Consider the following 288,358-nt stretch of genomic DNA (forward strand, 5'->3'; position numbering starts at 1 on the left):
TCATGGTTTAAAATCCTGCAGGGTAGCAAGACCCCCCTGCTCAAGCCAGCACATGTCCAGGCCTGTTTGAAGTTCATCAGTGACTATCTGGATTATCCAGAGGAGGCATGGGAGAAGGTCATGTGGTCAGATGAGACCAGAATAGAGCTTTTTGGAATCAACTCCACTTACCATGTTTAGAGGATGAGAACAACCCCAAGAAAACCATCCGAAACGTGAAGCATGGTGGAAACATCATACTCTGGGGTGCTCTTCTGCAAAGGGGACAGGACGACTGCACCGTATTGAAGGGAGGATGGATGGCGTCATGTATTGTGAGATTTTGGCAAACAACCTCCTTCCCTCAGTAAGAGCATTGAAGATGGATCATGGCTGGGTCTTCCAGCATAACAATGACCCCAAACACACAGCCAGGGCAACTAAGGAGGGGCTCCGTAAGAAGCATTTCAAGGTCCTGGAGTGGCCTGGCCAGTCTCCAGACCTGAACTCAATAGAAAATCTTTGGAGGGAGCTGAGACTCCAAACCTGAAAGATTTGGAGAAGATCTGTATGGAGGAGTGGACCAAAATCCCTGTTGCAGTGTGTGAAAACTTGGTCAAGAACTACAGGAAATGTCTGACCTCTGTAATGGCAGACAAATGTTTCTGTACCAATTGTTAAGCTCTGTTTTTCTAGGGGGTCAAATACTTATTTTATGCAATAAAATGCAATATTTAAAAATCATACAATGTGATTTACTAGATTTTTTAGAGATTCTGTCTCTCACAGTTGAAGTGTACCTACGATAAAAATGACAGACCTCTCCATTCTTTGTAGGTGGGAAAACCTGCAAAACTGACAGGGGTCAAATACTTATTTTCCCCACTGTATCTCAGAGATTTCAGCTGTCACTTTCCACTGTGAGGAACATAGTGAGAAAATGGAAGACTGCAGGCACAGTACTAGTTAAGGCCCAAAGTGGCAGGTCAAGAAATATCTCAGATAAACTGAAGCGAAGGATGGTGAGAACAGTCATAGTCAACCCACAGACCTGCTCCAAAGACCTACAACATGATCTTGTTGCAGATAGTGGGAATCTTGTTAAAGTTGAGATTCACATGGATTCCAGTCAATATCAGCAGATTCTTGAGAACAATATTCATGAATCAGTGATAAAGTTGAAGTTGCGCCGGGGCTGAATCTTTCAACAAGACAACGGCCCTAAACACTGCTCAAAATCTACTAAGACATTCATGCAGAGGAACAAGTACAATGTTCTGGAATGGCCATCTCAGGCCCCAGACCTGAATATTATTGAAAATCTGTGGTGTGATTTTAAGCGGGCTGTCCATGCTCGGAAACCAACAAACCTGACTCAACTGGAGAAGTTTTGTAAAGATGAATGGTCCAAAATACCTTTAACCAACACCCAGACTCTCAATGGAAGCTATAGGAAGCGTTTAGAGGCTGTTATTTCTGCAAAAGGAGGATCTACTAAATACTGATGTATTTTTTCTGTTGGGGTGCCCGATTTTATCCACCTGCCTAATTTTGTTTAAAGAATTATTGCTCACTTTCTGTAAATCCTATAAACTTAAATATCAAATATCTCAAATATTACTGTGTTTGTCTGCTATATGATATATTTGACTGAAATTGCTGATCCAAACAACTAATGATTTCTAAAGGAAAATCATGGAAATCATCAGGGGGGCCCAAACTTTTAGATACCACTGTATATTTCATTGTCTTTATGTTGGAATGGTTTCTGAAAGTACAAACTACTATTATAACTGATACAAATTCTAATTTACGTTCTTGCCATTAAGTAGAATCTCACTCAGAATTGTTAACAATATAATTTACGATTCATATAGATTATATTCATAAAATAAAAATAAAAATATAGGACTGCAGAGTAGGAGTAATTTATTGACAAAGAAAGTAACTGAACAGTACTTTGTTTTCCAGGACAATAAAAATACATGAAAACAAACTTTTATACATATACTGTACAACTTCTGTCATGTGACAGTTTTCTTATACAGACAGTTAAGTATAATAAAAGAAACATACAGCAAATTTTGACTTTTTGGGGAGAAAAGTTGTGACATTATCAAATATGTGATTTGACAAAATAAAATAATTTTTCGCTGATGTGTGGTGGCAGTCTTCTCAAGCTTCGTATCTTCTAAAGCGACTAGAAAGATGCTAAAAGCAGAACAGTCTTTCAGTTGTGACATCAACATTGTGTGCTGTAAAACTGAATGGTCATTTTACAATTTTGGAGAACTTAATACTGTAATTTCAAAGCAGGCAAGCAACAATTTGACATAAATGAAATAAATGGCACCAAAACATAACCTCCTTAGATAAATAAAGTTTTCAGTTGTATTTCCTCCATCCCTGATAGCCGTTAAAGAAAGGGATCAAAGGGAAACCATAGCTCACACATACAACCCCTGGCAATAATTATGGAATCACCGGCCTCGGAGGATGTTCATTCAGTTGTTTAATTTTGTAGAAAAAAAAGCAGATCACAGACATGACACAAAACTAAAGTCATTTCAAATGGCAACTTTCTGGCTTTAAGAAACACTATAAGAAATCAGGAAAAATAATTGTGGCAGTCAGTAACAGTTACTTTTTTAGACCAAGCAGAGGGAAAAAATATGGACTCACTCAGTTCTGAGGAATAAATTATGGAATCACCCTGTAAATTTTCATCCCCAAAACTAACAATCAGATCTGCTCGTTAGTCTGCATCTAAAAAGGAGTGATCACACCTTGGAGAGCTGTTGCACCAAGTGGACTGACATGAATCATGGCTCCAACACGAGAGATGTCAATTGAAATAAAGGAGAGGATTATCAAACTCTTAAAAGAGCGTAAATCATCACGCAATGTTGCAAAAGATGTTGGTTGTTCACAGTCAGCTGTGTCTAAACTCTTGACCAAATACAAACAACATGGGTAGGTTGTTAAAGGCAAACATACTGGTAGACCAAGGAAGACATCAAAGCGTCAAGACAGAAAACTTAAAGCAATATGTCTCAAAAATCGAAAATGCACAACAAAACAAATGAGGAAGGAATGGGAGGAAACTGGAGTCAACGTCTGTGACCGAACTGTAAGAAACCGCCTAAAGGAAATGGGTTTTACATACAGAAAAGCTAAACGAAAGCCATCATTAACACCTAAACAGAAAAAAACAAGGTTACAATGGGCTAAGGAAAAGCAATCGTGGACTGTGGATGGCTGGATGAAAGTCATATTCAGTGATGAATCTCGAATCTGCATTGGGCAAAGTGATGATGCTGGAACTTTTGTTTGGTGCCGTTCAAATGAGATTTATAAAGATGACTGCCTGAAGAGAACATGCAAATTTCCACAGTCATTGATGATATGGGGCTGCATGTCAGGTAAAGGCACTGGGAAGATGGCTGTCATTACATCATCAATAAATGCACAAGTTTATGTTGATATTTTGGACACTTTTCTTAACCCATCAATTGAAAGGATGTTTGGGGATGATGAAATCATTTTTGAAGATGATAATGCATCTTGCCATAGAGCAAAAACTGTGAAAACATTCCTTGCAAAAAGACACATAGGTCAATGTCATGGCCTGCAAATAGTCCGGATCTTAATCCAATTGAAAATCTTTGGTGGAAGTTGAAGAAAATGGTCCATGACAAGGCTCCAACCTGCAAAGCTGATCTGGCAACAGCAATTAGAGAAAGTCGGAGCCAGATTGATGAAGAGTACTGTTTGTCACTCATTAAGTCCATGTCTCAGAGACTGCAAGCTGTTATAAAAGCCAGAGATGGTGCAACAAAATACTAGTGATGTGTTGGAGCGTTCTTTTGTTTTTCATGATTCCATAATTTTTTCCTCAGAATTGAGTGATTGCATATTTTTTCCCTCTGCATGGTCTAAAAAAGTAACTGTTACTGACTGCCACAATTTTTTTTCATGATTTCTTATAGTGTTTCTTAAAGCCAGAAAGTTGCCATTTGAAATGACTTTAGTTTTGTGTCATGTCTGTGATCTGCTTTTTTTCTACAAAATTAAACAACTGAATGAACATCCTTCCGAGGCTGGTGATTCCATAATTTTTGCCAGGGGTTGTAGATGAAGTGTTTGGGCAGGACTGCTTAAAAAACCTCCCTCAGAGTACTAAGGTCTTGACTTTGATTCCCCATGAAAGACCAGCTTTTGTCTGTACTTGACCAAACTTGTTTGCAGACCTGAAGCTGTGCTTCCCACTGCCCCTAGTGGATAAATTGTTTATATCTTGTGATTGCTCAAATACAGAGGGTGGGACATATTGTATAGGGTCAGGGAGCATGCAGAAGGCGATCAATCTCTACCTTCTGAAAGCTGAAATCTGTTGCACCCAAGCATCATGTGGGTGTGTCAATGGTCTTTTCCATTTCCTGGTGTCCTCAACACTGAGGTACCTGCGTGCTGGATCGTGATTATAGAAATGCACCACATGATCACAATGTTGCAGCTGACATTCTCTCAACATACAAGTAGCATTGGAGTTTCCCCAAGTAAAGGTTCATTTGATACAAAGTCATTGCAGTGGAACCCAAGGATCCTCAGAAGAGAGTGAGCACAGGTTACAGGTTGGTGTCCAAGACTCACAACCAAACAGAAAGCTAGGAAGTACCCGTATCCAAAAAACAAAGTGTCAACATGACCGAACACCTCTGTCCAGCCATCTCATGATTCCATAAGCTCCTCTCAGTGTTTTGCAATCCCAAAAGGCCAAGATCCAGAAACATGGATGTCACTGCTGAGGTAAGTGAATGCCTCTACAAGTTCAACACTTCCATCAGATGGTACGCCTCTAATGGCTCAGCTATTGAAAGCCTGGATTTTAGTCTCAATCCAGGACAACTGCAAACTCAGACACTTTGATTCTTCACTCAGCTTTTCACGTCCCTTGATCAGACACAAAAATCACAGCATCATCCACAAAATCAAGATCAATAAACCTTTCCTCACCTACAAAGGCACAAAGTTGCTGGTTTCCATAAAATAATCCATGGTTAGATGTGTTCTAGTGTTCCCTTATTGACTTCCTGTTGGTGAAGACTCCAACATTGTGTTTGGCGGAACATTAAAAAGCTGTCAGGAATTAATCATACGTCTGGACAGCACAGGGCAAAAGCTTCTCTGTGAGCCAGAGGTTCTGTGAAGGTTTAACTGTAGTTTGGTGTGTTAGCTGTGGTGATTGTCATCAAGTAAAGTGATAAAAACTCGTCACCAAACGAACAGAAGCTCCTAGTGGATTCATCTTCAGTTCGAGCAGCTATGTCTGATTTCAGCACATCAGTGAGCCCAACATGAAAACCATCACAGCACAAAGATTGTAGCATGCACACAATTTAATGAGAGAATAAACATTAAAAATGAATTATCGCTTTGAGTTATTGAAAAAATACTTAACATGCTTCAGGAACATACACTACTCAAAACACATTTTGGTCTTTGAAAAATTTGACCTTGGGCTGAAATTTTTCAAAAAGGCAGTTGAGAGGTATTTAGCTCATACATTACTCAAGACTTCTGATTATAATATGTTAAGTTAATCTCAGTTACTACTGCTCAATGGAGCATAACTCGAGCATGGTATATACAATGCATCCAGAAAGTATTCACATCACTTCTCTTTTTCTACATGTTACACACAAACTAAGACATCACATGTACATAAGTACTCATACCCTTTGCTCAATACTTTGTTGATGGACCTTTGGCAGCAATTCCAGCCTCAAGTCTTCTTGAATATGATGCCACAAGCTTGGTGCACCTATCTTTGGGCAGTTTTGTCCATTCCTCTTTGCAGCACCTCTTAAGCTCCATCAGGTTGGATGGGAAGCGTCATTTTCAGATCTCTCCAGAGATGTTTAATCAGATTCAGGTCTGGGCTCTGGCTGGGCCACTCAAGGACATTCACAGAGTTGTCCTGAAGCCACTCCTTTGATATCTTGGCTGTGTGTTTAGGGTCCTTGTCCTGCTGAAAGATGAACCATCGCCCCAGTCTGAGGTCAAGAGCACTCTGGAGCAGGTTTTCTTCCAGGATGTCTCTGTACATTGCTGTATTCATCTTTCCCTCCATCCTGACTAGTCTCTCAGTTCCTGCTGCTGAAAAACATCCCCACAGCATGATGCTTCCACCACCAGGCTTCACTGTAGGGATGGTGCCTGGTTTCCTCCAAACACAACGCCTGACATTCATGCCAAAAAGTTCAATCTTTGTCTCATCAGACCAGAGAATTTTGTTTCTTCCGGTGCCTTTTGGTAAATTCCAGACGGGCTGCCATGGGGCTTTTCCTAAGGAGTACCTTCCATCTGGCCACTCTATCATACAGGCCTGATTGGTGGATTGCTGCAGAGATGGTTGTCCTTCTGGAATTTTCTCCTCTCTCCACAGAGGAATGCTGGAGCCCTGACAGAGTGACCATTGGATTCTTTGTCACCTCCCTGACTAAGGTCCTTCTGCCTCAATCACTCAGTTTAGATGGGCAGCCAACTCTAAGAAGAGTCCTGGTGGATCCGAACTTCTTCCATTTACAGATGATGGAGGCCACTGTGCTCACTGGAACCTTTAAAGCAGCAGAAATGTTTCTGTACCCTTCCCCAGACTTGTGCATTGAGACAATCCTGTCTCAGAGGTCTACAGACAATTCCTTTGACTTCATGCTTGGTTTGTGCCCTGTCAACTGTGGGATCTTATATGTAGACAGGTGTGTGTCTTTCCAAATCATGTCCAATCAACTGAATTTACCCCAGGTGGACTCCAATTAAGTTGAAGAAACATCTCAAGGTTGATCAGTGGAAACAGAATGCACTGTGAATACTTTCCGGATGCACTGTGGAAGTCCGCCAACCTGTGTACTTGTGGTTAGATATGTCTTGCTTCAAGATGTGGCCAACAATGTGTTTGTGATGATGTTTTGGAGTGCTTTGTTTTTTCTGCTGTTTTTCCATGCCACTGAGCAAGACGCCACCGGCTAACTGATGTGGTCGTCGCATGCTGTGTGCAGATGAGACAGGAAGTTCATATTCTGCAGAATATTGGCAGACAGTTTGATGTCAGCGCAACTGTAATCCATAGGGTTGTCTCTTGGTACCAGGAGATCGGACAATATCACAGCAGACATGGTGGAGGCCAGACAAGGTCAGCTACAGAAAGATATCTGCGCACCCTGGCTGCATGGCAACGCATTACCACATCTGTGAGGCTGTGTAACAACTTCCAAGCTTACTGGGCTCCGTGCGTCAACTCAAACAATCCGTAACAGGCTCCCCCAGTCTGGATTATGCACCAGAAGACCTCCAGCGTGCCCTGTACTTACCCCATCTCATCGTACAGTGAGACTCGACTTTGCTTGTGAACATGTGGATTGGACTCTCAAACAATGGTCTCATATTCTGTTGAGTCCAGATTTTGTATGGACACAAATGACCAACAATGTTTTAGGGTCTACACCATCACTTTTGAGGTGGCCCTTTCATTACGGTCTGGTGTGACATAAGTGTGGGTGGCCACACGGATCTGTATGTCATTGAACGGGTCAATCTGAATGCTGTACGGTACAGAGACGACATCCTGGCTCCTTTTGTTGTTCCATACGCAGGTGCAGTAGGTGATGCATCCTGATGGATGATAATGCCCCATCGAGCACGTGTGGTGAATGACTTTCTTCAGGAGCAGGAGATTACTCGTATGGAGTGGCCAACATACTCCCCAGATCTGAACCCGATGGAAAACATCTGGGCCATTTTTGGAACTTGTTAGAAACCAAAATGAACAAAAGAGGAACAAAAGGAAACCGAAGCTAACGCAGATCTCCACAGTTTAAACGAAACATTTCTGGAGCCACTGCTGCAGCAGTGTGTGTCTGCATCCTGCTCTGCATCCCAGGACTCAGCGCTGGGATGGAGCTCTGTACCACCTAAGTCCTGGAGAAGCTGCAAAGAGAAGCACGTGATCTGACCCACTGTGGAGATCTGTGTGCATGTCGGCGGATCTACCTTCTCTGGGTGCTCATCCAGAAGAAAAGAGGAATCATCAGAATCCTCACTGTCTGGCTGCGCGCTCTGTCTTGCTCAAAAAAACAAAAAAAACAAAAACTGAAGCATGTCAACAGAAGACACCTCATTTTTACAAAACAACAACAAAAACAAACAAGCAAACAAAAACCCCCCACTACATTTAGAGTTCGCCTGAAATCCGCTCATATTCTGCCTTTTTCCTGTGTAATCGAGAGAGAGAGAGAGAGAGAGAGAGAGAGAGAGAGAGAGAGCGCTGTCTCTCTGTCTGCTCTTTTTTTTTTCGAGACCTGCTGTTTGTGTTTTCTCGGTTTAGAAAGAAATACATTTTATGAATTGAAAGAATGTAACCATGTTTTCTGATGGATCACTGCTGGCTCATGCACACGTGCTGTGAGCTGTGTGGATCGTTTATCACAGACTCGCGCATGTTGGATCCCATGCGCTGCGGCCTGTGATCAAACCTGTTCACACGCGAATGTTGCTTGATGCTCAAAGTCACGCTTCTGTAGACTGCCGTCTGGTTTGCACAAACCGAGGCGCAGTTCACTCAGAGATCACCGCAGATGACATGAATATTACGTCGTGACAGCTCTCAGCTCCACGGAAACGAGGCTGATCGTGCTCCTGCAAAGCCCCACTGATGCAAACAAATACACAGCTATCAAGGATCATGTCAGCACTCGGCAGCTACATGAAAACGAGGCCCCCCCCCACTGCGAACAAATATGGAGCGATCAAGGATCACTTCCTCAAAACTTTTGAACTGTCAGACTGAAAGGGCCAACAGGCTCTTCACTTTGCATGGGCTGGAGGACAGCAAGTCCTTCAGAGATCATGGACAGAATGCTGCAGCTCCGGTCGGACATTTTGTGCAGCAACTCTCTCCCCTCAGGTGGGCGCAGTGCTGGAACAACACCATGATCATGGACTGCCGTGCGCTGGTGGAGGAGGCCGACAAATTCTTCCTGGCCCGCCAGCACCACGGCATGACAGCACTCGCACATCACACGCAGCGGCAGAAGCGCCACACCACACACCAGCACCACCACAGAGGAGCTGCATCTCTACTGCACAGCAGCGCTCACAAACCAGCTTATGTACTGTGTGAAAACATTCAGCTGGTTGAACCATGTTGAACTAAATGCTAACGTTACAAAAACTAAGCAAATGACAATAAACCGTCAAAAACGACAGCAAAATGAAATACGGAAGAATTGAGGTTTTCGGCGGCATTCATTTAAATTTTTCAACAGTTTAAAAATCCTGTCAAAGCGCCAGCTGCAGGAACAAAGCTGCGCAAAGGTTAAACGATGCCAATGAAAGTCCAGATTTGTTGTTTCGTTTGGGCTTCGTTGCCCTTCGTTAAGTGCCGTGATGGCATGAGTACAACCATTGACACCGACATGGTGACATGAGTAAAACCCCTGACATGGTGACACAAATCAGACCCTTTTACACTGACATGACACGAGTCAAACCCTTTTACACTGACATAATGACACGAGTCAAAACGTTTTAGGCTGTCATGACACAAGTCAGACCCTTTTAGACTGACATGATGACATGAATCAAATCCTTTTAGACTGACATGACATGAGTCAAACCCTTTAAGACTGATGTAGTGACACAATTCAAACCCTTTTACACTGACATAATGACGAGTCAAAACGTTTTAGGCTGTCATGACACGAGTTAGACCCTTTTAGAATGACATGATGACATGAATCAAACCCTTTTAGACTGACATAATGACACGAGTCAGATCCTTTAAGACTGATGTAGTGACACAAGTCAAACCCTTTCAAACCAAGATGGAAACACAAGTTAGAACCTCACACCAACAAGAGAGAAACCATTTTAGACTGGCATCACTGCAAAAACTGCCCCTCTCAAAATAAGCCAAATAATCCTAAATCTAGCCAAACTGTTTTGTATTAAGATAAAAAAAAACTGCCAATGGGGTAAGAAAAATTCGCTTGGTTAGAATTCTCAAAACTAGCAAACATTTTCCCAAAATAAGACATTTTTCTAATGTAAAAAATGCTTGACAAGATAATTTTTCTATTTAGACAAAAAATAAGTCCAATTTTCTTGAAACAAGTCTTTTTTACTTTCTTAAATATCAGTTTTTGGTGAAATAAATCAAACCCTTTATACAAACATGATGACATGAGTTACAATCTTTTGTCACATGGCAGCAAATGTCAAACCTCAACCCACGTTTTGAACCATTTTTGATCAGCATGGTGGCACGTATCAAACCCTTTTAGATTGACTTGGTGGCACGTGTCAAACCCTTTTAGATCGACATGGCGGCACGAGTCAAAGACGTTTAGATCGACATGGCGGCACGAGTCAAACCCTTTTAGATCGACATGCGGCATGACTCAAACCCTTTTAGATCGACATGGTGGCACGAGTCAAACCCTTTTAGATCGACATGGCGGCATGAGTCAAACTCTTTTAGACTGACATGGCGGCATGAGTCAAACTCTTTTAGATCGACATGGCGGAATGAGTCAAACCCTTTTAGACCGACATGGTGGCATGAGTCAAACCCTTTTAGACTGACATGGTGGCATGAGTCAAATCCTTTTAGATTTACATGGCGGCATGAGTCAAACCCTTTTAGATCAACATGGTGGCATGAGTCAAATCCTTTTAGATTTACATGGCGGCATGAGTTAAACCCTTTTAGATCGACACAGTGGTATGAGTCAAAAGCAGTTTAGAGTGACACGAGACACAGCAGCTAACCCAGGAACTGATGTCCGTATGTATGGTTAAGTTGATTTAACTGGCGTCCTGCACTCTGCTCTATCTGGATCCATGCTGGATCTGTATGAAGTAGGAAAAATCTCTTTCTCAACCACTGAGTGGAAAAAAGTCAGTTAAAACCAAATGTTTCTGTGTAGGCTCTCAGTTGTCCAGGTGGTATCCATAATAGAGAAGCTTGAATCTTCGACTGGACTGGGTTGCTTGACGCGAGGACGTTTCGCTTCAAATCGCAGAAGCTTCCTAAGCTAAAATTCTTGCTCTGGAAGTCTGACTTCTGTCTGACTCTTGTAGAGAAGAATAAAACAGAAGCCAACAAAAGCTGGAGTTTTAAACCTAACCAGACCCCTCCTACTGAGAGGCAGACTGATATAGGCTAGTGACTAAACAATAGCTCTAATTAGTAACTATTGTGCTGTAGTTAGCACACCTAATGGCAGGACAGCTGTCCCTCTAATGATGGGATGGATGCCTTTCTGATGGCTCCCTTGATGATGTGAATAACTCACTACCATGAACAAAAGACTGAAACTCCTTTGACCTGAGTACCCCATTGTAAACAGGGGATAAAGTGTGTCTCAGACCCCCTCCCCGGTTAAGGCTGGGTTTCAAACGTTTCACAAAGAATGCCTCCTTGACCCCTCTCTCAAACCATTTCTTCTCTCTGGCTAATATTTTAAGTAAGGAGCGGCAAATCAGGAAGTTTCACAACCTTTTAGTGCAGAAAAGGCGTACTTTCAGTGGGAGTATTTTTTAAAAGATACACCCAGACAAATTAGTGACAACAGGGAAAATTGGATAAAGAATCTCTCCAACAGGTTTCTTACACAGACAGAAAAGGATGTGCTCGCCAAAGGACTAAATTTCTCAGTGACCCCTAAACATATTCCAACAGTAGATTACATCACTGCAGTAGAGTCAGCCATTAAACATAACAGTTTGTCAGAGTCAGAAGCTGGGGACCTCCGACTAAGAGTCACAGCAGTGCTGAACAGTGCTAAGCCTCCTCCGTCCAACATCACAGGAGAAGAACGGAAAGCTTTGTCAGCACTGCAAAAGGACCAAAGCATCCTTATCCTGCCAGTGGATAAAGGCAGATGCACGGTGGTCCTGAACACATCGGACTACGGGGCCAAGATCAACAACTTGCTCCGTGACTCCAACACATACGAACGTCTGAAGAGAGACCCCACGAGCGGTTATAAGAAGAAAATCATTAGCTACCTCCAAAACCTGGAGAAAGAGGGACTCATCGACAGGCAGACATACTACAGACTGTACCCCGGGGGACGCCACTCCGTGCATCTATGGACTGCCCAAAATCCACAAACAGGACATGCCACTCAGGCCTATTGTATGTAGCACAGATTCCATCACGTACAATTTGGCCAAGTACCTCAAGTGGATTTTGGCTCCTCTAGTGGGTAACTCAGACCACCATGTGGAGAACACACAAGATTTTGTGAACAAGATCAAGGACCTACAGCTGGAGGCAGATGAAACTATGGTGTCATTTGATGTGACATCGTTGTTCACCTGCATCCCCACTGCTGAGGCCGTCTCAGCTGTGAGGCAGAGATTGCTGGAGGATGTGTCTCTACTTGAAAGGACCAAACTCACACCAGACCACATTTGCCAACTCTTGGAGATCTGTCTCAACACCACGTATTTCCTGTTTAGGGGGAATTACTACAGGCAGATTCATGGTTGTGCAATGGGGTCTCCAGTATCCCCCATTGTGGCCAATCTGTACATGGAGTGAGTGGAGAAGACAGCCTTGACGTCTTTCACGGGCATCTCTCCCAGTCACTGGTTCAGATATGTTGATGACACATGGGTCAAAATCAAGCAACAGCAAGTTGAGGACTTTACAGAACACATCAACTCGGTGGACGCCAATATCATGTTCACACGTGAGGATGCCAGAAACAACCATTTAGCCTTCCTGGACTGTGATGTTACGATTGGAGAGAACAGGCAGCTCCAGACAGGGGTTTACAGAAAACCAACTCACACTGACCAATACCTGCTCTTCGGCTCAAACCACCCCCTTGAACACAAGCTCGGGGTGATCAGGACGCTTCAACACAGAGCCCTACAGGTGCCCACAACTGCAGAGGGAAGGGCTAAAGAACAACAACGTGTCCGGAAAGCCCTCACAGTATGTGGGTACCCACGATGGTCCCTGGACAAAGTGCAGAAGTCCCACAGAACAAAGAGACCAGATAGACAGGAGACGGAGACAAGAAGAAGAGGAGTGTCTCTCCCTTATTTACCAGGAGTAGGGGAAAAACTACAGAGGATCTTCAGACAGCACAAAATCCCAGTTTACTTTAAACCGGTTAACACCTTGAGACAGAAATTAGTTCACCCTAAGGACATGATCCCTAATTACAAACAGAGCAATGTAGTGTATTCTATCAGATGTCAGGAAAACTGTAACGAACACTACATAGGTGAAACGAAGCAACCTTTACACAAAAGGCTATACCAGCACCGCAGAGAGGGCGCCAGTGGACCTCAGTCTGCAGTTCACCTCCACCTCAAAGACACTAACCACACGTTTGATGACAAGGAAGTTAAAATATTAGCCAGAGAGAAGAAATGGTTTGAGAGAGGGGTCAAGGAGGCATTTGTGAAATGTTTGAAACCCAGCCTTAATCGGGGAGGGGGTCTGAGACACACTTAATCCCCTGTTTACAATGGGGTACTCAGGTCAAAGGAGTTTCAGTCTTTTGTTCATGGTAATGAGTCATTCACGTCATCAAGGGAGCCATCAGAAAGGCATCCATCCCATCATTAGAGGGACAGCTGTCCTGCCATTAGGTGTGCTAACTGCAGCACAATAGTTGCTAATTAGAGCTATTGTTTAGTCACTAGCCTATAGCAGTCTGCCTCTCAGTAGGAGGGGTCTGGTTAGGTTTAAAACTCCAGCTTTTGTTGGCTTCTGTTTTATTCTTCTCTACAAGAGTCAGACAGAAGTCAGACTTCCAGAGCAAGAATTTTAGCTGAGGAAGCTTCTGCGATTTGAAGCGAAACGTCCTCGCGTCAAGCAACCCAGTCCAGTCGAAGATTCAAGCTTCTCTACTATTAAAACCAAATGCAATTCATAAACAGCCCAAATTATGTTTGTAATTTTGTTTATATTTATGGCATACTCACTTGGCCACTCAGAATAACTAATGTTCAATGCAAAAAGACAAAACTCAGCTCTCCTTTAAATGTCAGTTGTACTTTGTCAGTTTTGATGAGGACTGATTATTCTGTCACTTGCAGTGACTCCTTATGCTGACACAGCGGTGGGCAGCGTGTGCGCTGTGATCAAGATTTGAAACAGTTCTAAACAGAATTAGATTTGGAACTAGACTTTTTGCAAACATTGAATTAGAAGTATCCACTGATGCTTCTGGATCAATTCACCATGTCAACAACTACCAGCAACCACATTTGAAATTGCTTCCGTCAACATTCCTGTGATAAGCATTGAAATCTCTACAAACAGCAATAAATAGTCAAACCCTTTTCTTGGAGATTTTGCTGCAGTTCTTCAGAAAATGAGACCAACAGCAGTCACGTGCTGAATGTTTGACACAAAAACCATCAAGTTACTGTTATTATTTGATGCATAAGTAAAATAATACATTTTAATTAAGGATTTGTAGATCAATTAAAAAAAACCAAACAACTTATTGTGCCTGCCGAGTGAATAAAAATCACCTACCTTTAACAGGTGACAAACAATGAAAGAATCCTACAACGTGATCTGTATCTTCATAGATTTTTGAGAGTTCAGTTAATTACCCCAAATAACAAACCCTAAATTCAACTTGCTGAGTGGACATTGGTGCCGTGTAACATGTAATGGCAAACCTTAGGGGCCATGAATGGAAATTTCCAGGGTCTGTAAAGCTCAAATCAAAATCGGGTTTGAAGTGTCTTCATGTAGAGGCACCATCCACTGAAGTGTGAAACCATTCCACCCAGGCCAACCTGCAGAATGCATCTGTTGTTTTTCCAGGGATCCCTCTGGTTGTCACAGCACCGTGGTCTCTGACTGCAGGATGGACTGGGTGCGGGAGTTGCGATGAAACTGCATCATGTTCTCTGATCCGTTCCTGGAGGCAAAGATGTTGCTGAAGTGGTGACCTCTACTCAGGCGACAGGTGAGACACACACTCCGCCACTTTCTCTTCAGCTCACTTTGAACCTGACAAAACAAAAGGGTGGGGCGGGGGTGATAATAACACCAGCACTAATTACAGTGCACAATCCAACAGTAGTAAAAAGGACTATGTTGTATCTGGCAAAAATAACAACAATAACAAAAAGAAAATGTCATCACATCAGAATTGCTTATCATCACCAAAACCTAACCTAGTGTTCCTCTTATAACAACCACCACGAAACATACAGCGCATCCAGAAAGTATTCACAGCGCTGCACTTTTTCCACATTTTGTTATGTTACAGCCTTATTCCAAATGGGCACAATTCCTTGTTTTCCTCAAAATTCTACACACGAGACAGGATTGTCTTGAGACACAAATCTGGAGAAAGGAACAGAAACATTTTTGCTGCTTTGAAGGTCCCAATGAGCACAGTGGCCTCCATCGTCCATAAATGGAAGAAGTTCAGATCCACCAGGACTCTTCTTAGAGCTGCTCGCCTGTCTAACCTGAGCAATCAGGGGAGGAGGACCATAGTCAGGGAGGTGACTAAATGGTAAATGGTAAATGGACTGCATATATATACCGCATTTCCATCTGCATCAGACGCTCAAAGCGCTTTACAAATAATGCCTCACATTCACCCTGAGGGTGCTGCCATACAAGGCACTCACTCCACACCCGGTGCAACAGGGGATTAAAGACGTTAGTGATTTTTCAGGCAGGCTGGGATTTCAACTGAGAATTTTCTGGCCTCAAGCCCAATGTTGTTGGTCACTGATGCACTATTATGTATATAGGCCATTACACAAGTATACTTTATATTTTCCTTCTTATAGCGCATATTTCAAATTTATTACATTGCTTTGTTATATTCTCTTGTTCTTACCAGCATGCTTATTTTATGTTATTTCATTTTTTTCACTTATATTTAGATATTTTATACTTACAGTCATTATATATATATATATATATATATATACTCAACAAAAATATAAACGCAACACTTTTGGTTTTGCTCCCATTTTGTATGAGATGAACTCAAAGATCTAAAACTTTTTCCACATACACAATATCACCATTTCCTTCAAATATTGTTCACAAACCAGTCTAAACCTGTGATAGTGAGCGCTTCTCCTTTGCTGAGATAATCCATCCCACCTCACAGGTGTGCCATACCAAGATGCTGATTAGACACCATGATTAGTGCACAGGTGTGCCTTAGACTGTCCATAATAAAAGGCCACTCTGAAAGGTGCAGTTTTATCACACAGCACAATGCCACAGATGTCGCAAGATTTGAGGGAGCGTGCAATTGGCATGCTGACAGCAGGAATGTCAACCAGAGCTGTTGCTCGTGTATTGAATGTTCATTTCTCTACCATAAGCCGTCTCCAAAGGCGTTTCAGAGAATTTGGCAGTACATCCAACCAGCCTCACAACCGCAGACCACGTGTAACCACACCAGCCCAGGACCTCCACATCCAGCATGTTCACCTCCAAGATCGTCTGAGACCAGCCACTCGGACAGCTGCTGAAAGAATCGGTTTGCATAACCAAAGAATTTCTTCACAAACTGTCAGAAACCGTCTCAGGAAAGCTCATCTGCATGCTCGTCGTCCTCATCGGGGTCTCGACCTGACTCCAGTTTATCGTCGCAACTTCGCACAGCCATTGAAGAGGAGTGGACCAACATTCCACAGGCCACAATTGACAACCTGATCAACTCTATGCGAAGGAGATGTGTTGCACTGCATGAGGCAAATGGTGGTCACACCAGATACTGACTGGTATCCCCCCCCCAATAAAACAAAACTGCACCTTTCAGAGTGGCCTTTTATTGTGGGCAGTCTAAGGCACACCTGTGCACTAATCATGGTGTCTAATCAGCATCTTGATATGGCACACCTGTGAGGTGGGATGGATTATCTCAGCAAAGGAGAAGTGCTCACTATCACAGATTTAGACTGGTTTGTGAACAATATTTGAGGGAAATGGTGATATTGTGTATGTGGAAAAAGTTTTAGATCTTTGAGTTCATCTCATACAAAATGGGAGCAAAACAAAAAGTGTTGCGTTTATATTTTTGTTGATATATATATATTCTCCACTCAGATTGCAATAGCCAATCACAGATTAGCCTTTCTGTCCATCATTTACCTTTATTTTGACATGTTTGGTGCCAGAAAGTTATGTTGGATCCAAAAGGATCCAAAAAGGCTAGGACCAAAAGTTATATTGGATCAGTTCCCACTGACCAATAGCATTAGAGCTTACTGCCAACAGCTAGCCAATCAGAGCGCGGCATAAGAAGGTCAGGAACTCACTGACAGACAGTGGTTGAAAAAATGGCAACAAACATGTCAACAACAGCAGAAAATCGTCTGCCAGTGAGGTTTGCTGACTTCAGAGGAGGAACTGGTGGAAATATTAAACTCCAAGGATGCCAAAAACACTAAGAAGGTAGACAAACACGCTACTGACATTTTAGAAGCATTCATCTGAATCAATCATATGCTGTTCACAACAAAATAAATTGATCTAATTTACTTGACTCTTTGTTGTTTGCTTAAAGCGCCTTGGGGCAACTGTTTGTTGTGATTTGGAGCTATATAAATAAAATTGATTTGATTTGATTTAATTTGGGAGGGGGGTGGAGAACATAATTGATGGATGGTAAGGAGTCCAACATAGAGAAATATTGGATGAAGCGTGTATATATATATATATATATATATATATATATATATATATAGACATTCAGTGTGGGCAGCAAAGTAAGAATTTCATTGTACAGGGAAACGTGTTTCATCACTGTGCATATGACAATAAAAGCTTTGAATCTTGAATGCCTTAACCACTAGACCATCACCTCCCCTAATTTTTTGGTAAGTTCATCTCTAATTTGACAACCCATGCAGATAACATTCTGATTGTTGGTGACTTCCACATTCATATACAACCCCAATTCCAATGAAGTTGGGACGTTATGTACAAAATGTAAATAAAAACAGAATACAATGATTTGCAAATCCTCTTCAACCTATATTAAATTGAATACACCACAAAGACAAGATATTTAATGTTCAAATTGATAGACTTTTTGGTTTTTGTGCAAATATCTGCTCATTTTGAAATGGATGCCTGCAACACTTTTCAAAAATGTTGGGATGGGGCAACAAAAGACTGGGAAAGTTGATGAATGCTCAAAGAACACCTGTTTGGAACATTCCACAGGTGAACAGGTTAATTGGAAACAGGTGAGTGTCATGATTGGGTATAAAAGGAGTATCCCCAAAAGGCTCAGCCATTCACAAACAAAGATGGGGTGAAGATCACCACTTTGTGAACAACTGAAAAAATAGTCCAACAGTTTAAGAACAATGTTTCTCGAGACACGTGGGTATGCCGAGCAAGATGGCAGCGCTGTAGAGGAACTCCAACCACCCGCCACTAATTTAACTGTTCTACTTGAAACGAGCCATCATCCTTGAACAAAATATTGTTTGACATACTGCGGTAGAAAGGTTTTTGTTACTCTGTTCACATTTTTGCTGAGAAAATGACAACATCCAGATACAGTGGGGCAAAAAAGTATTTAGTCAGCCCCTGATTGTGCACGTTCTCCTACTTAGAAAGATGAGAGAGGTCTGTAATTTTCATCATAGGTACACTTCAACTATGAGAAACAAAATGAGAAAAAAAAATCCAGGAAATCACATTGTAGGATTTTTAAAGAATTTATTTATAAATTATGGTGGAAAATATTTGGTCACCCACAAACAAGCAAGATTTCTGGCTCTCACAGTCCTGTAACTTCTTCTGTAAGAAGCTCTTGTGTCCACCTGTTACCTGTATTAATGGCATCTGTTAGAACTCGTTATCTGTATAAAAGACACCTGTCCACAGCTTCAAACAGTCAGACTCCAAACTCAACCATGGCCAAGACCAAAGAGCTGTCGAAGGACACCAGGAAGAAAATTGTAGATGTGCACCAGGCTGGGAAGAGTGAATCTACAATAGTCAAGCAGGTTGGTGTGAATAAATCAACTGTGGGAGCAATTGTAAGAAAATGGAAGACATACAAGACCATTGATAATCTCCCTCAATCTGGGGCTCCATGCAAGATGTCATCCCATGGGGTCAAAATGATCATGAGAATGGTGAACAAAAATCCCAGAACTACACAGACGGACCCGATGAATGACCTGCAGAGAGCTGGGACCAAAGTAACAAAGGCTACACACTACGCAGTGCCAGGCGTGTCCCCCTGCTTAAGCCAGTACATGTCCAGGCCCGTCTGAAGTTTGCCAGAGAGCATATTGATGATCCAGAAGAGGACTGGGAGAAGATCATGTGGTCAGATGAAACCAAAATAGAACATTTTGGTAAAAACTCAACACGTCGTGTTTGGAGGAAGAAGAATGCTGAGTTGAATTCCAAGAACACCATATCTACTGTGAAGTATGGGGGTGGAAACATCATGCTTTGGGGCTGGACGACTGATCCATGTTAAGGGAAGAATGAACGGGGCCAAAACCTTCTTCCATCAGTGAAGATACAACGTGGCTGGGTCTTCCAGCATGACAATGATCCCAAACACACCGCTCAGGCAATGAAGGAGTGGCTCCGTAAAAAGCATTTCAAGGTCCTGGAGTGGCCAAGCCAGTCTCCAGACCTCAACCCCATAGAAAATTTGTGGACAGAGTTGAAAATCCATGCTGCCCAGTAACAGCCCCAAAACATCACTGCTCTAGAAGAGTCCTGCATGGAGGAATGGGCCAAAATACCAGCTACAGTATGTGCAAACCTGGTGAAGACTTACAGGAAACGTTTGACCTCTGTCATTGCCAACAAATATTATGTTACAAAGTACTGAGTTGAACTTTTGTTATTGACCAAATACTTATTTTCCACCATAATTTACAAATAAATTCTTTAAAATTCCTACAATGTGATTTCCAAGATTTTTTTTCTCATTTTGTCTCATAATTGAAGTGTACCTATGATGAAAATTACAGACCTCTCTCATCTTTCTAAGTAGGAGAACTTGCACAATCAGAGACTGACTAAATACTTTTTTGCCCCTCTGTACTTCAAAGATACAGCCTGCATGGCTACCCAAAACACACTAACTGCTAATGAGGTCAAGTCTTCCGACAAGCCTGATGAGCAGAAAGTAAGCACTGAGAATGTCTTTGCTGAGATTATTACAATGAACGGCGAGATTACCAAAATGAACAACAAACTAACTGAAGTGGCAGCAAATGTAGCAACCATAAAAGTAACCACAGCAGATATGAAAGAATCTGTAGCCGGGCTGCAGGTGCGAGCAGATGAGGCAGAGGAATGTATTTCCCAACTGGAAGAAAAACAGTGGGTCTAGTGACAAACAGTGAAACCATGGAAAAAAGCTGGACAAGATGTGGGCACTTGTACAAACACTGGAGAATCAAGGCAGATGAAACAATGTGATTTTGGTGGGATTGAAAGATGTATATGGGACTAATGGCACACTGGAAGACTGTGTCAAAAAAGTTTTGAAAGAGGGGCTGGGGATCACTGCCGAAGGACAGTTTGAAATTGAACGAGTGCACCGAACCCTAACCCCAAAGCTGAATGAGGACCAGCCGCCACAAGCCGTGGTGATCCGTTTTTTGAGACAATCAGCCCGTGAAAAGGTGTTGAGGGGAGTGGTGGAGAAACGTGGCTTTAGATGGAACAAGCACCACCTATCTATATTTCTCGACGTAACGAAGGAGCTGGCTATGAAGAGAAAGTCATTTCTGCCAGCGAAGAAAGCACTGAACCAACGGAATGTGACATACTCACTAGCTTTCCCAGTAGAACTGAGATTAAGATGGCAGGGCAGGATCCAACACTTCACAAGCACATAGGAGACAGAACACTTTATCAACTTGAACTGCAATGAACTGGAGGAGTAAGGATACATGGGATATTTTCCTTTCATACCAAACCGATGAGAATCACTACCAACAGGACGGATGGACAATGAGACAACTGTACGTGGGTGAGTACAGTGATGATACGGGCTGCTGCCTGACAGTGAACAACCAAGAGGACACTCCTCGGGTTGGGTAAGAAGTAATTCACGGACCTTAACGTTATTCTCTGTTTATGTTTATTTCTTTCTATTTTTCTTTTTTCTTTTCATTCATATGTTGCGTTTTCAGGCCAAGATAAGGCCAAATCTCCCTTTGACAGTTCCAGGGAGACACTCTGAGTTTATGTTATCTCCTGTTTTACTATAAAAAAAATATATTTGGCATGGCAAAATGTATTTGTATTGTATTTAGACTATGGCTTTGGCGCATCTTTTACAAAGAGGGTTAATTATTATGCTACATTTTCTACAATGAATTTTTTCTAATGGCTAGAAATTTATTAGAATTATAATTATATAACTGTTCTTGATATCAAATAATATAACCAAGCAAGTTGTACACTGTAAAATTAATGCAATTGCCTTGTCTGACCATGCCTCTGTAGAACTGGGAATAGATGTACACAATGGTACTGAAAGAAATGGTAGATGGCGACTTAACACTTCATTATTCAATGAGACTTTTAAAATTATCAATAGAGGGAGAGTTACAATCCTTCTTTGAAATAAATACAGGTAGTATGAACCGAAGATCAATTGAATGGGAAGCAACAAAAGCTTATATTTGTGGGAAAATCATAGCCTATGCCTTCAAAAAGAAGGAGGATATGAATAAAATAAAAGAATTGGAAGCTAAAATTAGAATACAAGAAAGAGAACTGGCAGATTGCTTTTCAAACCGGTTATACCAAGACATCTGTAAACATAAATTTGAACTCAATCAAATATATAATAAGAAGGTACAATAGGCCTTATTTAGGTTGGGAGCATCCTTTTACAAAGAAGGGGAAAAAAACTGGCAAATTGCTTGCCAAACAGTTAAAACAATGCAACTCTAGTAATTTAATACCAGCAATTAAAAAAGGTAACGCAACTGTGACTGATAAGGAAATAAATGCAGTGTTGGAAAAATACTATGAAAATTTAGAATCCCCAGAAGTGCAGTCCAATCCTAACAAATTAACAGATTTTTTTTTTTTTAAAGTGGACTTGCCTAAACTGTCATTAGATCAAGCAAGAAAATTAGAGGGCCCCATTACAGACACTGAAATAAAAAAGTCTATATGAAGAATGGGAAGTCACCTGGGTATGAAGGTTTTCCCACTGAATATTATAAAAAATATATTGACATCCTGGTCCCAGTGTTGAAAGAGGTATATAATGAAGCATTTGCCTTACAGTCTTTTCCCCCATCCTTTGATGAGGCCTTAATAACAGTAATAGCAAAGAAAGATAGAGATCCGCTACAACCCACTAATTACCATCCTATCAGTCTGCTTAATGTGGACTGTAAGATTCTGACAAAAAAATTTAGCAACTCACTCGGAGAAAGTCTTGCCTCAGATAATACACCCAGACCAAATAGGATTTATGAAAAATAGATCATCAACTCAGCCACATGGGGTGTGCAGCCAGTACATTCTGAGTACCGGTCCCAAGCCTGGATAAATGAGGAGGGTTGCGTCAGGAAGGGCATCCGGCGGAAAACAAGCCAACCCAACTATGCAGACTAAGAATCGAATATTCCATACCGGATCGGTCGAGGCCTGGGTTAACAACGTCCACCACCGGTGCTGTTCCCCAACAGGGTGCCGGTGGAAATTGGGCTACTGCTGGGCAAAGACGAAGAAGAGGAGGAGAACGTTTGTACAAACAGCGGGAGAAGAAGAAAACTAGAAGGGTGGAAATGACAGTGGAGACTTTGAATGTTGGTAGTATGACTGGTAAAGGGAGAGAGCTGGCTGATATGATCGAGAGGAGAAAGGCAGACATATTGTGTGTGCAAGAGACCAAGTTGAAGGGAAGTAAGAGCAGGAGCATCGGCGGTGGGTTCAAGTTGTTGTACCATGGTGAGGACAGGAAGAGAAATGGTGTTGGGGTCATTTTAAAGGAAGAGTATGTTAAAAGTGTGTTGGAGGTTAAGCGAGTGTCTGACAGGGTGATGAGTGTGAAGTTGGAAATTGAAGGGGTGATGATGAACAGCATCAGTGCATATGCCCCACAGGTAGGTTGTGAGATGAAGGAGAAAGAAGATTTCTGGAGTGTGTTAGATGAGGTGGTGGAGAGTGTGCCCAAGCATGAAAGAGTGGTGATAGGAGCAGACTTCAATGGGCATGTTGGTGAAGGGAACAGAGGTGATGAGGAAGTAATGGGTAGATATGGTATCAAGGATAGGAATGGGAAAGGACAGACGGTAGTTGATTTTGCAAAAAGGATGGAAATGGCTGTGATGAATACATACTTTAAGAAAAGGGAGGAGCACAGAGTGACATATAAGAGTGGCGGAAGGTGCACACAGGTGGACTACATTCTTTATAGGAGACGCAAGCTAAAAGAAATCAGAGACTGTAAGGTGGTGGCAGGAGAGAGTGTCATTAGACAGCATAGGATGATTGTTTGTAGGACGACTTCAGAGGTAAAGAAGAAGAAGAGAGTGAGAGCTCAACAAAGGATCAGATGGTGGAAGCTGAAAGAGGAAGACTGTTGTGTGAAATTTAGCGAGCAGGTAAGAGAAGCACTGGTTGGAGAGAAAGCAATTTTGGACAACTGGAAAAGTACTGCTGATGTGGTGAGGGAGACAGCTAGGACAGTACTGGGTATGACATCTGGACAGTGGAAGGAAGACAAGGAGACTTGTTGGTGGAATGAAGAGGTCCAGGAAAGCATAAGGAGAAAGAGGTTGGAAAAAAGTTTTGGGATAGTCGGAGAGATGAAGAAAGTAGACAGGAGTACAAGGAGATGTGACGTAAGGCGAAAAGAGAAGTGGCAAAAGCAAAGCTGAAAAAGCTGAAAAGTGAGGAGTGTGTGCTGAGAAGGTGGAGGGAATATTTTGAAGAGCTGATGAATGAAGAAAATGAGCGAGAGAAAAGGCTGGATGATGTGGTGAGAGTAAATCAGGAAGTACAAGAGATTAGTAAGGAAGAAGAGGCTCTTGCCTCTGCTATGAAGAGGATGAAGAGTGGAAAGGCAGGTGGTCTAGATGACATTCCAGTGGAGGCATGGAAATGTCTAGGAGAGATGGCAGTAGAGTTTCTAACCAGAATGTTTAATAAAATCTTGGAAAGTGAGAGGATGCCTGAGGAGTGGAGACGAAATGTGCTGGTTCCTATGTTCAAGAACATGGGTGATGTGCAGTGCTGCAGTAACTACAGAGGCATAAAGTTGATCAGCCACAGCTTGAAGTTATGGGAAAGAGTAGTAGAAGCTAGGCTTAGAAAACAGGTGAAGATCTGTGAGCAGCAATATGGTTTCATGCCGAGAAACAGCACTACAGATGCAATGTTTGCTCTGAGAATACTGTTGGAGAAGTACAGAGAAGGTCAGAAAGATTTACATTGTGTGTTTGTGGACTTAGAAAAGCTTATGATAGGGTGCCAAGAGAAGAGCTGTGGTGTTGTATGAGGAAGTCTGGAGTGGCAGAGAAGTATGTTAGGGTAGTGCAGGACATGTACAAGAATAGTGTGACAGCGGTGAGATGCGCAGTCGGAAAGACAGACTCATTCAGGTTGGAGGTGGGATTACACCAAGGATCAGCTCTGAGTCCTTTCTTGTTTGCAGTGGTGATGGACAGGTTGACAGATGAGATCAGACAGGAGTCCCCATGGACTATGATGTTTGCAGATGACATTGTGATCTGTAGTGAGAGTAGAGAGCAAGTTGAGTCTAGTCTGGAGAGGTGGAGATATGCTTTGGAGAGAAGGGGAATGAAAGTCAGTAGAAGCAAGACTGAGTACATGTGTGTGGATGAGAGGGAGCCCAGTGGAATAGTGAAGTTACAAGTTTAATTCCCAAATATTTCAATCCCTTTGGAACCCATTTAAATCCAAATTGAGTAATTAAATTTCCACTACTATGCCCCGATATTGGCATAGCCTCAGATTTCGTCCAGTTTATTTTGTAATCTGACACAGTATATAATCTGACATAATATAATCAGAAGATTCAGAGAATCTGGAGAACTTTAGCATAGAGAATGCAATGGTGAGTAAGTGGGCAACAGCTGGTAATGAATCTTAGTGCCCAATGATACACACTATCAAGCCTTGAAAGACAGTGAGCAGAAGTGTTCATGTACAGTGAGGAAAATAAGTATTTGAACACCCTGCGATTTTGCAAGTTCTCCCTGAAATTTTCCATCTTAGGTGCATGTCCACTGTGAGAGACATAATCTAAAAAAAATAAAATAAAATAAAATCCGGAAATCACAATGTATGATGTTTTAATAATTTGTTTGTATGTTACTGCTGTAAATAAGTATGTGAACACCTGTGAAATCAATGTTAATATTTGGTACATTAGCCTTTGTTTGCAATTACAGAGGTCATATGTTTCCTGTAGTTTTTCACCAGGTTTGCACACAGGGATTTTGGTCCACTCCTCCATACAGATCTTCTCTAGATCTTTCAGGTTTGGAGTTTCAGCTCCCTCCAAAGATTTTCTATTGAGTTCAGGTCTGGAGACTGGCCAGGCCACTCCAGGACCTTGAAATGCTTCTTACGGAGCCCCTCCTTAGTTGCCCTGGCTGTGTGTTTGGGGTCATTGTCATGCTGGAAGACCCAGCCATGACCCATCTTCAGTGCTCTTACTGAGGGAAGGAATGGTTGGCCAAAATCTCGCAATACATGACCCCATCCATCCTCCCTTCAATACGGTGCAGTCGTCCTGTCCCCTTTGCAGAAGAGCACCCCAGAGTATGATGTTTCCACCCCCATGCTTCACGGTTGGGATGGTTTTCTTGGGGTTGTTCTCATCCTCTAAACATGGTAAGTGGAGTTGATTCCAAAAAAGCTCTATTCTGGTCTCATCTGACCACATGACCTTCTCCCATGCCTCCTCTGGATCATCCAGATGGTCACTGGTGAACTTCAAACAGGCCTGGACATGTGCTGGCTTGAGCAGGGGGACCTTGCTGCCCTGCAGGATTTTAAACCATGACAACATCATGTGTTACTAATGTAATCTTTGTGACTGTGGTCCCAGCTCTCTTCAGGTCATTGACCAGGTCCTCCTGTGTAGTTCTGAGCTTTCTCAGAATCATCCTTACCCCACAAAGTGAAATCTTGCATGGAATCCCAGACTGAGGGAGCTTGATAGTCATCTTGTGTTTCTTCCACTTTCTAATAAATAATCATAACATTTGTTGTCTTCTACCAAGCTGCTTGCCTGTTGTCCTGTAGTCCATCCCAGCCTTGTGCAGGTCTACAGTTTTGTCCCTGGTGTCCTTAGACAGCTCTTTGGTCTTGGCTATGGTGGACAGGTTGGAGTGTGATTGATTGAGTGTGTGAACAGGTGTCTTTTATAAAGGTAACAAGTTCAAACAGTGCAATTAATGCAGGTAAAGTGTGCAGAATAAGAGGGCTTCTTAAAGAAAAATTAACAGGTCTGTGTGAGCCAGAATTCTTGCTGGTTGGTAGGTGTTCAAATACTTATTTGCAGCAGTAACATAAAAATAAATTATTAAAAAAAATCATACATTGTGATTTCCGGATTTTTTTTTTTTTTTTTTAAGATTATGTCTCTCACAGTGGACATGCAGCTAAGATGAAAATTTCAGACCCCTCCATGATTTCTAAGTGGGAGAACTTGCAAAATCGCAGGGTGTTCAAATATTTATTTTCCTCACTGTGCAACACATCTCCAGGGAAGAAGGTTGTTTCCACCAATAAAGATGGTGGTCTCGCCACACTTTAACTATACTCTTATGATGCTACCAGTGACAGTGCCCCCAACAATATTCGGTCAATATGAGACATTAGTTAAACATTTCCTCTGGGAAGGAAAAAAGCCTATAATTAAAATGACCAAATTATGTTCATCAAAGGACAAGGGAGGGCTTGGTCTACCTCACCCTATGCAGTACTATATCTCTTTTGCGATGGCAAAACTTGCCATTCACTGGACCAAAAGTGATCATTTAGGCTGGGTTGTAATAGAACAGTCCTTGTCCTCCCCATTCAAACCCACAGAATACCTCTCCCAGAAATCAGGCAACGTCTCCAAACCTATCATGCTACACTCCACAGAGGTCTGGATGAAAATGCATAAACTCCTTTAACTATCACATTATAAACAGTCATATTCCTCTCTTTGGGAAAACCCTGCCATTTATATTGGAAGGATACCAGTCTATTGGAAGAGTTGGTACAATCAAAAAATATGTACACTTGATAACTTGTATGAAAATGAAGTGTTCATGTCTTACGATAATTTAGTGAAAAAATATCTCTGGGGGAAGGTGTTGTGTGTGGGCCGCCAGAAGAGGAGGTACTGCTGGCCCACCACCAGTGGGCGCCCTGCCTGAAGTGCGGGCTTCAGGCACGAGAGGGCGCTGCCGCCATGGACACAGCCGGGGGTGACAGCTGTCACTCATTACCTCTTGACAGCTGTTACCCATCTACTCAACGTCCTCTCACTCCATAAAGACCAGACGTCATCTCCACCTCGTTGCCGAGATATCATACTTCATTGGAGGTAATATCCTCAGCCATTTGTGTTTCCTTATAAGCTGTATATTGTGAGTGTTTGCAGGAGTACCGGTCCCTCTTCCTGTGGAGGCTGAGTAAGTGCAGGACGGCACTCTTTTCCTCTGAGGGATTACTGTAAATACATCAGCATTCTGAGTGAGAGGTGGAGGTGGCATTCCCACCGTTGTTGTTACTGGGTGTACACACACCCACACTTGACTGTCTTTGTTCTCACCAGCAGTACCAGATCCGACAGTCGGGGACGGTGATCACCTGGGAATTCGGGACTTGGCGGCTCCAGTATTCACCAGGTTCTGTGGCGGCGGAAATCGTGTGGTTCCGGCTCTTCTCAGGACAGACGTCTTCTATCCTCGAGCCTGCCCACACGTCACCTTTGTAGATTGACTGTAATTATATTCTGAGATCGTCTGTATATTCGTTGTGCACATTTCACAACATTAAATTGTTACTTTTTTGGCTCATCTATTGGCCGTTCATTTGCGCCCCCTGTTGTGGGTCCGTGTCACTACACTTTCACAACAGGATATCTCGGCCAGCGTCATGGACTCCGAGGGGCGTCACCCGGCTGTTGAACGACCAATGGGAGAGCAGGGAGCGCAGGCGTCTGCAGGAGGCGTGATTGGTGAGCTGCAGCACATTCTCACCGCCTTTACGGCTCGGTTAGATCAAATGAAAGAGCAAAACATCCTCCTGAACCGCAGGGTGGAGGCTCTCTCTGCACAGATGGCGGCGAGTGCTCAGGGCGCTGCTGCAGCTCCTCCTCCTGCCGACCCTGTGCAGGATATGAACGTTCCAGTGGTGGTTCAACAACCCCTCCCACCATCCCCTGAAGCATACATAAGCCCTCCTGAGCCGTACAGAGGTTGTGTGGAGACGTGCGCGGACTTTCTCATGCAGTGTTCGCTCGTCTTCGCACAATGTCCCGTCATGTACGCGTCAGATGCTAGTAAAATAGCTTATGTGATTGCTCTGCTTCGGGGTAAGGCACGCGCCTGGGCTACGGCGCTCTGGGAACAGAACTCACGGTTGTTATCAGCATACACTGGGTTTGTGGGGGAGTTCAGAACAGTGTTTGATCACCCTAACAGAGGAGAGACCGCTTCAACAATGCTGCTGTCAATGAGACAGGGACGCGAGAGCGCAGCCGCTTATGCAGTCAACTTCCGCATCGCGGCTGCGAGGTCCGGCTGGAATAACGTTGCGCTCCGCGCCGCCTTCATAAACGGACTGTCGTGGGTCCTGAAGGAGCAGCTGGTAGCTAAGGAGGAACTGCGGGATTTAGATGGGCTTATCGATCTCGTTATACGGTTAGACAATCGGTTGGAGGAACGCCGTCGGGAGCGAGGCGAAGGACGTGACCGGATACGCGCCACCCCTCTCCCTTCCGGGTTCGAAAAGGGGCCGCCCTCCCCACGCTCCACAGCCGCAGTGCTCTGTGGGGCAACAGCTCCCCCTGCTGACGTTGTTAGGGAAACGCACAGGGCCAAAATGAGGAGGCTGATCCGCGGGGAGTGTTTTGTCTGCAGCTCAAAAGAGCACACACAGAAAAACTGCCCCAAACGGCCACAACAACAACCGCCCTCAGAGACTGGGCTAAGGGGGGGTCAAAACATTCACGTGAGACACACACAGATTGCCACACGACTCCCAGTTACAATCCTGAGCGGGGATTTAACCCTTCAAGCCCCAGCACTGGTGGACACAGGGTCAGAAGGGAATCTGCTAGACAGCAGATGGGCAAGGGAGGTAGGGCTCCCTCTGGTGGCGCTTCCTTCGCCATTGCAGGTGCGGGCACTAGATGGCACCCTCCTCCCTTTAATCACACACAAGACACAACCAGTAACTCTGGTGGTCTCTGGAAACCATCGGGAGGAGATTGAGTTTTTTGTAACTCCTTCTACCTCCCGCGTGATTTTGGGCTTCCCATGGATGTTGAAGCACAATCCCCGGATTGATTGGCCGTCTGGGGTGGTGGTTCAGTGGAGCGAAACCTGCCATCGGGTGTGTTTAGGATCCTCGGTTCCTCCCGGTTTACAGGCTAAGGAGGAGGTCAAAGTCCCTCCCAATCTGACGGCAGTGCCGGTTGAGTACCACGATCTTGCTGACGTCTTCAGCAAGGATCTGGCACTCACCCTTCCCCCGCACCGTCCGTATGATTGTGCCATTGATTTGGTTCCAGGCGCTGAGTTCCCGTCCAGCAGGCTGTACAATCTCTCACGACCTGAGCGAGAATCAATGGAGACCTACATCCGGGACTCATTAGCTGCCGGGCTGATCCGGAACTCCACCTCCCCGATGGGGGCAGGTTTCTTTTTTGTGGGCAAGAAAGATGGCGGACTCCGTCCATGCATTGATTACAGGGGACTGAATGAGATTACGGTTCGCAATCGATACCCGTTGCCATTGTTGGATTCCGTGTTCACCCCCCTGCATGGAGCCAAAATCTTTACTAAGCTGGATCTTAGAAATGCGTATCACCTGGTTCGGATCCGGAAGGGAGACGAATGGAAGACGGCATTTAACACCCCATTAGGTCACTTTGAGTACCTGGTCATGCCGTTCGGCCTCACCAACGCCCCCGCAACGTTCCAAGCCTTGGTTAACGACGTCTTGCGGGACTTCCTGCACCGATTCGTCTTCATATATCTGGACGATATTCTCATCTTTTCTCCGGATCCTGAGACCCATGTCCAGCATGTACATCAGGTCCTGCAGCGGTTGTTAGAGAACCGACTGTTTGTGAAGGGCGAGAAGTGCGAGTTTCACCACACGTCTTTGTCCTTCCTGGGGTTTATCATCTCCTCTAACTCCGTCGCCCCTGATCCGGCCAAGGTTGCGGCGGTGAGAGATTGGCCCCAACCAACAAGCCGTAGGAAGCTGCAACAGTTCCTCGGCTTCGCTAATTTCTATAGGAGGTTCATTAAGGGCTACAGTCAGGTAGTTAGCCCCCTGACAGCCCTGACCTCTCCAAAAGTCCCCGTCACCTGGTCGGATTGGTGCGAAGCCGCGTTCAAGGAGTTGAAACGACGGTTCTCTACTGCGCCAGTTTTGGTGCAGCCCGACCCTAGCCGCCAGTTCGTGGTTGAAGTGGACGCCTCTGACTCAGGGATAGGAGCCGTGCTGTCCCAGAGCGGAAAGACCGATAAGGTTCTTCACCCGTGTGCCTACTTTTCACGCAGGTTGACCCCGGCTGAACGGAACTATGACGTCGGCAATCGAGAACTCCTTGCGGTGAAAGAGGCTCTTGAGGAGTGGAGACACCTGTTGGAGGGAGCGTCTGTGCCGTTCACGGTTTTCACTGACCATCGGAACCTGGAGTATATCAGGACCGCCAAGCGGCTGAACCCCAGGCAAGCCCGCTGGTCACTGTTCTTCGGGCGTGTTGACTTCCGGATCACCTATCGCCCCGGGACCAAGAACCAGAGGTCGGATGCCTTGTCCCGGGTACATGAAGAGGAGGTCAAAACTGCACTGTCGGATCCACCGGAGCCCATCCTGCCGGAGTCCACTATCGTGGCCACCCTCACCTGGGACGTGGAGAAGATCATCCGGGAGGCCCTGGCACGGAGCCCGGACCCAGGAACAGGTCCGAAGAACCGTCTGTACGTCCCACCAGAGGCCAGAGCTGCAGTCTTGGACTTCTGTCACGGTTCCAAGCTCTCCTGTCATCCAGGGGTGCGAAGGACCGTGGCAGTTGTCCGGCAGCGCTTCTGGTGGGCGTCTATGGAGGCCGACATCCGGGAATATATCCAGGCCTGCACCACCTGTGCCAGGGGCAAGGCTGACCACAGGAAGGCCCAAGGACTGCTCCAACCGCTTCCTGTGCCTCATCGCCCCTGGTCCCACATCGGCCTGGATTTCGTCACGGGCCTCCCGCCGTCCCAGGGCAACACCACCATCTTCACGATAGTGGACCGATTCTCCAAGGTGGCCCACTTCGTGGCCCTCCCGAAGCTCCCAACAGCCCAGGAGACAGCAGACCTCCTGGTCCACCACGTCGTCCGTCTGCATGGGATACCTGACCGACATCGTCTCAGATCGTGGTCCCCAGTTCTCCTCACACGTCTGGAGGAGCTTCTGCAGGGAACTGGGGGCCACTGTGAGCCTCTCGTCCGGGTACCATCCACAGACGAACGGACAGGCAGAGCGGGCCAACCAGGAACTGGAACAGACCCTCCGCTGCGTCACATCCGCACACCCGACGGCCTGGAGTAACCATCTGGCCTGGATCGAGTATGCGCATAACAGCCAGGTGTCTTCTGCCACCGGCCTCTCCCCATTTGAGGTGTGTTTGGGGTATCAGCCCCCGTTGTTTCCCGTGGTGGAGGGAGAGGTCGGTGTGCCCTCGGTCCAGGCCCACCTGCGGAAGTGCCGTCGGGTGTGGCGCTCCACCCGTTCTGCCTTGTTGAAGGCCCGGATGAGGGCGAAGACCCATGCAGACCGCCGGCGGTCCCCGGCCCCTGCTTACCAGCCCGGGCAGGAGGTGTGGCTTTCCACGAAGGACATCCCCCTCCAGGTGGACTCCCCGAAACTTCAGGACAGGTACATTGGCCCCTTCAAGATCCTCAAAGTCCTCAGTCCTGCCGCAGTGAAGCTTCAACTCCCAGCTTCACTGCGGATCCATCCGGTTTTCCACGTGTCACGCATCAAATCTCACCACACCTCACCCCTCTGACCGGCGCCGCCTCCTGCTCAGATCATCGACGGGGAGCCGGCTTGGACGGTGCGCCGGCTCCTGGATGTCCGTCGGATGGGCCGGGGGTTCCAGTACTTGATGGACTGGGAGGGGTATGGACCCAAAGAACGCTCCCGGGTGAAGAGGAGCTTCATCCTGGATCCGGCCCTCCTGGCCGACTTCTACCGTCGACACCCCGACAAGCCAGGTTGGGCGCCAGGAGGCGCCCGTTGAGGGGGGGGGGGGTCCTGTTGTGTGTGGGCCGCCAGAAGAGGAGGTACTGCTGGCCCACCACCAGTGGGCGCCCTGCCTGAAGTGCGGGCTTCAGGCACGAGAGGGCGCTGCCGCCATGGACACAGCCGGGGGTGACAGCTGTCACTCATTACCTCTTGACAGCTGTTACCCATCTACTCAACGTCCTCTCACTCCATCAAGACCAGACGTCATCTCCACCTCGTTGCCGAGATATCATACTTCATTGGAGGTAATATCCTCAGCCATTTGTGTTTCCTTATAAGCTGTATATTGTGAGTGTTTGCAGGAGTACCGGTCCCTCTTCCTGTGGAGGCTGAGTGAGTGCAGGACGGCACTCTTTTCCTCTGAGGGATTACTGTAAATACATCAGCATTCTGAGTGAGAGGTGGAGGTGGCATTCCCACCGTTGTTGTTACTGGGTGTACACACACCCACACTTGACTGTCTTTGTTCTCGCCAGCAGTACCAGATCCGACAGTCGGGGACGGTGATCACCTGGGAATTCGGGACTTGGCGGCTCCAGTATTCACCAGGTTCTGTGGCGGCGGAAATCGTGTGGTTCCGGCTCTTCTCAGGACAGACGTCTTCTATCCTCGAGCCTGCCCACACGTCACCTTTGTGGATTGACTGTAATTATATTCTGAGATTGTCTGTATTTCGTTGTGCACATTTCACAACATTAAATTGTTACTTTTTTGGCTCATCTATTGGCCGTTCATTTGCGCCCCCTGTTGTGGGTCCGTGTCACTACACTTTCACAACAGAAGGGACATTTCTGGAAATGTCTCCGGATAAGGAACTGTGTCACGTCATTGCCTCCACAAAATAAGGACAACTGCATCCTGGACTATCTGGCCTTGCCACCACGTCATCATCAAGCTATCATTAATTCTACCAAAGAATCAGCTCCGCACTCGGTATTGACTGTAAAAATTTAAAGGTCTTATGGGAAAAGGACACTGGATGTGTGTTTCAGGATAAGGAATGGAGGATAACTGTTATGAAGAGTGGAAAATTTATAAGAGAATGTAAAGGAAAATGTACACAATATAAGATTATACAGAGATACTACTGGACTCCTGCACATCTGAATAGAATGGGTCTTATGAACAACTCATTATGCTGGAAATGTCAAAAAGATACCGGTACTCTGATGCACTGTCTATTGGAATGTCCAATCATTTCTGGTCAGATATTTTAAGTGTAGTGAGTGACTAGTTAGGAAGAGTTGTGCCAACTTGTCCAAGATTATGTTTACTGGGTGATGAACAACAAATAGCAAACATAGCAAGGATAAAATTTCCGTTATTATGCACAGAGTGGGCTGAGCTTTTTCTGTTGTGGCTCCAAAGATGTGGAACAATCTACCGCTCCACATCAGGCAGGCCTCTTCACTTTCTGTTTTTAAAACCAATCTTAAAACTCACTTTTATGCACTGGTTTTTAACCCGGAATGAGATCTCGATCCATTTTGGTTGTTTTAACTGATTTTATTTGTTTCAGTTTTAATTTTTTGGGCTTGTTTTTTGTTATTTGTACTTTGTGGTTTGTTGATTTTTATGTCCCCTCGTGTACAGCACTTTGTTTCAGCTGTAGCTGTTTTTAAAGTGCTTTATAAATAAAGTTGATTTTATTTTATTTGATTTGATTATGGTAGGAGTCTCAGTAACTGCTAGAGCAATTCTAAAACACTGGAAATCTTCCAAAAACCCCACACATTAAGGAATGGGTAAACATGATGATTAGGGTGGCTTCATTTGAGTGCATGCTTTATAAACTGAAAAACAGAAATAGTAATAACCTCTCAGTATGGGAACCCTTTTGGTCAATTGTTTCTGTTAATTGTAATTCTCCTGTCACCTGTCAGCTAACCAAATGATGTGATGTAAGGTCAATAATTTTGCTATCTTCCAAGTGAAAAATGCCAATAAAAACTTGAATTACAAAAAAAAAAAAAGAACAATGTTCCTCAACATTCAATTGCAAGGAATTTAGGGATTCCATCATCTACAGTCTATAATATAATCAGAAGTTTCAGAGAATCTGGAGAACTTTCTACACGTAAGCAGCAAAGCCAAAAACCAACACTGAATGCCCATGACCTTTGATCTCTCAGGCGGCACTGCATTAAACATTGACATCATTGTGTAAAGGATCTTACCATGTGGGCTCAGGAACACTTCAGAAAACCATTGTCAGTTAACACAGTTTGTCACTACATCTACAAGTGCAAGTTAAAACTCTACCATGCAAAGCGAATGTCATACATCAACAACATCCAGAAACACCACCGCCTTCTCTGGGCCCGAGCTCATTTGAAATGGACAGACACAAAGTGGAAAAGTGTGCTGTGGTCTGATGAGTCCACATTTCAAATTGTTTTTGGAAATCATGGACGTCGTGTCCTCTGGACGAAAGAGGAAAAAGACCATCCAGATTGTTACCAGCGCAAAGTTCAAAAGCCAGCATCTGTGATGGTATGGGGGTGTGTTAGTGCCCATGACATGGGCAACTTACACATCTGTGATGGCACAATCAATGCTGAAGGCACATCCAGGTTTTGGAGCAACACATGCTCGCATCCAAGCAACATCTTTTTCAGGGACGTCCCTGCTTATTTCAGCAAGACAATGCCAAGCCACATTCTGCATGTGTTACAACAGCGTGGCTTCGTAGTAAAAGAGTGCAGGTACTAGACTGGCCTGCCTGCAGTCCATTTGAAAATGTGTGACGCATTATGAAGCACAAAATACAACAACGTAGACCCCGAACTGTTGAACAACTGAAGTTGTACATCAAGCAAGAATGGGAAAGAATTCCACCTACAAAGCTTCAACAATTAGTGTCCTCAGTTCCCAAACGCTTATTGAGTGTTGTTAGAAGGAATGGTGATGTAACACAGTCAAACATGTCAAAATGAGCAAATATTTGCACAAAGACAATAAAGTTTATCAGTTTGAACATTAAATATCTTGTCTTTGTGGTGTATTCAGTTGAATATAGGTTGAAGAGGATTTGCAAATCATTGTATTCTGTTTTTATTTACATTTTAAACAGTGTCCCAACTTCATTGGAATTGGGGTTTTAAATAAGCCTTCTGACCCCCTATGCAAATCATTTATGGACATTATGCATGTGTTGGATTCCAGTAATGTATTCAGTGTTCCCTGGATACCCTGGATTTGGGCCTCGTTTGTGGTATCACTGTTACAAATATTGACATCATGCCTCTTGCATCAGTGGTCTCAGATCACTCACTTATTAAGTTTAGGGTTAGGGTTACTGGAACATGAACCTTACTGATCATTGCGGGGACACATCAACTCTTCAACTATGAGGTCTATTAGAAAAGAAACCGCCAGTTTTATTTTTTTTAAAAACTATATGGATTTGAATCACGTGTGATTACATCAGCCAAGCTTGAACCCTCGTGCGCATGCATGAGTTTTTTCACGCCTGTCGGTGACGTCATTCGCCTGTGAGCACGCCTTGTGGAAGGAGTGGTCCAGCCCCCTCGTTGGATTTTCATTGTCTGAGAAGTTGCTGAGAGACTGGCGCTGTGCTTGATCAAAATTTTTTCAAGAACTGTGAGGCACATCCGAGTTGAGACCATTCGAGAAATTCAGCTGGTTTTCGGTGTAAATTTTAACGGATGATGAGAGATTTTGGATTGTTTCTATCGCTGTAAGGACTTCCCACGGAGTGGGACGTCGCGCAGCGCTCCGAGGCGACGTCGTCATCCTGTTTCAAGCTGGAAACCTCCAAATTTAAGCCTCTGTTGACCCAGGACGTCGTGAGAGAACAGAGAACTTTCAGAAGAGGTCGGAATCAGCAGTTTATCCAGACATTCCACTGTTAAAGGAGATTTTTTTAATGAAAGACGTGCGGACAGATTGGCGCATTGGCTCGCAGCCATCGCGGCACACCCGCCACAGGAGAAACACCTCCGTGTTGATAACAATTTGTAAAATCCAAGCGGCTTTTGGTGGATTTCAGTTGAGTGAGTATCTGAGAAATTGTTTAACAGCAGGGCATGTTCCAACTTGTCCTTAAGGCTTCCAACGGACATTTTTAGACATATTAATATTGCACGTGATTTGTGGACATATTATTGCATGTAGTTATTTCACAGTGTTATTGTACAGTCTGACAGCAGCAGGGACGAACGACCTGCGGTATCATTCCTTCTTGCACTGAGGCTGCCCCAGTCTGTCACTGAAGGAGCTACTCAGCTCCACTACAGTCTGGTGCAGAGGCGGAGGCAACTCTGGCCTTTTTTGTACAGGGTGTCAGTGTTGTGAGTACAGTCTAGTTTGTTGTTGAGGTGAACACCCAGGTATATGAAACTGTCCGCAGTCTTTATGTCCTCCCCCTGGATGTTCACCGGTGGATGAGGTGGTGGTTTCCTCCTGAAGTCGATCACCATCTCCTTCGACTTACTGGTGTTGAGACACAAGTGGTTGTGCTCACACCAGTCCACAAAGTCTGTGATGAAAGACCAGTACTCCAGTTCGTTCCCCTCAGACGCACGACCCACAATGGCAGAGTCATCAGAGAACTTCTGGAGATGGCAGCTGTCCGTGTTGTAGGTGAAGTCCAAGGTGTAAAGGGTGAAGAGGAAAGGCGAGAGGACAGTGCCCTGGGGGGCCCCGGTGCTGCACCTTACCACCTCAGACTGACAGTCACACAGCCACACGTACTGTGGGCGGTCAGTGAGGTAGTCAATGGTCCAGGCAGCGAAATGTACATCCACACCTGCGTCCTCCAGCTTCCCCCGCAGCAGCGCCGGTCTGATGATGTTGAAAGCGCTAGAGAAGTCAAAGAACATGACTCTCACAGCGCTCCCGCTGGTCTCCATGTGGGTGAGCACTCGCGGCAGCAGGTAGATGACATGTCATCTACCCCTGGAGTGCAGTGGAGGTGGCCAGGGGGAAGATGATGGGGGGTCAGATGGACTGGGGGGCTGGCTGCTGGAGACGTGTGGAGAGCCGGAAGCAGGCAGGGGGGCAGGTGTGGAGGAGCCAAAACGGTTAAAGTAACTGTTTTGTCATGGTCTGGTCTGTTTGGCTGTTTTTTGTTTTCTTTATTTCCCACCAGGTGGCGCGCAAGAGGAGCTGAGCATCTGGAGACCTCACCTGCAGCTCGTTTCCACCTGATCAGGAACCTCACCTGCAGCTCGTTTCCACCTGATCAGGAGCTGCTGCATTTAAAGCCTGGTGATGCAGCTGTTCATTGCCAGATACTTGTTGATGATGATGAAGCCGACTTGTGTTTGATGATTATGTTGCTGTTGAAGAGGAGGATTTGCTGATTGATGACTGATTCACTAGTTGAGTGAATGAATGAACTCTATACGAACCTACCAAACAACCTTCTGCTTCTGTTCAGCCGTCAGACAGCATACTTCCTGAGGTAATCCAGGTTCTCTATCTCCCGCTATAGAGCCTGCAACTTTGGCATTCCCTCGCGCCTCCCTGTTTGAGCTTCTATGCCAATTTGTTTGATCAGCTTCTACCTACAGCTTGCATCTGAAACTTTCTCTGCTCTGCACCTGCCGGTGAAGTTTTTGATCCTAAACTCAGCCTGGAAATATTTGCTGTGTAAATCTGACTGTAAACACTCTTAAAATAACTGTCTGCGTTGTACAGTGCTTTGGACTCACCTCAGCCTCTCCTCCTCCTCAGAAACTCAGCTCCGTTGCGGCCACCTGGTGCCGGCTCCCCTCCTGGTCCAGTTCTCGCTGTAGCTTCCAGCTTTTCCACCGCCTGGAGCGGGCTGTGTCCTCCACTCTACAGACCACCTGACTTTATAATTTGTTCTGTTGATTCGTATGTAATTAAATATCAGTCACTCATTCCTTCCATTTCTGCTTCCTTGCGTTTGGGTCCAGTTCAACTCCTGGGTTGGCTTCAATCCCGCACCCAAACCGTAACATGTTTAGCTCCTCTGCAAACCGAGAATCTCCATCTGCAGTCCTGCTGGCACCCTGCCCAAACCAGGAGGCGGTCTTGAGGCCTCTCCACATGTCCCTGACGTTGTTCTGGGCCAGCTGCTCCTCCATCTCCCTTCCATACTCCTTCTTGGCTGCCCGGAATCTCCACTGGAGTTCCTGTTGGACTCTATGCTGCTCCTCTCTGTCTCCCGAGTTGAAAGCCCTCTTCTTCTGGTTCATCAGGACCTTCAGCTCGGTGGTCACCCAGGGGTGGTTGTTGGGAAAGCACCGTATCCTACGGGTGGGCACAGTACTCTCCAAACAGAAGTTCATGTAGTCAGTGACAGACTGAGTCAGGCCGTTGATATCTTCTCCGTGAGAGTTTTGAAACATGCTCCAGTCTGTGGTTCTGAAACAGTCCCTCAGCCTCTCAGTGGCCTCTTCAGTCCAGAGATTCACCGACCTTTTCTGCACTGGTTCTCTTCTCACCCTGGGTGTGTATTGGGGGAGCAGGTAGACGAGGTTATGAACCGAGCGTCCGAGCGGGGGGGGTGTAAGCATCCTCCACATTAGCATAAAAAGGTACAGTATTCTATTCTCACTGGTTTTACACGTGACATACTGGGTGAACGTGGGGAGGCGTGGTTAAAGTCCCCGGTGATGATGACGAGCGTGCAGGGGTGTTGTGTCTGCAGCCGTACTTCACTGTACTGTGAATCCACTCACAGGCAGCGGTGGCCTCTGCAGAGGGAGGAATATACACGCAGAGCACAATCACACTCCCAAACTCCTGTGGGAGATAGTATAGCCTCATGCTCACCGTGAATAGCTCCACATCCGAGGAGCAGATCTGATCCTTCACGTGAACATGAGCTGCGTTGCACCATCTCTCACTCACATAAACGACGAGCCCTCCTCTTTTCTTCCCGCTCTCCGCCAACGTCCTGTCCGCACAGATAAGTGTGAAGCCGTCCATGTTAATCCAACAACGTCTCTGTGAAGCACATGAGACTACAGCCTATGTAAACGGGTTAGTGCTGCTAGCTCCTCGGTCTTGTTGTGGAGAGACCTTACATTCCCCATCAATCAATCAATCAATTTTTTTTATATAGCGCCAAATCACAACAAACAGTTGCCCCAAGGCGCTTTATATTGTAAGGCAAGGCCATACAATAATTATGTAAAACCCCAACGGTCAAAACGACCCCCTGTGAGCAAGCACTTGGCTACAGTGGGAAGGAAAGGAACCATGACCACAGACAGAATATAAGTCCTTCTCCGCTTCGTTCGGCCACCCCTGCAGCCTCTCCATCTCCTTCGTATGTCTGCAGGTATGTCCAGGTGCTCAGCGTAGTGGGGACCCGGCCCACTGTCTCTTAGTCCAAGCAGCTGATCCCGGGTGTAAACAATGGGGCGTCCGGAGCTGGAGACAAAGGGATTTCCCCGCGCTGCCTCAAAAAGTGCTGAATGAAGCAGAAAACTAATCACAACAGTTACAAAAGTGGGTTTCCCATGTGCACACTTGCACAGGGTATGACCCACTGCAAATGAAAACAATAAAGCACTATTAAAAAGTATTAAATAGAGTGAAAGTAGGAAAAGAGGGGGCAGAGCTGAAGTAACAGGCAGCTGCATCGACAGTGCCATCTTCAAAATTATTATTAGTTGCAATCATTCTGGTGTTTTTGGTTAAGGTATTTTCAAGGCCTGGCTTTACATGGGTTTATTTCCACTTTTGTATCTGACGATCAATTCAATTTCAATTTATTTCATTTATATAGCACCAAAGCACAACTACATTGCCTCAAGGCACTTCACACAAGTATGGTCTAACCTTACCAAGCCCCAGAGCAAGAACACAGGCGACAGTGGTAAGGAAAAACTCCCTCTGAGGAAGAACCTTCAAGCAGTCCAAACTCAAAGGGGTGACCCTCTGCTTGGGCCATGATACAAACATAAATTACAAAACAATTCACACGAATATACAAGGAAATGTTGCTGGTGCACAGGACAGGAGGGTTTCAGAAACAGACACCACACCCATTTCTGGATGGAGCTGCACCTCAAACAGAGAGGGAAAAAAAACAGAATCAGGCATCAGAAAGACAACAAATACAGTATAATTTGTCAGCATTAAGCAACAACAACAAAAGAAATAAGGTGTTCACCGGCCAGTAGCCCAAAGCTTCACTAAAAGACCCAGAATGTAGATAAAGCTGAGGCTGCAGCCCACAACATTTCCTAAGTAAATGAATTTAAAAGAGTAAAAAGCATAGAAACATACTATGCCATTATGCTAGCCATATGAAAGGGAAAATAACTGCATCTTAAGTCTGGACTTGAAAGTCTCTACAGAATCTGTTCGTTTTATTGATGCAAGATCATTCCACAGAACAGGGGCACGATAAGAGAAAGCTCTGTGACCCGCAGATTTTTTATTCACCCTAGAGACACAAAGTAGTCCTGCACCTTGAGAACACAAAGCCCGGGCCGGTACGTATGTTTAATTAGGTCAGCTAGGTAGGGAGGTGCCAGTCCGTGAACAATTTTATAGGTTAGCAGCAGAACCTTACAATCTGATCTCACAGGGACAGGAAGCCAGTGAAGAGATGCCAAAATGGGTGTAATTTGGTCAAACTTTCTTCTTCTTGCCAAACATCTAGCAGCAACATTTTGGACCAATTGGAGACCCCTAATGATGGAAACAGAAAATGGAACATCGCAGTAGTCCAACCTCAAAGAAACAAAATCATAAATCAAGGTCTCAGCATCAGCCATAGACAGGATGGGACGAACCTTCGCTATATTTTGCAGGTGGAAGAAAGCAGTCCTCATAATATCTCTAATGTGGAGGCCAAAGGACAACGTAGGAGCAAAAATTACCCCAAGGTTCCTCACTTTGTCACTGTGATGTATGACACATGAGCCTAGGCTAAGCGGTAGCTGGTCAAATTGATGCCAATGTCTCATTGGACCAAGAACCATCATTTCAGTCTTATCAGAGTTTAAAAATAGGAATTTTCAATTCAGTTTCAATTCAATTTATTTTCATTTATATAGCACCAAATTATAAAAGAGTTGCCTCAAGGCACTTCACACAAGTAAGCTCTAACCTTACTAACCCCCTGAGCAGCAGTGGTAAGGAAAAACTCCATCTGAGGAAGACACCTCAAGCAGACCAGACTCAAAGGGGTGACCCTCTGCTTGGGCCATGCTACAGACACAAATTACAAAACAATTCACAAAACAAATATACAGGAAATGCTGTTGGTGCACAGGACAGGAGGGTCTCCAGGACAAATACCACACCCATCTCTGAAAGTAGGAAGTTGCTAGACATCCACCTTCTCACTGATGCAAGGCAACGTTCTAAGGATTTTATGTGGATGAGACAGTTATCACGTATAACTAAGTACCAGCATCATAGCAGTGAAAGGTAATCGTAAAATGCTGCAATATGTGCCCATGGGGTGCTATATGAAGGGAGAAAAGCAGGGGGCCTAAGATGGACCCCCATGGAACCCCAAATTTCATGTCACTAAGGTTAGAGGTAGTGTTACTGTACAAAACACAGTGAGAATGACTGGTCAGGTATGATATCAACCACGCAAAGGCACTCCCAGTAATCCCAAAATGATTTTCCAGCCTATCGAGTAGAATATGATGATCCACGGCATCAAACACAGCACTGAGATCTAACAGCACCAGAACCATAGTGGTGTCAGAATCCATTGCAAGCAGAAGATCATTCACCACTTTAGTGAGAGCCGTCTCTGTGGAATGATATTTTTTAAAAGCAGACTGCAGTGGCTCAAAAAGATTATTCTCAGTCAGGTGGTCCACGAGCTGCTGTGAAACCACCTTTTCCACAATTTTAGAGCAAAAATTATAGATTTGATATCAGCCTATAGTTTCCAATACACTAGGGTCAAGATGAGGTTTCTTAAGTAATGGTTTAATCACTGCAGATTTGAAATATTTAGGAACAGATCCAGAGGTTAATGAGAGATTAATAATTTCCAGCACAGTCGGCCCAAGAGTGGGCCACAGGTCCTTAAACAGTTTTGTTGATATAGGACCAAATAAAAAGGTTGTGCTTTTCATAGGCATGCTCACAAGTCAGCACGCCTAGTGAGATACTATCAAATTCTGCAAATGTAGGTAATACCTCAGTAAAAATTTAGATTGTATGATTTTGAAAGTATGATTTGCACTTTATATACTTTATTATATTTTTGCTTTTGTTACTTACATTTATTGTTTTGCTTTATTGTTCATTGTGGAGTCGGGTTTTGTTCGTTCTGTCAGTTCTCACATGCATGTGTGCTTCCGCTGTTTCATTTGTGTTTGTACCTGTCACTAATCAGTTGTTTGTGTATTTAATCCCTCACTTGTCCGTGGTTCTGTGCCAATTTACTCACTGGTGTCTCCACACTTCCATGTATGCATTCTTGTGGGTATGCACTATATTGAGTATTTCAAGCCCCTCCTGTTTTTCCTGTATGTAATTATCAATTCCGTGTTTCTCTGTGAATGGCGTTCCCTGATCCCCTGTTTAACCCTCTGGGGCCGACGCCATTGTATACGACGGCTAAGACCAAGCTTTACTAAATTATAAATAACTTTTTAATGATATGAGATAGAAACTTACTTTTTTGCTGAAAAGTTAACTCCGCGGACTTTCGATCCAGCCATCAGCCATCTTTGTACTCCTCATAGAAGCTGTGTGATGACGTGCGCAATGTGAGTGTCCAATCGGAATTGGTTCACCGTCACATGGTTTTCCAAAATCCAATCGTAGGGCAGATTTACCTCACGTGAAAAGCAAAGATCATTTCCAGAAGTGATATATTACTAGCTGACCCGTTTGAATAGCCTCCTGGGTGCTCCAATGAGTACATACTATACTATTGGTGTCCAATGCGCCCTGCGCCATTACGCACAGCGATCAGTGAAACCAGACGGAGCAGATGGAGAGCCTCTGATGACAATCTCACATGCTCAAACAAAGTGTGTGTAACTATCAGGATTGCTCCACTAGTTTGCATGTGAATGTTAGTGGATAACTGTTGCTTTCTTGGCGTAAAGCACTGTTTACCATATCAATGGTGCGAAGGGGAGGGCAGCTCCTCAGACTGTAAGGAGCCAAAGTGTGAATGAAAGCTGCTTTAGGGGCAGCACAGAGCATTCCAAAACACAGTAGAAGTTTGTGATGTAACCTTTGTGTAATAGACAAAAATTGCTTTGACATGAAGACAAAAAAACAAAACAACGCATAGACCATTTATATATATTGTTCAAAATGTGCATGTTTATTGTTTGAACCTTTTTGTTGTACAGTCAGACCTCAAATTACCTTTATAAAGTGTCAAAACAGTTGTTTATTATAGTTTAGCTGTGTGTTTTGAATAAATGTGTGTGGAAAATTATTTTCTGCTTTACTTTTTCCTTTCTTATTTCTGATTGTAAAACTTTATTACACTTATAAAACACAACAAAAGCATATATATTATGAAAGCACAGGTTGTCCTGAAAAAAAAAAAAAAAAACAGACATAAAACTTGATTGTGGGATGTAGGGAGAGCTGTTAACAGCAATAATAAAACATTTATGCCAGGCGAGTGAACTGTCCAAAAAATGCCCTCAGACAAAACCACATGCTTAACCCAGAGGGCTTAACCCAGAGGGTTAAGGGTTTTCTTCTATGGTCATTCCTCTCATGTTATTTGGTTTTTGGGACTCAGTTTTTTTCCACCATGTGGATTTCTGTCACCTGCTGGTACTGGAGTGTAAATAAATCAATTGGATTTTAGATTGAGGGAAAGATAAATGTAGCAATGTACAGAGACATCCTGGATGAAAACCTGCTCCAGAGCGCTCTTGACCTCAGATTGGGGCGACGGCTCATCTTTCAGCAGGACAATGACCTTCAGCACACAGCGAAGATATAAAAGGAGCAGTGGTGGGCACAGATAACCAAAAAATTAACTTTGATAACAGATAATCAGATAACTGAAAAGTTATCTTTGATAAAGATAAAACGATAAACCACCCAAAAATGTATCGGAAGTTACAGATAACCGACAAATTCCAATATTGTCTCTGGTACATTTTCAACTACTAATAAACTGAATTTGAGTTTTAACGCCACAATAGCTTCTAGTAATATTAAAAGTGACAACAAGGGGGGTGACGTCTTGCACGCCGCAGGGTAGACGTGTTTTCTTCGACTGCTCCTTGGGCTTGTGTAAAACGATATTTTAAACTATACCTTTGCCCTGTGCTTTGTACAACTGAAGACAAAAGTCTAAACATGTCTCTGGACAACTTTTTTGGGAATCCCGCATCAAATAAACGAAAGCCAGGAAAGGCTAGTGGTCGCAAGGCTAATGCTAATGCTAGCTTAGCTTATGCTAGCCAAGATGGTTCGGAGACCAATGCCGAAACGGAGATTACTAGCAGCCACGCTGATAGCAGGGAGGCTGACCAAGACCAGGTGATCACTGATAGCGAGGTATATGATGAGCCTCAAAGAGAAGACGTGATAGTGGAACGAGTGACCAAGAACATTGAGCAAATGCTAAATAAACAACTCGCTTCCATACTCAAGCCAGTGACCGACCTCTCCTGTAAGTTTGATGCTGTGGCTATAAGGCTGAATGAGGTGAAAAGCGTGTGTCTGATCTGGAGGATGCATCTGTGACTACAGCACCAAGGCTGGATGTTGTGGAAAAATCTCTGAAAAGAGCTCTGGAGCGCCTTGACAGTTACGAAAATCAAAGCCGCTGTCAGAATGTGAGAATTATGGGAGTGAGAGAGGGGCTCGAGGGATGGGACACGGTAACTTTTTTCGAGCATTGGATTCCTGAAATATTGAACATGCCAGAAAAGCGGATCAAAATCGAAAGAGCCCACCGCACGGGACCCCCGACTGGACGAGCCAGAGATGGTCCGAGAGCAGTCCTGTTGAGACTACATAACTACACAGACAAAGGCAAGATCCTCTACACTGCCATGAAGAAGGGGAGAGTGAGCGTGGAGGACCGACAGGTCTCCTTTTATCAAGATTTCTTGGCTGAGGTGGTTAAACGGAGGCAGGAGTGGCGGGCGCACGACAGCGGCTCCGGGAAGCGGGAATCCGGTACACGTTCCTGTACCCAGCGGTGATCAAGATCTTTCATCAGAATGGAAAGACTACAGCCATATCCAATATGGATGAAATCAATAACTTCATGAAGACACTTCCCGGGGGAAACGTTTAGCTTCCCAAACACACACGTAACCACTACGCTACAGGTAACCAAGACTTTGTAAAATTGGACTTGTGTGCTTAACCGGGCTGATATCATATGGTTACGAGCATAAAAACGAATAGCTAGTTAAGTGGGAAATATTGATTGCTCCTTGTTATTTACAGTTACAGAGTTGTTCTACGTAACTGCTGGATAAATGATTGTGGTACTTTTACGGCAGGCCCTAAATATCACGGCCCAGGGAGCAGTGCAGTTGACGCTTCTTTGTTTTGTTATTTTTATATATAGCTTTGTTACTCCTGTTATACTCTGGCCTAGGAGTGGGTTATAACAAGATTATTTCATTTTTATTTTTATATTTGTTTTTCGTATTTACACATTACAGCAGTGTTTCTGTTGTACATGAGCCTAAGTGGGTTAAATCCAAGCTATGTGTTCTGTTTTTGCTTGGATCTCTTTGTTAGTCTGTCAGCACAGGAAGGATTATTAAGGCAAACTTATTTTGTACTAAATGCAGCAAATATATACAAAACAAGGTGTAAATGGATATAAGGATACGTACTTGGAATGTCAAAGGGTCAAATAATGCGGTTAAAAGAAAAGCAATTCTTAATAGTTTAAAAAAGGACAGAATCCAAATAGCCTTACTGCAGGAGACCCACCTAAGTGATGAGGAACACAGGAAATATTTAAGGGAGTGGGGAGGTCAAATCTATTTTTCGTCCTTCTCAACAAATAAAAGAGGAGTAATAATATTAATAAATAAGAAACTGCCCTTTAACCTTACAGACACATTTAAAGATACAGAGGGCAGAATCATTTTCATTAAGGGTGTCTTATACGGTGAGCCTATTTTATTGGGTAATGTCTATTGTCCTAATGTACACGATGAGGATTTTTGTGCCTCACTCCTCAACCGGATTGTAGAGATGGATTGTCCAAATATGCTACTAGCAGGAGACTGGAACTGCTCTATTTGTCCAAAAAGGGACAGATGCCCACCGAGTAGCATCCAATCAAAAAAGGCAAGAGCAGTAATGAATATTATAGAAGAACTTGAATTAATTGACATCTGGAGGCATTTTAACCCCACAGTAAAAAGCTTTACATTTCATTCATTACCTCATTCCTCAATGTAAATGGACTGCGTTTATATAGCGCTTTTCCATCTGCATCAGATGCTCAAAGCGCTTTACAATAATGCCTCACAGTCTCCCCGATGTCAGGATGCTGCCACACAAGGCACTCACTACACACCAGGAGCAATAGGGGATTAAAGACCTTGCCCAAGGGCCCTTAGTGATTTTCCAGTCAGGCTGGGATTTGAACCAAGGATCTTCTGGTCTCAAGCCCAACGCCTTAACATAGGCGTTGGGCTTGAGACCAATGCCTATGTTGGTCATAGGCCAACATAGGTCATAGGCCAACATATGTAATCTATATGATCTATATGTCATATAGATTACAATATGTAATCTATGTCATGCATAGATTACATATTTTTTGTCAAAACATCTGACACATCTGGTTGAGGAGTCAGATATAGGCATTATCTCACTCTCTGATCATGCTCCAGTCAGTATAAAAATGCAACCACCCCAGCACCTCAAACGTACAATATTGTGGAGAATGAACCGTTTACTTCTTCTTGTCGATGCGTTTATTAAACACCTGGAAGATCAAACAGACACTTATTTAAGTTTTAATGATAACGCTGATGCTGACCCTAGGATTGTCTGGGATGCCTATAAAGCTTATATGCAGGGCATAATAATATCATATTCAAGTAATAAAAAAAGGGAACGAATAAGGGAATAGACTGATCTTGAAAATAAAATTAAAAGACTAGAGGAAGAATATTCTGTATCTAAACTGGATGATATATTGGTAGAAATTAGGACATATAGAGCATTGCTTAGTGATATGATCACAAAGAAGGCAGAAAAAGACATTCTATATGCAAAACAAAGATTTTTTGAATTTGGAAACAAACCAAATAAATTATTGGCTAGATTGAATAGAGGCCTGACGGCGATCTGCGCTCCGAGGCGGCGTCGTCTCGCTGTTTCAAGCTGAAAACTTCCTAATTTCAGGCTCTGTGGACCCAAGACATCGTGAGATAACAGAGGACTTTCAGAAGAATTTGGGATCAGGAGTTTATCCAGACATTCCACTGTTAAAGGAGATTTTGTAATGAAAGAACGTGCGGGCAGATTCGCATGTCGGGCCGGACCCGACCGCGGGGGGTCGCCACAGGAAAAACACCTCCGTTGGAAACCTTAACGGACAAGTTGGAACATGCCCAAGCTGTTAAACAATTTCTCAGATACTCACTTGTTGAAAGCCATCAAAAGCCACCTGAATTTTACAAATGGTTTTCAACACGGAGGTGTTTTTCATGTCGTGGCGCAGACAGATTTGCCACGTCGTCACGGATCCGACTCGGCAAATTCGTCCGCACGTTCTTTCATTACAAAATCGCCTTTAACAGTGGAATGTCCGGGTAAACTCCTGATGCCGGCTTCTTCTGAAACTTCTCTGTTCTCTGACGACGTCCTGGGTGAACAGAGCTTTAAATTAGGATGTTTTCAGCTCGAAACAGCCAGACGGACGCCACCTCCGACCGCGCCGCGCCGATCCGCTTTGTGGGCTGTGCTTAAAGCGAAAGAAACTCCACAATCTCTCATCAGTCATTAAACTTTACACCGAAAACCAGCTGAATTTCTCGAATAGTGTCCACATGGATATCCCTCACCGGTCCTGAAAAAATTTGATAAAGCAACGCGCGCCGTCTCCCTGCAGCTTCTCAGACAAAGAGATTCCGATGGGAGGGGGAGTCCACACCTCACTCAAAGCCTGCCCACAGGCGAATGACGTCACCGACAGGCATGACAAAACTCACGCATGCGCATGAGGGTTCAAGCTTGTCTGACGTAAAAACGTATGAATCAAATCCTTTTATTTTTTGAAAAAATAAAAAGGACCACTTTTTTTTATCACAGACCTCGTATATCTGATATTTTCACTTTATAAAATGTCAGACATGACAGTAATTTTAAATAACTTGTCCAAAATTAGTTTAGTTAAAATTTGAACCATAAGTTAAAAATGTATGCCTCTGGATGACTTGGGTGATATTGCCAGCGTATCAGTATGGTGTTAAAGGAAATTATTTTTTTATTTTGTGAGACCAGTTCTCTTTTACCTGCAGAGGATAGAGTGGTTTCTTCTGGAAGCAGCTCTGTTCTGTTTGCAGAGTGTAGAACTATGCATCTGTTAGGAAACCTTTAACAGGTAGGTGCTCAACAGATTTTAAATTTTAAAGGTGTTTGTCACTGTTCATCTTTGTTTAGTATGTTATTGGTCTAAAAGTAGATAAAAGAAGATAATTAGTCTGATAATGGTTTTTAAAGTTATCTAAAAAGATAATCCAATAATGAAAACATTATCTTCGATAATTATCTGTTATCGGATTATCGGAACTGTGCCCACCACTGAAAAGGAGTGGCTTCAGGACAACTCTGTGAATGTCTTTGAGTGGCCCAACCAGAGCCCGGACCTGAATCTGAACATCTCTGGAGAGATCTGAAAATGGCTGTGCACCGACGCTCTCAACCTTTAGCTTGAGAGGTGCTGCAAAGAGGAATGGGCAAAACTGCCAAAAGATAGGTGCACCAAGCTTGCTACATCATATTCAAGAAGACTTGAGGCCATAATTGCTGTCAAAGGTTCACCAACAAAGTATTGAGCAAAGGGTGTGAATACTTAGGTACATGTGATTCCTTAGTTTATTATTTTTCATAAATTTGCAAAAATAAAAAAAACTTTTTTCATGTTGTCATTATGGGGTGTTGTGATTTTGAGGGGAAAAAAGAATATGTTCTATTTTGAAATAAGGCTGGCTGTAACATACTGTAACAAAATGTGGAAAAAGTAGTGCTGTGAATACTTTCTGGTTGCACCGTATCATATTGCAAACTTCAAGATATTCCTAGTGGAGTATTTCGTGTTGTATATAGTATTTATACAAAATATGTCCCACGTTATTAATTAAATCAATCTTTGCTTTGTTGATGTGAATTACTGGGTCAGTTTATCACTAGAAAGACAGATGAAAACACATATAATGGATAATATCTTAATTGCTAGTACGCATCTGTGAGTCTGTCTGTCACACGGAGATCTCCTGACTACTGCTCAGCAGTTGCTGGGCCAATCTGCTGAAAACCTCGCATGCAGGTTCAGCTGGGGGTGCAGCAGTGCTTGCTTCATTCTTGTCTTGATTGGCCTGCAAGCCTAAAAGTTACTGAGGTCTGACTAAACTCACTTTTTCGCTATGGGGTTTGGAGGCGGGTTTGGCTGGGTGTTGCCAGGTACGTTTGAATTAAGTTGTGGATGGGCAGGAACACTAAAAGTTATTGGGATCATAAAAATACACCTCCTCTCAAAAGGGAAAGATTTCAACCTAACCAATGCTTCTACATTCTATTATCAAAATACAGATCGTATTTATCTATAAATCTGGTGTTCTTATTCACAATATCATAACATTTCTACATTTTTACAAAATTTTCATTCTTCACCAGTAACCTTTTTATTATTTTGTAGAATACTGGCTGAACCTCATCACAGGTTTCTTCTAGTATGTTTACTAAACAGCTCAAAATTTATCAGAATTTATTGTGCAAGGTCCCGGTTAGAGATTTGCAGAAAATAGACGCTAGAAATTAATGTATGCCCCAGAATCACTTATGAAAAAACAAACAAAAAAAAAAAAACACAAAACTGCTTCCCTTCCCAGGACCGCAAGTTCTAATACAATTAATTTGCCACCTGGTGGAAGTATAGTGTTGGTCTTTCAACTTAGCCAGTTGTCAGTATACAACAGGGGTTTTCCAAGTGTTGTAGAGTGAGCCCCCCCCCCCCCAGAGAACAAAATAATAGCTGCTGCCCCCCACCCCCCACTGACACACATACACACAATCTCAACATCTTTGTGTGTTTCTTTTTATTCTTTTACACACCGTAAGAACATTTTAAAGGTATCTGTTTGTGTTTTTAAGGTACTGTCTATGCATTTACACATACACACAATCTCAACATCTTCATGTGTTTCTTTTTATTCTTTTACACACCGTAAGAACATTTTAAAGGTATCTGTGTTTTTAAGGTACTGTCTATGCATTTACACATACACACAATCTCAACATCTTCATGTTTCTTTTTATTCTTTTACACACCGTAAGAACATTTTAAAGGTATCTGTTTGTGTTTTTAAGGTACTGTCTATGCATTTACACATACACACAATCTCAACATCTTCATGTGTTTCTTTTTATTCTTTTACACACCGTAAGAACATTTTAAAGGTATCTGTGTTTTTAAGGTACTGTCTATGCATTTACATATTTTACACCCTTTTCAAACATTTTAAACATGTTTTTAAGGAACTTTCTTCTATTTTTACCTTTTGTCATATTTTAAACGTTTTTTTTTTAAAAAACATTTAAACATCTCTGTGTGTTTTTAAATGTTGTTGGCATAGCTAACACATTTTAACATAAATAATATTAATGTAAACAGAAATGGTATTGGTAAGATTTTATCGCTATCGATGCCATGATCGATTCTGCTTATCGATCTGATTCCTTATCGATTCCCTTATCAATACCTCCTGTGAATTTTCTGTGTACTAAAAGTAGGGTATACAGGTTTTCTATGTCAACAACATTTTATTGAGTCTTAAAGTAAATAAATATGAAATTGGTCACTGGATCGTTGATCTCTGGACACAAATAAAAATAAACAAAATCTGTAGTTTTTGTCAGAACCATTTCCTTTCAGACATTAATGGCATGAATGTCTTTCCATACATCTGAGCTGAGCTCTTGCAGCCGGCTACTGCATGTCAGGATGTAATTCAGAAAGAATGCAGGATGTCTTATTTTGGGAGGAAAAAAGTTTTAGTCTGTTGTAGTTTTGTTGCTTGTATTACAATGCTTGGAAAGAGGTGTCGTTTGATTTAAAACGGTGATTTGCTTTGAAGTTATTAATTCCGGCCGAACTCTAAGTTGACTCAGCAAAGAGCAGCGCAGTGTTTGGAGCTGTGCAAACGGAATGCAGGACAATTCTCGTTTCTTTCCTGCAACAAGACAAGAGTCCCAGTTAGTGACTTTAATCTACACAAAAGTAACTCACGATTGACATTCTTAAATGGCTTTGAGAGGAGTTATAAAGAGGACTTGCCACTTCACCCTGCTCAGCATGGCGCTCTCCTTAGAGTGACATCTCTGCTATTTTGGCATTTTGGAATAGCTCGCTGGACTACTTTCGCCTGACCGAGCGCTGAATTTGCCAACATGAGAAGACGCTGCTGGATGAATGTGAGTACATTGACTTACGGTCATTTAGGTGTAAAAGCACACGAGACACGCAAGTTCTTGTGCAAAATATACTAATGGACTGCATTTATATAGCGCTTTTCCATCTGTATCAGACGCTCAAAGCGCTTTACAATTATGCCTCACATTCACCCCGATGTCAGGGGTGAAACATACTCCTTATGTTTTTGTTACTGATGAAAATGCACTGTTTGGGAACTACTTTTTGCACAGGAATTCATCAAGCATGTTGGCCGCGTACAAACACAGAATATACAAAAACAGTTAACTGTTACAGTTTTTCTCAAATGTTAAAACACAAAAGCCAATCCTCTAAACCAAATGACCAGTTGTCTAAACACATGTACTAAATCTAGCCATCATTTGCCAATATCATAAACACATTTCACATGAAGACACAATTCACAAAACACAATCCCCCGTTCTCATAAATCTAAACACATTTTTCCTTGCTAAAATACAAGTTGCAAAAGAACTCATATTCATATTCATATTCTCAAATGAAAGCTCATGTGATGCAAAATGCTTGCCACAGTCAGCAATATTTGAACACAATGAACACACCTGGCGTCATTCATTACACACAACGACTCAAAATTGAAGACATGTTGCCAGTGCTGTGACCACATGTATAAAAGCAAGTTCAGAGTGCACAGTTTGCTGAAGATTCCAAACAAACACAATGGATGAAGGCAGAGTCAGGGAAAGAGGAATTTGAGTCAGAGGAGGGAGAGGAGCAGGCCAACGAGGAAGAGGAGTTCAAATCAGAGGAGGAAGAGGAGCAGGCCAATGAGGAAGAGGGGTTCAAATCAGAAGAGAAAGAGGAGCAGGCCACGAGGAAGAGGAGTTCAAATCAGAGGAGGAAGAGGAGCAGGCCAACAAGGGAGAGGAGAAGGTCCAGGAGGGAGAGGAGAAGGTCCAGGAGGAAGAGCAAGACAACCTCGCACCATCATTACGGATGAGATGCGAGCAACAGTCATTGACCATGTCATTGTCCATGGCATGACAATGGCTGAAGCAGGACTAAGAGTCCGTCCAAACCTGAGTAGGCTCACCGTGGCCACGATTATCAGGGCATTCAGACAACACAACAGGTATTGTACTCTATTGCCTTCTTCGTCACAATACAGTTTTACAAGCCTGTGAAAGTAGTCTATTGGTTCCAAATCAGTTGTTATTGTAAAACATGTCAATTGACAACACATGTTCCTTTCTTTAGAGTTGAAAGAATGCCACATAGAGGTGGGAGGGTTGCCATATTTACAGCGGCACAAGAAACCCTCATTGTGGATATGGTTCGTGAGAACAACCTCATCAGACTCCGGGAGATCAGAGACAAAGTCATTGCAGATAATGTCAACTTCGAGAGCACTGATGATGTCAGCTTGGCCACAATAGACCGAGTTCTCCAGCGCCAAAAGATGCGGATGAAACAGGTCTATAGGTTTCCCTTTGAGCGCAACTCTGCGCGACACAAAGACCTACGTTACGAGTATGTGCAAGTAAGTATACATCCACGTTCACAGTACAGTTAGTGGACATACTGTGTTCCTCAGTGGCCTACAGTACTTCTGGACAATACTGCGCTACCTGATTGATTGTTGTTCTGAACACCTGTGCACTTTGACATTTTCACAGAGGATATTACAGTTGGACGCGATGGCCAGACCTCATGAGTACCTCTTCCTGGATGAGGCTGGCTTCAACCTGCAGAAATGAAGGCAAAGAGGCCGTAACATCATTGGCCAAAGAGCCATCACTGAGGTTCCTGGCCAACGGGGGGGTAATATTACTCTTTGTGCGGCCATGAGTTCGGAGGGGCTTGTCCACCGGCATGCTGACCTTGGGTCTTACAACACTCAACGTCTCCTCACCTTCCTAGAGGAGCTAAGAGACATCCTCCTGGACCGCCACCAACACCATCCTGTGCCCGCACATCCCATTTATGTGATCATTTGGGACAATGTCAGCTTCCACAGAACAAACCAAATCAGAGAATGGTTCACCACCAACAGTAACCAGTTTTTAAATGTCTGTCTGCCACCCTACTCCCCTTTCCTGAACCCTATAGAGGAGTTCTTCTCATCGTGGATATGGAAGGTTTATGACAGACAACCATACACTAGAGAGAACCTCCTAAGGGCAATGGAGCTGGCCTGTGTTGACATCCCAGTGGAGGCCTTCCAAGGATGGATTCGCCATTCCAGGGCATTTTTCCCCACAGAACCTGGCAAGAGAGAATATAGCCTGCAATGTGGATGAGGTGATGTGGCCCGATGCAGCTCAGCGACATGATGCTGCACAGTGATTGTGGTGTGTGTGTGGTGTGAATAAAGTAAATAAAACAACTTCACACCCTGAACATGTTTTCAAGGGTACTGTTGTGTGCAATAGATTCTGTTTTTGCATTTGCAACTCACAAATCTAAATGCCTAATCCTCTACAGAGATTTAAGAAGATCCGTTACTGTAAAGTTTCTAGAAATATGCATTGGCAGTTATGAAACAAAGAACCTTCTCACAAATTGAGCATTGTGTTTTCTATTGTTTTGCTGTAGTGTGTAATGATGTGTATAGTGTTTACATTTTTGAAAGCTTCGAGCTGCTCTTTTGGTGTGAAAGTTTGAGTTTTGAAGTGCGAAGGTGTGGTTGTGTTTGTGTAGCTTTAGAAAAGGGTGTTGTGTTTAGACATTGGGGGACATGGAGGAAACGTTTGTGAAATGTGTTTTAGCATTTGAGAAAAACTGTAATATCCCTTCGGGCCTTCAGCAAGCGGGGATCAAAAAAAAAGAAAAAAAAATCAGTTATTAAAGTATTTATAATCTCAGGGTTGTTTTTTTTTTTTTGCCAGAAATAGAGGTAGAAATAAAAACCTTTCCTGTGAATATATGAGGGTTTAAAATAACTGAGACGCACATAAATTAAAATAAATAAGGATAAATGTTGTGTGTTGGGGGGTGTGGCTGGACATTTTGGTGTTCTTTTCTTTTCTTTGCTCTCCAGGTGGCATGAGAACTGATTTGTCTGTGGAGAAGGTGCTGGCTGAAGAGTCCTTCACCCTCATCAACATCATGTGTAGCACCTGTGACTGGTGCTCACATGCAACCTTAAAGACTTTCAGCTGAAGCAGATAATTGGATGGCGTTCTGCATTTAAGTCATGTGTGATTCAAGCAGAACTGCCGGGAACTCGACCTTATGATGTTCGTTTGTGAGACGCTGAGGACCGCGCCTGGGTTTGACACATCGAGCCCGTGAAGCAAGGAAGGGTGAGGACACATGCTGTCACCACACATCAAAGGTGATTGTTTGACTAATTGTTGATAGTAACTTGGTGTTTGTTACGCAGTATACTTGAATTGTGATGAGAATTGTGCAGCTTGCTTCTCACTGCTGTGGCGTGCGGACAAGTGATCCTCCACCTGTTGTGAGAAGCTGCTCATTTGCATAAAGTTAAAAATACAGACCTGAATGTGTTGCTGATAGTGTGTGTCTTTTGAAGGATATTAGTTGTAACTGCTGACTTACCTCACCTCTTCTTTGCTTCGCAGAGAGTCGGTTTGTCGTGTCCACCTGGGGGGTGTTTGGCGGTGGTAGTGGGTCCAGGAGCGCCGGGCTTCGATCCTTTTGGGCGCTGGAGAGCGTGCCAGCCTTCACTCCACCAGAAGGATGCTATTTCAGTTTTTACACTTTATTATGCACCAGCGGGTGAAATAAATAAATTGTTTTTGTTATTGGAACCGCTTTCTGGTTATTTTGAGCGCTGGGTTCCGTCTGACGCAGGTCCGCTCCTCAACCCGCGTCGACACATAACAATAAAATTAGGATGGAATTTGTTTTCAGTATTCTTTTGTCACCTAAGTGCATTTGGGAGTGGGCTTTTTTGTTTTGTTTTTGTTTTTTTGCTTTCTAAATGTGCTTGTCATCATCGTTCAGTGTTTGTTCAAGTTCATAAGTGAATATCACTAAATACTTCAGATGTTTTCTGACACTTAGAGCTTACCTCGCTGTTTAAGAAGCAGTACAAAATGGCCACAACCAGACCCTGAAAAAACAAAAAAAAAACAGGAAAAGACTCTCAATCCTCAGGAGGAGACCGAGTGCACCTGATGACGCCAATCACAATCACTTACTTACTGTCAACAGCAGACATGGCTACACTGTACCTAAGTCCTGTGGTCGTATTTCTTCATTCGTTTTTCATTTTATTTCTTCCAGTTATCTTTTAGGACCAAATTATTACCTTTTAAGCAAGACAATGATGTTTTGTGATCAGGGCCTGTATGCACGAAGCAGCCTAAGGCTAAAAATAGCTCCTAGTGATGTTATTCTAAGTCAAATCTTAGAATTCCTTGAATTCTTAGACATTTCTTAGAATTTTCCCTTGGTAAGATAAAAGTTGTCTGCAAAGCACCTTAGACCTTAAGAGAGCTCCTAATAGGGAGGAGAACTTTTAAGAAGCCTAAGAGTGTCTTAAACAGAGAAGATGGTAGAAAAGACAGAGAGGAAGCAGAGATATTCTCCGTAACACGCTACTGGCTTGATCTACGTAATTATTTAATGTTAATTTACTGTCTTAATGTATTTATAAATTGTTTAGGTTCTTGCTATCATATACACACTTGATATTATCATTATTTTTATTATTATTAGCATTATTATCTGTATTATTAATATTGTTATTTTCTTTTATTATTACTTCTATTTTTTCATTTGATTTTAAATGGACCACAATGGAAAGAAGTGTTTTCACTTTCTTGTGTCATGCATGTATTTTTAATGTATTTACAATTATATTATGTACTCACAATGAACTTGCTGAATAAACTCATGCATGCACACTTTTAATATATAGATATTGGCATGTGAATGATGTTCATTCAAACATTTTCAAGCTGTGTAACGACTCATTTAATTTCCTGAGTTTCATCATCATGACATTAAGTTATCCTCACGATTACACGTCTTAATGCAGTTCCAGTTATATGATCGGTTGATTTCACTGTCCATTCATAACTAGGATGGCAGAGTGCATTTGTTTTTTATTTCTCCTTCCCTTTCCATGACAACCAATCACAGCTCTTAGAGGACTGTGTCATACCTAGCAATGGGGTCAACCCTGCCTTCTCACAAAGGTAAAAGTTTCTGTCCCTTCCTTGCTCAGTCTTGCTCTCAGAAACCTGCTGGCTCACTCTTAGGCTAAGATTCCTTGCCAGGAGATTTTAGGCTAAGTTAGGAGCTCTTTGAGAGGACTTTGAGTTGGTTCTTAGATTAGAAATACCTGAAAGGATCCGAGGGCCAAGTCAAAGAAGATCTTATAATCTTCAGCGATGGATTCACTGAGAGAAACAAAGACCACATAGTGGATCCCGAACAGAGGAATCAGCAGGAGAGTGGATTTAGCCAACCTCCTGCAGAGAGAGAGAGAGAAAGAAAGAAAGAAAGAAAGAAAAGGTTAAACTGATGTTCAAATGTGTGGAGACGTTTGAGATCTCTGAAAAAGACAGAACATCTTGAAGATTTTATGTTGTTTTCTCAGTTCATTCACTACAGCCAAAACTCATCTTAAACAATGTCAGAAACACATTTACCACATGAGCAGTTAAAATCATTTAGTGTTTCTGTGCTAACATAAGGCAGAATAATGCACACACATCACTGTGCGCACGTTTTGATATTTTAACTACAAAGTCCATAAGTCTACATAAATCCGTGTCACATGTAAGGAAGAACCAGAAGAGTTCCACTGTGACCGAATCCGAAAAGGAGAGGGGGAGGAGCTTGTTACCTGTACTGTGATTGGTCGCTGCCTCCCACATCGGGACACCTCAGCTTCTGAACCAAGATCCTAATGATGCTGATGAACAGGATGAAGTTCACCTGAGGGAGTGAAAAACAAACACCCACATGGGATTTTGTTTTGTTTTGTTTTTTCTCTGGAGAAACTCAGCACAGTGCAAATTTTCAAATCTAGGCTGGAATCTCTCATGTGCCTTCTGGCAAAGTGGAGCTGAAATTTCATGTCTTCTTTTAAAAGCTACAGTGTCGAGGATTCAGTGGCATTTATGAGCAAAACTCTGACCACTAGATGGCACTAAATCCTGCACACTGTATCTTTAAGAACATGCTCATCTGCTCCACTCATCTGTGATGCTGTAGAAGTGCTGATGCAGCAAACAAACAGTTTCTCCAATCACAAGCACAGTCTTGGTGGCTTCCCTCACTCATCTGTTTCTTGAGAGCTCTGCTCCACACAGACTTCCACACAGTACCACTCGGTTTATATTTTGTTAATAATTGATGTAACTGAAGTCTACAATATATTCAGTGACTTGGAAATGTTCATGTGTTCATCCTCTGACTTGTTCATAGAAAACTGGCTGTAAAAGTGATGACTGACTTTAAGGTAAACTAAAGTGTTGTGTGTACATTTAATGTCTACATTATTTAATTTCACAATATCCAAAACATTTCTAGTTGTTGATTATGAACATTGAATTTTATACAAAATTAGTTGAGATATATTTCTTTCAGGGTGCATTTTAAATGGAGTATTTATAATTTAGGAGTGGCAGTAATTGTGAGTCAGAGTGTTGTTACCTCAGTAGGAAACAGCAGAAGCATCCAGCGAAAGCCGGACTGAATGATGTAAAATGTTTGGCTGTGTTGTGTCCTCAGAGTCTTTTTGTATGCATCACTGCAGAGGGTTTTGTGAGTGGTGCACTGACATTTACTGACATCAGCCTTCAGGACTTCTGGGTTTTTGCTCACTTGTCTTTAAATAAATATTTGAGGTGCAGCTTTCAGTTGTAGCAAAACTGAGCTGATATTCTTCTTGAATTCTTGACAGCAAACAAAGAATCTGGAGGACAAATGTGGGTCGTATGCAGCCTGTGTTTGCTTTGCACTTTAATTTGTTGCAAAAAATAAATGTTACATTTGCACATCATTTGAATTTATTTAAAAATTTTTTATATTGTGTTGTATTGTGTTATGTTATGTTGTATTTCTATAACAGCTTTTCACCTGACAGCAGCCGCTCAAAGCGGTTTATAGCGATGCCTGTTATAACACTGACATGGCAGCTGGGAATCAAACCAACAACCCTTTGCAATAACTGGTGATAAACACTGCACTGAGTTTGATAAAGCTTCGGCTGAGGATGTGCAGAATCTGCAGATAAACTGACGATTTGTCATCAGTGGAAGGCAACCTACCATGATGGAAAATCCTATTGGACCGTTGATTACCCAGTTAGGGACGGGGTTGTCATTTCTCTCCCAGCACCTGTGGACAAAACAAATTCCAGTACATTACCATGAAATTAATATACATCATAGCTGGCCTGCATTGCTGTGTTTTTGCTGAAGGCGTGTGAGGGTTTTGGCGAGGTCCTGATCTGCCTTATCCTTGTGCTCCAGATTCTCTGTGGAGCATCTGGTTTGTCACCTTTGTTTCAGCCTGCCCGGACTAACATGCACCTGCTGTGTCACAGAGAACAGCTGAGACTTTAACCCTGAGCACAAGGACGTGTCAAATGGAATCACTGATATTCTCCAGCCATGGTGGCCTCTGCATGTTGAGTTTAGTGTTTGATAGCTCTCCAAAAAGTGCAATGTTGTAGGGAAAAAAAACTTCTGTCAGGTAGAGCTGTATGTAAGTCTGGGTTCTATAAAAACAATGTTGCAAAGTTGACTAACACAAAGTTGGCATTTATACTGCACGTTTTCTTCTGATGCAGATGTTCAAAACACCTCACACAGTCATGCAAAGTGCTCAACTACAGACTGGGAGCAACTTGGGGATGAAGGACCTCAATGCACTGTAGTGACTGTCAAGTAAATTCAAGGGATTGAGCCTATGACCTTCGGGTCACAGATTTGCTACTCTAACCTTCAGGCCACCATTTTCTCAGAAACAACAGCATGACCCTGAGCTTCAACAGCATCCAAATTTATTCACATACTTCATCAGACAGAAGAATTAAAATATTTTACAGCTTGCAAGACAGCCCTCCCCCACCCCCCACCCCAAGCCCCTTTAGTTGGGCTTTGGAAAATAGGCCTTCAAAGTGTTGTGAAAACCAGACTGACCTACTTATCTAATTATCTGCAAAGGGAGTTCCTGGAATCCTGCAAATCTTCAGGTTGTCGCACTGACGCACTGAGGCAGTGACACATCATCGCGCTTCAAACGAGCATTTAGGCAGAACGCCAGCTCAGAAAAGAGTGATTTCTCAGTCAATATTGGACAAAGACAAAGTTAAAATTTGGGTGACTGCGTGAAAGTGGATGTGTGTTTAAAGCCATGGAAGATAATAACTCCAGTGGAGCTGCTAAAAGCAGAGCAGAAGCTGTGCGGCAACACAGGAGAGCGCGCAAAAGGCAGACTTTGAAGACATAACACAAAGTTAAAAGTTGTATCATGGTGACTTGTAAGCTGCGGGAGAAATATATATATATATATATATATATATATATATATATATATATATATATATATTTTTTTTTTTTTGGAAAAAGATCCACAGGTGTATATAATAAAGCGGCCACCTCATTGTGTATGCAGAACGGCACCGCATGCAAAAGAGTTCTTTTGCATAAATAAATGGACAAATACAAAATGAAAAGTGATCACAGTGTAAAAATGACTGTGTTTAATGCCAGGGAAAAAATTAAGCCAGCAAGCCATGGATGGATTTTAAGCTAGTGAGACTGAGCACAGAGGCGGCTGTCCAGGAATGGAGCAGCGGCACGTGCGCAAAAGAGCGATTTTGCAGAAATAAACGGACGAACACAAAGTTTATAGTGGGATTATGGTGTGTGTGTTTAAGTCGCAGAAGAAATAAAGCCAGCGAGTGGAGCCAGCGAGGAGCACAGAGGCGGCTCTCCAGGAACCCTTGGTTCGGTTCTAGTTGGTCTGGTGCAATACAGGTGGACAGCAGCCTGGTGCACGGCGCACAACCGCGGGCCTGTACTAGAGTGTCTATTTTTGGACTGCATTTAAAAAAATGGGACATCTTTAAATGCTGCTGTAAATCTGTGAATTGAAAACCCACATTTTAAAGGGACCATGTGTGGGAGGGCTGGAGGTTTGCACCAAACCCATGTCTAAACGTTCGCCAACATGACGTTATCTTGGCGCTATCACGGCACTACGTGGCTTAGTGTGGCTGATGTGAACCATTCGAGGCTCTAATGACAGGTCGGTTGTGGCTCACTAGAGGCTGCTACATGGCACATGCAGGGAACAGAGAGGCACATAGAGGCACCTTCATAGCAGATACGTGATAGATGAAAACGTGGGTCATTCTTTGAATAATCGCTGACACGCCCATGCGTGGCTCATTATTCATCCTTCATTATTCGGTGGGACCCAGGCTTAACTTGTGTTTCTAAACATCAGCAATTCGTAGGAATATGCGCAAAATGTAGCACTTGTGTTTTCATATCCTGTCATGTGAAATGCGGCATCTGTATATACTGTATGTTTAAAATGCCACTTAAGGCCCCCATGTGTTCCAGTGTTCAGTGCTAGTTCATTGTGCGTCCTGCCTCATTCCAAGCCTCCCGTGTTTTTGCCACAGCCTGTTTTCTTGCAGAGTATTTTTGGCCACGCTTTTTGTCTCAGCTTGTTATCCTGCTTCTCCGTCCCTAAACCCTGTTTGCTTTTTGACTCAGCTCTTGCCACTTCCTGTGCCACCACTGCACAGACATGACTCGGACTGGTCAGAATAAAAAGTCACTGTGGAATGTTTGATGTTTTTCTTAATTCCACAAAAAAATAAAAAATAAGAAACGGAATGAAAATAAAACTTTTGCATTTATATTTTAGCTGAAAAAGGAGCCATGGAGAGTTTGCAGATTATAAGAAATTATAAAGATGCACCAAAAATATGCTGTTTGCTTGAATTCATGCTACTTTTTGTCATTATAATGTAGCAAATTCCTGGAGGTGAAGTACTGGTTTTGTGGATTAAACTTTGCACTTCAAAGCCTGCAGCTTTGGTTTTGTACAGCAAGAACTCAGTTTTCTGCTGAGCACCTCAGTCATGGTTTTGCACACAGTCGCCTCACAGCGTGGAGCTTTGATCCGAGCTGTGATCCGTTATCACACGGCTGCTCTGCAGCTGATGTTTCAGGCACGCGGTGCGCACTCAGCAACATGCTGCAGTGGTAGCTGCAATTACGGGAAACAGAGTCACATGGCGGCTGAACGACCCCAAAAGTGCTTTGTGACCTGCAGGATGTTTATCTCATTATTCAGCATTCTGACATCGACCGAGATCCCGAGCAGCCGGGAAAGCAGGCTGACTGGGTGACTGTGAGGAGGAAGCGTAGCCCTAAACAGAAGCCCCGTGTACACCGCCAACCCGTTCACATCTCTAACCGTTTTTCCCCACTCGACGACACACCCGCCGAGGATCAAACTCTGGTTATTGGCGACTCTGTTTTACGAAATGTGAAGTTAGCGACACCAGCAACCATAGTCAATTGTCTTCCGGGGGCCAGAGCAGGCGACATTGAAGGAAATTTGAAACTGCTGGCTAAGGCTAAGCGTAAATTTGGTAAGATTGTAATTCACGTCGGCAGTAATGACACCCGGTTACGCCAATCGGAGGTCACTAAAATTAACATTAAATCGGTGTGTAACTTTGCAAAAACAATGTCGGACTCTGTAGTTTTCTCTGGACCCCTCCCCAATCGGACCGGGAGTGACATGTTTAGCCGCATGTTCTCCTTGAATTGCTGGCTGTCTGAGTGGTGTCCAAAAAATGAGGTGGGCTTCATAGATAATTGGCAAAGCTTCTGGGGAAAACCTGGTCTTGTTAGGAGAGACGGCATCCATCCCATTTTGGATGGAGCAGCTCTCATTTCTAGAAATCTGGCCAATTTTCTTAAATCCTCCAAACCGTGACTATCCAGGGTTGGGACCAGGAAGCAGAGTTGTAGTCTTACACACCTCTCTGCAGCTTCTCTCCCCCCTGCCATCCCCTCATTACCCCCATCCCCGTAGAGACGGTGCCTGCTCCCAGACCACCAATAACCAGCAAAAATCTATTTAAGCATAAAAATTTAAAAAGAAAAAATAATATAGCACCTTCAACTGCACCACAGACTAAAACAGTTAAATGTGGTCTATTAAACATTAGGTCTCTCTCTTCTAAGTCCCTGTTGGTAAATGATATAATAATTGATCAACATATTGATTTATTCTGCCTTACAGAAACCTGGTTACAGCAGGATGAATATGTTAGTTTAAATGAGTCAACACCCCCGAGTCACACTAACTGTCAGAATGCTCGTAGCACGGGCCGGGGCGGAGGATTAGCAGCAATCTTTCCATTCCAGCTTATTAATTAATCAAAAACCCAGACAGAGCTTTAATTCATTTGAAAAGCTTGACTCTTAGTCTTGTCCATCCAAATTGGAAGTCCCAAAAACCAGTTTTATTTGTTATTATCTATCGTCCACCTGGTCGTTACTGTGAGTTTCTCTGTGAATTTTCAGACCTTTTGTCTGACTTAGTGCTTAGCTCAGATAAGATAATTATAGTGGGCGATTTTAACATCCACACAGATGCTGAGAATGACAGCCTCAACACTGCATTTAATCTATTATTAGACTCTATTGGCTTTGCTCAAAAAGTAAATGAGTCCACCCACCATTTTAATCATATCTTAGATCTTGTTCTGACTTATGGTATGGAAATAGAAGACTTAACAGTATTCCCTGAAAACTCCCTTCTGTCTGATCATTTCTTAATAACATTTACATTTACTCTGATGGACTACCCAGCAGTGGGGAATAAGTTTCATTACACTAGAAGTCTTTCAGAAAGCGCTGTAACTAGGTTTAAGGATATGATTCCTTCTTTATGTTCTCTAATGCCATATACCAACACAGTGCAGAGTAGCTACCTAAACTCTGTAAGTGAGATAGAGTATCTCGTCAATAGTTTTACATCCTCAGTGAAGACAACTTTGGATGCTGTAGCTCCTCTAAAAAAGAGAGCTTTAAATCAGAAGTGCCTGACTCCGTGGTATAACTCACAAACTCGTAGCTTAAAGCAGATAACCCGTAAGTTGGAGAGGAAATGGCGTCTCACTAATTTAGAAGATCGTCACTTAGCCTGGAAAAAGAGTCTGTTGCTCTATAAAAAAGCCCTCCGTAAAGCTAGGACATCTTTCTACTCATCACTAATTGAAGAAAAATAAGAACAACCCCAGGTTTCTTTTCAGCACTGTAGCCAGGCTGACAAAGAGTCAGAGCTCTATTGAGCTGAGTATTCCATTAACTTTAACTAGTAATGACTTCATGACTTTCTTTGCTAACAAAATTTTAACTATTAGAGAAAAAATTACTCATAACCATCCCAAAGACGTATCGTTATCTTTGGCTGCTTTCAGTGATGCCGGTATTTGGTTAGACTCTTCTCTCCGATTGTTCTGTCTGAGTTATTTCATTAGTTACTTCATCCAAACCATCAACATGTTTATTAGACCCCATTCCTACCAGGCTGCTCAGGAAGCCCTACCATTATTAATGCTTCGATCTTAAATATAATCAATCTATCTTTGTTAGTTGGCTATGTACCACAGGCTTTTAAGGTGGCAGTAATTAAACCATTACTTAAAAAGCCATCACTTGACCCAGCTATCTTAGCTAATTATAGGCCAATCTCCAACCTTCCTTTTCTCCTCAAAAATTCTTGAAAGGGTAGTTGTAAAACAGCTAACTGATCATCTGCAGAGGAATGGTCTATTTGAAGAGTTTCAGTCAGGTTTAGAATTCATCATAGTACAGAAACAGCATTAGTGAAGGTTACAAATTATCTTCTTATGGCCTCGGACAGTGGACTCATCTCTGTGCTTGTTCTGTTAGACCTCAGTGCTGCTTTTGATACTGTTGACCATAAAATTTTATTACAGAGATTAGAGCATGCCATAGGTATTAAAGGCACTGCGCTGCGGTGGTTTGAATCATATTTGTCTAATAGATTACAATTTGTTCATGTAAATGGGAATCTTCTTCACAGACTAAAGTTAATTATGGAGTTCCACAAGGTTCTGTGCTAGGACCAATTTTATTCACTTTATACATGCTTCCCTTAGGCAGTATTATTAGACTGTATTGCTTAAATTGTCATTGTTACGCAGATGATACCCAGCTTTATCTATCCATGAAGCCAGAGGACACACACCCAATTAGCTAAACTGCAGGATTGTCTTACAGACATAAAGACATGGATGACCTCTAATTTCCTCCTTTAAACTCAGATAAAACTGAAGTTATTGTACTTGGCCCACAAATCTAGAAACATGGTGTCTAACCAGATCCTTACTGTGGATGGCTGTTGTATGGCTGGGGGGCCTGGCTGCCTTTTTGTTTCTGTCTTTTGTTTTTCCTTCCAGGTGGCTTGCATTTGGGACTGAGTGGCTGTGTTGCTGAGGTTATCAGGACCTCACCCTGATACCTGCGGCTCGTCAGGACTCACAGCTGAGGTGCATCTATATGGATTGGAACATGGTGGGCATTTAAGACTGGAGTATACAGTGTGTATTTGCCAGAGACTCGACCTTGTGACCAGACGAGTGAGATCGTCGTCTCGGGAGCCATCTCATCATCAGTGGATGCAGAGAACGTCCAGGGTTGATGCACGGTCTGTGAAAGAGGAGGGGGTGAGGTCTCACGCTCGTCAGCACACTTCCTGAGGTACGTTTAGATTTTGTGACTAACATTATACAGTCAGTAAATGTGGTGTCCCTCACACCTTTTTATATTGAGCTGTATGTTAGTCATGTATCGGCTTCCACTGCAGTGGAGTTTTGTGAACTGGATGTTCCATGCCTGCAGGTTGGGAAGCTGATTAGTAATCAGCCAGGAAGTGTTTGCTGTTTGTACACCTTTAAGTGTTCTCTCTGTGTGTAGAGTGTGGACTCACATAATGGTTCCTTCTTTCATAGACTCGGTTTGTTGCGGCCACCTGGGGGGTGTCGGCGGGGTCCTTGGGTCCAAACAGCTTCTGGCTCCGGACCGTTAGCGCTGCTGGGAGCGCACCACGCCAGACCGCACTTTCTTTTTGTTATTTTTTGTATCACTGTTATGTATTAAATTCAGTTAGCCTTTGTACCGTGCTCTGCTTATTTCATACTGGGTCCTTCAAACGCTGGTCGGTTCTCCGAGCTGCGTCCGACACATAACAATGGCATTACCCTGACCTCTAGTAATACTGTGAGAAATCTTGGAGTCATTTTTGATCAGGATATGTCATTCAAAGCGCATATTAAACAAATATGTAGGACTGCTTTTTTGCATTTACGCAATATCTCTAAAATTAGAAAGGTCTTGTCTCAGAGTGATGCTGAAAAACTAATTCATGCATTTATTCCTCTAGGCTGGACTATTGTAATTCATTATTATCAGGTTGTCCTAAAAGTTCCCTAAAAAGCCTTCAGTTAATTCAAAATGCTCCAGCCTAGAGTACTGACGGGGACTAGAAGGAGAGAGCATATCTCACCCATATTGGCCTCTCTTCATTGGCTTCCTGTTAATTCTAGAATAGAATTTAAAATTCTTCTTCTTACTTATAAGGTTTTGAATAATCAGGTCCCATCTTATCTTAGGGACCTCGTAGTACCATATCACCCCAATAGAGCGCTTCGCTCTCAGACTGCAGGCTTACTTGTAGTTCCTAGGGTTTGTAAGAGTAGAATGGGAGGCAGAGCCTTCAGCTTTCAGGCTCCTCTCCTGTGGAACCAGCTCCCAATTCAGATCAGGGAGACAGACACCCTCTCTACTTTAAGATTAGGCTTAAAACTTTCCTTTTTGCTAAAGCTTATAGTTAGGGCTGGATCAGGTGACCCTGAACCATCCCTTAGTTATGCTGCTATAGACGTAGACTGCTGGGGGGGTTCCCATGATGCACTGTTTCTTTCTCTTTTTGCTCTGTATGCACACTCTGCATTAATCATTAGTGATCGATCTCTGCTCCCCTCCACAGCATGTCTTTTTCCTGGTTCTCTCCCTCAGCCCCAACCAGTCCCAGCAGAAGACTGCCCCTCCCTGAGCCTGGTTCTGCTGGAGGTTTCTTCCTGTTAAAAGGGAGTTTTCTTTCCCACTGTAGCCAAGTGCTTGCTCAAAGGGGGTCGTTTTGACCGTTGGGGTTTTACATAATTATTGTATGGCCTTGCCTTACAATATAACGCGCCTTGGGGCTACTGTTTGTTGTGATTTGGCGCTATATAAAAAAATTGATTGATTGATTGATTGATTGACATGGTTACCTGACTATAACTGAGAAAATATAATTTACAGACTTAATGTAATTACATGCAGCTCCTGCTGAATATCAATTAATGTGCTTTAAATTTAACGTGCTACCATAAACAGTGACAAATTCAGCATGCACGGAAATCTTTCCATGTTTCCCTTAATAATCAATCAATCAATTAAAAAGATAACTGCAAAGTCTGGCTCATTCGCTCCACTTTCTTTTCTGTAATACAATTCTAAGGATATGAAAATGTTCATGAATATGAAATCGGGCCGACGGGTTGCTGACTCACCCGGTGTCTTCCAGATAAATCCTGGTCATCACCCACACAGACACAAACACAGCGGGGATTCCTGCAAGCAGCCACAAGGAAAACACTGAGCAGACTCATTTTTATCTTTTAATTACACTTTTTTCTTTTTTAATTTATAACTGCATCAGCTTTACATTTGCAATAAAGAAATTGAAAAAAAAGGGGGGGTGCAGTATTGCTTTAACGGAAGTTAAAATGTATTCATGTATTAATTTCTTTGAGTATGTCAGTTTATTAGAAGATTTTTAAAAATGACCATACTTTGTTGCGCGTTTGTATGTCGCATCTTTTTCCTAGTTTGGGAGGTCCTGGGACTTGTACTCTGATGTGACTTATATAATGAAAAATGACACATTCATTATTCATAATAATCATTATAATTTCTATTTACATATAAATGTCCCAGGAAATCAAAGCATTAAAAATAGACTACAAAACCCCCAAATTAAAGGGCTGCTAACAGAGAAAAAAGGTGCAACTTATACTCAGGTGCAACTAGTATATGGGTTTTTCTTCTTCAAGAGGTATTTCTGAATAGATGCGACTTATACTCCAGAAAACATGGTGACCATCTTTCATTAATATGAACTTATTTTATGGCACCTTCACAAATAAGACGATTGAGGCAGAGGGCACAGAGTCAAATTGCACTCAAAGAAAATCGGAGCCGCACTCGAACGCCTCGTACAGCAGTCGCCACTTCGATTCGGACATGGCATATGCACTATATATTTGCTTGCCACTCCCGCCGGAAACCCATTCAAAAGGTGGGCAAGATGAGGTTGCAATGCCATCTGATTGTGTTCGCAGCATTCGCACAGCATGTCGTACACAGGTCGGACATATCGTGCCGCGTCCGAGCAGCTGCGCAAAATCATTGGCCATGTCAAACTGTGGCCGAATGGCGCAATCGAGGCAGCCTTCACACCAGTGGCTGAAAGTCGGCAAATGCCGTGCGAGTGCCCATTCAGCCCACTCTCCACCGGAGTTCGGGTGCCTCCCGGGAACATCCAACACCACTCACAGGGCACTTACGAAAAGGCGAGCCATTCGTGCTGCCAACACAAGAGTAGAGAGCAGGCTGTCGAGCAGGCTGTCGAGCAGGCTGTCGAGCTGGCTGTGCGAACGGCCGCACATTTTATAATTGCTCCATGAGTGTGTCGTGCCTTCCTCCCTCCCCCCAGCTACACAAATGGTGTGCCAGTGTGTCATGTGTACCCCCCCAAACCACAATCCAACATTGTGGAGGTGCAGCTGAGGTGGAAAATGCTCCAACGGCGGCTGGAGTGCAGTGCGATCACTGTCCAGCGCAGTGTGCACATTTGGACGGCTTGTCATGTCCATGATGGATGTCATGTAACACATTCCCTCCCATTACACAATATAAGACAACAAGATCATGTCAGCTGTAGTACCAGACGTGTAGGTCCACACAGCTGCATGCCCACATGAGTTGATGCACGTGACAGGTATGTCGGATGGTATGTATGGTATGTCGGAGCTGTGGAACGGCCATCATGTCATATTCTGCATGTGCCTCTGGAGGTGGAATCGCCACGCAGGAGTGCACACATGCCGGGACTACAGAATCAAAAACAAAAAGTGCTTGGTCCGCAGCCAGTATGGCCATCGAGCGGACAGCCACGTGACACATGACTGCAAAGTGGGGCTTTGCGTAACAGCCAGCCATGAGCCCAAGAGGGTGTGTCGTTCCAATCATGTCAGCGCAGGCTCATGACACTGTCAGATGATAACACGCATGTTGGCAGGCAAGAGTGCAAGTGACAGCAAGATGTTCAATTAAAAGAAACAGTGGTAAAATAAAAAATATACAAACAATGATGAAAACAGCGTGATCTCATTCATGTGTGACGGCTTTGCTTCGCTCTGCAGATGTGGGGGCATGTTCAGCTCGCTCTCTCAGCTGACACTGACAGGGTGAACAAAATGTGTTAAATTAAAACAAACAACAATAAATAATACTAATATAACAATGATCAGCATGTCATGAGAGCCCGGCCTCACATGTGCATTGCTGTGGCATGTTATGAGTCGATGACAGATATGTGTTCTACAGCTGTGATTTGTGGGCCACAGCAGATCAGCTCTGTGTCGTTGCTGCTCACACATAACGTGCCATGTAGAACACCACCTCACAACAATCCACTGGAACGTGTCTGCATGCTTACCTGAGGTGGTAGGAAATAAATAAAAACACGTAACAACTTCAGCAGCGCTCCACTGCACACTGCAGACACGATCAGCCAGGCTGCTCCATGTGAATATAGTCATCTGATCATATGACCGCTCAGCTAACGATCCAAATGTCACGTCCATCAGTGAGTGATATTCCACATGACGCGGTATCCTTCGGCACATCGCCCGCTGGACAGCTGGACACACGGAGCCAGTTGATGTGTTCATGATCATTCAAAATCATGTCAGTTTATTAATTCCTTGATTCGTGTACAGAGGAACAGGCAACAGAGTGACCTTAATTCATGTATTGTCTGCTCTTTATTCCGGGAATTAAATATTCTACCAGACAAAATTCAGTCCATTTGATCCATCATTTCCAAAACAGACCGTCAATTCAGGATCAGGCATCAATTACACATCATAAGAATAAAGGGAACTTTATTAATCCCAAAGGAAATTGTTTTGCCAGAGTGCCAAAACAGTCACAGTAAATTGTTTTTTTTTTCTTTTTTGTTATTTTTTCTTTATTTTATTACAGTGAGAACAGAATCATCACCTGTAACATGATTGTCTTACATTTAACAGTACATTGTTCTTATGAAGTTCTGTGCTCTCTCATTATTTTGTCCTTACACATTTTTGTTGATTTATGTACATTTGCAGACCTAATTCTTTCCACTGCTGTGTGAGAGCGATGTGGTCTCAAACCTCTAACGTGCTCACAATGTGTTCCTTGGACACACACACGAGCGTACATGGAACCGTCACCGCAAGATCGTTCACACCTGTCCAACCGTGTGTCCCTCCCGAGAGCGGCTGGAATTTTTTGCGGCTTGCCAATTCAGTTTTTTTTTTTTTTTTTGCCCTTTTTCGGCCGGTCTCTGCTTCTTTCAACCAACTTTGTGTTATGTGTGAAGGGGCCCTTAGGGATGTGCTGACACTAACACAATGGTCAAACATGAGCAGCGTGTACGCCGTTAGCTAGGCATCAGATGACTTTAGTTTGAGATCGGGACCTCCACCATGCAGCAATGTGTAATGCTATTACTATGGTAGCTACTAACAGCACGGGTCAAAGGTCATCATTCTGACTGAGTTGAAAAGTTTACCCCAGCCAATGAACAGGTAGACGATGAAGTGTCGGTTCTCAGAGAAGATGACGACAAGCAGAGTGTGAAGGTACAGACCTTCCACCAACAACCAGAAGAAGTTGGCCATGATGAAGTACTGGAAAAACACCAGGCTAGCTTTGCAACCCACCTGGGAAAAAAAAAAAAACCAGGAGGGGAAAAAAGACAAGCGTAGGTCATGTGACAGTGGCACCTCAAACAAATTTTCAACTAAACCTGAATTGTTAGTCTGAAAGCAATGGCCAACAACTCTCCCTACCACACCTAGGTACTTATGTACTACCGTAGGAGGTACACTATTCGTTTTTCCATGAATTTTACAAGGTTTGCTGGCAAACACGTCTGTCTCTGCCTCTTTTGTAAACTGTGGTGTGGGGAAAAAATAGCTAGGTGTCACTTATCCAAACACGCCATCTTCATTTACAGTATTTTTGCATTTAAGATGACAGATTAACTTTATTAACCAGTTAGGATCATAGTTTACTTCTGTGACCTGTGCTGGTCACATGATGTGAAGAGGAAAAACCCCACAAATTATCCGTGGATGAAGACCGTCAGTTGGGCAAACTTCCCTTAAGACCGCAAAAGAGAAATGACTTGGAAAAAGCTGTTGCACCATGAAAACAAAAATTGCACTGACCAGGAACTTGGATTTGTGTTCAAAACCCTTTGGTGCAAAACAGCTAAATGCCGGTTGAACTGCTGCTGGTGAACCAAAATATTTCTTTTGGAACGACGACGGATTAGGAGGACTGAAACGTAAACCGCCACTGGAGTGAACATTGTTTCCAGCAGATGGAAAGAAACACTGATCAGCAGGAAGACTGTGAGGCGCTCCTCGCTGCGTCGGAGCCCACACCAGAGGCACCAGTACAGGCACAAGCAGAGCCGGTTCCTGCCAGACTCAAGGAGCCCATTGTTGGTCATAAGTTTCTCATTTTGCAATCACAATTGTTGAGTTTGTTTGCTTGTTTATGATTGTATGTCGGAAATAAGATAACTGAGTGATTTTCAATTATAAATTAATTTTATTTGTTAAATGATGTTACTTATTGCAAGAAATGTTTTCAGCTGTGGGACCATTGTATTCCTGAATTGACGCACTTCTCCATGATAAGAGACTTTCAGCTAAAGCGGGTGAACGTAACAACAAATATTAAAAATAAAAAATAAAGCACTAGCCTGGTGCAATGAAGCAAAAATCCTCACCGTTCTAATACTACAGAAAACGTCTGTGCCTGCCATAAAACAAAAACATTGGTGTTGACAATGCAAGGCATTCTGGGTCGATTTTTTTCTATATGTGGTAGAGAGAACTAAATGCCATTAATGAGTACACTACAATTATGAACAAAAATCCCAAATTAAAGAGCTGATAATATAAAAAAGGTGCTACTTATACTCTAGTGTGACTTATATACCAAGAAGAAAAAAAAAAAAATCACACATTTGTTGCTAACAATAATAACTATACTGACTTTGGTAAATGGCAAAGGGACTGCCTTCATATAGCACATTTATGATCAAAGCGGTTTACAGTGATGCCTCACATTCACCCATTCACCCACACTGATGTCAGGGTGCTGCAATGCAAGGTGCTCACTACACACCAAGAAGAACTTTGGGATTAAGGACCTTGTCCAAGGGCACTGAGTGCTCTTTTGGTGTCTCCTCTGGTCACAAACTCACCGCTTAACCACTTCTTGGAAGACCCCATACATAGTAAGTCCTTTGGTACAACTTACTATGTATGGGGTCTTCCTCTTCAAGAGGCATTTTTTTTAACAGGTGTGACTTATATGATGGGTAAAATAAAAGATTAAATAAAATGTGAGGCGATGGTCTAGTGTTTAAGCATTGGGCTTGAGACCAGAGGATCCTTGGTTCAAATCCTGGAAAAAATTACAAAGGTTGCTTGGGCAATGTCCTTAGTCCCCGAGTTGCTCCCGGTATGTAGTGAGTATCTTGTATGGCAGCACCCTGCCATGGGGGTGAATGTGAGGCATTATTGTGTAAAGCGCTTTGAGCGTCTGATGTAGATGGAAAACTGCTATATACACTCAACAAAAATATAAACGCAACACTTTTGGTTTTGCTCCCATTTTGTATGAGATGAACTCAAAGATCTAAAACTTTTTCCACATACACAATATCACCATTTCCCTCAAATATTGTTCACAAACCAGTCTAAATCTGTGATAGTGAGCACTTCTCCTTTGCTGAGATAATCCATCCCACCTCACAGGTGTGCCATACCAAGATGCTGATTAGACACCATGATTAGTGCACAGGTGTGCCTTAGACTGCCCACAATAAAAGGCCACTCTGAAAGGTGCAGTTTTATCACACAGCACAATGCCACAGATGTCGCAAGATTTGAGGGAGCGTGCAATTGACATGCTGACAGCAGGAATGTTAACCAGAGCTGTTGCTCGTGTATTGAAAGTTCATGTCTCTACCATAAGCCGTCTCCAAAGGCGTTTCAGAGAATTTGGCAGTACATCCAACCAGCCTCACAACCGCAGACCACGTGTAACCACACCAGCCCAGGACCTCCACATCCAGCATGTTCACCTCCAAGATCGTCTGAGACCAGCCACTCGGACAGCTGCTGAAACAATCGGTTTGCATAACCAAAACATTTCTGCACAAACTGTCAGAAATCGTCTCAGGGAAGCTCATCTGCATGCTCATCGTCCTCATTGGGGTCTCGACCTGACTCCAGTTCGTCGTCGTAACCGACTTGAGTGGGCAAATGCTCACATTCGCTTGCATTTGGCACGTTGGAGAGGTGTTCTCTTCAAGGATGATGCGAAGGAGATGTGTTGCACTGCATGAGGGAAATGGTGGTCACACCAGATACTGACTGGTACCCCCCCCCCCCCAATAAAACAAAACTGCACCTTTCAGAGTGGCCTTTTATTGTGGGCAGTCTAAGGCACACCTGTGCACTAATCATGGTGTCTAATCAGCATCTTGATATGGCACACCTGTGAGGTGGGATGGATTATCTCAGCAAAGGAGAAGTGCTCACTATCACAGATTTAGACTGGTTTGTGAACAATATTTGAGGGAAATGGTGATATTGTGTATGTGGAAAAAGTTTTAGATCTTTGAGTTCATCTCATACAAAATGGGAGCAAAAGCAAAAGTGTCCATTTAATGTGACCTATGCTCTGGAAAATATGGTACCTGGATTTGCTCAAGGGAGCTATTTCATTTCTGAGTGAGCTGGGTTGATACTGCTAACCTTGTTGTGAAAGTGTTGGAACACGGACCCACAACAGGGGGCGCAAATGAACGGACAATGGAGGAAGTCAAATAGCACTTTTACTGTTGTGAAATAAGCACAACAAGCACGACAGATCACAATAGAAAATAATAAAGTCAATTCACAAAGGTGTCATGTGGGCAGGTTCAAAGATAGAAGACGTCTGTCCAAAGCAGAACCGGAACCACACGATTTCCTCCGCCACCGAACCCCGGGGATACTGGAGCCGCCAAGTCCCGAACTCCCAGGTGGCCACTGCCTCCGCTTGTCGGATCTGGTACTGCTGGCGAGGAACAAAAACAGTTAGATGTGGGTGCGTTTGCACCCAGCAACACGGATGGTGTAAAAAACCACCTCCACCTCTTGTCAGGAAAATGTGAGTACTTATCAAAAAAGGGTTCAGTACAGTCTCCAGCTGCAAGTACTCACCAACCACTGTCAAAACACAAGCAACAAAGTCACTGTCTGAAAGACAACACAACGGCTGAGTTCGTTACCTCCTCGGTAGAACGATATCTCGGCAAAGAGGTGGAGATGACGTCTTGCTGATATACCGATGCAGATCAGATGAGTGGTGACAGCTGTCATAGGTGATGAGTGTCAGCTGTCACCCCGGCTGCTCCTGTGAGGCGGCAGCGCCCTCTGGTGCCTGGAGCCCGCACTCCAGGCAGGGTGCCCTCTGGTGGTGGTGGGCCAGCAGTACCTCCTCTTCAGCGGCCCACACAACAAACCTGTGAGGTTAAACCTTTAAACCCCCCCAACATGCTGGCCATTTTAAAAGTCCTGTATTCTTAAAAAAAAAAAAAAAAAAAAAAAAAGGCCAAAAATCACCACTTACCATAACCAGTAGGGATGCACCGATCCTGATACTAGTATCGGGTATCGGCCCAATCCCGTATTCATTTACTTGTAATCATAAAACGTCTCTGATACTACAACACCCGATACCCCTTTACAGCAGCGTGATGTCAACCTCTCAATTGGGGATTTTCACGCACAGACTCCATAATTTCCTTAAGCCACTACTTTTTTCATATGTTTTGAACACTGTGGCTTAAACAATGATGCGGCTAATTTATGGATTTTTACAGGCTTTCATGTAATTTACTCATGAGTCAAAATATGTCCATCAATGCTGTCCATTGATTGGCTGAAAGCTGCAGTACATCATGTGGAGTAAATTCACACACGGGGTAAATAATAAAGTCTTACTTGTTTCAGTGGTATTCATCATCACAAGATCCTGAAGAAAAATTATCCACATAAAGTCTCCGAGTTTGGAAAACAACATCTGAAAATACTTTAATTCCTTGTAGTGGCTGAAAAAAGTTCCTCTGTGACTTTGGCACTTTGCACCAGTTCCTCCATCAGAACTCAGATTGCGGTTTCAGCAGCGGAGGTCGTCCATCAAGTTGGTGAGTTTCAGCCCCTGGTGTGGCTGTTCAGGCCAAAGGGAGACCAGCCATGTCCACTACAGATGTCACCTGTTTGTTGGATGTCTGTCGCGTTGCGTTCGGACCCTCCGCTCCTCCTCCATGGCCCACACTTTTTGCCAGAAGTTGAGTCACTGTGCCTCGTTAACAACTCATTTACCACAGGCAATGGGCTATTCTGTCTGAATGCAAGGAAATTATCCCATGATCCACAAAGAAAAAATAAAATAAAATAATGTTAAAATTACTCCATTTTGCCTCTATGTGGTGTGCGTGTGCATGCGACGCTGTGTTCCACCTTTGTATTTGTGTATGTCACCTGTACGTATTTAATTCAAAGTTAAACAAAAATAGTGTGGAGAGTGAAAGGCTGTTTAGTTCAGTGTCACACATTGTAGAAGAAAAAACAGGCTCACAGCTGATAACACAGAGAAACTTCTTTTCATCAAAAAGAATCTGCCCCTCACATTTAGTCCTCACAGACATAAATAATGTTAGTGATGGACAGTTTCAGTTACAGTCAATATGTAAGGAACAACTGCTGAATAAAATATGTTTTCAAAGTCATCATGAAACTGTAATGGTATCATGAAGTATGCGTATCAGTACTCGGTACTGATGAGTACTCAAATGTATGTACTTGTACTTGCACTCAGTCTGGAAAAGAAGTGGTATCGTGCATCCCAGGTAACGAGAAAATGTAAAATAAAATTTGCATTAGATATTACAAATTTTCAACAGTCTTTGAATTAAACAGAACTTTTCAAAGAGGAAACATTATGAAAAGTTTAAAGAATTGATATTTCATTAAAGTCACTCACTATTATACAACCCCAATTCCAATGAAGTTGGGACGTTGTGTAAAATGTAAATAAAAACAGAATACAATGATTTGCAAATCCTCTACACCACCACAAAGACAAGATATTTAATGTTCAAACTGATAAACTTTATTGTTTTTGTGCAAATATTTGGTCATTTTGAAATGGATGCCTGCAACAAATTTCAAAAAAGTTGGGACAGGAGCGACAAAAGACTGGGAAAAATGATGAATGCTCAAAGAACACCTAATTGGAAACAGGTGAGTGTCATGATTGGGTATAAAAGGAACATCCCCAAAAGGCTCAGCCGTTCACAAGCAAAGACGGGGCGAAGATTAGTACTTTGTGAACAACTGCGTGGAAAAAATAGTCCAAGAGTTTAAGAACAATGTTTCTCAGTGTTCAATTGCAAGGAATTTAGGGATTCCATCATCTACAGTCCATAATATAATCAGAAGATTCAGAGAATCTGGAGAACATGTAAGCGGCAAGGCCGAAAACCAACATTGAATGCCCGTGACCTTCAATCCCTCAGGCGGCACTGCATTAAAAACCAACATCATTGTGTAAAGGATCTTACCGCGTGGACTCAGGAACACTTCAGAAAACCATTGTCAGTTAACACAGTTTGTCGCGACATCTACAAGTGCAAGTTAAAACTCTACCATGCAAAGCGAAAGGCATACATCAACAACATCCAGAAACGCCGCCGCCTTCTCTGGGCCCAAGCCCATTTGAAATGGACAGACGCAAAGTGGAAAAGTGTGCTGTGGTCTGATGAGTCCACATTTCAAATTGTTTTTGGAAATCATGGACGTTGTGTCCTCCAGACAAAAGAGGAAAAAGACCATCCAGATTATTACCAGCGCAAAGTTCAAAAGCCAGCATCTTTGATGGTATGGGGGTATGTTAGTGTCCATGGCATGGACAACTTACACATCTATGATGGCACCAACAATGCTGAAAGGTACATCCAGGTTTTGGAGCAACACATGCTGCCATCCAAGCAATGTCTTTTTCAGGGACGTCCCTGCTTATTTCAGCAAGACAATGCCAAGCCACATTCTGCACGTGTTACAACAGCGTGGCTTCGTAGTAAAAGAGTGCAGGTACTAGACTGACCTGCCTGCAGTCCAGACCTGTCGCCCATTGAAAATGTGTGGTGTATTATGAAGCACAAAATACGACAACGGAGACCCCGGACTGTTGAACAACTGAAGTCGCACATCAAGCAACAATGGGAAAGAATTCCACCTACAATGCTTCAACGATTAGTGTCCTCAGTTCCCAAACGTTTATGGTGCTGAAACACAGTGGTAAACATACCACTGTCCCAGCTTTTTTGAAACGTGTTGCAGGCATACATTTCAAAATGAGCAAAATATTTGCACAATAAAGTTTATCAGTTTGAACATTAAATATCTTGTCTTTTTGGTGTATTCAAGTGAATATAGACTGAAGAGGATTTGCAAATCATTGTATTCTGTTTTTATTTACATTTTACACAACATTACAACTTCATTGGAATTGGGGTTGTATGTCTCCTTTAGAATGCTGTAAATAATTAACTGTTTGCTTGAAACCTCCCCCCACCCCAAAAGAAATCATCAAATCTTCTGATGAAGCGCAGGATGCAGCACAGAATTCCTTGGCAGACAGGAAGGACTTAAGATATGTATGAACAATTTCTCTGCTGTGTCCACAGAGGTGCAGGACTTGTAGGTGAAATGAAAAATGAGTCCAAAGTGAGTAAAAATGTAACAGGAGCAAAGAAAAAAAATGTTCCAAGTTCAGGAAGTTTATCACTCAGCACCCAGTTGTCCACTTACTTTTTGGTCAATTACAAATTAGAAACAGGGAGGTGTTCTAGTGGTTAAGCGTTGGGCTTGAGAACAGAGGATCCTCAGTTCAAACCCCAGCCTGACCGAAAAATCACTAAGGGCCCTTGGGCAAGTTCCTTAATCCCCTTCTTGCTCCCAGTGTGTCATGAGCACCTTGTATGGCAGCACCCTGACATCAGTCTGTGTGTGTGTGTGTGTGTGTGTGTGTGTGTGTGTGTGTGTGTGAGAGAGAGAGAGAGAGAGAGAGAGAGAGAGAGAGAGAGAGAGAATGGGTGAATGTGAGGCATTACTGTAAAGTGCTTTGAGCGTCTGATGCTGATGGAAAAGCTCTATATAAATGCAGTCCATTTAGAAAAAAAAATCTGTAATAGCTTCAGCATTTTAGGGTCAGTTGTTATTTCCCTTGAAATTAAAGCTGACAGTCTGCACTCTAACTTTATATTCATCATTTGATTTCACTGGACGCGGATTTACGTCACGTCTGCAAATCAGTTTTTAAAATGAGAAATGCTGTGACCTCACCAGTGACGGCTGGTTGGAGCACTGCGTGTTCCGAGAGAAGAGGATGTCGTCTTTCACCAGGACGGCCACGGCTCTCAGGATGAAGGAGAAGAAGAGGTTGAGATGGATGTAGTTCCTGGTGCAGTGGAGCTTCCTGCACAGCAGACAGTAATTCACTGATTTAGTTCATATCAACATTCTCTGTGATACCTGCTGTGCCTGACTTCAGGAAAACTGGAAACATACCCGGACGCTTCATCACAACAAGTCGTTTGAACAGCAGCTTGACACGTGAGGCGCCACAGTTCGGCTCCTGGGTCCAAATTTCCTGTCTTCAACACAAATCAAAGTACCTCAGCAGAGGGCGCAATTTAACTGTTGGAGCTCAACGTTTGGTGACGGTCCACTGACTTACTATAAGACGCAGTTCAACTTTTGGCACTGGAAGTCACGCAAATTAGTAGCGCACTTCCAGACCAGTAGCGTAGCTTGGCAGAACTGATCGTTGACTCAACGTTTCAGACGTCAGGTGACGTAGCGTATATAAACTTGATGTACCTCTACGATTGCATCACTTGCTACTGGTGCGTTGTTGAGACTGGTTCTACATATTCCTTCATATTTCTTCATATTTCTATGCCCAAGGGATCCAGAGGAGGTGGAGTGTCTCGTCAAGCCTCCACTGTTGGATAGTAGAGTCCAGCAGAGGCAAATGGAGCAGTAACGGCATACTAGAAGAGGTGACGTAGCAATAGTGGAACTCAACTCTTGCCAACGTTTCAGCATAAATGTCAGAGATTTTAAGCATGTTGAAAACTTTTCCAGGACCATGACGAACATCAGTGTTGCTCACATGTCGACTAAGCTCCTGCGGAGTCTAGTGGACCTTGTCGCCGGTCATTAATCAACCTTTCACTCTCTGTCAGCCAGTCGTCAGAGTGTGAATGCACTCTGCCGTCACTTCACAGGTATAAAAGAGCAGGTGTTCTTCATGGCAAGAAAGTGAAGTGGTTAGAATTCATCAGGAATTCCACCATTTGACACAGATCAAAGCTCCCTGTCTGGTACAAGGAAGACATCTTTGCTCATTTGGCCACATTCTCTGTATGTTTATTCTCATCCTCTCCATCCCGGCGACCTTTAAAGCTAAAATGGCAGACCGTCCTTTAACCCTCAAGCAACCGAGCCACTGCAGCAACTAAAAAGACAGAGTGGTGTAATTTATGACTCAGTTATATTTTATACTTTTTTAATGGCTCTATTTGTGTTTATCACAGCTATAATGCCTCCTTTATCCATGACAGATTTTCTAAAATTTCATATATAATTATTTTAAAAAATGCATATTGTTTTAAAAAAATGCATATCTTTTTGGGGTCATAAATGAGCCCACATAACTTTCCAATATCCTAACCACACCAATGAAAACAACAACAAAACAACCCTGTCGAAGTAGACAGACAAATTCATGGACGGTATAGCATATTAATGAACAGCACATATAAATATTTAACTGGGGTCATAAATGAGTTGATGAAGATGGTCTGACTATGTTGTCACTTCAGCATGGACAAAACTAAAGTCTGGGCCACAAATTAGGTCGGAGAGCTTTGTTTAGGGAGGTACCCTTTAAACCAGAGTGAGTGGGTTGAGATGCAGAAGAACAGAGGTAACGATGGAAAGACAAGTGGGACAAAACAGCAAGTTTCTGCCTCAGATACTTAAGCGTTGCTCTTGTGTATTGATTCATCAGATGTGGCTGTAAGTTTTTTATTATTCTTGCACAAGGCAAGAACAATAAAAAATGGATCAGAATGATGAGAACCTTGCTGCACTTGGTGAAGGACAGTATCCTCCTGGTTTGTTAAAACACACAGCGGCTCTTCTGACTGAGTGTAGATTCACACTGTTGGCTTGGATGGTGTGTGCTTAAACTGAAATTAGTCCTCACAAAAGCAGGCGTAAACACATACACACACACACACACACACACACACACACACACACAGCTAGCAATTACCGATAAACCTATGAAATGCAAATATGCCTTATAGCTGATGATTATTTCATAAAAATTCAATTAAAGCCGAGCTCTTAGTATCTCTGGACTTCAGTTTACACCAGTCAAACACGGTCATTCCTGCTGACTCGACTCAACTAATGATCTTTGAAAAATATTTGGTCTCACCGGAACAGACAGAGGATGGCGCTCCCTGTGGTGAGGGCAATCAAAGACAGACTGTGACCCAACGTGTACAACGTCTGCACCGCCAGGTAGAACATTAGCTATAGAAACACAGAGAGAGAGAGAGAGAGAGAGAGAGAGACAACAAAATGGTGTTTTGGAGGTGAAATCCTGATCAAAATATCAGTAAACTACTGTTACAGTACACAACAATGTGAAACCAAACACTGGAACCTTGCAGGCTGACAGATTTTACCTCCATAAATGGCATTTAACAACACAAATAAAAAAAAAATGAACAAAAAAAAAAATTGAAAAAGAATATATTTTTAAAGCACTACCACCAAAAAGATTTTTTTTTGTAAATGGTAAAAGGTCTGCATTTATATAGCGTTTTTCCATCTGCATCAGATGCTCAAAGGGCTTGACAAATAATGTTTCACATTCACCCCAATGTAAGGCTGCTGTCATACAAGGCGCTCACTACACACCGGGAGCAACTAGGGAATTAAGGACCTTGCCCAAGGGCCCTTAGTGATTTTCCAGTCAGGCTGGGATTTGAACCGATCCTCTGGTCTCAAGCCCAACACATTAACCACTAGACCATCACCTCCCCTTTGTTATACATGGACTATCCATCCATGTTCTATACCCGCTTACTCCAATTAAGGGTCACGGGGTGGCTGGAGCCTATCCCAGCAGTCATAGGGCGTGAGGTGGGGTTACACCCTGGACAGGACACCAGTCTGTCGCAGGGACACATATAGACAGACAAACACATTCACACCCGCACGCACCCCTATGGACAATTTAAAGTTTCCAAAGGTGGGAATCGATCCCTTAAGTGAAAACAAGAGAGAAGCCAAAGGGACTTAATTACATCTGGGTCCAACTCGTGGTGGCAGCAGATCAAGCAGCTTATCCCAGACTTTCCTATCCTCAGCCAAGTCCTGTAATTCTTCCCGGGAGATCTTGAGGAAGAGTTCCCAAGCCATCTGAGAAATATAATCCCTCCAGCGGGGTCTCCTCCCAGTTGGACATACCTGGAAGACCTCCCTAGGGAGACAACCAGGAGGCATCCTGACCAGACGCCTGAACCACCTCGGCTGGCACCTTTTGATGCAAACCAGCAGCGGCTCTTCTTTTGAGTTCCTCCTGGATAGTTGAGCTTCTCACCCTGTCCAGGAATATAAGCCTGGATGCCCAACAGATGAATCTCATTTCTGCTGCTTGTATCTGTGACCTTGTCCTTTCAGTCATTACGCAAAGCTCATGACCACAGGTGAGGACAGAAGAGTAAATCGACTGGTAAACTGAGAGTCTCGTCTTCTGCTTCAGCTCCTTTACCACAATGGTCTGGTATGGTGTCTGGAAAGTATCAGACGCAGCCCCAATCCATCTATTGATCTCCCACTCCAACTTACCTCCACTTGAGAACAAGACACTGAGATATTTAAACTCCTTCACTTGGGGCAGTAACTCTTCCCTGACCCAGAGGGGACAATCCACAGTTTTCTGACAGAGGACCATGGTCTCATATTAGGAGGTGCTGATCTTCATCCTAGTTACTTCACATTTGGCCTCAAACCTGCTCAGTGCACATCACTGACTGACGGAAGCAACAGAACCACATCATAGACAAAAAGCAAAGATTCTTCCTGTCCTCGAAGTTCATTAGCGGGATTTGAAGGCACAGTCAAGGACCGCAGGGTGTTTAATCAATGTAAAAATCAATGTAAAACGTAAATTTTTACATGACTCCAGGGCATTCTGTGCACAAAATGACTTCAAAATCCATCCACTACTCTTCAGATATATTGTACACAGATAAATGGACAGACTGAGCTGATGGCAGGTTGCACGTCCGCCTCTGCGCTGGTTGGCGACGGTAACAATCCAATAATGCAGCAGCGAGTGCAGTGAGTTCAGAAGAAATCATTGCAGCCAGTTCCACAACCCGTTATCCACTGCAGCCAGGAGAAAGCTGGCATGTGCGTCTGTTTGATCCTCACTGAAACAGCAGCACAAATGGAAAATGAAATTCCAACTCCTTTGATTTCAGATTAATTCATTCTCCTTGCAATTTAGCGCTTTGCAAAAAAAAAAAAACTGTTTGAGAGTTCACCTTCTTGCTTGAATTGAAACAGCTCAAGTTCATTTCCATTTTGAGTGAATTTTATGACTGAATGCTTTCTCAAAGCCATTCAAGTGTGTAATAATAATAATAAGACGAAACAGCGTGTCGTCTGTGGGGATCCATGGGCTCTAGATTGGGTAGTGTTTATAAAATAGGTAGCTGACATTTTCAAGGGTGGTAATAAGTTATGTTATGTTTCTATTATGAGTTGGAATGACGTGTGAGTCCAGAATGTTTTTAGAACCTTACACTTTAGACTTTAAAGCACCTTTCACTCCGGCGCAAACCATCAGACCACAAAGTTCAGTGTGTGCTCCGAAAAAAAAAGGAAAATATTGCCACTTAAACTCACATACTTAATTGTTTGACCAATTGAGAGAGAGAGAGAGAGAGAGAGAAAGAGAGAGAGAGAGAGAGCGCTGTCTTTTTCCAGACCTACTGTTTGTGTTCTCTGGATTTTGAAAGACATCCATTTTATCAACTGAAAGAATGTAAACATGTTTTCTGATGTGCACTTTAATGGATGGATCCCTGCAGGCTCATGCACACACGCTGCTGGATGTGTGGATCACAGACTCGCGCACGTTGGATCACACGTGCTGCGGGCGCCATGGATCAAACCTGTTCACACGCAAATCTGAATCCTTTTCACACTTGATGCTCAAAGTCTCGCTTCTGTTAACTGCTGTAGATTTAACATCTCGTTATAATCCTTCAGACAAGCTGTGCTCTGATGTGGTGCTCTGACGCAGCCACTCTGTTCACTTCTTCTTCACTCCACTTGAGCTGCACGTAGTGTTGGAGAGCACATCGCGCCACGTTGCACGACATTTATGCGTGAAAGATTTTTTGAACGTTACAAAATTCTCTTTGTGCAATTGCACGCGCCATCGCCCCTCTGGCGTTCAGTCTACACCCATTAAAGACGAGTTTACTCTCTTGCACAACACAGGTCATGCAAGTGCGTGCATCAAAGTCGTACAAGTGTCAGTGCACCTTTACAAACGGGCTTCTGTTTCTAGCACGCCCCCGGAGCCACTGACTCAGTTTCTACAGTGTACAGCTGTGTAGATCTGCATGCAGTAGCTCAGTGTAGCGCAGACTGTTTCTATAATAAAATACCAGATTTATAGCATAGCCTACTAACTATAATTTAATTTTACTACTAGTCTACATACTAAATTACCTATACTACAATCTTCTCCTGTATTAATATTTAGATTTTAATACCTACTCCTGTATATTATATAGTACCATATTTATTGTATATGTTTATTACCATTATTACCCTTAATATTTAAATATAAGTTATATATATTATGTCTTATCTTTCTTATGTCTTATTATTTATTATTATATATACCTTTTTTCTTGAGCCACATGTGTGGGTAGGGAGAGTTCCCATGGGATAAAAAAGCTTTTCAACCTACCATCCCTGGTTCTCAAGACCAGACACCTAAGTGGCTCTACTCTACTTTTTTCTACTCTTCTATTTTACTTTTCTTTTTTACATATTTAAATATACCTTAGTATACTAGCATAGTTCCACCTTAGAATTGGAATATTATATATAAGATATACCTTACTGAATTTTCATGCAGAAGCACAGACTTGCTTAAAACGGCATGCTTTAATCATCCAGTGCTCTGTGCAGAAAAAAATTAATGATGTTTAATTTCTTCCGCTTACTGCTGCGTTGGGGAGCAAAAACTTGGCACTGAGTGGCGTAGAGCTGCATAACTCAACGTAGTAGCCCCTTTCACACCGGCGCTACGTTTGCGCCGGTGTGAAAGGGGCTTTAGACCTCAACAGTTTTTAGAAAAAGAACTCAATATTTCTTGTTAATTACATTTAATTGTTTTTAAATCATTTTTTTATTTTACACCAGGTTAGGCCCACTGAGTTGAGATCTCAATATACATCGATACAAAGGAGACCTGGACAATTATAAAGTTTCCAATTCACCTAACCTGCATGTCTTTGGATGTTAACTTACTTGTGCTGTCTTAATGTATTTATAAATTGTTTAGGTTCTTGTTATCATATACACACTATTGTTATGATGATGATCATTATTATTATCAGTATTATTAGTATTAGATTTTGCCATTTGATTTTTAAATGGACCACAATGGAAATAAGTGCTTTCACTTTCTTGTGTCATCTATGTATTTTTAACGTATTATTATAATAACAATTATAATATGTATTAACATTGAACTTACCTAATAAAAGCATGCACGGTAAAGATGATTTACCGCCCCCTGCTGGAATGGCGTGTGAGTCCAGAACGTAGTGAGCAATGTTAGCTGATAGCCATAGCTTCTCTAGAAATATTAGTGCTATCAGCTTTCTGTTTTGGCAGCATTAATCCTCGACCCAAAATACATAAGCATACCAAACGGAAAATGTCAGATGTCCTCAGTTTCTCCGTGATCAAAGTTACACACACGCACAGAGAGTTTTTTGTTTTTGCCATTTTTTGCTGCAAGCAGGTGCTTCTAATTTTAGACACAAACAAAGATGTGGTGGAAGACATCACTTCTCGATAATGGTACCAGCAACAAAATTAAACTAGCTAATCAACTAAACACACTAAACCAACTGAACTACAAAAACACAATAAATCAATAACACTAACATCACTCTTAAACTAACATGAACCACAATAACAACATTTAAAACCCCCAAACCCTGGACTCCCATAGTGCATTGCAGCACAATGTCATTGTTTACTGGTTAGTTAAAATGGCTAATTTCTGCAAAAATATTTGTCGCATCAGCTTTTTTTTGCAGCATTCATCCTTGACCCAAAATATATAAACATACCAAAAGGCAAATGTCAGCTCTGCCTGGTTTCTGCGTGATCACAGCCATACACAAGCACCCACACACACACACACACACACACACACACACACACACACACGCCACTTGGCTATTACTATATAGATAATAATATAAAGAAATTTATTTACAACCCCAATTCCAGTGAAGTTGGGACGTTGTGTAAAATGTAAATAAAAACAGAATACAATGATTTGCAAATCCTCTTCAACCTATATTCAATTGAATACACCACAAAGACAAGATATTTAATGTTCAAACTGATAAACTTTGTTTTTGTGCAAATATTTGCTCATTTTGAAATGGATGCCTGCAGCACGTTTCAAAAAAGCTGGGACAGTGGTATGTTTACCACTGTGTTGCATCACCTTTCCTTCTAACAACACTCAATAAGGATTTGGGAACTGAGGACACTAACTGTTGAAGCTTTGTAGGTGGAATTCTTTCCCATTCTTGCTTGATGTACGAGTTCAATTGTTCAACAGTCCAGGGACTTTGTTGTCGTATTTTGTGCTTTATAATGCGCCACTCATTTTCAATGGGTGACAGGTCTGGACTGCAGGCAGACCAGTCTAGTACCAGCACTCTTTTACTACAAAGCCACACTGTTGCAGGCATCCATTTCAAAATGAGCAAATATTTGCACAAAAACAATAAAGTTTATCAGTTTGAACATTAAATATCTTGTCTTTGTGGTGTATTCAATTGAATATAGGTTGAAGTGGATTTGCAAATCATTGTATTCTGTTTTTATTTACATTTTACACAACGTCCCAACTTCAATGGAATTGGGGTTGTATAAAGCATGTTAAATGAAGGAGAAAAAAAAATCAATGAAGTGCTCTGGGCCCCTCCCCAATCGGACCGGGAGTGACATGTTTAGCCGCATGTTCTCCTTGAATTGCTGGCTCTCTGAGTGGTGTCCAAAAAATGAGGTGGGCTTCATAGATAATTGGCAAAGCTTCTGGGGAAAACCTGGTCTTGTTAGGAGAGACGGCATCCATCCCACTTTGGATGGAGCAGCTCTCATTTCTAGAAATCTGGCTAATTTTCTTAAATCCTCCAAACCGTGACTATCCAGGGTTGGGACCAGGAAGCAGAGTTGTAGTCTTACACACCTCTCTGCAGCTTCTCTCCCCCTGCCATCCCCTCATTACCCCATCCCCGTAGAGATGGTGCCTGCTCCCAGACCACCAATAACCAGCAAAAATCTATTTAAGCATAAAAATTCAAAAAGAAAAAATAATATAGCACCTTCAACTGCACCACAGACTAAAACAGTTAAATGTGGTCTATTAAACATTAGGTCTCTCTCTTCTAAGTCCCTGTTGGTAAATGATATAATAATTGATCAACATATTGATTTATTCTGCCTAACAGAAACCTGGTTACAGCAGGATGAATATGTTAGTTTAAATGAGTCAACACCCCCGAGTCACACTAACTGTCAGAACGTTCGTAGCACGGGCCGAGGCGGAGGATTAGCAGCAATCTTCCATTCCAGCTTATTAATTAATCAAAAACCCAGACAGAGCTTTAATTCATTTGAAAGCTTGTCTCTTAGTCTTGTCCATCCAAATTGGAAGTCCCAAAAACCAGTTTTATTTGTTATTATCTATCGTCCACCTGGTCGTTACTGTGAGTTTCTCTGTGAATTTTCAGACCTTTTGTCTGACTTAGTGCTTAGCTCAGATAAGATAATTATAGTGGGCGATTTTAACATCCACACAGATGCTGAGAATGACAGCCTCAACACTGCATTTAATCTATTATTAGACTCTATTGGCTTTGCTCAAAAAGTAAATGAGTCCACCCACCACTTTAATCATATCTTAGATCTTGTTCTGACTTATGGTATGGAAATAGAAGACTTAACAGTATTCCCTGAAAACTCCCTTCTGTCTGATCATTTTTTAATAACATTTACATTTACTCTGATGGACTACCCAGCAGTAGGGAATAAGTTTCATTACACTAGAAGTCTTTCAGAAAGCGCTGTAACTAGGTTTAAGGATATGATTCCTTCTTTATGTTCTCTAATGCCATATAACAACACAGTGCAGAGTAGCTACCTAAACTCTGTAAGGGAGATAGAGTATCTCGTCAATAGTTTTACATCCTCATTGAAGACAACTTTGGATGCTGTAGCTCCTCTGAAAAAGAGAGCTTTAAATCAGAAGTGTCTGACTCCATGGTATAACTCTCAAACTCGTAGCTTAAAGCAGATAACCCGTAAGTTGGAGAGGAAATGGCGTCTCACTAATTTAGAAGATCTTCACTTAGCCTGGAAAAAGAGTCTGTTGCTCTATAAAAAAGCCCTCCGTAAAGCTAGGACATCTTTCTACTCATCACTAATTGAAGAAAATAAGAACAACCCCAGGTTTCTTTTCAGCACTGTAGCCAGGCTGACAAAGAGTCAGAGCTCTATTGAGCTGAGTATTCCATTAACTTTAACTAGTAATGACTTCATGACTTTCTTTGCTAACAAAATTTTAACTATTAGAGAAAAAATTACTCATAACCATCCCAAAGACGTATCGTTATCTTTGGCTGCTTTCAGTGATGCCGGTATTTGGTTAGACTCTTTCTCTCCGATTGTTCTGTCTGAGTTATTTTCATTAGTTACTTCATCCAAACCATCAACATGTTTATTAGACCCCATTCCTACCAGGCTGCTCAAGGAAGCCCTACCATTATTTAATGCTTCGATCTTAAATATGATCAATCTATCTTTGTTAGTTGGCTATGTACCACAGGCTTTTAAGGTGGCAGTAATTAAACCATTACTTAAAAAGCCATCACTTGACCCAGCTATCTTAGCTAATTATAGGCCAATCTCCAACCTTCCTTTTCTCTCAAAAATTCTTGAAAGGGTAGTTGTAAAACAGCTAACTGATCATCTGCAGAGGAATGGTCTATTTGAAGAGTTTCAGTCAGGTTTTAGAATTCATCATAGTACAGAAACAGCATTAGTGAAGGTTACAAATTATCTTCTTATGGCCTCGGACAGTGGACTCATCTCTGTGCTTGTTCTGTTAGACCTCAGTGCTGCTTTTGATACTGTTGACCATAAAATTTTATTACAGAGATTAGAGCATGCCATAGGTATTAAAGGCACTGCGCTGCGGTGGTTTGAATCATATTTGTCTAATAGATTACAATTTGTTCATGTAAATGGGGAATCTTCTTCACAGACTAAAGTTAATTATGGAGTTCCACAAGGTTCTGTGCTAGGACCAATTTTATTCACTTTATATATGCTTCCCTTAGGCAGTATTATTAGACGGTATTGCTTAAATTTTCATTGTTACGCAGATGATACCCAGCTTTATCTATCCATGAAGCCAGAGGACACACACCAATTAGCTAAACTGCAGGATTGTCTTACAGACATAAAGACATGGATGACCTCTAATTTCCTGCTTTTAAACTCAGATAAAACTGAAGTTATTGTACTTGGCCCCACAAATCTTAGAAACATGGTGTCTAACCAGATCCTTACTCTGGATGGCATTACCCTGACCTCTAGTAATACTGTGAGAAATCTTGGAGTCATTTTTGATCAGGATATGTCATTCAAAGCGCATATTAAACAAATATGTAGGACTGCTTTTTTGCATTTACGCAATATCTCTAAAATCAGAAAGGTCTTGTCTCAGAGTGATGCTGAAAAACTAATTCATGCATTTATTTCCTCTAGGCTGGACTATTGTAATTCATTATTATCAGGTTGTCCTAAAAGTTCCCTAAAAAGCCTTCAGTTAATTCAAAATGCTGCAGCTAGAGTGCTGACGGGGACTAGAAGGAGAGAGCATATCTCACCCATATTGGCCTCTCTTCATTGGCTTCCTGTTAATTCTAGAATAGAATTTAAAATTCTTCTTCTTACTTATAAGGTTTTGAATAATCAGGTCCCATCTTATCTTAGGGACCTCGTAGTACCATATCACCCCAATAGAGCGCTTCGCTCTCAGACTGCAGGCTTACTTGTAGTTCCTAGGGTTTGTAAGAGTAGAATGGGAGGCAGAGCCTTCAGCTTTCAGGCTCCTCTCCTGTGGAACCAGCTCCCAATTCAGATCAGGGAGACAGACACCCTCTCTACTTTTAAGATTAGGCTTAAAACTTTCCTTTTCGCTAAAGCTTATAGTTAGGGCTGGATCAGGTGACCCTGAACCATCCCTTAGTTATGCTGCTATAGACGTAGACTGCTGGGGGGTTCCCATGATGCACTGTTTCTTTCTCTTTTTGCTCTGTATGCACCACTCTGCATTTAATCATTAGTGATCGATCTCTGCTCCCCTCCACAGCATGTCTTTTTCCTGGTTCTCTCCCTCAGCCCCAACCAGTCCCAGCAGAAGACTGCCCCTCCCTGAGCCTGGTTCTGCTGGAGGTTTCTTCCTGTTAAAAGGGAGTTTTTCCTTCCCACTGTAGCCAAGTGCTTGCTCACAGGGGGTCGTTTTGACCGTTGGGGTTTTACATCATTATTGTATGGCCTTGCCTTACAATATAAAGCGCCTTGGGGCAACTGTTTGTTGTGATTTGGCGCTATATAAAAAAAAAATTGATTGATTGATTGATTGAACATTACTCCAGAACATTAAATTGAGATCCTCATATCACAGAGTAAAAACAATTAAAACCACACAACAATAACGTATAAGCAAAATAAAAAAGAGGGATTAAAAACCATTAAACTAATGACAAATAGGTTTTATGACTAATCTTAACAGTCAACGAAAGTTGCCTTTCAAATCCCAATGGGCAGGATATTCCACAATGTAGGAGCACAGAAGGAAAAGGCACTAATGCCTGCTGACTTCCTTTTAACCACTGGCACACAGAGCAAGTCGGCACCCAGCAACCACAGGGTACAAAGAGGATAGTTGGATGTGCGTCCATTTAGAGCCTCATATGTCAGCAACAAAATCTTAAAATCTGCTCAGTGAGTTCCATTTGTTCCATTTCCAGTTTCATTTGTAGTTTTAAAAAACTGCATAAAAAGATTTTTCTTCATGCATTCATCTTCACTTTTAACTCCTATAAATTTTTATTTATATGTTTTAAGAATTGTGCTGGTCTGGTATTGCAAATTGCCAAATTCTTCAGCACATTTTGAGTGACACGTAATAAAACTGAGACCTGTTCCAGAGAAAAACAGGATGAAATGAATGAGCGTAATGAGCAAGTCTGTTTAACAAGCACAATGGGCAATTCACAGTCAGACCAACCGTTACCCAAAATGAACCACCACAGTGAAAACAAGAGGGGATATGTAATTACCACAATCGGGCCAAACGAGGACAAACGGGTCCACCAAAACCTTTGTCTTCTGCTGTTCAGCACAGTTCATGTTTAGAAGGAATTTCAGAACAAAAACAAGAAGGAAACTCATTGTTAATGGCCGAAGAAATTTCACAGGTCATGCCCACAATTTACAAAGACACTCCAAAATAATCAAATCAAATCAAAATAACTTTATTTATCCATTAGGAACTTCATTTGCAGACAAAGCGCCAGCACGAGCATAAACACACATTTCATACATGATAAAATTCCATAAAAATCAACACTTCATCAACACTTAATAAATATAATTACAAAAGCCAGTAAAAGCCAAGCACAGCCTGCTTAAAGAACTAGTCACATTAGCTGCTGTTCAGCAGGCGGATTGAGGTGGGCAGGAAACTGGAGGTGGCCCTCTTAGTCCTAAGAGGCAGGGACCTGAACCTGCGACCTGATGGTAAGAAGGTGTAGTGCTGGTGCAGAGTGTGAGTGAGGTCTGTGGAGATCTGTGTGGCTTTCCTGACAACTCTGTGGTTATAGATGGAGGTGAGTGAGTCCTGCTGCTGTCCAATGATTTTGCTGCTGATATTGATGACTTTGAGAGTGTTACGATGGGTGAGACTAAGTGAACCAAACCAGGCTGTGATATTGAACGTGAGGATGGATTCTATAAAGCATTTATAAAAACTGCAAGGATTGAGTGGTGAACCTGTAATTTGCGAAGTTTACAGAGAAAAAAAAGGCGCTGTTGACATTTCGAGAAAATTTGTTCTGTGTTGAGTTGAAATGTGAGTTTGTTATCAATTATTGTACCTAAGTATTTGTATGAGTGGACCTTTTATATTGCTTCATTAACTGTAATGGCCCTTTCACACTGAATACGTCAGGCAGGGATCCAACGGATCCAACGCATGACGTTGGACGCGTCGCTTTGGAAGCGGCAAAAAAAAAAAAAGGTGGGGGGCGGAGATTGCCACGTCACACTCTGGCTATTTCCACAAATGAAAAAAGTTCAGCGATCGCCATCTTGAATTTGGGCCGCCTGAACCACAAAAAAGCTTTAAAAAAACAGCAGTAGAACGATTCTCCCATCACCCTGCTGGGAGAAGCTTTTTTTTCACTCCCTCGGAGGGAGGACCGACGACTTGGTGGGATATCGATCGAACCGCGACAGCGGGCCGACCCGCACGGAGAAGCCGGCCTTCAGGCATCATCACTGGGCAGACCGAGGCAGGCAGCCGGGGTGATGGAGCAAACCCACTCAGTCCGAAATCTCCCACTTTTTGGATATATGCGAAGTCCCAGTTTGCCCAACAGAGTTTAGTTCTGCAGTTTTATCGAGGTGAGAATAATGTAAAAATAAAACGTGACATTTACTGAACTGCTTTGAAGGTTTAATGATCGGCTAACGTTAGCGTAGCCTTTTAGCACAGCTGATCTGAGTGAACACTTTAATTTCTAAATGGTTCAGTCTTTTTATTTTTACCAAATAAAGCTACAGCTTTTTTCAGACACCACAAAAGCTCAACTTTAAATAACTTATTTTTTCGGGTGTTTTTTCCATCGTTTTTTTCACATTTTTCCCGCTTTATATATATATATATATATATATATATATATATATATATATATATATATATATATATATATATATATATATATATATATATATATATATATATATATATATATTGTTTAGTGTTTCTTTATATTTAAAGAAATATTTTTATTTGTCCCAATCAGGAACATTTGCTGTGTAGACAACCAAACATTGATGAGCTGAACACCGCAAAGTCCAGGCGAAAGAAAACATCTCTGCTTTTCAGCAACACCACCAGAGTTTAAAGCTGCAGAAGAGACCTTCATCTGGTCCCGAGAATCCAGCAGAACATCACCTGCTTCTAAATAAAAGGCTCTTTGAACAGCAACTATTTTATTATTTTTTAAAAAGCTGTTTCATTTGATATTTTAACAATAAATGAACGGATCATTAAAAATGTCCACGAAATCAAAGTCAAATACATTTGCACAGGTAGACGCTCTCCACTTATTGTGCTCAAATTCATATTTTAGAAATGACTCTGTCCTGATAGCAACATTAAAAGCAATTACATATTTTGGCGAAATTACAAGTTGAAATGACTATATATATATAAAAAAAATCATCATGAGTTTTATGTCACAGAAATCCTACTTTACAATCATACTGCAGTCATTGTAAAATTATTTCCTGTTGCATTTATAATAAACATTAGTATTTATTTACAGTGTCTGTTTTTCTGGTTAAAATGAGATATAAATAATCTACCAGACTTAAAAAAAAATGTACAAATTTCCATGTTATTTTGTCTAAAAATAAATGTCCGAGGTTCCTTATGTTAAACAAGAAATGAAATAATCTGAAATAACAGGTGGTTTTAATTTACAGACAAAAGGTTTCTAAAGAACAATTTATTGATTTATTTAGTTATTTTAATTACAAGTGTTCCAAACTTTTTTTAAACAGTAATCAGAAATAATGAGGTAACAACAACAAAAAACATTTCGAAGGATTTTTCTTCAGAAAACTGCTCCATAAATGAGGAGTCCTGTGACACGTATGTTTTGCACAGATCAGTGGTTTCTGCACCATCCATTTTGTAGAGATCAGTGGTTTCTGCCACCCGTCTTCCGTGTTTTGGCCCGACGCGTCGTTCCTATTGGACAACGCAAAGGTACGTCACAGCTCAGCAAGTCAGAAGTTGGATTGGATTGAACTTTGACTCCGTCAGCCTGCTGACAAGCGGCAATGCACGCTCCCGTCAGATGCGTCGATTTAGCTCGGCTTTTGACGCAACGTATCTGACGCATCTAAAACGCAACGCGTCTCATTGAAGATAATGCTTTTTAGACCGATTTTTGACGCATTTGACGCATCTGACGTATTCAGTGTGAAAGGCCCATAAGTGTGGGAGTGGTGGAATGTCCATGGTGGAAAAGGACAACCATTTCCTTGGTCTTGGATACATTTAAATCCAAACAATTGTCTCTACACCACAGTGAAAAAATGTCCAGTTCAGCCTGTAGAAGTCCATCTGTGTTAGTGGAGTCAATGATAATAGTGTCATCAGAATATTTGATATATGTTATTCCAGGGGTAGTGCTCCTGCAGTCATTAGTGTATAGAGTGAAGAGAAGTGGAGAGATGACTGAGCCCTGGGGTGAACCTGTGGATATTGTCCTGATCGAGCTGAGATGACCATTTACCCTGACCCTCTGTTCCCTCCTAGAGAGGAAGGAGAGAACCCAAAGGATGAGGTGAGGGTTGGTGTTCATCTCGAGCAACTTACGTCCCATGAGATGTGGTTGAAGGGTGTTAAATGCACTTGAGAAGTCCACAAAGACCAGACTGACATGGGACTTGGGCTTTTCCAGGTGAGTGATGGCACCATGCAACAGGGTCAGCACTGCGTCATCCACCCCCCTATGTGGCCGGTATGCAAACTGGAGTGGGTCACAATGCACACCAACATCGACCTGCAGCTGGGCCATGACGAGCCTCTCAAAGCTCTTCATGACCAATGACGTCAGTGCTACAGGCCGATAGTCATTGCTGATAGCGGGGTTGCTTTTCTTTGCCACTGGACAAATGATGGAAGACTTCCAGAGGGAGGGGATGGAATGTTCAGCCAAGGAGCGATTGAACAGTGTGCAGAGGACACCACCCAGCTGACCACTGCAGGTTTTAAGGAGGCGCCCGCAGATCTGATCTGGTCCAGGGGCCTTGTCTGGTTTTACCTGCCTCAGGGTGCACTCCACATCACCAGGCAGTAGCTGCAGGTCAGGAGTAGTCTTGGCCATGGAGGAAAGCTGAGCAAAGAGTTCCTCCCTCTCCTGTGTGTAGTCCCCCCAGTCAAATCTGCAGCAGAAGTCGTTAAGGTCCTCAGCCATATGCAAATAAATCAGTTTTGCAGCATGAATTTTGGGCTTTTGATTTTTATTCATTTATTTTTTTGGATTAATGACACAAAAAACAAAAACAAAAAGATGAAATTACAATGGCAGAAAACTGCCATACTGGCACTTATCTAAACTATAAATTGGGCGAATTTAAAAAAAAAAAAAGAATTTTAGGGCTGTCAAGTAAAAAAAAAAAATGTATCAAATTAAAAGAACCTTTGGGGTTAGTTAATCGCATATATAAATTGATATATGAAAAGCAATCACAGATAGATTATGATTTGGGCACATAAAACTGCAGACAACAGACTGACTCAATAATAATAATAATAATAATAATAATAATAAATAAATTATGCAAAGTTTCTATAATGAATGATGTGTGAGTCCAGAATGTTTTTAGAACCTTAGACCTCAACAATCTTTGAAGAACTCAACCCTTTTATTTCCTGTTAATTATGCAAATTTAATGTGAATTTACTGTCTTAATTTATAAATTGTGTAGGTTCTTGTTATCATATACACACTTTTACTATTATTGTAATTATTATCATTATTATTATTTTAACTTCTACTTTGATGCTAACAACACTTTTAAACTAACATGAAGAACAATAACATTTAAAAGTCCCAAAACCCCATGATGTCCTATCTGTCAGGATTTGGCCCATTCAGGGTCTTGGTCACGGTTTGATCATCTTTCCCGGGTTCTGTTTTTCATTATCTGTTTGTGGTTTCTGTTTATCTTTTTTTTTCTGTGTATTATCATCTGGTTGTTCCATTAGTTTTTGATTGCTGTCTCTGTGTATCATTTATTCTCCGTTGTGTTATCCGTAGTATATATCTGTAGTCCTGAGCCTCTGGGTTTGTTTCCTGTTCATCATTTATTTTCTAGTTAGTCACTGGTCTTTTTGCCACTTTGTTTTCATTTATTGTACCGCCTTTTATTCTTTAGTCATCATCAGTTCCATTCTAGTTTTGTCCAGCCTGAGTTTGTTTTCATCATGTAATAATTAGTTGTATCACTTGTCTTTTTTGAGCATGTCGTATTATCTGTTAATTCTATTTTTGCCACCCGTGAGTTCTAGTTTAGTCGTTGCTGTTTTCTCATTGTGTTTGCACTCTGCCTTTCACTGTAGTCAATAATTGTTTTTCCCTTCATATTTAAGCCACGTGGTGAGTTCTGTCTTAGTTAGGTTTCTGCCTTTTATTTCCAGTGGTTTTCAGTTCTTTTTATCTCTGTCAGTTGTGGGTGGTGTCATTTGCACTCAGTTGTTTTGTCTGTCACGCCTACCTGTCTTTCCTGTCTTGTCTGGCCACGCCCTTTCCAGAACCTTCCTCGCACCTGCTTCACATCACGCTCTGATTACTCCCCCTGTATTTAAGCCCTCACTGTCTGTTCGCTTCCAGTTTGTCAAACTTGTTTCACATCCTCGCGTCCTTGTTTCAGTCCTGTTTGCCTCTGGTTTTTTTTACCTTGCTTGTTTCCTCCGATCTCCGCCACGCCGTGAACCTGACCCCTTGCTTGTTTGTTGAACTACGAGTCTGCCTCTCGAGTACCTGTACCGCTGCCCCGCTGACTGCCACACTGTGTACCGTACCATTGCCTGGTTTTTGATAAAGCCTTTAACAACCTCCTTACCGCTTGCCTGCGAGTCTGTATCGTGTGTCCTACTACAACCTGTGCCATGCCACACCCAGCCGTGACACTATCAGCTTTACGTTTTTGCAGCGTTCTTCCTTGATCCAAAATACATAAGCATACCAAACGGCAAATGTCAGATCTTCCCCGTTTTTGCCTGATTGAAGCCATACACACACACACACACACACACACACACACACACACACACACACACACACACACACACACACACACACACACACACACACACACACACACACACACACACACAGAGGCCACGTGGCTATTACACTATAAATGAAAATACAAAAAAGAAACCACCATGCAACTACTGTACATAAACTACCCACCTGTGACAATAACAAAAAATCTGTGGAAAAATGTCCAAAAAAGTAAAGAAATGCCCCACTCCTGAAAGGCTGCTGTGGGATATGAAGGGGCGTGGATTATGGAATAATCGTCACACACAACTTCACATAAAGCCAAGCGTCTGACTGCACCTTCAAATCCCATCTGTGAAAATCACAAACAGGATTGTGACAAGGTGCAGCCCGGGCGGAGTCCAACACACACCAGGAACAAGTCTGATGTCATGCCAAGAACGAGGACACAGTTCCTACAGTGGCTGAACAGAGAATGGGCTGCGCTATTGTTGTTGTTGGTGTGTTGTATGACATTTTTAATTTAATACTTTGAAAAATATAACATCTGATTTTTTATAATTATTTTTTATAGAAACTCTTCCAAAAACAGATCAGCAAAGCTTACAGTCAGATGTCAGATAAGAATTATAATCACAAGTAAGTGTTACCTATTATCTCAGCAGTAGCTATATGGGCTAACTCAGTCACATGGGGTGTGCAGCCAGTACACTCTGAGTGCCATCCCAAGCCCGCATAAATGAGGAGGGTAGAAGGAGGCAGAGCATTAACCTTAAAGTTTGTCAAATCTCGGCACATGGGGTGTGCAGCCAGTACACTCTGAGTGCCAGTATCAAGCACAGACAAATGAGGAATGTTTCGTCAGGAAGGGCATCCAGTGTAAAACAAGCCAACCCAACCACGTGTATTAAAAATTGGATTTCCATACCGGATTGGTTGTGGCCCGGATTAACAACGACCGCTGCCATTGCTCAACAGGGTGCTAGGGGAAATTGGGCTACTGCTGGGCAAAGAAGAAGAAGAGGAGGAGAATGTGTACACAGACATTGGGAGAAGAGGAAAACTAGAAGGTTGGAAGTGAGAGTCGGGATTTTGAATGTTGGCAATATGACTGGTAAAGGGAGAGAGCTTGAAGACATGATGGAGGGGAGAAAGGTGAACATATTATATGTGCAAAAGACCAAGTGGAAGGGAAGTAAGAGCAGGAGCACAGGCGGTGGGTTCAAGTTGTTGTATCATGGTGGGGATAGGAAGAGAAATGGCATTGGGTCATTTTAAAGGAAGAGTATTTCAAATGAGTGAGTTGGAGGTTAAGTGAGTGTCTGACAGGGTGATGAGTGTGAAGCTGAAAACTGAAGAGGGGTGACGATGAATACCAGCAGCGCATATGCCCCACAGGTAGGTTGCAAGATAAAGGAGAAAGAAGATTTTTGGAGTGAATTAGATGAGGTGGAGGAGAGTGAACCCAAGTATGAAAGAGTGGTGATAGGAGCAGACTTCAATGGGCATGTTGGTGAAGTGAACAGAGGTGTTGAGGAAGTAATGGTACATACAGTATCAAGGACAGGAATGGGGAAGAACAGATTGTTGATTTTGCAAAAAGGATGAAAATGGCTGTGGTGAACATCTACTTAAGAAAAGGGATGAGCACAGTGACATATAAGAGTGGCAGAAAGTGCACATAGGTGGACTACATTCTTTATAGGAAATCCAATCCAAGAAATTGGAGACTGTAAGGTGGTGACAGGAGAGCATGTAGCTAGAAAGCTACACTCTGTCATCGTCCCAGCCCTGCTTTGCCTTTGTTTGATTGCCTGCCTGTGTTTTGCGACCTTGCTTGTTTTTGACCTTGCTTCTGTCTTTGCCCTTGAACTACGCCTCACCGTGTACCAGGACTCTGTTTGTTTTTGACCTCGCCACAGTCTCAGCCTCTGATATCTGCCACACCGTGCTCCTAAACCCTGCCTGTCTTTGGACCACACCTACGCACCACGTGTGTCTGTACCTCTGCCATGCTGACTGTTTTCCTGTATCAAACCTTGTGCCAATTTATCAGATAAAGTATTTTTTAATAACTCATCACCTTTGTCTGTGGGTCTGCATTTGCTTCCTACCTTCTTCTGTGCCACGCTGCCTCGAATCTTGACAATTGCGAGCTGTACAAGAATTTGAATCATAAGGAAGGAGAAAAAGACTTGTAGTGATTGGCCAGACAAAGGGACAGAGCTGGAAAAAATGTGCAGGAGGTTAGGGTGGTAAAAGATGCAGATGGTAATGTGCTGACAAGTGAGGAGAGTGTGTTGAGAAGGTGGAGGGAATATTTTTAGGACCTGATGAATGAAGAAAACGAGAAAGAGAAAAGGCTGGATGATGCAGAGAGAGTAAATCAGGAAGTACAAGGGATAAATAAAGATGAAGTGACGGCAGCTATGAAGAGGATGAATAGTGGAAAGGCAGCCAGTCCAGATGACATTCCAGTGGAGGCATGAGATGGCAGTGGAGTTTATGACCAGATTGTTTAATAAAATCTTGGAAAGTGAGAGGATGTCTGAGGAGTGGAAACGAAGTGTGCTGATTCCTATTTTTAAGACCAAGGGTGATGTGCAGAGCTGCAGTAACTACAGAGGCATGAAGTTGATTCGCCACAGCATAAAGTTATGGGAAAGAGTAGTAGAAGCGAGGCTTAGAAAGCAGGTGAAGAGCTGTGAGCAGCAAGAGCACTAGAGATGCAATGTTTGCTCAGAAGGTAGTGATGGAGGAATATAGTGGTCCCTCGTTTATCGCGGGAGTTATGTTCTAAAAATAACCCGCAATAGGCGAAATCCGCGAAGTAGCATTATTTTTTACAATTATTATAGATGTTTTAAGGCCGGAAAACCCCTCACTATACACTTTATACACTTTTCTCAAACAGGCATTAACATTTTCTCACTTTTGTCTCCTGTGTAAACACTCTCAAAGTTCAAACCTTAGTAGAAAAATAAGTCCAGTATTATAGAATGAAACCAAAGATCAAAACCTGTTTTCAGGCCCAAACATTTGTTTAAAACATAAAACATTTTCCTATAAATAATACTGATGGCTTTTAGAACTAACGAATTCAATTTTAACGATCAACCTACGAGGTTGGACACATAAGAAATTATTAATAGTGACTGACCAGTATTTCACAGTTCCTCTGACCGCGCCTCTTCGTCCTGGCGCCGCTCCGCTGTCGCACCTCAGTGCAGGTGTCTTTTTCCGAGTGAAGAACACAGTTATGGGTAGTTGTTGGCACTCTTTTTTCTTCTGGGCGAGAAGATTATAAACAGGCACATGCAGAACACAATGAGCGTGCTCTTTCTTCGCTCACTGCCTCTGGTGTTACCGTTGCGGGGTATGGATGAGGGACCCGCAAAGAATCCAAGTCATTAAAAAGATACAAACCTCTCTCAGCGGCCACGGAGCTCTGCGGCTGCAGTTACCGAGACCATGCAGCGCTGCAGATTTTTCCGCAAGAATTCTATCCTTGCAGGCTGCTGGAGTGCTCTGCATCAAAACAGCGAGTGTAGTCTCTGGACCTGTTGCCAGATTTTGGCCGCAACTCTGCACAGCAGACAGGGGGGCGGTGTGAGTGGCCTGCTGCGGCGCTTACCGAGGACGCAGACTCGGTAAGCGCATCGGAGGCAGTGAGAGCAATCGCAGATGATGACGACCGGTGCCGCAACCGGCCTGCCTGATAAGGACGCAGAACACAATGCGCAGTTAAAAAAAAAAGAAGCATGCAAAATTGCACCAAAAAAAATCTGCGAAACTGCGAAGCTGCAAAAGGTGAACCGCCTTATAGCGAGGGACCACTGTACAGTCTGGACACTTAAAAATATGTTCCATTAAAATAGCATCTGTAATGGGAAAAAATGGCCAGAAGGAGTTACATTGTGTGTTTGTGGATTTAGAGAAAGTTTATGACAGGGTGCCAAGGGAAGAGTTGTGGAATTGTATGAGGAAGTCTAGAGTGGTAGAGAAGTATGTGAGGGTAGTGCAGGACATGTACAAGGATCGTGAGATGAGATACGTAGAAGGAATGACAGACTGATTCAAGGTGGAAGCGGGATTACACCAAGGATCAGCTCTGAGTCCTTTCTTGTTTGCAGTGGTGAAGGATGGGTTGACAAATGATATCAGACAGGAGTCTCCATGGACTATGATGTTTGCAGATGACACTGCAGATGGACTATCTTGTTTGCAGTTGTGATCTGTAGTGAGAGTACAGAGCAGGTTAAGTCTGGCCTGGAGAGGTGGAGATATGCTCTGGAGATCAGGGGAATGAAAGGCCGTAGGAGCAAGACAGAGTACATGTGTGTGAATGAGAGGGAGCCCGGTGGAATAGTGCGGTTACAAGGAGTAGCCGTGGTGAAAGTAGATGAGTTTAAATACTTGGGGTCAACTGTCCAAAGTAATGGAGAGTGTGGTAGAGAGGTGAAGAAGAGAGTGCAGGCAGGGTGGTGTGGGTGGAGAAAGGTGGCAGGAGTGATTTGTGACTGAAGAATATAAGCAAGAGTGAAGGGGAAAATTTACAAGACAGTCGTGAGACCAGCTACATTGGACAGCTTAGAGACGGTGGCACGAACAAAAAGACAGGAGGCATAGCTGGAGTTGGCAGAGCTGAAGATGTTTCAGTTTGGGAGTGACGAGTATGGACAAGATTAGGAATGAACATATCAGAGGTGCAGCTCAGGTGGGATGGTTTGGAGACAAAGTCAGAGAGGTGAGATTGCGATGGTTTGGGCGTGTACAGAGGAGGGAACCTGGGTATATAGGGAGAAGGATGCTGAGGGTGGAACCACCAGGCAGGAGGAGAAGAGGGAGGCCAAAGAGGAGGTTTATGGATGTGCTGAGGGAGGTTATGCAGGTGGTTGGTGAGGCAGAGGAAGATGCAGAGGACAGGGTGAGATGGAAATGATTTATTGCTATGGCACCCCCTAAAAGGAGCAGCCAAAAGAAGAAGCAGCAGCTATGTGGCCTAAGGACTCTATGTGACTAAGCACAATAGCTTGCAAAGGCAACTAGGTTGTGTAATTAACAAGTAGCTGGGTGGAAAATTTCCCTGTTTAATGTATATCTATTAGAAAATAATGTATCCTCCTAAATAAGCGTTCATCGGGAAACATTAAGTTTGTGTTTTCACTAGTGTGGTCACAGCTAACCAAAAAGTTAGCTTCGATAACCGCTAATCAGCTTACTTAAAAGTTATCTTTTATAACGGTAAACCGATAAAGCACCAAAAAATTTATCAGAAGCTACAGCTAACCGATAACTTTCAGTAGTGTCTCTCTCGGCTACTGACAATCCCATTTTGAGTTTAAACATCGCCAATGCTTCTGATAGAATCAAAGGCGATCACAAACCCAAACACAGCTAATGAGTCAGCACTTCTGTTACTGTGCACCCTGCCCACTACTGTAGGGAAGCATCATTATCCTTCACAGCATACAGTGGTGCAGCTGTGAGGCAGACAGGCACACGTCTTGAAAAGGAAAGCAGGTTTGACTTATGGTTTGGATTTATAAACCAAATTAATCAGGATAGTTTAACTACATTAATGTTGTCTGTTATGTTTCACAAAGTGAAAACATAACACATATATTTTAATTTTACAATAACGCACTAATTCTGAAGTTTTGAATATTGACACACACAGATGCCAAACTGCATTATGAGTAAGCTGAGCCTCAATTTCATTTCACTTTATTCACTTTATGTAGCGCCAAATCACAACAGAGTCGTCTCAAGGCGCTTCACACAAAACAATTCAAAAAACAAAATAAAATGAATTAAAAGATTAAAAAGATAGTAAAACAGTAAAAAGGTAAAAAGCATAGTAACATAATATGCCCTCCAGGTCAAATGCATAGAACAATGCCATCTACTGGATGGCAGTGTGAATGACACCTGGCTATATCACAACTTAAACAGAATTTTCAGTTTTCAGTTTTGCAAATGCCTTTTTTTAAACAAATGAAAACAAATTTTACATTTTACAAATCCACATTTGTTAAAACCAACACACACATTAAGTTTTGTGTGTTAATGATCAAAACTTCAGAATTAGTGCATTATTTTAAAATGAAAAGATATGTGTTAGATTTTCACTTTGTACAAATGACAGAGTGGACATTAATTAATTAAACTATCCTGATTAATTTTATTTCTAAATCAAAACCATAAGTCAAACCTGTTTTCCTTTTAAGGACTTCAGCCTCACGGCTGGACCGCTGTATCCGTTTTTTTTGGGGGGGGGGTTTTCGGAGCAATTGGGGGAAGTGACGGACCCGGAAGGACGACTTGGTTTGATGGTTTGTTTGGTGTGTTTGGAGACACCATTAAGGCAGCATTTGCATCAGACTGAAGGACGATTGTGCACTTGTATATATTATTCTGCGATTCCCTTCGTGGTGTCTCCCCTGGTCTATGACAAAGAGAGGGTTGAGTTCTCAAGTTACAGGGGGCGGTTGAACAGGGAAAGCATGGAAGGTTGTATAGTGAGGAGAGCCAGGATAGAGAAAGGCTCAAAATGGGGAGGCTTGATGAGGCAGGATTTAGAGTTATCATTAAATTCTGTGATAAGAGAGCCCTTAAGAAAGCCCTTAACCCGCTCAAGCTATCCTTGGAGATCCGAGACTAAACTGGGGATATTTTGCACGCCAAGATGTTGTCTAATGGGAATTGTTGTGTGGGCCGCCAGAAGAGGAGGTACTGCTGGCCCACCACCAAAGGGCGCCCTGCCTGAAGTGCGGGCTTCAGGCACAAGAGGGCGCTGCCACCACGGACACAGCCGGGGGTGACAGCTGTTACTCATTACTTCCTGACAGCTGTCACTCATTCTTCATCATCTCACTCCATAAAACCCAGACGTCATCTCCACCTCATCGCCGAGATATCATACTTCATTGGAGGTAATATCCTCAGCCGTTTTTGTGTTACAACATTGTTTGTATATTGTGAGTGTTTGCAGGAGTACCGGTACCGTTGTCAGTGGAAGCTGAGAGAGCGCTAGAAGGCACTCTTTTCCCCTGAGGAATCTACAGTACTCTGCAAGTTATAAAGTGAGAGGTGGAGGTGGCATTCCCACCGTTATTGTTACTGGGTGTGCACACACCTACACTTGACTGTCTTTGTTCTTGCCAGCAGTACCAGATCCAACAGTCGGGGACGGTGATCACCTGGGAATTCGGGACTTGGCGGCTCCAGTATTCACCAGGTTCGGTGGTGGCGGAAATCGTGTGGTTCCGGCTCTTCTCAGGACAGACGTCTTCTATCCTCGAGCCTGCCCACACGTCACCTTTGTGATTTGACTGTAATTATATTCTGAGATTGTCTGTAATTGTTACTTTTTGGCTCATCCATTGACCGTTCATTTGCGCCCCCTGTTGTGGGTCCGTGTCACTACACTTTCACAACAGGAATATATTGATTTTTGTAAATCCGAAGCCCAGAGAGCAAAAGCTTCGAAGCTCAGGGAGTTCGGTAAACAAGCAAATCAAGGTTTTGTGCCAGGGCTCAGTCAAGAGTCTGATCAAGGTGTAAAAGGAGTTATTTACATTACACCAGACATTTCTGAGGGCGATTTGCTTCAAAATCTGAAGGGAGGAGCTGTTGTGCGCCCTCCTCTCCACTGTTACAAATGCCAGCGGTTTGGGCATGTTGCAGCAAGGGTGAGGAGAGGTGTGGGAAATGTGGCAAAGGAGATGATTGGCCTCAGTTTACAAATGACAATGAGAAATGCTGTAACTGTGGGGCAACCATGTGGCGGCTTTCAGAGGATGCGTGGCCCAAATTCAAGCCCAACAAGTGGAGAAGGTTAAGGAGTCAGAGAGCATCTCTTATGCAGAGGCTGTTAAGCGAGTTAAGGCCTCTCGAGGTACCAACCACCAGATGTCGCCCATTGCTGCGGGCTCAACAGAGGCCAAAGCAACTGTGCCAGATAATTGCTTAGTGGTTGATAAAACTGCTTTCCTTGCATTTTTGTTGGAAATGCTGTGGGCAGTAAGGCAGGTGGAGACTTCGAGTGATATTAAGGCAATAATTGCCCAAGAGGCTCAGAGGTTTTTAGGAGTTGAGGTACCCCCAGAACACTTGAACATAACCTATGTTCACAGGGGTTCTGGGTTGCCTCTGGGATGCTCTGAAGGTTTAAGGTAGAGCTACATGTTCCACGTTTTACAATGGAATGCCCGAAGTCTTACTGCAAATGGACAGGAACTCAAAAAGTATGTAGATGAATTACTGCTCAAACCCTATGTAATATGTGTACAAGAGACATGGCTAAAACCATGCCTGGATTTTGTGATACCTAATTATGAGAGTGTGAGGCTAGACCGTTCTGATAGGCATGGAGGGGGATGTGCAATATTTATTAAAGCAGGGGTTCATTATTAAAGGTTATCATTAGACACTCAACCGGAGTGTTTAGTAGTTAGAATTTGGGGTACACAGGGTAAAATTAATGTTATTAATATTTATAATCCATGTTTGCACCTTAGCACTTGTACTTTAAATGAAATAATGCAGTCAGTTGGGGCGCCAGTATTGTGGTTGGTGATTTTAATGCGCATAATCCGCTCTGGGGTAGTGGTGAGCGGGACTTTAATGGTGTGGTGGTTGAGGATTTTATGGATTGTAATGGTTTAGTATGTTTGAATGACGGCAGACCCACACAGTTTGATATTAGATCAGGGAGGTTTTCTTGTATTGATTTAGCTCTAGCTTCTCCGACATTGGCTCTGGAGGGAGAGTGGGATTGTTTAGAGTCCAGTGCAATAGGGAGAGATCACTTTCCAATTATTTTAAACTTTAGTAATATTTTTGGGAAAGGAAGATTTTGGTAGGCCTAAGACTTTTGATTTTAGTAAAGCAAAGTGGAGGAAATTTGTGGAGGGGTGCAGTGGTGATGTGGGTCAAGTAAATTATGACACTATAGATGAGTGGTAGGAGAGTCTTTGTGAAATCATTACGAAAAATGCTCGGAAATATATTCCTCAGATACGAGGTGTGAAGGAGAGGGTTAGTGTCCTGTGGTGTACAGAAGCTGTAAAATAGAGGAACAGAGCTTTTAGGGTGTTAAAGAAGTACCCTTTATATCAGAATGCCATTGTATATAAGAGGTTGGCAGCTGTGGCTTGAAGGACAATTAAGACAGCTAAACGAGACAGTTGGAGGAAATATTGTAGTAGGGCACAGATGTCAGTGGCTGAGGATTGGTCAGCTGTGCATCATATGGCAGGGATTTGTAGGCAAAGATTAATTCCTGTGTTAGAGCATAAGGGGGTGGATGTTGTGTGGGCCGCCAGAAGAGGAGGTACTGCTGGCCCACCACCAGAGGGCGCCCTGCCTGAAGTGCGGGCTTCAGGCACGAGAGGGCGCTGCTGCCACAGACACAGCCGGGAGTGACAGCTGTCACTCATTAACTCCTGACAGCTGTCACTCATTCTTCATCATCGCACTCCATAAAACCCAGACGTCATCTCCACCTCATCGACGAGATATCGTACTTCATTGGAGGTAATATCCTCAGCCTTTGTGGTATTTTCTGAATCTGTCTATTGTGAGTGTTTGCAGGAGTACCGGTCCTTCGTTTGTGGAGGCTGTGCAGGACGGCACTCTTTTTCCTCTGAGGGACCGCTGCAACACATATTGAGTGAGAGGTGGAGGTGGCATTCCCACCGTTGTTGTTACTGGGTGTGCACACCTACACTTGACTGTCTTTGTTCTCGCCAGCAGTACCAGATCCGACAGTCGGGGACGGTGATCACCTGGGAATTCAGGACTTGGCGGCTCCAGTATTCACCAGGTTCAGTGGCGGCGGAAATCGTGTGGTTCCGGCTCTTCTCAGGACAGACGTCTTCTATCCTCGAGCCTGCCCACACGTCACCTTTGTGAATTGACTGTAATTATATTCTGAGATTGTCTGTATTTCGTTGTGCACATTTCACAACATTAAATTGTTACTTTTTGGCTCATCTATTGGCCGTTCATTTGCGCCCCCTGTTGTGGGTCCGTGTCACTACACTTTCACAACAGTGGAAGCCTTATGTGACAGCCAGAATGGTAAATGGACTGCATTTATATAGCGCTTTTCCATCTGCATCAACGCTCAAAGCGCTTTATAATAATGCCTCACATTCACCCCGATGTCAGGGTGCTGCCATACAAGGCGCTCACTACACACCGGGAGCAATAGGGGATTAAAGACGTTGCCCAAGGGCCCTTAGTGATTTTCCAGTCAGGCGGGGATTTGAACCCAGGATTGTCTGGTCTCAAGCCCAACACCTTAAACACTAGACCATCACCTCCCCAGAAAGCAAATATGATGGCCAAGAAGTTCCGGGAATTTCACTGCGGGGATAATATTGGGGTGGGTGGGAGCAGGCAAAGGAATGAGACTTTGACTGATCAGAATTTTAAACTTGAGGTTAATGTTGATAATTCTGACCCTGGTAATTAATTCCTTTCATTAAAGGAATTGCAGAATGCTATTAATAGAGGAAGCAAAACTGCACCAGGAAAGGATGGGTTAGGGCAGGGGTGCCCAAGTTTGGTCCTCAAGATCTACCTTCCTGACATCAGTTATTTGCAAAATTATGGAAAGAATGGTAACTGATAGGTTGGTGTACAAGTTGGAGGAGGGATGATTACCCAAAGTACAAAATGGTTTTAGGTTGGGGTGAGGAACTATGGGCTCTGTTTTATTGCTGGAATCAGAAGTGCAGAAGGCACTGGTTAACAAAGAGGGGGTTATAGCAGTTTTTTAAACATAGAGAAAGCGTATGATATGTTACGGAGGGAGGGCCTTGTTATAAAATTGTATGATGCTGGAGTACGCGGCCGTATGTTGAACTGGATTGCAGCTTTTTTGCAGAAGCAGAGGATCCAGGTTAGAGTGGGTAATATACTGTCTGATGTACTCGACATTGATAATGGTACTCCGCAGGGTAGTGTGATCAGTCCTGTTCTTTTTAACATAATGATTAATGATATATTTGATAACATTGGTGGAGGGTTTGGACTTTCTCTGTTTGCTGACGATGGGGCAATTTGGAAAAGGGGTCATAATGTTCCCCATTTATTAAAGAAAATGCAAGCAGCTTTGAATGAAGTAGTTAAGTGGGCAGGAAAATGGGGGTTTAAATTATCTGTGGAAAAAAGTAAGTATCTAATATTTGGGTATAATCGTAAAGTTTGCAGTTCTGTGGGCTTGTCTCTGTATAATAGTGAATTAGAAAGAGTGAAAATTTTCAAGTTCCTAGGTGTGCTTTTTGATGAGAGGTTAACATGGAAAGCTCATGTGGAGAAGACTGTGGCTAAATGTGATAAGATTATAAATGTTATGCGTTGTCTTGCAGGAAGTAGTTGGGGTGCAGATAAAAGTGCACTTCTCATGATATATCGGGCAATGGTTCGAGCTTCAATTGACTATGGTTGTTTAGCGTATGGTAATGCAGCAAAGACAATTACAAAGCTGAATGTTGTGCAGGCTAAAGCCCCTTTTACAGTGGTGTATTCGTAGAGCTGCTCATTGTAGCGTATTGTCTACGCCGAGTTGAGCAGCTCTCTGCCCACTTTTTAGCAGCTCTATGTCAAGTTTTTGCTCCCTACGCAGCAGTATTTTGAGGGCTACAAGCGTAGGATGGAAGAAATTAAACATGTTTAATTTTCTTCGGTGTAGAGCACTGGACACAGTTTTAAGCAGGTCTGCAGAGCACAGCGTTACTGCATGCAAGTCTGTGCAACACGGTGCTCCTGTACACAACCAAAAACTGAGTGTGTGAATCCAGAGGAATCAACTGGAGGACATGAGAACATGATCACACAGCCCACAGCGCCTGTGTGTGATCAGAACAGGGAATCGAACCTCAACTCAGAAATCCAGAAACAGCAGGTCGGTCACTCTCTCTCTGATCAAACCTGTGACTCTTTAAGATAAAAGCCTCGTTGCCGCATGTCGGTGCGATCATCAGACGACCTGATCGATCAGGTCTGTTCAAATCAGTGGACCTGATTGGCGCAATCGGAGCTTTAAAAGTTTAATGAGTCACAGCGCTTCATTCATGGCAGCCTTTACCACAGCCAGACTCAGCAGCATCTGTACACAATGAAAATGATCCATCAAAACAAATAATAATAATAATAATGTTAAATGACTGTTTATGAGCTACAGCACACCGTGCAGTAGAGAACAGAGCGCACTTCCACAGAGGCAGAAAATAGCAGCTTTGGCTACATACGTGGCAGTAATTCAACTGTAAAAACCTCATGATACAGTCCACTGTTTTCCAAGAGCAGTGATGTGTTCTGCACAGCCGGCAGGAGTGAACTGAGTTTAAATAGCAGCAAAGTGCACATATTAAAAACCGAACAGACGCAGCTGCAAACAGATCCATGAACACGGAAAAAGGCTGAGTAGGTGCGCATTTCGGGCGTATTTAAATGAAACACAACACTGCAATACGCAGCTCTACGAATACACCAAGGGGCTTAAAGCCTAGGGTGTGTTGTGGGGCAGTGACGACCACCCCGATCCCGGCTCTTCTACTGGAGTGTGGAGAGATGCCTTTGAGTCTTAGGTGGAGAAAGTTGGGCCTACAGTATGCTGGAAGAGTGCAGGATCAAGAACAGAGTAACCCTGTAAAGCATGTGCTGGAGGAGAGCTGGGAGTTTGTTAAAGGGGGGAGACGAGGGTATTTTGTTAAAACAGTGTGGGCTGAGTCACCAGAATTGTGTTTTGATATGTCCCCAAGAGTGGTTTGGACCTCTGTTCCCCTGTGGCTGCTCCCGGACCCAGAAATAGACTGGACTGTTAAAGACTTTCTTAAAGACAAGGGCAAGGAAAACCCAGTAGGCGTGGTCAACAAAGTAATCAATGAGCACTGGGATGATGGGCACTTAGTAATTTACACTGATGGATCTGTGGAGCCGACTACCAACAGATCAGCTTTTGCTGTGCACATTCCTGAGGCTGGCTTGAGCCACAAGGTTATCGACTTCCAGATAATGTGTCAGTATTCACCACAGAAGTTACAGCCTTGTTATGTGCTCTGGAATGGGTGGGCAAAATTGGGCCTCAACATGCTTTAATTTGTTCAGATTCAGGTGCTGTGTTAATGGCTTTGGAGGCTGGAGTGCCACAGGTGCAGGCTGACTTAATTTTTGAAATTTTAGTTGCTCTAAAAAGAGCTGATATGGTGGGCTTGCCTGTTGCTTTTATGTTGCTTGTCTGTGCCCATGTGGGAGTGGTGGGCAACGAGGTGGCAGACCTGACTGCCAAGCAGGCTCTGAGGCAGGATTTTATTAGTGTGTTTACAGCACTGGGGTTCTCGGAGTACTGTAGAGTGGTGGCCAGCACTGAGTCAGTGGCAGCGAGAGTGGGACTCTGAGAAGAGGGACGTTAGAGGGTGAGACACCAGTTGGGAGAAAAGCAGGTCAGAGCAAGTGATTTTTTTTTCAAGATTGAGGCTCGGACATTGTGGCCTGGCTCCTGACCCGTGTTTGATTGGAAAAAGGACTAATGCGCTCTGCTCGTGTGGAAAAGAAGAAACCGTAAGGCATGTCTTGATGGAGTGTGTCACCTATAAAGTGGAGAGAGGGCGCCTCTATAAAAGAAACACTGAGTTAGGCAATGAAAAAAAGACTCTTCTTGGCCCAGATAGCCACAGAGATGAAGTTGTGGCCGCTGTTGCATCGTTTATTTATTGCACAAATCTCCATTTAAAGATTTGAGTAAATCAGCGTAGTACTGATAACAACCTGTGAAAGGCAGCAATACGCCTGGAGGAGTCTAGTCTGCTGGAAACGTAAAAGAAGAAGAAGAAGACAACCGCTGTATGCTTTAAAGCATAATGACTTTTGCTTTTTTTTTTTTTTGTAGCAGCCTGGCAGCCAGGCACCTTCTGCTGGGGCAGAGTTGAGCTCAGCTCCTCTCAGCTACCTCACTGCTGCTGCAAAATACATAGCAGACAGGAGCCAACAGGGTTTATAAATGTTTTTAACCGTTTCTAAGTTTAAAAAAAGTTAGTGGTGTAAAAGTTATCAGAACTAAATTTAGTGGAAGCGAATTGGTCTGCTGATGGTTTTTGAACGTTGCTGAAAAGCTAACCCGCGAACAAAAAAGTGAGCTTAGATAATTAGTGGTTAATGGATTAGCGGAACTATGCCCACCACTGAATTTCACAAAATAACCAATTCTGGCAGTTCTTGTGTTAGATATTTGTGTGTCACAATTAAAGCGCAACAACTAAAAAGTCACAACATCAACAGATTTCCAACTCGTAGGGATAAAATATGCATTTCCTGTTTCAATGTGCCTGCATATCATCTGCAAACAAACTAACTCAGGTGAAGCATAGCTGCAGGAGCTAGCAGTCAAGATCTCAAGGTTGAAATTAAATGATTTTACATAAAGAAAAAGAGGTTTTTTTTTTTTTTTTTTTACCTCCAATAAATTATGTGAATGTTCCTTCTGGGCATAATGACTTTAAATAAATGCTGTGCTTCACCACTAACTAGAGTCCCTTGATTTAGGACAGTCAACTGAGAACATGGTGCCATTTTGGTTCCAACTGCACCATTTTGGTCCCCCACACCTGACTTTATTTTCCTAAATTTTTCTTCTGTTCAGATCTGAAGGGAATCTGTACATCTTGAAGCCCTTGCTATGTCTATTTGTGCATGCAAGTGCACAACAACCGGAATTTTCAGCAAATAAAATTGCTGGATTTATATGCAGACAGATTAAGAGCGAATGCTATTTTGGCACCAGGATGGCACCATGAGTCATGTGACTTTTTTTTTTTTGACTCGTCATGTCGCTACTCTCTCAATAAAGGGACTCTACCACTAACCAGCGTTAATTAGCATCCAGCCCTGCAGGCTTCTTCATGTATAGGCCACCAACAGTCCATGATGTGTTACAGCTTCTTCTGCTGCACAGTCACAATTCAATAGCTGTCAAACACCACTGAAATGTTCACAGAACAAATGGCAACAGAAGAAATAAAACAAGCGCACAAATAAATTCAAATGTTTGGAGTACCTTATCCTGGCTTGTGTCCGAGCCACACACACTGGTTATGTTGGGGAAAACGTCCGACCAACCTCTTGAAGTGCAGTTTCTACTAATGTTCCCTGTGAAAAAGAAAGGAACGATATGAAGTACCACCTTACTTTTGCACAACAACATGACAGAATGTGATCACATCTCTGATTGTTGCTAAAATCAACAACATTCTAAAACTAGAGTATCAGTGACACAGAACTCATTCGGTTTTATCCAGACTATTTCCGTACATTATGCAGTAAAAGAACACAATGATATACTGCAAATAAAATTCTTGAGCAACAGCTGTAAATATTCTAAGAGTCATTTTAGCATTTTGTGTAAACAGACCTTTGAATGACATCTGAATTAGCAGGTGAAATGTTTACAGCAGTGTTTCAACTGTCGCATAGTTTACACATTGCTGAAAATATTTTTGCTGGTAGTGGAGGTTCTTTTCCAAAATCTTGAGGTGCAAATTTTCTTAAATGTGTCTTGTTTTAGTGATTTTTTTTTATTTTTTATTCAGCAACCATACAATTCTGGAACATGTCCTACTTTGAGTGGATTTCACTGTTTTCACCAAAAATCAATATTCTTCCCAAAATAAAAAAAAAACTGTAAGGAAGAATTTGTCAAGAGCACTTAGATGAATGAAACATACCAATAAGAATTCAAATCTATCTGAAACTGACTGAGAAGAAGCATTTAAAGTGAATTTCTATATTCTATATAAAAAATCTATATTTTTTATATATTCTATATAAAAATCTATATTTTTCCCAAAGACTTAAAACATTTTGTGAGGAAGAATTTGTCAACAGGGCTTTGATGAATCAAACAAAACAACAAGAATTAAAATCTATCTGAAGATGATGGAGAAGAAACCTTTTATGTGAATTTCACTGTTTTCACCACAAAGATTATATGTTTATATGTATTATATGTAAAAATTCAAGATTTTACAATTACACAGTGGACAGCATTCAGACGAATCCAAGAAAAACCACCGGAACTGAAATCCACCAAAGACCTGAAAAGAAGACGCTCCAAGCACACGCTCTGTCAGTGGTTTCTCCACAGAGAGACTGTAGAGAGATGCCCCCTCAGCCAGCTGGTTCTGGGACTCTCTACACAAACACAAGCTGAGCCACCAAACACGAACCAGGTGGAGACCGAGCTGCACATTCTGACCACCTGCCCGCTGTACCCAGTTATCAGAGACACGTACTTCCCACAGATCACAAACACCCAAACAGACTATGAGAGCTCAACCAACATCGACAAACGTCTGTATCTGTTGGATGAAGTACAACAATGTGCAAAAACAGCAGCACGGTTTGTGAGCCGCTGTGACAAGAAAAGAAAAGGAGCAACGGACATAAACCATCACAAATCTAAAACAGAAGATTAAACTGCTAGGTCACTTTATCTACGTGTAACACATTTTATAGGATAGTATATTTTTACGCCAAAAGCTTATTTTTTTCTATTATTTCAATCCCACAACTCCTGTTTACACATTTATTTACTGTACAATAGTGCTAACTTTATGTACATCTAAATTTTTTTTTTTGACCTATGCTACACTTGCTTTGACAATCTAAACAGATGTCTCCCGTATCAATAAAGCTCCATTGAAAAGAAAATGTAATGAGAGACGAGGAGGAAGACAGGGAGGAGCTGATCACTGTGAACACTGGACTTACGCTCTACACGCTGTTAAAAAGGAGCAAAGCAATTTTAATAAATGATCATCTTCACCACACAGCCTCAGTGAAAAAGGAAAGTGTGAAAAACTGATTCAGAATGTTTTTCATCCAGGTTTAATCTTTAAAAGAGCACGTTTGACAATAAAATCAGTCCAGGTTCAGCTCTTGTTGAAACAAGACAATTAGGGTTTATATTGATAAAAAAAACTATGTTGGAAAAAAAAGCAACAGAAAAACTTTGCCTGTTTCACTGTGTGTGTCATTTTTGAAGAAGAGAATAAATGCTATATTAATATTAATGTGTTTTTAACCTTTACATTATTTATTTGATTAACTTTGACAGAAACATGCAAAAAAACTTTGATATTACAAATATTACAACACAAATGTCATTTTTTCCATTATTCTTGGTTTCAATGTATCTAAAACCACTCAAAATTAATTAAAATAGGGCTTGCCAATAACATTTTAGAGGTATAAAACCCTATAGCTTCGGGGGGCTTCATCTCCCAGCTGTGAGCTGCTATCACATAATTTACCCGGTACTAAAATGGTGATAAAATGGTGATGGATAATGATAATAATATTCAGGCAAACAAAGCTCTTGTATCAGAATAGTATTGGTATCCACAGATATCGAAATTCAGTTATCCGGATCGGATCAGAAGTGAAACAATGTAGATCGTGTATTCCTGCATTTAACCACAACCACTAATCCTAATTTAAGGCTATGCTACGTACCAACAGAGTTTAGTATTGTTAATACAGCTACGTACGAATAGCCACTTCCTAAAGAACTAAAAACTTTCAACTAGGAATGTGCACGTCCCTGATTTGGACAACATAAATGTCCTTTGTTGTCTTCAAGACTCGGACCTCAACACGACTCACAGCTTCCACAACATCTCACATAAACGGGAGAACGAGGAGTGTCATGGCAGTTTAACTATGAGCAAACAGCAATCGGAGTGCAGAGATGTTTTCTATCAGCATGAGTGAGCAGAACCATAATGACTGGTACAGTACGGGTACACTGAATGCATATTGAGTGTTGTTGTGTGAAGCAGTTTGCAGGCTAAGACTCGCTTTATTGACTGTAAATGTCATAAATGCACATTATTCTCTAATGACGCTCTCAACAAAGTCACTTTCCTGGTGTTCTAACGTAGCTGTGGTACACTGGAAGCTCAACTCCCTGTGAAAATTCCCAGAAAGCACTGTAAAAAGCACTGATCAGTGAGTGTAAGTAACGCTGCTGCTCTTCTGCTTCGCTGAATTCTAAAATAACTCTTTATAGAGTGTCACAGCAGCAGCTGAGAGCATGAACAATGATTTAGACCTCATGCTGAATAAGTACACAATCAGGAACGGATCAGCGGTGTTCAATTTCAATTTCAATTTTTTTTTTATATAGCGCCAAATCACAACAAACAGTTGCCCCAAGGCGCTTTATATTGTAAGGCAAGGCCATACAATAATGATGTAAAACCCCAACGGTCAAAACGACCCCCTGTGAGCAAGCACTTGGCTACAGTGGGAAGGAAAAACTCCCTTTTAACAGGAAGAAACCTCCAGCAGAACCAGGCTCAGGGAGGGGCAGTCTTCTGCTGGGACTGGTTGGGGCTGGGGTTGGGGCTGGTTGGTGTTCACTCCATAATGTGGAAAACTACGGAATATGACACCACCTAAACTTCATTTCTAAATATAAATACAGCTGCAGTTGCAGCGTGTCATAAATAGAGTTTGTTATCTATAACGATGTGGTTTCTCCAACCCCAACCCAAAACGCTTTTCACAAAACCAGCTGGAGATACAAGTACTAATTAGAAACCAATGTTTTATGACATTTCCTTAAAAGCAGGTCATGATTTAGTATAACTGTGTGTGTCCACAAAGACAGTTTAATCCAGATTCTGACAAAAATTGTGTCTATCAAACAAATGTCTCAATCTGTAGGTTTCCACGTGAAAAACTGTTTGCAGATCAAACCCTCCTTAAGAATATTTCAAAAATATTCAAATCAAATAGCTTCCTGAACTGTGAATTTATTCACTCTCACTCGCAAGTCTTTAACCGCTTAAGGGCCATGAGGGGAGAGAGCCTATCACAGCAGTCATAGGGCGAGAGGCGGGGTTCACCCTGGACAGGACGCCAGTCTGTCGCAGGGACACATACAGAGAGACAAACAAATACAGACACACCTACGGACAATTTAAAGTTTCCAGTCCACCTAACCTGCATGTCTTTGGATGTGGGAGGAAGCCGGAGCACCTGGAGGGAACCCACACAAACACGGGGCGAACATACAAACTCCACACAGAAAGGCCACAGGTGGGAACTGGTCCCATGACCTTCTTGCTGTGAGCCAACAGTGCTAACCACTAAGCCACGTTGCTGCCCAAATTTATTTATGTCCTCAATTATTAGCTCTGACCAGGATGTTATATTTTTACCTGCATGTTTGTTGGAATGTTTCAGAAAATATGTGAAAATCAGTTGGTTGATTTTGGCATTAAATAGAGAGCAGATTATCAAAAAAAAAATTGCAGGGATAATGAAAAAGAATATCTTGGAAAAGAGCAGAGATGTCAAGTACAAATACTTCGTTACTGTACTTAAGTACACTTTTTAGGTATCTATACTTTACTCCATTACTTATTTTTCTGCCTACTTCTGACTTCTACTCATTACATTTTCACACAAGTATCTGTACTTTCTATTCCTTACATTTTTAAAACAAACAGCCTCGTTACTTTTGGCTTCAGTTTAATGTTTATATATATATTTCACGTCATGTGCGCCTGTAATCAACTTTTCTGCAGCACGGCTTTGCTGTGAACCGTGAACCAATCGAAGCAGTAGTTCGCAGATTGAAGCAATGCTACGACCATTGGTTCGTTTATTCTTTCTTTCTTTTGCTTAATTTTCCCCCGCTAAAACCCTAAAGAGCATACTTATGTGAGTATTATTTACCTTTTCTATGTTAAACTGACCTGTTATGGTCTTCTGAAACAGTTGATAGATGTATTTTATAACTTAAAAACGGGAGCGATGCTAACGCGTTAGCATGTCTATGGCATTTTCAATGTTAAAACTTAGCATTATGCAGTTGCAGCTGTCATCACGTTCGAGTGCATTTGTTTTCAAATTGTAATATTTCTTAAATTTATTTTTGTTTATATATTAATAATCTAATGATTATTATATACAATTCTAGAGAAAGAGGCAAAAAGAACCTGAATAGAAACACAACAGAAAATATAAAAGCAACTAACAATGAACATACGTAAATAAATACATACATAAATAAATGAGTGTTTCCTGTGAACACCTAGTGATTCTTATACCTCCACTTCATCCCTGTCTTATTTAATGAGTTTGTTTCGGTCAAACCATATTTTCATTGTGTTAATTTCTTCAGTGATTTCCTCCAGAACTATCTGACAAACTAGAGAACTGCTGCATCCTAGTAAGAGCAGAATACTACTGGAATGAATTTGAATAAGGAAAGTTGTGTTTTTGTTTTTTTTTTCTCACTAAATGGATGCTGCACTCACTGCAGTTTATTGTCTGGAATAGTCCCAGATTGCATTTCAGAGCTTCTAGAATTTAAACATTTTCGTGCAGGTGGTGTTGGGGGGTAATTTTGGGTTTTGGGTCTTGGGCCACATGTAGAACGAATCAGTTTTTAAATTAAGCTTTCAATTCATATAGTGGCATCTACCTTTTTTTTTAAAGGTTACTTTATACTTTTATACTTTAAGTAGGTTTTGGAGCACATACTTTTTCACTTTTACTTGAGTAAAGAGGTCAAGTTGATACTTCAACTTTTACCAGAGTGTTTTTAAACTGCAGTATCTATACTTCTACTTAAGTAACAAATGTGTGTACTTTTGACACCACTGGAAAAGATGCAATAAAATAAATAAAAAACTCAAAGTAGGAAATAAAAATGTAATACATTCAATGGTGGGGGTCAATTTAATAATTTACCCTGTAAAATATAGTAAGAGAAAGAATGAGCCCCTCCAGTTTAAGATGACAACTCAAAATCAATAAATATCAAAATCTCTAAATGGCATCATCTTGTAACTCATGAAGTTCAGAGTTCATAATCAGGATTAACTGGTTAACGATGCAGCAGATTAACCCAAAAACTAACTTGTTTTTCCACACCTCAGAGACCAGTCTGCCACTTTTATGTAGTAGTTTTATAATAGTTGGTTATTTCGAAGATGTGGGAATCAATCTGGATGTCTGGCTGGATGGTTGGCATCCAGAACCCAAAGTGACTCCGTGGACTTGTGATGCAGTACCGTGTGGCACCAGCGTGTGCTCCCAGTCTTCACTTGACTTGTGTTAGATTGTCTGCATCTGCTGGACACGTCTGGACTTGTCAGGAAGAATCATACTTTTGTTGATCTTCTCCCTTTGTTCTTGGGGTCACCATGCTGGATGACCTTGAACTGTGGATCTTCTGTTTTGGAAGCGAGAGTATGAGCCACTGGTGGCAGCACACTGCAATCTTATCATATGCATGATGGAAATTAGGAGCAGGTGAAGCTGATGTCTGTCCATTTATTTCCGAAGCCTGGGCCTGGTGGGCAACCAGTGGTTGCATTTAGGTTTTCCTGGAACACTCTAATCACTGATATTTCTTTGTATTTTTCCTCTGCTTTTTAAAATAAAAAATACTGAGAGTGAAATTGTGATTTTTGCAGTTAAAATTAATGTCCTACCGTTTCTGCCAAACACGGTCCTGAGGACTCTAGGACAGGGGATAGTCACCATCTCTCCGATCTCAGCCCACTCCCAGCATGCTATGTAGTCCCATGATCCTTTGCATCCCAACTCTGTCAAAATGTCAAGCAAAATTCAATCACTTCAGGGTCACAGGGAGAAAAACATCAGTGTTGTTGTTTAATTTTTTTTTTTTTTTTAATTTGCAATGTTTTTGGAAGTAGCTGATTTTTTCCAGATAAACTGCATGACTTGTATGTTCACAGTCATCAAGGACCCAAGTTTATATCATGTGTCAAACAAACTAAAGTGATATGATGGGACGGTAGAGAAAACTAAAAACAACCTGGCCAGCAAAAGCAAAGCGTCTCCCAAAACAGTAGCTCATCCGTCTCTTCAGTGTGGACCCTTAATGGGTGTAAAAAGCCCTGAGAGCAAACGGCACAGTCAACGAGGGGACTGTTAGCAGCAGACGAATGGAGACGAGGGCTTGGAAAACACAATCCTGCTGTTAAAGATACGGATGTCTGAGTGTTTAAAATAAAAAAGAAGCAAGGAGCAACAGCTATTAAAAGAAGCCTGAAACCAAAAAGCAAGACTATAGAAATGCTCAAATACGACCTTTCCACTACTAAAGTGACACTGAAACAGGTCATGTTGTGCAAAATCTATTTGTGTCTACATTTTCACAGTTAATTACAGCCGTTGTCTCCAGATAAATATCCTCAATGTCCCATAATTCTCTGTCTGCAATTTAAAAATACAATGTTAAAGCAAAAATTGTTTCTGGGCTTGTTGAAGTTATTTCCATTTGAAGTAACAAGCACAGAAAAAACATCAGTAAAGACATGAAAATCTGTACATATGTCACCTCTGAGTTCATTCAGAATTACTGGCTGAAAATGATTTTAAGCCACACAGTGACCTGAAATAACATACTGAAAATGTCAATCACATGACCCCTTTTATAAACCATATCTGTTATACCATCTGTTTTAGCCAAGCAGTAAACTTCAATGGTCTCAGATACAGTTGTATGCAAAAGTTTGGGTACAATTTTCATGATTTTCCTATATAAATCATTGGTTGTCTGGATCAGAAATTTCAGTTAAATATATCATATAGCAGACAAACACACTGATATTTTAGAAGTGAAATGAAGTTTGTAGTATTTACAGAAAGTGTGCAATAATTCTTTAAACAAAATTAGGCAGGTGCATAAATTTGGGCACCCTTGTCATTTTATTAATTTTAATACATTTAGCACTAATTAGTGGAACAGAAAATTGGTTTGGTAAGCTCATTGACTCTTGACCTCCTTGCACAGGTGAATCCAATCATGAGAAAGGGTATTTAAGGTGGCCATTTGCAAATGTTTCCCCTCTTTGCATTTCTTCTAATGAGTGGCAACATGGGAGCCTCTAAACAACTCTCAAATGACCTGAAAACAAAGACTGTTCAACATCATGGTTTCGGGGAAGGATACAAAAAGCTATCTCAGAGATTTCAGCTGTCAGTTTCCACTGTGAGGAACATAGCGAGGAAATGGAAGACCACAGGCACAGTACTAGTTAAGACCTGAAGTGGCAGACCAAGAAAAATCTCAGATAAACTGAAGCGAAGGATGGCGAGAACAGTCAGTCAACCCACAGACCTGCTCCAAAGACCTACAACATGATCTTGATGCAGATAGTGTCTCTGTGCATCGTTCAACTGTACAGCGCACTTTGCACAAACAGATGCTGTATGATACTGTGATGCGGAGGAAGCCTTTTCTGCATACACGGCACAGTCACTTGAGGCATGCTAAAGCATTTGGACAAGCCAGCTTCATTTTGGAATAAGGTGCTGTGGACTGATGAAACTAAAGTTATCCGAACATAACAAGGGGCGGTATGCATGGCTGAAAATGAACACAGCATTCCAAGAAAAACACTTGCTACCTACAGTAAAACTTGGAGGTGGTTACATCATGCTGTGGGGCTGTGTGCCCAGTGCAGGTACTGGGAATCTTGTTAAAGTTGAGGGTCACATGGATTCCAGTCAATATCAGCAGATTCTTGAGAACAATGTTCATGAATCAGTGACAAATTTGAAGTTGTGGCTGGATCTTTCAACAAGACAACGACCCTAAACACTGCTCAAAATCTACTAAGGCATTCATGCAGAGGAACAAGTACAACATTCTGGAATGGCCATCTCAGTCCCCAGACCTGAATATTATTGAAAATCTGTGGTGCGATTTTAAGCGGGCTGCCCATGCTCAGAAACCAACAAACCTGAGATGTTTTGTAAAGAAGAATGGTCCAAAATACCTTCAACCAGAATCCAGACTCTCACTGGAAGCTATAGGAAGTGTTTAGAGGCTGTTATTTCTGCAAACGGAGGATCTATAAATGCTGATGTATTTTTTCTGTTGGGGTGCCCAAATTTATGCATCTGCCTAATTTTAAGGAATTATTGCACACTTTCTGTAAATCTTATGAATTTCATTTCACTTCTCAAATATCACTGTATATATTTCACTGAAATTGCTGATCCAAACAACCAATGATTTATAAAGAAAAATCAAGAAATCATCAGGGTACCCAAACTTTTACATACAACTGTAAAGAACTACCAGAGGAAGAAAAAGCTGCAGATCTTTGACTGGCCAGTTGAGGCTGTCTCCAAAACAGAGCACATTAGGACTCCATGTTAAAATGTTAAACTTTAGAGCAGAAATAAACAAGTTTACAGCCTGGAACAAAAAAATGGTTTTGGTCTCTATAGATAGCTTCCTCTTCCATGACTGACAGGCAGGTTTGTCAAGGACATTTGGACACAAACATGAGGCTCACACAAACAGCTCTGGTTGTAAAAAGACTTTAGTGATGAGGATAGCAGTGGTCAGTACATGAGAAGGCAGTCCAAAAAACAGCAGCAGTACAAAAATCATCAGGCTTTGGTGAGGTCGGGAAAACGGGCAGGAGGTCGAGAAACACACTGAGGCAGGCAGGACTATGGAACATGAGAACGAGAAGGCACAATGTGCATTAATCTGGCGAGGAACTCCTGCACCCAGTGAACTTATATAACCCCAGATGATGAGATGCAAATTAGGAACAGGTGTGCTTGGAACACACCAGAATGAGGGTGTGGCCAGAGAGAGAGAAACACCCACCACCAAGAACCCAGGGCAAACAATACAGAAAAAGCAGAAAAACCCAGCAACTGAAAAACAATGAAACAGCAAAACACAAAAAAACAAAACAGACCAAAAAACAAAACAGAAAACCAGACAAAATATCAAACCCTGTCAATAACAACTGCACAGGGGTGAATTTTTCTCTAACGTCTTCTAAGTTTAAGCCTTTGAGTGACAGCTGCTCGGCCGACTGTAGCTCAGAGTCCTTCTCGATGTGCCTGCTAGCTGCTGTGGAGGCTGTGTCCGCTTTGTTTGGAGTATTTTATTACAAATACCTGGAATAATCTGGCTTGTTGTGTGGACAAACTGCCTAATAGATCATCTAAGACGTCCCTGCTGCTGTCATGGTTTGGCCCCCTCCGGGCTCCTGTTATGATTTTGCCATCTGTCTGTGACCCAGGCCGGTGATTTCAGTTTGGTTGTTTTCTTTTGCCTCATTGTTAGTGCCGTTTTAGTTTTGTCTCTGTCCTTTATTTGCTCTATTGATTTTTCTTTTCAGTCACTGGATATACTGTCAGTTTACATATTTTTGCCACATGTAGTTCCATTCTAGTTTAGTCTTGATCTTTTTCCTTGTTGTATTATTTTGGTCTCATTTTATTTTCTAGTTTTTGTCACTGATGTTTCTGTTTATCTAGTTTCACTCTCCTGCACTCTCTTGCCCCACCTTTCACTCTGCTTCTGTTTAGTAAAGTTTCACTTTCCTGCACTCTCTTGCACCTGCTGGACTCATCTTTGTCATGTCCTCACCTTCTCCACACCTGACTCCTATCACGTCCTGATTACCCCACCTGCATTTAAGCCCTGTCTTTCATGTTTTTCACTGCTAGTTCATTGTGCTCCATGCCTTGTGCTTCTGACCTCGTCCAAGCCCTTTTTGCTCTTTTTCACGCCATAGTTCTAACTTAGATCTGGTTGTCTTTACTGTGGATGACTTTGCTTGTTTTTTGAACTCTGCGCTCGTCTCTGCCTGCCTACTCTGCCTCACTGTGTTTTTGAACATTGCTTGTTTTTGACTACGCCTCAGCCCAACATCTGCCTGTTACCTTTGTATCGCTGCCTGCCTACCCGTGTACCGAACCACTGCTTAGCCTCCAGATAAAGCCTTTTGATTATTCCCTCATTTCTGTCTGTGGGTCTGCATTTGTGTCCTCCTCCTTTTGTGCCACTCGTTCAGGAACCCTGACAGCTGCAATAGTCATGCTAAATGAAACCCATCTTATTTAATATTGTATGCTAATGACCTTAGCACTTTTAACAGTTTTGGTAGTTTCATCTGTTAAGGCCCATTAATGCATAATTACTGAGAAAATAAGTGGCTCATAACTTTTGATGTCCACATCAAAGAAAACTGTTGTTGAGAACTGCCACCCAGTCCCCAAAAATATGATTTAATGAACGCCCGAACCAAGATTAGCCTGTTAGCTTAGGTGGTTCAGACTCAAAGAGAGAGGCGTGTTCAGGCGTCCTTTGTCACACACTGAGCCACCTACACACCACCCATTTATGCATGAATTACTTTGTTGCTACATCGCCAGAATCAGTGCGGCCACTGCCGTCACCGTGGTGATGCACAGACATGCTCATCATATGAACTGTTCCAGGTCTCTGTAGAAAATCTGCAGGTGATGTCATGCAGGCTTTGTCCAGTATATATACAATCTATGGTTTTAACTTTTGTTTTTACTGATACAAATCATACCGAGTAAAAAAATCTATGTTACTGATATATACATTAAAAATGGCAATGATTCCTCAAAACATAAGATCAAAACATAAGACAAAGAAATGCAAATGAAGCTTAATATTTTACAGTTCAAATGTGAACTTTATAATAAATAATGTTAAATATAACCAAAAACAAACCAAGGTATGTCAAGCTGCCTTCACACAACCATCACTCAGACTGGCAGATACCATGTCCCATTGTATTTGCAGAAAATAGACTTCTTTTCAGTCTTGGCCCTGCTTAGCTGGCGGCTTTGTGACCACTTGTCTCTTGTCGCTGTAAAACGCTCACTCTGAAAATTGCTTTTGACACTTGTAGCTAATTTGACCAAGGAATGATGGGTATCCTAACCATGCTTAACAGCACTGTAAACAATGCCACAGGACTGTGCTCTGCTAGACAAACTACGAACAAACAAACTCGTATATATACAACCACTGGCAATAATTATGGAATCACCGGCCTCAGAGGATGTTCATTCAGTTGTTTAATTTTGTAGAAAAAAAGCAGATCACAGACATGACACAAAACTAAAGTCATTTCAAATAGCAACTTTCTGGCTTTAAGAAACACTATAAGAAATCAGGAAAAAAAAATTGTGGCAGTCAGTAATAGTTACTTTTTTAGACCAAGCAGAGGGAAAAAAATATGGACTCACTCAATTCTGAGGAATAAATTATGGAATCACCCTGTAAATTTTCATCCCCAAAACTAACATCTGCATCAGATCAGATCTGCTCGTTAGTCTGCATCTAAAAAGGGGTGATCACACCTTGGAGAACTGTTGCACCAAGTGGACTGACATGAATCATGGCTCCAACACGAGAGATGTCAATTGAAACAAAGGAGAGGATTATCAAACTCTTAAAAGAGGGTAAATCATCACGCAATGTTGCAAAAGATGTTGGTTGTTCACAGTCAGCTGTGTCTAAACTCTGCACCAAATACAAACAACATGGGAGGGTTGTTAAAGGCAAACATACTGGTAGACCAAGGAAGACATCAAAGCGTCAAGACAGAAAACTTAAAGCAATATGTCTTAAAAATCAAAAATGCACAACAAATCAAATGAGGAACAAATGTGAGGAAACTGGAGTCAACGTCTGTGACCGAACTGTAAGAAACCGCCTAAAGGAAATGGGATTTACATACAGAAAAGCTAAACGAAAGCCATCATTAACACCTAAACAGAAAAAAACAAGGTTACAATGGGCTAAGGAAAAACAATCATGGACTGTGGATGACTGGATGAATCTGCATTGGGCAAGGTGATGATGCTGGAACTTTTGTTTGGTGCCGTTCCAATGAGATTTATAAAGATGACTGCCTGAAGAGTCATTGATGATATGGGGCTGCATGTCAGGTAAAGGCACTGGGGAGATGGCTGTCATTACATCACCAATAAATGCACAAGTTTACGTTGATATTTTGGACACATCAGTTGAAAGGATGTTTGGGGATGATGAAATCGTTTTTCAAGATGATAATACGTCTTGCCATAGAGCAAAAACTGTGAAAACATTCCTTGCAAAAAGACACATAGGGTCAATGTCATGGCCTGCAAATAGTCCGGATCTTAATCCAATTGAAAATCTTTGGTGGAAGTTGAAGAAAATGGTCCATGAAAAGGCTCCAACCTGCAAAGCTGATCTGGCAACAGCAATCAAAGAAAGTTGGAGCCAGATTGATGAAGAGTACTGTTTGTCATTCATTAAGTCCATGCCTCAGAGACTGCAAGCTGTTATAAAAGCCAGAGGTGGTGCAACAAAATACTAGTGATGTGTTGGAGCGTTCTTTTGTTTATCATGATTCCATAATTTTTTCCTCAGAATTGAGTGATTCTATATTTTTTTCCCTCTAGTTGGTCTAAAAAAGTAACCGTTACTGACTGCCACAATTTTTTTCCTGATTTCTTATAGTGTTTCTTAAAGCCAGAAAGTTGCCATTTGAAATGACTTTAGTTTTGTGTCATGTCTGTGATCTGCTTTTTTCTACAAAATTAAACAACCGAATGAACATCCTCCGAGGCTGGTGATTCCATAATTTTTGCCAGGGGTTGTACATATATATATATATATATATATATATATATACACACACACAAGGTCTGTTAGAGCGTCATTCGCCTGTGAGCAGGCTTTGTGTGAGCAGTGGTCCACCCCTCTCGTCGGATTTTTATTGCGAATAAATGTCTGAACGATTTGGAGCTTTGCTGCATCAAATTTTTCCAGAAACTGTGAGAGACCTCCAGGTGGACACCATTCAGAAAATTCAGATGGCTTTCAGGGACAATTTTATGGGGATTACACAGATTAAGGAGTGCTCCAGCCGGTTTAAAGACCGCCCACAGCGTCTGAGAGCGCGGCGCACTCCGAGTGCCGATCGACAGGCTGAAACCCCGTTCAAACAACCAGATCATTTCCAACGTAAAGGCTTTGTTGAGCCGGGATGTTGTCTGACTTCCACAAAAATGGCAGAAGACGTGGACATCAAGACTTTTTCGGCACATTCCACTGTTACAGGAGTTTTTTTCATGGAAAGAGAAGCAGAGGGATGCTTTCAGATGGCTTTCAGACGGCTTTCGGTGGCTTTTCAGTCGTGTGACTATCCGAGAAATTGTGGATGAGCCTGGACATGCCAGGACATGTCCTGTGAGGCTTCATCACGGCGTTGCTTTGCGCCATGCGGCTCCACCGCGACGTGCGGAATTCCTCCGCACGTCTGTCTCAGTGTGCCGAAAAAGCGCAGATGTCCACGTCTTCTGCAATTCCTGTGGAAGTCAGACGACTTCCCAGATCAACACAGCGTCCAGTGTGGAAATGAACGGCGCATTTCACTGTTACAGGAGTTTTTGTCAAGCAAATGACGCAACCGACAGGCATGAAAAAAATCACGCATGCGCACGAAGGTTCAAGGTTGGCTCATGCAAGCACACGTGATTCAAATCCATCAGGTTTTTGAAAAAAATAAAAAGGTCGGATACTTTTCTAACAGACCTCGTATGTAGTGGTGGGCACAGCTAACCAGAAAGTTAGCTTCAATAACTGATAGTCAGCTAACTGAAAAGTTATCTTTTATAAAGCTAAACCGATAAACCACACAAAAATGTATCGGAAGCTACAGCTAACCGATAACTTTCAGTATTGTCTCCAGTACACTTACAACTACTAACAAGCTGATTTTGAGTTTTAACACAACTATAGCTTCTGGTAGCGTCAAAGATGACCACAGACCCAAACAATGAGTCAGCACTTCTGTTTTTGTGCACACTGCTGGGAGCTCCTGTTTACTACATAACTTGCATCAGTGAAACAGTTGAGAGGAGCTAGCAGTGTTGCTGTGAGGTGGAGGTCTTGTTGTGAAAGTGTAGTGACACGGACCCACAACAGGGGGCGCAAATGAACGGTCAATAGATGAGCCAAAAAGTAACAATTTAATGTTGTGAAGGTGCACAACGAATATACAGACAATCTCAGAATCTGATAACAGTCAATCCACAAAGGTGACGTGTGGGCAGGCTCGAGGATAGAAGACGTCTGTCCTGAGAAGAGCCGGAACCACACGATTTCCGCCACCACTGAACCTGGTGAATACTGGAGCCGCCAAGTCCCGAATTCCCAGGTGATCACCGTCCCCGACTGTCGGATCTGGTACTGCTGGCGAAGAGCAAAGACAGTCAAGTGTGGGTGTGTGTACACCCTGTAACAACAACGGTGGGAATGCCACCTCCACCTTTAACACACACTTGTGCAGCGTCTGTTTAACCACTTATCTGACGGGACGTAGGACGAAACAGTCGCGACCCACGCCGGTCCTCTGGTTGACAGCTGCAACACAATAGCACTTGGAATCACTTAATGCTGGCAGAGAAAGTTACCTCCATAGAAGTACGATATCTCGGCGATGAGGTGGAGATGACGTCTGGGTTTTATGGAGTGAGATGATGAAGAATGAGTGACAGCTGTCAGGAAATAATGAGTGACAGCTGTCACTCCCGGCTGTGTCCGTGGCAGCAGCGCCCTCTCGTGCCTGAAGCCCGCACTTCAGGCAGGGCGCCCTCTGGTGGTGGGCCAGCAGTACCTCCTCTTCTGGCGGCCCACACAACAGGTCTTGGAAAATAAAGCAGTGCTGACTTATGGATTGTGATTTATAAATAAAATATAGATAGAATAACTCCATTAATGTCAATTCTGTCATTTGTACAAAGTTAAAATATAACACATCTTTTAATTTTAAATAATGCACTAATTCAGAAGTTTTGTAACAAACACAGACAGATGCGAAAGGGATTATGGGTAAATGAGCCTCCACAAACACTGATTGGTTGACTCATTCATGCTATGTAAAAACCAACACATTACTGTGACGTAACGTGTGTGTTGGTATTTAAATGTGCTTTTGTAAAATATGCCATTTTATTTATATGTTAAAAAATAAGCCATTTGCAAAAGCCAACTAAGTCGAGTTGTGATTTGAAAACCGTCTGATGTAACCGGGGTCAAAATGCATAGAACACTGCCATCTGCTGGTGCCCAGATGCTCAGCCCCTTACCCATAATCCTTTGCGTACCAGTTTTTTAAACAACAAAATCCACAACGACAATTGTAAGTGAACATTATACAACCAAAATGTATAGTTTTGTTTCTTTAGTTGCAGTAAGAGGCTGCAACAACTCTCAGGCACGCAAAGAATTATAATTTATGGGCTATCTCAATACTTAGTGCAAATACTGCCATGAACACTACTGGCCATTAAATGGCAGTAGAGACTGTAGAGCAAACAGGAAAATATTGGAAAAGCAACCTGAGCTTCTTCTGACATTTAGAATAAACACAATAACAAGTGCTCCGAGAGTACGGAGTCCGGGGTCCTTTGCTAAGGGCTATCCGGTCCCTGTACGACCACAGCAGGAGCTTGGTTCGCATTGCCAGTAGTAAGTCAAACCTGTTTCCAGTGCACGTTGGCCTCTGCCAGGGCTGCCCTTTGTCACCGGTTCTGTTCATTATTTTTATGGACAGAATTTCTAGGCGCAGCCAGGGTGTAGAGGGGGTCTGGTTTGGGAACCACAGAATCTTGTCTCTGCTGTTTGCGGATGATGTGGTTCTGTTGGCTTTGTCAAATCAGGACCTTCAGCGTGCATTGGGGCGGTTTGCAGCCGAGTGTGAAGCGTCCGGGATGAAAATCGGCACCTCCAAATCCGAGGCCATGGTTCTCGACCGGAAAAAGGTGCTTTGCCTTCTTCAGGTCGGTGGAGTGTCCTTGCCTCCAGTGGAGGAGTTTAAGTATCTCGGGGTCTTGTTCACGAGTGAGGGACGGATGGAGCATGAGATGGATAGACGGATCGGTGCAGCAGGCCCCTGGCACAAGCTTGTGCTCCTCATCCACCATGCCACTGTGTAGACCAGGGTACTGCATCCTCATCAGGTTATGCAGGCATATACAACACTTGATGATGTCCTGCACGGTGGACGGCCCTGGCTGCAGGGTGGTGAGGAGGACCTGCCATCTCTGGGTCAGGATCCCAAACGCGTTCTCCACCACGTCACCCCCTGGAGATCCGGTAGTTGAAGATGTGCTCATCCCGTTGGAAGTTCCTGTGGCCATATGGCTTCATCAGGTATGTCCTGATCCAAAAGGCATCATCACCCAGGATGAAGTGTAGCATGGCCACATCATCGTGGGGTAAGGGGGATGGCTCAGGGAAGCCCACGCTCCCATCTTCCTGGCACTGCTTCATCTCTGTGTGGGATGGGCTGTTTGGTCTGTGCCACCATGAGCCAGCCCCGGATAAATGTCAGAAAATGAAGGAATGAATAAAAGAAAAAAAAAAATGCTGAAGTCAAAAGCTGATGTTTAGTTCACACACACACAAGTATCTTTTGTCAGTTTTGACATGAAGTGACTTGTGTATTTGTAACGCCACATAATTACTAATTGTGTACTTATTAATGCGAGGAAATAAAGAATGAAGTGAAAAGCGTGAAAAGGCAGCTGTGCGTATGTTTACACATTTATGAATCAAGTACAAGTTGATAAATTCAGTACTTTGCATAGAAATGTTTGTTGGCACGGTTTTAGCACAAGTGTGTGTGCGAGTGGTTGATAACTCAGGAGATTTAGATGAGATTATACTTTAGAGCTGATCCAGAAATAGAGATGTCACCATGAATTTTAAAATAATTTTACGGGGTTGTATGGTGTTTTTTTTTACCTCTCAGGTCAGTAAAGGTGCAACATAGCGCAATTTTTCAAACAGCGGTATATTTAGTCAATTCACTGCAAATACAAGTTTTCTGCTGGAGTCGCTATTTTATCAGTTTCACATTCATTAAAAATGGATGAAAGTTTTCATCAGCATCAGAAAGTGTTTGAATTCTCTTGATAAAATAACTGGAGTAGCTCTGCAGCGGGTTTTCCCTTCAGATGATTGTGTCATGTTATTATTTTTGTGTCATGGCACTTTAATGAACACAACAGGAGGACAGAACACACCGCTGGAAAGTCTGCCTCACTGACAGATACAGTTAAGCTATGATGTAAGGAAGGTTTTGTGCTTTAGTCCCAAGCAAACGATGAGAAAAATGAGTTTGTTTGTTGATCTTTTCCATTCCCTTTAGGAATAAGACTCATCAACCTGGAGTCCGTCTCCACGACTTCACGTTTCGATTCACACAGAAAACAGTCTGCACACTTTCTTCACTTCAAAGATAAAGAAAAAATTGGCTCTTTCTATAAATAATCACGGTGGTAGGATGTCGAAGTTATTGAAATCAGTTCAGCACTGTGTTAATTAAGGAAGATGCTTCTTTACATCAGAAATACAAGTTTTCTCTGAGGAAAAAACAAACGCGCACTCAACCCTCAGCATGCAGTCTACTTCCAAGCTGCTGAACATCTGGTTCGGAACAATACGACATTCCCCAAAAGGTGTAACAATATAATTAAAGACTAATTCATTCATATTTCATAGTGGATTCTATTTTCAGTCTAAGACTCACTAACAGTCATGGCTATATTTTATGGAAACATGCCGAGATCGCTGTAAAGAAACACTAATGAGCATCGTAACAAATAGGACGGGTCACTAGTTTACAATAAATCTGCTGCTGCTGGGGAAAACTGCCTTATTAGCTGCCTTCATTTATCTATATGTTCCACTTTAAAAATATAAGTTTTGAATCTAGACAGAGAAGCGAGAACAGGTTTCACCCCTCAGCCCAAATAAAGTTTAGAGGATTTTTATTTTTGCACTCTGTGGGGCACACTTTTCTCATTTCCACACACAATCACTAACTTTCTAAGTGACTGACCTCTTTCAATAAACCTCACCATGAATTTGCTTTTTTCTTTTCCTGCATTCATAAACATATGGTCGGACCTCCGCAAACAGCTCCTCCTGTGCAATCCAGCCTTTGGTGGAATCAGCCAGCAATGACCGAGGAAGGCGGACGCAGAAGACGCTGACCGGCGCAGGTGCGTGGTGGAAATGTGAACTGCAACAAACGCTGAATTTCAGAGAGCAAAATAAACAATGTTAAATTAATGCTGCAGCAACTACATATGAGCTCATTAAAAATAGCGTGAAATGAAAAGGGGGAAAAAAACATAAAGTAGCACCAGCGTATACAGTAGTGTTCAGAATAATAGTAGTGCTATGTGACTAAAAAGATTAATCCAGGTTTTGAGTATATTTCTTATTGTTACATGGGAAACAAGGTACCAGTAGATTCTCACAAATTCAACAAGACCAAGCATTCATGATATGCACACTCTTAAGGCTATGAAATTGGGCTATTATACTAAAAAAAGTAGAAAAGGGGGTGTTCACAATAATAGTAGTGTGGCATTCAGTCAGTGAATTTTTCAATTTTGTGGAACAAACAGGTGTGAATCAGGTGTCCCCTATTTAAGGATGAAGCCAGCACCTGTTGAACATGCTTTTCTCTTTGAAAGCCTGAGGAAAATGGGACGTTCAAGACATTGTTCAGAAGAACAGCGTAGTTTGATTAAAAAGTTGATTGGAGAGGGGAAAACTTATGTGCAGGTGCAAAAAATTATAGGCTATTCATCTACAATGATCTCCAGTGCTTTAAAATGGACAAAAAACCAGAGACGCATGGAAGAAAACGGAAAACAACCATCAAAATGGATAGAAGAATAACCAGAATGGCAAAGGCTCACCCATTGATCAGCTCCAGGATGATCAAAGACAGTCTGGAGTTACCTAACCCTAACCCTTGTGTGGCAGCACCCTGACATCGGGGTGAATGTGAGGCATTATTTGTAAAGCACTTTGAACGGCTGATTCAGATGGAAAAGCGCTATATAAATGCAGTCCATTTACCATTTACCTGTAAGTGCTGTGACAGTTAGAAGACGCCTGTGTGAAGCTAATTTATTTGCAAGAATCCCCGCAAAGTCCTTCTGTTAAATAAAAGACGTGCAGAAGAGGTTACAATTTGCCAAAGAACACATCAACTGGCCTAAAGAGAAATGGAGGAATATTTTGTGGACTGATGAGAGTAAAATTGTTCTTTTGGGTCCAAGGGCCGCAGACAGTTTGTGAGACGACCCCCAAACTCTGAATTCAAGCCACAGTTCACAGTGAAGACAGTGAAGCATGGTGGTGCAAGCATCATGATATGGGCATGTTTCTCCTACTATGGTGTTGGGCCTATATATCGCATACCAGGTATCATGGATCAGTTTGGATATGTCAAAATACTTGAAGAGGTCATGTTGCCTTATGCTGAAGAGGACATGCCCTTGAAATGGGTGTTTCAACAAGACAATGACCCCAAGCACACTAGTAAACAAGCAAAATCTTGGTTCCAAACCAACAACATTAATGCCTCGCAGATGTGAAAAAATCATGAAAAACTGTGGTTATACAACTAAATACTAGTTTAGTGATTCACAGGATTGCTAAAAAAGCAGTTTGAACATAATAGTTTTGAGTTTGTAGCGCCAACAGCAGATGCTACTATTATTGTGAACACTGTTGGGAAAGTGTAGTGACACGGACCCACAACAGGGGGCGCAAATGAACGGACAACAGAAATGCCAAAAGATCAATCAATCAATCAATTTTTTTATATAGCGCCAAATCACAACAAACAGTTGCCCCAAGGCGCTTTATATTGTAAGGCAAGGCCATACAATAATTATGTAAAACCCCAACGGTCAAAACGACCCCCTGTGAGCAAGCACTTGGCTACAGTGGGAAGGAAAAACTCCCTTTTAACAGGAAGAAACCTCCAGCAGAACCAGGCTCAGGGAGGGGCAGTCTTCTGCTGGGACTGGTTGGGGCTGAGGGAGAGAACCTGGAAAAAGACATGCTGTGGAGGGGAGCAGAGATCGATCACTAATGATTAAATGCAGAGTGGTGCATACAGAGCAAAAAGAGAAAGAAACAGTGCATCATGGGAACCCCCAGCAGTCTACGTCTATAGCAGCATAACTAAGGGATGGTTCAGGGTCACCTGATCCAGCCCTAACTATAAGCTTTAGCAAAAAGGAAAGTTTTAAGCCTAATCTTAAAAGTAGAGAGGGTGTCTGTCTCCCTGATCTGAATTGGGAGCTGGTTCCACAGGAGAGGAGCCTGAAAGCTGAAGGCTCTGCCTCCCATTCTACTCTTAGAAACCCTAGGAACTACAAGTAAGCCTGGAGTCTGAGAGCGAAGCGCTGTATTGGGGTGATATGGTACTACGAGGTCCCTAAGATAAGATGGGACCTGATTATTCAAAACCTTATAAGTAAGAAGAAGAATTTTAAATTCTATTCTAGAATTAACAGGAAGCCAGTGAAGAGAGGCCAATATGGGTGAGATATGCTCTCTCCTTCTAGTCCCCGTCAGTACTCTAGCTGCAGCATTTTGAATTAACTGAAGGCTTTTTAGGGAACTTTTAGGACAACCTGATAATAATGAATTACAATAGTCCAGCCTAGAGGAAATAAATGCATGAATTAGTTTTTCAGCATCACTCTGAGACAAGACCTTTCTGATTTTAGAGATATTGCGTAAATGCAAAAAAGCAGTCCTACATATTTGTTTAATATGCGCTTTGAATGACATATCCTGATCAAAAATGACTCCAAGATTTCTCACAGTATTACTAGAGGTCAGGGTAATGCCATCCAGAGTAAGGATCTGGTTAGACACCATGTTTCTAAGATTTGTGGGGCCAAGTACAATAACTTCAGTTTTATCTGAGTTTAAAAGCAGGAAATTAGAGGTCATCCATGTCTTTATGTCTGTAAGACAATCCTGCAGTTTAGCTAATTGGTGTGTGTCCTCTGGCTTCATGGATAGATAAAGCTGGGTATCATCTGCGTAACAATGAAAATTTAAGCAATACCGTCTAATAATACTGCCTAAGGGAAGCATGTATAAAGTGAATAAAATTGGTCCTAGCACAGAACCTTGTGGAACTCCATAATTAACTTTAGTCTGTGAAGAAGATTCCCCATTTACATGAACAAATTGTAATCTATTAGACAAATATGATTCAAACCACCGCAGCGCAGTGCCTTTAATACCTATGGCATGCTCTAATCTCTGTAATAAAATTTTATGGTCAACAGTATCAAAAGCAGCACTGAGGTCCAACAGAACAAGCACAGAGACGAGTCCACTGTCCGAGGCCATAAGAAGATCATTTGTAACCTTCACTAATGCTGTTTCTGTACTATGATGAATTCTAAAACCTGACTGAAACTCTTCAAATAGACCATTCCTCTGCAGATGATCAGTTAGCTGTTTTACAACTACCCTTTCAAGAATTTTTGAGAGAAAAGGAAGGTTGGAGATTGGCCTATAATTAGCTAAGATAGCTGGGTCAAGTGATGGCTTTTTAAGTAATGGTTTAATTACTGCCACCTTAAAAGCCTGTGGTACATAGCCAACTAACAAAGATAGATTGATCATATTTAAGATCGAAGCATTAAATAATGGTAGGGCTTCCTTGAGCAGCCTGGTAGGAATGGGGTCTAATAAACATGTTGATGGTTTGGATGAAGTAACTAATGAAAATAACTCAGACAGAACAATCGGAGAGAAAGAGTCTAACCAAATACCGGCATCACTGAAAGCAGCCAAAGATAACGATACGTCTTTGGGATGGTTATGAGTAATTTTTTCTCTAATAGTTAAAATTTTGTTAGCAAAGAAAGTCATGAACTCATTACTAGTTAAAGATAATGGAATACTCAGCTCAATAGAGCTCTGACTCTTTGTCAGCCTGGCTACAGTGCTGAAAAGAAACCTGGGGTTGTTCTTATTTTCTTCAATTAGTGATGAGTAGAAAGATGTCCTAGCTTTACGGAGGGCTTTTTTATAGAGCAACAGACTCTTTTTCCAGGCTAAGTGAAGATCTTCTAAATTAGTGAGACGCCATTTCCTCTCCAACTTACGGGTTATCTGCTTTTATGATCAAAGACAGTCTGGAGTTACCTAACCCTAACCCTTGTGTGGCAGCACCCTGACATCGGGGTGAATGTGAGGCATTATTTGTAAAGCGCTTTGAACGGCTGATTCAGATGGAAAAGCGCTATATAAATGCAGTCCATTTACCATTTACCTGTAAGTGCTGTGACAGTTAGAAGACGCCTGTGTGAAGCTAATTTATTTGCAAGAATCCCCGCAAAGTCCTTCTGTTAAATAAAAGACGTGCAGAAGAGGTTACAATTTGCCAAAGAACACATCAACTGGCCTAAAGAGAAATGGAGGAATATTTTGTGGACTGATGAGAGTAAAATTGTTCTTTTTGGGTCCAAGGGCCGCAGACAGTTTGTGAGACGACCCCCAAACTCTGAATTCAAGCCACAGTTCACAGTGAAGACAGTGAAGCATGGTGGTGCAAGCATCATGATATGGGCATGTTTCTCCTACTATGGTGTTGGGCCTATATATCGCATACCAGGTATCATGGATCAGTTTGGATATGTCAAAATACTTGAAGAGGTCATGTTGCCTTATGCTGAAGAGGACATGCCCTTGAAATGGGTGTTTCAACAAGACAATGACCCCAAGCACACTAGTAAACAAGCAAAATCTTGGTTCCAAACCAACAACATTAATGCCTCGCAGATGTGAAAAAATCATGAAAAACTGTGGTTATACAACTAAATACTAGTTTAGTGATTCACAGGATTGCTAAAAAAGCAGTTTGAACATAATAGTTTTGAGTTTGTAGCGCCAACAGCAGATGCTACTATTATTGTGAACACTGTTGGGAAAGTGTAGTGACACGGACCCACAACAGGGGGCGCAAATGAACGGACAACAGAAATGCCAAAAGATCAATCAATCAATCAATTTTTTTATATAGCGCCAAATCACAACAAACAGTTGCCCCAAGGCGCTTTATATTGTAAGGCAAGGCCATACAATAATTATGTAAAACCCCAACGGTCAAAACGACCCCCTGTGAGCAAGCACTTGGCTACAGTGGGAAGGAAAAACTCCCTTTTAACAGGAAGAAACCTCCAGCAGAACCAGGCTCAGGGAGGGGCAGTCTTCTGCTGGGACTGGTTGGGGCTGAGGGAGAGAACCAGGAAAAAGACATGCTGTGGAGGGGAGCAGAGATCGATCACTAATGATTAAATGCAGAGTGGTGCATACAGAGCAAAAAGAGAAAGAAACAGTGCATCATGGGAACCCCCCAGCAGTCTACGTCTATAGCAGCATAACTAAGGGATGGTTCAGGGTCACCTGATCCAGCCCTAACTATAAGCTTTAGCAAAAAGGAAAGTTTTAAGCCTAATCTTAAAAGTAGAGAGGGTGTCTGTCTCCCTGATCTGAATTGGGAGCTGGTTCCACAGGAGAGGAGCCTGAAAGCTGAAGGCTCTGCCTCCCATTCTACTCTTAGAAACCCTAGGAACTACAAGTAAGCCTGGAGTCTGAGAGCGAAGCGCTGTATTGGGGTGATATGGTACTACGAGGTCCCTAAGATAAGATGGGACCTGATTATTCAAAACCTTATAAGTAAGAAGAAGAATTTTAAATTCTATTCTAGAATTAACAGGAAGCCAGTGAAGAGAGGCCAATATGGGTGAGATATGCTCTCTCCTTCTAGTCCCCGTCAGTACTCTAGCTGCAGCATTTTGAATTAACTGAAGGCTTTTTAGGGAACTTTTAGGACAACCTGATAATAATGAATTACAATAGTCCAGCCTAGAGGAAATAAATGCATGAATTAGTTTTTCAGCATCACTCTGAGACAAGACCTTTCTGATTTTAGAGATATTGCGTAAATGCAAAAAAGCAGTCCTACATATTTGTTTAATATGCGCTTTGAATGACATATCCTGATCAAAAATGACTCCAAGATTTCTCACAGTATTACTAGAGGTCAGGGTAATGCCATCCAGAGTAAGGATCTGGTTAGACACCATGTTTCTAAGATTTGTGGGGCCAAGTACAATAACTTCAGTTTTATCTGAGTTTAAAAGCAGGAAATTAGAGGTCATCCATGTCTTTATGTCTGTAAGACAATCCTGCAGTTTAGCTAATTGGTGTGTGTCCTCTGGCTTCATGGATAGATAAAGCTGGGTATCATCTGCGTAACAATGAAAATTTAAGCAATACCGTCTAATAATACTGCCTAAGGGAAGCATGTATAAAGTGAATAAAATTGGTCCTAGCACAGAACCTTGTGGAACTCCATAATTAACTTTAGTCTGTGAAGAAGATTCCCCATTTACATGAACAAATTGTAATCTATTAGACAAATATGATTCAAACCACCGCAGCGCAGTGCCTTTAATACCTATGGCATGCTCTAATCTCTGTAATAAAATTTTATGGTCAACAGTATCAAAAGCAGCACTGAGGTCCAACAGAACAAGCACAGAGACGAGTCCACTGTCCGAGGCCATAAGAAGATCATTTGTAACCTTCACTAATGCTGTTTCTGTACTATGATGAATTCTAAAACCTGACTGAAACTCTTCAAATAGACCATTCCTCTGCAGATGATCAGTTAGCTGTTTTACAACTACCCTTTCAAGAATTTTTGAGAGAAAAGGAAGGTTGGAGATTGGCCTATAATTAGCTAAGATAGCTGGGTCAAGTGATGGCTTTTTAAGTAATGGTTTAATTACTGCCACCTTAAAAGCCTGTGGTACATAGCCAACTAACAAAGATAGATTGATCATATTTAAGATCGAAGCATTAAATAATGGTAGGGCTTCCTTGAGCAGCCTGGTAGGAATGGGGTCTAATAAACATGTTGATGGTTTGGATGAAGTAACTAATGAAAATAACTCAGACAGAACAATCGGAGAGAAAGAGTCTAACCAAATACCGGCATCACTGAAAGCAGCCAAAGATAACGATACGTCTTTGGGATGGTTATGAGTAATTTTTTCTCTAATAGTTAAAATTTTGTTAGCAAAGAAAGTCATGAACTCATTACTAGTTAAAGATAATGGAATACTCAGCTCAATAGAGCTCTGACTCTTTGTCAGCCTGGCTACAGTGCTGAAAAGAAACCTGGGGTTGTTCTTATTTTCTTCAATTAGTGATGAGTAGAAAGATGTCCTAGCTTTACGGAGGGCTTTTTTATAGAGCAACAGACTCTTTTTCCAGGCTAAGTGAAGATCTTCTAAATTAGTGAGACGCCATTTCCTCTCCAACTTACGGGTTATCTGCTTTAAGCTACGAGTTTGAGAGTTATACCATGGAGTCAGACACTTCTGATTTAAAGCTCTCTTTTTCAGAGGAGCTACAGCATCCAAAGTTGTCTTCAATGAGGATGTAAAACTATTGACGAGATACTCTATCTCCCTTACAGAGTTTAGGTAGCTACTCTGCACTGTGTTGTTATATGGCATTAGAGAACATAAAGAAGGAATCATATCCTTAAACCTAGTTACAGCGCTTTCTGAAAGACTTCTAGTGTAATGAAACTTATTCCCTACTGCTGGGTAGTCCATCAGAGTAAATGTAAATGTTATTAAAAAATGATCAGACAGAAGGGAGTTTTCAGGGAATACTGTTAAGTCTTCTATTTCCATACCATAAGTCAGAACAAGATCTAAGATATGATTAAAGTGGTGGGTGGACTCATTTACTTTTTGAGCAAAGCCAATAGAGTCTAATAATAGATTAAATGCAGTGTTGAGGCTGTCATTCTCAGCATCTGTGTGGATGTTAAAATCGCCCACTATAATTATCTTATCTGAGCTAAGCACTAAGTCAGACAAAAGGTCTGAAAATTCACAGAGAAACTCACAGTAACGACCAGGTGGACGATAGATAATAACAAATAAAACTGTTTTTTGGGACTTCCAATTTGGATGGACAAGACTAAGAGACAAGCTTTCAAATGAATTAAAGCTCTGTCTGGGTTTTTGATTAATTAATAAGCTGGAATGGAAGATTGCTGCTAATCCTCCTCCTCGGCCCGTGCTACGAGCATTCTGACAGTTAGTGTGACTCGAGGGTGTTGACTCATTTAAACTAACATATTCATCCTGCTGTAACCAGGTTTCTGTTAGGCAGAATAAATCAATATGTTGATCAATTATTATATCATTTACCAACAGGGACTTAGAAGAGAGAGACCTAATGTTTAATAGACCACATTTAACTGTTTTAGTCTGTGGTGCAGTTGAAGGTGCTATATTATTTTTTCTTTTTGAATTTTTATGCTTAAATAGATTTTTGCTGGTTGTTGGTGGTCTGGGAGCAGGCACCGTCTCTACGGGGATGGGGTAATGAGGGGATGGCAGGGGGAGAGAAGCTGCAGAGAGGTGTGTAAGACTACAACTCTGCTTCCTGGTCCCAACCCTGGATAGTCACAGTTTGGAGGATTTAAGAAAATTGGCCAGATTTCTAGAAATGAGAGCTGCTCCATCCAAAGTGGGATGGATGCCGTCTCTCCTAACAAGACCAGGTTTTCCCCAGAAGCTTTGCCAATTATCTATGAAGCCCACCTCATTTTTTTTAAATTTAAATAATTAAATAGATAATTTAATGTTGTGAAAATGTGCACAACGGAATACAGATAACACTTTAGATAACAGTCAATTGAATCAGTGACGTGTGGGCAGGCTCGAGGATAGGAGACGCCTGTCCAAAGAAGAGTCGGGCCCCACACATTTCCACTGCCAGCGAAGACCTGCAATACACCGGAGCCGCCAAGTCCTGAGTCCCCAGGTGGCCACCGCCTCCAGCTGTCGGATCGGGTACTGCTGGCAGGAAACACAAACAGATCAAGTGGGTGTGTGTACACCCAGCAAACAGCAAACTCACAGTTCCTTCCTGAGTGAAAACAGTCCTCCACTCCAAGGTAGCAGGAAACACAATCCGTGCAGTGCCTAATGTAACACCTAAGAATTTAGGAGTGGATTCGCCTACTCCTCCAAATTCTCACCAACCAGCTCCAAGCTGCAAGTTACAGAAGGTTACCACTGCAAAAACGTTCAGAATTATCCTTGCGTACGGCAATGATATGGCTGAGATGGTTACCTGTCGGGTAAGCTGATTTCTCGGCAGAGATGTGGTGTCTCCTCCAGGCTTTTATGGTGTGATGAATGATGAGTTGATTGATGACAGCTGTCAGCTCCGGGCTCCTGGTGCTCCTGGTGGGCGACTGCGCCCTCTGGTGCCTGAAGCCCGCCTTCAGGCAGGGCGCCCTTTGGTGTTGGGCCAGCAGTACCTCCTCTTCGGGCGGTCCACACAACAGGACCCCCCCAATGGGCGCCTCCTGGTGCCCGACCAGGCTTGTCGGGATGCCGCTGGTAGAAGTCGGCCAGGAGGGCCGGGTCCAGGATGAAGCTCCTCTTCACCCAGGAGCGTTCCTCAGGTCCGTAACCCTCCCAGTCCACCAGATATTGGAATCCCCGGCCCCTCCGACGAACGTCCAGGAGCCTGCGGACGGTCCTCGCAGGCTCACCGTCTATGATGCGGGCAGGAGGCGGCGCTGGTCTGGGGGTGCAGAGGTTGGAGGTGTGATATGGCTTAATCCTGGAAACATGGAAGACTGGATGTATCCGCAGTGAAGCTGCGGTCGGACTGCGGACTTTGATGATTGCAAACGTTCCGATGTATCTGTCCTTCAGTTTGTGGGAGTCAACATGCAGAGGAATGTCTTGGTAGATAGCCATACCTCCTGCCCGGGCTGGTATGCAGGAGCTGGGGTACACCGGCGGTCTGCATGGTCCTTAGCCCTCGTCCGGGCTTTCACAAGGGCAGAGCGGGCTGTGCGCCACACACGACGGCACCTTCTGAGGTGGGCCTGGACCGAGGGGACCTCGACCTCTCCCTCCACGGCTGGGAACAATGGGGGCTGGTACCCCAAACATGCCTTGAAGGGGGAGAGGCCGGTCGCCGAGGAGATCTGACTATTATGGGTGTACTCGATCCAGGCCAGGTGTTGACTCCAGGCCGTCGGGTGCGCGGAGGTTACACACCGCAGGGCCTGCTCCAGATCTTGATTCGCCCGCTCTGCCTGTCCATTTGTCTGCGGGTGGTACCCGGACGAGAGACTCACGGTGGCCCCCAGTTCCCTACAGAAACTCCTCCAGACTTGCGAGGAGAACTGGGGACCACGATCCGAGACAATGTTCGTGGGGATACCATGCAGGCGCACGACGTGGTGGACCAGGAGGTCTGCAGTCTCCTGGGCAGTTGGGAGCTTCGGGAGGGCTACGAAGTGGGCCGCCTTGGAGAACCGGTCCACTATCGTCAGGATGGTGGTCATACCCTGGGACGCAGGGAGACCCGTGACAAAGTCCAGGCCTATGTGGGACCAGGGGCGACGAGGCACGGGCAGCGGCTGGAGGAGTCCTTGTTCCCTCTTATGTTCTGCCTTGCCCCTGGCACAGGTGGTGCAGGCCTGGACGTACTCCCGGACGTCGGCTTCCATCGACGCCCACCAGAAGCGCTGCCAGACCACTGCCACGGTTCTTCGCACCCCTGGATGACAGGAGAGCTTGGAACCATGACAGAAGTCCAAGACTGCAGCTCTGGCCTCTGGTGGGACATACAGTCTGTTCTTAGGTCCATCACCGGGGTCCGGGTGTCGTGTCAGGGCCTCCCGGACGGTCTTCTCCACGTCCCAAGTGAAGGTTGCGACGACAGTGGACTCGGGGATGATGGTGTCCGGTGGATCTGACAGCTCTGGTTTGACCTCCTCTTCATGCACCCGGGACAGTGCATCGGACCGTTGGTTCTTGGTCCCGGGGCGATACGTAATTTGGAAGTCAAACCGACTGAAGAACAGTGACCAACGGGCTTGCCTGTGGTTCAGACATTTCACGGTCCGGATGTACTCCAGGTTCCGATGGTCCGTGAAAACCATGAAAGGCACCGCAGCTCCCTCCAACAGGTGTCTCCATTCCTCAACAGCCTCTTTCACCGCCAGAAGTTCCCGATTGTCGACATCATAGTTCCTTTCAGCCGGCGTTAACCTGCGGGAAAAATAGGCACAAGGGTGGAGGACCTTATCGGACTCCCCACTCTGGGATAGCACGGCTCCTATCCCTGAGTCAGAGGCATCCACTTCAATTATAAACTGGTGATTGGGATCGGGCTGCACCAGAACTGGTACAGTCGAGAACCGGCGTTTCAACTCCCTAAACGCGGCTTCGCACCGAACCGACCACGTGAAGGGGACTTTAGTGGAGGTTAGGGCCATCAGGGGGCTAACTACCTGACTGTAGCCATTTATGAACCTCCGGTAGAAATTTGCAAAGCCGAGGAACTGTTGCAGTTTCCTACGGCTTGTTGGTTGGGGCCAATCTCTCACCGCCGCAACCTTGGCCGGATCAGGGGCGAAGGAGTTGGAGGAGATTATGAACCCCAAGAAGGACAAAGAAGTGCGGTGGAACTCGCACTTCTCGCCCTTCACAAACAGCCGGTTCTCCAACAACCGCTGCAGGACCTGACGTACATGCTGCACATGAGTCTCAGGATCCGGGGAGAAGATGAGAATATCGTCGAGGTATACGAAGACGAACTGATGCAGGAAGTTGCGCAAGATGTCAATAACCAAAGCATGGAACATCGCGGGCGCATTGGTGAGGCCGAACGGCATGACCAGGTACTCAAAGTGACCTAACGGGGTGTTAAATGCCGTCTTCCACTCGTCTCCCTTCCGGATCCGAACCAGGTGATACGCATTCCTAAGATCTAGTTTCGTGAAAATTTGGGCTCTCGTTCAGCCCTCTGTAATCAATGCATGGACGGAGTCCGCCGTCTTTCTTGCCCACAAAAAAAAAACCAGCACCCATCGGGGAGGTGGAGTTCCGGATCAACCCGGCAGCTAAAGAGTCCCGGATGTAGGTCTCCATTGATTCGCGCTCCGGACGTGAGAGGTTGTACAGCCTGCTGGATGGGTACTCGACGCCCGGGATCAAATCAATGGCACAATCGTACGGACGGTGCGGGGCAGCGTGAGTGCCAGATCTTTGCTGAAGACGTCAGCAAGATCGTGGTACTCAGTTGGCACCGCTGTCAGATTGGGGGGAACTGGAACCTCCTCCTTAGCTGTCACACTGGGTGGAACCGAGGATCCTAAACACTCCCGGTGGCAGGTTTCGCTCCACTGCATCACAACTCCAGACGGCCAATCTATCCGGGGATTGTGCTTGATCATCCACGGAAAACCCAAAATCACTCGGGAGGTAGAAGGTGTTACATAAAACACAGTCTCCTCCCTGTGATTCCCAGACACAACCAATGTCACGGGCTGTGTCTGGTGTGTGATCAATGGGAGAAGGGTGCCCGACTTCCTTTGCCCATCTGCTATCCAGCAGATTCCCTTCCGACCCTGTGTCCACCAGTGCTTCCGACCCTGTGTCCACCATCCCAGGATCATGACTGGGATGCGTGCGGATTTACGGGGTTTCCCCACGTGAGTGTTATGGCCCACCCTTAGCCCAGTCTCTAAGGGCGGGCATTGTAGTTTAACCGCTTGGGGCAGTTCTTCTGTATGTGCTCGTTCGAGCCACAGATAAAACACTCCCCGCGGGCCAGCCTCCGTTGTCTGTTATTTGATTTGACTTTGGCCCTGCTCGTTTCCATAGCTTCGTCAGCAGGGGGAGCTGTTGCCACACGGAGCTCTCTGGCTGTGGAGTGTGGGGACGGCGGCACCCTTTCGGACCCGGAAGGAAGAGGGATGGCTCGTGCCCGGCCATGCCCTTCGCCCCGCTCCCGACAATGTTCTTCTAATTGGTTATCTAACCATATAACCAGGCCGATAAGCCCGTCAAAATCCCACGGTTCGTTCTTAGCCAGCAGATGCTCCTTCAGGACCGGAGACAGTCCGTTTACGAAGGCGGCGCGGAGTGCAACAGTATTCCAGCCGGACCTCGCTGCCGCGATGCGGAAGTCGACTGCATACTCGGCTGCACTCCGACGCCCCTGTCTCATTGACAGCAGCACGTTCGAAGCGGTCTCACCTCTATTGGCGTGATCAAACACTTGCTTGAACTCCCGCACAAACCCAGCATATGTTGTTAGGAGCCGTGAATTCTACTCCCAGAGCACCGTAGCCCAGGTGCGTGCCTCTCCTCGAAGCAGGTTTATAACATAAGCCACCCGGCTTCGTCAGCAGGGTGGCTTATCTGATGCATACATGACAGGACGCTGTGCAAAGACAAGCAAACACTGCATTAAGAAGTCTGCGCACGTCTCGACACAACCTCTGTACGGCTCCGGAGGGTTTATGTATGCTTCAGGGGACGTGGGGGTGGGGGTTCATTGAACGACCACTGGAATGTCTGTATTTGGCACTCGGTCAGCAGGAGGAGCAGCGCCCTGCGCGTGCGCTTCCACCTGAGCAGTGAGAGCCTCCATCCTCCGATTGAGTATAACGTTCTGCTCAGTTACCAAGTCCAACTGAGCAGTGAAGGCGGTTAAGATTTGCTGCAGCTCACCTAACATGCCTCCTGCTGGTGCCTGTGCACCTAGCGTTTCCATGGTTGACGCCCCTCGGGATCCATGACGATTGGCCGAGAAATCCTGTTGGGAAAGTGTAGTGACACGGACCCACAACAGGGGGCGCAAATGAATGGACAACAGAAATGCCAAAAGATAATTTAATGTTGTGAAAATGTGCACAACGGAATACAGATAACACTTTAGATAACAGTCAATTGAATCAGTGACGTGTGGGCAGGCTTGAGGATAGGAGACGCCTGTCCACAGAAGAGTCGGGCCCCACACGTTTCCACTGCCAGCGGAGACCTGCAATACACCGGAGCCACCAAGTCCTGAGTCCCCAGGTGGCCACCGCCTCCAGCTGTCGGATCGGGTACTGCTGGCAGGAAGCACAAACAGATCAAGTGGGTGTGTGTACACCCAGCAAACAGTCAGCAAACTCACAGTTCCTTCCTGAGTGAAAACAGTCCTCCACTCCAAGGTAGCAGGAAACACAATCTGTGCAATGCCTAATGTAACAACTAAGAATTTAGGAGTGGATTCGCCTACTCCTCCAAATTCTCACCAACCAGCTCCAAGCTGCAAGTCACAGAAGGTTACCACTGCAAAAACGTTCAGAATTATCCTTGCATATGGCAATGATGTGGCTGAGATGGTTACCTGTCGGGTAAGCTGATTTCTCAGCAGAGATGTGGTGTCTCCTCCAGGCTTTTATGGTGTGATGAATGATGAGTTGATTGATGACAGCTGTCAGCTCCTGGTGCTCCTGGTGCGCGACTGCGCCCTCTGGTGCCCGAAGCCCGCCTTCAGGCAGGGCGCCCTCTGTTGTTGGGCCAGCAGTACCTCCTCTTCGGGCGGCCCACACAACAAACACCCCCTTTTCTACTTTTTTTTTTTTACTAACAGCCCAATTTCATAGCCTTAAATGTGTGCATATCATGAATGCTTGGTCTTGTTGGATTTGTGAGAATCTACTGGTACCTTGTTTCCCATTTAACAATAAGAAATATACTCAAAACCTGGATTAATCTTTTTAGTCACATAGCACTACTATTATTCTGAACACTACTGTATGTCGAACCAGACTATAAAGTTGTACCTTTTTTCTGTGTAATGACCTCATTAATTTGGGATTTTTATGCATTGTTTGTTGTTGTACACTTTTTAATTACTAGCATTTATTCTTTTATTGTTGGAGTTTATTTTTTGATTATGGGGAAACTCACAATGTATGATTTTTAAATTAATTTGCCACACCCTAGCAGGATCATGTGTTGGGGTGGGTGTGGAGGGTGATTGGCTGACAAAGGGGAAAGTCTGAAATAAATAGTTATTAAAATGACAAACTTGTGATTTTTCAGTATATAAGTTGCAGGACCTTCAAAACTAGTGAGGGAAAAAAGGTCTTACATATACAGTACTACAGGTGAGCCCCATTTAACTCACGTAAGTCACAATTCAGCTTTTCTCCTGTTCAAGTTGCAGACCTTGAAAATTTAGACTACTGTATAAAAGTCCATTTTGATTTGTTTTTGGGAGGATTCGTCAGTGCGGATAATTCTGGACAATGATTCCTTCTTGCTCCTCGGGCTGCTGGCGGGCGAATGTGGAATGGATTCCGAATCTTTGTTTTCCTCCTTCAGCTGTTGCATGACAGCACTGAGAGCTTAGTCAGATTCCTGATGATTCGAATTTTCTGGATGTGACAGATGAAGAAATCCTCGTCCAGAATCGTCAGTACTGACAAACCCCTCATCACTGACATGCAGCAGTTGGAGTAGAAAAAAAAAAGATTCCAAACCCACTCCAGATGAAGAAATCATCACCATCCAGGAAGGAATCACGCTTCAAATGCTCAAAACTATGGCAAAGATAAACTAATTTTAAGTTTGTTTTGATCGAACTTATCAAATTGCAGCTTCAGATAACTCGGTCTGATTTTGTAGACCCTAACTCACATGAGTAAATGGGGCTCACCTGTATTAATCAGCAGGCAGCCACTTACTCATCTTATGTCACGGCCAATCCATAAAAGGAAAAAGAGGTGGAGCAAAAGAGTTGTGGAGTGTTAATTGGGTTAGGGTGGAGCTAATGTCAGCTAAACTGTGACCTGCTAACATGCCAACATAAACTAATGTGACAATTTCACTCCACAGAAATACTGGAGCACAGACTTCTTTACATGATGTGTACCACATAATCCAGATTATTACAGATATTTGTAATAGTCAGAAAGGAGTCACTCTCTTCATGCTAATGTTAGGTCATTAGTATCATCTTATGTAAAACTAACAACTTCTAAAAGATGACATCCTCTTCAAGACAAGTGAATGATTAAATCCTTTGTCAGCCAGGGTAAACGTAAATGTTTCTGAGTACGAAGCACATTAATGTTGTGTTTACACATAACGATGACAAGTCACGAATGCCACAAAGTATACATTCTTCTTGGCCACTGATCATGAATGTGATTATTTGAGGCAGAAGCGTCAGGTGTCCTCAGGCACTGCTGCAACCTGATATGCTGCATTTACACATAGGTAGGTCATGTTACGAATGTCATATTTGTGTCATTCTTGGCACTTTCCTGACATTCTTAACGTGACTTAACACATTTGAATAGGTTTCTTAATAGTGCGTGTTGGTGCGTGATATTCGGGATTTTTGTGAAGCACCTTTTTGGTTGTCAAAAAATCTTCCACGAATGTCACGCACCACCCTCATTTCGCCTCATGTTGTGGAGGTCACAACTGAGCATGTTGATCCATCTTGATTAGTGGTGATCCTTAATAGAGTGTGACAGCATTCTTCTCTGACGTGTGCACAATTAAACCCTGCTGCACCGCATTCAGTTGCATTGCTGCAGTAGGTATGCTGAAGAAGGACAGTGAAGCCAAGTCGGGTAAAAGTTTTGTTTAAATGCTCATCAGCGTGCTCCTGCAGGTGTTCCACCTGCTGCATGTGCCTGATGTTTGGGAAAACACGCAAGACGAGAGCCGCGTGGAGCCACACATCTGGCTCTCGCCGTCTCCTCCTCCTCCTCTGCGCCACTCCATGGCACAGAGCACAACTAAGCATGCAGTCACAAAGTTCTTCTACTGTGGATTTTGCGGAGCAAACTGGAGCGATCTGAATTGTTCAGCAGCTGATGGATGAATATGGGTGTGTGTGTGTGTGTGTGTGGAGACAATTTGCCTCATTCACAACGATGCGCTGTTACACACAATAGCACGGAACAGCGTGCAACAGCATGGAACATTATTCTTGACCATGCATAATGGTTCCTGATAATTTGCCAGCAACCTGTGCCATTAATGTAACGAAAACCACATCTGCCACAACGCATTTGTGGATCCCCAGTGAATCAGTTTGTTGGTCATGTCTTCATGAAAATGATAACAAGGAGCAGACGCCAAATTGGTGTGCTGACAGCCTGGGTCACTGGGCTCCGAATACACATATTTAAAATGTTTTAGGCCACATTTAACAGAATAGTCATATATTCATTTCTAACAGGCATATTGTCACGCTCAGGAATTGATGCCCGGGTACACTGCTACTGAACTTATAAAGGGCAGCACCTGTCTTAAATTCTCTAACAAACCACCATTAAATCTCCATTTACAAAGTAAATATGAGTAGAACTCAAGAGGATGGAAAACAGATCCAGATGTTCAAATGACATGACATAACGAGTTAAAAGGTCTGAGCCCGGCCTCTGCTGGAACATAAAAGAAGAAATAAAAGCACCTTCTCCCCGCAGATATGTGATTTATCTGGAAAAACAAAGCTAGCTTTAAGTAAAAGCTCAGACACATCAGCTAAATCATCAAAACTAATCTTGTGAAGTGGAGGCAGACAGTCCACATTTGCTCTTTATTGTTCTATTTATGTAGTTTAATATGGAACTGCAACAGATGTTTTATTTTAGGGTAATTCTTTGTTATTTTGGTCAGGAACCATGTGCTGGTGCCACACATTGCCACATCCACTACAATATGGAACCAACTTGGACCATGGATGCATCACATGGCCAAAATGTTATAGTTGACATTGCCTCAGTAGTTCATTTGACAGAAAGTCATTCCAGCAATACTCAAGGATTCGACAAAGAGACTTAGTGCCCAACAGTTGTCACCTTACTGTAGTTCAGTGATTAATGTTCAAGTCTCACCACCCTGAAGTCAGACAGGAAGCACCAGGACCCTAAAGACTTGAACCTTCATTTTCTTGCGAAGGTATCAGCATCACCAAACACTTGTTTCCAGGGACCTCATGACTCCATAAGCTCTTATCAGGTGTCTCTCACAGGCTGAGGACCCAGAGACACTTAACTAAACGCTTAACTGTCTCCACCTTGTTTTACCTTAAATCCAAGGTAAGATAAGCCAGTTAAGTGTGTAAACAAAATTGGGCAGGTGCATAAATTTGGGCACCCTTGTCATTTTATTGATTTTAATCCATTTAGCACTAATTATTAATTAGTTATTAGTTATTAATTATTAACACAAAATTGGTTTGGTAAGCTCACTGACCCTCGACCTCCTTACACAGGTAAATCCAATCATGAGAAAGTGTATTTAAGGTGGCCATTTGCAAATGTTTCCCCTCTTTGCATCTCTTCTAATGAGTGGCAACATAAGAGCCTCTAAAAACTCTTAAATGACCTGAAAACAAAGATTGTTGAACGTCATTGTTTAGGGAAAGGATACAAAAAGCTATCTCAGAGATTTCAGCTGTCAGTTTCCACTGCGAGGAACATAGTGAGCAAAAGGAAGACCACAGGCACAGTACTAGTTTAGGCCCGAAGTGGCAGGCCAAGAAAAATCTCAGAATAGCTGAAACCAAGGATGGTGAGAACAGTCATAGTCAACCCACAGACCTGCTCAAAAGACCTACAACATGATCTTGCAGCAGATAGTGTCTCTGTGCATCATTCAACTATACAGTGCACTTTGCACAAAGAGATGCTGTATGATGCTGTGATGCAGAGGAAGCCTGTTCAGCGTACACGCCACAAACAGAGTCGCTTGAGGTATGCTAAAGCACATTCGGACAAGCCAGCTTCATTTTGGAATAAGGTGCTGTGGACTGATGAAACTAAAGTTATCTGGACATAACAAGGGGCAGTTTGCATGGCTGAAAAACAACACAGCATTCCAAGAAAAACACTTGCTACCTACAGTAAAATTCTGAGGTGGTTCCATCATGCTGTGGGGCTGTGTGGCCAGTGCAGGTACTGGGAATCTTGTTAAAGTTGAGGGTCACATGGATTCCAGTCAATATCAGCAGATTCTTGAGAACAATGTTCATGAATCAGTGACAAATTTGAAGTTGTGGCTGGATCTGTCAACAAGACAACGACCCTAAACACTGCTCAAAATCTACTAAGGCATTTATGCAGAGGAACAAGTACAACGTTCTGGAATGGCCAACTCAGTCCCCAGACCTGAATATTATTGAAAATCTGTGGTGTGATTTTAAATGGGCTGTCCATGCTCGGAAACCAACAAACCTGAGATGTTTTGTAAAGAAGAATGGTCCAAAATACCTTCAACCAGAATCAAGGCTCTCATTAGAAGCTATAGGAAGCGTTTAGAGGCTGTTATTTCTGCGAAAGGAGGATCTACTAAATATTGATGTATTTTTTCTGTTGGGGTGCCCAAATCTATGCACCTGCCTCATTTTGTTTAAAGAATTATTACACACTTTCTGTAAAGCCTAAAAAGTTCATTTCACTTCTCAAATATCACTGTGTTTGTCTGCTATATGATATATTTAACTGAAATTTCTGATCCAGACAACCAATGATTTATAAAGGAAAATCATGAAAATTATCAGCGATGGCCAAACTTTTACATACAACTGTATCTCTAAACTGAAACTATCCTCTATGTATCCTGATGTCAGCCCGTACTGTGTGAGATGTAAACATGCTGAAGCGTCCCTCATACACGTTCTGGTCTTGCTCATGTCTGGACAAATACGGGATTGAAATTTTTCAGACTTTTTCTCATGTACAGAATGCACATCTGATCCCTGACCCTCTGATTGCACTGTCTGGCGTCGCAGAGGGAGGAGTTAATCTAAATAGGAACATACAACACATCCTATCCTTCACCTCTCTTCTGGCCAGACGAGCTGTCCTGCTCAGGTGGACAGAAGCTTCTCCACCTTACTCATGCTCAACGGCTGGCTGACATCATGTCCTGTTTAAAACGTGAGAAAATCAGACTGAGCGCACAATATAATAAAACGTGCACACAATAGAATAAAATGTAATTGTAAAATAAAATATAATTAAAATGAGTGCACAATATAATAAGAAAATGTGAAAAATATAATTAAAATGAGTGCACAATATAATAAAGCGTGTGCACAATATTATAAAATGAGCGCACAATGTCGTAAAATGTGCACACATTCTCTCCACATGCACATTTTGCGATGACACTTCCAGGGCTCCGTACGCTACTAACATACATTAACTGTATTCAAAGAGCTGGCAAAAAAAGTATCACTTGCATGCCGAAACTGCCTGCATTATTTATTTATTTATTTTATAATCACCATTCTGTGTTCTGAATTCTGACAATATCTTCACTGTTGTCAGACTGAAAGTTTTCCTCCCAGGCTCAAAACCATAAGGCTGTGTCCTCCACAGCGACTTCAGAAACACATTTAGACTGGACTTAAAAAAAAAAAAACAGCTCCACACAAGAAAAAAAATTGTCTGATAACTCGACCTCCGCCGTGTTAACGATTGATTTGGGCTTGAATCAGCAGGTGCCATTCCGGTGATGACTTATCAACAATATGGCCGCGGCTGAGGGCTGAAATAGTGTGCAGGCTTCAGACAGCTGTTCTTTATCCTTCACCTGTGCACTTATCATTGACTTTTATTGTTCAGATTTTTTTTAAATAAACACTCCAGAATTTTTAGTGATTATCTGTGCAATTTTTTTGGTGTCACCAACACATTAAAATACTGGAATCAAGACAGTACATTTTATTGTAGGATAAAACTAATATTTTTATTGTATAGTTTTTCCAATGGGCCAATATCAACTTGACTTATACTAAATATCATAAATTATCAATCCAATAAAGTCCAAAGGACATTAAGGTGCAAATAAATGAGGATTATAATAATGAACAAATAACACAATAATAAAAAAAATTAGCCTCCAGATTAAGAGTTCTTATAAGATGTTCTTATAGTCAGTACACTGGACACATTACTACATTTGGATGAACAATTTATACATTTATTTGCCCGTCAAAATATGATAAACAAAATAACAGTCCTATATTTGGTGCATGAAAGTGAAATGCAATAGGTAGCTTGTTTCAACAGGGGGAGCTCATCTCAACACATGTAACTGTCGATTTACACTACGGGAAGCTCAACTTCGGCGGAGGAGCTCATCTCGACAGAACACCGGACCTGAGGACATTTCTTAAATGGTGATTCAGTTTAATCCATAATGTAAAGTATAAATTAAAGCTCACAAACCCGAGACATAACATCATGTTCAACAACAGTAAACACAAGCAGCTGATCGGTGAAGCTGCATATCATAATCAATGGTGTAATAAGACCCCCCCCCCCTTTTTTTTTAATTGTCATCAGATTTGCATTGATCTCATTTATGGCCTTTTGGCAGCCCAACTGACGGAAATCTGTTGTAGCGATGGAGAACTCTAATCCCTGTATTCAGTGCAGTGTGATGGCAGTGAGTGGTCGTGACCTTTGCGTTTGCTGGCCTCCTCCTCCTCCTCCTTCAGCCTCTTGAAACACTCCGCCTGGTCTCGCTGCACCTCCAACAGGAAGTTACAGTTTGGATGACGGGCGCTCACCTGTAGCGAGATGAAGACAAACGTTCATGTGTTATCGCTGAACTACAACAAAAATTCAATCGGGTGCAACGCTGAAGACCTTGTGACAACATGACGGGGATGAATATTATCCAAAAGCCCTGGTTCCCAGCCTGGTCACCCACCCCCCCTCCCCACGGAAGCGCCAGGGGGTCATACAAGTTTATTAATCCTAGTGGGCACTTAATCACAGATTCCCACTTTATACACCAACTCTCAACAAACACCAACCAGATAGCCGAAGGAACAAGTCACAACAAATAAAAACAATACAACATACAGTACTGTGCAAATATTTTCGGCACATTTAATGCATCATAAAAGTATACAAAATGATGAAAACCTGATAAATATTCATAAATAAATAAAATGTGTGATGAATTTCAACTTTAATGTTAATCCATATGAAAGTTGGGTTCTATTTAAATTTTACATGTGATTTTTCAGTATATGTTGCACCAGAGTACAAGTTACAGGACCTCAAACACAATTTTAAGAAAAACACAATTTAAAGTATGAGTAATTGAGTTTTGCAATCATTTTAATATTGCATGATCATTTGCAACTGTGTTTGTGTGGTATACAACTGGTCAGTACACTTACAAAGAAATTATTATCATCATCATCATCATTATGGAATAAAAATATATAACTCCAATATACACAGTTATTATAATTATTAGTATGAATAACAAAAACCCAATTTTTTGGTATACAAGTCTCACCTGAGTTGCAGGACCTCCCAAATTAGTGAAAAAGAAAAAATGTGACTTATACGATACATATGATAATGTGTATATGGTAAAGGGTAAATTGACTGCATTTATATAGTACTTTTCCATCTATATCAGAAGCTCAAAAGTGCTTTAGACTGAAGTAGTCACGGAAAAAACCTTAATGAGGTGGACACACAACAGGATGAATCACCAATGTTCCAGGAGCCAGTAAAACCTGAAGAAAATTTATCTCATCTTCCTCGTGCTCTGAAGTGTTTCTCTCTTAAAGATGAATCAATCAGTGTCAGACGGTGCTTTTAGTGGCTTGCACTCCCTCTCTTCTCTGCCTGCTTTTTTTTTTGTCATCGCTTGTATTTTACAGCCATCACAGCCTCAGTCCTGGATGGATTCCCTCCAATCAGACCTTTAATGCTCATGAAGTTTTGAAAACACAAACCAAACAGGAAGCTGCAACACCTGCATCTTTGATGTTCAACATCTATTCATGAAAATCGGTTCTTTGTGATCCGGTGATACTGTAATATATGGAGCTATGACATTTGATCAGTTCTGTCCAAAACTGAATTACTTTATTTTGACTAACGCACAACCATTTAAACCCAGTTGAGTCCATATGGGCTGCAAACTGCTGGACTTTATTTTATGTATGACTTCGTAGCTATGGGTGCATCTTTAACCAATTCCTCAAAATATCCCCTTAGAGTTTTATAAATTAGATATTACATTAACAAAAAAAAAAAAAAAAAAGAGGACATGGACAAGATAAGCTCAGGCATCGTGAAGCTATTTTTCAATGACACACAAATCAGACTCTGTGCATTTGCTGTTTTGCAGTTGTGAATCTCACGCCATCTCATGGCCCGTGACTCACACGAGAGGTCAGTTTCAGCAGAGTTCTAGAGTTATACCCGTGAACTCGCTGGATGAACGCCATCCACATCCTCGCTAGCCAATGTTTACATTCGCTGTGAGATGCTGGAACTCTGCTGGCACTGTGGTGCATTCTGGGAAGAGTAGGTGGCTGTCAGGGGGATTATGGGAAATGTTAAAGTACTGAATTAAAGACATTTCAATACTATATAATGGATTAACTGTACTGATTGGAATAGTATCATCTTATATTAAAGAAAAATGGGAAAGGGAAGCAAATCTTTCACTGCAATTAGAAAGATGGGAACAGTTAATTAAACAACAATGGAAACCTACATCTGCCTTGTCCTAAAGAGAATTTAGGTCAAAGAATTCAGTAAGATTCTTTAAAACACCAACACAACAGAGTTCATCAACCAAAACAATTCATGTTGGAGGTCATGTGGTGAAAAAGAGGCAAATCACTGGAGCTGTCCAGTTATTTTAGAATACTGGAATTACAAAGTATGAAAAACAACAGTTCTATTTCATTTTGAGACATTATATTTGGGCATGAAACCAAAGGCTGTTGAAGGATTTGAGAAGAAATACAAATTTAATACTCTGTTGATTGCTAGCAAAAAGGCTATTACAAGGAGACGGTTAACAACAGAACACCCAAAGGTTGAGGACTGGATAAATGTGATCCATGATATTTTCATCATCATTTTCACCTTTATATTGAGACTTGAACAAGTTGTTGGGAATCTTGGAGAGAGTATGTAACACCTCTTAGATCAGATTTCATATAACCCTAAAGAGAAAAATTTATTCAGTAATCCCCATATATAAATGCTTTTGGGATATAAAATGATATCCAAGGACCTAAGAATGCCAATCAACAGTGTTCTAATCAAGAAGTGCAAAATGAGGGAAACCAAACTATGGTCAGGTAGCCCAACAGAAATTTCAGCAACTGCCGCCAGGAAAATTGTTCAGGATGCAAAGAAAACATAAAATAGTCCTGAAATACAGGACTCTGGGGGAAAAAAAAGTGGCTGTTTCAAGATGCACAATAAGGAGGCACTTGAAGAAAAAAGGTGTGCATGGTCGAGTTGCAAGAAGAAATGCCATACTATGCAAATGTTACAAAGTATCCCGCTTATAATACGCCAAACAGCACAGAGCACAAAGTCATCTGGAGTGACGAGACCAAAATTTTACTTTGTGGCCACAACCATAAATGTTATATTTGGAGAGGCGTCAACAAGGCCTATGATGAAAGGTACACCATTTCTACTGTGAAGCATGGAGGTGGATTGCTGATGCTTTGGGGATGTGTGAGCTCCAAAGGCACAGGAAACTTGGTCAAAATTGATGGGAAGATGAATGCAGTCGACAGTAGAGATTTAAACTCCACCAACCAACTGCAGTAATAATGCTTGTTGATGACGTCATTGTATCTTCCTCAGTGACTCTGAACGACTGGAAAAGGCTGCAGTCAGTGCTTTGGTCACAGGCTCCATCTCCACCTCGGTAGATTAAAACTTCTCCTTGTAAAATTATGAGCTATTTTAACTCTATGGAGTCACCTGACTGAATTCAGTTATGTAAAAGTCACATAAACGAATTAAGCAATTGTCCCATTAAATTCACCAGACTCAGTTTCTATTTCAATGCATTTTAACACGCTTCAAGCTTTATACAAGTTTTTAAATTATGTTAATAGGCCTACTATAACCTGAATTATGATTAATAATTTCCACAATGATTTTTGTGAATTTTATGGTCATATTTGGTGCGCATATTTGCAGAAAGCCACAGTAAACAATCTCACATTTCCTCATTCAAATGCGCTGACAGCTCCGTCTCGGGGTAGGAGAGCAAAGAAAAAAAAAACACTTTCTACTCTATCATTCGTGGAACCCCACGACATAAGCCAATCAGGATCATCAACCCACGTGGGTCTCTGAGATCTTTCTGGACAAAACCCCAACAAAAGCAGACAAACTAACACTGCCTCCTGCTGGACAGAAGCAGGAATGGCAAAACGAGATTATTCCAATGCACTTGTCTAACAAGTCGGAGCAGGAGTGGTGGCCTAGTGGTTAATGCGCTTGGTTTCAGTGCAGAAGGTTCCGGGTTCAAATCCCACCCCTGCCACATTTGTCCATGTAATGTGGAGTTGCGTCAGGAAGGGCATAGGGCGTAAAACCCATGCCAATTCAACATGCAGATCCACCTCGGTTTGCTGTGGCGACCCCGAGTGCAAACAAGGGAGCAGCCGAAGGGACTTACTTACTTGTCTAACAAGTCGGAGAAGAAGGTGCTCAAGATTAATTATATCTGTTTTTGTTTTTTTATTTATTTATTTGTGTGTTTATTTTAATCAGTTTAGCTTTGTGAAGGGACTATATGACCCATTCAGAAAGACTTCCATTGTAACTTCCATCCATCCATCCATCCATCCATCCATCCATCCATTTTCTTCCGCTTTATCTGGAGTCGGGTCATGGGGGCAGCAGCTCAAGCAAAGCCGACAAGACCTCCCGATCCACACACACCTCTCCCAGCTCAAATATATATCGTGATATATACCGTTCCCGCGAAGGATTCAATTTATATCGCGATATGAATTTTAAGTCATATCGCCCAGCCCTATCCACAACTACCACAAAAGACTCCAAGCTGTCACTGATGTTAAAGGGGACAGACATTACACGGTATTAAATACTGCTGTATGTAAACTTTTGATCAGGGTCATTTGGGTAGTTTCTGTTGTCATTATGATTCAAAAAGAGTAAACATAGTTGTTTGACAATAAATGGCTTAACCCAACCACTAACCATAAGTGGAAAAAAAAAAGTTTTTGTGTTATCATTAATATTTTCTGAAAATTGGGCAAAAAATATATATATTGCGGGAGGTGATGGTCTAGTGGTTAAGTGTTGGGCTTGAGACCACAGTTCAATCCAAACCTGACCAAACCCCAGCCTGACCAAAAAAAATAAAAAAATAAAATCATTAAGGGCCCTTGGGCAAGGTCTGTAATCCCCAAGTTGCTTCCGGTGTGTAGTAAGCGCCTTGCATGGTAGCACCCTGACATCTCTGTGGGAGTGTATTTGTGTGAATGGGTGAATGTGAGGCATAATTGTAAGGCACTTTGAGCGTCTGATGCAGATGGAAAAGTGCTATATAAATGTAGTCCATTTATATCCCCAAATATGTATAAACACTGGGCCAAAATTTTTACTTTGGCTTTTGACCATTTATGCAAGTCTCCCCAAAAAACAAACACTGTCCTTGAATGATCTTCAATCATTCTGCCAAATTTCATCCACACTGGATTAAAACTCTGAGTTAACATATTCACAAGCCAACAGACAGATGGACACACAGAACTGAAAAAAAACTTAATTTATGTGTGTCACCAGTGAAAAGTGAACTTCCCACAAGCAGATGATAAAAAATGTCATGTTAACTTCAGGAATCAGCATCCAGGTCAGTTCCTTGATGCTTCTTCCAGTTAATGACCAAATTCTACTTTTGCATCCACAAGGCCACGGTACTTGACTTCAGAGTGTTGAACTCACTCATACAGAAACAGAAATCCAACACGAATAGCACGCAGCTGTGATTTCAATTCTTTTCCTTAACAGAGGCCTCAGAGATTTCTGTGAAGACTGACACCAACAGACAACCTTTTAAGCATTTCCAAATCTAAACTTCTTTAAATAATCCCTCTGATAGGTAGCGTAACCTGCATTACATATGATGCTCACTGTCCTGCATTAGATTCAAACTCACGACCTCGAGCAAGGGAGGCCAAAGCCTCAGGTTTTCAGCATCTGTACTGCCTTTCCCATTGCTTCCTGAACAGTGGCGGTAACTTTAAGCAACAGTGTGCAGGATTTAGTGGTGTTTATTAGCAGAAATGGAATACAGCATTCATAATATCTGTTCATCTGTTCATCAAATCCATGTTTTAATACGCTTAGAATGAGCACTTCATGGTATCTACATGGGAGTGGGACTCAAGGAGGCCACCATGGTATAGTGCCATGTCGAAACAGCATCTGAAACGGGACATACCCTATTTTCCCTGAGTATAGGTCACAGCAAGGTATAAGTTGCAGTTGTTTTGTGTGTGACTTACATCTGAACATATTTCCCTGCGGTTGAGTTTAACAAATTACAGGAACTCTGTGTAGCACATGTGCACATCATAGCTTGTGCTGTTACTTAATACAATTACTTTTACAAAGCGTGACTGAAAGGTTTTGAGCAAGAACCAGAAAAAGTAGGGCTTGGTTCATCATCTTTTGTATTCTGAGAAACCGACATTTTTCTTGAGAATGTGTGACGTTTTGACTTGTTGCAGTCACAATATTTCAGTGAAGTAACCAGGGGAATTCAGGTCTTGTTTCTTCTTGGTCAGGTTCAAAACTTTTCAATCACCCCTCATACATTTCAATATAGTAAGTCCCTTCAGCTGCTCCCTTGTTTGCACTCGGGGACGCCACAGCAAATCCAAGGCAGATCTGTATGTTGAATTAGCACAGGTATGCTGATGTCCTTCCAGACACAACTACACATTACATGGAGAAATGGGGCAGGGGCGGGGTTTAAACCGGGAACCTAATGCACTGAAACCAAGTGCACTAACCACTTGGCCACCACCGCTAGCGTAGTGGCACCTGAGCATGGCTGCTTTCTGACAGTTTCAAACATTCTGTCTGCTACTCACCAGATTCAGCCTTCACTGATGAAGAAATACAGCGAACAAAACCCAGAAAACAGGGACAAAATGTGACAATTCCTTTAGTCTTCTCTAAAAATAGAGGGCATATGAAAGGCTCATGTGACCTCATTCTTATGAAATCATGAAACTCTGTCGCCTGTGGGTGTTCTGGATCTTGTGAATTTTATGCCACGGTTATAATCCTCTAAAAATACTGCTGCCTACTTCCTGGTGATATTTCATTCTACACCCAGCAAACCATCAGTAACTCCAGCCGGTGACTCAATGATGTTTGAGGGTAGAGGATGAAAATCCTTCAAAAACGACTACCTGTCAATTTGCCAATCAGTATGGTTGAATTATTCTTCAGCTTGATTGATACTTCAGATGAGTAAAGCTGGCAATTCCAGTTCAATCTATCACATCTTCAGTGGTCTGATCATAGCAGGAAAACAGAGTCTGTGTTATGTTTGTTAGTTTACTATAAATCAAAATAATCCATCACAAAAAAGGGGGAGCTTCTAGTTAATTTTTGCTGGTTGTCTCTGCCTTGCTCATGTGCACTGTTGAGCAGAGGTGGCGACCGATGCGCTTCCAATCCTCCACATCAGTCCCGTTATTCTGACCGTCAGACCACAGCTGCCTGAACTCTAAATGACATAAATAACTGAGTCCTAAAGGGTCTACAGAGACGACTCCTGACCTCTGAGTCGTCCCCGAGGGCACAATGCCAACCTGTGTTCATCATCTGCTTCAGGCTTTCACACAGAACCCACTGGAACATCCTCGTGCCGCTCGTCCGACCGATGCGGAGGCTTTTCGCAGATCGACTGTCGCTCTGGCTTTCCTTCCAGTTTAAATTCTTATTTTTGAAGCTCAGTGAAAGATAAAGACGATAAAGCACCTTTGGTTTCTCCATGTGAGCCGTGTTGTCAGCACTGATTGGAGTAATCGGACCGTTTTAAACTGGATGAGGCTTAGCGAGCGTGAAGAATCATTTAAAGCTGGATATCATCCTGCTTTGAAGTGAGGAGATTATGTTACAGCCCACTCACGCTATTGACAAAGTGAATTTTAACCACTAGTTACATTGATAGAACTTAAGACATTCACATTACTAGCTAAAGAGGCTTGAAACTGATTTTTTTTCCCCCAGAGCTGTTCAGTTCACCTGTGTTTGTTAGTGACATCGCTCTGCCTGAGATCCACTGTGAATTACATCTAAAAACAGAATAATTTATGATAACAATCTTGGTGCTCACAGATTTTCACCTTATTTTCCAATTCTTGTGACTTTATGTTTCTGTAGTTGCTGCAGCTGTGCACATCATCAACAGCCCTGAAACACACCAGATGTGTAGTGCGTGTGTGGTGGCTTCATTGTATGCTGATTCCCATTTTAGTGGCTGTGTGAAGAGTTAACACTTTCCACAGTACCTGCGTGAAAAAAGTGTCCCAGACACATCTCATGCATCTCACATTATACAAATAATGAATGTTTATGAGTTCAATGGTACGAATATTTCATGAGGTGAAAGCTGGAACATACCATTCAACTCGGCTTTGCCTCATTGAATGGTATGTTCCAGCTTTCACCGAATTAAATATTTGTTCCAGGAAAAGAATGTAAAAACATTCATTATTATCACTTACTGAGGCGTTCCTGGGCATAGATGTAGCATAGATTTACATTTACGATACCTGTCCATACCTGCCCGCAGTAACAGGCGGGTATCCGATACCCGCCCACTATGCATAAAATGATGACGTTATAGCATGCGCAACCCAAGAACTGTCCGCAGACAATAACATGAAAAGGCGAGAAGTGTGTGTTGGTTCCAATATGGATATTCCGGATGATTTTTATCATGGATAGTTCCACAATGAACAGTAACCAAAGCACCTAGCTTGATGAGGATGCCCTGGCGAATTTGGAGAGCAGAGCGGTACCAACCAACATGACAAAAGTTAAAATGAGCCAACTTTTTATGTAAGCGTTTGCTGGGTGTCGTGCGTTTTGAAATGACATTACATAATGTGATTCCACGTGTTGTGTATCTCAGTAAGTGATAATAATGCAAATAACATGCAATTGTCGTGTGGTATGCATTTTCAGAGTCCTTCCATCCATGCCCAGTCGCCCAAAATGACAGATATTCGCCCCTGTCGAACTCGGGCGAATATCTGTCATTTTGGGGGACTGGGCATGGACATCGGGCCTTTGAAAATGCATGTCGCTCTCCAAAAGCATGTTATTGTATTATTATTTGTTTTATATAACAGCTAAAATAGATCCTTGTCATTTGATATTTTATTAATTTATAAACAACAGAAAGGGGACTTACATTTTGGTGTTCCACTGCTGCTGAAGTCCAAATTGTGACGTGGAGTGCACTGATGCTGTGCACTGACTTCGGATTTCCATTTAAAAAAAAAAAAAAAAAAGACTGTGTAGTTCCTCAGTCCAGCCAAAAATGATGTCAGTGTTTCATGTGAACAGGTCTTCATGCATCCAGACGGCTTACAGCGGAGTGGATTTTGTGTGTGTATGTTACAAGAATTAGCAGCGTCAGTTAGCTCAATCAAATCATCGTGTTGTTGTCCCCCGCGGGCGCACACACACGCAACCGGGTCAGTCGACTATGTACGTCCTAAGTGCAGTGGGGAGAAAAAATAAATAAAAAATCATGTCAGAAATGAGTCCAGCTTTTCATTCTTTCTTCCTGCTAACAGCCTCCAGACAACACAGTGGATTCGTTTTGTGTGTGTGTGTCTTACAAGAATTAGCAGCATCAGTTAGCTTATTCAAATTATGTCTCGGTATTAGTTGTCCCCTGCGTGCACACATACGCAACCTGGTCAGCGCTTGTGTGTGCATGTGGGTGATTCTTAGACTACGGGCACTTATTATGTCCTTTGATCATATTGTATGAAAAACATAAAAAAGGGGAAATTTCACACTTTTATAGTTATCTTTACAATGAAAGTGTTTTAAGAAATTTGTTCTAGTAGTCTATGATGACTTTTTCACCTTTTTTCAGCATCATTATATGCAAATATTGCCGTTTTGTGCTTGTCCCACACCCAGACTTTTGATCTTCAATGATAAAAATGAATGGTAAAAAAAAAAGGTTTTTTCTAATGTTTTAAAATATCTCTGAATAAAATATCAGTAAAATAATCAAAACATAATTGGGGTATTCAATGTCATACAACTGTTGTGATTTTTTTAAACAAAATGTAGTTGTCCCACACTATTGCCGTAATTTCCACCACAACACTGTAATGTCCCTTTAAACAGTTTGTATGAAAGATTGTTTGGGTAGTTTCTGAACCGCTATATAAAAAAATTGATTGATTGATAAACAGTGACATCAGAGCACATGTATATAGTGCCAAATCACAACAAACAGTTGCCCCAAGGCGCTTTATATTGTAAGGCAATGGTGTGGTGGAAATTACATTTACAAGGCCAATAGTGCCCGTAGTTAAAGAATCACCCATGTATGAAGGATGGGTATCGATAACCGGTTCCTTTCGGGTATCGTTAAGAAATAATTCGATCCACTGACATCAATAACCTTTTTGCTTAACAATTCCCTTATCGGTCCTTCAGAGTGGCCGTTGTTTTGGGGGGTGTTTGTCAGGAAAATGATAATTTCTCTACATTGATTACAGGCTCTGCAGCGGGTGTGTAATCAACTTTTCTGCAGCGTGGCTTTGCTTTGAACCTTTGAACCAATCGAAGCAGTGCTTCGATCTGCTGCTTTGTTGATTCATTGTTTTATTTCGCTTTATCTTAATTTTCCCCCGCTTAAACCCTAAAGAGCATATGTCTGTGAGTAATATTTACCTTTTTTATGTTAAACCGACCTGTTATGGTCTTCTGAAACAGTTGATAGATGTATTTTATAACTTAAAAACAGGACCGATGCTAACACGTTAGCATGTCTATGGCGTTTTCAGTGTTAAAGTTAGCATGAAGCTGCTCGCATCTCAGAAAGTTTGTGTGCATTTGTTTTCTGTATAATAATTAATGGCTCAGCATTCATTGTCGTAAAAGAGACAAATTGTAATTTTTTAAATTTATTTTAGTTCACATATTAATAGTAATAGCAACAACATATAATATATAATACTAATAACATAATATATAATAATAACAATAATGCTACAATACAATTTTAGAGAAAGAGACAAAAAGAACCTGATGAAACAAAACAACAGAAAAGATAAAACCAGCTAACAATAAACATAACTAAATACATATAGAAATAAATACGTGTTTCCTGTGAACACCTAGTGACTCTCACACCTCCACTTCATCCCTGTTTTATTGAAGTTTAATGACAATTTGTTTCGGTCAAACCATATTTTAAATTTGTTAATTTCTTCAGTAATTTCCTCCAGAACTATCTGCCAAGCTACAAAACCGCTGCATCCTAGTAAGAGCAGAATGCTACTGGAATGAATTTGAATATGGAAAGTTGGGTTTTTTTCTTACCAAAATGGATGCTGCACTCACTGCAGTTTGTCTAGAATAGTCCCAGATTGTATTTCAGAGCTTCCAAACATTTCATGCGGGTGGTGTTGGGGGTAATTTTGGGTTTCAGCTTTTTTTGTTTTTCATGAATATATCAATCGTGAGTCACTTGTGTGCAGATTAAAGTCACTAAATGGGACTCCCGTCTTGTTGTGAGAAAGAAACGAGAATCATGCTCCATTCTGTTCACACAGCTCCAAACGCTGTGCAAGTCACGTTAGAATGATCCAGTCCAGTCGGAATTAATAACTTCAAAGCGAAATGCCGTTTAAATCAACTGACACCTCTTTCCAAATGTTGTAATACAAACAAACTGCAATCAAGCAAAATGTTTTTTTCCTCCAAAAATGAGACGTCCCGTGCAAACGTGCATCAGCCGGCTGAGCTCAGCTCAGAGGTACGGAGAGACATTCATGCCAAAATGTCTGAAAGGAAATGCTTTTGACAAAAACTACAGATTTTATTTGTTTTTATTTATGTCCAAAGATCAAGGATCCAGTGACCAATTTAAAATGTTGCTGACATAGAAAACCTGTAAAGCCTACATTTAGTACACAGAAAATTCATAAGAGGTATCGATAAGGGAACCAATAAGGAATCGGATCGATAATCAACTCAATCAATCAACTTTTTTCTTATATAGCGCCAAATCACAACAAACAGTTGCCCCAAGGCGCTCCATATTGCAAGGCAAGGCCATACAATAACCATGAAAAACCCCAACGGTCAAAACGACCCCCTATGAGCAAGCACTTGGCCACAGTGGGAAGGAAAAACTCCCTTTTAACAGGAAGAAACCTCCAGCAGAACCAGGCTCAGGGAGGGGCAGTCTTCTGCTGAGACTGGTTGGGGCTGAGGGAAAGAACCAGGAAAAAGACATGCCGAGAAGGGGGGCAGAGATCGATCACTAATGATTAAATGCAGAGTGATGCATACGGAGCAAAAAAAGAAAGAAACAGTGCATCATGGGAACCCCCCCACAGTCTACGTCTAAAGCAACATAACCAAGGGATGGTCCAGGGTCACCCGATCCAGCCCTAATTATAAGCCTTAGCGAAAAGGAAAGTTTTAAGCCTAATCTTAAAAGTAGAGAGGGTATCTGTCTCCCTGATCTGAATTGGGAGCTGGTTCCACAGGAGAGGAGCCTGAAAGCTGAAGGCTCTGCCTCCCATTCTACTCTTACAAACCCTAGGAACTACAAGTAAGCCCGCAGTCTGAGAGCGAAGCGCTCTAATGGGGTAATATGGTACTACGAGGTCCCTAAGATAAGATGGGACCTGATTATTCAAAACCTTATAAGTAAGAAGAAGAATTTTAAATTCTATTCTAGAATTAACAGGAAGCCAATGAAGAGAGGCCAACACGGGTGAGATATGCTCTCTCCTGCTAGTCCCCGTCAGTACTCTAGCTGCAGCATTCTGAACCAACTGAAGGCTTTTTAGGGAACTTTTAGGACAACCTGATAATAATGAATTACAATAGTCCAGCCTAGAGGAAATAAATGCATGAATTAGTTTTTCAGCATCACTCTGAGACAAGACCTTTCTGATTTTAGAGATATTGCGTAAATGAAAAAAGGCAGTCCTACATATTTGTTTAATATGCGCTTTGAATGACATATCCTGATCAAAAATAACTCCAAGATTTCTCACAGTATTACCAGAGATCAGGGAAATGCCATCCAGAGTAACGATCTGGTTAGACACCATGCTTCTAAGATTTGTGGGGCCAAGTACAATAACTTCAGTTTTATCTGAGTTTAAAAGCAGGAAATTAGAGGTCATCCATGTCTTTATGTCTGTAAGACAATCCTGTAGTTTAGCTAATTGGTGTGTATCCTCTGGCTTCATGGATAGATAAAGCTGGGTATCATCTGCGTAACAATGAAAATTTAAGCAATACCGTCTAATAATACTGCCCAAGGGAAGCATGTATAAAGTGAATAAAATTGGTCCTAGCACAGAACCTTGTGGAACTCCATAATTAACTTTAGTCTGTGAAGAAGATTCCCCATTTACATGAACAAACTGTAATCTAATGGCATCAATATCGATAAAATCTTATCAATACCCATCCCTAGCGTGTACTATCAAAAAAAACTGTACATCCTCAGTGCAGGGAAAAAAAAAAAAAATCAGAAATGAGTCCAGCTTTTCATTCCAACTTCCTGCCAACAGACTCCAGACAGCACAGTGGGTTTGTTTTCTGTGTGCGTGTGCGCGTGTTGTGTGTGCACGCCCATGTGTGGCGTGTGGGAGCACGTACATGTGCGCACGCAAGCACATGTGCGTGCACGCGCGCGCGTGTGTGTGTGATTTTTTTCACGCCCGTTGGTTGCATCATTCGCCTGTGAGCAGGCTTTGTGTGAGCACTGGTCCTCCTCCCTCATCGGATTTTCACTGCGAGGAAAATGTCTGAAGGATTGGAGCAGCGCTGAATCAAATTTTTCCAGAAACTGTGAGAGACAGCCAGGTGGAAACCATTCGGAAGATTCAGACAGCTTTCTGTGACGATCCTATGGGCATCACACAGATTAAGGAGTGTTACAACCGGTTTAAAGACGGTGCACAATGGCAGAGAGCGCGCTGCGCTCCGAGCGGCCATCAACAGGCTGAAACGACCAGATCATTTCCAAAGTGAATGCGGTGTTGATCCGGGATGTCGTCTGGCTACCAGAGAAATTGCAGAAGAGGTGGACATCAGCACTTTTTCGGCACATTCCACTGTTACAGGAGATTTTGTAATGAAAGACGTGCGGAGGAATTCGCGCATCGGGATGGAGCCGGTAATGGAGCAGAACAAATAGCACCTCCGTGTTGGAAATCATTCGGAAGATTCAGACGGCTTTCGGTGGCTTTTCAGTCGAGTGAGTATCCGAGAAATTGTGTAAGAGCTGGGCATGTCAGGGCATGTCCTGTGAGACTTCCAAAAAAAATTATCTAGTACCCCTCCCAGGGACTCCAAGAAGGTCGGGTACTCTGCACTGCCGCTCGACCCATAGGCCGAGACAATGGTGAGAGACCAGTCCCCAACCCGAAGGCGTAGGGACGCGACCCTCTTGTTCACCGGAGTGAACTCCAACACATGGCGACTGAGCTGGGGAGCAATAAGCAATGCTACCACAGCTCTCCGCTTCTCCCCGTGGGCAACGCCAGAAAAGTGGAGCGTCCAGCCCCTTTCCAGGAGTTGGGTACCAGAGCCCAAGCTGTGGGTGGAGGTGAGCCCGACTATCTCTCGTCGGTATCTCTCAACCTCCTGCACAAGCTCAGGCTCCTTCCCCTCCAGCAAGGTGACAGTCCACATCACAACAGCCAGGGGCTGTGAGCGCGGACCGGGCTGCTGGGCCACCCGCCCTCGACTGCCACCCAATCCTCTCTGCACCCGACCCCCATGGCCCCCTCTGCAGGTGGTGAACCCACAGGAGGGCGGGCCCACGTTGCTCTTTCGGGCTGAGCCCGGCTGGGCCCCGTGGGCTAAGGCCCAACCACCAGGTGCTCACACGCGAGCCCCAAACCCAGGCCTGGCTCCAGGGTGGGGCCCCGGCTCCGCCATACCGGGCGACATCTCGGTCCTTGATTTTGTACTGGTCATGGGAGCTTCTGAACTGCCCTTAGTCTGACCCATCACCTAGGACCTGTTTTCTTTGGGAGACCCTACCATTGGCACAAAGCCCCCGACAACATAGCTCCTAGGATCATGTTCAGATCCTGTTTTTCCGCCATCAGAATATGTCAGCTGCAGTCAGGTGGTGCTCAGAATGCACATGGCCAGCTGTCGGATAGATGTCCCATCTCGGCTGCGCCTGGAGAGTTTTGAACATGTGCATCACACTCGGGCTGCCAGCCGATTTTGACCAACTGTGTGGACTCTCAGATGGCTGAGAACATTTTCAAACTGCAACTGGACACTTTTCAGATGTGGGCCGAATAGTCATTCTGATGCCATTCGGCGTTCATTCCATATACTATTTTAACATATTTTTAAGTGTCCCACTCCAGACTGTAATTTTCTGACAATTTGTTTTTGTTCATTCCACATACTATTTTAACATATTTTTAAGTGTCCCACTCCAGACTGTAATTTTCTGACAATTTGTTTTTGTTCATTCCACATACTATTTTAACATATTTTTAAGTTTCCCACTACAGACTGTAATTTTACAGATTTTTTTCACTAGATATACTATTGTTGTGTGTCGTCCTGGTACCTGCTCCTCTGCTCTCTCTCTCTCTTTCCAGGTGGCATTCCTTGTGGAGCTGATGTGCACACCTGTCTGCAATCAACCGGCCTCCATATAAACCCTGGTTCAACAGCTCATTGGCGCCAGAAACTCAGTGTTCACTACCTGGTATCTGGCCTCTTTATTTCTGCATAGAGCCTTTCTATCTGCGTTCCGTCGCAATGTTTTTGGCTCGCTGTTTTGCAAACTGCATTTTTGCTGTGTCCTGACGTCTTGCATTTTTCTAGCCTCCTGTTCAGTTTCGGGTCTGAGTGACTGTGACCTGCTGCCCTCATACTGTCTTTCCCCCTCCGCAGTGACACCACTCTCCGTCAGCTCCACAGGGGGCCATCTGGACCACGGACTACCAACAACTCCTCTCCTTGGATCTCCACGGGCACACCTGGTCTAATTGGGCTGCGGCTTCCTGTTTCCACTGCAATGCAGGCTGGGTCTCCACTCTGCAAACCTCCATATCAGTACTCACTATGCAGCATTTATCCTTGTACAATAAATCTGGTTTCTGTCATCCATTCAGCCTCCCTGCTTTGGAGTTCAACCCTGGTTTTGTGTCACAACCATAACAACTATTTTAATTTAACACATTTTAAGTGCCCCACTCCAGACTGTAATGTCACAACAATTTGTGTTTTGTTTTTGTTTTGTTTTTTTGTCCATTACAGACAATATTTTAATTTAACACATTTTGCATCCCACTACAAATTGGAATTTTATAACAATCCGTTTCTGTTTATTACAGATACAATATGTTCAATTAAAATAGTAAATGTCTCACTCCAGACTACAATGTCACAACAATTTCTTTTTGTCCATTCCAGATACTATTTTAACATATTTTTAAACTTTCCCACTACAGACTGTAATTTGGAAACAATTTTTTCCCCCATTCTTCGTCTTGTTTCATGTGCTGCCATTAGGGGTCACCACAGCAGATCAATAGTTTCTATTTCACCCTGTCCTCTATCTTTCTTCATCACATCAACCACCTGTATGTCCTCCCTCAGCACATCCATACGGTGCATCCGGAAAGTACTCACAGCCCTTCACTTTTTCCACATTTTATGTTACAACCTTATTACAAAATGGAGTAAATTTATTTTTTCCCCTCAAAATTCTACTCACAACACCTCATAATGAAAACATGAAAAAGTTTGTTTTTTTAATTTATTAAAAATAAAGAACTAAGAAATCACATGTTGATGCACATTTGGCAGCAATTACAGCATCAAGTCTTCTTGAATATGATGCCAAAAGCTTGGTGTACCCATCTTTGGCAGTTTTATCTATTCCTCTTTGCAGCACCTCTCAAGCTCCATCATCTCCAGAGATGTTTTATTGTATTCAGGTCTGGGTTCTGGCTGGGCCACTCAAGAACATTCACAGAGTTGTCCTGAAGCCACTCCTTTGATATCTTGGCTGTGTGCTTAGGGTCATTCTCCTGTTGAAAGATGAACCTTCGCCCCAGTCAGTTGGTTTTCATCCAGGATGTCTCTGTACATTGCCGCATTCATCTTTCCCTGTTCCTGCCTGTTCCTGCCGCTGAAAAACATCCCCACAACATGATGCTGCTTCCACCATGCTTCATTGTAGGGATGGTGGCTGGTTTACTCCAAACATGATGCCTGGCATTCACACCAAAGAGTTCAATCTTTGTCTCATCAGACCAGAGAATTTTGTTTCTCATGGTCTGAGAGTCCTTCAGGTGCCTTTTGGCAAACTTCAGGTGGGCTGCCATGTGCCTTTTACTAAGGAGTGGCTTCTATCTGGCCATGCTACCATGAAGACCTGATTGGTGGATTGCTGCAGAGATGGTTGTCCTTCTAGAAAGTTCTCCTCTTTCCACACAGGAATGCTGGAGCTCTGACAGAGTGACCATCAGGTTCTACTGCCACCTTTCTCTATCGACTCCACCCTATCTGCACTCTCTTCTTCCTTCTTGACCACATGCTCCATTATTTTTGACAGTTGACCCCAAGTATTTAACCCTCTGGGGTCCGACGGCATTTTTTGGACAGTTCACTCGCCTGGCATAAATGTTTTATTATTGCTGTTAACAGCTCTCCCTGCATCCCACAATCAAGATTTATGTCTCTTTTTTTTTCAGGACAACCTGTTCTTTCATAATATATATGCTTTTGTTTTGCTTTATAAGTGTAATAAAGGGTTACAATCACAAATAAAGAAAAAAGTAAAGTGGAAAATAATTTTCCACACACATTTATTCAGAACACACAGAAAACTATAATAAACAACTGTTTTGACCCTTTATAAAGGTAATATGAGGTCTTGTGGGAAAGACTGTACAACAAAAAAGTTCAAACAATAAACACTAATGCACACTTTGAACAATATATAGAAAATGGTCTATGCGTTTATGCTCCAGTCTGAGGAGCGGCCCCTCTTCCTCACCCCATTGATATGGTAAACAGTGCTTTGCACCAGAGGGAGGGAGCCACAGAGTAATCCAGTAACATTCAACTGCAAACTAGTGGAGCAATCTTGATAGTTACACACTATTTGTTTGACCACGTGAGATTGTAATGCGAGGCTGTCCGTCTGCTTTCACTTTCGCTGTGTGTAATGGCGCAGGTGCATTGGAGGAGTTGGGGGGCTATTCAAACGGGCAAACTAGTAAGATATCACTCCTGAAAACGATCTTTGGTTTATCACATGAGGTAAATCTGCCCTACGATTGGATTTTGGAAAACCATGTGACAGTGAACCAATTCCGATTGGACACACACATTGTGCACGTCATCACACAGCTTCTATGAGGAGTACAAAGATGGCCGACGGTGGATCGAACGTCCGCAGAATTAACTTTTCAGCAAAAAAAGTAAGTTTTTATCTCATATCATTAAAAAGTTATTTATAATTTAGTAAAGCTTGGTCCCAGCCATCGTATACTCAACAAAAATATAAACACAACACTTTTGGTTTTGCTCCCATTTTGTATGAGATGAACTCAAAGATCTAAAACTTTTTCCACATACACAATATCACCATTTCCCTCAAATATTGTTCACAAACCAGTCGAAATCTGTGATAGTGAGCACTTCTCCTTTGCTGAGATAATCCATCCCACCTCACAGGTGTGCCATACCAAGATGCTGATTAGACACCATGATTAGTGCACAGGTGTGCCTTAGACTGCCCACAATAAAAGGCCACTCTGAAAGGTGCAGTTTTGTTTTATTGGGGGGGGGATACCAGTCAGTATCTGGTGTGACCAGCATTTGCCTCATGCAGTGCAACACATCTCCTTCGCATCATCCGTGAAGAGAACAACTCTCCAACGTGCCAAACACCAGCAAATGTGAGCATTTGCCCACTCAAGTCGGTTACGAAGACGAACTGGAGTCAGGTCGAGATCCCGATGAGGACGACGAGCATGCAGATGAGCTTCCCTGAGATGGTTTCTGACAGTTTGTGCAGAAATTCTTTGGTTATGCAAACCGACTGTTCCAGCAGCTGTCCGAGTGGCTGGTCTCAGACAATCTTGGAGGTGAACATGTTGGATGTGGAGGTCCTGGGCTGGTGTGGTTACACGTGGTCTGCGGTTGTGAGGCTGGTTGGATGTACTGCCAAATTCTCTGAAACGCCTTTGGAGATGGCTTATGATAGAGAAATGAACATTCAATACACGAGCAACAGCTCTAGTTGACATTCCTGCTGTCAGCATGCCAATTGCACGCTCCCTCAAATCTTGCGACATCTGTGGCATTGTGCTGTGTGATAAAACTGCACCTTTCAGAGTGGCCTTTTATTGTGGGCAGTCTAAGGCACACCTGTGCACTAATCATGGTGTTTAATCAGCATCTTCATATGGCAAACCTGTGAGGTGGGATGGATTATCTCAGCAAAGGAGAAGTGCTCACTATCACAGATTTAGACTGGTTTGTGAACAATATTTGAGGGAAATGGTGATATTGTGTATGTGGAAAAAGTTTTAGATCTTTGAGTTCATCTCATACAAAATGGGAGCCAAACCAAAAGTGTTGCGTTTATATTTTTGTTGAGTGTATATGACAGTGTCGGCCCCAGAGGGTTAAACTCATCTACTTTCACCACTTCTACTCCTTGTAACTACACTATTCCACTGGGCTCCCTCTCATTCACACAAATGTACTCAGTCTTGCTCTGACTTTCATTCCCCTTCTCTCCAGAGTGTATCTGTCCCTCTCTAGGCTAGACTCAACCTGCTCTCTACTCTCTCTACAGATCACAATGTCATCTGCAAACATCATAATCCACGGGGGACTCCTGTCTGATCTCATCTGTCAACCTGTCCATCACCACTGCAAACAAGAAAGGACTCAGAGCTGATCCCTGGTGTAGTCCCACCTCCACCTTAAATGAGCCTGTCATTCCTACTGCGTATCTCACTGCTGTTACATTATCCTTGTGCATGCCCTGCACTACCCTCACATACTTCTCTGCCACTCCAGACGTCCTCATACCACAACTCTTCCCTTGGCACCCTGTCATACACTTTCTCTAAATCCACAAACACACAATGTAACTCCTTCTGGCCATTTTTTCCTCATTATAGATGCTATTTTAATGGAACATATTTTTAAGTGTCCAGACTGTAATTTTACAACATTCTGTCTTTGTTCATTCCAAATGCTATTTGAACATAATTTTAAGTGTCTCACTAATTTCGCTGAAATTTCATATTCACACATTAAGTATTTAAATAATACTTTAATAAGCACATTTTAAAATTAGATTTTCTTTTCCCACTTTCCTGAAAGAAAATGTTATTTAGCAGATGTGTTGTATCACTTATGTAAATATTGTATAATTCCAGGTATGGTGTATCTTGGAGTCAGAATGCTGTGTCTGTACTGCATAACTAAATCTGAATAACAACATGATTTCATGATACTGAATAGCAAATGTTTGTGTGTTTGACATCCTCAATGCTCAGACAGATGAGTTTAATATAATGCTGTGGCCAAGGTCTGTTCACACCTGAGCCCCTGCAGTCCTCTGGTGCAACCACAAAACCAAAGTCCTCAAAGAAGAAAAAAAACGATGCATATAAATTAAGACACTGCTGCCACAATACATATACAGAGATTATGGGTGCTTTTCTTTGAGACATAAAGACATGGATGACCTCTAATTTCCTGCTTTTAAATTCAGATAAAACTGAAGTTATTGTACTTGGCCCCACAAATCTTAGAATCATGGTGTCTAACCAGATCCTTACTCTGGATGGCATTACCCTGACCTCCAGTAATACTGTGAGAAATCTTGGAGTCATTTTTGATCAGGATATGTCCTTCAATGTGCATATTAAGCAAATATGTAGGACTGCTTTTTTGCATTTGCGCAATATCTCTAAAATTAGAAAGGTCTTGTCTCAGAGTGATGCTGAAAAGCTAATTCATGCATTTATTTCCTCTAGGCTGGACTATTGTAATTCATTATTATCAGGTTGTCCTAACTCAGTCACATGGGGTGTGCAGCCAGTACATTCTGAGTGCCGGTCCCAAGCCCGGATAAATGAGGAGGGTTGCGTCAGGAAGGGCATCCGGCGTAAAACAAGCCAACCCAACTATGCAGACTCAGACTCGAATTCCCATACCGGATCGGTCGCGGCCCGGGTTTAACAACGTCCGCCACTGGTGCTATTGCCCAACAGGGTGCCGGTGGAAATTGGGCTACTGCTGGGCGAAGACGATGAAGAAGAGGAGGAAAACGTTGCCATGAACAGCGGGAGAAGAAGAAAACTAGAAGGGTGGAAATGAGAGTGGGGACTTTGAATGTTGGTAGTATGACTGGTAAAGGGAGAGAGCTGGCTGATATGATGGAGAGGAGAAAGGTAGACATATTGTGTGTGCAAGAGACCAAGTGGAAGGGAAGTAAGAGCAGGAGCATCGGCGGTGGGTACAAGTTGTTGTACCATGGTGAGGACAGGAAGAGAAATGGTGTTGGGATCATTTTAAAGGAAGAGTATGTTAAAAGTGTGTTGGAGGTTAAGCGAGTGTCTGACAGGGTGATGAGTGTGAAGTTGGAAATTGAAGGGGTGATGATGAATATCATCAGTGCATATGCCCCACAGGTAGGTTGTGAGATGAAGGAGAAAGAAGATTTCTGGAGTGTGTTAGATGAGGTGGTGGAGAGTGTGCCCAAGCATGAAAGAGTGGTGATAGGAGCAGACTTCAATGGGCATGTTGGTGAAGGGAACAGAGGTGATGAGGAAGTAATGGGTAGATATGGTATCAAGGATAGGAATGGGGAAGGACAGATGTTAGTTGATTTTGCAAAAAGGATGGAAATGGCTGTGGTGAATACCTACTTTAAGAAAAGGGAGGAGCACAGGGTAACATATAAGAGTGGAGGAAGGTGCACACAGGTGGACTACATTCTTTATAGGAGATGCAAGCTAAAAGAAATCACAGACTGTAAGGTGGTAGCAGGAGAGAGTGTCACTAGACAGCATAGGATGGTTGTTTGTAGGATGACTTTAGAGGTAAAGAAGAAGAAGAGAGTGAGAGCTCAACAAAGGATCAGATGGTGGAAGCTGAAGGAGGAAGACTGTTGTGTGAAATTTAGCGAGCAGATGAGAGAAGCACTAGTTGGAGAGGAAGCAATTTTGGACAACTGGAAAAGTACTGCAGATGTGGTGAGGGAGACAGCTAGGGCAGTACTGGGTATGACATCTGGACAGTGGAAGGAAGACAAGGAGACTTGGTGGTGGAATGAAGAGGTCCAGGAAAGCATAAGGAGAAAGAGGTTGGCGAAAAAGTTTTGGGATAGTCGGAGAGTTGAAGAAAGTAGACAGGAGTACAAGGAGATGCGGCGTAAGGCGAGAAGAGAAGTGGCAAAAGCAAAGGAAAAGGCATATTGCGAGCTGTACAAGAAGTTGAATAGTAAGGAAGGAGAAAAGGACTTGTACCGATTGGCCAGACAAAGGGACAGAGCTGGAAAGGATGTGCAGCAGGTTAGGGTGGTAAAAGATGCACATGGTAATGTGCTAACAAGTGAGGAGTGTGTGCTGAGAAGGTGGAGGGAATATTTTGAAGAGTTGATGAATAAAGAAAATGAGCGAGAGAAAAGGCTGGATTATGTGGTGAGAGTAAATCAGGAAGTAAAAGAGATTAGCAAGGACAAAGTGAGGGCTGCTATGAAAAGGATGAAGAGTGGAAAGGCAGTTGGTCCAGATGACATTCCAATGGAGGCATGGAAATGTCTAGGAGAGATGGCAGTAGAGTTTCTAACCAGATTGTTTAATAAAATCTTGGAAAGTGAGAGGATGCCTGAGGAGTGGAGACGAAGTGTGCTGGTTCCTATTTTCAAGAACAAGGGCGATGTGCAGAGCTGCAGTAAATACAGAGGCATAAAGCTGATCAGCCACAGCATGAAGTTATGGGAAAGAGTAGTAGAAGTTAGGCGAAGATCTGTGAGCAGCAATATGGTTTCATGCCGAGAAAGAGCACTACAGATGCAATGTTTGCTCTGAGAATACTGTTGGAAAAGTACAGAGAAGGACAGAAAAAGCTTATGATATGGTGCCAAGAGAAGAGTTGTGGCATTGTATGAGGAAGTCTGGAGTGGCAGAGAAGTACGTTAGGGTAGTGCAGGACATGTACAAGAATAGTGTGACAGCGGTGAGATGCACAGTCGGAATGACAGACTCATTCAAGGTGGAGGTGGGATTACACCAAGGATCAGCTCTGAGTCCTTTCTTGTTTGCAGTGGTGATGGACAGGTTGACAGATGAGATCAGACAGGAGTCCCCATGGACTATGATGTTTGCAGATGACATTGTGAGCTGTAGTGAGAGTAGAGAGCAAGTTGAGTCTAGTCTGGAGAAGTGGAGATATGTTTTGGAGAGAAGGGGAATGAAAGTCAGTAGAAGCAAGACTGAGTACATGTGTGTGAATGAGAGGGAGCCCAGTGGAATAGTGCAGTTACAAGGAGTAGAAGTGGTGAAAGTAGATGAGTTTAAATATTTGGGGTCAACTGTTTAAAGTAATGGAGAGTGTGGTAGAGAGGTGAAGAAGAGAGTGCAGGCAGGGTGGAGTGGGTGGAGAAAGGTGGCAGGAGTGATTTGTGACCGAAGAATATCAGCAAGAGTGAAGGGGAAAGTTTACAAAACAGTAGTGAGACCAGCTATGTTGTATGGTTTAGAGACAGTGGCACTAACAAAAAGACAGGAGGCAGAGCTGGAGGTGGCAGAGCTGAAGATGTTGAGATTGTCTTTGGGAGTGACAAGAATGGACAAGATTAGGAATGAACATATCAGAGGGACAACTCAGGTGGGACGGTTTGGAGACAAAGTCAGAGAGGCGAGATTGAGATGGTTTGGACATGTGCAGAGGAGGGACCCTGGGTATATAGGGAGAAGGATGCTGAGGATGGAGCCACCAGGCAGGAGGAGAAGAGGGAGACCAAAGAGCAGGTTCATGGATGTGCTGAGAGAGGACATGCAGGTGGTTGGTGTGACAGAGGAAGATACAGAGGACAGGGTGAGATGGAAACGATTGATCTGCTGTGGCGACCCCTAACGGAACAGCCGAAAGACAAAGAAGAAGATCAGGTTGTCCTAAAAGTTCCCTGAAAAGCCTTCAGTTAATTCAAAATGCTGCAGCTAGAGTACTGACAGGGACTAGAAGGAGAGAGCATATTTCACCCATATTGGCTTCTCTTCATTGGCTCCCTGTTAATTCCAGAATAGAATTTAAAATTCTTCTTACTTATAAGGTTTCCAATAATCAGGTCCCATCTTATCTTAGGGACCTCATAGTACCATATCACCCCCATAGAGCACTTCGCTCTCAGACTGCAGGCTTACTTGCAGTTCCTAGGGTTTGTAAGAGTAGAATGGGAGGCAGAGCCTTCAGCTTTCAGGCTCCTCTCCTGTGGAACCAGCTCCCAATTTGGATTAGGGAGACAGACACCCTCTCTACTTTTAAGATTAAGCTTAAAACTTTCCTTTTTGAAAAAGCTTATAGTTAGGGCTGGATCAGGTGACCCTGAACCATCCCTTAGTTATGCTGCTATAGACTTAGACTGCTGGGGGGTTTGCCATGATGCACCCAGTGTTTCTTTTTATTCACCTGTTTTTGCTCTGTATGCACCACTGCTTTTAATCATTGGTGATTGATGTCTGCTCTCTTCCACAGCATGTCTTTTTCCTGATTCTCTCCCCTCAGCCCCAAGCAGTCCCAGCAGAAGACTGCCCCTCCCTGAGCCTGGTTCTGCTGGAGGTTTCTTCCTGTTAAAAGGGAGTTTTCCTTCCCACTGTTGCCAGGTGCTTGCTCATAGGGGGTCGTTTTGACCGTTGGGGTTTTTCTGTAATTATTGTATGGCTTTTGCCTTGCAATATAAAGCACCTTGGGGCGACTGTTTGTTGTGATTTGGCGCTATATAAATAAAATTGATTTGATTTTGATTTGATTTTCTGGTCACATCTGAGCTGCAACAATTAATCAGTTATTAACTGATTATTAATCACCTGTTTTGATATATATTTTAATCACCCGAGTCATTTATATGTCCAAATTCTCTGATTTAGGCTTTTTAAATGTGAATACCAGTAATTCCTGATTTCTTTGCTCCTTTGTGACAACTGAATATCTTTGTGTTGTGAAGACAAAAAGACATCTGAGGACATCACCTTGGGCTTTGGCAAATGCTGATAAATGTTTTTCAGCACTCCTGCCATGTTATGCACAAAAAAAAAAACACAAATCAATCAAATGAACCAATCGAGAATGAAAATAATCTTTAGGTCAAACAGTAAAAGCTTGTTTGGATAATATGTGTCTGAATTTTTGAAAAGACAATAAGCATAAAAAACTAATACAAAAAAATCAAGCTGCACAAAATGAAGTTTATTTTGTGAGGATTAACTTTATTCATATCAGGATTGTGGACCTAACAGGTTGCATTTTTTGGCACAGGCAAACCGGGCACTCACCCAAGGGCGGCATTTTTTTCATGACACATGGGGGTGCACCATGACCACTTAAAGGAAAAAAATCATCTGCGCCGCAAAATCATATCACTGTGCGTGGAATTGGCAAAGTGGCACTCCCTGCAGCTGTAGCAGCCACCCATGCTTGCTGAGGTGCACAGACTCCACAGCGTCTCCTCTGACAGGGCAAAGTCCACTTAGGACACAGCAGCACAGAATCAGAACTCTGCGCCACATTTCTGTGTGGATCATCAACAGGCAGAACAACAGGAAGAAAGAGGCAGGCACCCAGTTAATAAAATAAAAGGTGCTTGAAAGCAGACAGATGGGTTCAAATCTCCCCGGAGAGGACAAACTGCCCACTCGTGGAAAAAAACTTTGCAGAAAGGACAGCCTGCCTATTTGTAAGGAGGGTTTACAACGTGAGCTACGTTCACATTACTAGCTAAAGTGACTTGAATCTGACCTTTTCTGTGTGCCTGCATGCGATGCAGTGTACACTTTATAACAAATTACAAGGTATATGTACTTAATCTAGCTTGGTTAACTCTCACCACATAACATGGTTGTTCAACAAAATATGTAGCTAATTTAACAAAATATACAATTAATTGTATTATATTTTACAGTATATTCTGTTATTATTTAAACAACCAAGGTGAGACGGGTTTGACCCAGCCCTAAATGGCAACATGAAGGATTAGCTCCCGATCAGCCCTCAATAGAATTCCCCAAATTCAATGCTAAAGCGCAATTAATGGCTCTGAAATAGAGATGCAAAGGGGAGGGAGATCAAGAAGGGAAGGACAAAAACTACAAAAAACCTGGCAGAACAAGTCGAACTGATGGAGAAACATGGAGGAGGCATGTCTGAAACAGGCGCAGGTGAGCAGGAACATAGAGATTCAAGACTTCAAAAGTGAAATGAAAACAGAGCTAACCATATTTAAAGAAGACATCAAATAAGAAATGAAAGAAGAACCCGAGGACATTATGAGTAATATCAACCAAAAGCTCATAGCAACAGCTAATGAGTTAGCAGCACAAACCACCAGACTGGATGAAGCCAAGCAGAGAGTGCCTGATGCGGAAAACTGGAACGTGGAGGTAAAGGATGCCCTGCTCCAGGCGCTGAAACAACAAAGGATACTGCAGGAAAGACTGAAAAAGAAAATCCAATACCAAACCATGCACTGTTTTTTTTTTATCACGATTATGCCACGGAGATAATACAGAAAAGGAAGGAATATGTCGGCATTAAAAGAGCACTCACAGAGAGAGGAATCTGTTTCCAGATGCCCCTGGTGAAATCAGAATCCACTGGGAAAGCGGTCCACAGACATACGACAGTGCACAGGAAGCTGCGGCGGAGCTGAACAGGTGAGGACTACAGGTGGAGAAACCTGGGAGAGGCGCAGCCCGGACCGGGATGGAAGAGTGGCTCCAGAGAGCTATGCCGTGGCAGCGGAGCCGACACTCTGAGAACACGGCAGAGCGAGCCAAACTAAAGCTACAGGAATTTCAAAGGAAATAAAGGGCATGCGAGGTATTTGAGTGCATCAAATTGAAAAGAATATGACTGAAAATGAATAATTCGGATTAATAAAATTGAAAAGAATGAGACTCTGAAAATGAATAATTGCTCCCATATTGTAGATTGTCCTAATTGTTATGAATGATCGGCAGTTACATAAGCTAGTTCTCTTTAGATGTTGATCAGTAAGTGCTATTGGCTAAGTCCAAACCTTACTACAGAGGGGCTCTATTTGGGACAGTTCCCTCAACCCACTATTGTAGTGTGGGAGGTGTTCACCTGCTTTTGGAAGCCCAACAGTTCTTTAGGTAATGTTCTTTTGTTCAAGTTCAAGCTGTTAGTGGTTGTTATCTTCATAGTAGAGCCCGACCGATATTATATATATATATATATATATATATATATTTGAAAAGGGCTTATATCGGCCGACTATATCGGCTGATATAAGCCCTTTTCAAAGTACTCACTATCGGCCGAAATTTTCCCAATAGAACACCGATAATTTCTCATAAACAGAACAGTGCAATGTAAAATGTCCTTGCACCGTTTGTCCAGTAGATGGAGCTCTGACTCCACTCAACTGAGAGCTGCTTACACCCCTGCTTAAATGTGTTCATCACCGGCCCCCGTAGTTCACCGTCACACTGCACTGATCAGCTGACAAAAGCATACAAGTAACTTTATCAGGATCTACATCCTTATCCTGAACCTATATCTAAGTTGCAGCAACAAGAGGTACAAGATCAGATGTATTTCACAAGTCTTTTTAAGGATATGTATTTGCTAATATCACAAAGGTTTAATTCTTGACTGCATTTTTTGAACTTGAAAATTCTTCTCTGTTATAAAGTTAATCAATATGAGGACAAAGCTTCAGCTTTTAGCTTTTAGGTTTTTTTTTTTTTAAAGGGATTTGGTTTTAAACATACATATTGTACTGTTCATACAGTGGTAACCAAAAAACAGCGGTAGCAATCTTGATATCAAACTCAGTTAAATTTGAAAATCTGAAAGAAATAAAAGACAAAGAGGGGAGATATATCATACTAAAGGGTAAAGTGGAAAATAATCTAATGACACTAGTGAATATTTATGCTCAACTTAAGTCCCCATTTGATATCACTGCAATGGAAACTGAGGGAATCTGTATATGTGGAGGGGATCTGAATGTGGTACTAAATCACAATCTGGATACAACAAGCAAAAAGGAGGACTAAAAATCATTTAACAAAACTACTCAATACATTCTTTGCAGAATTGGGTCTGGTAGAAAGAGAAAAAAAGAGAAACCTCCACCCTCTAGAGAAAGATTATACACATTATTCGGTGCCACATTCTGTCCACTCTCGGATAGACTATTTCTTCACACAGGAAGCAGATTGTTATAGCGTAAGATTCTAAAATTGGGGTAGCTGATGTTTCAGACCATAATGCAATATATTCAACTATTCAGATCGAACGGAAAAAGAAGGACACAGTGTGGCGACTAAATGTGGGGATACTAAATGATAAAACAACAGTCGATGACATTAAATCCGAAACTGAGACATTTCTAATAGAAAATTATAATGGCATGGTAGATCCATCAATACTAATGGGACTCTCTCAAAGCTGTAATACGAGGCAGGTTAATTGCAAGGATGACATATATGAAGAAAATCAGAATGCAAACATATAACAAGTTGATCTCAGAGTTGAAAGAATCTGAATAGATCTATGAAAAAATAAGGATCAGAAAATTTATGAACAAATACAAGATTTGAAGAGACACATGGATGAGATACTGGGTCATGAGATAGAGGAAAAAAGCAAGATTCACAAAACAGCCATATTATGAATTAGGCCCTAAATCCACTAAATTACTCGCCTGGAGATTACAAAAACAGAAGGCTGATAATACAGTACATGAAATAAAAATACAAACAAACTGATGACTGAGCCAAAAGAAATAGAACATATCTTCAGGGAGAACTATAAAGAATTATATACACAATCAACGACGGTAGATACTAAATTAATGAGATTTTAAAATATACTTTACCTATGTCACTGGAGGAGATACAGAAGGCAATAGGTAGGTTAAAAACAAACAAAGCCCCAGGTAGTGATGGCTTCCTTGTAGAGTGGTATAAAATATTTCAAAATGAACTGAGTTTACTTCTCAACAGGAGTTTTAATTGGATTATGAAAGAAGGTAAAATACCCCCATCATGGAAAGAAGCAATTATAACACTAATCCTTAATGAAAACAAAGGAAAATTGTAATTACTATAAACCCATATCAATTGTAAAGAAAAGCTGTAACGCAGCCATGATAAGCCTCAACACAGAAAAGGCATTCGATAAAAGTAAATTGGGAAATTTTATACCAAACACTAGGAAAATTTGGCTTCACTGAAGAATCAATTAATTGTATCAAGGCAATTTATCAACAACCTACTGCAAGAGTAAAGGTGAATGGATCATTATCTGAGAGATTTGTACTAGGGAGAGGAACGAGACAGGGATGTTGTCTCAGCCCCACATTGTTCGCCATCTATATAGAACCACTGGCACAAGCGATCAGGATGCGAGTGTTGGGAATAGGGAACAAAAAATTGGCCTCTTTGTGGATGGCATGATGATATATTTAAATGATGTAGACACTTCTTTCCTGCGAATGATGGAAATTATAGAAAAATTCAATTATTATGCAGGATATAAATCAAATCTTACAAAAACCCAGATTCTCTCATTTAATCACACCCCCTCACTAGAAATCAAACATAAATACAGTGTCAAATGGGACAAAACAAATTAAATAATTAGGGGTATATACGAGGTCTATTAGATAAGAAACCGACACTTATTTTTTTTTAACTATATGGATTTGAATGACGTGCGATTACACCAATCATGCTTGAACCCTCGTGAGTTTTTTCACGCGTGTCGGTGACGTCATTTCCCTGTGGGCAGGCCTTGAGTGAGATGTGGTCCAGCCCTCTCGGCTGAATTCTTTTGTTTCACACGCTGCTCGAGACGTCGCGCGTTGCTTTATCAAAATTTTTTCTGGACCTGTGATGAATATCCAAAGGACACTATTCGAGAAATTAAGATGGTTTTTGGTGAAACGTTTAACGGCTGATGAGAGATTATGGGGTGTTTCTGTCGCTGTAAGGACTTCCCATGGAGCGGGACGTCGCACAGCGCTTCCAGGCGCCGTCGTCGGCCTGTTTCAAGCTGAAAACATCCTAATTTAAGGCTTAATTCACCCAGGACGTCGTGAGAGAACAGAGAAGATTCAGAAGAGGCCGGCATGAGGACTTTATGCGGACATTCCACTGTTTAAGGACATTTTTTAATGAAAGACGTGCGCGCAAATTCGCTGAGTCGTTTCCGTGACGACTCGGCGAATCTGTGTGCGCCGCGACAGGAAAAACACCTCCGTGTTGAAAACCATTTGTAAAATTCAGGCGGCTTTTGATGGCTTTCAACAAGTGAGTAACTGAGAAATTGTTTAACAGCTTGGGCATGTTCCAACTTGCCCGTTAAGGTTTCCAACGGAGGTGTTTTTCCTGTCGCGACCCCCCGCGGTCGGGTCCGGCCCGACATGCGACTCTGTCCGCATGTTCTTTCATTACAAAATGTCTGTTAACAATGGAATGTCCGAATAAACTCCTCATGCCGACTTCTTCTGAAAGTTCTCTGTTCTCTGACGACTTACTGGGTCAACAGAGCCTGAAATGTGGAAGTTTTCAACTTGAAACGGCGAGACGCTGCCGCCTCGAAGCGCAGATCGCTGTCAGGCACCGTGGGCCGTCCTTAAAGCGACACTACCAGACCAAAATCTCTCATCAGCCGTTAAAATTTTTACCGAAAACCAGCTGAATTTATCGAATGGTGTCCACTCAGTTGTGCCTTACAGTTTTGAAAAAAATTTTATCAAACAAAGCAGCAGTCTCTGAGCCATTCCTAAGCAAAGACAAAAATCGACGAGAGGGTGGGCCACTCCTCACTCAAAGACTGCCCACAGGCGAATGACGTAACCGACAGGCGTGAAAAAACTCTTGCATGCCCACGAGGGTTCAAGCATGTCTGATGTAATCACACGTGATTCAAATCCATATGGTTTTTGAAAAAAATAATAAGGTCGGATACTTTTCTAATAGACCTCGTATATATATATAACCAAAAATATCTCAAATTTGTATGGAGCTTGTTACAACTATCTCAATCAAAATAATATAAGAAAGGGCATAGAACAATGGTCCATGTACTCAATGGATTTTAGTAGCAAGATAAATACAGTGAAAATGAATATTTTGCCAGGGTTACTGTATTTATTTCTATCCCTGCCAATAGAACTTCCACCAAAACAGTTCATAGAATGGGATAAATTAGTATCTAGGTTTATTTGAGGAGGGAGGAAAGCCAGAGTTAAATACACTATGCTCCAATCGCCAAAGAATAAAGGTGGAATGGCACTTCCAAATTTGAATATATACTTCTACGCAGCTCAGCTTCAACCACTAGTTAACTGGTGTGATGAAAATGATATAGCAAGACAGAAAGATTTTGAGACATGCATCCCTGGCTATCACAATGAAACACTCCGAGGAGAAAAACAATCCCTGGATATATCAGGAATTTGATTGATCCAATAACAATATTTACACTAGAAATGTGGTTAACTCTTACCAGACAACTTAAATTGAAAAAGGGACCAAAATTATTAAACTAGATAGCACTGGAAAGTGAATTTAGGCCCAGGTTATATGACTCAACATTTAAAGAATGGAAGAAAAATGGAATGACTGCATTTTGTACTACCACAGAGAATGGAGAACTAAGATGTTTTGAAAACTTAAAAATTTGCACTTAAGAATCAAGACTTGTTTAGATATCTTCAATTGAGAGAATGTTACAATAAAGAGGTGAAGAGGGCCACACCAGAAGAAACGAACCCAGTGATAGAAGTGATGGTTAAAGCATAAAATCAAGAAATTTCTAGGGCTATATCAAGAATTTACCACAGTATAATGGAAGGTCAGAAAAAAACAAAATTATACATAAAGCACAGATGGGAAAAAGAGTTTTTTTTTTTATTTATAAGTTTTTTGTGCAATATCTGTAAACCATGTGCAGTTTTCCCGTGCAATATGATTCCACAGTTGTATATAATTCTCATTTTATATTTTACTTGGTCCACATTTTATTTTATATTAGCTTATGTTTATATTAGTTGTACATATACTCTGAATAATTTACTGTTAAATTTCACTATCTTTATATTGGCTAAAAACTACTCGCACCACCAAAAGCACCTTTTTGGAGTTGCACTCAAATCTCATTGGAATGCAAATTACAATGACAATAAAGGCGATTCTGATTCTGATTTTCGGAGGAAAAAATGTTTTAGTCGATTGTAGTTTATTGTTTGTATTACAACATTTGGAAAGAGGTGTCATTTTATTTAAAGCGCCAATGTGCTTTGAAGTTATTAATTCCGACCAGACTCTAACTCGTCTCAGCAGACAGTGGAGCAGCGTTTGGAGCTGTGCCAACGGAACGGAGGACGACTCTCATTTCTTGACTGCAACAAGACAAGAGTCCCAGTTAGCGACTTTAATCTGCACAAAAGTGACTCACAGTGACATATTTTAATGGCTTTGAGTTTGAGAGGGGATAATAAGCAGACTTTCCGCTTCTGAAGAGCAGAATCAGAATCACCTTTATTGTCATTGCACAGTGATCAACACAACAAAATTTGCTTGTGCATCCTCAAAAAACAATGACCACCCTCAAACACACTCACCCATACACATACTTCAATAAATATTGAAAAAACATCAGGAGACTGGGGGGGGTGGCAAGCTCGGAGACAAACATAACTTGTATTGCACTAATCCCACATTGTCATTATCCCATATTACAATTATCCCATGCTGCACATGTCCCATATTGCACGTATCCCTCTAAAACATCAATTAACAGTAAAAATACCCAACTTGACTTCCGGTTATGGCCGCATGCTACTGAGTCATGCTTTTCTATGCTCCACCGAAATCCTGGGTAAATCCTGAGATATAACACCATAATTGGTCTTGAAAGTGCAGGAATTTTTTCAGTATAAACGACAATGCCAAGGCAAACAAAACCGAACGAGGAAAACGGTAAAATACAGGCGCAGGTGAAGCTGACTGATTTTGGAGCGCATAGCATGAAGCATAAAGTTAGCAGAGAAGCTAATGCTAACCCCAAGGCAAGCGGTAACTCTGACGCGCCGACCCAAAATAGCAGCGAACTCACCGGGGCTAAAGAAGAAATTCTGACGGCGATAAGCAACCTAAAATGTGATTTCTCGACGAGGTTAGATGGGATCCTGGCCGCCGTTGAGGAAACTAAGAAAGATTTGGAAGATTGTACTGAACGGATAACACAAGCAGAGATACGTGTATCAACTGTGGAGGACGAGCACGCCGAGTTGCGGGGCACGGTTCGAATGCTGACGGACAGAAATAAAGTGCTGGAGGAGAAAATGATTGACTTGGAGACCAGGACGCGACTGAATAACCTGAGGATGGTGGGACTCCCCGAAAGCACTGAAGGCCCGGACCCATGTTCGTTTTTGGAATCCTGGATACTGGAGGTGTTGGACATGTCCCCCCTGCGGAGCCCATTAGTGATGGAGAGCGCGCACCGGGTCGGGTCGCGGAGAGGCAATGAGGCACCATCACGGACTTTGATTATGAGGTTTGTGAATTACAAGCACAAAATGACTGTGATCAAAGCGGCAATCGCTAAAAAGGATATCCTTTACAAAAACCAACATGTGCGATTTTATAACGATCTTGCAACGGAGGTTCACAAACAACGGAGGCAGTACAACACAGTCCGTCAGCAGCTTCGGAACCTGGGACTGAGACACAGCTTCGTCCCTCCAGCTAAACTGATGGTAACATACAGGGAAAAAACACACACATTCAAGAGTCTGACTGAGGTCCAAGGCTTCATAAACAAGGAGGAAACTGGATGAATAAATACTGAATAATGGTGCTGGAGTGTGTATGGACACACACATAAACACTTCAATGAAGGGAGGGAGGAAAAAAAATTTGGTCTCTGTTTTTGCGATAAGACTGAGACGAGAAAGACTCCTTAAACTTTCATTTTTAAGTCAAATTAGGTTCAGAAATCATCCTTATACAATCATCATATGATGCAAGACTTAAGTGTTTTCCTCAGTTTATTATTTTGTGGTTTTTTTTTTGTTTTTTTTTTATTACACTCATAAACACTTCAGTGAATTTTCTTTATGTTTTGAGATTAAGGATGAGAGAACATGGACTCCCTAAATCTGCACTTCGAGGTTAAATTAAGTTTAGAAGACATCCTAAAACAATCAGCATATAAGGCAAGACTGAAGTGTTTCCCTCCTCAGTTTATTATAGTTTTTTTTTAATTACACTCATAAACACTTCAGTGAATTTTCTTTATGTTTTTGAGATTAAGGATGAGAGAACATGGACTCCCTAAATCTGCACTTCGAGGTTAAATTAAGTTTAGAAGACATCCTAAAACAATCAGCATATAAGGCAAGACTGAAGTGTTTCCCTCCTCAGTTTATTATAGTTTTTTTTTAATTACACTCATAAACACTTCAGTGAATTTTCTTTATGTTTTTGAGATTAAGGATGAGAGAACATGGACTCCCTAAATCTGCACTTCAAGGTTAAATTAAGTTTAGAAAAGACATCCTAAAACAATCAGCATATAAGGCAAGATTGAAGTGAGGCCCTCAGTTTATTATTATAGTTTTTTAAAAATTACACTCATAAACACTTCAGTGAATTTTCTTTATGTTTTGAGATTAAGGCACATGGACTCCCTAAATTTGCACTTTTTAGTTCAATTAAGTTCAGAAAATATATCCTAAAATAATCAGCATGTAATGCAAAACTGAAGTGATGCCCTCAGCTTAAAGCTTTTTTGCAGAGGGATTCTTTCTTTCTCTTTTTCTACCCCAAGAGTTTTTTTTTCACTTGCTTGTGTCAAATAATGTGAGATCTGCACAGTAAAATATATTATTCAGCAGTGTTTTGATGGATGAGAAACGTGGAGCAGGAGAAACAAATAATTCTTTTTTTTTTTTTTTTAACTCTTTTCCTAACGACTTTAAAGCTTGGTGGACTGATCTGGAGATCTGTCCGTGTCCTAACCGGAAAACAATAAGTAAGGGGGGGTTTCCCATTAAATTGGGTAATTGGGGCTGTTCGTTCAATTTGGTTCATTATGTTCAAAGTATGTTCTAATGTTTAAGTGTGTTAAGGCTCTCAGACATTTTACTTATGCTAAAGGAATTTCACTTCACCTTAAATGCCACAGAAGGTAGAAATTAAATTCTCTTCCTGGAATTGCAGAGGGTTACATAAAACAAAAAAAAATTAAACAAGTAATGAATAAACTAAAAGACTCTAAATCGAACATTGTATTTCTACAAGAGACTCACACCCTGTCAGAGGACAATACAAAAATCGGTAGAAGATGGCAAGGAAGAATCTACGCAGCATCTTTTACTTCACAAGCCCGGGGAGTGATGATTCTCATTGACAAATCAGTACCCTACCAGGTCTCTAATGTAATTAAGGATAAGTTTGGTAGATACTTAATTATTCAAGGCTCGCTGCTGTCAACAACCTTGAATCTAGTAAATGTATATGGCCCTAATGCAGACGAACCAGAATTTTATACAAATTTATTTTTTATGCTGGCACCTATTCCAGGAGAATATATAATAGCAGGGGATTGGAACTGTACTTTAGACCCACTTAGAGACAGGTCTACAGGAACTGACCACACTCATACCAAAAGTAGACTGACTATTCACCATTTCATTAAAGAATTAGATTTACTTGATATCTGGAGATATTTGAAACCCAATGATATTGCTTACTCTTGTCACTCACTCTTTTGAAACTTATTCACGTATTGATTACTTTCTAGTTTCTGCCACTATTGATTTCAAAAATACAGGATGTTACTATGAAAATATCCTAATATCTGATCATGGTTTATGCAGCCTAATATACACGGATGCCATTTAGTTCGAGATCCACCCTAGGAGGACTTTAAATCAAATATGGTTGCTGGATAAAGATTGTTAAATATGTGGGGGAAGAAATAGATCATTATTTTAGAGCCAACACTACACAAACATCAGCAGGAGTCAGGTGGGATGCCTTTAAGGCATATTTAAGAGGGCACATAATTAGTTATACTACATTCAATCCAGAGAAGCGCGTCGGAAAAGGCAAGAGCTGGAGTCTAAAATACGAACTGTACAAGGGAAAGTATTAGAAATAACACCTCTGAAGTAAGAAAAAACTAATGCTCTTGAGAGCAGAATATGAAAAATTATCATCATCATTTTAGCCGACCTGGTGTCAGCAATCAAACTGAATGCGGTAGAGCAGGGTTTAATTGTGCGCGAGCTTCAGCCTTGTGGTGCGCCGGTTGCTAAGAGACAGACTGGAGGATAGATGTGGGGCCCAGTTTGACTGCCTGTGGGGCGGTCAGACAGGAAATCCTTAATCCATGCACATAAAGTATTGCTAAGGCCTAGGTTGAGGAGCTTTGTGACCAACTTACTGGGTACAATTGTGTTGAAAGCAGAACTGTATTCTATAAAAAGCATTCTCACAGTTGCACCTTTATTGTCGAGGTGCGTTAAAGCTGTATGGAGAGCTGTGATGATAGCATCCTCTGTGAATCTATTTGCCCTATAGGCATATTGATGCTGGTCTAGATTAAGGGGAAGGCCAGATTTTAAATGCTTCATCACCAGCCTCTCAAAGCACTTAGCCACAATAGGAGTAAGGGCCACCGGTCTGTAGTCATTCATGGTCCTGATGTTACTTTGCTTAGGCACTGGAATGATGGTGGCTGTTTGAAGCAAGCTGGTACAGTACCTTTGAAGAGAGATCTGTTAAAAATATCCGCAAAGACATCTGCCAACTGGTGGGCGCAGTCTTTAACCACCCTCCCTGGAATTCCATCAGTCCCCTCTGCCTTCCGAGTGTTCACAGACTTAAAAATGTGCCTCACCTCCTCTGCTGAAACAGTGAGTGGACAGCCTGTGTCAGCAGAGGGGTGGGGAACAGCTCCGTTGTTAAGCCCTTTGTTTCAAAACAGGCATAAAAATGATTGAGCTCCTCAGCCAGGGAGACATTAATGTCTACAGGTGGTTCACGGGTGCCTCTGTGGTTTGTGATCTGCTGGATGCCCTGCCACACACGCGTCGGATCTCTATTCATGAAGTGGTCTTCAATCTTTGCCTTGTATGCAGCTTTAGCCTGCCTAATGCCTTTCTTCAAATTGTACCTTGCTGAGCTGTACCATGCTGTGTCACCTGATTTAAAAGCTGCATTGCGGTCTCGCAGTAGAACCTGGACCTCCATACTTATCCAAGGTTTCCTTGTGAATGTCCAGATGCGTGTATTGATGGCAACATTTTCAACACAGGTTTTGATTAAGCAAAGCACAGTAGAGGCATATTCATTTATGTCATCATTAAAAAAATAGAGACCAATTCGTCCGTTCAAACAGTCCTGTAGCTGCATAGATGTTCCACAGGCCACCTCTTAACAGTTCTGATGGTAGGTTTCTGCATTTTAACAATAGGTCGATATGCAGGAATCAGAAGTAGTGACAGATGATCAGACCGGCCCAGATGTGCGAGAGCAGAGGCTCTGTATCCCTTTGTGATGTTAGAGTAGACACAGTCCAATGTATTCTTTCCTTGAGTTGCACATTTAACATGCTGATGAAATCTGGGTACACAGTCTGTAAGTTCACATGATTAAAATCACCAGCCAGGATGAAAACCCCCTCCGGATAAACAGTCTGTTGTTTTTCTATGGATGCTAACATGTAGATGAGTGCTAATTTAGCATTAGCGTCCGGTGGGATATAAACTGCAGTAACCACAACAACAGAGAATTCCCATGACAGATAAAACGGCCTGCATTTAACTGCTAAGAGTTCCAAATCAGGTGAGCAGCACTTATCTCTTCGCTCTTGTTCTCTTTGTACATGCTTCCACTGAGTTCAGTCATCACCAAACACAATCTTCAGTTTCATTTTTATGCCGATGACCTCCAGATTTATATGCCAGTTGTGCCTAATAATACAAGTGCTTTGGACTCCATACATAGCTTTTTAAAGGATATTAAGACTGGCTGGCTCAGAATTTTCTGCACCTTAATGAAGCCAAAACAGAGTGTATTCTGTTGGAGCTAAAACTAACTGATCCAGATCTTGACTCCCCTGGCTCCTTATCATAGGGCTGCGGTAAGGAACCTTGGTGTGCGGTTTGACGACTGTTTAAAATTTGACAAACAAACTGGCAGTGTGGTAAGAGCCAGTTTTTTCCAGCTGAGACTCCTGGCAAAAGTCAAACCCTTTCTAAGCCAAAAGGACCTTGAAAAGGCTAGCATGCTTTTATCAGCTCCCCGGATTGATTATTGCAATGCACTTTATGTTGGTATCACTCAAGGGCTATCTAAACCGACTCCACTGGTCCAGAATGCTGCTGCATCGACGGTTGACCAATACCAGGAAGCACAGCACATCACTCCTGTACTTTACTCCCTGCACTGGCTTCCAGTCCGTTTTAGAGTTGATTTTAAACTGTTAATGTTTGTTTTTAAAGCTGTAAATGGCATTGCACCTTCTTATTTATGTGACCTGTTAAAAACACACAACCCTGTCAGAGCACTTCGATCTGCTGACCAAAAACTTTCTTGAGGTTCCCAGGTCCAGGTCCAAACAATGGGGTGACCGTTCTTTTGCAGTAGCAGGTCCTAAAGTTGTGGAATGCCTTACCCTCCTGAACTGAGGTCCATTAATAGCTTGCCTCTGTTTAAAGCTAAGTTAAAAACATACTTGGTTCAGGCAGCTTTTGCACATAATTGCTTTGACACTTTTTTGGGTTCTATTTTTATTCTATTTTGGATGCTCTTATTGTGTTTTGTGTTTTCGTACTTTTTCTTTTTCTTTATCTCTAGCTGGTGTTATTGGAAAGCACTTTGGTTCAGGTGAAAACTGTTGTAAGTGCTATAGAAATAAAACTTGATTGATTGATTATCGATAAAGCAGAATTTGTTGCACCAGTTCTTATTAATGTATGTACAAAGTCCAGCCTCCGCGGCTCTTACCAAGTCTTCTGGTTCTGTCGCGCCGATAAAGTGACCGACCTGCTAGCTCAATCGCGGCGTCGGTATCCGTGGATTTAACTAACTTTCTGTGATAATCATCATAGAGCTGTCCCGTATGGTTGAACGGGTTGCGAAATCCAAACGTAGTTCATCCATTTATTTCCGAGGGACCGGGCTTTGCAACAAAAAGTCTGGGTAGAGGTGGTCTGTTCGATCCCTCTTACCTAGCCAAGTAGCCAGACCGCAGCCTCTCTTCTCTTTACGTTCTCGGAGCCGTCTCCTAGCTTTCCACTCGGTATGGTGATCCACGGAGATGCTCTGGCTAGCTCCTTCGTACTGCATGTGAGTGTAAGAAAAGCACTCATGATACGGACTTGATATATTCTCCCCATATGCAGTAAATCTTCTCTACTGCAGAAGATGTTTGATGTACACAAAGTGAGCTCAACCAAAGAAACAGTACGATCAACAGCCACACAAAACATTGTTTTGGGAGCACTGAGCCGCAGCATCTACGCGCCGCCATCATTTGCCTCTCTCTCTACCAAATCAACAATCAAAGAACAATGAAGCAGCGGATTCAAAGCACTAGCTTCATTGGTCCAAGCTTTCAATCGGAGTCACGCTGCAGAAGCGGTTGATTACAGACCCGCTGCAGGTCTGTAATCAACGTAGAGAAATTATCATTTTCCTGACAACACCCTAAAAAAACAACAGCCGGTTCTGAAGGAGCGATAAGGAAATCGTTAAGCAAAAAAGGTTAATGATGTCGATGGATCGATCATTTCTTAATGATACCCGAAAGACCGGTTCTCGATACCCGACCCTACACAGTTCACTCAGAGATCACAGTAGATGAATGACACAAAATATATTTTACGTCATGTCGGTCCTCAGCGCCACGGAAAAAAAAACGAGGCTGATCGTGCTCCTACAAAGCCCCCCCTGCTGCCAACAATACGCAGTGAGCAAGGATCACTTCAAACGTTTGAACAGTCAGATTGAAGGGCCAACAGGCTCTTCTCTCTGCACGGGCTGGAGGACAGCAAGCCCTTCAGATTTCATGGACAGACTGCCTGCAGCTGCGGCTGGACGTTTTGTGCAGCAACTCTCTCCTCAGGTGCACAGCAGCACTGGAACAACACCACGATCACGGGTGCTGGCAAGAGGAGGCCGACAAATTCTTCCTGGCCGCCAGCACCACTGCATGACCGCGGCAGCACTCATTGGATCACATGCAGCTGCAGAAGCCCCACACCACCCACACAGCACCGTCACAGAGGAGTTGCATCTCTCCTCCACAAAAGCCTCAAAAACTGGCTTCTGTACTGTGTGAAAACATTCAGCTGGTCGAATGAAAGTCAAACGAAATGCTACCATTCAAAAACTAAGCAAAAGATAAGAAATAGTCAAGCACTACAGCAAAACGAAATACGAAAGAATTGAGGTTTTCGGTGGCACTCGTTCAAATTATTCAACATTTTAAAAATCCTGACAAAGCGCCAGCTGCAGGATCGAAGCTGCACGAAGGTGAAATGATGTCAACGAAAGTCCAGATTTCTTGTTTCGTTTGGGCTTCGTTGCCCTTTGTTAAGTGAGGTGTGACTGGGCCTTAGAGGCAATCACATACTCTGAGGACATAAGTACAAGTTGAAATAATTCAATTAAAAAAGTATTAATCGTGAGGGTTAGTCACAAAGAATCCTAATTTACAATCACACGCAGTTTTTGTTACATCGTCTCCTGTTGCATTATAATAAACATATGTACGAGTAGTTATTCATGATGTCTCTTTTTCTTGGTTGAACTGCAGATATGACTAATCTACCAGACTTAAAAATGTACAGATTAAATTTTATGCCATTTTATTTGTCTAAAAATAAATGTCCATTGTTCCTTATTTTTAATCAAGAAATCCCCTCATCTGAAACAACAGGTAAGTTATGGTTTTAGTTTACAGATGAAGAACGAACTCTAAAGAATCTTTTATTTTTTACTATTTAATTACAAGCATTCTAATGTAATGTTTTTTTTTTTTTTTTTTTTTTTTTTTTTTACAGTAATCAAATTAATTTTGAGGTTAAAAAAAAAAATTGCAAGGATTTTCTTCAGAAAACTGCTGTGTTTAAACGAGCAGTTCTGTGACATGTTTCTGCCACTGATCTGTATATAACAAAGTGGTTTCTGCACTGCAGTCTTCTGTGTTTTGGCCTGATGCCTCATTTCTATTGGACAGTGCGAAGCTATGTCACGGCGCACAGCAGCGAAAGTTGGACTGGGTTGAACTTTGACCGCAGCAGCCTGATGAGAAGCAGTAATGTGCACTCCTGGAAGAAGCGTTGCTTTAGCTCGGTTTTTGACGCCACGTGTCTCATTGCAAATAATGCTTTTAGACCGATTTGTGACGCTTCTAACGCCTTTACTGCTTCCGGCTTTATTCTGTCAAATGTGTGTCACTTATTGCATTTTCCACTGTTTATTCTGTCAAATGTGTGTCACTTATTGCATTTTCCACTGTTTAGCATCTCGACAAACACACACACCTCACAGGTCAAAGGAAAACTGAACAGAAAACCTTCTGATGTGCTCACACCCAGATTACCGCAAAACTCATGAATTACTCCCTAAAATTCATGTTATCATTTTACATTTCTGTTTCAGAAACGTGTCTGTCTTGCTTTGTTAATTTCTATCAGCCGCTGCAGGACGTGTGCAGCTGCAGGGACTGATGCGAGCTTTCACATCTTGCAGGCTGCAGGCAGGTTACAACTGTAATCTGCTGGAATCCACCAACAACAAGAAGACATTTTTTGGAGAGGTGTCCTACAGGTCAAGACACAGACAACTCACTATCAATCACCCTGAAGAGGCAGGATTACTTACAATGCTGGGGATTAGTATTATTATCACTGTTAGAATATTATCGTCAAGATAATCCTGTCGTACCATTAATATCTCCCTTCACCGCAGTATGCAAATGTGAAATATTCATGGCTCGTCTCCAATCAGGTGTGAAAGTTACATGATCAGGGGTTATATGTTGTTTCTGAACAAATTATCAAATTCTAAAATACATTTTTTTGGCGTAAATGATACATACAATACTTACATTATCAAATTGAAAAATAGCAATTATTGTTCAAATTATTATTGCCAGATGGGAAATATTGAAGCGGGGGGGAAAAAAAAAAAAATCAAGAAAATCATGATATAGAGGTTCATAGAGGTAAATTAATCAGCCAAATTGTATAGTGAATTATGTCCCTAAAATTGTGTAGCATCCTTAGACAAGTGTTCCAGGACTAAATGGGTAATTATGTGGATGAGAATATAATACAAACTACATCACTGCACTCATAGAGCGCAAACCTCCGCCAACACTAGTTTCCAAATTCCACAAATTTTTACCTTGGAAAAATTTTCAAGGTCAAAGTTCTGTTAGAAGTGGCTTTTCAGAAGCTACAATATAATATACAAAAAAATGAATGTTTATGAGTTCAATGATACGAAGCCAAGTTGAATGTTAAGTTCCATTTGTTCCACTGAAAGAATGTAAAAACATTCATTATTTGTTTTATATAACGGCTAAAACAGATCCTTGTCATTTTATATTATATTAATGTATAAACAACAGAAAAAGGACTTAAATTTTGGTGTTCCACTGCTGCTACAGTCCAACATGAACTTTAAATAGGAGTTCAAATTACGCTGTGCACTGACTTTGTACATCAAAAAAAAAAAAGACTTTGTGTAGGTCCTCAGTCCAGCGAAAAATCATGTCAGCTTTTCATCCGAACAGCTCTTCATGCATCCAGATGGCTTACAGTGCAGTGGATTTTTGTGTGTGTGTTAGAAGAACTAGCACCATCAATTAGCTTTTTCACATTGTCGTCCGTCAGCAACACAAACTCCGCCATGTTTGTTTTAAAGCTAAGAGCCTTGCTGCTTGTGTGAGCGCGTGCCTGCATGCTCACACTGGCAGGATGGCGGTAGTGGTGGTGGAAGTGTGCTCTTCTTTTCTTCTTCTTTTGGCTGCTCCCGTTCGGGATCACCACAGCAGAAGCGTGCAATGGTACCAAACATATGGAACCAAACTCCACTCTAAACAATGGGACACATCACATACAAAGCACCAATCAAATGACAAGGCTCAGTCATTATACAATATGAAATATCGATCGAAAGGGCTTTTCAATGTTAAAATCAAATGTCCGCTAAATCTGCAAAACAGATCATATGTGGCTCAAACTTACCGTAATTTCCGGACTATAGAGCGCACCTGAATATTAGCTGCACCCATCAATTTTAAAAAGAAATTGTACATAAATAAGCCGCACTTGTCTATAAGCCACGGGTCTCCACGTTGTAACATGAGATATTTACACAATAAGATGTTAGACAGAAAGATTTTTTAACTTTTCATTAACTATGTACTGTAAATGCTTTTTCCCCGTGAACACGTAAATATTGACAAGCACGTCATCCAGCACACGCGCACGGTGTCTCTGCTCCACATGGAGAACTGAGTAATTTTAAATTGTTCTTTTTCTAACTTTCATCGCGTGCAGCCAGGATCAGATGGAGTCTGTGGTAATGAGGCACTGATTTTTTTAGACTTGATGCGCCAAGACAGAGAACTGGTTTGGATGGGTGGGAGGAGAAGGCTCCGCTCCGCCAACTGATCTGATGGTGCAAAGTGCCGGAGAGGGGATTTTTCTTCACTAAATCGAACAGGTGGTAAGACCTTATATTTACACTGTGTGTAAATTTACACCGCATGAGGAGAGCAGCTTTCAGCCAATCAATTGACAACATCAATTGACGTATTTCAACTTATGAAAAGCCTGTAAAAATCCATAAATTAGCTGCATCATTGTAAAAGCCAGAGTGTTCAAAAGCAATCACTCTCATTCTCACAAATGAGAGTGATTGAGACACTGATTTGAGATATAATGCAAAATGTACATCAAATGGGCTTTTTGATATTAAATTCAAATGTTCACAAAATCCACAATCCAGATCAAACTTTGTCAGGTGATGGTCAGTGCCATTCTGCACCTCACTTTCAAATGTGAGGGTGATTGGGGCATATTTGATTAAGATGTAATGTAAAACAGATGGGGTTTCAATGTTAAATTTAAATGGCCACAAAACCTATAAGCTGGATGAGATCCAGATCAAATGCTCTTAGTTGATAAAGGATACCATCCTACTTCACATAATTTTAAGTTTTTGACAGAGGTATGAATTTTTGAAACTTCGTCCAGTGTTGAAGATAGAGACGAAGTTTCAAAAATTGACTTTTGACCTATGACCTTGAAAACTGAATCAGTTTTTGCCTATCAGGATACGAATCTATAACAATATATGAAAAATTGCAGGCTGCAGGCTGTTCAGAAACAGACAAACAAACAAACGGGGTGAAAACATAACCTCCTCTAACTTCGTTGGCGGACGTTATGACAAGTCTTAGAAAGTATCAATTGAATTCCAACAACAAAAACTAAGTCCCTTTGGCTCCTCCCTTGTTTTCACTCGGGGTCGCCACAGCAAATCTTAGGGGGATTTGCATGTTGAATTGGCACAAGTTTAACGCCGGATGCCCTTCCTGATGGAACGCCATATTGAACCAGGAACCTTCCGCATTGGAAACAAGCGCACCAACTGCTTGGCCACCATCCCCTAAATTCCAACAACAGAAGATAAAAGAATGTGTATTTATATCCTGACCACAATCCTGGACAGGCAGGAGCATCTGCAGGTCTTGAACACTGTCCGTCTTCATACGTTTCACACTTGCAGCTTTTAGTTCACATTTTTCTTCCCACTTTTCACTCTTTCACAGGTCCAATAGTCAACACTCTTCAACATATCATCTCCGTTTTACGTTTCCACTTCACCCCGATCATTTCATGAACCAATCGAATCATTCATTTATTTGAGTAAAAATCAGATAAAGCACAGTGTGTTCGTCAATATTATTATGAATCATGTACAGTGGAAATTTGTACAAATTGTAATCATGGTAGCCTGTGATTTATTTATTTATTTATTTATTTTTTATGGTTGGCAGGTGACTGACAGGCTTGGTCCATCCAGGGTGGTCCCGCAAGGAACCCTAAGGCCCGCCGGGTATGCTTGGGCAAGGTCCTTAATCACCTAGTTGCTCCCGGTGTGTAGTGGGTGCCTTTGATGGCAGCACCGTGACATCAGTGTATGAGTGTGTCTGTGTAAATGCGAGACATCATTGTAAAGCGCTTTGAGTTTCTGATGCAGATGGAAAAGCATCTATAAAGGCAGTCCATTCTAGATATCCTTTAATCAACACAACAAACAAATGTAATACACCAATAGATAGTTATGCAAATTATCATGATCACAAAGCAAAAAGTAATACGTCTATATATATATATATATATACATACATACATACACACACACACACACACACACACACACACACACACACATTCATGGAAAATACTGTAAACTTTAGCAGCAACATTAGAGTGCAAACCATCGCCGTGCATCAGACCTCCATTTATACCCTAACTGTCTAAATTAATAACCTTTAACAGGACAAATATACTCAGCTAGAGAGTCTTTAAGGTTTCCTGAGTGCTCGGAGTGGTTCCGGTTCGACTCATAATGAAAACGGCGTCATCACTCGTCACACACGAGGAAAAGAAACGCAGAGCAGCATGACATGGAATCACCAAAGACATTTGTTTTAAATCAAGTCCCAGGATGAATCACATTCAGGTTACATGGCATCGATATTCCCGTTCCAGAAGGTCCTGAATAGAGCCCGACCAATATGGATTTTTTGAGTCCGATGCCGATAACGATATTTGGATGAAAAAAATGCTGATAATCGATAAATCAGCCGATCAGCTGAATGTTTCAACCTCTTAGCAGTAAACGAAAGTTTTTCATGCTAGAAATAAGGTCTACACAACGTCGGCTTAATAAAAAGTGTGACCGACGCAATGAAGCACATACACATTACTACATAAACTGAGTTAATCAAACTGAGTTGAACTGAAACGGGAGAAATGGGTGAATGTAATCGCAAAGTTATTACAAACAACATCCTTATAAACTTACTTGTATGCTTTTGTCAGCCGATCAGTGCAGTGTGACAGCAAACTACGGGGGCCGGTGATGAACACATTTAAGCAGGGGTGTAAGCAGCTCTCAGTTGAATGGAGTCAGAACTCCATCTACTGGACAAACGGTGCAAGGACATTTTACATTGCCGACACAAACATTATTTCAGTAACTGTTGTTTATGAGAAATTATCGGCGTTCTATTGGGAAAATTTCGGCCGATAGTGAGTACTTTGAAAAGGGCTTATATCGGCCAATAATACTGGCCAGCCGATATATCGGTCGGGCTCTAGTCCTGAATTTCCCAATAACTGCAAGGAAACAATGAATGTCTGTGCAATGCCATGTTGATGTGGAACCGGAACCACCCCAAATGCGCAAAGGATTACAGGACCCTAAAATTTAGAATTTGTGTTAAGACATGTGATTTAATTGTGAAATTATTCACAGCAATAATCCAAAATGCTAGAACATGAAACCTGTTAATTGTAGCTTGCCCCCCCACCCCCATTTATAACCATTGTCACAAAAACCATCAAACATCATGAAAAGGTACTAAAAATTTCACCAGAAAAGTAAAACATGAGGACACCTTTTACTTTTAAGCATATTCTTTTATTCAGCATTTGTATTATTTCTTAATGTTTATGCCCAGCATTTCATTTATTCAAAACAGTCTGGAAGAAAATCAGGCTGTATTTAAGATTTTAACAAATATGTTAAATGAGTGATGATTTAAAACTGTGTTTTCATTAGAGGTGGGCGATACTAAGAATTTTGGTATTGATCCGATACCAAGTAAACACAGGCCCAGTATCGCCGATATCGATACCGATATTTTTTTCATATTTAAGTTTCATAGATCCAAAGGATCCAGAAGACCTAGGATAGAATTTCGCCAAACATTGTACGTGACAAGAAAATACTTTATTATCACAGTCACATTTTTGTTTAAAAAAATATCACTCAACACAACTGAGGTAGAGAACTGACAAACCACAACACAAGGGTGCGCTACTCTGTGTTGTGTGACACAGAGCAACGCTGCTCTTACAGACAGAGATAGACTTTGATGAATCTGCATGCGCAGCAGTCAGTGCGTGTGTGAGAGAAAAAAAGCTTGAGTATTGATCTTTTTACACGAGGATCGTTCAATATCAATACCAGCATTGGTATCGATATTATCGATATTAGGATCGATCCGCCCACCTCTAGTTTTCATGTAACACAAAGTACATTTATTAAGAGTATTAGTATTTGAAAAATGATGGTTTGAAGCTTGATAAATTATTATTTCGTATCAAAATCAATCAATAAAATAAAATAAAAAAATAAATCTGATTTTGGTGCAATGAGAATGTTTGGACATTTAGCAAATTAAAAATCAAAACACTCCCCCCCACCCCACCCCCCGCCCCAAATATCTAGTGTCCAAAACTTTTCTACAATTCTGGAAATCGTGACAGAGGAAATCAGTCAGTTATTACATTACAAAATGACACAACACGACTATATTAATTATTTTTTAATCTCACTGTCTGTTTAACCTCCACTTGCCTGTCACATAATAAAAATGGATTATTTTCTTTTTTGTCACTTAAAAAAATGAAAAAAAATTAAAAACAATTATTTGCAGTGTTGGTGAATAAAAGCAGCAGAAATAAAGACTCACCATAAACGGACAGGTGGACAAACACAAGGTGATGAAGAACAAACTTTTCATCTTCCGTCCTCACTTCAATTTTTCATTCCATTAATGAGGACTGAAAAAATGTTGTAATCCCATGAATGAAGACGTGAGAAAAGACAAAAAAATGACAAAAGTCAAGATGTAGACAGATCCACACCGGCACGTTCCACAGAGCAGAATAAACGGGTGGGAACTAACTCCTGAAGCTCAACGCAGCCGTAAAGCGAGCGACAATAAGCACAATAAGTCTGCTTCCGATTTTCAAAATAAATGCTGCCTTGTCACGTCATCATTTGGGCAGCGTCTGTCTGTATGTCTGCTGTGCCGGCCTACTCCTTCCAGGTCCTTTGGCAGATTCCAACCAAACTTGTTAAATGGATTAAAACCTACCTTGGAATTGCACTTAAATATTTTGTTTTGACAAAACGCGAAGTAATTTGGGTTGAAGATCATGTTATGCCCTGATGGCTTCCTAATTTAGCACGCATACATAGGCAGAGTTTGGAATTGCTCAGGTGAGATCAGATTTACCAGAGGTCAATCATCAGGGTCAAGGTCCATTTATCAAAAGTCAAAATTCAAGTTTTGCAGTTTATAGTTGAGTTCTGGAATTGCCCAGCATGGTCAGTTTTGCCAAAGATGAAGGTTAACGCAGATATTACTCTCAAAGAATCAATTTTGGCAAAGGTCAAGGTCACAGAATTTGATTTTCAACCTGATTTGGACCAAATGTACACATAGGTGAGTGGATTCCAGAACTGCCTTGATGAGGTGTGACAGGTGAAGTGTGAAGTTCATGTAGAAAGTGTGTTGTGTAGTTCTGTGAGATTTCAGTTTGACCTACTTGCCTTTTACATAAAGGAAATTAGCACACTATCAGTGACGGCATATGTTTATGCCTAACAGTGGCAGCTCCAGAGATTTGTTTTCTGCAGGTGCTGTGGGGGAGCTTGGCATTTTTATGAGGGTGCTATGAAATAAGGGCTTGTGTGTCACAGTGGCTCTCTGCTACACCTATGTCACGTTCCCAGCCTGGGGAGGTCTATGTTAAAATGTCATAGTCACCTGAAAGTCCATTAACAATCTGTCCTCTCATTAACTTCTAGATCTGTTCCTACTTCCTAAATGTTTCACATCTGCAGTGATTAAACCATTACTTAAGAAACCTAATCTAAAACCTAATGAGTGTATTGATAAGCTGATATCAAATCTATCATTTTGCTTTAAAATTCTGGAAAAGGTGGTTTCATGGCAGCTTGTAGACCACCTTACTGGGAATAATCTTTTTGAACCACTGCAGTCTGCTTTTAGAAAATATCATTCAACAGAGACGGCGCTCACTGAAGTGGTGAATGATCTTCTGCTTGCAATGGATTCGGACACCACTACGCTTCTGTTGCTGTTAGATCTCAGTGCTGCATTTGATACTGTGGATCATCATATTCTACTCAATAGGCTGGAAAATCATGTTGGGATTACTGGGAGTGCCCTTGCATGGTTGACGTCATACTTGACCAGTCGTTCTGTGTTTTGTACAATAACACTACCTCTAACCTTAGTGACATGAAATTTGGGGTTCCATAGGGGTCTGTCTTATATAGCACCGCTTTATATAGCACCCCTTGGGCACATATTGCGGCATTTTGGGATTACCTTTCACTGCTATGCTGATGATACTCAGTTATACATGCCGATAAGTGCTGGTTATCTCATCCACATAAAATCCTTAGAAGATTGCCTTGCAGCAGTGAGAAGTTGGATGTCTAGAAACTTTTTACTTTTAAACTCTGATAAGACTGAAATGATGGTTCTTGGTCTAGTGAGACATCGGCATCAATTTGACCAGCTAACCCATAGCCTAGGCTCGTGTGTCCTACATCACACTGACAAAGTGAGGAACATTGGGATAATTTTTGATCATGCATTGTCCTTTGACCTCCACATTAGAGATATTAATAGGACTGCTTTCTTCCACCTGCGAAATATAGCGAAGATTCGTCCCATGCTGTCTATGGCTGATGCTGAGACCCTGATTCATGCGTTTGTCTCTTCTAGATGGACTACTGCAATGTTCTATTTTCTGGTTTATTGCAAGTCCAGCATTAGGGGTCTCCAATTGGTTCAAAATGTTGCAGCCAGACTTTTGACAGGAAGCAGAAAGTTTGACCACCTTACACCCATTTTGGCATCTCTTCACTGGCTTCCTGTCCCCGTGAGATAAGATTTTAAGGGTCTGATACTAATCTATAAAATTGTTCACAGACTGGCACCTCCCTACTTAGCTGACCTAATTAAACCTTGTGTACCGGCCCGGGCTTTGCGTTCTCAGGGTGCAGGACTACTTTGTGCCCCTTGGGTGAATAAGAAGTCTGCGGGTCACAGAGCTTTCTCTTATCATGCTCCTGTTCTGTGGAATGATCTCCCTGTGTCAATAAAACATTCAGATTCTGTGGAGACTTTCAAGTCCAGACTTAAGACGCACTTATTTTCCCTTTCGTATGGCTAGCATACTGGCATCATATGTTGCTATGCTTTTTACTCTTTTAAATTCATTTTATTAGGAAACGGAGCGTGCTGCGGCCTCAACTTTACCTAAATTCTGGGTCTTTTAGTGAAGTTTAGGGCTAGTGGTCGGCGATCACTTTAGTATTTCTTTTGTTTTCTTGTTGCTTAATGCTGACAAATTATACAGTATTTGTTGTCTTTCTGATGCCTGATTCTGTTTTTTCTCTCTGTTTGAGGTGCAGCTCCATCCAGAGATGGGTGTGGTGTCCGTTTCTGTAACCCTCCTCTCTTGTGCACCGGCAACATTTCTTGTGTGTTTGTTTTGTGAATTGTTTTGTAATTTATGTCTGTAGCATGGCCCAAGCAGAGGGTCACCCCTTTGAGTCTGGTCTGCTTGAAGTTTCTTCCTCAGATCATCAGACAAAGTTTTTCCTTCCCACTGCCGCCTGTGTGCTTGTGCTAGGGGTTGGTAAGGTTAGACCTTACTTGTGTGAAGCACCTTGAGGCAACTTTTTGTGATTTGGCGCTATATAAATGAAAATAAATTGAACCAATGGCTCATTTATTAATAATATAAATCACCAGAAATTTCTTTCACCAAAACATCAAATCTAGGCGTGCATCCCAGATGTACCTTGTGACAAACTGTAGTTGAACTCCCAGGTCTTCTTTTTAATAAAATCCTCCTCTGTACCACTTCATCATGAAGCTGTATAACTGGGGATACAAAATGTAAAACATGCACTGTGCAGCCACAGAAGCCAAAACTACTTCTGGGTTGTCTGGATGTCTTGGTGGCTTTCCTCACTCTTCTCCTTCTCCTCCAGTCACTCAGTGTTTGAGAACTGTCTGCTCCACACAGATTTACCACAGAGTGCCATACTGTTTGTATTTCTTCATAACTGATGTAAATAAAGTCCAAGACGCATCATGTATCCATCACCTGACGTATCTGATGAAAACTGGCAATGAAACTGATTATTTACAGGTGTTATACCAAAGGGGCCCATTACTTTTGAAACCAATCATCTTGGCTTTAATATTTTTAATTAATTTATATCAAGTGGAAGAGATTTGGTTTGAGTTTAAGGAAGACCTTTTCAACATTTTTATATTGAGAAGCCTGATGTACTTTTTGTAGCTTAAATGGCATAAACAAATTAAAATCTGTGAAATACCATATATCTTCTATGAATGAGTGGAATCCATTCAATGATTTGCCCATTTCTATTAATCAGACACCCCCCACCATTTCTGGATTAAAAATTCTGGATCCAGCCCTGCTCCAGAGCTGAATTAAAAAGCTCTCATGCACATAACAGGGCTGTGCTATGGGGTGTAAAGCTTGGACTTGGGCTTGCTCTTCGGTACTTATTATGAAGGAGTGTTCCTGTAAGTGCACGTGACGTCTCAGTGTGGACACACCTCTTGTCCTTCTTTAGACCTGTGCAGTTTGGAAGAAGTGGCACTTATTTATACAAAGCCAGACACCGTCCTGCCAGCTGTGGCTCGATGTATCAACAGTGCACAAAAACTCAGTGAGCAAAGCCCGAGACATTCGTCCTCGATCCATCACCGCTGAGTGCTTTATGACCTGTGTATACACACGATCCTGAACACTGTGCAGCCAGAAACTCTTCAGCAGAGCACATGCAGCTGGACCAACCTGGAACTGCACACATCATCTCAAAGATCTTTTAAAAATAGCTTTCTTTTGTTAAGTGGCATCATATTTTATTATTGTTGTTCATGCTTGTGTGTTATTTGTGTGTTTGTCATTAGAATCGTTCCAAAGGTTTTAAACGGTGCTGAGGTTCCAGTACGAGTTCACCCTATGGTGTTTAACAGTCTGTTAGTCTACAAAATACCTCAAAAGATAACACAGAGGTAGCTGCTGGTTTGGGTCAGTGAAGTTTATAGATTCCAGATGCAGATGTGGATCTGCTTCCTGAATCTATAAACAATTTGAAAATGTTGGATTGGATGTGTCTTGGAGTGGGAGGACAAATATACAAACTACAACAGCACATAGAACTGAATTCTGGCAACCCTTTATTTTAGGTCCATATCTAAAATCTGTTCAGAACTTGCATGCTTATGCTTCCAAAGCAGAAGGTTCTCAGTTCAGGACCACCTGTCCCATGAAGTTGTGTCAGGAAGGGCATCCAGTGTAAAACCTGTGCCAAATCAACATGATGCCCATATCAGATCTGTGTTTGGGGACCCCAAGTGAATAAAAGGAGAGGCTGAAAGACCTTATTTTAAAATTATGTTCAGAAATAAATGCAAACAAACCAATCTGCACAATGAAAATTACAAAAAAAAAATTCCAGTTATTGAACAGAAAAACAAAAACAAAAAAAGAAAATGTATTTGTAAAATGAAATTTACCAAATGTTGCCAGACAAGGTATCTACACCCTTTGATGAATTTATAGTAACTCATCACTTTAGCACTCGGTTTTCTTTTAGAAAAGTCAGGGGATGGATACATGGACATTTCCAAATCACTGTGTATTTGGAGTTCATTCACATCAATCTTGTCACACTCCTCAGCCTCCTCTCCCCCTCCCTTCCTGTGTTGGCTTGTCTCCACCTACCTGGGCGGATCTTCCAGCCTCCTGCAGCACAGCTGGCAATCATCTCCAATCAGCCTCCATTTTAAGATGCAGTGCAGCCCTTCACAACTTGCCAGGTTGTTGTTTCTGATACTCAATGAAAACCCGCCTGCCTGCTACTTCATCTGTTTGCCAGCCTGCTACTCACCGGTTTGTCTGCTTACTACTTACCTGTTTACCTGCCTACTACTATCCTGTTGCCAGCCTGCTACTTACTTGTGCACCTGCCCACTTACACTCCCGCCTTGGTACCTGCTCCTCAGTCTCCAGTTAAATTGAATAATACTTTGAAACCGTTTCGGATTTGAGTCTGCTTTTGGGTCCAATTACAAACTGTGACAGTACAAACTGGCCAACATGGACCCAGCAGATGCAGATCGTCTTGCTATAGCCGTTTCAAATCAAGGGAGCAAACTGGGCCATCATGAGCCACCTGCTTCAAGAACTAATGGTAGTTAGGTCAATGCGCCACTGCCCAACAGATCACTCAACTTATTCCATGATGCAGCAGCTGCCACCAATATCACAACTCCAGTTGTCCAGCCCCCACCACAGCCAGCTCCTGCTCTACCTCAGCCTCCCGCTTTATCTCCGCAGCCACTCAGAGAATCTCATGGTCCAGACCCTGACCACTACTCAGGTGATATGGGGAAAATGTGGGGGGTTCCTGCTTCAATGTTCCCTAGTTTCAGTCAAAAACCTATACATATGCTACTGATTGTTCCAAGATAGCATTGTCATGGGGTTGCTAAAACGGGAGGGCTTTGGACTGGGCAGTAGCCATGTGGCAAGGTAGACCACATGTTCGTAATGACTTTGATACCTTTGTTGGAGAACTCAAGAAAGTCTTTGATCATCCTGTCCAGGGAAAGGAGGCCTCTAAAAGGTTACTCTCCATTCATCAGGGAGCTCGTAGTGTGGCTGAATTTCTGTTGAGTTCAGAACACTTGCCGCTGAAGCGGGGTGGGATGATGTTGCGCTACATAGTGTTTTTGTCAATGGACTGTCCGAACAGTTGAAGGACGAGTTAGCAGTTGAAGGATGATTTGGATAATCTTGACACACTTATTTCCACAGCAATAAAACTCGACAATCGATTGCGTGAGAGATGCCGGAGCGGTCCACACGTCAAACATCAACACTCCCCCACAGAAGTACCCCAGCTCGTTCTCCTGCTGTTTTGCCAGCTCCTATGTCTGCTACGTCCCAAGGTAACCATCCTCAGCTGGTCAGAAGTGGAACACCAGGCAACTTGGTCGAGCCAAACTGACACCCAGTGAGCGTCTGCATAGAATCAGAGCTGGTGAGTGCATGTATTGTGGTCAAGTTGGCCACTTTGTCGCCACATGCCCATCATGACCAAAGATTGGCTCACCAGTAAATATGGGGGTCGCTGGTGAGCAAAAGTATATTCACCTCTGGCTCCCAAACTAAAAGGTTACTTCCTGCTAACTTTGTAACACAAGACGTCATTTGCCTCTCACTGCTTTAGTTGATTCAGGTGCTGAAGAAAATTTTATGATTCCCAACTAGCCTCTCAAGCAGGCTTCAAAAGCCTTCGCCTGGACACTCCACTGGTAGCCAACAGCCCTTGATGGTAAAATGATCGACCAAGGTAACCCACTGCACAGAACCCTTACAATTAAATTGATTTCTGGAAACCATCAACGCTTATACAATTTAATCTGATTTCAACTCCACACACCCCAGTAATACTTGGATATACTTGGCTAAAGGGTTCATAACCCACACTTGATTGAGACTAATGGAAAGATCTTGAGTTGGAGCACTTTTTGCCATTCCAAGTGTTTAAAAATCTGCTCTTCCCCCAGCGGAGCTTCAGTCTCTCATCCGGAGCCACCGGATTTGTCTTCAGTGCCAGCAGAGTACCATGATCTGGGGTGAGTTTTTTAGTAAGGAGCGGGCCCTATCTCTTCCTCCTCACAGAACCCTATGACTGCGCCATCGACCTTCTTCCAGGTGCCACATTGCCTTCTAGCCGCTTGTACAACTTGTCCCGTCCTGAACACGAAGCTATGAAAAAATATATCAAGGACTCTCTGGCTGCAGGTATTTATCCGCTCTTCCTCTTCTCCTGTCGGTGCTGGGTTTTTTCTTGTAGAAAAGGACCATACACTTCTCCCTTGCATAGATTTTCGTGGGTTAAACATATTACAGTCCAAAAACAAAATACCCTCTACCTCTTATAAATTCTGCATTTCAGTCCTCTGCATGAATCCACAATCTTTACCAAACTAGACCTAAGAAATGCATACCATCTTGTCAGAATTCGTGAAGGGGACGAGGGAAAACCGCATTCAACACCCCCTCTTGGACCACTTTGAATATCTTGTTATGCCATTCGGAACTTCACTAATGCCCCCGCAGTCTTCCAAGCTCTTGTTAAACGATGTTCTCCGTGATTTCCTTAACATATTTGTGTTTGTCTACTTGGATGACATTTTAATCTTTTCTCGTTCCCCAGATGAACATGTCACTCATGTCCGTCAAGTTCTCCAGAGGCTTCTGGAGAATAAGCTGTATGTAAAATCAGAAAAGTTTCATGTCCAAACAGTGAGTTCCTGGGCTACATTCTAGGCAGCGTGCGTGTGATGCCTGACCCAGCCCAAGATTCAAGCAGTCATAGATGTGGCCTCAACCTGAAAATTGAAAACAGTTGCAGAGATTTCTGGATTCGCAAATTTTTACAGACGATTCATAAGAAATTACAGTCAAGTGGCAGCCCCTTTAACTCGTCTTACTTCCTCAAACATTCATTTGTTTGGTCCTCCTGAGGCAGAGCAGGCTTGCAAAGAGCTCAAAAAAACTCTTCACAACCGCCCCAGTCCTTGCTCATCAGACCCGTCCTTTGCAGTTTGTAGTGGAGGTCGATGCGTCGATATTGGTGTAGTAGCTGTACTTTCCCCAAAAGTCCCCTTCTGATCAAAAACTGCACCCCTGTGCATTCTTTTCTCGACGCTTGACCCCCACGAACGCAACTATACTATTGGAGATCGTGAACTTTTAGCCGTTAAATTGGCCCTGGAAGAATGGAGACACTATCTTGAAGGCTCAAGACATCCATTTGTCATGTGGACAGACCACAAAAAACCTGTCTTACATACAATCGCTAAACGTTTAATTCCCGCCAGACTCGTTGGGCTTGTTTTTGGACCTTTAACTTTACCTTAACTTACAGACCTGGGTTCAAGAAACATCAAGCCCGATGCACTCTCTAAGACTGGTTCTCTCCCACGGACTCACCTGAGCAAGTTGACAACATTCTCTCTCCTTCTTGTGTGGTCGCATCCATATCCTGGAGATTGAGTCTAAGATCAAGAGGCCCAAGAAACCGAACCAGATCCAGGTAAGTGGACCCCCTAACTGTCTGTATGTTCCTCAATCGGTTCACTCACAGGTTTTGCAGTGGTCCATACTTCTCATTTTGCATGTTATCCTGGAGTGGGCCGTACATCTGCCCTTCTTCGTCATCATTTCTGGTGGCCCACTATGGAACGAGACACCAGAGAATATGTCCAGGCCTGTACAGTATGTGGCCAGGGGCAAGACTTCAAACCAGCGCCAGGACAGGACAGTACGCCCTCTGCCTGTTCCAAGTCGCCCATGGTCACACATAGCAGTTGATTTTGTCTGCGTGCTCCCCATGTCTCAAGGGTAACTCAGTAATCTTAACCAGTCATTGATCGCTTTTCAAAAATCATACATTTCGTGGCCCTTGCAAAAGTTACCATCAGCTCAAGAGACTGCAGATTGTTTGGTCCAACATGTTTTCAGACTCCATGGCACACCACTCGATATAGTGTCAGATCGTGGTCCTCAATTCATCTCTCAAGTGTGGGGAAGTTTTGTGCCAAGCCCTTGGAGCCAAGGTGAGCCTTTCCTCTGGTTTCATCCACAACCAATGGACAATGTGAAGGGCCAACCAGGATTTGGAAGGTAGCTCTTCGATGTGTTGCAGCTCAGAATCCCTCTAGTTGGAGCGAGTACCTCCCATGGGTGGAATATGCTCATAATTCCCTTCCATCAGCTGCTACTGCTATGACACCATTTGAATGTGCTCTTGGCTATCTACCACCTTTGTTTCCAGAGCAGGAGAGAGACATGCTGTACCATCTGTCAAAGACCACCTCAGCTGGTGTCGTTGGATCTGGAAGTGTGCCCGTGCTGCTCTACTTCGTTCTGCTGAGCATAACCGGGCATAACATTGCTGACAGGCACAGGAATCCTGCCCCTACTTATCAAATGGGACAGAAGGTTTGGCTCTCAACAAAAACATTCCCTTGCAGGTTGAATCTAAGAAGTTGGCACCGCGTTATTGGGCCATTTGAGATTGAAAGGGTCATCAACCCAGCAGTTGTCCGTTTGAAGTTGCCTGCTTCAATGATTCATCCAAGTTTTCATGTGTCTAATCTGAAGCCTGTTCATGAGAGTCCGCTCTGTCCCCAGTTGTCGATGGCCACCCGGCCTTTCGGGTTTGTCGTCTCTTGGATGTGCGGCGGCGTGGTCGGGGGTTCCAGTACCTTGTGGATTGGGTGGGTTATGGGCCAGAGGAGCGGTCCTGGATCTCTCGTGCTCTCATCCTTGATCCTGAGCTGCTTGTGGAGTTTTATCATTCCCATCCCGACAAGCCTGGTCGTCCGCCTGGGGGCGTCCGTTGGGGGGGGTACTGTCACACTCCTCAGCCTCCTCTCCCCTCCCTTCCTGTGTTGGCTTGTCTCCACCTACCTGGGCGGATCTTCCAGCCTCCTGCAGCACAGCTGGCAATCATCTCCAATCAGCCTCCATTTTAAGATGCAGTGCAGCCCTTCACAGCTTGCCAGTTTATTGTTTCTGATACTCAATGAAAACCCGCCAGCCTGCTACTCATCGGTTTGCCAGCCTGCTACTCATCGGTTTGCCAGCCTGCTACTTGTGCACCTGCCCGCTTACACTCCTGCCTTGGTACCTGCTCCTCAGTCTCCAGTTAAATTGAATAAATACTTTGAAACCATTTTCGGATTTGAGTCTGCTTTTGGGTCCAATTACAAACTGTGACAAATCTTTCAGAAATACAGATAGTTTGGTACGGTGTGGTAAATCTTTCTGATGTAAGCAGTTCTCCAAAACTAAAGGACTGTGCAGTTCTCTGTCCGTTACACTGGTAGAATGCAACATTTATAAATATGTCAATGGAACAATAATTTCAGAGTATAAATTGCATCAAAACATAAATTGCACAGGACTATAACTCCCCCCCCCCCCCCCCCCCCCTATTATCAGCTCTTAAACTTGAAATTTTTGTCATGTACTTTTATTATAAGCATATTTCTTTTATTGTTAGTTTATTTTGTTTAGTGCTTTGATTCCTGAGAGTCTGTTATAAATAGTAATTAAAATTATTGCTATTAATAATGAATGTGATATTTCCTTAAGTCACACCAGATTATAAATTTGCAGGACCTTCAAACCAGTTTAAAAAAAAAAAACATAATTTATCCTCCAGAAAATATGGTAAATGTTTGAAACAGCAGGAGGCTTTTTGTTTGTTTTTTAAAATGGCAGCGTGTGAGCACACTAATGGCCCCTTCACACATAACACAAATGAAGCAGAATGGCGCACGAAGGATTCAAATGGCACTATGAAAACAGAGCTAACCATATTTAAAGAAGACATCAAATAAGAAATGAAAGAAGAACCCGAGGACATTATGAGTAATATCAACCAAAAGCTCATAGCAACAGCTAATGAGTTAGCAGCACAAACCACCAGACTGGATGAAGCCAAGCAGAGAGTGCCTGATGCGGAAAACTGGAACGTGGAGGTAAAGGATGCCCTGCTCCAGGCGCTGAAACAACAAAGGATACTGCAGGAAAGACTGAAAAAAGAAAATCCAATACCAAACCATGCACTGTTTTTTTTTTATCACGATTATGCCACGGAGATAATACAGAAAAGGAAGGAATATGTCGGCATTAAAAGAGCACTCACAGAGAGAGGAATCTGTTTCCAGATGCCCCTGGTGAAATCAGAATCCACTGGGAAAGCGGTCCACAGACATACGACAGTGCACAGGAAGCTGCGGCGGAGCTGAACAGGTGAGGACTACAGGTGGAGAAACCTGGGAGAGGCGCAGCCCGGACCGGGATGGAAGAGTGGCTCCAGAGAGCTATGCCGTGGCAGCGGAGCCGACACTCTGAGAACACGGCAGAGCGAGCCAAACTAAAGCTACAGGAATTTCAAAGGAAATAAAGGGCATGCGAGGTATTGAGTGCATCAAATTGAAAAGAATATGACTGAAAATGAATAATTCGGATTAATAAAATTGAAAAGAATGAGACTCTGAAAATGAATAATTGCTCCCATATGTAGATTGTCCTAATTGTTATGAATGATCGGCAGTTACATAAGCTAGTTCTCTTTAGATGTTGATCAGTAAGTGCTATTGGCTAAGTCCAAACCTTACTACAGAGGGGCTCTATTTGGGACAGTTCCCTCAACCCACTATTGTAGTGTGGGAGGTGTTCACCTGCTTTTGGAAGCCCAACAGTTCTTTAGGTAATGTTCTTTTGTTCAAGTTCAAGCTGTTAGTGGTTGTTATCTTCATAGTAGAGCCCGACCGATATTATATATATATAATAATATATATTATTATAATTATTATATTGAAAAGGGCTTATATCGGCCGACTATATCGGCTGATATAAGCCCTTTTCAAAGTACTCACTATCGGCCGAAATTTTCCCAATAGAACACCGATAATTTCTCATAACAGAACAGTGCAATGTAAAATGTCCTTGCACTGTTTGTCCAGTAGATGGAGCTCTGACTCCACTCAACTGAGAGCTGCTTACACCCCTGCTTAAATGTGTTCATCACCGGCCCCCGTAGTTCACCGTCACACTGCACTGATCAGCTGACAAAAGCATACAAGTAACTTTATCAGGATCTACATCCTTATCCTGAACCTATATCTAAGTTGCAGCAACAAGAGGTACAAGATCAGATGTATTTCACAAGTCTTTTAAGGATATGTATTGCTAATATCACAAAGGTTTAATTCTTGACTGCATTTTTTGAACTTGAAAATTCTTCTCTGTTATAAAGTTAATCAATATGAGGACAAAGCTTCAGCTTTTAGCTTTTAGGTTTTTTTTTTTTAAAGGGATTTGGTTTTAAACATACATATTGTACTGTTCATACAGTGGTAACCAAAAAACAGCGGTAGCAATCTTGATATCAAACTCAGTTAAATTTGAAAATCTGAAAGAAATAAAAGACAAAGAGGGGAGATATACATACTAAAGGGTAAAGTGGAAAATAATCTAATGACACTAGTGAATATTTATGCTCAACTTAAGTCCCCATTTGATATCACTGCAATGGAAACTGAGGGAATCTGTATATGTGGAGGGGATCTGAATGTGGTACTAAATCACAATCTGGATACAACAAGCAAAAAGGAGGACTAAAAATCATTTAACAAAACTACTCAATACATTCTTTGCAGAATTGGGTCTGGTAGAAAGAGAAAAAAAGAGAAACTCCACCCTCTAGAGAAAGATTTACACATTATTCGGTGCCACATTCTGTCCACTCTCGGATAGACTATTTCTTCACACAGGAAGCAGATTGTTATAGCGTAAGATTCTAAAATTGGGGTAGCTGATGTTTCAGACCATAATGCAATATATTCAACTATTCAGATCGAACGGAAAAAGAAGGACACAGTGTGGCGACTAAATGTGGGGATACTAAATGATAAAACAACAGTCGATGACATTAAATCCGAAACTGAGACATTTCTAATAGAAAATTATAATGGCATGGTAGATCCATCAATACTAATGGGACTCTCTCAAGCTGTAATACGAGGCAGGTTAATTGCAAGGATGAAATATATGAAGAAAATCAGAATGCAAACATATAACAAGGTTGATCTCAGAGTTGAAAGAATCTGAATCGATCTATGAAAAAATAAGGATCAGAAAATTTATGAACAAATACAAGATTTGAAGATACACATTGATGAGATACTGGGTCATTGAGATAGAGGAAAAAAGCAAGATTCACAAACAGCCATATTATGAATTAGGCCCTAAATCCGACTAAATTACTCGCTGGAGATTACAAAAACAGAAGGCTGATAATACAGTACATGAAATAAAAATACAAACAAACTGATGACTGAGCCAAAAGAATAGAACATATCTTCAGGGAGAACTATAAAGAATTATATACACAATCAACGACGGTAGATACTAATTAATGAGATTTTAAAATATACTTTACCTATGTCACTGGAGGAGATACAGAAGGCAATAGGTAGGTTAAAAACAAACAAAGCCCCAGGTAGTGATGGCTTCCTTGTAGAGTGGTATAAAATATTTCAAAATGAACTGAGTTTACTTCTCACAGGAGTTTTAATTGGATTATGAAAGAAGGTAAAATACCCCCATCATGGAAAGAAGCAATTATAACACTAATCCTTAATGAAAACAAAGGAAAATTGTAATTACTATAAACCCATATCAATTGTAAGAAAAGCTGTAACGCAGCCATGATAAGCCTCAACACAGAAAAGGCATTCGATAAAAGTAAATTGGGAAATTTTATACCAAACACTAGGAAAATTTGGCTTCACTGAAGAATCAATTAATTGTATCAAGGCAATTTATCAACAACCTACTGCAAGAGTAAAGGTGAATGGATCATTATCTGAGAGATTTGTACTAGGGAGAGGAACGAGACAGGGATGTTGTCTCAGCCCCACATTGTTCGCCATCTATATAGAACCACTGGCACAAGCGATCAGGATGCGAGTGTTGGGAATAGGGAACAAAAAATTGGCCTCTTTGTGGATGGCATGATGATATATTTAAATGATGTAGACACTTCTTTCCTGCGAATGATGGAAATTATAGAAAAATTCAATTATTATGCAGGATATAAATCAAATCTTACAAAAACCCAGATTCTCTCATTTAATCACACCCCCTCACTAGAAATCAAACATAAATACAGTGTCAAATGGGACAAAACAAATTAAATAATTAGGGGTATATACGAGGTCTATTAGATAAGAAACCGACACTTATTTTTTTTTAACTATATGGATTTGAATGACGTGCGATTACACCAATCATGCTTGAACCCTCGTGAGTTTTTTCACGCGTGTCGGTGACGTCATTTCCCTGTGGGCAGGCCTTGAGTGAGATGTGGTCCAGCCCTCTCGGCTGAATTCTTTTGTTTCACACGCTGCTCGAGACGTCGCGCGTTGCTTTATCAAAATTTTTCTGGACCTGTGATGAATATCCAAAGGACACTATTCGAGAAATTAAGATGGTTTTTGGTGAAACGTTAACGGCTGATGAGAGATTATGGGGTGTTTCTGTCGCTGTAAGGACTTCCCATGGAGCGGGACGTCGCACAGCGCTTCCAGGCGCCGTCGTCGGCCTGTTTCAAGCTGAAACATCCTAATTTAAGGCTTAATTCACCCAGGACGTCGTGAGAGAACAGAGAAGATTCAGAAGAGGCCGGCATGAGGACTTTATGCGGACATTCCACTGTTTAAGGACATTTTTTAATGAAAGACGTGCGCGCAAATTCGCTGAGTCGTTTCGTGACGACTCGGCGAATCTGTGTGCGCCGCGACAGGAAAAACACCTCCGTGTTGAAAACCATTTGTAAAATTCAGGCGGCTTTTGATGGCTTTCAACAAGTGAGTAACTGAGAAATTGTTTAACAGCTTGGGCATGTTCCAACTTGCCCGTTAAGGTTTCCAACGGAGGTGTTTTTCCTGTCGCGACCCCCCGCGGTCGGGTCCGGCCCGACATGCGACTCTGTCCGCATGTTCTTTCATTACAAAATGTCTGTTAACAATGGAATGTCGAATAAACTCCTCATGCCGACTTCTTCTGAAAGTTCTCTGTTCTCTGACGACTTACTGGGTCAACAGAGCCTGAAATGTGGAAGTTTTCAACTTGAAACGGCGAGACGCTGCCGCCTCGAAGCGCAGATCGCTGTCAGGCACCGTGGGCCGTCCTTAAAGCGACACTACCAGACCAAAATCTCTCATCAGCCGTTAAAATTTTTACCGAAAACCAGCTGAATTTATCGAATGGTGTCCACTCAGTTGTGCCTTACAGTTTTGAAAAAAATTTTATCAAACAAAGCAGCAGTCTCTGAGCCATTCCTAAGCAAAGACAAAAATCGACGAGAGGGTGGGCCACTCCTCACTCAAAGACTGCCCACAGGCGAATGACGTAACCGACAGGCGTGAAAAAACTCTTGCATGCCCACGAGGGTTCAAGCATGTCTGATGTAATCACACGTGATTCAAATCCATATGGTTTTTGAAAAAAATAATAAGGTCGGATACTTTTCTAATAGACCTCGTATATATATATAACCAAAAATATCTCAAATTTGTATGGAGCTTGTTACAACTATCTCAATCAAAATAATATAAGAAAGGGCATAGAACAATGGTCCATGTACTCAATGGATTTTAGTAGCAAGATAAATACAGTGAAAATGAATATTTTGCCAGGGTTACTGTATTTATTTCTATCCCTGCCAATAGAACTTCCACCAAAACAGTTCATAGAATGGGATAAATTAGTATCTAGGTTTATTTGAGGAGGGAGGAAAGCCAGAGTTAAATACACTATGCTCCAATCGCCAAGAATAAAGGTGGAATGGCACTTCCAAATTTGAATATATACTTCTACGCAGCTCAGCTTCAACCACTAGTTAACTGGTGTGATGAAAATGATATAGCAAGACAGAAAGATTTGAGACATGCATCCCTGGCTATCACAATGAAACACTCCGAGGAGAAAAACAATCCCTGGATATATCAGGAATTTGATTGATCCAATAACAATATTTACACTAGAAATGTGGTTAACTCTTACCAGACAACTTAAATTGAAAAAGGGACCAAAATTATTAAACTAGATAGCACTGGAAAGTGAATTTAGGCCCAGGTTATATGACTCAACATTTAAAGAATGGAAGAAAAATGGAATGACTGCATTTTGTACTACCACAGAGAATGGAGAACTAAGATGTTTTGAAAACTTAAAAATTTGCACTTAAGAATCAAGACTTGTTTAGATATCTTCAATTGAGAGAATGTTACAATAAAGAGGTGAAGAGGGCCACACCAGAAGAAACGAACCCAGTGATAGAAGTGATGGTTAAAGCATAAAATCAAGAAATTTCTAGGGCTATATCAAGAATTTACCACAGTATAATGGAAGGTCAGAAAAAAACAAAATTATACATAAAGCACAGATGGGAAAAAGAGTTTTTTTTTTTTATTTATAAGTTTTTTGTGCAATATCTGTAAACCATGTGCAGTTTTCCCGTGCAATATGATTCCACAGTTGTATATAATTCTCATTTTATATTTTACTTGGTCCACATTTTATTTTATATTAGCTTATGTTTATATTAGTTGTACATATACTCTGAATAATTTACTGTTAAATTTCACTATCTTTTATATTGGCTAAAAACTACTCGCACCACCAAAAGCACCTTTTTGGAGTTGCACTCAAATCTCATTGGAATGCAAATTACAATGACAATAAAGGCGATTCTGATTCTGATTTTCGGAGGAAAAAAATGTTTTAGTCGATTGTAGTTTATTGTTTGTATTACAACATTTGGAAAGAGGTGTCATTTTATTTAAAGCGCCAATGTGCTTTGAAGTTATTAATTCCGACCAGACTCTAACTCGTCTCAGCAGACAGTGGAGCAGCGTTTGGAGCTGTGCCAACGGAACGGAGGACGACTCTCATTTCTTGACTGCAACAAGACAAGAGTCCCAGTTAGCGACTTTAATCTGCACAAAAGTGACTCACAGTTGACATATTTTAATGGCTTTGAGTTTGAGAGGGGATAATAAGCAGACTTTCCGCTTCTGAAGAGCAGAATCAGAATCACCTTTATTGTCATTGCACAGTGATCAACACAACAAAATTTGCTTGTGCATCCTCAAAAAACAATGACCACCCTCAAACACACTCACCCATACACATACTTCAATAAATATTGAAAAAACATCAGGAGACTGGGGGGGGGTGGCAAGCTCGGAGACAAACATAACTTGTATTGCACTAATCCCACATTGTCATTATCCCATATTACAATTATCCCATGCTGCACATGTCCCATATTGCACGTATCCCTCTAAAACATCAATTAACAGTAAAAATACCCAACTTGACTTCCGGTTATGGCCGCATGCTACTGAGTCATGCTTTTCTATGCTCCACCGAAATCCTGGGTAAATCCTGAGATATAACACCATAATTGGTCTTGAAAGTGCAGGAATTTTTTCAGTATAAACGACAATGCCAAGGCAAACAAAACCGAACGAGGAAAACGGTAAAATACAGGCGCAGGTGAAGCTGACTGATTTTGGAGCGCATAGCATGAAGCATAAAGTTAGCAGAGAAGCTAATGCTAACCCCAAGGCAAGCGGTAACTCTGACGCGCCGACCCAAAATAGCAGCGAACTCACCGGGGCTAAAGAAGAAATTCTGACGGCGATAAGCAACCTAAAATGTGATTTCTCGACGAGGTTAGATGGGATCCTGGCCGCCGTTGAGGAAACTAAGAAAGATTTGGAAGATTGTACTGAACGGATAACACAAGCAGAGATACGTGTATCAACTGTGGAGGACGAGCACGCCGAGTTGCGGGGCACGGTTCGAATGCTGACGGACAGAAATAAAGTGCTGGAGGAGAAAATGATTGACTTGGAGACCAGGACGCGACTGAATAACCTGAGGATGGTGGGACTCCCCGAAAGCACTGAAGGCCCGGACCCATGTTCGTTTTTGGAATCCTGGATACTGGAGGTGTTGGACATGTCCCCCCTGCGGAGCCCATTAGTGATGGAGAGCGCGCACCGGGTCGGGTCGCGGAGAGGCAATGAGGCACCATCACGGACTTTGATTATGAGGTTTGTGAATTACAAGCACAAAATGACTGTGATCAAAGCGGCAATCGCTAAAAAGGATATCCTTTACAAAAACCAACATGTGCGATTTTATAACGATCTTGCAACGGAGGTTCACAAACAACGGAGGCAGTACAACACAGTCCGTCAGCAGCTTCGGAACCTGGGACTGAGACACAGCTTCGTCCCTCCAGCTAAACTGATGGTAACATACAGGGAAAAAACACACACATTCAAGAGTCTGACTGAGGTCCAAGGCTTCATAAACAAGGAGGAAACTGGATGAATAAATACTGAATAATGGTGCTGGAGTGTGTATGGACACACACATAAACACTTCAATGAAGGGAGGGAGGAAAAAAAATTTGGTCTCTGTTTTTGCGATAAAGACTGAGACGAGAAAGACTCCTTAAACTTTCATTTTTAAGTCAAATTAGGTTCAGAAATCATCCTTATACAATCATCATATGATGCAAGACTTAAGTGTTTTCCTCAGTTTATTATTTTGTGGTTTTTTTTTGTTTTTTTTTTATTACACTCATAAACACTTCAGTGAATTTTCTTTATGTTTTTGAGATTAAGGATGAGAGAACATGGACTCCCTAAATCTGCACTTCGAGGTTAAATTAAGTTTAGAAGACATCCTAAAACAATCAGCATATAAGGCAAGACTGAAGTGTTTCCCTCCTCAGTTTATTATAGTTTTTTTTTAATTACACTCATAAACACTTCAGTGAATTTTCTTTATGTTTTTGAGATTAAGGATGAGAGAACATGGACTCCCTAAATCTGCACTTCGAGGTTAAATTAAGTTTAGAAGACATCCTAAAACAATCAGCATATAAGGCAAGACTGAAGTGTTTCCCTCCTCAGTTTATTATAGTTTTTTTTTAATTACACTCATAAACACTTCAGTGAATTTTCTTTATGTTTTTGAGATTAAGGATGAGAGAACATGGACTCCCTAAATCTGCACTTCAAGGTTAAATTAAGTTTAGAAAAGACATCCTAAAACAATCAGCATATAAGGCAAGATTGAAGTGAGGCCCTCAGTTTATTATTATAGTTTTTTAAAAATTACACTCATAAACACTTCAGTGAATTTTCTTTATGTTTTGAGATTAAGGCACATGGACTCCCTAAATTTGCACTTTTTAGTTCAATTAAGTTCAGAAAATATATCCTAAAATAATCAGCATGTAATGCAAAACTGAAGTGATGCCCTCAGCTTAAAGCTTTTTTGCAGAGGGATTCTTTCTTTCTCTTTTCTACCCCAAGAGTTTTTTTTTTCACTTGCTTGTGTCAAATAATGTGAGATCTGCACAGTAAAATATATTATTCAGCAGTGTTTTGATGGATGAGAAACGTGGAGCAGGAGAAACAAATAATTCTTTTTTTTTTTTTTTAACTCTTTTCCTAACGACTTTAAAGCTTGGTGGACTGATCTGGAGATCTGTCCGTGTCCTAACCGGAAAACAATAAGTAAGGGGGGGTTTCCCATTAAATTGGGTAATTGGGGCTGTTCGTTCAATTTGGTTCATTATGTTCAAAGTATGTTCTAATGTTTAAGTGTGTTAAGGCTCTCAGACATTTACTTATGCTAAAGGAATTTCACTTCACCTTAAATGCCACAGAAGGTAGAAATTAAATTCTCTTCCTGGAATTGCAGAGGGTTACATAAACAAAAAAAAAATTAAACAAGTAATGAATAAACTAAAAGACTCTAAATCGAACATTGTATTTCTACAAGAGACTCACACCCTGTCAGAGGACAATACAAAAATCGGTAGAAGATGGCAAGGAAGAATCTACGCAGCATCTTTTACTTCACAAGCCCGGGGAGTGATGATTCTCATTGACAAATCAGTACCCTACCAGGTCTCTAATGTAATTAAGGATAAGTTTGGTAGATACTTAATTATTCAAGGCTCGCTGCTGTCAACAACCTTGAATCTAGTAAATGTATATGGCCCTAATGCAGACGAACCAGAATTTTATACAAATTTATTTTTTATGCTGGCACCTATTCCAGGAGAATATATAATAGCAGGGGATTGGAACTGTACTTTAGACCCACTTAGAGACAGGTCTACAGGAACTGACCACACTCATACCAAAAGTAGACTGACTATTCACCATTTCATTAAAGAATTAGATTTACTTGATATCTGGAGATATTTGAAACCCAATGATATTGCTTACTCTTGTCACTCACTCTTTTGAAACTTATTCACGTATTGATTACTTTCTAGTTTCTGCACTATTGATTTCAAAAATACAGGATTGTTACTATGAAAATATCCTAATATCTGATCATGGTTTATGCAGCCTAATATACACGGATGCCAATTTAGTTCGAGATCCACCTAGGAGGACTTTAAATCAAATATGGTTGCTGGATAAAGATTTGTTAAATATGTGGGGGAAGAAATAGATCATTATTTTAGAGCCAACACTACACAAACATCAGCAGGAGTCAGGTGGGATGCCTTTAAGGCATATTTAAGAGGGCACATAATTAGTTATACTACATTCAAATCCAGAGAAGCGCGTCGGAAAAGGCAAGAGCTGGAGTCTAAAATACGAACTGTACAAGGGAAAGTATTTAGAAATAACACCTCTGAAGTAAGAAAAAACTAATGCTCTTGAGAGCAGAATATGAAAAATTATCATCATCATTTTAGCCGACCTGGTGTCAGCAATCAAACTGAATGCGGTAGAGCAGGGTTTAATTGTGCGCGAGCTTCAGCCTTGTGGTGCGCCGGTGCTAAGAGACAGACTGGAGGATAGATGTGGGCCCAGTTTGACTGCCTGTGGGCGGTCAGACAGGAAATCCTTAATCCATGCACATAAAGTATTGCTAAGGCCTAGGTTGAGGAGCTTTGTGACCAACTTACTGGGTACAATTGTGTTGAAAGCAGAACTGTATTCTATAAAAAGCATTCTCACAGTTGCACCTTTATTGTCGAGGTGCGTTAAAGCTGTATGGAGAGCTGTGATGATAGCATCCTCTGTGAATCTATTTGCCCTATAGGCATATTGATGCTGGTCTAGATTAAGGGGAAGGCCAGATTTTAAATGCTTCATCACCAGCCTCTCAAAGCACTTAGCCACAATAGGAGTAAGGGCCACCGGTCTGTAGTCATTCATGGTCCTGATGTTACTTTGCTTAGGCACTGGAATGATGGTGGCTGTTTTGAAGCAAGCTGGTACAGTACCTTTGAAGAGAGATCTGTTAAAAATATCCGCAAAGACATCTGCCAACTGGTGGGCGCAGTCTTTAACCACCCTCCCTGGAATTCCATCAGTCCCCTCTGCCTTCCGAGTGTTCACAGACTTAAAAATGTGCCTCACCTCCTCTGCTGAAACAGTGAGTGGACAGCCTGTGTCAGCAGAGGGGTGGGGAACAGCTCCGTTGTTAAGCCCTTTTGTTTCAAAACAGGCATAAAAATGATTGAGCTCCTCAGCCAGGGAGACATTAATGTCTACAGGTGGTTCACGGGTGCCTCTGTGGTTTGTGATCTGCTGGATGCCCTGCCACACACGCGTCGGATCTCTATTCATGAAGTGGTCTTCAATCTTTGCCTTGTATGCAGCTTTAGCCTGCCTAATGCCTTTCTTCAAATTGTACCTTGCTGAGCTGTACCATGCTGTGTCACCTGATTTAAAAGCTGCATTGCGGTCTCGCAGTAGAACCTGGACCTCCATACTTATCCAAGGTTTCCTGTGTGAATGTCCAGATGCGTGTATTGATGGCAACATTTTCAACACAGGTTTTGATTAAGCAAAGCACAGTAGAGGCATATTCATTTATGTCATCATTAAAAAAATAGAGACCAATTCGTCCGTTCAAAACAGTCCTGTAGCTGCATAGATGTGTCCACAGGCCACCTCTTAACAGTTCTGATGGTAGGTTTCTGCATTTTAACAATAGGTCGATATGCAGGAATCAGAAGTAGTGACAGATGATCAGACCGGCCCAGATGTGCGAGAGCAGAGGCTCTGTATCCCTTTGTGATGTTAGAGTAGACACAGTCCAATGTATTCTTTCCTTGAGTTGCACATTTAACATGCTGATGAAATCTGGGTAACACAGTCTGTAAGTTCACATGATTAAAATCACCAGCCAGGATGAAAACCCCCTCCGGATAAACAGTCTGTTGTTTTTCTATGGATGCTAACATGTAGATGAGTGCTAATTTAGCATTAGCGTCCGGTGGGATATAAACTGCAGTAACCACAACAACAGAGAATTCCCATGACAGATAAAACGGCCTGCATTTAACTGCTAAGAGTTCCAAATCAGGTGAGCAGCACTTATCTCTTCGCTCTTGTTCTCTTTGTACATGCTTCCACTGAGTTCAGTCATCACCAAACACAATCTTCAGTTTCATTTTTATGCCGATGACCTCCAGATTTATATGCCAGTTGTGCCTAATAATACAAGTGCTTTGGACTCCATACATAGCTTTTTAAAGGATATTAAGGACTGGCTGGCTCAGAATTTTCTGCACCTTAATGAAGCCAAAACAGAGTGTATTCTGTTTGGAGCTAAAACTAACTGATCCAGATCTTGACTCCCTGGCTCCTTATCATAGGGCTGCGGTAAGGAACCTTGGTGTGCGGTTTGACGACTGTTTAAAATTGACAAACAAACTGGCAGTGTGGTAAGAGCCAGTTTTTTCCAGCTGAGACTCCTGGCAAAAGTCAAACCCTTTCTAAGCCAAAGGACCTTGAAAGGCTATGCATGCTTTTATCAGCTCCCGGATTGATTATTGCAATGCACTTTATGTTGGTATCACTCAAGGCTATCTAAACCGACTCCAACTGGTCCAGAATGCTGCTGCTCGCCTGTTGACCAATACCAGGAAGCACAGCCACATCACTCCTGTACTTTACTCCCTGCACTGGCTTCCAGTCCGTTTTAGAGTTGATTTTAAACTGTTAATGTTTGTTTTTAAAGCTGTAAATGGCATTGCACCTTCTTATTTATGTGACCTGTTAAAAACACACAACCCTGTCAGAGCACTTCGATCTGCTGACCAAAACTTTCTTGAGGTTCCCAGGTCCAGGTCCAAACAATGGGGTGACCGTTCTTTTGCAGTAGCAGGTCCTAAGTTGTGGAATGCATTACCTCCTGAACTGAGGTCCATTAATAGCTTGCCTCTGTTTAAAGCTAAGTTAAAAACATACTTGTTCAGGGCAGCTTTTTGCACATAATTGCTTTGACACTTTTTTGTCTATTTTTATTCTATTTTGGATGCTCTTATTGTGTTTTGTGTTTTTCGTACTTTTCTTTTTATTTTATCTCTAGCTGGTGTTATTGGAAAGCACTTTGGTTCAGTGAAAACTGTTGTAAAGTGCTATAGAAATAAAACTTGATTGATTGATTATCGATAATAGCAGAATTTGTGCACCAGTTCTTATTAATGTATGTACAAAGTCCGCCTCCGCGGCTCTTACCAGAGTCTTCTGTTCTGTCGCTCCGATAAAGTGACCGACCTGCTAGCTCAATCGCGGCGTCCGGTATCCGTGGATTTAACTAACTTTCTGTGATAATCATCATAGAGCTGTCCCGTATGGTTGAACGGGTTGCGAAATCCAAACGTAGTTCATCCATTTTATTTCCGAGGGACCGGGCATTTGCAACAAAAAGTCTGGGTAGAGGTGGTCTGTTCGGATCCCTCTTTAACCTAGCCAAGTAGCCAGACCGGCAGCCTCTCTTCTCTTTACGTTCTCGGAGCCGTCTCCATAGCTTTCCACTCGGTATGGTGATCCACGGAGATGCTCTGGCTATCTCCTTCGGTACTGCATGTGAGTGTAAGAAAGCACTCATGATACGGACTTGATATATTCTCCCCATATGCAGTAAATCTTCTCTACTGCAGAAGATGTTTGATGTACACAAAGTGAGCTCAACCAAAGAAAACAGTACGATCAACAGCCACACAAACATTGTTTTTGGGAGCACTGAGCCGCAGCATCTACGCGCCGCCATCATTGCCTCTCTCTCTACCAAATCAACAAATCAAAGAACCAATGAAGCAGCGGATTCAAAGCACTGCTTCATTGGTCCAAGCTTCAAATCGGAGTCACGCTGCAGAAGCGGTTGATTACAGACCCGCTGCAGGATCTGTAATCAACGTAGAGAAATTATCATTTTCCTGACAAACACCCTAAAAAAACAACAGCCGTTCTGAAGGACCGATAAGGAAATCGTTAAGCAAAAAAGGTTAATGATGTCGATGGATCGAATCATTTCTTAATGATACCCGAAAAGAACCGGTTCTCGATACCCGACCCTACACAGTTCACTCAGAGATCACAGTAGATGACAACAAAATATTATTTTACGTCATGTCGGTCCTCAGCGCCACGGAAAAAAACGAGGCTGATCGTGCTCCTACAAAGCCCCCCCTGCTGCCAACAAATACGCAGTGATCAAGGATCACTTCAAAACGTTTGAACAGTCAGATTGAAAGGGCCAACAGGCTCTTCTCTCTGCACGGGCTGGAGGACAGCAAGCCCTTCAGATTTCATGGACAGACTGCTGCAGCTGCGGCTGGACGTTTTGTGCAGCAACTCTCTCCTCAGGTGCACGCAGCACTGGAACAACACCACGATCACGGGTGCTGGCAGAGGAGGCCGACAAATTCTTCCTGGCCGGCCAGCACCACGGCATGACCGCGGCAGCACTCATTGGATCACATGCAGCTGCAGAAGCCCCACACCACCCACCAGCACCGTCACAGAGGAGTTGCATCTCTCCTCCACAAAAGCACTCAAAAACTGGCTTCTGTACTGTGTGAAAACATTCAGCTGGTCGAATGAAGTCAAACGAAATGCTACCATTACAAAAACTAAGCAAAAGATAAGAAATAGTCAAGCACTACAGCAAAACGAAATACGAAAGAATTGAGGTTTTCGGTGGCACTCGTTCAAATTATTCAACAGTTTAAAAATCCTGACAAAGCGCCAGCTGCAGGATCGAAGCTGCACGAAGGTTAAATGATGTCAACGAAAGTCCAGATTTCTTGTTTCGTTTGGGCTTCGTTGCCCTTTGTTAAGTGAGGTGTGACTGGGCCTTTAGAGGCAATCACATACTCTGAGGACATAATTACAAGTTGAAATAATTCAATTAAAAAAGTATTTAATCGTGAGGGTTAAGTCACAAAGAATCCTAATTTACAATCACACTGCAGTTTTTGTTACATCGTCTCCTGTTGCATTTATAATAAACATATGTACGAGTAGTTATTCATGATGTCTCTTTTTCTTGGTTGAACTGCAGATATGACTAATCTACCAGACTTAAAAATGTACAGATTAAATTTTATGCCATTTTATTTGTCTAAAAATAAATGTCCATTGTTCCTTATTTTTAATCAAGAAATCCCCTCATCTGAAACAACAGGTAAGTTATGGTTTTAGTTTACAGATGAAGAACGAACTCTAAAGAATCTTTTATTTTTTACTATTTTAATTACAAGCATTCTAATGTAATGTTTTTTTTTTGTTTTTTTTTGTTTTTTTACAGTAATCAAATTAATTTTGAGGTTAAAAAAAAAAATTGCAAGGATTTTCTTCAGAAAACTGCTGTGTTTAAACGAGCAGTTCTGTGACATGTTTCTGCCACTGATCTGTATATAACAAAGTGGTTTCTGCACTGCAGTCTTCTGTGTTTTGGCCTGATGCCTCATTTCTATTGGACAGTGCGAAGCTATGTCACGGCGCACAGCAGCGAAAGTTGGACTGGGTTGAACTTTGACCGCAGCAGCCTGATGAGAAGCAGTAATGTGCACTCCTGGAAGAAGCGTTGCTTTAGCTCGGTTTTTGACGCCACGTGTCTCATTGCAATAATGCTTTAGACCGATTTGTGACGCTTCTAACGCCTTTACTGCTTCCGGCTTTATTCTGTCAAATGTGTGTCACTTATTGCATTTTCCACTGTTTATTCTGTCAAATGTGTGTCACTTATTGCATTTTCCACTGTTTAGCATCTCGACAAACACACACACCTCACAGGTCAAAGGAAAACTGAACAGAAAACCTTCTGATGTGCTCACACCCAGATTACCGCAAAACTCATGAATTACTCCCTAAAATTCATGTTATCATTTTACATTTCTGTTTCAGAAACGTGTCTGTCTTGCTTTGTTAATTTCTATCAGCCGCTGCAGGACGTGTGCAGCTGCAGGGACTGATGCGAGCTTTCACATCTTGCAGGCTGCAGGCAGGTTACAACTGTAATCTGCTGGAATCCACCAACAACAAGAAGACATTTTTTGGAGAGGTGTCCTACAGGTCAAGACACAGACAACTCACTATCAATCACCCTGAAGAGGCAGGATTACTTACAATGCTGGGGATTAGTATTATTATCACTGTTAGAATATTATCGTCAAGATAATCCTGTCGTACCATTATATCTCCCTTCACCGCAGTATGCAAATGTGAAATATTCATGGCTCGTCTCCATCAGGTGTGAAAGTTACATGATCAGGGGTTATATGTTGTTTCTGAACAAATTATCAAATTCTAAAATACATTTTTTTGGCGTAAATGATACATACAATACTTACATTATCAAATTGAAAAATAGCAATTATTGTTCAAATTATTATTGCCAGATGGGAAATATTGAAGCGGGGGGGAAAAAAAAAAAAATCAAGAAAATCATGATATAGAGGTTCATAGAGGTAAATTAATCAGCCAAATTGTATAGTGAATTATGTCCCTAAAATTGTGTAGCATCCTTAGACAAGTGTTCCAGGACTAAATGGGTAATTATGTGATGAGAATATATACAAACTACATCACGGCACTCATAGAGCGCAAACCTCCGCCAACACTAGTTGCCAAATTCCACAAATTTTACCTTGGAAAAATTTTCAAGGTCAAAGTTCTGTTAGAAAGTGGCTTTTCAGAAGCTACATATAATAGACAAAAAAATGAATGTTATGAGTTCAATGATACTAAGCCAGTTGAATGTTAAGTTCCATTTATTCCATTGAAAGAATGTAAAAACATTCATTATTTGTTTTATATAATGGCTAAAACAGATCCTTGTCATTTTATATTATATTAATGTATAAACAACAGAAAAAGGACTTAAATTTTGGTGTTCCACTGCTGCTACAGTCCACATGAACTTTAAATAGGAGTTCAAATTACGCTGTGCACTGACTTTGTACATCAAAAAAAAAAAAGACTTTGTGTAGGTCCTCAGTCCAGCGAAAAATCATGTCAGCTTTTCATCCGAACAGCTCTTCATGCATCCAGATGGCTTACAGTGCAGTGGATTTTTGTGTGTGTGTTAGAAGAACTAGCACCATCAATTAGCTTTTTCACATTGTCGTCCGTCAGCAACACAAACTCCGCCATGTTTGTTTTAAAGCTAAGAGCCTTGCTGCTTGTGTGAGCGCGTGCCTGCATGCTCACACTGGCAGGATGCGGTAGTGGTGGTGGAAGTGTGCTCTTCTTTTCTTCTTCTTTTGGCTGCTCCCGTTCGGGATCACCACAGCAGAAGCGTGCAATGGTACCAAACATATGGAACCAAACTCCACTCTAAACAATGGGACACATCACATACCAAGCACCAATCAAATGACAAGGCTCAGTCATTATACAATATGAAATATCGATCGAAGGGCTTTTCAATGTTAAAATCAAATGTCCGCTAAATCTGCAAAACAGATCATATGTGGCTCAAACTTACCGTAATTTCCGGACTATAGAGCGCACCTGAATATTAGCTGCACCCATCAATTTTAAAAAGAAATTGTACATAAATAAGCCGCACTTGTCTATAAGCCACGGGTCCCACGTTGTAACATGAGATATTTACACAATAAGATGTTAGACAGAAAGATTTTTTAACTTTTCATTAACTATGTACTGTAATGCTTTTTCCCCGTGAACACGTAAATATTGACAAGCACGTCATCCAGCACACGCGCACGGTGTCTCTGCTCCACATGGAGAACTGAGTAATTTTAAATTGTTCTTTTTCTAACTTTCATCGCGTGCAGCCAGGATCAGATGGAGTCTGTGGTAATGAGGCACTGATTTTTTTAGACTTGATGCGCCAAGACAGAGAACTGGTTTGGATGGGTGGGAGGAGAAGGCTCCGCTCCGCCAACTGATCTGATGGTGCAAAGTGCCGGAGAGGGATTTTTCTTCACTAAATCGAACAGGTGGTAAGACCTTATATTTACACTGTGTGTAAATTTACACCGCATGAGGAGAGCAGCTTTCAGCCAATCAATTGACAACATCAATTGACGTATTTCAACTTATGAAAAAGCCTGTAAAAATCCATAAATTAGCTGCATCATTGTAAAAGCCAGAGTGTTCAAAGCAAATCACTCTCATTCTCACAAATGAGAGTGATTGAGACACTGATTTGAGATATAATGCAAAATGTACATCAAATGGGCTTTTTGATATTAAATTCAAATGTTCACAAAATCCACAATCCAGATCAAACTTTGTCAGGTGATGGTCAGTGCCATTCTGCACCTCACTTTCAAATGTGAGGGTGATTGGGGCATATTTGATTAAGATGTAATGTAAAACAGATGGGGTTTTCAATGTTAAATTTAAATGGCCACAAAACCTATAAGCTGGATGAGATCCAGATCAAATGCTCTTAGTTGATAAAGGATACCATCCTACTTCACATAATTTTAAGTTTTTGACAGAGGTATGAATTTTTGAAACTTCGTCCAGTGTTGAAGATAGAGACGAAGTTTCAAAAATTGACTTTTGAGCTATGACCTTGAAAACTGAATCAGTTTTTGCCTATCAGGATACGAATCTATAACAATATATGAAAAATTGCAGGCTGCAGGCTGTTCAGAAACAGACAAACAAACAAACGGGGTGAAAACATAACCTCCTCTAACTTCGTTGGCGGACGTTATGACAAGTCTTAGAAAGTATCAATTGAATTCCAACAACAAAAACTAAGTCCCTTTGGCTCCTCCCTTGTTTTCACTCGGGGTCGCCACAGCAAATCTTAGGGGGATTTGCATGTTGAATTGGCACAAGTTTAACGCCGGATGCCCTTCCTGATGGAACGCCATATTGAACCAGGAACCTTCCGCATTGGAAACAAGCGCACCAACTGCTTGGCCACCATCCCCTAAATTCCAACAACAGAAGATAAAAGAATGTGTATTTATATCCTGACCACAATCCTGGACAGGCAGGAGCATCTGCAGGTCTTGAACACTGTCCGTCTTCATACGTTTCACACTTGCAGCTTTTAGTTCAGCAGTTTTTCTTCCCACTTTTCACTCTTTCACAGGTCCAATAGTCAACACTCTTCAACATATCATCTCCGTTTTACGTTTCCACTTCACCCCGATCATTTCATGAACCAATCGAATCATTCATTTATTTGAGTAAAAATCAGATAAAGCACAGTGTGTTCGTCAATATTATTATGAATCATGTACAGTGGAAATTTGTACAAATTGTAATCATGGTAGCCTGTGATTTATTTATTTATTTATTTATTTTTTATGGTTGGCAGGTGACTGACAGGCTTGGTCCATCCAGGGTGGTCCCGCAAGGAACCCTAAGGCCCGCCGGGTATGCTTGGGCAAGGTCCTTAATCACCTAGTTGCTCCCGGTGTGTAGTGGTGCCTTTGATGGCAGCACCGTGACATCAGTGTATGAGTGTGTCTGTGTAAATGCGAGACATCATTGTAAAGCGCTTTGAGTTTCTGATGCAGATGGAAAAGCATCTATAAAGGCAGTCCATTCTAGATATCCTTTAATCAACACAACAAACAAATGTAATACACCAATAGATAGTTATGCAAATTATCATGATCACAAAGCAAAAAGTAATACGTCTATATATATATATATATATACATACATACATACACACACACACACACACACACACACACACACACACACACTTCATGGAAAATACTGTAAACTTTAGCAGCAACATTAGAGTGCAAACCATCGCCGTGCATCAGACCTCCATTTATACCCTAACTGTCTAAATTAATAACCTTTAACAGGCAAATATACTCAGCTAGAGAGTCTTTAAGGTTTCCTGAGTGCCTCGGAGTGGTTTCCGGTTCGACTCATAATGAAAACGGCGTCATCACTCGTCACACACGAGGAAAAGAAACGCAGAGCAGCATGACATGGAATCACCAAAGACATTTGTTTTAAATCAGTCCCAGGAATGAATCACATTCAGGTTACATGGCATCGGTATTCCCGTTCCAGAAGGTCCTGAATAGAGCCCGACCAATATGGATTTTTTGAGTCCGATGCCGATAACGATATTTGGGATGAAAAAAATGCTGATAATCGATAAATCAGCCGATCAGCTGAATGTTTCAACCTCTTAGCAGTAAACGAAAGTTTTTCATGCTAGAAATAAGGTCTACACAACGTCGGCTTAATAAAAAGCGTGACCGACGCAATGAAGCACATACACATTACTACATAAACTGAGTTAATCAAACTGAGTTGAACTGAAACGGGAGAAATGGGTGAATGTAATCGCAAAGTTATTACAAACAACATCCTTATAAACTTACTTGTATGCTTTTGTCAGCCGATCAGTGCAGTGTGACAGCAAACTACGGGGGCCGGTGATGAACACATTTAAGCAGGGGTGTAAGCAGCTCTCAGTTGAATGGAGTCAGAACTCCATCTACTGGACAAACGGTGCAAGGACATTTTACATTGCCGACACAAACATTATTTCAGTAACTGTTGTTTATGAGAAATTATCGCGTTCTATTGGGAAAATTTCGGCCGATAGTGAGTACTTTGAAAAGGGCTTATATCGGCCATAATACTGGCCAGCCGATATATCGGTCGGGCTCTAGTCCTGAATTTCCCAATAACTGCAAGGAAACAATGAATGTCTGTGCAATGCCATGTTGATGTGGAACCGGAACCACCCCAAATGCGCAAAGGATTACAGGACCCTAAAATTTAGAATTTGTGTTAAGACATGTGATTTAATTGTGAAATTATTCACAGCAATAATCCAAATGCTAGAACATGAAACCTGTTAATTGTAGCTTGCCCCCCCACCCCCATTTATAACCATTGTCACAAAAACCATCAAACATCATGAAAAGGTACTAAAAATTTCACCAGAAAAAGTAAAACATGAGGACAACCTTTTACTTTTAAGCATATTCTTTATTCAGCATTTGTATTATTTCTTAATGTTTATGCCCAGCATTTCATTTATTCAAAACAGTCTGGAAGAAAATCAGGCTGTATTTAAGATTTTAACAAATATGTTAAATGAGTGATGATTTAAAAACTGTGTTTTCATTAGAGGTGGGCGATACTAAGAATTTTGGTATTGATCCGATACCAAGTAAACACAGGCCCAGTATCGCCGATATCGATACCGATATTTTTTCATATTAGTTTCATAGATCCAAAGGATCCAGAAGACCTAGGATAGAATTTCGCCAAACATTGTACGTGACAAGAAAATACTTTATTATCACAGTCACATTTTTGTTTAAAAAAATATCACTCAACACAACTGAGGTAGAGAACTGACAACCACAACACAAGGGTGCGCTACTCTGTGTTGTGTGACACAGAGCAACGCTGCTCTTACAGACAGAGATAGACTTTGATGAATCTGCATGCGCAGCAGTCAGTGCGTGTGTGAGAGAAAAAAAGCTTGAGTATTGATCTTTTTACACGAGGATCGTTCAATATCAATACCAGCATTGGTATCGATATTATCGATATTAGGATCGATCCGCCCACCTCTAGTTTTCATGTAACACAAAGTACATTTATTAAGAGTATTAGTATTTGAAAAATGATGGTTTGAAGCTTGATAAATTATTATTTCGTATCAAAATCAATCAATAAAATAAAATAAAAAAATAAATCTGATTTTGGTGCAATGAGAATGTTTGGACATTTAGCAAATTAAAAATCAAAACACTCCCCCCCACCCCACCCCCCGCCCCAAATATCTAGTGTCCAAAACTTTTCTACAATTCTGGAAATCGTGACAGAGGAAATCAGTCAGTTATTACATTACAAAATGACACAACACGACTATATTAATTATTTTTTAATCTCACTGTCTGTTTAACCTCCACTTGCCTGTCACATAATAAAAATGGATTATTTTCTTTTTGTCACTTAAAAAAATGAAAAAAAATTAAAACAATTATTTGCAGTGTTGGTGAATAAAAGCAGCAGAAATAAAGACTCACCATAAACGGACAGGTGGACAAACACAAGGTGATGAAGAACAAACTTTTCATCTTCCGTCCTCACTTCAATTTTTCATTCCATTAATGAGGACTGAAAAAATGTTGTAATCCCATGAATGAAGACGTGAGAAAAGACAAAAAAATGACAAAAGTCAAGATGTAGACAGATCCACACCGGCACGTTCCACAGAGCAGAATAAACGGTGGGAACTAACTCCTGAAGCTCAACGCAGCCGTAAAGCGAGCGACAATAAGCACAATAAGTCTGCTTCCGATTTTCAAAATAAATGCTGCCTTGTCACGTCATCATTTGGGCAGCGTCTGTCTGTATGTCTGCTGTGCCGGCCTACTCCTTCCAGGTCCTTTGGCAGATTCCAACCAAACTTGTTAAATGGATTAAAACCTACCTTGGAATTGCACTTAAATATTTTGTTTTGACAAAACGCGAAGTAATTTGGGTTGAAGATCATGTTATGCCCTGATGGCTTCCTAATTTAGCACGCATACATAGGCAGAGTTTGGAATTGCTCAGGTGAGATCAGATTTACCAGAGGTCAATCATCAGGGTCAAGGTCCATTTATCAAAAGTCAAAATTCAAGTTTTGCAGTTTATAGTTGAGTTCTGGAATTGCCCAGCATGGTCATTTTTGCCAAAGATGAAGGTTAACGCAGATATTACTCTCAAAGAATCAATTTTGGCAAAGGTCAAGGTCACAGAATTTGATTTTCAACCTGATTTGGACCAAATGTACACATAGGTGAGTGGATTCCAGAACTGCCTTGATGAGGTGTGACAGGTGAGTGTGAAGTTCATGTAGAAAGTGTGTTGTGTAGTTCTGTGAGATTTCAGTTTGACCTACTTGCCTTTTACATAAAGGAAATTAGCACACTATCAGTGACGGCATATGTTTATGCCTAACAGTGGCAGCTCCAGAGATTTGTTTTCTGCAGGTGCTGTGGGGGAGCTTGGCATTTTTATGAGGGTGCTATGAAATAAGGGCTTGTGTGTCACAGTGGCTCTCTGCTACACCTATGTCACGTTCCCAGCCTGGGGAGGTCTATGTTAAAATGTCATAGTCACCTGAAAGTCCATTAACAATCTGTCCTCTCATTAACTTCTAGATCTGTTCCTACTTCCTAAATGTTTCACATCTGCAGTGATTAAACCATTACTTAAGAAACCTAATCTAAAACCTAATGAGTGTATTGATAAGCTGATATCAAATCTATCATTTTGCTTTAAAATTCTGGAAAAGGTGGTTTCATGGCAGCTTGTAGACCACCTACTGGGAATAATCTTTTGAACCACTGCAGTCTGCTTTTAGAAAATATCATTCAACAGAGACGGCGCTCACTGAAGTGGTGAATGATCTTCTGCTTGCAATGGATTCGGACACCACTACGCTTCTGTTGCTGTTAGATCTCAGTGCTGCATTTGATACTGTGGATCATCATATTCTACTCAATAGGCTGGAAAATCATGTTGGGATTACTGGGAGTGCCCTTGCATGGTGACGTCATACTTGACCAGTCGTTCTGTGTTTTGTACAATAACACTACCTCTAACCTTAGTGACATGAAATTTGGGGTTCCATAGGGGTCTGTCTTATATAGCACCGCTTTATATAGCACCCCTTGGGGCACATATTGCGGCATTTTGGGATACCTTTCACTGCTATGCTGATGATACTCAGTTATACATGCCGATAAGTGCTGGTTATCTCATCCACATAAAATCCTTAGAAGATTGCCTTGCAGCAGTGAGAAGTTGGATGTCTAGAAACTTTTACTTTTAAACTCTGATAAGACTGAAATGATGGTTCTTGGTCTAGTGAGACATCGGCATCAATTTGACCAGCTAACCCATAGCCTAGGCTCGTGTGTCCTACATCACACTGACAAAGTGAGGAACATTGGGATAATTTTGATCATGCATTGTCCTTTGACCTCCACATTAGAGATATTAATAGGACTGCTTTCTTCCACCTGCGAAATATAGCGAAGATTCGTCCCATGCTGTCTATGGCTGATGCTGAGACCCTGATTCATGCGTTTGTCTCTTCTAGATTGGACTACTGCAATGTTCTATTTTCTGGTTTATTGCAAGTCCAGCATTAGGGGTCTCCAATTGGTTCAAAATGTTGCAGCCAGACTTTTGACAGGAAGCAGAAAGTTTGACCACCTTACACCCATTTTGGCATCTCTTCACTGGCTTCCTGTCCCCGTGAGATAAGATTTTAAGGGTCTGATACTAATCTATAAAATTGTTCACAGACTGGCACCTCCCTACTTAGCTGACCTAATTAAACCTTGTGTACCGGCCCGGGCTTTGCGTTCTCAGGGTGCAGGACTACTTTGTGCCCCTTGGGTGAATAAGAAGTCTGCGGGTCACAGAGCTTTCTCTTATCATGCTCCTGTTCTGTGGAATGATCTCCCTGTGTCAATAAAACATTCAGATTCTGTGGAGACTTTCAAGTCCAGACTTAAGACGCACTTATTTCCCTTTCGTATGCTAGCATACTGGCATCATATGTTGCTATGCTTTTTACTCTTTTAAATTCATTTATTAGGAAACGGAGCGTGCTGCGGCCTCAACTTTACCTAAATTCTGGGTCTTTAGTGAAGTTTAGGGCTAGTGGTCGGCGATCACTTTAGTATTTCTTTTGTTTTCTTGTTGCTTAATGCTGACAAATTATACAGTATTTGTTGTCTTTCTGATGCCTGATTCTGTTTTTTCTCTCTGTTTGAGGTGCAGCTCCATCCAGAGATGGGTGTGGTGTCCGTTTCTGTAACCCTCCTCTCTTGTGCACCGGCAACATTTCTTGTGTGTTTGTTTTGTGAATTGTTTTGTATTTATGTCTGTAGCATGGCCCAAGCAGAGGGTCACCCCTTGAGTCTGGTCTGCTTGAAGTTTCTTCCTCAGATCATCAGACAAAGTTTTTCCTTCCCACTGCCGCCTGTGTGCTTGTGCTAGGGGTTGGTAAGGTTAGACCTTACTTGTGTGAAGCACCTTGAGGCAACTTTTTGTGATTTGGCGCTATATAAATGAAAATAAATTGAACCAATGGCTCATTTATTAATAATATAAATCACCAGAAATTTCTTTCACCAAAACATCAAATCTAGGCGTGCATCCCAGATGTACCTTGTGACAAACTGTAGTTGAACTCCCAGGTCTTCTTTTTAATAAAATCCTCCTCTGTACCACTTCATCATGAAGCTGTATAACTGGGGATACAAAATGTAAAACATGCACTGTGCAGCCACAGAAGCCAAAACTACTTCTGGGTTGTCTGGATGTCTTGGTGGCTTTCCTCACTCTTCTCCTTCTCCTCCAGTCACTCAGTGTTTGAGAACTGTCTGCTCCACACAGATTTACCACAGAGTGCCATACTGTTTGTATTTCTTCATAACTGATGTAAATAAAGTCCAAGACGCATCATGTATCCATCACCTGACGTATCTGATGAAAACTGGCAATGAAACTGATTATTTACAGGTGTTATACCAAAGGGGCCCATTACTTTTGAAACCAATCATCTTGGCTTTAATATTTTTAATTAATTTATATCAAGTGGAAGAGATTTGGTTTGAGTTTAAGGAAGACCTTTTCAACATTTTTATATTGAGAAGCCTGATGTACTTTTTGTAGCTTAAATGGCATAAACAAATTAAAATCTGTGAAATACCATATATCCTTCTATGAATGAGTGGAATCCATTCAATGATTTGCCCATTTCTAATTAATCAGACACCCCCCACCATTTCTGGATTAAAAATTCTGGATCCAGCCCTGCTCCAGAGCTGAATTAAAAAGCTCTCATGCACATAACAGGGCTGTGCTATGGGGTGTAAAGCTTGGACTTGGGCTTGCTCTTCGGTACTTATTATGAAGGAGTGTTCCTGTAAGTGCACGTGACGTCTCAGTGTGGACACACCTCTTGTCCTTCTTTAGACCTGTGCAGTTTGGAAGAAGTGGCACTTATTTATACAAAGCCAGACACCGTCCTGCCAGCTGTGGCTCGATGTATCAACAGTGCACAAAAACTCAGTGAGCAAAGCCCGAGACATTCGTCCTCGATCCATCACCGCTGAGTGCTTTATGACCTGTGTATACACACGATCCTGAACACTGTGCAGCCAGAAACTCTTCAGCAGAGCACATGCAGCTGGACCAACCTGGAACTGCACACATCATCTCAAAGATCTTTTAAAAATAGCTTTCTTTTGTTAAGTGCATCATATTTTATTATTGTTGTTCATGCTTGTGTGTTATTTTGTGTGTTTGTCATTAGAATCGTTCCAAAGGTTTTAAACGGTGCTGAGGTTCCAGTACGAGTTCACCTATGGTGTTTAACAGTCTGTTAGTCTACAAAATACCTCAAAAGATAACACAGAGGTAGCTGCTGGTTTGGGTCAGTGAAGTTTATAGATTCCAGATGCAGATGTGGATCTGCTTCCTGAATCTATAAACAATTTGAAAATGTTGGATTGGATGTGTCTTTGGAGTGGGAGGACAAATATACAAACTACAACAGCACATAGAACGTGAATTCTGGCAACCCTTTATTTTAGGTCCATATCTCAAAATCTGTTCAGAACTTGCATGCTTATGCTTCCAAAGCAGAAGGTTCTCAGTTCAGGACCACCTGTCACCATGAAGTTGTGTCAGGAAGGGCATCCAGTGTAAAACCTGTGCCAAATCAACATGATGCCCATATCAGATCTGTGTTTGGGGACCCCAAGTGAATAAAAGGAGAGGCTGAAAGACCTTATTTTAAAATTATGTTCAGAAATAAATGCAAACAAACCAATTCTGCACAATGAAAATTACAAAAAAAAAATTCCAGTTATTGAACAGAAAAACAAAAACAAAAAAAGAAAATGTATTTGTAAAATGAAATTTAACAAATGTTGCCAGACAAGGTATCTACACCCTTTGATGAATTTATAGTAACTCATCACTTTAGCACTCGGTTTTCTTTTAGAAAAGTCAGGGGATGGATACATGGACATTTCCAAATCACTGTGTATTTTGGAGTTCATTCACATCAATCTTGTCACACTCCTCAGCCTCCTCTCCCCCTCCCTTCCTGTGTTGGCTTGTCTCCACCTACCTGGGCGGATCTTCCAGCCTCCTGCAGCACAGCTGGCAATCATCTCCAATCAGCCTCCATTTTAAGATGCAGTGCAGCCCTTCACAACTTGCCAGGTTGTTGTTTCTGATACTCAATGAAAACCCGCCTGCCTGCTACTCATCTGTTTGCCAGCCTGCTACTCACCGGTTTGTCTGCTTACTACTTACCTGTTTACCTGCCTACTACTATCCTGTTGCCAGCCTGCTACTTACTTGTGCACCTGCCCACTTACACTCCCGCCTTGGTACCTGCTCCTCAGTCTCCAGTTAAATTGAATAAATACTTTGAAACCGTTTTCGGATTTGAGTCTGCTTTTGGGTCCAATTACAAACTGTGACAGTACAAACTGGCCAACATGGACCCAGCAGATGCAGATCGTCTTGCTATAGCCGTTTCAAATCAAGGGAGCAAACTGGGCCATCATGAGCAACTGCTTCAAGAACTAATGGTAGTTAGGTCAATGCGCCACTGCCCAACAGATCACTCAACTTAATTCCATGATGCAGCAGCTTGCCACCAATATCACAACTCCAGTTGTCCAGCCCCCACCACAGCCAGCTCCTGCTCTACCTCAGCCTCCCGCTTTATCTCCGCAGCCACTCAGAGAATCTCATGTTCCAGACCCTGACCACTACTCAGGTGATATGGGAAAATGTGGGGGGTTCCTGCTTCAATGTTCCCTAGTTTTCAGTCAAAAACCTATAACATATGCTACTGATTGTTCCAAGATAGCATTTGTCATGGGGTTGCTAAAAGGGAGGGCTTTGGACTGGGCAGTAGCCATGTGGCAAGGTAGACCACATGTTCGTAATGACTTTGATACCTTTGTTGGAGAACTCAAGAAAGTCTTTGATCATCCTGTCCAGGGAAAGGAGGCCTCTAAAAGGTTACTCTCCATTCATCAGGGAGCTCGTAGTGTGGCTGAATATTCTGTTGAGTTCAGAACACTTGCCGCTGAAGCGGGGTGGGATGATGTTGCGCTACATAGTGTTTTTGTCAATGGACTGTCCGAACAGTTGAAGGACGAGTTAGCATTGAAGGATGATTTGGATAATCTTGACACACTTATTTCCACAGCAATAAAACTCGACAATCGATTGCGTGAGAGATGCCGGGAGCGGTCCACACGTCAAACATCAACACTCCCCCACAGAAGTACCCCAGCTCGTTCTCCTGCTGTTTTGCCAGCTCCTATGTCTGCTACGTCCCAAGGTAACACATCCTCAGCTGGTCAGAAAGTGGAACCCAGGCAACTTGGTCGAGCCAAACTGACACCCAGTGAGCGTCTGCATAGAATCAGAGCTGGTGAGTGCATGTATTGTGGTCAAGTTGGCCACTTTGTCGCCACATGCCCATCATGACCAAAAGATTGGGCTCACCAGTAAATATGGGGGCGCTGGTGAGCCAAAGTATATTCACCTCTGGCTCCCAAACTAAAATGTTACTTCCTGCTAACATTTGTACACAAGACGTCAGTTTGCCTCTCACTGCTTTAGTTGATTCAGGTGCTGAAGAAAATTTTATGAATTCCCAACTAGCCTCTCAAGCAGGCTTCAAAAGCCTTCGCCTGGACACTCCACTGGTAGCCAACGCCCTGGATGGTAAAATGATCACCAAGGTAACCCACTGCACAGAACCCTTACAATTAATGATTTCTGGAAACCATCAAGCGCTTATACAATTTAATCTGATTTCAACTCCACACACCCCAGTAATACTTGGATATACTTGGCTAAAGGTTCATAACCCACACTTGGATTGGACTAATGGAAAGATCTTGAGTTGGAGCACTTTTTGCCATTCCAAGTGTTTAAAATCTGCTCTTCCCCCAGCTGGAGCTTCAGTCTCTCATCCGGAGCCACCGGATTTGTCTTCAGTGCCAGCAGAGTACCATGATCTGGGTGAGGTTTTTAGTAAGGAGCGGGCCCTATCTCTTCCTCCTCACAGACCCTATGACTGCGCCATCGACCTTCTTCCAGGTGCCACATTGCCTTCTAGCCGCTTGTACAACTTGTCCCGTCCTGAACACGAAGCTATGGAAAAATATATCAAGGACTCTCTGGCTGCAGGTATTATCCGCTCTTCCTCTTCTCCTGTCGGTGCTGGGTTTTTCTTGTAGAAAAGGACCATACACTTCTCCCTTGCATAGATTTTCGTGGGTTAAACAATATTACAGTCAAAAACAAATACCCTCTACCTCTTATAAATTCTGCATTTCAGCCTCTGCATGAATCCACAATCTTTACCAAACTAGACCTAAGAAATGCATACCATCTTGTCAGAATTCGTGAAGGGGACGAGTGGAAAACCGCATTCAACACCCCTCTTGGACACTTTGAATATCTTGTTATGCCATTCGGACTCACTAATGCCCCCGCAGTCTTCCAAGCTCTTGTTAACGATGTTCTCCGTGATTTCCTTAACAGATTTGTGTTTGTCTACTTGGATGACATTTTAATCTTTTCTCGTTCCCCAGATGAACATGTCACTCATGTCCGTCAAGTTCTCCAGAGGCTTCTGGAGAATAAGCTGTATGTAAAATCAGAAAAGTTTCATGTCCAAACAGTGAGTTTCCTGGGCTACATTCTAGGCAGCGTGCGTGTGATGCCTGACCCAGCCAAGATTCAAGCAGTCATAGATTGGCCTCAACCTGAAAATTGAAAACAGTTGCAGAGATTTCTTGGATTCGCAAATTTTTACAGACGATTCATAAGAAATTACAGTCAAGTGGCAGCCCCTTTAACTCGTCTTACTTCCTCAAAACTTCATTTTGTTTGGTCTCCTGAGGCAGAGCAGGCTTTCAAAGAGCTCAAAAAACTCTTCACAACCGCCCCAGTCCTTGCTCATCCAGACCCGTCCTTGCAGTTTGTAGTGGAGGTCGATGCCTCGGATATTGGTGTAGGAGCTGTACTTTCCCAAAAGTCCCCTTCTGATCAAAAACTGCACCCCTGTGCATTCTTTTCTCGACGCTTGACCCCCACTGAACGCAACTATACTATTGGAGATCGTGAACTTTTAGCCGTTAAATTGGCCCTGGAAGAATGGAGACACTATCTTGAAGGCTCAAAGCATCCATTTGTCATGTGGACAGACCACAAAAACCTGTCTTACATACAATCGGCTAAACGGTTAAATTCCCGCCAGACTCGTTGGGCTTTGTTTTTTGGACGCTTTAACTTTACCTTAACTTACAGACCTGGGTCAAGAAACATCAAGCCCGATGCACTCTCTAGACTGTTCTCTCCCACGGACTCACCTGAGCAAGTTGACAACATTCTCTCTCCTTCTTGTGTGGTCGCATCCATATCCTGGGAGATTGAGTCTAAGATCAAAGAGGCCCAAGAAACCGAACCAGATCCAGGTAATGGACCCCCTAACTGTCTGTATGTTCCTCAATCTGTTCACTCACAGGTTTTGCAGTGGGTCCATACTTCTCGTTTTGCATGTTATCCTGGAATGGGCCGTACATCTGCCCTTCTTCGTCATCATTTCTGGTGGCCCACTATGGAACGAGACACCAGAGAATATGTCCAGGCCTGTACAGTATGTGCCAGGGGCAAGACTTCAAACCAGCGCCAGGACAGGACAGGTACGCCCTCTGCCTGTTCCAAGTCGCCCATGGTCACACATAGCAGTTGATTTTGTCTGCGGGCTCCCCATGTCTCAAGGTAACTCAGTAATCTTAACCATCATTGATCGCTTTTCAAAATCAGTACATTTCGTGGCCCTTGCAAAGTTACCATCAGCTCAAGAGACTGCAGATTGTTTGGTCCAACATGTTTTCAGACTCCACGGCACACGACTCGATATAGTGTCAGATCGTGGTCCTCAATTCATCTCAAGTGTGGGGAAGTTTTTGCCAATCCCTTGGAGCCAAGGTAAGCCTTTCCTCTGGGTTTCATCCACAGACCAATGGACAGTGTGAAAGGGCCAACCAGGATTTGGAAGCAGCTCTTCAATGTGTTGCAGCTCAGAATCCCTCTAGTTGGAGCGAGTACCTCCCATGGGTGGAATATGCTCATAATTCCCTTCCATCAGCTGCTACTGCTATGACACCATTTGAATGTGCTCTTGGCTATCTACCACCTTTGTTTCCAGAGCAGGAGAGAGACATTGCTGTACCATCTGTCAAAGACCACCTCAGCTGGTGTCGTTGGATCTGGAAGTGTGCCCGTGCTGCTCTACTTCGTTCTGCTGAGCATAACCGGGCATAACCATTGCTGACAGGCACAGGAATCCTGCCCCTACTTATCAAATGGGACAGAAGGTTTGGCTCTCAACAAAAAACATTCCCTTGCAGGTTGAATCTAAGAAGTTGGCACCGCGTTATGTTGGGCCATTTGAGATTGAAAGGGTCATCAACCCAGCAGTTGTCCGTTTGAAGTTGCCTGCTTCAATGAAGATTCATCCAAGTTTTCATGTGTCTAATCTGAAGCCTGTTCATGAGAGTCCGCTCTGTCCCCAGTTGTCGATGGCCACCCGGCCTTTCGGGTTTGTCGTCTCTTGGATGTGCGGCGGCGTGGTCGGGGGTTCCAGTACCTTGTGGATTGGGTGGGTTATGGGCCAGAGGAGCGGTCCTGGATCTCTCGTGCTCTCATCCTTGATCCTGAGCTGCTTGTGGAGTTTTATCATTCCCATCCCGACAAGCCTGGTCGTCCGCCTGGGGGCGTCCGTTGGGGGGGGTACTGTCACACTCCTCAGCCTCCTCTCCCCCTCCCTTCCTGTGTTGGCTTGTCTCCACCTACCTGGGCGGATCTTCCAGCCTCCTGCAGCACAGCTGGCAATCATCTCCAATCAGCCTCCATTTTAAGATGCAGTGCAGCCCTTCACAGCTTGCCAGTTTATTGTTTCTGATACTCAATGAAAACCCGCCAGCCTGCTACTCATCGGTTTGCCAGCCTGCTACTCATCGGTTTGCCAGCCTGCTACTTGTGCACCTGCCCGCTTACACTCCTGCCTTGGTACCTGCTCCTCAGTCTCCAGTTAAATTGAATAAATACTTTGAAACCATTTTCGGATTTGAGTCTGCTTTTGGGTCCAATTACAAACTGTGACAAATCTTTCAGAAATACAGATAGTTTGGTACGGTGTGGTAAATCTTTCTGATGTAAGCAGTTCTCCAAAACTAAAGGACTGTGCAGTTCTCTGTCCGTTACACTGGTAGAATGCAACATTTATAAATATGTCAATGGAACAATAATTTCAGAGTATAAATTGCATCAAAACATAAATTGCACAGGACTATAACTCCCCCCCCCCCCCCCCCCCCCCATATTATCAGCTCTTAAACTTGAAATTTTTGTCATGTACTTTTTATTATAAGCATATATTCTTTTATTGTTAGTTTATTTTGTTTAGTGCTTTGATTCCTGAGAGTCTGTTATAAATAGTAATTAAAATTATTGCTATTAATAATGAATGTGATATTTCCTTAAGTCACACCAGATTATAAATTTGCAGGACCTTCAAACCAGTTTAAAAAAAAAAAACATAATTTATCCTCCAGAAAATATGGTAAATGTTTGAAACAGCAGGAGGCTTTTTGTTTGTTTTTTAAAATGGCAGCGTGTGAGCACACTAATGGCCCCTTCACACATAACACAAATGAAGCAGAATGGCGCACGAAGGATTCAAATGGCACTAATGAAAAATCAGAGCTCCACTGAAACGCCTCAGACAACAGTTGCCACATCCTTTCAACACAGCACATGCACTCTACATTCACGTGTCGCTTGCGCTGGAAACCCATTCAAATAGCGGGCAAGATGAGGTCGCACTGCCATCTGATCGTGCTCGTAACATTTGCACAGCATGTCAAACAAAGGTTGGACATATCGTGCCGTGCCTGAGGGGCTGCATGAAATCATCAGCCACCACGTCGAATCCTGGCCGAATAGCGCGATCGAGGCAGCCTTCACACCAGCAGACGAATGATGCCGATTGGCGTGCCAGTGCCCATTCAACCCACTCTTGGCCGGAGTCGGCCGGAGTCCAGCTGCCACCCACGAACATTCAACACCATTTGAGGGGCACTTAGAAAAGGTGGGGCCATTCGAGCAGCCAGCACGAAAGTAGAGCGCGGGTGACCACTTTTGAACTGGCTGTGCGAATGGTCCCACAAGTGCCCCACAAGTGGGCTGTTTCCCCCCTGAGCAACACAAATGGTGTGCGAGTGTGCAGTGTCCACCCCCCAGAAACACAAATGACGTGCAAGTGTGCCGCCCTGCTGCCCAAAACAAATGGCATGCTCGTGTGCCGCCCCTCCCGGAGCAACACAAATGGCATGTGAGTGTGCGGTGCCCCCCTCCAGTAACACAAGTGGAATGTGTGTTGTCTCTCCCCCCACACACACATACACCACAAGCCTACATTGTCGAGGTGCAGCTGAGGTGGTGAAGGCTCGAACGGTGCCATCGCTGTCAGCACAGCACGCACATCTGGATGGCTGTCATGTCCATGATGGAACAGCTAACAGCTGTGGAACACCCATCGTGGCATATCCAGCATGTCCTGCTGGAGGTGGGATCACCAGCCAGAAGCATTCCTACACTACCACCACAGAGATTGAAATAAAAACCCAGCCGCTCCAGCTGTGTGTTACAGTGCCAGCATGCCATCCGACTGGACAGGCACATCACGTAACGTGATGTTACGTGCAACGTCCATGCAGTCTGTCCATCATGTGACAGCCTGACTGACAGATCAGCGTGGGCAGCTCAATTGGCCCACATTCTGGAGCTGTGAGCCCATTCATGTGAGCGCTTTGCTGCCCTGGACAGATGGGCATGTCGCCAGCGAGCTGCTGCAGCTGACCGCTGTGTCATTGCTACTCACAGCTGGAGAACACATATTGTGCCATGAAGACCATCACCTCTCAACATGCCACCCTGATGCACATGTTTTGGCATGGACTCCTGACATGGTAAAAAATAAAAACATATCACCTTTGCAACGCGTTCAGCAGCACTTCCGTGCGCACTGCAGACACCATCAGCCAGGCTGCCCCAGCTGAACAGTCAGCTGGTGATCCCAATGTCACGTCCACCACGTGAGTTATGAGTTATAGTCCACATGACACGGTGTCTTTTGGCGCACCGTGCATTGGACAGCTGGACGCATAGAGCCGGCTGATGTGTTCAAGATATGAGTGCATCAATTCATTCATGTCAGTTCATTAATTCCATGTTTACATCCATGGCCATGGTTAATGAACATGAAGGAACAGAAGGATGGATATTCTCATACTGTCTGCTCTTTATAACAGGAATTAAATAGTTTAACAGAGAAAATGAAATCCATTTGTTTCCTCATTTTCAGAGGTGTCAAGTAACGAAGTACAAATACTTCGTTACTGTACTTAAGTACACTTTTTAGGTATCTATACTTTACTCCATTACTTATTTTTCTGCCTACTTCTGACTTCTACTCATTACATTTTCACACACGTATCTGTACTTTCTATTCCTTACATTTTTAAAACAAACAGCCTCGTTACTCTTGGCTTTAGTTTAATGTTTATATATATATTTCACGTCATGTGCGCCTGTAATCAACTTTTCTGCAGCACGGCTTTGCTTTGAACCGTGAACCAATCGAAGCAGTGGTTCGCAGATTGAAGCAATGCTTCGACCTATTGCTTTGTTTATTCTTTCTTTCTTTCGCTTAATTTCCCCCGCTAAAACCATAACGAGCATACTTCTGTGAGTATTATTTGCCTTTTCTATGTTAAACTGACCTGTTATGGTCTTCTGAAACAGTTGATGGATGTATTTTATAACTTAAAAACGGGAGCGATGCTAACGCGTTAGCATGTCTATGGCATTTTCAATGTTAAAACTTAGCATTATGCAGTTGCAGCTGTCATCACGTTCGAGTGCATTTGTTTTCAAATTGTAATATTTCTTAAATTTATTTTTGTTTATATATTAATAATCTAATGATTATTATATACAATTTTAGAGGAAGAGGCAAAAAGAACCTGAATAGAAACAACAGAAAATATAAAAGCAACTAACAATGAACATACATAAATAAATACATACATAAATACATACATACATAAATAAATACATACATACATAAATAAATGTTTCCTAGTGACTCTTACACCTCCACTTCATCCCTGTCTTATTTAATGACAGTTTGTTACCAAACCATATTTTCAATGTGTTAATTTCTTCAGTGATTTTCTCCAGAACTATCTGACAAACTAGAGAACTGCTGCATCCTAGTAAGAGCAGAATACTACTGGAATGAATTTGAATAAGGAAAGTTGTGGTTTTTTTTTTTTTTCCCCCTTCACTAAATGGATGCTGCACTCACTGCAGTTTATTGTCTGGAATAGTCCCAGATTGCATTTTAGAGCTTCTAGAATTGAAACATTTTCATGCAGGTGGTTTTTGGGGGGTAATTTGGGGTTTTAGGTCTTGGGCCACATGTAGAACGAATCAGTTTTTAAATTAAGCTTTCAATTCATATAGTGGCATCTACCCCCTTTTTTTTTGTTTTTTTTTAAGGTTACTTTATACTTTTATACTTTAAGTAGGTTTTGGAGCACAGACTTTTTCACTTTTACTTGAGTAAAGAGGTCAAGTTGCTACTTCAACTTTTACCAGAGTGTTTTTAAACTGCAGTATCTATACTTCTACTTAAGCAACAAATGTGTGTACTTTTGACACCACTGCTCATTTTCAACACAAACAAAATCATTACCAGTAACATGATTGTCTTACATTTAAACAGTACAGCCATTGTTCTTATAATGTTCTGTGCTCATTATTTTGTCCTTATACATTTTCAACTATTTATGTACATTTGTACTTTGTACTTTATTGCCTCCGCTGCTGTGTGAGCGCCATGTCGTATCACACCTCTCACGCAGTCGCACTGTGTTTGTGTGTGTGCACGCGATCGTGCACAAAACCGTCACTGCGGGATTGTACATGGCTGTCTGACTGTCTGTTCCTCCCAACAGTGGCTAGAATTTTTCGAAGTTTTCCAGTTCGGGGGTTTTTTCAGGGCTTTTTTTCAGCCGGTTTCTGCCTCATTCTCCCACCTACGTGTTATGTGTGAAGGGGCCATTAGTTATGTGAAGGAGTTTGTGCATAATGAAGCACAAGGCACATAACTGCAAGTGTCTGATTGAATTTTATTTTGTGCTTACAGTCATTAATACAGCACCATCCTCATTTTCACTTTTTTTCCTGTATCATCAGCTTTTCAGTTTAGTAATTTTATGCATTGTTGTTGTGTACTTATTATTGGCATTTTTTATTATTATTGGAGTTTATTGTGTTTAGTTGCTTGATTCCTGGAAAAGCCTGATATAAACAGCCGTTATAATTATTGCGTTAATAATGAATGTTTGCTTTTTTTTGACCTTCCAAACTAGTAAAAAAAAAAAAAAAACTTGTACTATGAAAAATACAGTATATGTGTAACTTTTTTCATGTCAGATCTATTTTTTAATTGTGATTATTAGTTCCATCTATTGTGTATTTTATATGTGAATAACCAACATGTATGTAAAAGGCACTTGAGTCATGTTAAAACAATTATTTTTTCATTTATTAAAAAGTCTGCTGTCCCAACACTAAACACTCATGCCCCCCCCCCCCCGCTAAGGAAGAAAAAACTCTGGAGCCGCCACACCAAATCACAGCAGAGTGTAAATCAGGTAGCATGTGATCCATTCTGATAGAATCTACAGAGCCCTCTTTGATCAGCTGTGTGTGCATGTGTGTGTGTGTGTGTCTGTGTGTGTTGTATAGTCTGTGCTCCAAACCAACTGTGATCCTCAGTTTATAAATGCTATAGCGACATCTAGTAGCCAAGCGTCTGCTGTCCACATTACTTCAGCTTGGAAATAATAAGGCAGATTTTGTCTGATCAATACTGTGTGTGTGTGTGTGTGTGTGTGTCTGTGTGTGTTGTATAGTCTGTGCTCCAAACCAACTGTGATCCTCAGTTTATAAATGCTATAGCGACATCTAGTAGCCAAGCGTCTGCTGTCCACATTACTTCAGCTTGGAAATAATAAGGCAGATTTTGTCTGATCAATACTGTGTGTGTGTGTGTGTGTGTGTGTGTGTGTGTGTGTGTGTGTGTGTGTGTGTGTGTGTGTGTGTGTGTGTGTGTGTGTGTGTGTGTGTGTGTGTGTGTGTGTGTGTGTGTGTGTGTGTGTGTGTCAGTCATTCTTCCCTTTAGTAAAAGCTATTTTATCACTTCAATTTCTCAGCTTGACTTCACTCTATCCACACATGTAACACAACAAATTACTGTATTCACAAAAAAATCTTTAACATTAATGCAGCTCACTGTTACTGTTATTTGCCACCAGAAATATATTTTCTCCATTTGAAGTCCACTTCAAATGGAGAAAATATTCAAATTTCTTGTATTCTTCTGTTGTTGACAATAACTGTGCCTAGAAATGTAAAATAGGGACTTGGGTGCATCATCTCTGTCTCTCTGTTTCTCTCTCTACACACATACAGGGCTCAGGGAAGACGGTATAACGTCATGTGCACTTTCACTTTAATTTTGATCTGTTATGTGGTTGATTTTGATGCATGGGTGGTATGTATCCAGTAAAGACACTTTGACTTTTACACACACACAAACACACACATATATACGAGGTCTGTCCATAAAGTAACGGTCCTTTTTATTTTTTTTAAAAACTATATGGATTTCATTCATATGTTTTTACGTCAGACATGCTTGAACCCTCGTGCGCATGCGTGAGTTTTTCCACGCCTGTCGGTGACATCATTCGCCTGTGAGCACGCCTTGGGAAGGAGTGGTCCCGCCCCCTCGTCGGATTTTCATTGTCTGGAAATGGCGGAATGAAAAGGACTTTTTTTTCCATCAGAATTTTTTCAGAAGCTGTTAGAGACTGGCACCTGGAAACCATTCAAAAAATTTATCTGGCTTTCGGTGAAAATTTTACGGGCTTCACAGAGAATAAGGTCTGTTACTACAGCTTTAAGGATGCTCGGCGCATCGCGCTCCGAGCTGCGACGACGCGGCACAAGCCACCAGACCATTTCTAAACGGATGGCTCTGTGGATATGAGACCGTCGTGTGCTCTTTCTCTGGTTATCACAAGACCTGGACATCAGCTATTTTCTGGCAGATTTCACTTTTAACAAGAGATTTTGTCATGGAAAGCCGCGCAGAGGCTTCGCGCATCACGACCGATTCGCTTTGGAAGCGAGACAAAGGAACACCTCCGTTTCGGCGTGTCAGAGGACAAGTTTGGACATGTCTATCTCGGCTTTCAATGCTTACCAGTCCAGTAAGTATCAGTGAAATTGTGGAGAGCTGGACATGTCCAAAGTACAGAAATTAAGTTATGTGTCATAAAATATCACAAGGGAAAAAGTATTTGGTAACATTGTCTTGCTGAAATGTCCACTGTCATCTCATCTTCGTCATCCTGTTAGATGGAGGCTGATTTTTATCAAGAATGTCTCTGTACATTTTTTCATTTATCCTTTTTTCAATTATATGAAGTGTGTCAGTGCTGGATGCTGATAAACAGCCCCACAACCATGATGTTCCACCTCCAAACATTACTGTTGTTCTGGTGTTTTTGGGCTGATGTATAGTACCATTTATGGTGTGTATTATGGCATCCAAGGAGTTCAGTTTTGGTCTCATCTGACCAGACTATCCTCTCCCAGTATTTCACAGGCTTGTCTAAATGTTAACGTGCTTTTTCTTCAGTCTTGTGTGGTGAGCATGCATACAGGCCACAGCGGTTGAGGGCATTGCTTATTGTTTTCTTTGAAACAATTGTACCTGTTAATTTCAGGTCTTCCTGAAGTGGACACTGGCTCTTGGACAACTCTTCTGATAATTCTTTTCACTACCCTGTCAGAAATCCTGTGAGGAGCACCTGATCATGGCCAATTTATGGTGAAATGATGTTCCTTACATTTCCAGACTGTGGTTCCAACAGTGCTCACTGGAACATTCAGATATTCAGAAATCCTTCTGTAACCAATGCCATCAGTATGTTTTGCAACAATTGGTTTGTGAAGATCTTGAGAGAGCACTCTGTTTTTACTCATTATGAGACATTTCTTGCGTGACACCTTGGTCATGAAACACCTTTTTATAGGCCATCATTTAGGACTGAACTAGCTGATATTAATTTGCACTGACATGGGGCAGGATTGCTTTCTAATTACTGATAGACTTCAGCTGGTGTCTTGCCTTTCCATGCCTTTTTCCAATAGCACTTTTAGAAATATGTTTACTGAGAAATGGTGACATGTTCAATACTTATTTTACCCAATGTGTGTGTATCTGTTTAGATAGATAGCTGTTTCATTTCATTTGTTTATACAGCATCAAATCACAACAAAGCTGCCTCAAGGCACTTCACACAAGTAAAGTCTGACCTTACCAACCCCTAGAGCAAGCACACAGGCAACAGTGGTAAGGAAAGACTTCCTCTGATGATATTGAGGAAGAAACCTCAAACAGACCAGACTCAAAGGAGTGAGGCTTTGCTTAGGCCGCTCTAACAGAACATGGTTTTTACAAAGTTTTATCAAGCTGAAGAAACATAAAATAGAAAATCAAACAACATAATAATATAAAGAACATGAGAAGTCCACACAGGCATTAGCACCACAGGCAGGGGTCGTTCATGCCATCAGTAACCCTGGCCCCGCGACAGGGTCACTTTCACATGAAGACTGCAACATGCAGCACCGGCCACAGGCCTTCCATCTCACAGTCTCTCCGGGCCATTCAATTACAATTCATCTGTTGTTCGTACCTCGGAGAGAAAGAAAAAGAGCAGACTCAGTCATCTGGAAAAACTACACCTAAGTTATAATTCACAAGCAGTAAATCATCAGGAAAACAGAGAAATTACTAAGGTGATCACCGACTGTTAGCCCTAAGCTTCGCTCACAGACCCAAACTTTAGATAAAGGTGAGGCTGAGACCTGTTTCGTTCCTAATAAAATGACTTTTAAAAGATAGGAAGCATAGTACCATACTATGCCAGTATGCTAGCCATATGAGAAGGAGAATAGATGTCGCAAATCTAGACTTGAAAGTCTCCACAAAATTTGACTGTTTTGGCACAGTGAGTTTGATAATTCCATAAAACAGGTGCGCAATAAGAGAAGGCTTTGTGGCCTGCAGACATTTATTCACCCTAGTGACACAAAGTAGCCCTGCACCCTGAGAACGCAAAGTACATAGGGCTGGTACATAGGGTTTAATTAGGCCAGCTAAGTAGGGAGGTGCTAGTCCATGAATAATTTTATAAATTAATAGCAGAACCTTAAAATCCAACCTCACAGAGACAGGAAGCCAGTGAAGAGATGCCAAAATGGGTGTAATGTGGTCAAACATTCTGCTTCCTGTCAAAAGTCTGGCAGTGGCATTTTGAACCAATTGGAGACCCCTAATGCTAGACTGTGGTAAACCAGAAAATAGAATATTGCAGTAGTCCAATATAGATTAAACAAATGCATGAATCATGAATCAATTCTGCAGGTGGAAGAAAGCAGTCCTTGTAATATCGCTGATGTGGATGTCAAAGGACAACGTAGGATCAAAAATTATCCCAAGGTTCCTCACTTTGTCAGTGTGATGCATGACACACAGGCCTTCACTAAGTGCTAGCTGGTCAAATTGATGCCGATGTCTCACTGGACCAAGAACCATCATTTCAGTCTTGTCAGAGTTTATAAGTAGGAAATTGCTAGACATCCATCTTTTCACTGATGCAAAGGCAATCTTCTAAGGATTTTATGTGGACGAGATTACCAGCAGTTATCGGCATGTATAATTGAGTATCATCAGCATAGCAATGAAAGGTAATCCCAAAACGCCGCAGTATGTGCCCAAGGGGTGCTATATAAAGGGAGAAAAGCAGGGGGCCTAAGACAGACCCCTGTGGAACCCCAAATTTCATGTCACTAAGGTTAGAGGTAGTGTTATTGTACAAAACACAGTGAGAATGACTGGTCAGGTATGATGTCAACCATGCAAGGGCACTCCCAGTAATCCCCAAATGATTCTCCACCTTATCACGTAGAATATGATGATCCACGGTATCAAACACAGCACTTAAGATCAAACAGCACCAGAACCATAGTGGTGTCCAAATCCATTACAAGCAGAAGATCATTTACCACTTTAGTGAGAGCCTTCTTGTTGTGTGGGCCGCTGAAGAGGAGGTACTGCTGGCCCACCACCACCAGAGGGCACCCTGCCTGGAGTGCGGGCTCCAGGCACCAGAGGGCGCTGCCATCTCACAGGAGCAGCCGGGGTGACAGCTGTCACCCGCGACAGCTGTTACCAATCATCTGATTCGCAGCGGTATATCTGCAAGACGTCATCTCCACTTCTCTGCCGAGATATCGCTCTACCAAGGAGGTAACGATCTCAGCTGACTGTGTTGATTCTCTCACAGGAATATCTATTGCTTGTGTGTGTTGGACAGCAGATATTCTGTTTCTTTTTTCGACGAGAGGTGGAGGTGGCATTCCCACCATACGTGTTGCTGGGTGCACACGCACCCACATCTAACTGTTTTTGTTCCTCGCCAGCAGTACCAGATCCGACAAGCGGAGGCAGTGGCCACCTGGGTGTTCGGGATTTGGCGGCTCCAGTATTCCCGGGGTTCGGTGGCGGAGGAAATCGTGTGGTTCCGGTTCTGCTTTGGACGGACGTCTCTCATCTTCGAGCCTGCCCACACGTCACCCTTGTAATTGACTGACTGTTAAATTTCACATTCGCCGTGTTTGGCTGTGCTTTTTCACAACAGTAAAGTGTTGTTATTTGACTTCCTTCATTGTCCGTTCATTTGCGCCCCTGTTGTGGGTCCGTGTTCCTACACTTTCACAACACTTCTCTGTGGAATGATATTTTCTAAAAGCAGACTGTAGTGCAGGGGTCACCAAACGTTTGTCTCTGGGGGCCACATTGTCGGTTCTGACTTTGATGGGGGGCCGGGGTCGGGTCGGCCATATGGCCCAGACAAAATGATCACCAGCAGGTCTTATTGTGTAGTAGAGAATATTAGCCTGGCACAGCCATCCCCACTATTATACCAACACTTGATTCCTGGCACACACTTGTTTGTCTTTACTAGAGGTTTAAAAAAGTAGTAATAAAGTCTTCACACTTTGTTTTAATTTGAAATACCACAGATATTTATTTATTTATTTTTCTAATTAGAATAACATCAAAGCTGTCAAGGTAAGAAACATCTGCCTAGTTAAGGTAAATGACACTGGCAAAGGTGATTGAAAAATTATAAATTAAGCCTGTTGATATTATTAATATTAATAATAGGGGCTCAATAGGTCAAATAAATAGTCCTATAAAATAAATACATAAAACAGTGAAATTATAATAATATGAGAAATAGATCAACTAGCCAACTCTTATGCCTATCCATTTCAGCATGTTCAGTAAACACGTTTTAGGTCAATGTGAAAATGAAATGAGCAGTAGGCCATTTACAGGTCAGAAGTAAAGCACAACAATACAGAGTAATGGGAATCAAAACCAGTAGTAGCCTATATGTAGGTGAGCTGCATTTGTACTTGATGAATTGTGCTGTCTTTTGGATGGGGTCATCAGCAGCAGGCTCCTCTTTTCACTTCAGGGTGCCTTCTGGAGCACCATATTCAGTAAATGACAAGACATGCTGCTGTCTGTTTTTCTCTAACATAATGTTTAGCAAATTAAAAGGACATTCATATTTCATACGAGGGCTGTCCGTAAAGTATAGGTCCTTTTTATTTTTTTCAAAAACTATATGGATTTCATTCATATGTTTTTACGTCAGACATGCTTGAACCCTCGTGCGCATGCGTGAGTTTTTCCACGCCTGTCGGTGACGTCATTCACCTGTGAGCACTCCTTGTGGGAGGAGTCGTCCAGCCCCTCGTCGGAATTCCTTTGTCTGAGAAGTTGCTGAGAGACTGGCGCTTTGTTTGATCAAAATTTTTTCTAAACCTGTGAGACACATCGAAGTGGACATGGTTCGAAAAATTAAGCTGGTCTTCAGTGAAACTTTTAACAGCTGATGAGAGATTTTGAGGTGATTCTGTCGCTTTAAGGACTTTTCACGGTGCGAGACGTCTCGCAGCGCTCTCAGGCGGCGTCATCAGCCTGTTTCAAGCTGAAAACCTCCACATTTCAGGCTCTGTTGATCCAGGACGTTGTGAGAGAGCAGAGAAGTTTCAGAAGAAGTCGGTTTCAGCATTTTATCCGGATATTCCACTGTTAAAGGAGATTTTTTTTAATGAAAGACGTGCGGGCGGATTGCAGCGTCGGCTCGCAGCCGCCGCGACGCTCCGCCACAGGAAAAACACCTCTGTTGGAAGACTTGAGGAAAAGTTGGAACATCTCCAGCTGATAAACAATTTCTCATATACTCACTCCACTGAAAGCCATCAAAAGCCGCCTGGATTTTACAAATGGTTATCAACACGGAGGTTTTTTTCCTTTGCCGCCGCGCCGCGTCGGCTGCGTCCCGACGCGCGGACCCGTCCGCACGTCTTTCATTAAAAAAATCTCCTTTAACAGTGGAATATCCGGATAAAATGCTGAAACCGACTTCTTCTGAAACTTCTCTGTTCTCTCACGATGTCCTGGATCAATAGAGCCTGAAATGTGGAGGTTTTCAGCTTGAAACAGGCTGATGACGCTGCCTGAGAGCGCTGAGCGACGTCTCGCACCGTGAAAAGTCCTTAAAGCGACAGAATCACCTCAAAATCTCTCATCAGCTGTTAAAATTTTCACTGAAAACCAGCTTAATTTTTCGAACCATGTCCACTTCGATGTGTCTCACAGGTTTAGAAAAAATTTTGATCAAACAAAGCGCCAGTCTCTCAGCAACTTCTCAGACAAAGGACTTCCGACGAGGGGCTGGACGACTCCTCCCACAAGGAGTGCTCACAGGCGAATGACGTCACCGACAGGCATGGAAAAACTCACGCATGCGCACGAGGGTGCAAGCATGTCTGACGTAAAAACATATGAATGAAATCCATATAGTTTTTGAAAAAAATAAAAAGGACCTATACTTTACGGACAGCCCTCGTATGCATTATTTTAAAATAAAATCATTAACTGTTAATTGTCAGTGTGCTTACCATATCAGTGTGAACTGTGTCCTTGCTTCTGGCTGGTGAGAAGTTCAATGTCTGGTTGCAGTCTACGTAGTGGTAGCCAGTCTTAAGGTTTGATGCAAGTGTTCATCTGTGAGTCTGTTCCTTGTTGGGTTCTTGATTTTCTTCATGCGGGAAAAGGTTTGCTCACAGATATAAGTCTTACCAAAAACTGTTGACATCTGCATTGCATGCCATTTGATGTTTGGGTAGGTTTGCTCTGGGAGCGCAGCATAGAACTCAATGAGACAGTCTGGCTTGAACACATCTTTCAGGATATCGCAATTTTGCAGCTCAGCTAGTTCAAATTAAAGAGAGGGAAAGACATCATTAATGTCGGCAGCAAAAGGGTTCTGGAACAAGCATATTCCTTTACCGTTGACATGAAGCTCGCGGAACTGTGCACTGAACTCTCCCTGCAACATTTCCAGTGCATCCTTGCACTTTTTGACTGGGAACAGGACAGCTGGTTTCTCAGCGCAGTAGCTTTGGGTACCAGGGAGATGCGTGAAGTCCAGCTTTTGGATATGTTGCGCAAGCAACACTAGTTTGACCTTGAACGCTTTGATGTGAGAATACATGTCAGTGATTAGCTTCCCTTTGCCTTGGAGCTGCACGTTAAGGTGGTTCAACATTTCAGTCACGTCAGTTAAAAACGCGAGGTCCCATTTCCATTCTGGCTCGGTCAGCTCTTGTACCATTTCACCTTTAGATTGGAGGAGGGTGTTGATTTTGGGTAGCAGGTCATAAAAACGGCGCAACACCCTGCCTCGACTTAGCCATTGGATTTCTGTGTAATACAGTACATCCCCATAAACAGACTCAAGCTTGGAGAGAAAGGCCTGGAACTGTCTGTGTTTCAGCGCATTTTTCCGGATGTAGTTAACACAGTGCACAACCACCTTCATGACAGACACCCACCTCAGAACTTTGCAGCATAGCGCTTGCTGGTGAATCAGACAGTGGACTTGTAGTGGGGGGCTGAGACCTCGTTCCTCGAATTCGCTATTCAAGCGCCCTACTAGCCCACTCGTTTTGCCAATCATGCTAGGTGCGCCATCCGTAGTGATGCTGGCCAATTTAGACCACTGTAGACCCAACTCTTCCATCGTTTTGCAAACTTGGACAAAAATATCCTCTCCTGTCGTAGTACCTTTGAGACCTTTTAGAGATACCAGCTCCTCAGTGACTTCAAATCTTGCACTAACCCCACAAATAAAAATGAGCAGCTATGCTGTCCTGCATGTCATTGCTCTCATTCATGGCAACGCAAAAAACTCAAATTCTGACGCTTTCTCATTTAGCTGGTCATACACGTTGTCCCCCAAATCTTGAGTTCGTCTGGTCATACTTGTTGCGAAGAGACACACCGCATTGAGCGCATCCTTCTTGTCGGGACACACTTCCTCGGCCACAGCAGCCATGCATACTTTAACGAAGTCTCCATCAGTAAACGGCTTTCCATGGGTAGCTAGTAGGTGAGCTACCTTATAGCTAGCTCGGAGAGCTGCCTGGTTGATCTGGGTTTGGCGAAGGAATACATTTTGCAGTGCAGCCAGGCCCCCTTTCATCCTCCAAATCCTGTCTTCTCTTGTTTGGCCTTGCAAGCTAGCATATTCTTTGTGGCGGGTTTCGTAGTGACGACGCAGATTATATTCTTTGAAAACCGACACACTTTCTTTACATATAAGACAAACTGCATGCTCTTTACACTGAATGAAAAGTAATCTGTGGTCCACTGTTCTTTGAAAACTCTGCACTCTCTATCAACTTTCCGCTTACCACTAGCCATTTTACCGTCCTTCTGAACAACACTGACAGTTCTCTCTATCCGCGTGCTGTCTGCTTGTGCATACAGTATGACGTAAATTAGGAAAATATGAATAGCTAATTTTATGACTAAATATCAATTTTAATTGATAAAATCAACAAAATGCAAGATGCAGATGAGCTACTATTGGCAAAAAAAAAACAATTTTTTAATTGGTTTGGGGGGATTGCCTCATGGGCCGGTTCAGGTGGTGGGGGGCAGGGGAGCTAGGGGGACAGTTGAGGGGGCGTGGCGGGCCGTAGTCTGGTGACCCCAGCTGTAGTGGCTCAAAGAGATTATTCTCAGTAAGCTGGTCCACGAGCTGCTGTGAAACCACCTTTTCCAGAATTTTAGAGCAAAATGATAGATTTGATATTGGCCGATAGTTTTTCAGTACACTAGTGTCAAGATTAGGTTTAAGTAATGGTTTAATCACTGCAGATTTGAAACATTTAGGAACAGATCCAGAGGTTAATGAGACATTAATAATTTCCAGCACAGTCATCTTTAGAGTGGGCCACAGGTCCTTAAACAGTCTGGTTGGTATAGGATCAAATAAGCAGGTTGTGCTTTTTGCAGACATTACGAGTTTCGTCAGCACACCCAGTGAGATACTATCAAATTCTGTAAATCTCGATAATACCTCAGTAATGGCGCCCACCTCGATAGTAGATTGTAGTGGCTGGGTTAAGACATATTGGGATATGTTTAACCTAATGTCGTCTATTTTTGTCTTGAAGTAATTCAAGAAATCTTGTGCTGTAAAAGGAGAGCGAACTACAGGTGGTTGTCCATGAATAAATGTTGCCACTGTGTCAAACAAGATCTTTGAGTTATGCTTGTTTTTGTTGATCAATTCAGAGTAGTAGGTCCACTTTGTAGCCAGTAGTACATGCTTATAGTCTAAGATAGCATCACACCACGCAAGGTGGAATACTTCTAATTTTGAACTACGGCCTTTTTGTTCTAGACCTCTAGACTTGCTTGAGGTCACACAAGTAACCATTGAACCAAGGTGACTGCATTTTGGGGGGCATAGTTTTAATAAAAGTGGCGCAATCATGTCGAGTGTAGTTTTCAGCACTGAGTTTAAACTGTCCACAAGCCTGTCTACTGATTGGGCATTTTCCAAACGTGAAGCTAAGATATCAGGCAGTCTAGCTTCTAGTACAGTCATAATTGAGAAGTTGATGTCTCACCACAATGATAAAGTTGTTGTTCCACCAAACATGGCAGCGGACTCACTTATTAGGTTTACAGTTTGTTAATCTAGTAAGTGAGCGATCAGAGACTACTGATGCAAGAGGCATGATGTCAATATATATGGCAATACCACTTGCAAGAACCAAATCCAGGGTATTTCCACTAATGGGCATCAAAGAGACAGGCAGAGCGCTGTGTGTTCAGCTTGTAAGCTGTAGCTGCAACTTTCTGTATAGTGAAGGCATCTTTCCATACAACATCTAAAATTGAAATCCGTTTCCTTTCACTTTTTGAGTCCTCCGAGTTCGCTCCCCACAACCTGCACATTAACCCTTACAGTCTCTAATCACCTGCTCTGTGACCTCTGTCCGAGATGCGGCTGGATCCACGTGCTGGATTAGATGATTTCTGTAACGGACGCGGAATGGATTCTGCTGCAGGAACAGATCCACTGAGTGGCTTGATGACCCGCCACCCCACCCCACCAGTGGACTCTCTCCATGGACTCTCTTCAAGTGCTGTGGTGTTGTGTTCTGCATTGTAACCCTTTTGGTAGAATGGCCCAAGCAGTGGGTCGCCCCTTTGAGTCTGGTCTGCTTGAGGTTTCTTCCTCAAAACACCAGAGGGTGATTTCCTTACCACTGTTGCCTGTGTGCTTGCTGTAGGGGTTGGTAAGGTTAGACCTTACTTGAGTGCAGCTTTGTTGTAATTTGGCGCTATATAAACTAAATAAATTGAAATTGTCTCACGTTAGCAGCAGAAAACCTGTTGCACTAGAATTCCGTCTGCAGTGGCTAGACTCTCAAGTCTTAACCTTCACAAAGCTAGCTATTGTCTTGGAACAGTTCCTGAGTCTTTCAAAATAAGAGCACTTTTCGACATAAAGCACACACTGATATCGTCACAGGAAAGATGCTGAAGAGATGAGAAAAAATATTGTGTAAAGTTTTTTTTTTTTTTTGCTTTTTACGAGGTGTTGGGGCCACAATAATCATTTTGGGTGGGCGTTTAACAAACTCTTCAAAAAAGGGGCCGGCTGGTGCTCAGCTCTGGGCAACCCAACGTGCAGATACAGCATGTTAGCATACAGATTTTTTTTTAAATAAATATATTTCTGTTGTATGTTTGCTTGATGTGACTTTATTTCACTCAAGATAATACAATGCTTTTTGTTATATTAGCAAATATTCAAGAGAAAAACATTCTTGGAAGTCTCCTCATATACTTCTAAAAGAGAAACAAAATAAATTAAATCAGTTTCTTTTTGTACATACTTACAGGTGTTTATGTTCTGGGAATAAAAATGTGTAAAACGCTGCAGCTGTTAGTTTGAAATTAAAGAACTTCGTACAAAAAGGCGCGATGCTTTGAATGGGGAAAACCCCTTAATGTTGACTTTTCTAAAAAAAAAAAAAAAAAAAAGTTTCCTAAAACGTTAGCGTAACAGAAAAACAAACCTATTGTACCTTTTTAGAAAACTAATGATTGAAACCCCACCCCCTCGTATCAAAACATAGCTTTGCACTTTGTAATCAGTAAACACAGTTTGTTTGTGTGTAAATATCCTTTTGCAAAAATAGCCTAAACTTTTCAGACATCATGTTAAATAAACAAAATCAAGCTAATTCTGCAATACTTAACATGAAAATATATAGTGAGCCACACGTTGTTCAAAAGCCACAATCTTTCCTATGATACACAGAAAAAAATTCCTAAAATCTCCATTTTCATAAGTAAACTGTCTATTAATGAGACGGAAAACACCCTTTTTCTAAGTGAAAACATGTTTCAAGTTAAAAAGAAAAAAATCTGTTGTGACAATGTCCTCCAAAGACTAGTAGTATTTTCTCTTGATCCCCAATTGTTTTAAACTCAACCAGTAAAAAAAAAACTAGTAGTATTTTCTCTTGATCCCCAATTGTTTTAAACTCAACCAGTAAAAAAAAAACTAGTAGTATTTTCTCTTGATCCCCAATTGTTTTAAACTCAACCAATGAAACATACATTAATAAAAATTTTTGAATTAATATTAAACTAATACACTGAGCCTGTAAACATTGGCTATCGGTACTTTGGCCCTTTTCAATTAATTAATGGTGCTCATTCAATAAATAGTTTCATTTAAAAATTGCTTCTGAATATGAAAAAAGTCAGTATGTCACATAATTTAGAGTGGAAACCTCAAAAAATACACAAAGTTAAATGTTAATTATAAAAACTTAATTCCTGGATGTTGTTGATTTGGATCTTAAAAAGTCTGTCAGGTTTGGTGAGAAAGGTTTGTAAAATGTTACAGGCTCCGCCCCAAAACGAATTTCCTTTGATGTAATGACAAACCAGGAAAGTTTGTTGATGTTGTGCATCATGACAGTTTTTAAAAAAATTGGAAATCAACTGTAGAAAAAAAATCCGGTAAATTTTCCAGTGATTATCAGTGTGAAGCATTTTTGTGATCAGTTTTCTTGAATTTTACAGATTTATTGATCACTGCATTAAATGCATCTGCATATTGTCAGAATTACTTAAAAGTGACTAAAATGATTTTCCAAATCCTTAATTATTAGTCAGATAATCAATCTCTGAATAATTATCATAATAAAGGTTGAGTTTGCTTTGCATTTTGCTCACTATTATACCAACTACAGTATTACATTATGGAAAGAAGTGGTAAAAACATTAATAATGTTATAATAGTGGTACGTCACTGTGCATTCCCATCAGATAGTGTATCGTGACATTTATTATAATTGGAGTTGGAACAGAAACAAACTTTTTTTGGTTCTTTTTGAGGTTTTTTGGACACATTTCACATTTTAACACTTTCTTGTGCAGGCCAGATGTGACATTTTCAGAATGTGAGTGAAAATGTAGCCTCTTTGGTTGTAACAATTTGTTCGCTGGTCCTTCATAATAATCACGTTTAAAATTCCTCACATTTTTAGAAATATTCTCATCAGACCTGCAGATTACTTTTATCTCATTCAATGAAAACATTAAAGACTCAACAATAGACAAAATGTCTTACTAAAATGGAGATTTTTTTTCTTTTTTCTTTTTAACCTGTCCAGGATTGTCCTCTACTGCCTCTGGGCCACATGATTCACTTTTCGATGTAAACAATCTGACATTATTGCCCCAGGTGGACCTGCACTAACTCATGGCCTGAACAGACATCCCGTCTCCTTTGCTATGATTAGCACACTCAAACCTTAACGCTAATGTAAACCAATCCACAATCTGGGAATAACCATCGCCTGAAAGACTCTATTCAGGGCTGAAATGTCCCTTAAAGGTTGCATGGACTTGTGGACTTGGGACTCTGGCGGCCTTCTTCTCCGTCTCAGGAGTGGACTGTCTTTGCATGTAGTCACATCCGTCTGCCAAAACAATCTTTTACTGCAGTCATAAGGGGGCGCTACATGTTGTAAGCCACATAGATGGGGTCTAGCTGGTCAGCCAGGAAGCCGTCGCGAAGATGCATGCGCTGCTTTTCGCCGCGGGAGTTGATCGGGATGACGCCGATGTCGACCACGACCACGACACCCACGATGAGGTAGTGCTCCTCCAGCACCACGTTAGTGACCAGAGGAACCAGGTCCAGAGCCTCCTGCTCCGAGCCGTCCAGCTCCACAACCACCACCAACAAGTTGGTCCATGTGAACACCGCACTGCTGACACAGAAAAATTAGAAAGGCACGAGAGCCATGACGGCAACTGACAACAAATAAACACAAACTGAGCATACGAGGATAAGACAGATACATTTTTCACTACTTCCACCAAAAATGTGTGATTTAGAAGAGTGGGCTGCTAATCAACTGATAGGTCGGGCTTCCACAATTTTTGCAGAGTGTCATAGTGTCCGTGGAAAAGACACTCAACCACCAAACATCAGTCCACCGTGAATGTGGCAGCTGCTTGCCACGCCCCCTCACTTGGGGAGCGTCTCTCATTCTCATTGGTCATCTCATTGAGCTCACCTCACAAAGACAGCCAGGGTCCAGATCTGTACTTCAAGTCTACTTTTCATCAATATTTCTAATAATAAAAGAGCAACGCATTGACAAAGAGACTGACCACTTCCTGAAACTGCAAATTCACAGCTTTAGTTTCAATCTTCCCTGAATAAATGAATGAATGAAAGTTTTATTTTGAACATGAATAACAAAATAAATGAAGAACAACAAACATAGAAAAGCAACAAATCATATAAAAAGACAAAACAAAAGAACAATGTCAACATAACATACAGTGGGGAAAAAAGTATTTGAACCCCTGTCAGTTTTGCAGGTTTTCCCACCTACAAAAAATGGAGAGGTCTGTAATTTTGATCATAGGTAGACTTCAACTGTAACAGACAGAATCTAAAAAAAAAAATCCAGAAAATCACATTGTATGATTTTTAAATAAACTGACAGGGGGTCAAATACTTATTTTCCCCACTGTATCCGAAAGGGAGTAGGAAGAAGCATGTTTGGACAGGCGTGCACAATACACTGGCGATGAACACAGTGTGAGCAGCTGGAATGTGTGAAACCACATCGCACCGCTGCTGTGGAGGAAAAAATAAAAACCACACACCATAAAAAAACACCGCAATTTATTGAATCCCTCTTATCGAGTGGACAATACAAGTATGAACCGTCTGTGTCTCTGTATATGACCCATGGTCACAGACATACAGTCATGAAATGACATGAACGAAGCAGTGTTCTCTCATTATGTCTTATTATGTCCAGCTGTCCAGCCGGGTATATACAGTAGTGTTCAGAATAATAGTAGTAGATTCTCACAAATCCAACAAGACCGAGCATTCATGATATGCACACTCTTAAGGCTATGAAATTGGGCTATTAGTAAAAAAACAAAACAAAAAAAAACGTAGAAAAGGGGGTGTTCACAATAATAGTAGCATCTGCTGTTGATGTTATAAACTCAAAAGCATTATGTTCAAACTGCTTTTTTAGCAATCCTGTGAATCACTAAACTAGTATTTAGTTGTATAACCACAGTTTTTCATGATTTCTTCACATCTTCGAGGCATGTAGTCAACCAACTTGTGGCACCTTTCAGGTGTTATTCCACTCCAAGATTCTTTAACAACATTCCACAATTCATTCACATTTCTTGGTTTTGCTTCAGAAACAGCTTTTTGATGTCACCCCACAAGTTCTCAATTGGATTTAGGTCCGCGGATTGGGCAGGCCACTCCAAGTATTTTGACATATCCAAACTGATCCATGATACCTGGTATGCGATATATAGGCCCAACACCATAGTAGGAGAAACATGCCCATATCATGATGCTTGCACCACCATGCTTCACTGTCTTCACTGTGAACTGTGGCTTGAATTCATAGTTTGGGGGTCGTCTTACAAACTGTCTGCGGCCCTTGGACCCAAAAAGAACAATTTTAGTCTCATCAGTCCACAAAATATTCCTCCATTTCTCTTTAGGCCAGTTGATGTGTTCTTTGGCAAATTGTAACCTCTTCTGCACATGTCTTTTATTTAACAGAGGGACTCTGCGGGGGATTCTTGCACATAAATTAGCTTCACACAGGCATCTTCTAACTGTCACAGCACTTACAGGTAACTCCAGACTGTCTTTGATCATCCTGGAGCTGATCAATGGGTGAGCCTTCGCCATTCTGGTTATTCTTCTATTCATTTTGATGGTTGTTTTCCATTTTCTTCCACGCATCTCTGGTTTTTGTGTCCATTTTAAAGCACTGGAGATCATTGTAGATGAACAGCCTATAATTTCTTGCACCTGCGTATAAGTTTTTCCCTCTCCAATCAACTTTTTAATAAAACTACGCTGTTCTTCTAAACAGTGTCTTGAATGTCCCATTTTCCTCAGGCTGTCAAAGAGAAAAGCATGTTCAACAGGTGCTGGCTTCATCCTTAAATAGGGGACACCTGATTCACACATGTTTGTTCCACAAAATTGACGAACTCACTGACTGAATGCCACACTACTATTATTATGAACACCCCCTTTTCTACTTTTTTTTTTACTAATAGACCAATTTCACCGCCTTAAGAGTGTGCATATCATGAATGCTTGGTCTTGTTGGATTTGTGAGACTCTACTGAATCTACTGGTACCTTATTTCCCATGTAACAACAAGAAATATACTCAAAACCTGGATTCATCTTTTTAGTCACATAGTACTACTATTATTCTGAACACTACTGTAAATAATTACTGCAATCACCGGACACTGATAGAGTAGATATTGGTGTATAATTAGTGAAAATCACTGAGTTGATATAAATAATAAATAAAAGGTGACCTAATACAGAACCCTGCGGTTAAATAACCCTGGTTAAATAAAAAATAAATGCCACTCACGGGATTCGAACCTGCAATTTACAATTTGTCTTATAATAGGAGCATAAAAAGCCTAAAAGACGATGTATAGAAGAGGATGTTTTCATCGTCTTTAATTACAGCGAAAAAAGCGCCATAATAACTGACCAAACGGTGTTTGTTATGGCCTATTTTTGCGGATATGTGACTGAAAAAGGAGTATTTGTTGCACTGTTGGCTTGTCACCTGCAGCGCGCCGCTCAAATGACACGCGTGTCGGGCCGGACACTCGCACGGGCACGGCCTGTCCTATCAGACAGACATGATATTCAGATCACTTGCTGTGTGTCCACATGAACTGACGGTCCATTTCAGCTTCGACAGCCTGTCAATGTGCATGCTGTGCCCGCTTTCCAGTCCGTCGCAAAGGAGATATATGTTTTTATGTATTTCCACCTGAGGACAGCAAGCACACACACGCATGTCATGGTGGACAGTTGTAAGATCCTGTCCATCAAAACAGGTGTTCCAGAGATCTCAACAGCTGCTGCTGTCGCCGGCCACGCCCCCTGTCTGTTCAGCGCACAGACCAAGGTGTCACTCTATGATCAGATGAGAGGCGCCTCGCCTGCGGGGGGAGCAAACCATGCACATGCCACATGTTGTGGGGGGCACTCTGGACACTGATGCTGACATTCTGGCATGCCACGTGTACTTGGCAACGCTACAGTCGTGGGTGCACTTAGACAAATTTCACAGCCAGCTTGAAAGTGGTGGCCTGCTCACTAGTTTCGCGCTGACAGCGTGAATGGCCACACATTTCCTAAGTGCTCAGCAAGCAGTATTAGATGTTTGTGTGCGTCACCTGGAATTTGGCCGACACCTGATGCGAGAGGGATCGAAGGCGCTTCACACAAGTAAGGTCTAACCTTACCAACCCCCAGAGTAACAGTGGTAAGGAAAAACTCCCTCTGAGGAAGAAACGTCAAGCAGACCAGACTCAAAGGGATGACCCTCTGCCTGGGCCATGCTACAAACATAAATTACAGAACAATTCACAAAACGAATATACAGGAAATGCTGTTGGTGCACAGGACAGGAGGGTCGCCAGCACAAATACAACTCCCATCTGTGGATGGAGCTGCACCTTAGACAGAAAGGTGATCCTGGGCCACTAGCCCTAACCTTCACTAAGAGACCCAGAATTTCAATTTCAATTTCTTTTCATTTATATAGCTCCAAATCACAACAGAGTTGCCTCAAAGCGCTTCACACAGGTAAGGTCGAACCTTACCAACCTCCAGAGCAACAGTGGTAAGGAAAAACTCCCTCTGAGGAAGAAACCTCAAGCAGACCAGACTCAAAGGGATGACCCTCTGCTTGGGCCATGCTACAAACATAAATTACAGAACAATTCACAGAACAATTCACGGACGAATATACAAGAAATGCTATTGGGGCCCAGGACAGGAGGATCGCCAACACGAATACAACTCCCATCTCTGGATGGAGCTGCACCTTAAACAGAGAGAAAAAACAGAATCAGGCATCAGAAAGACAAAAAAAATACTGTATAATTTGCCAGCATTAAACAACAAGAAAACAGAGAAATACTAAGGTGATCGCCGGCCACTAGCCCTAAACTTCACTAAAAGACCCAGAATTTAGGTAAAGTTGAGGCGACAGCCCGCTCCACATACTAATAAATGAATTAAAAGAGTAAAAAGTGTAAAACAAAACTGTACCAGTATGCGAGCCATATGAAAGGGAAAATAAGTGCGTCTTAAGTCTGGACTTGAAAGTCTCCACAGAATCTGACTGTTTTATTGACGCAGGGAGATCATTCCACAGAACAGGGGCACAATAAGAGAAAGCTCTGTGACCCGCAAACTTCTTCACCTTAGGGACACAAAGTAGTCCTGCACTCTGAGAACGTAAAGCCCGGGCCGGTACGTAAGGTTTAATTAGGTCAGTTAGGTAGGGAGGTGCCAGTCCATGAATAATTTTATAGGTTAGTAGCAGAACCTTAAAATCTGATCTCAATGGGACAGGAAGCCAGTGAAGGGATGCCAAAATGGGTGTAATGTGGTCGAACTTTCTGCTTTGTGTCAAAAGTCTGGCTGCAGCATTCTGAACCAATTGGAGACCCCTAATGCTAGACTGTGGTAAACCAGAAAATAGAACATTGCAGTAGTCCAATCTAGAAGAGATAAATGCATGGATCAGGGTCTCTGCATCAGCCATAGACAGGATGGGATGAATCTTCGCTATATTTTGCAGGTGGAAGAAAGCAGTCCTAGTAATATTTCTAATGTGGAGGCCAAAGGACAACGAAGGATCAAAAATTACCCCAAGGTTCCTCACTTTGTCAGTGTGATGTATGACACACGAGCCGAGGCTAAGTGTTAACTGGTCAAATTGATGCCAATGTCTCACTGGACCAAGAACCATCATTTCAGTCTTATCAGAGTTTAAAAGTAGGAAATTTCTAGACATCCAACTTCTCACTGCTGCAAGGCAATCTTCTAAGGATTTTATGTGAACGAGATTACCAGCAGTTATCGGCATGTATAACTGAGTATCATCTGCATAGCAGTGAAAGGTAATCCCAAAACGCCGCAATATGTGCCCAAGAGGTGCTATATAAAGGGAGAAAAGCAGAGGGCCTAAGACAGACCCCTGTGGATCCCCAAATTTCATGTCACTAAGGTTAGAGGTAGTGTTACTGTACAAAACACAGTGAGAACGACTGGTCAAGTATGACATCAGCCATGCAAGGGCACTCCCAGTAATCCCAAAATGATTTTCCAGCCTATCAAGCAGAATATGATGATCCACTGTATCAAATCCAGCACTGAGATCTAACAGCAACAGAACCGTAGTGGTGTCCGAATCCATTGTACGCAGAAGATCATTCACCACTTTAGTGAGAGCCGTCTCTGTGGAATGATATTTTCTAAAAGCAGACTGCCGTGACACCACTTTTTCCAGAATTTTAGAGAGAAATGACAGATTGATATCGGCCGATAGTTTGTCAATACACTAGGGTCAAGATTAGGTTTCTTAAGTAATGGTTTAATCACTGCAGATTTGAAACATTTAGGAACAGATCCAGAACTTAAAGAAAGATTAATCATTTCCAGCACAGTCGGCCCAAGAGTGGACCACAGGTCCTTAAACAGTTTTGTTGGTATAGGATCAAATAAACAGGTTGTGCTTTTTGTTGACATTACGAGTTTTGTCAGCATGCCTAGTGAGATACTGTCAAATTCTGTAAATCTAGGTAATACCTCAGTCGTGGCGCCCACATCAATAGCAGGGTGTAGTGGCTGGATTAAGGCATGCCGGGATATGTTTAACCTGATGTCTTCTATTTTCTTCTCAAAGTAATCCAGGAAATCTTGTGCTGTAAAAGGAGAGCGAACTACAGGTGGTTGTCCATGCAAAAGTGTTGCCACCGTGTCGAACAAGAACTTTGAGTTATGCTTGTTTTTGTTGATCAAATCAGAGTAGTAGGTCCACTTTGTAGCCAACAATGCATGCTAATAGTCTAAGATAGCATCACGCCACGCAAGGCAGAATACTTCTAATTTTGAACGACGCCATTTCCGTTCTAGACTTCTTGCCTTATGCTTGAGGTCACGCAGGTAATCACTGAATCAAGGTGACTGTGATTTGTGGGAGCGTGGTTTTAACACAGGTGGCGCAGTCATGTCGAGTGTAGTTTTGAGCACTGAGTTTAAACTATCCACAAGACTGTCTACTGATTGGGTATTTGCCAAATGTGAAGCTAAGACATCAGGCCGTCTAGCTTCGAGTTTGGTCTTAGTTGAGGAGTTGATGCATCGCCGTAGTGATATATAAGGTTGCTGTTCCACTAAACAGCAGCGAAACTGTAAACTTAATAAGTGAGTGATCAGAGACCACTGATGTAAGAGTCATGATGTCAATATTCATGACAGCAATGCCACGTGCAAGAACCAGATCCAGGGTATTTCCACTAAAGTGCGACAAGTCCTGAATGCATTGCCGAAATCCTAATGCATCCACTAGTGACCATCAAAAACTTTCATCCTCTCTGTACCCTGTGAAAAACATATTTTTGTCCCTCCTTTTGACCTGGGTCATGCTTGGACATTGCTTGAACTCTGCCCCCAACCCCTTCCACAGCTGCACTCCACATATTGACATACAAAACTTTTTAAATGTTGTACAAACCCCGTAGATGTTTTACTTTATACTCCCCCTCAGATTATAATCCCCATCTCTCTTATAAAAACAATTTTTGAATATTCCCGGGAAGTGTATCATTTGCTGTTTTATACATAATTTGTGCTGTATGCACATCAATCAATCAATCAATCAATTTTTTTATATAGCGCCAAATCACAACAAACAGTTGCCCCAAGGCGCTTTATATTGTAAGGCAAGGCCATACAATAATTATGTAAAACCCCAACGGTCAAAACGACCCCCTGTGAGCAAGCACTTGGCTACAGTGGGAAGGAAAAACTCCCTTTTAACAGGAAGAAACCTCCAGCAGAACCAGGCTCAGGGAGGGGCAGTCTTCTGCTGGGACTGGTTGGGGCTGAGGGAGAGAACCAGGAAAAAGACATGCTGTGGAGGGGAGCAGAGATCGATCACTAATGATTAAATGCAGAGTGGTGCATACAGAGCAAAAAGAGAAAGAAACAGTGCATCATGGGAACCCCCTAGCAGTCTACGTTTATAGCAGCATAACTAAGGGATGGTTCAGGGTCACCTGATCCAGCCCTAACTATAAGCTTTAGCAAAAAGGAAAGTTTTAAGCCTAATCTTAAAAGTAGAGAGGGTGTCTGTCTCCCTGATCTGAATTGGGAGCTGGTTCCACAGGAGAGGAGCCTGAAAGCTGAAGGCTCTGCCTCCCATTCTACTCTTACAAACCCTAGGAACTACAAGTAAGCCTGCAGTCTGAGAGCGAAGCGCTCTATTGGGGTGATATGGTACTATGAGGTCCCTAAGATAAGATGGGACCTGATTATTCAAACCTTATAAGTAAGAAGAAGAATTTTAAATTCTATTCTAGAATTAACAGGAAGCCAATGAAGAGAGGCCAATATGGGTGAGATATGCTCTCTCCTTCTAGTCCCCGTCAGTACTCTAGCTGCAGCATTTTGAATTAACTGAAGGCTTTTTAGGGAACTTTTAGGACAACCTGATAATAATGAATTACAATAGTCCAGCCTAGAGGAAATAAATGCATGAATTAGTTTTTCAGCATCACTCTGAGACAAGACCTTTCTGATTTTAGAGATATTGCGTAAATGCAAAAAAGCAGTCCTACATATTTGTTTAATATGCGCTTTGAATGACATATCCTGATCAAAAATGACTCCAAGATTTCTCACAGTATTACTAGAGGTCAGGGTAATGCCATCCAGAGTAAGGATCTGGTTAGACACCATGTTTCTAAGATTTGTGGGGCCAAGTACAATAACTTCAGTTTTATCTGAGTTTAAAAGCAGGAAATTAGAGGTCATCCATGTCTTTATGTCTGTAAGACAATCCTGCAGTTTAGCTAATTGGTGTGTGTCCTCTGGCTTCATGGATAGATAAAGCTGGGTATCATCTGCGTAACAATGAACATTTAAGCAATACCGTCTAATAATACTACCTAAGGGAAGCATGTATAAAGTGAATAAAATTGGTCCTAGCACAGAACCTTGTGGAACTCCATAATTAACTTTAGTCTGTGAAGAAGATTCCCCATTTACATGAACAAATTGTAATCTATTAGACAAATATGATTCAAACCACCGCAGCGCAGTGCCTTTAATACCTATGGCATGCTCTAATCTCTGTAATAAAATTTTATTGTCAACAGTATCAAAAGCAGCACTGAGGTCTAACAGAACAAGCACAGAGATGAGTCCACTGTCCGAGGCCATAAGAAGATCATTTGTAACCTTCACTAATGCTGTTTCTGTACTATGATGAATTCTAAAACCTGACTGAAACTCTTCAAATAGACCATTCCTCTGCAGATGATCAGTTAGCTGTTTTACAACTACCCTTTCAAGAATTTTTGAGAGAAAAGGAAGGTTGGAGATTGGCCTATAATTAGCTAAGATAGCTGGGTCAAGTGATGGCTTTTTAAGTAATGGTTTAATTACTGCCATCTTAAAAGCCTGTGGTACATAGCCAACTAACAAAGATAGATTGATCATATTTAAGATCGAAGCATTAAATAATGGTAGGGCTTCCTTGAGCAGCCTGGTAGGAATGGGGTCTAATAAACATGTTGATGGTTTGGATGAAGTAACTAATGAAAATAACTCAGACAGAACAATCGGAGAGAAAGAGTCTAACCAAATACCGGCATCACTGAAAGCAGCCAAAGATAACGATACGTCTTTGGGATGGTTATGAGTAATTTTTTCTCTAATAGTTAAAATTTTGTTAGCAAAGAAAGTCATGAAGTCATTACTAGTTAAAGTTAATGGAATACTCAGCTCAATAGAGCTCTGACTCTTTGTCAGCCTGGCTACAGTGCTGAAAAGAAACCTGGGGTTGTTCTTATTTTCTTCAATTAGTGATGAGTAGAAAGATGTCCTAGCTTTACGGAGGGCTTTTTTTTATAGAGCAACAGACTCTTTTTCCAGGCTAAGTGAAGATCTTCTAAATTAGTGAGACGCCATTTCCTCTCCAACTTATGGGTTATCTGCTTTAAGCTACGGGTTTGTGAGTTATACCACGGAGTCAGGCACTTCTGATTTAAAGCTCTCTTTTTTAGAGGAGCTACAGCATCCAAAGTTGTCTTCAATGAGGATGTAAAACTATTGACGAGATACTCTATCTCACTTACAGAGTTTAGGTAGCTACTCTGCACTGTGTTGGTATATGGCATTAGAGAACATAAAGAAGGAATCATATCCTTAAACCTAGTTACAGCGCTTTCTGAAAGACTTCTAGTGTAATGAAACTTATTCCCCACTGCTGGGTAGTCCGTCAGAGTAAATGTAAATGTTATTAAGAAATGATCAGACAGAAGGGAGTTTTCAGGGAATACTGTTAAGTCTTCTATTTCCATACCATAAGTCATAACAAGATCTAAGATATGATTAAAGTGGTGGGTGGACTCATTTACTTTTTGAGCAAAGCCAATAGAGTCTAATAATAGATTAAATGCAGTGTTGAGGCTGTCATTCTCAGCATCTGTGTGGATGTTAAAATCGCCCACTATAATTATCTTATCTGAGGTAAGCACTAAGTCAGACAAAAGGTCTGAAAATTCACAGAGAAACTCACAGTAATGACCAGGTGGACGATAGATAATAACAAATAAAACTGTTTTTTGGGACTTTCAATTTGGATGGACAAGACTAAGAGTCAAGCTTTCAAATGAATTAAAGCTCTGTCTGGGTTTTTGATTAATTAATAAGCTGGAATGGAAGATTGCTGCTAATCGTCCGCCCCGGCCCGTGCTACGAGCATTCTGACAGTTAGTGTGACTCGGGGGTGTTGACTCATTTAAACTAACATATTCATCCTGCTGTAACCAGGTTTCTGTAAGGCAGAATAAATCAATATGTTGATCAATTATTATATCATTTACCAACAGGGACTTAGAAGAGAGAGACCTAATGTTTAATAGACCACATTTAACTGTTTTAGTCTGTGGTGCAGTTGAAGGTGCTATATTATTTTTTCTTTTTGAATTTTTATGCTTAAATAGATTTTTGCTGGTTATTGGTAGTCTGGGAGCAGGCACCGTCTCTACGGGGATGGGGTAATGAGGGGATGGCAGGGGGAGAGAAGCTGCAGAGAGGTGTGTAAGACTACAACTCTGCTTCCTGGTCCCCACCCTGGATAGTCACGGTTTGGAGGATTTAAGAAAATTGGCCAGATTTCTAGAAATGAGAGCTGCTCCATCCAAAGTGGGATGGATGCCGTCTCTCCTAACAAGACCAGGTTTTCCCCAGAAGCTTTGCCAATTATCTATGAAGCCCACCTCATTTTTTGGACACCACTCAGACAGCCAGCAATTCAAGGAGAACATGCGGCTAAACATGTCACTCCCGGGCCGATTGGGGAGGGGCCCAGAGAAAACTACAGAGTCCGACATTGTTTTTGCAAAGTTACACACCGATTTAATGTTAATTTTAGTGACCTCCGATTGGCGTAACCGGGTGTCATTACTGCCGACGTGAATTACAATCTTACCAAATTTACGCTTAGCCTTAACCAGCAGTTTCAAATTTCCTTCAATGTCGCCTGCTCTGGCCCCCGGAAGACAATTGACTATGGTTGCTGGTGTCGCTAACTTCACATTTCGCAAAACAGAGTCGCCAATAACCAGAGTTTGATCCTCGGCGGGTGTGTCGTCGAGTGGGGAAAAAACGGTTAGAGATGTGAACGGGTTGGCGGTGTACACGGGGCTTCTGTTTAGGGCTACGCTTCCTCCTCACAGTCACCCAGTCGGCCTGCTTTCCCGGCTGCTCGGGATCTGCCAGGGGGTAACTAACGGCGGCTAAGCTACCTTGGTCCGCACCGACTACAGGGGCCTGGCTAGCTGTAGAATTTTCCACGGTGCAGAGCCGAGTCTCCAATTTGCCCAGCCTGGCCTCCAAAGCTACGAATAAGCTACACTTATTACAAGTACCGTTACTGCTAAAGGAGGCCGAGGAATAACTAAACATTTCACACCCAGAGCAGAAAAGTGCGGGAGAGACAGGAGAAGCCGCCATGCTAAATCGGCTAAGAGCTAGTAGCTACGCTAAGCTAGCGGATTCCTAAAAACACGCAAAGTGAATAATGTGTAAATAATTTAGAGGTGATTCAGCAGAGGGAGTGCTTTAGTTAAGGCACGTAAAGATTACACTGGGAAACAAATCGTAATCTAGATAACTAGATCAATCTAACTGCGCAGATTAAACAGCTAACAGATACAGAAAAACACCGCTGTGCTCCGGAACAGGAAGTGATACAATACCGCAGTGAGAGCCAACCACCAGTGAACCAGGTCATTGAATTTGAATGTTTTTGATTTTAAGAATGGTGATGTTGTATGTTCTTTGTAACTGGCATTATGAATTATCCTCATGGCTCTATTTTGTAGTATTGATAGTGAATGTAGTGTACATTTTTCCGTATTGCCCCAAGCCTCTAAACAGTAATTTAAATATGATAAAACCAGTGAACAGTTGAGAATGTGGAATGATTTGCAGTCCAGAATGTGTTATCCCTTACAGAGTACTGAGATACTTCTTGACAGTTTATTTTTTACATGTTTTGAGTGAGGTTTTCAGTTTTTTTTTTATTATTGTCTATTACAGTGAGGAAAATAAGTATTTGAACACCCTGCAATTTTGCAAGTTCTCCCACCTAGAAATCATGGAAGGGTCTGAAATTTTCATCTTAGGTGCATGTCCACTGTGAAAGACGTAATCTAAAAAAAAAAAAAAAAAAAAAACAGAAATCACAATGTAAGATTTTTTTAATAATTTATTTGTATGTTACTGCTGCAAATAAGTATTTGGACACCTGTGAAAATCTGTGTTAATATTTGGTACAGTAGCCTTTGTTTGCAATTACAGAGGTCAAACGTTTCCTGTAGTTTTTCACCAGGTTTTCACACACTGCAGCAGGGATTTTGGTCCACTCCTCCATACAGATCTTCTCTAGATCTTTCAGGTTTGGACTTTCAGCTCCCTCCAAAGATTTTCTATTGAGTTCAGGTCTGGAGACTGGCCAGGCCACTCCAGGACCTTGAAATGCTTCTTACGGAGCCCCTCCTTAGTTGCCCTGGCTGTGTGTTTGGGGTCATTGTCATGCTGGAAGATCCAGCCATGACCCATCTTCAATGATCTTACTGAGGGAAGGAGGTTGTTTGCCAAAATCTCACAATACATGACCCCATCCATCCCCCCTTCAATATGGTGCAGTCGCCTGTCCCCTTTGCAGAAGAGCAGCCCCAGAGTATGATGTTTCCACCCCCATGCTTCACGGTTGGGATGGTTTTCTTGGGGTTGTTCTCATCCTCTAAACATGGTAAGTGGAGTTGATTCCAAAAAGCTCTATTCTGGTCTCATCTGACCACATGACCTTCTAACATGCCTCCTCTGGATCATCCAGATGGTCACTGGTGAACTTCAAACAGGCCTGGACATGTACTGGCTTGAGCAGGGGGACCTTGCTGCCCTGCAGGATTTTAAACCATGACAGCATCATGTGTTACTAATGTAATCTTTGTAACTGTGGTCCCAGCTCTCTTCAGGTCATTGACCAGGTCCTCCTGTGTAGTTCTGAGCTTTCTCAGGATCATCCTTACACCACAAAGTGAGATCTTGCATGGAATCCCAGACTGAGGGAGACTGACAGTCATCTTGTGTTTCTTACACTTTCTAATAAATAATCATAATGCCGCGTTCACACCGGGCGCGACGCGAGTGACGGCAGCGACAGATTGCCATGTAATCCCTATGGAAGGATGCGTTTTGGATGCGAATGAAGTGACACGAGTGAAGCGATTTTGAGCGATTGGCGCGTTTGTGGCGTGATATTGCGTCGCATCACGTCGCGTTGCCCTCCTCCCCAAGTTGAAAAATCTGAACTTTTTCGTGTTGTCGCACCGCGATGACCAATCAGGAACTGAATATGTAGTGGCGTGGAGATGTCTGGAGTTTGACTGAGGATGTGAACATGTCCTGTCTCTGGTAGCCAGCCTCTGAGCAGGACTTTTGTCTCTTTTGTCCTTTATTTCACAATTATGACAGAGTTTTTGGAGCGAGCAGCAGCCCTACAGCAGGGGGAGCGGAGTTTCTTTCTTTTGTTATTACGTGCGCGTGCGAGCGAATTGTCCTTGAAGATTATTTTATTAATTAACTACACAGATGTATAATAAAAAAAATGGTGACTGGTTTTATAAACACAATTATGACAGAGTTTTTGGGGGAAGAGCAAGCAGCAGCCCCACAGCAAGCAGCGGAGTTTTTTTTTTTCTTTTACGTGCATGTGCGAACGAATTGTCCATGAAGATTATTTTACTTATTAACTACACAGATGTATAATAAAACAAATGGTGACTGGTTTCTAAACACAATTATGACAGAGTTTTTGGGGGAAGAGCGAGAGCAGCCCCACAGGAAGCAGCAGAGTTTTTTTTTTTTTTTTAATTGTTTACATGTGCATGCGTGAACGGGACAGGAGGTCCTCAAACTGGGTCCTGCAGAGGCGGAAGGACCGCTGAAAGCGGCTGTCATCCAGACGCAGCTCCTGCAGCAAATAATGATACTCCCCGAATTGGGAGCTTTCCACAACAACTCGCTCCGTGTGATCAAGGTCCGTCACGTTAACTTGACTGACAACCGGAGCTGGCGAGCGGAATGGAAGCTCCTCCTATTTGATGATGCACTGGGGCGAATTTTTGCAGTGAAAGCAGAGCAAGACACCGGGCGATGGTGGCGCGTCTGTCGCCACGCGACCGAAGCGAATTTGTGGCATCTGGTCGCGCTCGGTCTGAAGGCGGCATAACAGTTGTTGTCTTCTACCAAGCTGCTTGCCTGTTGTCCTGTAGTCCACCCAGCCTTGTGCAGGTCTACAGTTTTGTCCCTGGTGTCCTTAGACAGCTCTTTGGTCTTGGCTATGGTGGACAGCTTGGAGTGTGATTGATTGAATGTGTGAACAGGTGTCGTGCAGTTAATACAGGTAAAGAGTGCAGAATAAGAGGGCTTCTTAAAGAAAGATTGACAGGTCTGTGAGAGCCAGAATTCTTGCTGGTTGGTAGGGGGTCAAATACTTATTTGCAGCAGTAACATACAAATAAATTATTTTTTTTAAAAAATCATACATTGTGATTTGGGGATTTTTTTTTTTTTTTTTTTTTAAGATTATGTCTCTCACAGTGGACATGCATCTAAGATGAACATTTCAGACCCCTCCATGATTTCTAAGTGGGAGAACTTGCAAAACCGCAGGGTGTTCAAATACTTATTTTCCTCACTGTACATCAAGAAACTTAAATTTCATGAATTCTTTCTATATCCACACCATCCATTTGTACTTGGAATTGAGTCTCTTTATTACAGTTTCCAAATAACATGAGATTAGGTTTACTTAAGTATAATGATAATTTGTTCCTATTGAACCACCTCTTTATTTGTACGTTTCTGCAGTGATTATCACTAGTAGCTTCTTTAAATCCCCCAGAACAAAAAAATATTTGTGTCATCAGCAAACAATACTAGTTTTAATGTTTTTGATACCTTAGAAATATCATTTATATAAAGAATAAACAGCTTCGGACCCGGTGCTGACCCCTGGGGGATGCCACAAGCAATGTCCAAGAATGATGTCCAAGTAAACTCTCCCATCTTCACAAACTGTTTCCTGCTTCCAAGATAACTTCTCACCCAGTGTAATACTACCCCCCCTTCCAATTTATTGCTAATATATTATGATTGACTGTGTCAAAAGCTTTTTTGAGATCAATGAATACTCCCACTGCATACTGTTTATCTATTGCACTTGTGACTTCCTCAGTTGATTCAGTTATTGCCAGTGTAGTTGAGCTGTTCGATCTGAATCCATATTGACTGTCTGAAAGTAGTTTGTTTTTCTATGAATTTGTATGATCTGTTATTGAAACGTTTTTCTAAATTTTAGAGAACTCTGGAAGTAAAGAAACGGGCCTATAATTTGTGAAGTGGTGTTGATCCCCAGTTTTATACAGTGGAACAACTTTTGCTATTTTCATTTTATTTACCGGTTTGGAATGATCAATTACAGATATGTTAGTGGTTCTGAGATCCCCTTGATGACCTTTTTAACAACTTCTTTTTTTCATTTATGATTTTATTAGAAAGGATGACATTATTACAAACTTAGCATTTGTTTCTTTGTATCCAAAACCTTATCTTTGTTTTTTTATGGTTTGTTTAAGAACAAAACAAAACCAACCAAAATAAATAAATAAATAAATAAATAAAAGAAGAAAAAGAATGTAAAGAAAAGGCAACAGGGAGGCCACAGTTATAACCATCATCAGGTTGAAAGGAAGATGATATAAGTATCTTTGTATACATATACCATGTTCTTATATATCTATATACAACCCCTGGCAAAAATTATGGAATCACCAGCCTCTGAGGATGTTCATTCAGTTGTTTAATTTTGTAGAAAAAAAGCAGATCACAGACATGACACAAAACTAAAGTCATTTCAAATGGCAACTTTCTGGCTTTAAGAAACACTATAAGAAATCAAGAAAAAAAGATTGTGGCAGTCAGTAACGGTTACTTTTTTAGACCAAGCAGAGGAAAAAAATATGGAATCACTCAATTCTGAGGAAAAAATTATGGAATCACCCTGTAAATTTTCATCCCCAAAACTAACACCTGCATCAAATCAGATCTGCTCATTAGTCTGCATCTAAAAAGGAGTGAACACACCTTGGAGAGCTGTTGCACCAAGTGGACTGACATGAATCATGGCTCCAACACGAGAGATGTCAATTGAAACAAAGGAGAGGATTATCAAACTCTTAAAAGAGAGTAAATCATCATGCAATGTTGCAAAAGATGTTAGTTGTTCACAGTCAGCTGTGTCTAAACTCTGGACCAAATACAAACAACATGGGAAGGTTGTTAAAGGCAAACATACTGGTAGACCAAGGAAGACATCAAAGCATCAAGACAGAAAACTTAAAACAATATGTCTCAAAAATTGAAAAATGCACAACAAAACAAATGAGGAACGAATGGGAGGAAACTGGAGTCAACGTCTGTGACCGAACTGTAAGAAACCGCCTCAAGGAAATGGGATTTACATACAGAAAAGCTAAACGAAAGCCATCATTAACACCTAAACAGAAAAAAAACAAGGTTACAATGGGCTAAGGAAAAGCATTCGTGGACTGTGGATGACTGGATGAAAGTCATATTCAGTGATGGATCTCGAATCTGCATTGGGCAAGGTGATGATGCTGGAACTTTTGTTTGGTGCCGTTCCAATGAGATTTATAATGATGACTGCCTGAAGAGAACATGTAAATTTCCACAGTCATTGATGATACGGGGCTGCATGTCAGGTAAAGGCACTGAGGAGATGGCTGTCATTACATCATCAATAAATGCACAAGTTTACGTTGATATTTTGGACAATTGAAAGGATGTTTGGAGATGTTTCAAGATGATAATGCATCTTGCCATAGAGCAAAAACTGCGAAAACATTCCTTGTAAAAAAACACATAGGGTCAATGTCATGGCATAGGGTCAATGTCAATGAGTAGATCTGATTTGATGCAGGTGTTAGTTTGGGGGATGAAAATTTACAGGGTGATTCCATAATTTTTTCCTCAGAATTGAGTGATTCCATATTTTTTTTCCTCTGCTTGGTCTAAAAAAGTAACCGTTACTGACTGCCACAATCTTTTTTTCTTGATTTCTTATAGTGTTTCTTAAAGCCAGAAAGTTGTCATTTGAAATGACTTTAGTTTTGTGTCATGTCTGTGATCTGCTTTTTTTCTACAAAATTAAACAACTGAATGAACATCCTCCGAGGCCGGTGATTCCATAATTTTTGCCAGGGGTTGTACAACCAACCATACAATCACATATACCCTTGCATACATTTATATGCCTACAACTGCCATTTCTGTCAATTTAATCATTTAAGTCTTAATGCTTACATAAAGTCATATGAAATCATTCCTAATAGGGGATATAAAATGTATCCATTTATTCCAAATTGAGTAGAACTGATCAATTTTGGTTCATAAAGAATATGTTAATTTTTCCATTTTAAATATCTCTCTAATAACTCCATACCAATCACCAAGTGTTGGAGGAGCTGGGTTTAGCCATTTCCTAGTAACTGTCTTCTTACTGGCTGCTAGGAGCGCTTGCAGCAATTTTATATCTCCTCTTCTGTCCAGGTCTGAAACAATGCCCACCGAACTGGCCTCTTACTCTGCCTCTATTCAGGGTTTTTTTCACTCACCACTCTGTGATGCTCTTGTGCGTCCTGATGACCGATGTCTCAATGTCGATGGGATGGTACCGCATCCCCCTTAGCTCCATAGCCTCCTCCAGGGCACCAACCACGTAGAGCGCGTCATGACGCTCTGCACACACAAACAGAGGTGTAGCTAGCACCCTCCAAACGCTTCACCCACATGACTGTGATATGCTGGTTTGTACTGCTTTTCATTTCTGTTCTTGTGTGTTGCCAAATTGTGTGTGAGAAACAAGCAAACATGTCGATGAAAACAAGCCATAAACAAGGACACACCACCTAGGGATGGGTATTGATAAGATTTTATCGTTTTCGATGCCATTATTGATTCCGCTTATCGATCCAACCCTTATCGACTCCCTTATCAATACCTCCTGTGAATTTTCTGTGTACTAAAAGTAGGCTTTACAGGTTTTCTATGTCAACAACATTTTATTGAGTCTTAAAGTAAATAAATATGAAATTGGTCGCTGGATCCCTGATCTCTGGACATGAATAGAAATAAACAAAATCTGTAGTTTTTCTCAAAAGCATTTCCTTTCAGACATTAATGGTATGAATCTCACTCCATACCTCTGAGCTGAGCTCAGCTGGCTGTGCTGCAAGACAACATCAATGTAATTCATAAAGAACACAGGATGTCTCATTTTGGGAGGAAAAAAAACTCTTTTGTCGATTGTAGTTTATTGTTTGTAAAACAACGTTTAGAAAGAGGTGTCATTTGATTTAAAATGGCGATTCACTCTGAAGTTATTAATTCCAGCCAGACTTTAATTTGACTCGGCAGAGAGCCGCGCAACGTTTGGAGTTGTGCGAAAGGAACGGAGGACGATTCTCGTTTCTTGCCCACGACAAGTGTCCCAGTTCGTGACTTCAATCAGCACAAAAGTGACTCATGATTGACATTTGTAATTGGCTTTGAGAGGGGTTAAGAAGCGGACTTGCCACTTCTGAAAAGCAGCCAAGCAGAGAACCAAGGAAGCAGTGGGTTGGAGCACTGCCTCGCTGGTTCAAGCTTCAAGCAGAGCCGCTACAGAAGCAGTTGATTAAAGAACTACTGCAGGGTCTGCAATTAACATAGAGAAATGATAATTTTCCCGACAAACACCCTCAAAAACAACAGCCGCTCTGAAGGACCAATAAGGGAATCGTTAAGCAAAAAGGCTATTGATGCCGGTGGATCGAATCATTTCTTAACAATTCAAAAAGAATCGGATCTCGATACCCAAGCCTACAAACACCTAAACGCTGCTCAAAATCATGTTTCTATTGTGTCTTACATTGTGACCTCAGCAGCAACAATGTTGTGTTTGTGTGCTTACCGCCGCTGGCGTCAGTGAGTTCGGTCCTACGGAGAAAGCCCAGGTAGCCGGTTCGAGCCCAGACTGTTTGTGTGTCTCCGAAGCTGAGCCTGGAGTTAAAATGGTCTGACTGCAGTGCCTCGTCTCCGTACACGGTGAAGTAGCCACTGGTGTTGTGGCCGCTGTGTACCCAGATCTGAAAAATAAAACTCAACATCAGCTGCTTGTGTCCTTGTTAAAAGTTGTTAACAATTGAGCTAACAACAGTTGTTAGCTCAAACAAACCTCGCCCAGATGCGACTCTCCCATTGGTCCCTTGGTCTCTGGGTTGGCGATGATAATTCGGACCCCCGGTAGAATCTGATGAGGACCAGAAAGCAGAACTGCATCAACTTTTAACAAAACAATTACAGAAAAATTATAGGAGTGATCTACGGTCTTCTCTGGAATATTTGCACTTTGCTTCTTTATTCATTTTGACATGATGAGGATGAACAGAATTAGGAATGGTTTGGATCATGAAGTGAGAAAAGAAAGCAGGACAGAAAAATGTAGTGTATATACAACCCCTGGCAAAAATTATGGAATCACCGGCCTCGGAGGATGGTCATTCAGTTGTTTAATTTTGTAGAAAAAAAGCAGATCACAGACATGACACAAATCTAAAGTCATTTCAAATGGCAACTTTCTGGCTTTAAGAAAACACTATAAGAAATCAGGAAAAAAAATTGTGGCAGTCAGTAACGGTTACTTTTTTAGACCAAGCAGAGGGAAAAAAATATGGAATCACTCAATTCGGAGGAAAAAATTATGGAATCATGAAAAACAAAAGAACGCTCCAACACATCACTTAGTATTTTGTTGCACCACCTCTGGCTTTTATAACAGCTTGCAGTCTCTGAGGCATGGACTTAATGAGTGACAAACAGTACTCTTCATCAGTCTGGCTCCAACTTTCTCTGATTGCTGTTGCCAGATCAGCTTTGCAGGTTGGAGCCTTGTGATGGACCATTTTCTTCAACTTCCACCAAAGATTTTCAATTGGATTAAGATCCAGACTATTTGCAGGCCATGACATTGACCCTATGTGTCTTTTTGCAAGGAATGTTTTCACAGTTTTTGCTCTATGGCAAGATGCATTATCATCTTGAAAAATGATTTCATCATCCCCAAACATCCTTTCAATTGATGGGATAAGAAAGTGTCCAAATATCAACGTAAACTTGTGCATTTATTGATGATGTAATGACAGCCATCTCCCCAGTGCCTTTACCTGACATGCAGTCCCATATCATCAATGACTGTGGAAATTTACATGTTCTCTTCAGGCAGTCATCTTTATAAATCTCATTGGAACGGCACCAAACAAAAGTTCCAGCATCATCACCTTGCCCAATGCAGACTGGAGATTCATCACTGAATATGACTTTCATCCAGTCATCCACAGTCCACGATTTATTTTCCTTAGCCCATTGTAACCTTGTTTTTTTTCTGTTTAGGTGTTAATGATGGCTTTCGTTTAGCTTTTCTGTATGTAAATCTCATTTCCTTTAGGCGGTTTCTTACAGTTCGGTCACAGACGTTGACTCCAGTTTCCTCCCATTTGTTCCTCATTTGTTTTGTTGTGCATTTTCGATTTTTGAGACATATTGCTTTAAGTTTTCTGTCTTGACGCTTTGATGTCTTCCTTGGTCTACCAGTATGTTTGCCTTTAACAACCTTCCCATGTTGTTTGTATTTGGTCCAGAGTTTAGACACAGCTGACTGTGAACAACCAACATCTTTTGCAACACTGCGTGATGATTTACCCTCTTTTAAGAGTTTGATAATCCTCTCCTTTGTTTCAATTGACATCTCTTGTGTTGGAGCCATGATTCATATCAGTCCACTTGGTGCAACAGCTCTCCAAGGTGTGATCACTCCTTTTTAGATGCAGACTAACGAGCAGATCTGATTTGATGCAGGTGTTAGTTTTGGGGATGAAAATTTACAGGGTGATTCCATAATTTATTCTTCAGAATTGAGTGAGTCCATATTTTTTTCCCTCTGCTTGGTCTAAAAAAGTAACCGTTACTGACTGCCACAATTTTTTTCTTGATTTCTTATAGTGTTTCTTAAAGCCAGAAAGTTGCCATTTGAAATGACTTTAGTTTTGTGTCATGTCTGTGATCTGCTTTTTTTCTACAAAATTAAACAACTGAATGAACATCCTCCGAGGCCGGTGATTCCATAATTATTGCCAGGGGTTGTAAGAAGAAGGATGCTGAGGATGAAGCCACCAGGCAGGAGGAGAAGAAGGAGGACAAAGAGGAGGTTTATGGATGTGCTGAGGGAGGACATGCAGGTGGAAATGGATGATCAGGTGTGGCGCCCCCTAATGGAAACAGCCAAAAAGAAAACGTTCTCTTCCACTCGAGGCCCAAATGTTCATTCATAAGAAACAGTAAAACAAACAAACAAACAAAACATGGGCAAAATTATTCACCATTACGGTTTCTGGCTTTCTGTAGGATTTTAGGAAATTCTCTATGATGCAGTTGTCATAGAAACCATGACACAAGATCAAATAATGCCACTATTTGGTTCAGTGGCCTCGATCTGTAAACTGGATTTGGAAAATCTAATGAATCCTGAAAAACATCCAGAATGACTAAATTGTTTCAACGTGTGTTTATGTTTGATGGAGGAACCAAAGACTTTTCTGCATGGTTTGAATGAAGCATTAACAAGATGTCGTTCACGAGCTGATTCTGATGTTTTCAGCTCCACATTAAATTAAGAACTTATGGTGGTGAAAAGTTACTGGAGGTGACATCATTAAAGCATTTCTGTGAAACTTCTTCTGACAGATTAGAAATTCTGAGACTCCCAAAACCTGCTGGAAAAACACCAAAAAGGGATAAGTTTTGAACATCTCAAAGATGTGAACATTTCACCAGACAATGGGAAAAAACCCAGAAATTATTACTGTATCATCACACAGTAAAATATAAACTTTCTATAACTGTCAAAGGAACATGGTCACATGGTTTATTAAACAATGAGTATAACCCATGTGGTACAATTAATGGAGACTAACACGGTTTGTTTCGGTATGTTTTACAGAATTTAATTGTTTACAAAAGAAATGTTTTCAACATGTCTCACTCAATATTGCAATAATGCATTAAGTGCGAACTTGGAAATAATACTGATCAAATACATTTTGACAACATTTTAAAACGAAGTAATAAAGTTTCTAAGTAATCAACCAAACTCTAGGTGAATAAAATATGTATTTCTCCTTATGTTGTGGAAACACTTGATATTTTTAAGCACATTCATTTTTAACTTTTGCAAAAATTGTCCAAACAGATGAAAGAGCATAAAAGCAAAACATGCATTTAAAAGCCCTGATGTGTGTTATTGCACCTTGTGTCCAATAATAAATCTAATCAGAAGATGTTAAAATCAGTGCAAACAGTGAGCGGTGCATCTTGAGGTCTTTGCATCTAAAATGGCATAAAAAGCTCCAAAATGCCTAAAATGTGCACAGCGGTGTTTTATTCCAACAGCAACTTCTGCTTCAACTCAGCTGTGTTCAGTTTTATTTAACCAGATGCTTATTTCTGGGGTCATTAAATTCAGATCAGCAGAAAAGTTTAAATTATGTCAGTAAATCAAATATAATATGTGAAAATAGTTTTATCAAGGAAATTCTTCTGCCAATTTTTAGAAAACAACACCTGGCGCACATATGAGGAGGTGAAAATTAGGAAATAAATTGTTTGCAGAAAAAAATAAAACAAGATTTGGAGTAAAAACTCCAGGAATAAAGGAAGGAGTAAGGAATCAGCATTCCAGAAGGACAAGATGCAACAGTATTTACAGCCAGAGGTTGAGGAAGTTGTTCGTATTGGATTTTAATAAGTTCTAAGTGAGACTGAAATGTGTCTGTGTGCTCGGTCTGACCTTCCCGGACTCCATGAGCGGCAGACTGTGTGGTGACCCTCGCTCCACCAGGCGGACCCTGAGACACAAAACAGCCAGCATTCATCAAAACCTCAAAATACAAATCTACACACTAACATATCATCGTAAAAACTATTAGCTCATTACTATTCAAAAATTAATGAACAAATTTTTATTAAACTTCACACAAGGACGAACACTATATGTCACATGGAACAGAAATAATTAAAATCTCTCCATAAGTTGTATATTTCCCATTAGGGCAAGACACACAATAGTAAACTGATTTTTGGCTGTTAGCCCATCTTATTTTATTTTATTTATTTATTTATTTTAACCAAAAGTTAAAGGACATGCGCATGGTTTTTTAATGTCCCAGTCTCATGATTGGAAGTCTCTCCGCACATGTGCTAATAATTAGTGCTTACTGATGTATTTTATTCCTCTCACTCTGAGCGTTAGGAGGTGCATTTCCGAAAAACGTCTCACTTGGCAATTCTCGGCATTTTTCCAGTGTGTGACGCATTTATTAAAAATTTATTTTTAATAAATTTATTAAAAACAGAAACATCCCTATGACTGACAGAGGGAAACGAACCTGCTCCGCCCGAAAACGAAACTTCTGAGCTGCCGTTCAAAAATGATGGCTCAGATTTACAGAGAGGAGACGACACACTTCACTCCAAAACTCTTAACTTTTTCAGAGTGTCGGATTTTGGAACCTAAAGTGTGGTGACACGCTGTTTGTGTGGATGCTGGTTTACTGAAGCTGTGGACATGGATGTTGGGACATCTGACAATGTTTTTAACAAACTGCCTGGACAGAGATGGATTTGTTACATTGGAAAAGTCAAAATACATTATTTCCAGGACTTCAGGGACGTTATTTTCCATGCCACAATCGTGAGAGAGGCAGAGCTGCAGCCGGTGATCTCGCGGAGTTTACATTTGGGAAAAAAAAAAAAAAAAAAAAATCAATAACATGACAGTGAGTCTGGCATGTTCAGGATTTTACCCCCTTTTTTTTGTTTTGTGCAAGATTTTTTTTTACTTTGAGAGAGTGTAAATTTGGAGATGGAATGTGTGTATGCATGTGTGCTGCGAAGCTTGCTGTGTGTGTGTGTGTGTGTGTGTGTGTGTGTGTGTGTGTGTGTGTGTGTGTGTGTGTGTGTGTGTGTGTGCTCGTGAGACACTCGTCTTCCCACGGCAACAGATGTATTTTTTTTATTTTATTGATAACAACTCTTGTAATTAATCGTGCACAAAGCTGATCCTCCAGCAGAGATTTTTACTGACAGGCTGCGTTTATGACTCATGGCTGCAGATGCACTGAAGTTTCTTGGAGCCGCAGCTTTGACCGTGACTGCATCAAAATGAACAGTTTTCACTTAAAAATGAGTCATCATTACAGGCCATCACACTTATGTCAACTTTGGAATTAATCTGTGCCTCAGTTCTTAACGTTAAGCCCCTTTCACACTGGCGCAAATGTAGAGCTACGTATTGCGTTATTGTGTTTCATTTAAGTATGCCCAAAATGCATGCATACTCAGCCTTTTTCTGTGTTCGTTGCGTTTGTAGATTTCCTGGCATCTGCATGTGCTTGATTTTTAATGTGTGCAGTCGCGTGTAGCCCTTCCCGCTATTCAAAACCAATTCAAATCTTTTTCAGTTCACTCCTGCTGGCTGTGCAGAACACATTGTTGCGCATGGAAAACAGTATCATGAGGGTTTTACAGTTGAATTACTGCCACATATGTAGCCACAGCTGCTATTTTCTGCCTCTGTGGAAGTGCGCCCTGTTCTCTACTGCACAGCGTGGTGCCTGTCAGAAACAGAGTAATTTAACATTATTTTATTTTATTTATTTATTTTTTGTCTTGGTCATTTTCATTGTGTACAGATGCTGCTGAGTCTGGCTGTGGTAAATTCTGCTGTAAATGAAGCGCTGTGACTCTAAACTTTTAAAGCTCCGGCTGCTCCGATCAGGTCCGCTGATTTGATCAGAGAGAGAGAGAGAGAGAGAGAGAGAGAGAGAGAGAGAGAAAGAGAGCGACAGAGAAAAAGACAGAGCAACAGAGGGAGACAGAGAGAGACAGAAAGAGAGAGACAGAGGGAGAGAGAGACAAAGAAAGAGAGAGACAGAGAGAGCAACAGAGGGAGACAGAGAGAGAGACAGAAAGAGAGAGACAGAGGGGAGAGAGAGACAAAGAAAGAGAGAGACAGAGAGAGCAACAGAGGGAGACAGAGGGAGAGAGAGACAAAGAAAGAGAGAGCAACAGAGGGAGACAGAGGGAGAGAGAGACAAAGAGCAACAGAGGGAGACAGAGAGAGAGACAGAAAGAGAGAGACAGAGGGAGAGAGAGACAAAGAAAGAGAGAGACAGAGAGAGCAACAGAGGGAGACAGAGGGAGAGAGAGACAAAGAAAGAGAGAGACAGAGGGAGAGAGAGACAAAGAGAGAGACAGAGAGAGCAACAGAGGGAGACAGAGGGAGAGAGAGACAAAGAAAGAGAGAGACAGAGAGAGCAACAGAGGGAGACAGAGAGAGAGACAAAGAAAGAGAGAGACAGAGGGAGAGAGAGACAAAGAAAGAGAGAGACAGAGAGAGCGACAGAGGGAGAGAGAGACAAAGAAAGAGAGAGACAGAGAGAGCAACAGAGGGAGAGAGAGACAAAGAAAGAGAGAGACAGAGAGAGCAACAGAGGGAGAGAGAGACAAAGAAAGAGAGAGACAGAGAGCGACAGAGGGAGAGAGAGACAAAGAAAGAGAGAGACAGAGAGAGCGACAGAGGGAGAGAGAGACAAAGAAAGAGAGAGACAGAGAGAGCAACAGAGGGAGAGAGAGACAAAGAAAGAGAGAGACAGAGAGCGACAGAGGGAGAGAGAGACAAAGAAAGAGAGAGACAGAGAGAGCAACAGAGGGAGACAGAGACAAAGAAAGAGAGAGACAGAGGGAGAGAGAGACAAAGAAAGAGAGAGACAGAGAGAGCGACAGAGGGAGAGAGAGAGCAAGCGAGCGACCTGCTGTTTCTGTTCTGTTTCTGGATTTCTGAGTTGAGGTTCGATTCCCTGTTCTGAGCACACAGAGGCGCTGCGGCTGCGTGATCATGTTCTCATGTTCTCAGCTGATTCACTCTGGGTGCACGCACTCAGTTTTTGGATGTGTACAGGAGCGCTGTGTTGCGCAGACCTGCTTAAAACTGCGTACTTTCTGTGTCCAAGTGCTCTACGCTGAAAAAAAACATGTTTAATTTCTTCCATCCTACGTGCGTAACCCTCAACATACTGCTGCGTAAGGAGCAAAAACTCTGCGTAGAGTTGCTAAACTCGGCGTAGACGGTACATCTCAATACACAGCTCTACATTTGTGCCAGTGTGAAAGAGGCTTTAGCAACTACATTCCATTGAAACGCACACTGGGACGCTTTTAGTAGCTACGTCACTTGTCAGAAACACCCGAGTACTCACGAGTACTTTGTTTTCAGACGCCTCCAAAGCTGTTAGCTGTGAATGCCATATAGTTTGAAACCGGCCATGGAAGTGCACAAAGTAATGCCGGTGGATCATCGTTACGAACAGCCTAAATCTTGTTAGGATTTTGGTGCGACATGTCCTTTAACTTCTCAAATGAATAAACTGTTTGGGCTGTTGGACCTGCAGAACCACAGATGAACACAATGAGCAGTAATGTAGATCTACAAACCAAACACGTGCTTTTCATTATCACAAAGAGCAAAAATCATCAAACCAAATGTTTAAAGACCTTAAACTCACCTGTCATGACGCAACGCTCTCATATCCACAAACACGGTCGTGGGGTCGGGACCCGATGTGCCCTGAAGAAACACAACAACACAGTCAACCAGAACATCAGACAAAACCTCGCAGAATCTCCCCCAGCCCGGATGGTAGCGCTGGCATGCTCGTAGCACAGACAGTTTTTGCTTCAATAAATCAATTTAGAACATCAGAAGGTGACGAAAAAGATGCCCAATCAGCTTATGAAAATTAAACAATAAAGAGCAAAGGACCAAAAAGCCTTCATAAACGTGGCGTTTAGAGAGAAGAAATGACATAAAACTAGGCACAACACACGTAAGTCACACCCCAGACCCGTCTAACGGTTTCATGATACAATTCAAATATAATGTATCCAACTTTTAACTCATGTTAATCAGCCACTGCGGAAACAAGAAATTTAAAATAGTTTCTGTTACTATGTCATATTTTCCTACATCACAGACATCCTTTGTGTGTGTGTGTGTTTAAGCCTAT

At 42.1% G+C, this 288,358-nt stretch overlaps 2 protein-coding genes across 3 annotated transcripts in view; both read right to left on the reverse strand.

Moving 5' to 3' along the window:
* Positions 1-14,836: 14,836 nt before the first annotated feature.
* On the reverse strand, positions 14,837-199,967 carry vipr2 (vasoactive intestinal peptide receptor 2). The gene is made up of 13 exons (XM_034183771.1): positions 199,859-199,967; positions 152,178-152,286; positions 118,619-118,732; positions 112,165-112,256; positions 81,089-81,186; positions 78,922-79,054; positions 71,013-71,163; positions 67,684-67,744; positions 59,333-59,402; positions 57,904-57,995; positions 57,397-57,526; positions 56,119-56,160; positions 14,837-15,034 (listed from the first exon to the last, which is right to left on the reverse strand). The coding sequence occupies exons 1-13, from the start codon at positions 199,907-199,909 to the stop codon at positions 14,861-14,863; spliced, it is 1,317 nt and encodes a 438-aa protein (XP_034039662.1). The 5' UTR covers positions 199,910-199,967; the 3' UTR covers positions 14,837-14,860.
* A 60,970-nt stretch (positions 199,968-260,937) lies between these two features.
* The window catches only part of LOC117522697 (disco-interacting protein 2 homolog C), a 427,709-nt gene continuing 400,288 nt past the window's right edge, over positions 260,938-288,358 (reverse strand). For both annotated transcript variants that reach the window (XM_034184153.1, XM_034184154.1), the window contains exons 32-37: positions 287,858-287,919; positions 284,083-284,140; positions 280,417-280,491; positions 280,153-280,327; positions 278,816-278,939; positions 260,938-261,190 (exon numbers count right to left, since the gene is read on the reverse strand). In XM_034184153.1, the coding sequence (XP_034040044.1) occupies positions 260,938-261,190; positions 278,816-278,939; positions 280,153-280,327; positions 280,417-280,491; positions 284,083-284,140; positions 287,858-287,919 (747 nt within the window). The remainder of the gene's footprint in view (positions 261,191-278,815; positions 278,940-280,152; positions 280,328-280,416; positions 280,492-284,082; positions 284,141-287,857; positions 287,920-288,358) is intronic.

The sequence above is a fragment of the Thalassophryne amazonica genome, chromosome 12, assembly GCF_902500255.1.
Source record: "Thalassophryne amazonica chromosome 12, fThaAma1.1, whole genome shotgun sequence".
Taxonomy (NCBI): domain Eukaryota; kingdom Metazoa; phylum Chordata; class Actinopteri; order Batrachoidiformes; family Batrachoididae; genus Thalassophryne; species Thalassophryne amazonica.

Bases quoted from the DNA above. Each gene is read 5' to 3' on its own strand.
- vipr2 (XM_034183771.1), bottom strand. From the start codon at position 199,909: ATGAAAAGTTTGTTCTTCATCACCTTGTGTTTGTCCACCTGTCCGTTT. The intron at 71,164-78,921 runs GTGAGGTCACAG...TTTTTTTCCCAG, and splicing joins GCTCCAACCAGCCGTCACTG to GTGGGTTGCAAAGCTAGCCT. The intron at 15,035-56,118 runs GTAAGCTCTAAG...TTGTTTTGTCAG, and splicing joins ACTGCTTCTTAAACAGCGAG to GTTCAAAGTGAGCTGAAGAG.